This window comes from Dendrobates tinctorius, unplaced genomic scaffold, assembly GCF_039654945.1.
Source record: "Dendrobates tinctorius isolate UK_male_01 unplaced genomic scaffold, ASM3965494v1 ptg000046l, whole genome shotgun sequence".
Taxonomy (NCBI): domain Eukaryota; kingdom Metazoa; phylum Chordata; class Amphibia; order Anura; family Dendrobatidae; genus Dendrobates; species Dendrobates tinctorius.
In genome coordinates, this window is record NW_027361714.1 from 42,794,996 (window position 1) to 43,083,353 (window position 288,358).

Here is a 288,358-nt window from a genome sequence, read left to right on the forward strand (position 1 = left end):
TCGTACTACAAAGAGTACTGTCCCCGCGGCTACTACGCGGTAGCTGTGATTGGTGAGCCAGAAGAACACAAGCCTCCATAAAGAGGACTGTTGAGGACACTTCCTACATCTCGGGAGCTCCACGGCTGTGGGGCCCCTTGCTGCCAGCCACTAGGAAGTGGTTTGAACTTTCGAAACTTCGTTGCACTGTTGTGCAAATCATAAGGACAGTTTGCGTCCGAGTTAAAAAAAAAAAAAAAGAGTTTAATATAGACGTTTGGGTTTTTCTTTTTGGTATTAAGCCTGGCAAAGCAGGGATGTCAGGAAGAGACAGTGTCCATGTCCAAGGAAGGGGGGAGGAGCACATGTGATGTTTTATTGTTGTATGTTGATTTTTGAAGCAATAGAAAAAAAAATATGAAAATGGGGTATTTGTGATATTATAAAGTTGTTTTGTTGTATAATATGCACAAGAAAAAGGCAACAGGTCCAGGTAAGGGAAGGTCTGTGGGACCAAAGGGAAGTGTGAGATCCGACAGGGGTCTATGTGTAGAGAAGGTCTGGGAGACCGAGACGCCGACCATGACATGTAACTGAAAGAAAGGTAAAGGAGATGGAAGACCTGAGAAAGACAGCCATCCTAGGTCAGGCCCCCGACACCACGGACACCCCTGAGGGAGAAAGATGGAAGCCGGCAATGATCTGGTAGGTGTGAGGCCTCGATCATGGCGTACCAGACAGTGGAAGGTGACAGAAGGGGAGAGTAGGGGAAGGTACATGCCATAGAGAGAATATGGTTGTACCTAGCCCAATTTGAAAGACGTTGTCATGTGGCGTGCGCGCTGGTGAGTAGCAGTAGGCTGCTAAGAGCATGGTGCTCCCAGTATGGTTCGGCCCCCGCGGGTAGTGGGTTTGGCCCAACAACTGGTCCGACAACAGAGTGTAGGTGAAGCTTCAGAACGACGAAGGCAGGGATTACGATTGTCAAGGATGACAATAGACAAAGGAAGGGGGAGTGTAGGGAAGGTGACCTGACGGACGGACTTGTCAGAATAGAGAAAGGAAGGTTTGCACAGTTTAGACAGGTGTCAGTTACTACAGTGGGGAAACAGCTGAGAAAGTGTAGTGGACGTGCAGTACCTTGGGTTGACCATTAGAGGGCAGGGAGGAGCGTGAGCAAAGGACTTGACATCAGCTTAGGGCTTAGGAAACCGTTGGTCATGGGGGCGGAGTTACAGGGAACCGGGAATGATATAAATTTAACAGGAGGGTTCCAGAAAGTTCCAGTCCCCAGAGGGAGCTCCAATGACAGGAGGACTACGACAGTTTGTGCACTGTGAGGAAAACCGAACAAGGGGGACTGAGGAGAGAGAAAGTCAGGGGGGTGGTCCTGACACCAGAGTACCACAGTATAGACGAGGCACTGTGGTAAAGCATACCGTATTGAGAGAGAGACGACTGTTCAGTAGAAGTGCTGTTGGTTTACGGGCCTAAGGCGGCCACAGTGACGGATCTGACAGAAGCGTCGAAGAGTGAAGAGGGGACGGTGCGTAAATGTACGTCCCCGATGTAAAGTACGGTGTGCCGGAAGCGGCCCTTGAAACGGGGGGCTGATAAGTGAAGTGAAGCAAAGTGAATTGAAGTGCGGTGTACTTCGGAGGCCGTCAGGTGGACAGCAAGAGAATAAATTTTGACCTGTTGTACCCGAAACTTGCCTCATCGTGTGTCTGTACGTCACTGTGCAGTATATCGAGGGACCACCCCCCAGCTCGGCCCACCGACCCTACTCTTGGTGTAGTCGGCAGGATCACCACCGCTAATACGTCATCTTCTGTGGCAGGCCTGTCCTAAAGAATGGAGAAAGACTTGGGCTGCACTTCTTTGATTACAAGCACCTGTGGATTACAAATTGGGAGCGCTGTGGCATATCTGCATTGCCAGCAGAAGATCCGGGGAGGTACCAGGACTGGTGCAAGATGGCGGTGCTGCTTCAGCGCAGAGGAGAGTTCCAGGTGTTTGCTGTTGTTCCCAATAGACTGTGGTCCCCTCCTACGCATCTCTGGGGACAGCAATATGTACCAGGAGGCCGACGCTCCCACATACTGGACCCTGACAAGTGGGTGGAAAGGTCTGCCATCGGCCCACCCAGCAGAGGGAGTGGCACAGAGGAAAAGTTTGACTGCGGCTGTCTGGCGCCATTTGAGTGCTGCTCATCAGACGAGATCCGACGCTGTGGATGTCGGGGCATCGGGCGCCTGGAGTGGCAGTGGTGCCGGGAGGTCGAGTCACGCCAGGAAACGTTCCCCTCAGGGCCACGGACAGTCAGCTGGATGGTGAGTGAAGGAGCGGAGCCTGTGTGGAACCACCTGAAGCGGCAACCTAAGTTACCAGTGTAGAGCCTCCCTGCGGAGTCCCTGCACCTGGACGCTAGCCCCGCCGGAAGGCGGGATGAAGAGCGGAGACTGCAGGAGGAGCCGCGTGATGAGGAGACGGAGGCCATGGCGCCGGGGAAGGTGAGCGTTCCCCTGGCCCCGATAGTGGCTCCCCAAGCGGCCTCTATCATTCAGCTGCAGTGCGCAGCATCCTGTGTCCCCAAGAGCCCGGCCAAGGAGGGCCCAACTATATACGCAGAACCGAGCAGGGCCTCCGCTCCTGGACCCGAACCATTCCAACCGGTGGCGCCACGCCCGGTGGCGTCGGTGCGGAGCCTGACCGAAGAAGACACTGTTGCATCCCCTCTGCCGCTAGCGACCGCATCTTCAAAGGCGTCCGCTGCCCCAGCTCCGGATGAAATGGCAGGGGCGGCCTACCCTGCTGCCGCGGCTGCTATCCCGGCACTGGAATTGACTGCGGCCTGTGTGACAGGCCCTGTGGCCCAATCTCTTAAGAACATGGCCGCTCCCATCCGCCACCCGGCCCCTGTGGCTGCTGGGCCACTGACATCATCGACCGCCTCTGCCCTGCTCTCTTCGTCGGCGAAGCCTCTCCCACCGGACTCCAGAGCCTGCGCTGTACCCTCCATCTGGGTCGCAGAGGCTATCACGAAAAAGGGGTATTTGTGATATTATAAAGTTGTTTTGTTGTATAATATGCACAAGAAAAAGGCAACAGGTCCAGGTAAGGGAAGGTCTGTGGGACCAAAGGGAAGTGTGAGATCCGACAGGGGTCTATGTGTAGAGAAGGTCTGGGAGACCGAGACGCCGACCATGACATGTAACTGAAAGAAAGGTAAAAGAGATGGAAGACCTGAGAAAGACAGCCATCCTAGATCAGGCCCCCGACACCACGGACACCCCTGAGGGAGAAAGATGGAAGCCGGCAATGATCTGGTAGGTGTGAGGCCTCGATCATGGCGTACCAGACAGTGGAAGGTGACAGAAGGGGAGAGTAGGGGAAGGTACATGCCATAGAGAGAATATGGTTGTACCTAGCCCAATTTGAAAGACGTTGTCATGTGGCGTGCGTGCTGGTGAGTAGCAGTAGGCTGCTCAGAGTATGGTGCTTCCAGTATGGTTCGGCCCCCGCGGGTAGTGGGTTTGGCCCAACAACTGGTCCGACAACAGAGTGTAGGTGAAGCTTCAGAATGACGAAAGCAGGGATTACGATTGTCAAGGATGACAATAGACAAAGGAAGGGGGAGTGTAGGGAAGGTGACCTGACGGACGGACTTGTCAGAATAGAGAAAGGAAGGTTTGCACAGTTTAGACAGGTGTCAGTTACTACAGTGGGGAAACAGCTGAGAAAGTGTAGTGGACGTGCAGTACCTTGGGTTGACCATTAGAGGGCAGGGAGGAGCGTGAGCAAAGGACTTGACATCAGCTTAGGGCTTAGGAAACCGTTGGTCATGGGGTCGGAGTTACAGGGAACCGGGAATGATATAAATTTAACAGGAGGGTTCCAGAAAGTTCCAGTCCCCAGAGGGAGCTCCAGTGACAGGAGGACTACGACAGTTTGTGCACTGTGAGGAAAACCGAACAAGGGGGACTGAGGAGAGAGAAAGTCAGGGGGGTGGTCCTGACACCAGAGTACCACAGTATAGACGAAGCACTGAGGTAAAGCATACCGTATTGAGAGAGAGACGACTGTTCAGTAGAAGTGCTGTTGGTTTACGGGCCTAAGGCGGCGACAGTGACGGATCTGACAGAAGCGTCGAAGAGTGAAGAGGGGACGGTGCGTAAATGTACGTCCCCGGTGTAAAGTACGGTGTGCGGGAAGCAGCCCTTGAAACGGGGGGCTGATAAGTGAAGTGAAGCAAAGTGAATTGAAGTGCGGTGTACTTCGGAGGCCGTCAGTACCCGAAACTTGCCTCATCGTGTGTCTGTACGCCACTGCGCAGTATATCGAGGGACCATCCCCCAGCTCGGCCCACCGACCCTACACTGACACTACATTTTATGGGCACTACAATAGCAGATTTGCAATTTTCACACAGCAACATGGACTGCTGCTTTTTTTCTGGAAAGAACCCATGGAAACACTGTGGTTTCCATGTAAATCTCCAAGAAATATTATTCAGATGGATTCCCCATTGAAGATTCCCTATAATGAGGTAGATGGAGACAGTGTGGACAATGTCTGGCTGCCTACGATCCGGCGGTGTCTGTCTTTTTAGGCCTGCATAAAACGCAGTTGACAATAGTTTTTTGCACCTCTGAAAAGAAGGACATTGCTGAACAGGGGCCAGACGGAGTCCAGAGTAACTGCTGCCGCATTATAGTGAATGGATCCCTTTCAGGATCACTCGGAGATTGAGATGTAAGTGCTCAGCGTAAAGCATACATGTGATCCCAAATGTTATGTAAAATGTTCCCTGCAAAAGGTTCAAATCAATCCACAGAAAAAGCAAGTCTCTACTCTGGTCCGTCATCTGTTAACGGAAATGAAGGGGGCTTCCACGTTACTGACAGCACAAAGGCTTTGGAAAAGCACTATGGCTCATCGCCCCCAAAATAAATTCAGCAAATTTGTCACACCTAAATCCAAATGCCCCCTCACTCCTGAGCCCCACAGTGAGCTTAAACCACATGTAAGTCCACATTTGGCATTTCTGTAGTGGTAACAACCCGCCTAATTTACGGATGCATGTCTTCCGAAGCATGAGCTGGTCCCCACAACGCTTAGGGGCTCTGTATATGCTATTCTAGCAAAATCACACCAAATGGCCAAGCAATACTGTACAGCCACATATGAGGTATTGTGTACTCAGGAGAAATTGCACAACAAATTTTGGGTCCACTTTTCCCTGTTAACCTTGTGAAAAGAAAAAAATGGGGGCTAAAAGAACATTTTTGTGGGAAAAAATGCGATTTTTTTTTATTTTTATGGCTCAGCATTATTAACTTCTGTGAAGCACCTGGGGGTTCAAGTTGCTCACCACACATCTAGATAAATTCCTTGAGCGGTCTAGTTTCCACAATGGGGTCACTTGTGGGGGGTTTCCACTGTTTAGGTACATCATGGGCTCTCCAAACATAACATGACACCTGCAGAACATTCCATCAAAGTCTGTATTCCAAAACGTCACTCCTTCCTTTCTGAGCCCTGCCATGTGCCCAAACACTAGATTTCTCCAATATATGGATTATCTTTGCAGTCTGGAGAATTTGCACAAAAAATTTTGATGTCCAGTTTCTTCTGTTACCCTTGTGAAAATAAAAAAAATTGTGGCTAAAATAACATTTTTGTGGAAAAAAGTGTGATTTTTTATTTTCACAACTCAACGTTATAAAGTTCTGTGAAGCACCTTGGTGTTCAAGGTGCTCACCACACATATAGATGCATTCCTTGAGGGGTCTAGTTTCCAAAATGGTGTCTCTTTTGGGTGTTTCACAAAATGGCATCTGCCAATGATTTCAGCCAATTTTGCTCTTCAAAAGTCAAATGGCTCTCCTTCCCTTCCATGCCCTGCCGTGAACCTAAACGGCATTTTCCCCCCATAAGGGGTATAAGCTTATTCAGGAGAAATTGCACAGCAAATTTCATGGTGCAATTTATCTTGTTACCCTTTAAAAATTAAAAATTCTGGGCTAAAAGAACATTTTTGTGGGAAAAAATTATTTTTTTTATTTTCACAGCTCAATGTTATAAACCTCTGTAGATCACATGGGGGTTCAATGTGCTTACTACACATCTAGATAAGTTCATTGAGGAGTCTAGCTTCCAAAATGTGGTCACTTGTGGGGAATTTCCACTGTTTAGGCACATCAGGGGCTCGCCAAATGCGACATGGGGTCCACTAATATTCAAGCAAATTATGCATTCAAAAAAGTCAAATGGGGCTCCTTCCCTTCTTAGCCCTGCCATGCACCCAAAAAGTATTTTTCCGATACATATGGGGTATCGACATCCATCCTTTTTCTCCTGCTACCCTTGTGTAAATAAAGAAACTGGATGTAAAATAATTTTTTTTGTGAAAAAAAGGTAAATATTAATTTTTTTCCTTCCTCATTGCTTCAGTTCCTGTGAAGCACATGAAGGTTTAATAAATATTGGAATGTGGTTTTGAGCACCTTGAGGGATGTAATCTTTATAATAGTGTCACTTTGGGGTATTTTCTGTCATATAGACTCCTCAAAGTCACTTGAAATGTGACGTGGTCCTTACAAAAAAATGATTTTGTAAATTTTGTTGTAAAAATGAGAAATTGCTGGTCAACTTTTAACCCTTCTAACTTCCTAACAAAAAAAATTATGTTTCAAAAATTGTGCTCATGTAAAGTAGTCATTTGGGAAATGTTATTTATTAACTTTTTTTCTGTGACATAGTTCTCTGAATGAGGGGCATAAAAATTAAAAGTTTGAAAATTACTAAATTTTCTAAATTTTCGCCAAATTTCTAATTTTTTCACAAATAAACGCAACAAATTTTACCATTGTCAAGAAGTACGATATGTCACAAAAAACAGTCTCAGAATCAGCGGGATCCGTTGTAGTTTTCCAGAGTTATTACCAGATAAAGTGACACGGGTCAGCATTGAAAAATTTGGCCTGGTCATGAAGATGAAAATAGGCTCGGGGTGAAGGGGTTAAGAGTCCATTTACATTGCGCGATAGGCAGCATTAAGCGACCACTGAATGGCATCATGTTTGCTGGTCATTGGACACATTATAGCCTGTTTTCATAGTTAACCTAATTCCAAATGACTACTGAACAATTAGTTATAGATAGTTCAAGGTGCATAGAGATTCATAATTATCAGCAACGCATGTTCTGGGGCTGAAAAATGGCAAATGAGGTTTAACACAGATAAGTGTAAGGTTATGTGTTATGATGAGTCACCGAAGGAGGAAAAAACAAAATACCAGCTAAGTCCAGAAAAACCAGAGAGGTTGGCAGCTATCGGATTGCAGACCCCTGAACCTATCCACAACAACTAGCAGTAGACGTGGGGGGTTCCTACGGTGCCCTAGACCCCTCGATCACAGCCGGAGAACTATATAGCCTAAAGACAGAAAGGGGAAAAACTAAACTGCCCCAGAGCAGACCCCAAAGCAATAGGCAGCCCCCAACATATAATGACGGTGAAGCAAGATGAAAACACTAACACAGATAGAAAGATAGGTTGAGCAAATGATGGAGCCCAAGCTAACTACATAGAACAGGATAGGAAAGCTGCTGTCTGCCATCCGCAAAACCCCTAACAAAATGAGCCAACCGACTAATAGGAAAAACAGGCCCTGAAGTCGCTAGGCTTCAAAAGACTATATCAGCACTCAATACAAAAAGGGTGGGGGAACAAGAGGCGCAATAGTGCCCTATCACTAGTGACACTACGATGTGAGTGGTGTAATGCAGTTCCACTCACCTATTCCAGTTGTGTGACCCACAACTGGCTTGAAGACATAACACAGTATTAGCTGCTACAGCACCTCCACCGACCACTCCAAAGTGGAAAAACTGCCAGAGAATATGGGAAGCAAGATGTGCCACAGTCCACGCTGCTGAATCCACAAAATCACCTGGGATGCAAGATATCCCTGAGGAAGGTACCAGGAAGGGCGCCGAAACGCGTAGGAAGGAATAAAGAAGTACTTTGTTACTACATCTTGCATCCCAGGTGATTTTGTGGATTCAGCAGCGCGGACAGGTGAGCCCGATGAAAGGCACGCACCAATCTTTCGGCATGAATATCAGAAGCAGAGACCCAGGAATTATCCTCCTGACCATAACCCTTCCACTTAACCAAATACTGGAGTCTCCGTCTAGCCAGACGGGAATCCAGTATCTTCTCTACCTCATATTCCATGTTACCTTCAACCAATATAGGGTCAGGAGGTGCCACCACAGGAACTACTGGTTCAACAAACCTCTTCAACAAGGACTTATGAAACACATTATGAATTTTAAATGTGACAGGAAGAGCCAACCGAAAAGAGACCGGATTAATAATCTCCAAAATCTTGTAAGGTCCAATAAATCTAGGCTGAAACTTAGGAGAAGCCACCTTCATAGCGATATATTTTGATGACAACCAAACCATATCACCCACCTTAAACTGAGGACCAACGGTCCTACGCCGGTTGGAAAACCGCTGGGCCTTTTCCTGGAAGAGAGACAACTTATCCACTACTTGGTCCCAGATCTGGTGCATTCTCTCCACCACAGTGTCAACACCTGGGCAGGCAGAAGGCTCCACCTGCCCTGAAGAAAATCGAGGGTGAAAACCAAAGTTACAAAAAAAAGGTGACATCAAAGTGGAAGAACTAGCTCTATTATTTAAAGCGAATTCGGCCAAGGGCAAAAATGAAACCCAATCATCCTGATCGGCAGAAATAAAACATCTCAAATACGACTCCAAAGTCTGGTTTGTTCTCTCCGTCTTCCCATTGGTCTGAGGGTGAAACGCAGAGGAGAAGGACAACTGAATTCCCAGCTTGGAACAGAAAGTCCTCCAAAATCTAGACACAAACTGAACTCCTCTGTCAGATACAATGTTCTCAGGAATCCCGTGCAAGCGAACCACCTGTTGCAAAAACAAGGGCACCAACTCAGAGGAAGATGGCAACTTAGGGAGTGGTACAAGATGGACCATCTTAGAGAATCTATCACAAATCACCCAAATAACAGTCTTTCTCTGAGACAGGCATATCAGAGATAAAATCCATTGAAATATGGGTCCATGGCCTCCTGGGCACCGGCAAAGGCATCAACAAGCCACTAGGGCGAGAACAAGGTTTAGACCGGGAGCAAGTCCCACAGGACTGCACAAAATTCCTGACATCATGAGACAAGGCGGGCCACCAAAAAGACCGACTCACCAGATCTCTAGTACCAAAAATACCTGGATGACCAGCCAATGCAGAGCAATGAACTTCAGACATCACTCTCTTCCTCCACTGGTCAGGAACATACAACTTTCCACTGGGACAACGCTCAGGTTTGTCCTCCTGAAACTCTTCCAGAGCACGTCTCAAATCGGGCGAGATGGCAGAAAGAACTACCCCCTCGCCTAAGATGGTAGCAGGCTTAGTCACAACAGGAGAATCAGCAAGGAAACTCCTAGAGAGGGCGTCAGCCTTGACATTCTTAGTGCCCGGAAGAAAAGAGACCACAAAATCAAAACGTGTGAAAAACAAGGCCCGCCTAGCCTGTCTAGGATCCAAGTGCTTGGCCGACTCCAGGTAAATCAAATTCTTGTGGTCAGTAAGGACCACGACTTGGTGTTTGGCTCCCTCCAACCAATGTCTCCACTCCTCAAATGCCCATTTCATGGCCAACAGTTCCCGATTCCCCACATCATAGTTACGTTCGGATGGGGAGAACTTTCGGAAAAGAAAGCACAAGGAATCATTTTAGATTTCACAGGATCTTTTTGGGACAACACCGCTCCTGCACCAATCTCTGAAGCGTCCACCTCCACCTGAAACGGGAGTGAGACATGAGGTTGCCGCAAAACCAGAGCAGAAGTGAATCTTCGCTTCAGCTCCTGAAAGAAAGAAACAGCCTCCGGAGACCAATTCAGCACATCAGCACCCTTCCTAGTCAAGTCCGTCAATGGCTTGGCAATACCAGAAAAATTAGCTATAAATTTCCGATAAAAATTAGCAAAACCCAAAAACTTCTGGAGGGCCTTCAAAGAAGTGGGCTGCACCCAATCATAAATGGCCTGTACCTTGGCCGGGTTCATTTCAATAGTTGATGGAGACAAAATAAATCCCAAAAATGAAATCCTCTGTACCCCAAAAAGGCATTTCGATCCCTTGACATACAGGGAATTCTCCCTCAAAATCCGGAACACAGTCCAAACATGTTCCACATGAGAGTCCCAATTCCTGGAGAAGATCAAAATATCATCCAGATAGATAATCAAAAATTTATCCACAAAGTCTCGGAATATATCGTTCATGAAGCACTGAAAGACAGAAGGGGCATTAGTGAGCCCAAAAGGCATCACCAGGTACTCAAAATGTCCCTCCGGAGTATTAAACGCCATCTTCCATTCATCCCCATGCTTAATGCGAATAAGATTATACGCCCCCCTGAGGTCAAGCTTGGTAAACCAGCAAGCACCTTTAACTCTGGAGAATAGATCAGAAATCAGGGGTAACGGATACTGATATTTAACAGTAATTTTGTTGAGGGCACGATAGTCAATACAAGGCCTTAATGAACCATCCTTTTTAGCCACGAAAAAGAAAACAGCACCTAAGGGTGAAGAGGATGGTCTAATATGACCCTTCTCCAATGCCTCCTTAATATAGGATCGCATAGCCTCGTGCTCGGGTACAGATAAATTGAAAATCCGACCCTTGGGGAATTTATACCCCGGGTTCAGCTCAATTGCACAGTCATAACTCCTATGAGGAGGCAAAGACACAGACTCATTCTCACTAAATACATCATAAAAGTCAGCCAAATAGTCAGGAACATCATGCGACTGGGGAGAGGTGGAGAAAACAGGAGCATCCCTACGGGCACACCGACAACCCTAACTCACCACAGACAAAGATTTCCAATACAGAACTGGATTATGGATTTGCAACCAGGGAAACCCCAGAACAATGGTATCATGCAAATTATGCAACACCAAAAATCTGCAATTTTCTTGATGGTCTGGGGCGACCCGCATTACCACCTGGGTCCAAAACTGAGGTTTATTCTTCGCCAAAGGAGTAGCATCAATACCCCTCAAAGGGATAGGCGTCCGCAGAGGTGTCATAGGAAATCCACAACGTTTAGCAAAATCCAAGTCCATCAGGTTCAGAGCTGCTCCCGAATCCACAAAAGCCTTGGCGGAAAATGTGGACAGGGTGCAGATCAGAGTAATTGCCAGAAGAAACTTAAGCTGAACACCACCCACAGAAAACGTGTGTGCACAACGTTTCTCTCGTTTAGGGCAGACAGAAACAACATGCGAGGCATCTCCACAAAAAAAACACAGCTCATTACGCCTTCTGAACTCCTGACGTTGCGCCCTAGACAAAACTCTATCACATTGCATAGGTTCAGACATTTGTTCAACAGGTGGTAACATCTCTCGTGTAGTTTTGCGTTCACGTAAACGCCGATCCACCTGAATGGCTAATGACATAGAATCGTCAAGACCAGAGGGAACAGGAAATCCCACCATAGTATCTTTTACAGTTTCTGACAAACCCTTTCGAAAGAGGGCTGCCAAGGCACCATCATTCCAGGTAGTAAGGACCGCCCACTTTCGGAATTTTTGACAGTACAACTCTGCCGAATCCCGACCCTGGCTTAATGCCAACAGGGTCTTTTCAGCCTGATCAATAGCATTAGGTTCATCATACAACAACCCCAAGGCTTGAAAAAATGCATTCACATTATTCAGAATAGGATCATCAGGTTTCAAAGAAAACGCCCAATCCTGGGGATCGCCGCGCAGCAAAGAGATGACAATTTTAACCTGCTGCGCGGAGTTCCCCGACGAGTTAGGCTTCAAGGCAAAAAATAACTTACAATTATTCTTGAAATTCAAGAATTTAGGCCGATCCCCCAAAAATACATCAGGAGTAGGAATCTTTGGTTCAGCAGCATGTGAATGAGCAAGATAAGCGGAAATTCCCCGCACTTCAGCAACGAGCTGCTCCACACGGTCAGACAATTGCTTCATCTCCATTGAGAGAAAAATTCCCCCTACGGCCTCAGAGATATAGAGGAAAAAATATGCACAAAAAAAAAAAATTCTGACACTTTTTTATTCTTTTTTTTTTTTCTTTTACAATTCTCTCCTGCTATTGAGTACCCTAGGATCTGCAGTATGGCTGGTGATTCTGTTATGATGAGTCACCGAAGGAGGAAAAAACAAAATACCAGCTAAGTCCAGAAAAACCAGAGAGGTTGGCAGCTATCGGATTGCAGACCCCTGAACCTATCCACAACAACTAGCAGTAGACGTGGGGGGTTCCTACGGTGCCCTAGACCCCTCGATCACAGCCGGAGAACTATATAGCCTAAAGACAGAAAGGGGAAAAACTAAACTGCCCCAGAGCAGACCCCAAAGCAATAGGCAGCCCCCAACATATAATGACGGTGAAGCAAGATGAAAACACTAACAAAGATAGAAAGATAGGTTGAGCAAATGATGGGGCCCAAGCTAACTACATAGAACAGGATAGGAAAGCTGCTGTCTGCCATCCGCAAAACCCTTAACAAAATGAGCCAACCGACTGATAAGAAAAACAGGCCCTGAAGTCGCTAGGCTTCAAAAGACTATATCAGCACTCAGGTATATTCTGAAGACAGAGCAAAATATCAACAGATTAGAGCCAAAAATGGAGTTCAGCTCACCCCCGGCCAGGGATGGCAGAACTCCCCCAAAAAAACAAGGCAAAACAAAAACAAAACTGAAGAGTACAAAGAAGAGCAGAAAACTTAGCTTTGAGATGCAGGAATCAGACTGGTCTCCAAGAATCCAGCAGGAAAATCACCAGCCAGGAAGAAGGGCGTCGGCAGCCTTATATCCAGTCCTCAATTCCAGCCACCCAGTCATCATCTAGCTGCCCATGTGTTTGGTAATCAGCCTCACTACCTTCCTTCACAAGAGGAGAAAGTTCATCAGACCTCAATGGTGAAGGGAAAAATAAACTCACAACAGTTATGCACATGGGAAGGAGAAACAGATGCTATAATTACTTACTAAATGGGAAACTGCTGGGGAAATCAGACATGGAAAAAGACTTAGGCATCTTAGTCAATAAGAAGCTAAATTGGAGTGCCCAGTGTCAGGCAGCTGCCACCAAAGCAAATAGGGTCATGGGATGCATTAGAAGAGGTCTGGGGACACGAGATGAAAACATAATTCTCCCTCTGTACAAATCACTCGTCTGACCACACTTGGAGTATTGTGTGCAATTTTGGACGCCGGTGCTCAAGAAAGACATTACTGAACTTGAAAGAGTTCAAAGGCGGGCTACTAAAATGATAAATGGAGTTGGTTCACTACAATACCCAGAAAGGTTATCAAAATTAGGTCTAGTTACTCTACAAAAGAGAAGACTTAGGGGAGACCTAATATACACTCACTGGCCACTTTATTAGGTACACCTGTCCAACTGTGTGTTAAGACTTAATTTCTAATCAGCCAATCACATGGCGGCAACTCAGTGCATTTAGGCATGTAGACATGGTCAAGACAATCTCCTGCAGTTCAAACCGAGCATCAGTATGGGGAAGAAAGGTGATTTGAGTGCCTTTGAACGTGGCATGATTGTTGGTGCCAGAAGGGCTGGTCTGAGAATTTCAGAAACTGCTGATCTACTGGGATTTTCATGCACAACCATCTCTAGGGTTTACAGAGAATGGTCCGAAAAAGAAAAAAAATCCAGTGAGCGGCAGTTCTGTGGCCGGAAATGCCATGTTGATGCCAGAGGTCAGAGGAGAATGGGCAGACTGGTTCGAGCTGATAGAAAGGCAACAGTGACTCAAATTGCCACCCGTTACAACCAAGGTAGGCAGAAGAGCATCTCTGAACGCACAGTGCGTCGAACTTTGAGGCAGATGGGCTACAGCAGCAGAAGACCACACTGGGTACCACTCCTCTTAGCTAAGAACAGGAAACTGAGGCTACAATTTGCACAAGCTCATCGAAATTGGACAGTAGAAGATTGGAAAAACGTTGCCTGGTCTGATGAGTCTCGATTTCTGCTGTGACATTCGGATGGTAGGGTCAGAATTTGGCGTAAACAACATGAAAGCATGGATCCATCCTGCCTTGTATCAACGGTTCAGGCTGGTGGTGGTGGTGTCATGGTGTGGGGAATTTTTTCTGGGCACTCTTTGGGCCCCTTGGTACCAATTGAGCATCGTTGCAACGCCACAGCCTACCTGAGTATTGTTGCTGACCATGTCCATCCCTTTATGACCACAATGTACCCAACATCTGATGGCTACTTTCAGCAGGATAATGCGCCATGTCATAAAGCTCGAATCATCTCAGATTGGTTTCTTGAACATGACAATGAGTTTACTGTACTCAAATGGCCTCCTCAGTCACCAGATCTCAATCCAATAGAGCATCTTTGGGATGTGGTGGAACGGGAGATTCGCATCAGGGATGTGCAGCCGACAAATCTGCGCCAACTGTGTGATGCCATCATGTCAATATGGTCCAAAATCTCTGAGGAATGCTTCCAGCACCTTGTTGAATCTCTGCCACGAAGAATTGAGGCAGTTCTGAAGGCAAAAGGGGGTCCAACCCCTTACTAGCATGGTGTACCTAATAAAGTGGCCAGTGAGTGTATATGTACAAGTATATCAGAGGGCAATACAGAGACCTCTCCAATGAACTGTTTGTACCAAGGAATGTGACAAGAACAAGGGGGCATTCTCTTCGTTTGGAGGAAAGACAATTTCTGCACCAGTATAGAAGAGGGTTCTTCACGGTAAGAGCAGTGAGGCTCTGGAATTCTCTTCCTGAGGAAGTGGTGATGGCCAACTCACTGAATGAATTTAAGAAAGGAATGGATGCTTTTCTTGTGAGTAACAGTATAGAAGGTTACGAATAACAGAATATTATAGGTAGATGGTTGACCCAGCTTAGGGGAAGGAATTTTTTTCCCTATGGAGAAAATTGGCTTCTACTCTGTGGGTTTTTTGCCTTCCCCAGGATCAACAATGCAGAACAGCTGCACTAAAAATAGGTTGAACTAGATGGACATAAGGTCTTCCTTTAGCCTTCAAAACTATGTTACTATGTATGTTACTATGTTACTATGTAACATAGGATGATGTGCTGTCGAGAATGAAGATTTTTTTTAGGGGGTGAACCAAAAGATAATTTCTCTAGATGGTAGATGAAAAATCACCAGCTTATTTAGACTTAACGATTATTGTGAAAGTAGGAGCGCTTGTTCATGATAATCAAGCAGTGTAAATGGACCTTAAAGGGAATCTTTGAGTAGGTTTTTGCTATGGAATCTGAGAGCAGCAAAATATAAGGGCAGAGACTTACTGGTCTGCTTCTTGCAGTTTTGATACAATCTCTGATTTCTCTGCTGTAGATGTACCTGTACTATAAATACTGAGCTGTGTTTAACCCACATCACTAACTGGCAGATTTTTGTGTATACTGCATATTGTCAGTAAGCTGCCTATCAGTGGTAGGGCGGGGTTATACAGATTAGCAGGACTGCCTGGCACAGGAAACCTACTCCTGCAGTGATTATCTTCTTATAAACCACTGATTGTTGCTGCTGTGCAAGTGACACATCCCTAGAATCAGGGTCTCTATACCCTATTCTAGCCCTGTTACCAAATGAGACCCTATTGCGCTTTTGACACTGTCCCACATAAAAGATTGGTAAGTAAGATGAGAAAGCTTGGGCTAGGGGAAAATGTGTGTAGATGGGTAGGTAGCTGGCTTAGTGATAGAAAACAAAGAGTGGTTATTAATGGTGCATACTCAGACTGGGCCAGGGTTACTAGTGGGGTACCACAGGGTTCTATATTGGGCCCCCTACTATTTATTTATTAATGATCTAGTGGATGGCTTACACAGTAAAATATCAGTATTTGCAGATGATACAAAACTATGTAAGGTAGTTAACACAAAGGAGGACAGATTGCAACTACAGACAGATTTGAGTAAATTGGAGAATTGGGCTGAAAAATGGCAAATGAGGTTTAACACAGATAAGTGTAAGGTTATGCACATGGGAAGGAGAAACAGATGCTATAATTACTTACTAAATGGGAAACTGCTGGGGAAATCAGACAAGGAAAAAGACTTAGGCATCTTAGTCAATAAGAAGCTAAATTGGAGTGCCCAGTGTCAGGCAGCTGCCACCAAAGCAAATAGGGTCATGGCATGCATTAGAAGAGGTCTGGGGACACGAGATGAAAACATAATTCTCCCTCTGTACAAATCACTCGTCAGACCAAACTTGGAGTATTGTGTGCAATTTTGGACGCCGGTGCTAAAGAAAGACATTACTGAACTTGAAAGGGTTCAAAGGCGGGCTACTAAAATGATAAATGGAGTTGGTTCACTACAATATCCAGAAAGGTTATCAAAATTAGGTCTAGTTACTCTACAAAAGAGAAGACTTAGGGGAGACCTAATATATATGTACAAGTATATCAGAGGGCAATACAGAGACCTCTCCAATGAACTGTTTGTACCATGGACTGTGACAAGAACAAGGGGGCATTCTCTTCGTTTGGAGGAAAGACAATTTTTGCACCAGCATAGAAGATGGTTCTTCACGGTAAGAGCAGTGAGGCTCTGGAATTCTCTTCCTGAGGAAGTGGTGATGGCCAACTCACTGAATGAATTTAAGAAAGGAATGGATGCTTTTCTTGTGAGTAACAGTATAGAAGGTTACGAATAACAGAATATTATAGGTAGATGGTTGACCCAGCTTAGGGGAAGGAATTTTTTTCCCTATGGAGAAAATTGGCTTCTACTCTGTGGGTTTTTTGCCTTCCCCAGGATCAACAATGCAGAACAGCTGCACTAAAAATAGGCTGAACTAGATGGACATAAGGTCTTCCTTTAGCCCTCAAAACTATGTTACTATGTTACTATGCTATGTTGTATCTTCATAAAAGATGACAGATAAAGAATCTATACAAAAAACATTGTATACAGTACACAGTAAAGTCTTGTCAAATAGGTCATCATCTCTGAGTGTAATTCTGTACCACAAATGCTATCAGGCTATTGGCATTCTCATTCTTGTGGCTACACAAGTGATGGAAAAGTTTGAGAGCAGAAATACATTATTCTGTCTTTTGGCATCACTTGCCAATTGCATAAATGAGTCAGCGAGAATAAGTACATTGCGATCCCAAAGAAAATGTTTGCTTACTAAATAAGATTCCCATTCACATTCTTGTTTAGAAAACTTTTGCTATGTCACAATTCAGTAATTATTAATTTTAAATAGGCCAGGCATGCACAATGGATTGTAGGTGACTGTGCCACTGTTTCATTTCCTTTGATCAAGTGAAGGCACTGAATATTTTCACCTTGATTATACTGTACATTCATTCTTTACATCAGAGCGATGGCTACTTCTGCCAAAATCATAAAAAAAAATGTTGTTCTTCATATAAAATTGTGGAGAACTTTCCATAGAAATATATTACTTATAAAATCAGAAGTGTGAATTAATAATTGGCTTGGCTATTTACTTGTGGGCCATGTTATCTTTTTTGGCCCATGTGTGAATGCAGAGCTTGCACTAATGCCCTCCATTTTGTGCAACACTATAATTAATTTTTTTACAATTTTTTTCAATAACAATTTATTTATCTTTTGCCAAAAAGGATGTAGAAAACTAGGCTAAGTAGGTATGTACAAATACAGAAAGCAAAATGTGGCAGCAGGACGAAATATAGGTTTGGTGTGTATGGTTGTCATATTGGCTTGGTCACCCGACAGCTGAGTCGTGACAATAGCTCTGACCGTAACCATTTTTTGATCCATTATGGACGCTATTACTGCTTTGACAAGGCAACAGCAGCTCAGTCTGGAGGTGGCAGATCTATGCACTGATATTTTGCAGCACCCTAATACATCTGGTGTAGGAATCATGTCTCCCAGGCAAACCGTAGTGGAGCCCAAGCTCCCTTTGCCTGACAGGTTCTCTGGGGGGCATGACAAGTTTGAGGTTTTCAGAGAGGCCTGTAAACTGTACTTTAGGTTACATCCTATTTCCTTACGTACAGAGGAGCAACATGTGGGGATAATAATATCGCTCCTTCAGGAGGACCTCCAAGCATGGGGATTTTCTCTCCCATCTGACTCCTAGTCACTTCAGATGGTGGAGAAATGTTTTCTGGCGCTGGGCCTTATATACAACGACCCCGACCACGTCTCCTTGGCTGAGTCCATAATGCGCCAACTTCGGCAAGTAGACCAGCCGGCGGAAGAGTATTGCTCTGAGTTTCAGAGGTGGGTCACGGGCACTAAGTGCAATGATGCCACACTCCGTAGCCAATTCTGTGAGGGGCTTACAGTAAGGGTGAAGAATAGAGTTGAGCGATACCAGCCGATACTTGAAAATATCGGATCGGAATGGATCGGCCGATCTTAAAAAAAAGTATCGGTATCGCCGATTCCGATACCGGGAACCAATGCAAGTCAATGGGGCCAAAATATCGGAATTAAAAAAAACCCTTTCTTTCCTTGTAGGTTAATTCTACATGAAGAAAAACAACTAAGAATAATGTAGAATGTATTGTGGGAGGTGGAGGAGACATTAAAGCCATAGAGGTTTAGCCCAATCAAATGGAATAGCAGGAATTAAACTTTTTTTTTTAAAGATGTTAGGAGTTACAAAGATATTGACTATGTTAGCCTCATTTATATTTTGCCAGACATGTATGTCTTCTTCTTCTACTTCCTTTTTTTACATTCTTCTTCTTCTTCTTCTACTTCCTTTTTTTACATTCTTCTTCTTCTTCTTCTACTTCCTTTTTTTACATTCTTCTTCTTATTCCTTTTTTTACATTCTTCTTCTTCTTCTTCTACTTCCTTTTTTTACATTCTTCTTCTTCTTCTTCTTCTTCTTCCTTTTCTTACATTCTTCATATTCTTCTTATTCAACAATTATTATTCTACATATTCAGCTTCTTCATCTTCTCCCTATTCTTCTTCATCATATTCTTGTTTGTGTCAGGCATTCCTGTAGTTGTTATCTAGAAAAGTTAGAAGTTTACACCTTCCGTTCTGCCTGTCACAAAAGATTTACAACAGGATTTGTCCGCGTTCAGTTTGGCCTGCAGAAGCAGGCCTTTTCCAGGGGCACCACGAGGAGGAACGGACTCACCCCCATACACTGCTTAGTCTTCTTCTGCTTATAAATAAGATAATATCATTTGCTCAGAGTATTAGTCTTATGCTTAATGTTCTTCTGCTTTGTTTTTTTTATGCTTCTTTGTCTTCTCTCTCTTGTTGTTCTGCATCTTGGTGGTTGTCTTCCTGTTCTTTGTCCTCTTGAACCAGCTGACGGTACTGGCACCCGGAGGGGCAGCAGAAGGAACAAGAGCCAATGGCACTACCGAGGACCAGCTGACGGTGCTGGAACCCGGTTACTAAGCAGGAGGTACCTGTGCTACAAAGCACTACCAAGGACCAGCAGACGTTGCCGGAACTCGGATACCGAGATGGAGGCACCTAGGCCAAACGCTCTGACGAGAACCAGCTGACGGTGCTGGAACCCGGAGGGGTAGCATAAGCTGCAAGAGCAAATGGAAATAGCGAGGACCAGCTGACAGTGCTGGCACCCGGAGGGGCAGCAGAAGGAATAAGAGCCAATGGCACAACCGAGGACCAGCTGACGGTGCTGGAACCCGGTTACTAAGCAGGAGGTACCTGTGCTACAAAGCACTACCAAGGACCAGCAGACGTTGCCGGAACTCGGATACCGAGATGGAGGCACCTAGGCCAAAGGCTCTGACGAGAACCAGCTGACGGTGCTGGAACCCGGAGGGGTAGCATAAGCTGCAAGAGCAAATGGAAATAGCGAGGACCAGCTGACAGTGCTGGCACCCGGAGGGGCAGCAGAAGGAATAAGAGCCAATGGCACAACCGAGGACCAGCTGACGGTGCTGGAACCCGGTTACTAAGCAGGAGGTACCTGTGCTACAAAGCACTACCAAGGACCAGCAGACGTTGCTGGAACTCGGATACCGAGATGGAGGCACCTAGGCCAAAGGCTCTGATGAGAACCAGCTGACGGTGCTGGAACCCGGAGGGGTATCAGAAGTTACCCCTGAAAAGCAAAGTTGGCATGCCGCAAGCTGGCCGCAGTTACCGAATCACACAGTCCTACAGGGGGTGCTTGTCCTACTGGCACTATGGAACAAACCTTTCTTACCAGAACCCGCAGTCCACATAGGAAGCACCTAAACTGCTGGCACCCTAGCCTCGGCTAACCCAACCGCAACACGACATGGCAACTTGGGGTGGCAAACTGACATTGACACTTCCCGGAAACAGCAGGCAGGGCTGGAACCAAGCTGGGCAGGAGGGAGTACCCGTGCCAAAGTCAGTTATGAGCAGCAACTGGCGATGTTGGAGCCCAGGACAAGCACTTAGCAGGCTGAGGCCTGATGTGCTGTCAATTGGGAGGCAGCAGGACAGATTGCCATCAAAACAGCAGGGGAACAGCTGACGTTACTGAACCCCACAAACACAGGAGCTAGTGTTTTACTCTGTGAAGACGGCACTTCCGAGCAACAACTGGCTGTGTTGAAGCCCAGGGACAAGCACGGAGCAGGCTTAGGCTGCATTGAAGAAATTTTAAGATCGGTTGTAGACTACTAATTTGAACCAAGCTCCACTTAGGCCTGTGGATTCACTGATTTTCGTATTTCCCCTGTCCTCCAACCCCGCCAGTTACAGCTCCGAAGTGGCGTCTGCACAATCCACACTTGTTCCTGTGTTACAGGTGTTCAGTCCGGTCAGTTAATCCCCTGATGTGTGTCCGGCAATGTCGCCTGCTCTGTCCACATTCCGATAATGGGAATGTGGACAGAGCAGGCGACATTGCCGGACACACATCAGGGGATTAACTGATCGGACTGAACACCTGTAACACAGGAACAAGTGTGGATTGTGCAGACGCCACTTCGGAGCTGTAACTGGCAGGGTTGGAGGACAGGGGAAATACGAGAGACAGTGGAGCCACAGGCCTAATTGGAGCACGGTTAAAAATCAGTAGTGGTACGACTGTGTAGGCAGCAGGAGACTTTGCCATCCACACAGCAGGGGATCAGCTGACATTACTGAACCCCACTGAGACACGGGAGCAAGTATCTCTTTCCGTGTGGACGGCACTTCCGAACTACAACTGGCTGTGTTGAAGCCCAGGAAATAGGAGGGTGTAGGCAGAGGCCTACTGTATTTTGAATGAGTTTACAGCAGGAGAGACTGCCATCCACACAGCAGGGGATCAGCTGACGTTACTGAACCCCACTGAGACACGGGAGCAAGTATCTCTTTCCGTGTGGACGGCACTTCCGAACTACAACTGGCTGTGTTGAAGCCCAGGAAATAGGAGGGTGTAGGCAGAGGCCTACTGAATTTTGAATGAGGTGACAGCAGGAGAGACTGCCATCCACACAGCAGGGGATCAGCTGACGTTACTGAACCCCACTGAGACACGGGAGCAAGTATCTCTTTCCGTGTGGACGGCACTTCCGAACTACAACTGGCTGTGTTGAAGCCCAGGAAATAGGAGGGTGTAGGCAGAGGCCTACTGAATTTTGAATGAGGTGACAGCAGGAGAGACTGCCATCCACACAGCAGGGGATCAGCTGACGTTACTGAACCCCACTGAGACACGGGAGCAAGTGTCTCTTTCCGTGTGGACGGCACTTCCGAACTACAACTGGCTGTGTTGAAGCCCAGGAAATAGGAGGGTGTAGGCAGAGGCCTACTGTATTTTGAATGAGTTTACAGCAGGAGAGACTGCCATCCACACAGCAGGGGATCAGCTGACGTTACTGAACCCCACTGAGACACGGGAGCAAGTATCTCTTTCCGTGTGGACGGCACTTCCGAACTACAACTGGCTGTGTTGAAGCCCAGGAAATAGGAGGGTGTAGGCAGAGGCCTACTGAATTTTGAATGAGGTGACAGCAGGAGAGACTGCCATCCACACAGCAGGGGATCAGCTGACGTTACTGAACCCCACTGAGACACGGGAGCAAGTGTCTCTTTCCGTGTGGACGGCACTTCCGAACTACAACTGGCTGTGTTGAAGCCCAGGAAATAGGAGGGTGTAGGCAGAGGCCTACTGAATTTTGAATGAGGTGACAGCAGGAGAGACTGCCATCCACACAGCAGGGGATCAGCTGAAGTTACTGAACCCCACTGAGACACGGGAGCAAGTGTCTCTTTCCGTGTGGACGGCACTTCCGAACTACAACTGGCTGTGTTGAAGCCCAGGAAATAGGAGGGTGTAGGCAGAGGCCTACTGTATTTTGAATGAGTTTACAGCAGGAGAGACTGCCATCCACACAGCAGGGGATCAGCTGACGTTACTGAACCCCACTGAGACACGGGAGCAAGTATCTCTTTCCGTGTGGACGGCACTTCCGAACTACAACTGGCTGTGTTGAAGCCCAGGAAATAGGAGGGTGTAGGCAGAGGCCTACTGAATTTTGAATGAGGTGACAGCAGGAGAGACTGCCATCCACACAGCAGGGGATCAGCTGACGTTACTGAACCCCACTGAGACACGGGAGCAAGTATCTCTTTCCGTGTGGACGGCACTTCCGAACTACAACTGGCTGTGTTGAAGCCCAGGAAATAGGAGGGTGTAGGCAGAGGCCTACTGAATTTTGAATGAGGTGACAGCAGGAGAGACTGCCATCCACACAGCAGGGGATCAGCTGACGTTACTGAACCCCACTGAGACACGGGAGCAAGTATCTCTTTCCGTGTGGACGGCACTTCCGAACTACAACTGGCTGTGTTGAAGCCCAGGAAATAGGAGGGTGTAGGCAGAGGCCTACTGTATTTTGAATGAGTTTACAGCAGGAGAGACTGCCATCCACACAGCAGGGGATCAGCTGACGTTACTGAACCCCACTGAGACACGGGAGCAAGTATCTCTTTCCGTGTGGACGGCACTTCCGAACTACAACTGGCTGTGTTGAAGCCCAGGAAATAGGAGGGTGTAGGCAGAGGCCTACTGAATTTTGAATGAGGTGACAGCAGGAGAGACTGCCATCCACACAGCAGGGGATCAGCTGACGTTACTGAACCCCACTGAGACACGGGAGCAAGTGTCTCTTTCCGTGTGGACGGCACTTCCGAACTACAACTGGCTGTGTTGAAGCCCAGGAAATAGGAGGGTGTAGGCAGAGGCCTACTGAATTTTGAATGAGGTGACAGCAGGAGAGACTGCCATCCACACAGCAGGGGATCAGCTGACGTTACTGAACCCCACTGAGACACGGGAGCAAGTGTCTCTTTCCGTGTGGACGGCACTTCCGAACTACAACTGGCTGTGTTGAAGCCCAGGAAATAGGAGGGTGTAGGCAGAGGCCTACTGTATTTTGAATGAGTTTACAGCAGGAGAGACTGCCATCCACACAGCAGGGGATCAGCTGACGTTACTGAACCCCACTGAGACACGGGAGCAAGTATCTCTTTCCGTGTGGACGGCACTTCCGAACTACAACTGGCTGTGTTGAAGCCCAGGAAATAGGAGGGTGTAGGCAGAGGCCTACTGAATTTTGAATGAGGTGACAGCAGGAGAGACTGCCATCCACACAGCAGGGGATCAGCTGACGTTACTGAACCCCACTGAGACACGGGAGCAAGTATCTCTTTCCGTGTGGACGGCACTTCCGAACTACAACTGGCTGTGTTGAAGCCCAGGAAATAGGAGGGTGTAGGCAGAGGCCTACTGAATTTTGAATGAGGTGACAGCAGGAGAGACTGCCATCCACACAGCAGGGGATCAGCTGACGTTACTGAACCCCACTGAGACACGGGAGCAAGTATCTCTTTCCGTGTGGACGGCACTTCCGAACTACAACTGGCTGTGTTGAAGCCCAGGAAATAGGAGGGTGTAGGCAGAGGCCTACTGTATTTTGAATGAGTTTACAGCAGGAGAGACTGCCATCCACACAGCAGGGGATCAGCTGACGTTACTGAACCCCACTGAGACACGGGAGCAAGTATCTCTTTCCGTGTGGACGGCACTTCCGAACTACAACTGGCTGTGTTGAAGCCCAGGAAATAGGAGGGTGTAGGCAGAGGCCTACTGAATTTTGAATGAGGTGACAGCAGGAGAGACTGCCATCCACACAGCAGGGGATCAGCTGACGTTACTGAACCCCACTGAGACACGGGAGCAAGTATCTCTTTCCGTGTGGACGGCACTTCCGAACTACAACTGGCTGTGTTGAAGCCCAGGAAATAGGAGGGTGTAGGCAGAGGCCTACTGAATTTTGAATGAGGTGACAGCAGGAGAGACTGCCATCCACACAGCAGGGGATCAGCTGACGTTACTGAACCCCACTGAGACACGGGAGCAAGTGTCTCTTTCCGTGTGGACGGCACTTCCGAACTACAACTGGCTGTGTTGAAGCCCAGGAAATAGGAGGGTGTAGGCAGAGGCCTACTGTCTTTGTAATGCGGAGACAGCAGGAGAGACTGCCATCTCCACAGCAGGGGAACAGCTGGCAGTGCTGAACCCCACTAACACTTGAACGAACGTGTTTGGTTCTGTGGAGACGACACTTCTGAACACCAACTGACGCTGTTGGAGCCCAGGATTAGGCGAGGAGCAGGCTGGGGCCTACTGGATTTTGGCAGGTGAAGGCAGCAGGAGACTTGCCATCTCCACAGCAGGGGAACAGCTGGCAGTGCTGAACCCCACTAACACTTGAACGAATGTGTTTGGTTCTGTGGAGACGACACTTCTGAACACCAACTGACGCTGTTGGAGCCCAGGATTAGGCGAGGAGCAGGCTGGGGCCTACTGGATTTTGGCAGGTGAATGCAGCAGGAGACTTGCCATCTCCACAGCAGGGGAACAGCTGGCAGTGCTGAACCCCACTAACACTTGAACGAACGTGTTTGGCTCTGTGGAGACGACACTTCTGAACACCAACTGACGCTGTTGGAGCCCAGGATTAGGCGAGGAGCAGGCTGGGGCCTACTGGATTTTGGCAGGTGAAGGCAGCAGGAGACTTGCCATCTCCACAGCAGGGGAACAGCTGGCAGTGCTGAACCCCACTAACACTTGAACGAACGTGTTTGGTTCTGTGGAGACGACACTTCTGAACACCAACTGACGCTGTTGGAGCCCAGGATTAGGCGAGGAGCAGGCTGGGGCCTACTGGATTTTGGCAGGTGAAGGCAGCAGGAGACTTGCCATCTCCACAGCAGGGGAACAGCTGGCAGTGCTGAACCCCACTAACACTTGAACGAATGTGTTTGGTTCTGTGGAGACGACACTTCTGAACACCAACTGACGCTGTTGGAGCCCAGGATTAGGCGAGGAGCAGGCTGGGGCCTACTGGATTTTGGCAGGTGAATGCAGCAGGAGACTTGCCATCTCCACAGCAGGGGAACAGCTGGCAGTGCTGAACCCCACTAACACTTGAACGAACGTGTTTGGCTCTGTGGAGACGACACTTCTGAACACCAACTGACGCTGTTGGAGCCCAGGATTAGGCGAGGAGCAGGCTGGGGCCTACTGGATTTTGGCAGGTGAAGGCAGCAGGAGACTTGCCATCTCCACAGCAGGGGAACAGCTGGCAGTGCTGAACCCCACTAACACTTGAACGAACGTGTTTGGTTCTGTGGAGACGACACTTCTGAACACCAACTGACGCTGTTGGAGCCCAGGATTAGGCGAGGAGCAGGCTGGGGCCTACTGGATTTTGGCAGGTGAAGGCAGCAGGAGACTTGCCATCTCCACAGCAGGGGAACAGCTGGCAGTGCTGAACCCCACTAACACTTGAACGAATGTGTTTGGTTCTGTGGAGACGACACTTCTGAACACCAACTGACGCTGTTGGAGCCCAGGATTAGGCGAGGAGCAGGCTGGGGCCTACTGGATTTTGGCAGGTGAAGGCAGCAGGAGACTTGCCATCTCCACAGCAGGGGAACAGCTGGCAGTGCTGAACCCCACTAACACTTGAACGAATGTGTTTGGTTCTGTGGAGACGACACTTCTGAACACCAACTGACGCTGTTGGAGCCCAGGATTAGGCGAGGAGCAGGCTGGGGCCTACTGGATTTTGGCAGGTGAATGCAGCAGGAGACTTGCCATCTCCACAGCAGGGGAACAGCTGGCAGTGCTGAACCCCACTAACACTTGAACGAACGTGTTTGGCTCTGTGGAGACGACACTTCTGAACACCAACTGACGCTGTTGGAGCCCAGGATTAGGCGAGGAGCAGGCTGGGGCCTACTGGATTTTGGCAGGTGAAGGCAGCAGGAGACTTGCCATCTCCACAGCAGGGGAACAGCTGGCAGTGCTGAACCCCACTAACACTTGAACGAATGTGTTTGGTTCTGTGGAGACGACACTTCTGAACACCAACTGACGCTGTTGGAGCCCAGGATTAGGCGAGGAGCAGGCTGGGGCCTACTGGATTTTGGCAGGTGAATGCAGCAGGAGACTTGCCATCTCCACAGCAGGGGAACAGCTGGCAGTGCTGAACCCCACTAACACTTGAACGAATGTGTTTGGCTCTGTGGAGACGACACTTCTGAACACCAACTGACGCTGTTGGTGCCCAGGATTACGCATGCCGCATGCAGAGGCCAATGGGCAGCGGTTTTTATGGAGGTTGTGGACTACTACTGATTCTAACCATGCTCCACTTAGGCCTCTGGCTCCACTGTCTCTACTATTTACCCTGGCCTCCAACCCCGCCAGCTACATCTCTGAAGTGGCGTCAGCACAATCTACACTTGTTCCTGTGTTACTGGTGCTCAGTCCCATCAGTTGATCCCCTGATGTTTGTCCGGCAAGTTCGCCAGCTCTGTCCTCATTCCCACTACTGGTTATGGGAATGTGGACAGAGCAGGAGACCTTGCCGGACACACATCAGGGGATAAACTGATGGGACTGAGCCACAGGAACACAGGAACAAGTGTAGATTGTGCTGACGCCACTTCAGAGATGTAGATGGCGGGGTTGGAGGTCAGGGGAAATAGTAGAGACAGTGGAGCCAGAGACCTAAGTTGGGCACGGTTAAAAATCAGTAGTGGTTTGAATGTTGATGGAGCTGGTGACTCTGCCGTCCACACAGCAGGGGATCAGCTGGCATTACTGAACCCCAGTAACACAGGAGCTAGTGTGTTTCTCTGTGCAGACGACACATCTGAGCGACAACTGGCTGTGTTGAAGCACAGGGATTATAGTTCAGGTGGTAGAAAAATGAACACACCAGCAGACCTGGATACAGTTGCCAACCACTAATTTAGTCTGTAAGAGGAATGGCAAAGTCTTTGGAGATCCAGGCCTTGTTCATTTTCAGAAAAGTCAGCCGGTCAACATTATCGGAAGATAGTCGCGTGCGACGGTCTGTTAGTACACCACCTGCGGCACTAAAGACACGTTCCGATAATACACTGGCAGCAGGGCAAGCCAGCACCTCCAATGCATACTGGCTAAGCTCTGGCCATGTATCCAGCTTAGAGACCCAAAACTTGAAGGGGGAAGAGCCATCTGGGAGTACAGCGACAGGGCAAGACATGTAGTCTGACACCATCTGACGGAAGCGTTGCCTCCTGCTGACTCGAGGCGTCGCTGATGGTGTAGACAATTGTGGTGGACACACAAAACTTTGCCACATTTGGGCCATAGTGGTCTTGCCTTGTGCTGCGGCACTGCCTCTGCTCCCTCTTTGTGCAGAGTTTCCTCCACTGCCTCGACGCACAGAGCTGCTTTGTAAAGCACTTGCAACAATGCTGTCGGGTGGAATGGAAAACATTATGGACTGCACCAGTGACTCTTCGTACTCCCGCATTTTACGCTCCCGGTTCAACGTTGGTATGAGCCTTTGTACGCTGTCCCGGTAGCGAGGATCTAGGAGGGTGTACACCCAATAATCAGCCGAGACGAGAATGTGGGCGATGCGGCGGTCGTTTCTCAGGCACTGCAGCATGAAATCAACCATGTGCTGCAGACTCCCAACTGCCAAAGAACCGCTGTCCCCTGTTTGAGGCGTGACCTCGACCTGCTCTGCATCACCCCACCCTCGCTGTACATACTGAGTAGAGGTTTGTGTACCTCCCTCCTCTGGAGAGATGTCTTCCTCCTCCATCGACTCCTCCTCATCCTCCTCACAAAGTGTCCCCTGCCTAGGCCTTTGTGAGGAAACACGTAGCGCAGACTGTCCAGAAGCAGATGGCATTTGGGACTCCTCATCCTCCACCTCTTCTGAAACCTCATCCCTTAGTGCTTGCAGTGTTTGTTGAAGCAGGCAGATAAGGGGGACAGTCATGCTGACTAGTGCATCATCTGCACTCGCCATCCGCGTGGATTCATCGAAGGCACGCAAAACGAGGCAGATGTCCTTCATAGAGGCCCACTCAATGGTGCTGAAGTGTGAACGGCGCACAGTGCGACTTGTTTGCGCCTGATGCAGCTGGTACTCCATGACTGCTGCCTGCTGCTCACACAACCGCTCCAACATATGTAACGTTGAATTCCACCGGGTGGGTAGGTCACATATGATGCGATGTTCTGGAAGGCCAAATCGTCGCTGCAGAGCAGCGAGGCGCGATCTTGCCGTGCTGGAACGTCGCAAGTGAGCGCACTCTATGCGGACCTTGTGCAACAGTGCATCAAGATCCGGATAGTCCCTCAGAAAGCTCTGCACGACCAAGTTAAGAACATGTGCCAGACATGGGATGTGTGTGAGGTTGCCTAGGCCAAGAGCTGCCACCAGATTTCGGCCATTGTCACACACTACCAAGCCCGGCTGGAGATTCGCTGGCCCAAACCACACATCGCTCTCCAGCTTGATAGCATTCCAGAGCTCCTGCGCTGTGTGGCTTCGATTCCCCAAAGAAATTAATTTGAGTACAGCCTGTTGACGTTTGGCCACGGCTGTGCTCATATCGGTCGTAACAGGCTCCTGCTCTGCTGTTTCTGAGGAACTTGAGTAGGAGGAGGAGTCTATGTGTACAGACTGGAGTCCTGCAATCCGTGGCGTTGGAAGAACACGTACAGCGCCACTCTCCAGATCCGTACCCGGCTCCACAACATTGACCCAGTGGGCAGTGAGGGAAAGGTATCGTCCCTGTCCATGGTTACTGGTCCACGCATCGGTGGTCAGGTGGACCTTGCTACTAACGGCGTTTAGTAGCGCATGTTTTATTTTGCCCTCAACATGTTTCTGCAGGGCAGGGACGGCTCGCCTGCTGAAATAAAAGCGGCTGGGCACGTTGTATTGGGGGACTGCCAATGCCATTAAGTCCCGGAAGGTGTCAGTGTCCACCAGCCTGAATGACAGCATTTCAACTGCCAGAAGTTTGGCAATGCCAGCATTCAGAGACTGTGCTCTGGGATGGTTTGCCGAGTAAGGGCGCCTTTTATCCCATGCCTGTGCTACCGATGGCTGTGATGGATGGGAACGTGCTGTTATGGGTGGAATCTGACAGGGTCTCCGGACAACAGTGGCAGAGGTTCTTCCTTGGCGATCCTGTGAGGAAGCCGAACCAGCAGTGTGTGAGCTGGAGGAAGAGGGCCCAACACGAACTGAAGAGGTGGTAGGTGGTGCTGTACGTTGGCCTACGTCTTGAGGGTGTCTCTGCAACTCCAACTCGTGCTTGGTGCGCACATGTTTCCACATATTAGTGGTATTGAGGTTGCTGACATTTCTCCCTCTTTTGACTCTCTGATGACACAGCTTGCATTTGACAAAGCAAATGTCATCTGCAACTGTGTCAAAAAAGGACCACGCACTGCAACTCTTGTGAGCGCCCGGTTTGCCTTTGGAAGGAGGAATGCTCCTAACGGGTGCCGAAGTGGAGGGTACAGGCAACCAAGTCTTCCCCCTCCCTCTGCCTCCTGTTTTGGCCGGTAGGGGAATCTCTTCCTCCGAGCTGCTCCCACCACCTTCCTGTTGCTCACGCCATGATGGGTCAAGGACCTCATCATCTTCCCTCCCCTCTTCAAACAGCTGCTTCTCCGGGGTTGTCTCGCCAGCACCGTACGCACCAGAAAGTGGCAACTGAGTCTCGTCATCATCTGATGCGTACTGAGGTGTGCTGACCATAGGCACTGGCCCACTCGCCTCTTCAGATTCAGAGGGACAAAGAAGTTGCGCATCACTGCATACTCCCTCTTCTTCACATTCAGGAATGCTGCTTGGCTGGCCCCCTCTTTCCAAGCCAACAGATTCCGAGAACAGAAGTAGAGATTGTGATGGCTCCTGTCCATGTCTCTCTGACTGCCTGGGCACTTTGGCAGGTGGTGAAGAGACAGATGGTTGCTCTTCGGTGCTCTGACCCTGAGAGGATGTGGAAGTAATTGAAGTCGATGCGTTAGCTGCCATCCATCCGACAACGGCTTCAATTTGTTCCTCCCGCAGCAGTGGGGTACGTTGAGGTCCTACAAAGCTGCGCATAAAGGACTGTTGCCTGCTAAAACTGGGGGATGCTGATCCACTGGTGCCCGCAGCAGGCCCAGAATCCCCACGTCCTCTACCTGTAGAATCCCCACGTCCTCTCCCTGCAGAATCCCCACGTCCTCTCCCTGCTGAAACTCCACGCCCACGCCCACGCCCCCGCGCCTTACTCCCTGCCTTCTTCATCTTGCAAGACTGCTTAAGATAGGCAAAAAAGGACAAAGGGGGGCCTTAGTGTGCTTATTCCTGAACAGCTGGTTACAGGTACAAGAAACACTAATTTTATGAAGTGTGTGTGTGTGGACTAGACTTTAATAGGAGCTGATGTGGCCTACACAAGTTCAAAATGTAGTGTTTGGTGAACTTTTTATGTGGTTTCTTTGTTTGAAACAAACTCAAAGTATGAGAACAAAGAATTGAAACTGATAGTATCACCAACTTTTTGGAGCTATTACAATGCAGGCAGGTAACCTACAATGCAAAAGATGAGGCTCCAAAAAAATTGGGTAATACTAATCTGGCTGCGCCGGCAGGGCACAAGCCAGAAAAAAAGGCTCCTCTATCTACTCCTATATAGTGTTTGCAACCAACCAATGTTGATGGATACGGATGGATGCACACTAATAGGAGAAGAAAAAATGAGCTGCACTCAGAGACAAATATGTGTGAGGCAGTGACGCACGTTGAGCGTCCTACAACCAGACGTAGCTGCAGGACACTCTACTCAGCGTGAGCTGCACTCACACACAGTCAGAGACCTCTCAGACAGCCGTCAACAGTGCAGCTAAGTGGGCACTGGCACTGACAGGCTGCAGAAAGGCTCCGCTGTGTACTCCTATATAGTGTTTGCAACCACCGTAGATGGAGACGGATGGATGCACACTAATAGAAGAAAAAATGAGCTGCACTCAAATAAAAATATGTGTGAGGCAGTGACGCACGCTGAGCGTCCTACAGCCAGACGTAGCTGCAGGACACACTACTCAGCGTGAGCTGCACTCACACACAGTCAGAGACCTCTCAGACAGCCGTGAACAGTGCAGCAAAGTGGACACTAGCACTGAAAGGCTGCAGAAAGGCTCCGCTGTCTACTACTAGTGTTTGCAACCAACGTATATGGATACGGATGGAAGCACACTAGATTGAAATTATTTAAAAAATGCAGCTCAAAAAATAAAAGATGTATGAGGCAGCAGTGATCACACTGGGTGGCCTACAGCCTGACGTGGCTGCAGGACCCACTCCACAGCGTGAGCTGCACTCACACAGCCCTTGCAGACAGCTGTGAAAACAGCGCTGCTAGGGAAAAGCAAGCTACAGTGGTGGTTTATGTAGCCTGGATAAAGCACAATATTGTTTTTAGAATCGCTATTTCTAACTGTCCCTCACAGTCTTCTACAGCAGCCTGTCCCTAACTGAATTCACAGCAGAGTGACCAGAAATGGCGGCTGCGGTGGCTTTTATAGTGCATCATGACATCATTTCGGCAGCCAATCACAGCCATGCCAATAGTTAACATGCCTACATGCCTAACAGGATGTGCCCACACTTCGGAGGATTCCCATTGGCTTAATCAAAGCAAGCAGGCTCATAGCATGATGGGAACTTCCTATTCCGATTCCGATCCCGGAATCCGATATGAAAAAAGTATCGGAATTAAGTATCGGAATTCCGATACCGCTGATATCGGCCGATACCCGATACTTGCGGTATCGGAATGCTCAACACTAGTGAAGAATGCTTTAGCCTTGTATGAGACTCCAGTCTCCCTTGAGGTGGCCATGTCTCTGGTGATCCAGGTTGATCACCGTTTTTGACAGAGACATAGAGAGACAGCCCTGTATGTGGAAGATCCAGGACCAGGAGAGATCGGGACTGAGTCATCTGAGGAACCCATGCAGGTGGGTGCAGCAACTCACTCTGGAAAACTGTCTGTTGCTCGGTGCAAAGGGGAGTGTGTTTTTACTGTGGTAAAAAGGGCCATTTCCTAGGCATGTGTCCTTCCCTAGTACACAGTAAGCAGCCACCGGAAAACAAAGATGCCCGGTTTGCGGGGAACCTGTGAGTACTCATCACCTCCGTGGAAAGGCCACAATTTTTTTTCTGCCAGCTGAAATTCACCTGGGTGAAATTGAGGTAGATGTGTCTGCATTTCTGGACAGAGGGGAAGGGTTTAACTTGATCGACCCTTGGTTTGTCCAGGTCCGAGGCCTCAGTCCACATACCCTGTTGAGACCCATACTCATAATCACCATAGACTCCGCCCCTTTGAGACTGGGGTATTTTACTCAAGTCGTCTGAGGTTTACATCTTCAGATGGGGCTATGCACTCTGAGGTAATAGACTATTATTTGTTAGAGGGTCTGCCTTTACCTGTGGTCCTTGGACTTCCTTGGCTCACTCTGCACAATCCTGTTGTAGATTGGCAGACTCAGGAAGTGGTAAATGTGCTGTCACCCACCGGTTTTTGCATGGATGTGGTGAAAGTTGGGGCGATATTGGATTGGGAATGTTCTGAGGATTTGAATATATTACAAAGGTTTTCAGGTTTCACCAACTACTACCATAAGTTCTTCAAAAACTTCGGTAGTAGCCAAACCTCTGATGGATATGAAGGGGAAGGACTTTTCCAAGTGGTTCAGTCCAGCCAGGAAGGCTCTCGATACTTTGAAGAGATGTCTTTCATCTGCGCCAATCCTCATACAGTTGTGCTCAAAAGTTTACATACCCATTCAGAATTTTTACTTTCTTGGCCTTTTTTCAGAGAATATCAATGATAACACAAAAACTTTTTCTCCACTCATGGTTAGTGTTTGGGTGAAAGCTAAATGCTGGGTGATAATGGGTACTGATTAATGACTAAATACAAGACACACAAAAAATTAGTAAATAATTATTATCAAAGGAAGGGGGGAACCTCTCCTTAGTGAACCCTAATGTGTCCCTTCCTGACCGCGGAGGTTGGCACCCTAGTTGTTGACGATGTGGCGCCCCCGCTCAACGTCGGTAGCCCTAAAAAACCCTATATCACTCTAGCAAAACAAAAAAGGGGATACACAGAAAAACACACTCAAACAGATAAACCCGAAAAAACCTTAATGGGTAGACATGAATATGTCTTTATACAAGGAAAGTGCTGTAGACTTATCTCGTAAACAAAAAAGGCTCAGAAAAATGGAAAAATGCAGCTATAGATAGCTTATCTCGTAATTAAAAATACATATGCTGCAAAAAAGAACCACAGTCCATGCAGTACATAAATCTTATCTCGTAGCAAAAAATACATCTACTGCAGAGGGACATATACCAGTAACATTGCCTAAAAAAAGTCTACAATAACAGGTTAAATAACCACCAGCATTAGCAGCAACACTTCCACCGTATAGTTGCAGACCAACAAATGCAGAAAAAACACTTCATAAATAAAGGACCTATTAGTCCATCAAAAAGCACATTTCAGTCAGAATTAAATGATCTTCATGGCAAATCATGGCACTATAGATATACCATCGAGCACAATGGCCATCAATAGCCATAAAAAAACACAATGTAAATTGCAAAGTTGGTCTGACAATCAAATAACAAAATACTTATCAGCCATTGATGTGCCGAGAACGCACTCTGCATTTTGTTCAGCCGGTGGGGGGATGGGACCCCTATGTCTTTGCCCCTGATGAACCCTCAATGACTAGGAGGGGGAAACACGTTGGGCGAGTGCAGATGATGCACTAGTCAGCATGACTGTCCCCCTTATCTGCTTGCTTCAAAAAACACTGCTGTCAGGAACACCGCACTGCACTTGCTCACTGTGCCAGTGCGGGTGTCCTGAGTACAGAGACAGTACTCACAGATACCTGTGGAGCAGGGCAGCAGCAGTGACGTTGCGTGCTTCAGAGTATCAGGACCTGAAGCACATGACTGCTGGGGGCGTGGCCTAAGCTCCACAGATCTAGGAGCTGCAGGGAAACTCCTAGAATGGTAACTACGGGGCAATGTTACCAAGGGGCATAGACAGAGACAGAAACCAGACGAAGCCAGGGTCAAAGCACCAGATAGCAATACAGTACCATGGGGTTTAGACAGAAAGGATAGTCAGGACGTAGCAATAGGTCAGAAAACCAGAACGGGCAATAGACGGTACAATAGGGACAAACTGTAACGGAGTAACGATAGCCAAGCCAGGAGGTCAGAACCGGAGAAGACAGTAGTACCAAAGCGAGAGATGGAGTACAGAGTGAGGGAACAGGCCGGGTGATACACGGGAATCAAACAAGCAACGCAGAATACACGCACACCAGGGGTCAGACACACCAGAACAACAGTATAGCTGACAGAGAACCCTGGTAAAGAGTGAGTATAAATACCCCTCCCAGATCCAGAAAGAGGCCACGAACACTTAACCCTGTGAGTGCAGGGCAAGAACCCTGTTCAAACCATGACAGTACCCCCCTCTTAATGGGGGGCCACTGGACCCCCAGGCTTGTCTGGGTATCTGGCGTGGAAAGCCCGCACCAGACGATCGGCATGCACCGAACTGGCCGGAACCCATGACCGATCCTCCAGAGAGTACCCCTTCCAGTGTATCAGATACTGGAGTCTCCGGCGCACCCACCGGGAGTCAACAATGCGCCCTACTTCATACTCCAGCTGCCCCTCTACCAGCACTGGAGGAGCATTTGATGAGGGATCCTCTCTCACCGTCCCCACAGGCTTTAACAGGGACCTGTGGAAGACATTAGAAATTTTAAAGGAGGTGGGCAGCTGCAGTCGGTAGGCTACTGGGTTAACAACCTCCACAACTTTGTATGGGCCAATAAACTTGGGGCCCAGCTTTATAGAAGGTATCTTAAGCTTGATATTGCGGGTGGATAGCCACACCTTCTCCCCTACTGCAAATGCTGGACCTGGCCCCCTCCTCCTGTCAGCAAACCGCTTATAGTTTTCCTGGGCCTTGGAAATATTCCTCTGAACCTCCCTCCAAAGAATTCTAAGACGTTGTGTCACATCCTCAGCACCAGGACAACCTGAATCCATACGGGAAAACTCTCCAAAATGTGGGTTAAAGCCATAGTTGACCTGAAAAGGAGACTTCCCAGTAGACTGACTCACACGACCGTTGAATGCAAACTCTGCCATGGGCAATACCTCACACCAGTCCTCCTGCCTGGAAGAGGCCAAGCATCTCAGAATCTGCTCCAACGATTGGTTCGTGCGCTCCGTCTGTCCATTAGACTCTGGGTGGTAGGCAGAGGAGAAGGACAACGAAATCCCCAGCTTTTTGCAAAAAGCCCTCCAGAACCTGGCTACAAACTGTACCCCTCTGTCTGACACCACATTCATAGGCACTCCATGTAACCTAATTATATGCTGCATAAATAAGCGGGCCAGGGTTTCAGCAGATGGTAACGCGGGGAGAGGTACAAAGTGAGCTTGTTTTGAAAACCTATCCACCACCACCCATATCACCGAGTTGCCCCTGGAAGGAGGAAGATTTGTGATAAAATCCATGGACAAATGTGTCCATGGTCTATCCGGAATTGGCAAAGGCACCAATTCCCCGGCCGGCCGGACCTGAGAACTTTTAGAACGAGCGCACACCCCACATGCAGTCACAAACTTTTTAATATCTGTTACCATAGAGGGCCACCAGAAATCCCTCGCAATTGCCCCCCGGGTAGCTGCAATCCCAGGATGAGCACTCAACACAGAATCATGAAATTCCTGCATAAGTCCGAGACGGAAACGTTCCGGTACAAACAATTTACCCGGGGGTTTACCACCAGGAGCCCGAGCCTGGGCCTCCAAAATCCCTCTCTGTAACTCAGATGAGATTTCGGCCACCACTACTCCTGGCTGAAGAATGGAGGAGGGAGGTTCTGGAGGGGACACCGAATGAAAGCTTCGGGATAAGGCATCAGCCTTGATGTTTTTAGATCCCGGGCGGAATGTGATGGTAAACTGAAAACGAGAAAAAAAAAGTGCCCACCGAGCCTGTCTGGGGGTCAATCTCTTGGCAGACTCGATATAGGCCAAATTTTTGTGATCAGTGATGACTGTAATGGGATGAACAGACCCCTCCAGGAAATGCCTCCATTCTTCAAAAGCCAACTTTACCGCCAACAACTCTCTATTGCCGACATCGTAATTTCTCTCAGCAGAGGAAAATATTTTAGAGAAGAAGGCGCAAGGCCTCAGGTTAGTAAGGGTAGGAGGGCCCTGAGACAAAACTGCCCCCACCCCCACTTCCGAGGCGTCAACCTCCACGACAAAAGGTCTTGACGGGTCGGGTTGTACCAATACAGGGGCTGAAGAAAAGCACTTCTTTAATGTCATGAAAGAGTTTTTTGCAGCTACAGACCAATTTTTTACATCAGCTCCCTTGAGAGTGAGGTCCGTTAGAGGCTTTACCACCTGCGAAAAGCCCTTAATAGATTTCCTATAAAAGTTGGCAAAGCCCAAAAATCGTTGCAACCCTTTCAAGTCATGAGGTTGCACCCACTCCGTAACAGCCTGGACTTTCTTAGGATCCATGCGGAACCCCTCTCCTGACACAATCAACCCCAGAAAGGATACTTCTTGCATGAAAAATGAGCATTTTTCCAGCTTGGCATACAAATGATGCTCCCTCAGTCTCATGAGAACCATCCGCAAATGGTGCAAGTGAGATTGACTGTCCACCGAGTACACCAGAATGTCATCCAAATAGATAACCACAAAACGACCGATTAAATCAGAGAAAATTACATTAATAAAATTCTGAAAAACAGCAGGAGCGTTGGTGAGACCAAAGGGCATAACCAAGTTTTCGAACAGCCCTTCAGTCGTCAGGAATGCTGTTTTCCATTCGTCCCCTTCACGGACTCTTATAAGGTTATATGCCCCACGTGAATCCAGTTTAGAGAACCACTTGGCCCCGGTGAGTTGGTTACATAGATCAGGAATTAGGGGGAGAGGGTATGTATTTTTCACAGTAATTTTGTTTAATTCCCGAAAGTCGAGGCACGGCCGCAAACCACCATCTTTTTTCTTAACAAAAAAGAAGCCCGCTGCCACAGGTGAAACAGAAGGCCTAATATGCCCTTTGCGGAGACTCTCAGTAATGTACTCCTTCATGGCTAGACGTTCGGGCCCGGACAAATTGAACAGGCGAGCCTTGGGTAACTTGGCTCCAGGGACTAGATTAATGGCACAATCAAAGGGTCTATGTGGTGGTAGCGCCTCAGCCTCACTTTCAGAAAATACATCTTGAAAATCTTTCAGGCACTCCGGAATACCTTCCAGATCGACAGACGACACTGACACAGATTTTACTGGGGTGACAAGGGTTGTCAAGTTACAACATAGACCATTAGCCATACAACCCCACTGAATGATCTCCCCTGTGACCCAGTCAATAGTAGGATTGTGACGTTGAAGCCAAGGCATACCCAGTATCAGTCCAGCCGGCAGATTATTTATGACAAAACATCTTAATTTTTCCACATGAGTGGAACCCACTTTCAGAGAAAAGGTATCCATCATGAAACAAATTCCCTCCTGGGTGATAGAAGAATCAATTGCCACGATTTTAACAGGATCTTTTAACCTGACTGTCCCTATCTTATGAAAAGTCACAACTTTGGCATCGATCAGATTAATAGAAGAACCACAGTCAACAAAGGCGGTAGTCCCAACCGGACCGCCTGTAAGTTCCAGTTCCACCGGAAGCAGAATTTTAGTAAGCGAGTAAAAGGGTACCTGGGAGTCTGGGCAACCTCCTCGATTGTTACCCAGATTCTGTCGTTTTCCTGACGGCTTCACTGAAGAAGGGCAAGAAGGACAGTTCCTTCTCCAATGTCCAGCGGATCCACAGTAAAAGCACAATTGGTTGTTTCTTCGGTGTCTCCACTCTTTTTCCTCCAATGACGTGGCACCAACCTCCATGGGCTCAGGACTAGATGCAGAGTCTCTCAGATTGGAGAATAAAGGGGTCTCCTGCAGCATGACCCTTCTTGCCCGCAGCCTACGGTCCATGCGGACAGCCTGGATCATAGCGTCCTCCAAAGAATCCGGTGGAGGATGAAGGGCTAGGGCATCTTTCAAACGTTCGGACAGGCCTCTACAGAACAAACCCCGGAGGGCAGCGTCATCCTAGGAGACCTCCGCTGCCCAGCGTCTGAACTCAGAGCAGAACCATTCAGCAGAGTTCCTTCCCTGTGTCACACTCATCACCATATCCTCTGCCAGACGCACTCTATCAGGCTCATCATAAATGTGCCCCAGAGCCTCAAAGAACAAATTCACAGACATGCGTTCAGGAGCAGAGGAAGAGAGAGAGAAAGCCCATGCCTGTGGAGCCCCCCGAAGTAGGGAAATGACGACCCCCACCCTCTGGAACTCATCCCCGGAAGAGCGGGGCCTCAGAGAAAAAAACAGCTTGCATCCTTCTCTGAAAGACCTGAACTCCTTTTTATCCCCTGAGAAAAGGTCTGGCAATTTGACCGGAGATTCTGGGAATGCCAATGACACATCTCTATCCCCAGCACAAGAATCCTCTGTAGAGGCAGCCCCCTGTACCGTATCCACCAACTGTTGCTGGGTCTGGGCCATCATGCGCTGTTCCACATTAAGTTTGTGGAACATTTGGGTCAGGTGCTTGACCTGATCAGCCAAGGCTTGTATGGGATCCATGAGGATAACACACTTTTTTTTTTTTTCTCAGAGGGGGAAAAAAAAAAAACTGAAATGGTCAGCTATAATGTCAGGAACACCGCACTGCACTTGCTCACTGTGCCAGTGCGGGTGTCCTGAGTACAGAGACAGTACTCACAGATACCTGTGGAGCAGGGCAGCAGCGGTGACGATGCGTGCTTCAGAGTATCAGGACCTGAAGCACATGACTGCTGGGGGCGTGGCCTAAGCTCCACAGATCTAGGAGCTGCAGGGAAACTCCTAGAATGGTAACTACGGGGCAATCTTACCAAGGGGCATAGACAGAGACAGAAACCAGACGAAGCCAGGGTCAAAGCACCAGATAGCAATACAGTACCATGGGGTTTAGACAGAAAGGATAGTCAGGACGTAGCAATAGGTCAGAAAACCAGAACGGGCAATAGACAGTACAATAGGGACAAACTGTAACGGAGTAACGATAGCCAAGCCAGGAGGTCAGAACCGGAGAAGACAGTAGTACCAAAGCGAGAGACGGAGTACAGAGTGAGGGAACAGGCCGGGTGATACACGGGAATCAAACAAGCAACGCAGAATACACGCACACCAGGGGTCAGACACACCAGAACAACAGTATAGCTGACAGAGAACCCTGGTAAAGAGTGAGTATAAATACCCCTCCCAGATCCAGAAAGAGGCCACGAACACTTAACCCTGTGAGTGCAGGGAAAGAACCCTGTTCAAACCATGACAACTGCAAGCACTAAGGGATGAGGTTTTGGAAGAGGTGGAGGATGAGGAGTCCCAAATGCCATCTGCTTCTGGACAGTCTGCGCTGCGTGCTTCCTCACAAACGCCTAGGCAGGGGACACTTTGTGAGGAGGATGAGGAGGAGTCGATGGAGGAGGAAGACATCTCTCCACAGGAGGGAGGTACACAAAGCTCTAGTCAGTATGTACAGCGAGGGTGGGGTGATGCAGAGCAGGCAGAGATCACGCCTCAAGCAGGGGACAGCGGTTCTTTGGCAGTTGGGAGTCAGCAGCACATGGTTGACTTCATGCTGCAGTGCCTGAGAAACGACCGCCGCATCGCCCACATTCTCTACATGGCTGATTATTGGGTGTACACCCTCCTAGATCCTCGCTACCGTGACAACTTGCAAACCCTCATACCAACGTTGAACCGGGAGCGTAAACTGCGGGAGTACCAAGACACACTGGTGCAGTCCATCATGTTTTCCATTCCACCCGACAGCAGTGGTGCTAGTGCTTTACAAAGCACCTCTGTGTGTCGAGCCAGTGGAGGAAACTTGGCACAAAGAGGGAGCAGAGGCAGCGCCTCAGCACAAGGCAAGACCACTATGGCCCAAATGTGGCAAAGTTTTGTGTGTTTCCGCCACAATTGTCTACATCATCACTGACGGCTCCCGTCAGCAGGAGGCAACGTTTCCGTCAGATGGTGACAGACTACATGTCTTGCCCTGTGAGTGTACTCCCAGATGGCTCTTCCACCTTCAAGTTTTGGAGCTCTAAGCTGGATACATGGCCAGAGCTTAGCCAGTATGCATTGGAGGTGCTGGCTTGCCCTGCTGCCAGTGTATTATCGGAACGCGTCTTTAGTGCCACAGATGATGTACTAACCGACCGTCGCACGCGACTTTCTTCCGATAACGTCGACCGGCTTACTTTTATGAAAATGAACAAGGCCTGGATCTCCCCAGAATTTGCCAGTCCTCTTCCCGAATAAATAATTGGTTGGCAACTGTATCCAGGTCTCCTGTTGTGTTCATGTTTTTACCACCTGAACTATAATCCCTGGGCTTCAACACAGCCAGTTGTTGCTCAGATGTGTCGTCTGCACAGAGAAACACACTAGCTCCTGTGTTACTGGGGTTCAGTAATGCCAGCTGATCCCCTGCTGTGTGGACGGCAGAGTCACCAGCTCCATCAACATTCAAACTACTACTGATTTTTAACCCTGCTCCACTTAAGTCTCTGGCTCCACTGTCTCTAGCATTTCCCCTGGCCTCCAACCCCGCCAGTTACAGCTCTTAAGTGGCGTCTGCATAATCTACACTACTAGTAATGGGAATGTGGACAGAGCAGGAGACCTTGCCGGACACACATCAGGGAATCAACTGACGTGACTGAGGCCAAGTAACACTGGAACAAGTGTTCCAGTGTTACTTGGCCTCAGTCACGTCAGTTGATTCCCTGATGTGTGTCCGGCAAGGTCTCCTGCTCTGTCCACATTCCCATTACTAGTAGTGTGAATGAGGACAGAGCAGGAGACCTTGCCGGACACACATCGGGGGATCAACTGATGGGACTGAGCACCAGTAACACAGGAACAAGTGTAGATTGTGCTGACGCCACTTCAGAGATGTAGCTGGCGGGGTTGGAGGCCAGGGTAAATAGTAGAGACAGTGGAGCCAGAGGCCTAAGTGGAGCATGGTTAGAATCAGTAGTAGTCCACAACCTCCATAAAAACCGATGCCCATTGGCCTCTGCATGCGGCATGCGTAATCCTGGGCTCCAACAGCGTCAGTTGGTGTTCAGAAGTGTCGTCTCCACAGAGCCAAACACATTCGTTCAAGTGTTAGTGGGGTTCAGCACTGCCAGCTGTTCCCCTGCTGTGGAGATGGCAAGTCTCCTGCTGCATTCACCTGCCAAAATCCAGTAGGCCCCAGCCTGCTCCTCGCCTAATCCTGGGCTCCAACAACGTCAGTTGGTGTTCAGAAGTGTCGTCTCCACAGAGCCAAACACATTCGTTCAAGTGTTAGTGGGGTTCAGCACTGCCAGCTGTTCCCCTGCTGTGGAGATGGCAAGTCTCCTGCTGCATTCACCTGCCAAAATCCAGTAGGCCCCAGCCTGCTCCTCGCCTAATCCTGAGCTCCAACAACGTCAGTTGGTGTTCAGAAGTGTCGTCTCCACAGAGCCAAACACATTCGTTCAAGTGTTAGTGGGGTTCAGCACTGCCAGCTGTTCCCCTGCTGTGGAGATGGCAAGTCTCCTGCTGCATTCACCTGCCAAAATCAAGTAGGCCCCAGCCTGCTCCTCGCCTAATCCTGAGCTCCAACAACGTCAGTTGGTGTTCAGAAGTGTCGTCTCCACAGAGCCAAACACATTCGTTCAAGTGTTAGTGGGGTTCAGCACTGCCAGCTGTTCCCCTGCTGTGGAGATGGCAAGTCTCCTGCTGCATTCACCTGCCAAAATCCAGTAGGCCCCAGCCTGCTCCTCGCCTAATCCTGAGCTCCAACAACGTCAGTTGGTGTTCAGAAGTGTCATCTCCACAGAGCCAAACACATTCGTTCAAGTGTTAGTGGGGTTCAGCACTGCCAGCTGTTCCCCTGCTGTGGAGATGGCAAGTCTCCTGCTGCATTCACCTGCCAAAATCAAGTAGGCCCCAGCCTGCTCCTCGCCTAATCCTGAGCTCCAACAACGTCAGTTGGTGTTCAGAAGTGTCGTCTCCACAGAGCCAAACACATTCGTTCAAGTGTTAGTGGGGTTCAGTACTGCCAGCTGTTCCCCTGCTGTGGAGATGGCAAGTCTCCTGCTGCATTCACCTGCCAAAATCCAGTAGGCCCCAGCCTGCTCCTCGCCTAATCCTGGGCTCCAACAACGTCAGTTGGTGTTCAGAAGTGTCGTCTCCACAGAGCCAAACACATTCGTTCAAGTGTTAGTGGGGTTCAGCACTGCCAGCTGTTCCCCTGCTGTGGAGATGGCAGTCTCTCCTGCTGTCTCCGCATTACAAAGACAGTAGGCCTCTGCCTACACCCTCCTATTTCCTGGGCTTCAACACAGCCAGTTGTAGTTCGGAAGTGCCGTCCACACGGAAAGAGATACTTGCTCCCGTGTCTCAGTGGGGTTCAGTAACGTCAGCTGATCCCCTGCTGTGTGGATGGCAGTCTCTCCTGCTGTCACCTCATTCAAAATACAGTAGGCCTCTGCCTACACCCTCCTATTTCCTGGGCTTCAACACAGCCAGTTGTAGTTCGGAAGTGCCGTCCACACGGAAAGAGATACTTGCTCCCGTGTCTCAGTGGGGTTCAGTAATGTCAGCTGATCCCCTGCTGTATGGATGGCAGTCTCTTCTGCTGTCACCTCATTCAAAATACAGTAGGCCTCTGCCTACACCCTCCTATTTCCTGGGCTTCAACACAGCCAGTTGTAGTTCGGAAGTGCCGTCCACACGGAAAGAGATACTTGCTCCCGTGTCTCAGTGGGGTTCAGTAATGTCAGCTGATCCCCTGCTGTGTGGATGGCAGTCTCTCCTGCTGTCACCTCATTCAAAATACAGTAGGCCTCTGCCTACACCCTCCTATTTCCTGGGCTTCAACACAGCCAGTTGTAGTTCGGAAGTGCCGTCCACACGGAAAGAGATACTTGCTCCCGTGTCTCAGTGGGGTTCAGTAACGTCAGCTGATCCCCTGCTGTGTGGATGGCAGTCTCTCCTGCTGTCACCTCATTCAAAATACAGTAGGCCTCTGCCTACACCCTCCTATTTCCTGGGCTTCAACACAGCCAGTTGTAGTTCGGAAGTGCCGTCCACACGGAAAGAGACACTTGCTCCCGTGTCTCAGTGGGGTTCAGTAACGTCAGCTGATCCCCTGCTGTGTGGATGGCAGTCTCTCCTGCTGTAAACTCATTCAAAATACAGTAGGCCTCTGCCTACACCCTCCTATTTCCTGGGCTTCAACACAGCCAGTTGTAGTTCGGAAGTGCCGTCCACACGGAAAGAGATACTTGCTCCCGTGTCTCAGTGGGGTTCAGTAATGTCAGCTGATCCCCTGCTGTGTGGATGGCAGTCTCTCCTGCTGTCACCTCATTCAAAATACAGTAGGCCTCTGCCTACACCCTCCTATTTCCTGGGCTTCAACACAGCCAGTTGTAGTTCGGAAGTGCCGTCCACACGGAAAGAGATACTTGCTCCCGTGTCTCAGTGGGGTTCAGTAACGTCAGCTGATCCCCTGCTGTGTGGATGGCAGTCTCTCCTGCTGTCACCTCATTCAAAATACAGTAGGCCTCTGCCTACACCCTCCTATTTCCTGGGCTTCAACACAGCCAGTTGTAGTTCGGAAGTGCCATCCACACGGAAAGAGACACTTGCTCCCGTGTCTCAGTGGGGTTCAGTAACGTCAGCTGATCCCCTGCTTTGTGGATGGCAGTCTCTCCTGCTGTCACCTCTTTCAAAATACAGTAGGCCTCTGCCTACACCCTCCTATTTCCTGGGCTTCAACACAGCCAGTTGTAGTTCGGAAGTGCCGTCCACACGGAAAGAGACACTTGCTCCCGTGTCTCAGTGGGGTTCAGTAACGTCAGCTGATCCCCTGCTGTGTGGATGGCAGTCTCTCCTGCTGTAAACTCATTCAAAATACAGTAGGCCTCTGCCTACACCCTCCTATTTCCTGGGCTTCAACACAGCCAGTTGTAGTTCGGAAGTGCCGTCCACACGGAAAGAGATACTTGCTCCCGTGTCTCAGTGGGGTTCAGTAATGTCAGCTGATCCCCTGCTGTTTGGATGGCAAAGTCTCCTGCTGCCTACACAGTCGTACCACTACTGATTTTTAACCGTGCTCCAATTAGGCCTGTGGCTCCACTGTCTCTCGTATTTCCCCTGTCCTCCAACCCTGCCAGTTACAGCTCCGAAGTGGCGTCTGCACAATCCACACTTGTTCCTGTGTTACAGGTGTTCAGTCCGGTCAGTTAATCCCCTGATGTGTGTCCGGCAATGTCGCCTGCTCTGTCCACATTCCCATTATCGGAATGTGGACAGAGCAGGCGACATTGCCGGACACACATCAGGGGATTAACTGACCGGACTGAACACCTGTAACACAGGAACAAGTGTGGATTGTGCAGACGCCACTTCGGAGCTGTAACTGGCGGGGTTGGAGGACAGGGGAAATACGAAAATCAGTGAAGCCACAGGCCTAAGTGGAGCTTGGTTCAAATTAGTAGTCTACAACCGATCTTAAAATTTCTTCAATGCAGCCTAAGCCTGCTCCGTGCTTGTCCCTGGGCTTCAACACAGCCAGTTGTTGCTCGGAAGTGCCGTCTTCACAGAGTAAAACACTAGCTCCTGTGTTTGTGGGGTTCAGTAACGTCAGCTGTTCCCCTGCTGTTTTGATGGCAATCTGTCCTGCTGCCTCCCAATTGACAGCACATCAGGCCTCAGCCTGCTAAGTGCTTGTCCTGGGCTCCAACATCGCCAGTTGCTGCTCATAACTGACTTTGGCACGGGTACTCCCTCCTGCCCAGCTTGGTTCCAGCCCTGCCTGCTGTTTCCGGGAAGTGTCAATGTCAGTTTGCCACCCCAAGTTGCCATGTCGTGTTGCGGTTGGGTTAGCCGAGGCTAGGGTGCCAGCAGTTTAGGTGCTTCCTATGTGGACTGCGGGTTCTGGTAAGAAAGGTTTGTTCCATAGTGCCAGTAGGACAAGCACCCCCTGTAGGACTGTGTGATTCGGTAACTGCGGCCAGCTTGCGGCATGCCAACTTTGCTTTTCAGGGGTAACTTCTGATACCCCTCCGGGTTCCAGCACCGTCAGCTGGTTCTCATCAGAGCCTTTGGCCTAGGTGCCTCCATCTCGGTATCCGAGTTCCGGCAACGTCTGCTGGTCCTTGGTAGTGCTTTGTAGCACAGGTACCTCCTGCTTAGTAACCGGGTTCCAGCACCGTCAGCTGGTCCTCGGTTGTGCCATTGGCTCTTATTCCTTCTGCTGCCCCTCCGGGTGCCAGCACTGTCAGCTGGTCCTCGCTATTTCCATTTGCTCTTGCAGCTTATGCTACCCCTCCGGGTTCCAGCACCGTCAGCTGGTTCTCGTCAGAGCCTTTGGCCTAGGTGCCTCCATCTCGGTATCCGAGTTCCGGCAACGTCTGCTGGTCCTTGGTAGTGCTTTGTAGCACAGGTACCTCCTGCTTAGTAACCGGGTTCCAGCACCGTCAGCTGGTCCTCGGTTGTGCCATTGGCTCTTATTCCTTCTGCTGCCCCTCCGGGTGCCAGCACTGTCAGCTGGTCCTCGCTATTTCCATTTGCTCTTGCAGCTTATGCTACCCCTCCGGGTTCCAGCACTGTCAGCTGGTTCTCGTCAGAGCCTTTGGCCTAGGTGCCTCCATCTCGGTATCCGAGTTCCGGCAACGTCTGCTGGTCCTTGGTAGTGCTTTGTAGCACAGGTACCTCCTGCTTAGTAACCGGGTTCCAGCACCGTCAGCTGGTCCTCGGTTGTGCCATTGGCTCTTATTCCTTCTGCTGCCCCTCCGGGTGCCAGCACTGTCAGCTGGTCCTCGCTATTTCCATTTGCTCTTGCAGCTTATGCTACCCCTCCGGGTTCCAGCACCGTCAGCTGGTTCTCGTCAGAGCCTTTGGCCTAGGTGCCTCCATCTCGGTATCCGAGTTCCGGCAACGTCTGCTGGTCCTTGGTAGTGCTTTGTAGCACAGGTACCTCCTGCTTAGTAACCGGGTTCCAGCACCGTCAGCTGGTCCTCGGTAGTGCCATTGGCTCTTGTTCCTTCTGCTGCCCCTCCGGGTGCCAGTACCGTCAGCTGGTTCAAGAGGACAAAGAACAGGAAGACAACCACCAAGATGCAGAACAACAAGAGAGAGAAGACAAAGAAGCATAAAAAAAACAAAGCAGAAGAACATTAAGCATAAGACTAATACTCTGAGCAAATGATATTATCTTATTTATAAGCAGAAGAAGACTAAGCAGTGTATGGGGGTGAGTCCGTTCCTCCTCGTGGTGCCCCTGGAAAAGGCCTGCTTCTGCAGGCCAAACTGAACACGGACAAATCCTGTTGTAAATCTTTTGTGACAGGCAGAACGGAAGGTGTAAACTTCTAACTTTTCTAGATAACAACTACAGGAATGCCTGACACAAACAAGAATATGATGAAGAAGAATAGGAAGAAGATGAAGAAGCTGAATATGTAGAATAATAATTGTTGAATAAGAAGAATATGAAGAATGTAAGAAAAGGAAGAAGAAGAAGAAGAAGAAGAAGAAGAAGAAGAAGAAGAAGAATGTAAAAAAAGAAAGTAGAAGAAGAAGAAGAAGAATGTAAAAAAAGGAATAAGAAGAAGAATGTAAAAAAAGGAAGTAGAAGAAGAAGAAGAATGTAAAAAAAGGAAGTAGAAGAAGAAGAAGAAGAATGTAAAAAAAGGAAGTAGAAGAAGAAGAAGAAGAATGTAAAAAAAGGAAGTAGAAGAAGACATACATGTCTGGCAAAATATAAATGAGGCTAACATAGTCAATATCTTTGTAACTCCTAACATCTTTAAAAAAAAAAGTTTAATTCCTGCTATTCCATTTGATTGGGCTAAACCTCTATGGCTTTAATGTCTCCTCCACCTCCCACAATACATTCTACATTATTCTTAGTTGTTTTTCTTCATGTAGAATTAACCTACAAGGAAAGAAAGGGTTTTTTTTAATTCCGATATTTTGGCCCCATTGACTTGCATTGGTTCCCGGTATCGGAATCGGCGATACCGATACTTTTTTTAAAGATCGGCCGATCCATTCCGATCCGATATTTTCAAGTATCGGCTGGTATCGCTCAACTCTAATGGCAGCTAACGCATCCACTTCAATGACTTCCGCATCCTCCCAAGGCCAGAGCACTGAAGAGCAACCATCTGTCTCTTCACCACCTGCCAAATTGCCCAGGCAGTCTGAGAGCCCTGGACAGCAGCCATCTCAATCTTTACTTCTGTTCTCAGAATCTGTTGGCTTGGAAAGAGGTGGCCAGCCAAGCAGCATTCTAGAGCGTGAAGAAGAGGGAGTATGCAGTGATGCGCAACTGCTTTGTCCCTCTGAATCTGAAGAGGCGGGTGGGCCAGTGCCTATGGTCAGCACACCTCAGTATGCATCAGATGATGATGAGACTCAATGGCCAATTTCTGGTGCGTACGGTGCTGGCGAGACAACCCAGGACCAGCCGGTGCTTGAAGAGGGGAGTGGAGATGATGAGGTCCTTGACCCATCATGGCGTCAGCCACAGGAAGGTGGTGGGAGCAGCTCTGAGGAAGAGATTCCCTGAACGGCCAAAAGAGGAGGGAGAGGGCAGGGGCAGACTTGGTTGCCTGTAGCCTCCACTTTGGCACCCGTGAGGAGCAATCCTCTTCCAAAACACAAAACGGGCGCTCCCAGGACTTGCAGTGCGTGGTCTTTTTTTGACACAGTTGCAGATGACATTTGCTTTGTCAAATGCAAGCTGTGTCATCAGAAAGTGAAACGAGGCAAAAATGTGACCAGCCTCAATACCACAAATATGTGGAAACATGTGCGTACCAAGCACGAGGTGGAGTTACACAGACACACTGAAGATGTAGGCCAACCTTCAGCAGCACCTACCACCTCTTCAGCTCGTGTTGGGGCCTCTTCCTCCAGCTCACACACAGCTGGTTCGGCTTCCTCACTGGAACGCCATGGAAGAACCACTGCCACTGTTGTCCAGAGACCCAGTGAAATTCCACCCACTGAACCACGTTCGCAGTCATCAGCACCCTCCCAGGCCACTCACCAGCAATCGGTAGCACAGGCATGGGAGAAAAAGCGGCCATACTCGGCAATCAATCCCCGAGCACTGGCTCTGAATGCCGGCATTGCCAAACTACTGGCCCTTGAGATGCTGTCATTCAGGCTAGTGGAGACTGACACATTCCGGAACTTTATGTCATTGGCAGTTCCACAATACAATGTGCCCAGCCGCTTTTATTTCAGCAGGCAAGCTGTCCCTGCCCTGCAAAAGCATGTGGAGGGAAAAATTAAAAATGCGCTACTAAATACCGTCAGTAGCAAGGTCCACCTGACCACCGATGCGTGGACAAGTAGCCATGGACAGGGACGATACCTTTCCCTCACTGCCCATTGGGTCAATGTTGTGGAGCCGGGTACAGATCTGGAGAGTGGCTCTGTACGTATTCTGCCAACTCCAAGGATTGCAGGAATGCAGTCTGTACATATTGAGTCCTCCTCCTACTCTAGTTCCTCGGAATCAGCACTGCGTGTGCCTGTTAGGCCAGATATGAGCACAGGTGTGGCCAAACGTCAACAGGCCGTCCTTAAATTAATTTCTTTGGGGAATCGGAGCCACACAGCACAGGAGCTCTGGAATGCCATCAAGCAGGAGAGCGATGTGTGGTTTGTGCCAGCGAATCTCCAGCCAGGTTTGGTAGTGAGTGACAATGGCCGAAATCTAGTGGCAGCTCTGGGCCTAGGCAACCTCACTCACATACCATGCCTGGCACACGTGCTCAATTTGGTCGTGCAGAGCTTTCTGAGGGACTATCCGGATCTTGATGCACTGCTGCACAAGGTTCGCCTAGAGTGTGCTCACTTGCGGCGTTCCAGCATGGCAAGATCGCGCATTGCATCTCTGCAACGCCGATTCCGCCTGCCAGAACATCGCATCATATGTGACCTCCCCACCAGGTGGAATTCAACGTTACATATGTTGGAGCGGTTGTGTGAGCAGCAGGCAGCAGTAATGGAGTAGCAGCTGCATCAGGCGCAAACAAGTCGCACTGTGCGCCGGACACACTTCACCACCACTGAGTGGGCCACTATGAGGGACATCTGCCAAGTTTTGCGTGCCTTCGATGACTCCACGCGGATGGCCAGTGCAGATGATACACTAATCAGCATGACTGTCCCCCTCATCTGTCTGCTTCAAAAAACCTTACAAGCACTAAGTGAGGAGGTTTTTGAAGAGGTCGAGGATGAGCAGTCAGAAATGCCATCTGCTTCTGGCAAGTCTGCGCAATGTTCTTCCACACAAAGGCCCAGGCAGGGGACACTTAGCGAGGAGGATGACGAGGAGTCAATGGAGGAGGAGGAACACATCTCTCCAGAGGAGGGAGGTACACAATGCTCTAGTAGTCAGTGTGTACAGCGAGGGTGGGGTGATGCTGAGCAGGCAGAGATGCTGCCTCAAGCTGGGGACAGCGTTTCCGGTCCAGTTGGCAGTCTGCAGCACATGGTTGATTTCATGCTGCAGTGCTTGTTAAATGACCGCCGCATTGCCAACATTCTCCACACTTCTGATTATTGGGTGTAAACCCTCCTAGATCCTCGCTACCTGGACAACTTACAAAGCCTCATACCACAGTTGAACCGGGAGCGAAAAATGCGGGAGTACCAAGAAACACTTGTGCAGGCCATCATGTTCTCCATTCCCCCACAAGTGTTGCTGGTAGTGCTTTTCAAAGCAGCCATGTGGGTAGAGGCAGTGGAGGAAGCTCTGCACAAAGAGGTAGCAGAGGCAGTGCCGCAGGACAAGGCAAGGCCAGTATGGCCCAAATGTGGAAAAGTTTTGTGGGACCGCCACAAACGGCTACACCATCACAGATGGCTCCAGTCAGCAGGAGGCAACGTTTCCGTCAGATGGTGACAGACTACTTGTCGTGCCCTGTTAGTGTTCTCCCAGACGGCTCTTCCCCGTTCAAGTATTGGGTCTCTAAGCTGGATACATGGCCAGAGCTTAGCCAGTATGCATTGGAGGTGCTGGCTTGCCCTGCTGCCAGTGTATTATCGGAACGTGTCTTTAGTGCTGCAGGTGGTGTGGTAACAGACCGTCGCACGCGACTATCCGCCGATAATGTTGACAGGCTTACTTTTGTGAAAATGAACAAGGCCTGGATCTCACCTGAATTTGCCAGTCCTCTTCCAGAATAAATAATTGGCTGGCAACAGGAGCCAGGTCTCCTGTTGTGTTCATGTTTCTATGACCTGAACTTTATTTCCTGGGCTACAGCAACGCCCGTTGTTGCTCAGAAGTGCTGTCCGCACAGACAAAACACTCTCTCATGTGTAAGTGGGGTTCGGTAACGTCAGCTGATCCCCTGCTGTGTGTACGGCAAACTCTCCTGCTGCCTACAACTTCTGACTACCTCTGATTTAATATGTTCTCTGATTTGCCCTCTGTCTCCACTCTGTTTTGAGTATTTCCTCCGGCCTACAACACCGCCTGTTTCTGCTCTCAAGTGCCGTCTGCACAATCCACACTTGTTCCTGTGGTACCTGGGTCCTGTAACATCTGCTCATCTCCAGAGTTGAGCACGGCAATGTCTCCTGCTTTGTCTACATTCCCACTACTTGTAGTGGAAATGTGGACAGAGCAGGAGACATTGCCTGACTCACCTCTAGGGAGAAGCTGCTGTTACAGAACCCCAGTAACACAGTAACAAGTGTGGGTTGTGCAGACGGCATTTCAGAGCAGCAACTGGCGTGGTTGGAAGCCAGCGGAAATACTCGAAACAGAGTGAAGACAGAGGCCTAATTGGAGTACGTTGACAGTTAGTAGTAGTCTAGAAACAAACGCAAACTGCCACCAAGTAGGCCTCGGCCTACTACCTGATTTTCCCTGGGCTCCGACACCGCCAGTTGGTGCTCAGAAGTGCTGTCCGCACAGACAAAACACTCGCTCATGTGTAAGTGGGGTTCGGTAACGTCAGCTGATCCCCTGCTGTGTGTATGGCAAAGTGTCCTGCTCCCTCCACAGTCAAACAACCTCAGATTTACACCTGGCTCCAAGTAGGCCTCGGCCTACTACCTCATTTTCCCTGGGCTCCGACAACGCCAGTTGGTGCTCGGAAGTGCTGTCCGCACAGACAAAACACTCGCTCATGTGTAAGTGGGGTTCGGTAACGTCAGCTGATCCCCTGCTGTGTGTACGGCAAACTCTCCTGCTGCTTACAACTTCTGACTACCTCTGATTTAATATGTTCTCTGATTTGCCCTCTGTCTCCACTCTGTTTTGAGTATTTCCTCCGGCCTACAACACCGCCTGTTTCTGCTCTCAAGTGCCGTCTGCACAATCCACACTTGATCCTGTGGTACCTGGGTCCTGTAACATCTGCTCATCTCCAGAGTTGAGCACGGCAATGTCTCCTGCTTTGTCTACATTCCCACTACTTGTAGTGGAAATGTGCACAGAGCAGGAGACATTGCCTGACTCACCTCTAGGGAGAAGCTGCTGTTACAGAACCCCAGTAACACAGGAACAAGTGTGGGTTGTGCAGACGGCATTTCAGAGCAGCAACTGGCGTGGTTGGAAGCCAGCGGAAATACTCGAAACAGAGTGAAGACAGAGGCCTAATTGGAGTACGTTGACAGTTAGTAGTAGTCTAGAAACAATCGCAAACTGCCACCAAGTAGGCCTCGGCCTACTACCTGATTTTCCCTGGTCTCCGACACCGCCAGTTGGTGCTCAGAAGTGCTGTCCGCACAGACAGAACACTCGCTCATGTGTAAGTGGGGTTCGGTAACGTCAGCTGATCCCCTGCTGTGTGTATGGCAAAGTGTCCTGCTCCCTCCACAGTCAAACAACCTCAGATTTACACCTGGCTCCAAGTAGGCCTCGGCCTACTACCTCATTTTCCCTGGGCTCCGACAACGCCAGTTGGTGCTCGGAAGTGCTGTCCGCACAGACAAAACACTCGCTCATGTGTAAGTGGGGTTCGGTAACGTCAGCTGATCCCCTGCTGTGTGGAGGGCAAACTGCAGCTGCCTCCAAATTGTAACTACTTCAGATTTAAACATTCTCTGATTTGGCCTCTGTCTCCACTCTGTCTCTAGTATTTCCCCTGACCTCCAACACCGCCAGTTCCTGCTCACAGTTGCCGTCCACGCATTCCACACGTGTACCTGTGTTACTGGGGTTCTGTAACGTCAGCAGATCCCCCAATATGTGTCTGCCACTGTCTCCTGCGCTGTCCACCTTCCCACTGCAAGCGGTGGGAATGTGGACAGAGCAGGAGACAGTGGCAGACACACATCAGGGGATCTGCTGACATTACAGAATCCCAGTAACACAGCAACACGTGTGGATTGGGCAGACGGCTACTGTACGCATAAACTGGCGGTGTTGGTAGTCACATGAAATCCTGGAAACAGAGTGGAGACAGATGCCTAATTGGAGCACGTTGACAGTCTGTTGTAGCCTACAAACACTGTAAAACTGCCACCAAGTAGGCCTCAGCCTGCACCCTGGTTCTCCCTGGGCTCCAACAACGCTAGTTGGTGCTCAGAAGTGCTGTCCACACAGAAAAACACACTCGTTCATGTGAAAGTGGGGGTCAGTAACGTCAGCTGATCCCCTGCTGTGTGGAGGGCAAAGTATCCTGCTCCCTCCAAAGTCAAAATACCTCAGCTTTACACCTGGCTCCTAGTAGGCCTCGGCCTGCACCATGATTGTCCCTGGGTTCCAACAACGCTAGTTGGTGCTCGGAAATGCTGTCCACACAGAAAAACACACTCGTTCATGTGAAAGTGGGGTTCAGTAACGTCAGCTGATCCCCTGCTGTGTGGAGGGCAAACTGCTGCTGCCTCCAAATTGTAGCTACTTCAGATTTAAACATTCTCTGATTTGGCCTCTGTCTCCACTCTGTCTCTAGTATTTCCCTTGACCTCCAACACCGCCAGTTCCTGCTCACAGTTGCCGCCCACGCATTCCACACATGTTCCTGTGTTACTGGGGTTCTGTAACGTCAGCAGATCCCCCAATATGTGTCCGCCACTGTCTCCTGCGCTGTCCACCTTCCCACTGCAAGCGGTGGGAATGTGGACAGAGCAGGAGACAGTGGCAAACACACATCAGGGTATCTGCTGACATTACAGAATCCCAGTAACACAGCAACACGTGTGGATTGGGCAGACGGCTACTGTACGCATAAACTGGCGGTGTTGGAAGTCACGTGAAATCCTGGAAACAGAGTGGAGACAGATGCCTAATTGGAGCACGTTGACAGTCTGTTGTAGCCTACAAACACTGTAAAACTGCCACCAAGTAGGCCTCGGCCTGCACCCTGGTTCTCCCTGGGCTCCAACAACGCTAGTTGGTGCTCAGAAGTGCTGTCCACACAGAAAAACACACTCGTTCATGTGAAAGTGGGGGTCAGTAACGTCAGCTGATCCCCTGCTGTGTGGAGGGCAAAGTGTCCTGCTCCCTCCAAAGTCAAAATACCTCAGCTTTACACCTGGCTCCTAGTAGGCCTCGGCCTGCACCATGATTGTCCCTGGGTTCCAACAACGCTAGTTGGTGCTCGGAAGTGCTGTGCACACAGAAAAACACACTCGTTCATGTGAAAGTGGGGTTCGGTAACGTCAGCTGATCCCCTGCTGTGTGGCGGGCAAACTGCTGCTGCCTCCAAATTTTAGCTACTTCAGATTTAAACATTCTCTGATTTGGCCTCTGTCTCCACTCTGTCTCTAGTATTTCCCCTGACCTCCAACACCGCCAGTTCCTGCTCACAGTTGCCGTCCACGCATTCCACACGTGTTCCTGTGTTACTGGGGTTCTGTAACGTCAGCAGATCCCCCAATATGTGTCCGCCACTGTCTCCTGCGCTGTCCACCTTCCCACTGCAAGCGGTGGGAATGTGGACAGAGCAGGAGACAGTGGCAGACACACATCAGGGGATCTGCTGACATTACAGAATCCCAGTAACACAGCAACACGTGTGGATTGGGCAGACGGCTGCTGTACGCATAAACTGGCGGTGTTGTTGGTCACGTGAAATCCTGGAAACAGAGTGGAGACAGATGCCTACTTGGAGCACGTTGACAGTCTGTTGTAGCCTACAAACAATCTAAAACTACCACCAAGTAGGCCTCGGCCTACACCATGATTGTCCCTGGGCTCCAACAACGCCAGTTGGTGCTCGGCAGTGTCTTTGGCACGGGGACTCCCTGTTGCCCAGCCTGGTTCCAGCACGCCTGCTGTTTCCGGGTAGTGTCAAGGTCACTATGCCACCAATCCGTTGTCCTGTCGTCTTGCGGCCGGGTTAGCCGACTCTATGGTGCCTGCAGTTTAGGTGACTCCTATGTGGGCTGCGGGAACTGGCACTGAAGGCTGGATCCGTAGTGCCAATGGGACATGGACCCCCTGTAGGACTGTGGGTTTCGGTAACTTCGGCCGGCTTGCGGCCTGGCTACTTTGCTTTCAATGGGTACCTTCTGCTACCCACCCGGGTTCCAGCACTGTCTGCTGGTTCTCGCCAGAGCCTTTGGCCTAGGTGCCTCCATCTCGGTATCCGAGGTCCAGCACCGTCAGCTGGTCCTTGGTAGTGCTTTTCAGCACAGGTACCTTCTGCTTAGTAACCGTGGTCCAGCACCGTCAGTTGGTCCTTGGTAGTGCTTTCTAGCACAGGTACCTCCTGCCTAGTAACCGTGGTCCAGCACCGTCAGCTGTTCCTCGGTAGTGCCATTGGCTCTTGTAGCTTTTGCTACCCATCTGGGTTCCAGCACCGTCAGCTGGTTCTCGGCAGTGTCTTTGGCACGGGGACTCCCTGTTGCCCAGCCTGGTTCCAGCACGCCTGCTGTTTCCGGGTAGTGTCAAGGTCACTATGCCACCAATCCGTTGTCCTGTCGTCTTGCGGCCAGGTTAGCCAACTCTATGGTGCCTGCAGTTTAGGTGACTCCTATGTGGGCTGCGGGAACTGGCACTGAAGGCTGGATCCGTAGTGCCAATGGGACATGGACCCCCTGTAGGACTGTGGGTTTCGGTAACTGCGGCCGGCTTGCAGCCTGGCTACTTTGCTTTCAATGGGTACCTTCTGCTACGCACCCGGGTTCCAGCACTGTCTGCTGGTTCTCGCCAGAGCCTTTGGCCTAGATGCCTCCATCTCGGTATCCGAGGTCCAGCACCATCAGCTGGTCCTTAGTAGTGCTTATTAGCACAGGTACCTCCTGCCGAGTAGCCGTGGTCCAGCACCGTCAGCTGTTCCTCGGTAGTGCCATTGGCTCTTGTAGCTTTTGCTACCCATCTGGGTTCCAGCACCATCAGCTGGTTCTCGGCAGTGTCTTTGGCACGGGGACTCCCTGTTGCCCAGCCTGGTTCCAGCACGCCTGCTGTTTCCGGGTAGTGTCAAGGTCACTATGCCACCAATCCGTTGTCCTGTCGTCTTGCGGCCAGGTTAGCCAACTCTATGGTGCCTGCAGTTTAGGTGACTCCTATGTGGGCTGCGGGAACTGGCACTGAAGGCTGGATCCGTAGTGCCAATGGGACATGGACCCCCTGTAGGACTGTGGGTTTCGGTAACTGCGGCCGGCTTGCAGCCTGGCTACTTTGCTTTCAATGGGTACCTTCTGCTACGCACCCGGGTTCCAGCACTGTCTGCTGGTTCTCGCCAGAGCCTTTGGCCTAGATGCCTCCATCTCGGTATCCGAGGTCCAGCACCATCAGCTGGTCCTTAGTAGTGCTTATTAGCACAGGTACCTCCTGCCGAGTAGCCGTGGTCCAGCACCGTCAGCTGTTCCTCGGTAGTGCCATTGGCTCTTGTAGCTTTTGCTACCCATCTGGGTTCCAGCACCGTCAGCTGGTTCTCAGCAGTGTCTTTGGCACGGGGACTCCCTGTTGCCCAGCCTGGTTCCAGCACGCCTGCTGTTTCTGGGTAGTGTCAAGGTCACTATGCCACCAATCCGTTGTCCTGTCGTTTTGCGGCCGGGTTAGCCGACTCTACGGTGCCTGCAGTTTAGGTGACTCCAATGTGGGCTGCGGGAACTGGCACTGAAGGCTGGATCCGTAGTGCCAATGGGACATGGACCCCCTGTAGGACTGTGGGTTTCGGTAACTGCGGCCGGCTTGCAGCCTGGCTACTTTGCTTTCAATGGGTACCTTCTGCTACCCACCCGGGTTCCAGCACTGTCTGCTGGTTCTCGCCAGAGCCTTTGGCCTAGGTGACTCCATCTCGGTATCCAAGGTCCAGCACCGTCAGCTGGTCCTTGGTGGTGCTTTTTAGCACAGGTACCTTCTGCTTAGTAACCGTGGTCCAGCACCGTCAGTTGTTCCTTGGTAGTGCTTTCTAGCACAGGTACCTCCTGCCTAGTAACCGTGGTCCAGCACCGTCAGCTGTCCCTCGGTAGTGCCATTGGCTCTTGTAGCTTTTGCTACCCATCTGGGTTCCAGCACCGTCAGCTGGTTCTCGGCAGTGTCTTTGGCACGGGGACTCCCTGTTGCCCAGCCTGGTTCCAGCACGCCTGCTGTTTCCGGGTAGTGTCAAGGTCACTATGCCACCAATCCGTTGTCCTGTCGTTTTGCGGCCGGGTTAGCCGACTCTACGGTGCCTGCAGTTTAGGTGACTCCTATGTGGGCTGCGGGAACTGGCACTGAAGGCTGGATCCGTAGTGCCAATGGGACATGGACCCCCTGTAGGACTGTGGGTTTCGGTAACTGCGGCCGGCTTGCGGCCTGGCTACTTTGCTTTCAATGGGTACCTTCTGCTACCCACCCGGGTTCCAGCACTGTCTGCTGGTTCTCGCCAGAGCCTTTGGCCTAGGTGCCTCCATCTCGGTATCCGAGGTCCAGCACCGTCAGCTGGTCCTTGGTAGTGCTTTCTAGCACAGGTACCTCCTGCCTAGTAACCGTGGTCCAGCACCGTCAGCTGTTCCTCGGTAGTGCCATTGGCTCTTGTAGCTTTTGCTACCCATCTGGGTTCCAGCACCGTCAGCTGGTTCTCGGCAGTGTCTTTGGCACGGGGACTCCCTGTTGCCCAGCCTGGTTCCAGCACGCCTGCTGTTTCCGGGTAGTGTCAAGGTCACTATGCCACCAATCCATTGTCCTGTCGTCTTGCGGCCGGGTTAGCCGACTCTACGGTGCCTGCAGTTTAGGTGACTCCTATGTGGGCTGCGGGAACTGGCACTGAAGGCTGGATCCGTAGTGCCAATGGGACATGGACCCCCTGTAGGACTGTGGGTTTCGGTAACTTCGGCCGGCTTGCGGCCTGGCTACTTTGCTTTCAATGGGTACCTTCTGCTACCCACCCGGGTTCCAGCACTGTCTGCTGGTTCTCGCCAGAGCCTTTGGCCTAGGTGCCCCCATCTCGGTATCCGAGGTCCAGCACCGTCAGCTGGTCCTTGGTAGTGCTTTCTAGCACAGGTACCTCCTGCCTAGTAACCGTGGTCCAGCACCGTCAGCTGTTCCTCGGTAGTGCTATTGGCTCTTGTAGCTTTTGCTACCCATCTGGGTTCCAGCACCGTCAGCTGGTTCTCGGCAGTGTCTTTGGCACGGGGACTCCCTGTTGCCCAGCCTGGTTCCAGCATGCCTGCTGTTTCCGGGTAGTGTCAAGGTCACTATGCCACCAATCCGTTGTCCTGTCGTCTTGCGGCCGGGTTAGTCGACTCTATGGTGCCTGCAGTTTAGGTGACTCCTATGTGGGCTGCGGGAACTGGCACTGAAGGCTGGATCCGTAATGCCAATGGGACATGGACCCCCTGTAGGACTGTGGGTTTCGGTAACTGCGGCCGGCTTGCGGCCTGGCTACTTTGCTTTCAATGGGTACCTTCTGCTACCCACCCGGGTTCCAGCACTGTCTGCTGGTTCTCGCCAGAGCCTTTGGCCTAGGTGCCTCCATCTCGGTATCCGAGGTCCAGCACCGTCAGCTGGTCCTTGGTAGTGCTTTTTAGCACAGGTACCTTCTGCTTAGTAACCGTGGTCCAGCACCGTCAGTTGGTCCTCGGTAGTGCCATTGGATCTTGTTCCTTCTGCTACCCATCCGGGTGCCAGCACTGTCTGCTGGTTCTCGCCACAGCCTTTGGCCTAGGTGCCTCCATCTCGGTATCCGAGGTCCAGCACCGTCAGCTGGTCCTTGTTAGTGCTTTTTAGCACAGGTACCTTCTGCTTAGTAACCGTGGTCCAGCACCATCAGTTGGTCCTCAGTAGTGCCATTGGCTCTTGTTCCTTCTGCTACCCATCCGGGTGCCAGCACTGTCTGCTGCTTCTCGCCAGTTTCTCAGCCTTCTTGTACCTTCTGCTACATTTCCAAGATCAAGCTTTTTGAAATTGTCTTTGGTAATCCTTATTGATCTCCATGACGATGACCCTGATGATGACGACCCTGAAGACCACACCAAAGAAGACCAGAAATATGACCCTAAATAATAAGACCAAGAGGACAAAGAACTTGAAGACAACCACCAAGATACAGAACAAAAGACAGAAGAACAAGAAGCAGAAGAAGCAAAAGCAGAAGAACAGAAAGCAGAAGAACATTAAGCATAAGACAAAAAATCAGCATAGAAGAAATCAAAATTATAAGCAGAAGAAGACTAAGCAGTAAATGGGGGTGAGTCCGTTCCTCCTCGTGGTGCCCCTGGAAAATGCCTGCTGCTGCAGGCCAAACTGAACGCGGACAAATCCTGTTGTAAATCTTTTGTGACAGGCAGAACGTAAGGTGTAATCTTATAACTTTTATAGATAAGTACTACAGGAATGCCTGTCACCATAAGAAAATGAAGAAAAAGAAGAATTGGAAGAAGATGAAGAAATAGCATATGAAAATTAATAATAGCTGAATAAGAAGAATATGAAGAATGGAAAAAAAAAATTAATGGGAAGAAGGTGAAGAAGAAGAAGATGAATAAGGTGAAGAAAAAGTTGATGAAAAAAATGCTACTGCTGCGGATCATGAAGGAGAAAGTGTGGGAGAAGTACAAAAGAAGGTGAAGAGCATGGAAGTTGCGAAACATACATATCTGACTAAATATAAAAAAGTTAGCATAGTCAATATCTTTTTAACTCCGAACGTCTTGAAAAAAAAAATTGGAATTAATGCTATGCCATGTGATTTGAATAAACCACTATGCTTTTAATGTCTCCTCCACCTCCCACAATACATTCTACATGATTCTTATTTGTTTTCAATTATGTAGAATTAGCCAACAAGGAAATAAAGGCCTTTTTTTAATTCCGATACCGGAAGTCCCATTGACTTGAATGGGACTTCCGGTATCGGAATCGGCGATACCCGATATTTTTTTCGTATCGGGCGATACCATCCGATACGATATTTTTGGGTATCGAACGGTATCGCTCAACACTAGTAGTAGTCTACAACCTCTATAAAACCAGCTGCAAGTTGTCCTCCGCCTGCTGCATGCTTCATCCTGGGCTACAACACAGCCAGTTGTAGCCTGGAAGTGCCGTCCGCACAGATATAAACACTCGCGCCTGTGTCTGTGGGGTTCAGTAACGCCAGCTGGTCCCCTGCTGTGTGGATGGCAAAATCTCCTGCTGCCTCCAAACTCACACTATAATGCTTTTTCTCCTCGCTCCAAGTAGGCCTCAGCCTGCTCTGAGCATTGATCCTGGGCTACAACACAGCCAGTTGTAGCTTGGAAGTGCCGTCCGCACAGATATAAACACTCGCTCCTGTGTCTGTGGGGATCAGTAACGCCAGCTGTTCCCCTGCTGTGTGGATGGCAAAGTCTCCTGCTCCCTCCAAACTCACACTGCAACGCTTTTTCTCCTCGCTCCAAGTAGGCCTCAGCCTGCTCGGAGCATTGATCCTGGGCTACAACACAGCCAGTTGTAGCTTGGAAGTGCCGTCCGCCCAGATTGAAACACTCGCTCCTGTGTTAGTGGGGTTCAGTATTGCCAGCTGCTCCCCTGCTGTGTGGAAGGCAAAGTCTCCTGCTCCATCCACATTCAAACTACTACTGATTTTTAACCCTGCTCCACTTAGGCCCCTGGCTTCACTGTCTCTAGTATTTCCCCTGGCCTCCAACCCCGCCAGTGACAGCTCTGAAGTGGCGTCTGCACAATCCACACTTGTTCCTGTGTTACTTGGCCTCAGTCACGTCAGTTGATCCCCTGATGTGTGTCCGTCAAGGTCTCCTGCTCTGTCCACATTCCCATTACTAGTAGTGTGAATGAGGACAGAGCAGGAGACCTTGCCGGACACACATCAGGGGATCAACTGACGGGACTGAGGCCAAGTAACACAGGAACAAGTGTGGATTGTGCTGACGCCACTTCAGAGCTGTCACTGGCGGGGTTGGAGACCAGGGGAAATACTAGGGACAGTGGAGCCAGAGGCCTAAGTGGAGCACAGTTACAATCAGTAGTAGTCTACAACCTCTATAAAACGTGCTGCAAGTTTGCCTCAGCCAACTCCATGCCTCATCCTGGGCTCCAACAGTGATAGTTGGTGTTCAGAAGTGCAGTCTTCACAGAGAAACACACACTAGCTCCTGTGTTAGTGGGGTTCAGTAATGCCAGCTGTTCCCCTGCTGTGCAGGCAAAGTCTCCTGCTGCCTCCAACATCACACTACATGTTATTTTCCACTTGCTCCAAGTAGGCCTCAGCCTGCTCGGAGCATTGATCCTGGGCTTCAACACACCCCAGTTGTAGCTTGGAAGTGCCGTCCGCACAGATAGAAACACTCGCTCCTGTGTCTGTGGGGTTCAGTAACGCCAGCTGTTCCCCTGCTGTGCGGATGGCAAAGTCTAGTGCTGCCTCCAACATCACACTACTACTGACTTTTAACCGTGGTCCACTTAGGCCTCTGGATGTACTGTCTCTAATATTTCCCGTGGCCTCCAACCCCGCCAGTCGCTGCTCTGATGTGCCGTCTGCACAATCCACACTTGTTCCTGTGTTACTGGGGCTCAGTCACGTCAGTTGATCCCCTGATGTCTGTCCGGCAATGTCTTCTGCTCTGTCCCCATTCCCATTAATAGTCTGGAGTTTTTTTTGGAGATTCAGAAGCAACAAGAACATCGGGATGGACGGAACATTTTTGGTTGGCTTACCTTGATACACGGTAAGTGTAAAATTCTCCTCATTTTTATAGACTTTAGTGCTGTACAACTTTTCTTTCATTGTTTTATTTCTTTAGGCACTTCTCGTCTTATCTTATTTAGCGTTCCCATGATAGTCGTTCCCTGGCTTTTTAGCTGTTTGGCAAGTTTTACTGATGTAAAATAATTATCAGTGGTTACTAGAGTTGAGCAAAACGGGTAGAAAAAATTCAAAAGTCGCCGACTTTTGGCAAAGTCGGGTTTCATGAAACGAAACCCGACCCTAGGATGAGGTCGGCCACGAGGTCGGCGACTTACGCGCCAAAGTCGCGTTTCAAAAGTTTGTTTTGCGCTCTTTTTCAGCCAATCAGGATCCACGGACACTGTGGGCAACGTGATGACATAGGCACGGGTCACCACCATCTTTCAGAAGGGCATGCAAGTGATTGGCTTGCTTTGGTGGGCGTCACAGGGGGTATAAAAGGGCGTGCACGCCGACCGCCATCTTACTTCTGCCGATCTTAGTATAGGGAGAGGTTGCTGCTGATTCTGTAGGGAGAGCGTTAGGCAGGGAAGAAGACAAAAAAACTGCTTCTGCTGCTAGCGATTTGGCATGCACAACACACCAGTCACTGTGTGTGCAGTGCAAGGGGAGGCTATATAGTGGTGTATCAGTGGTGTTGGTTGTTGGGCTGCCTTTTAAGGCTTCCTGACAGGCTGGCATTGCTGTTTACCCACTGCTCCGCAAACTGCTTTTTTAAAAGCAATCCCAATTTTTTTTTTTGTCCTGCTGAGAAGAAAAAAAAACTGCTTCTGCTGCTAGCAATTTGGCCTGCACAACACACCAGTCACTGTGTGTGCAGTGCAAGGGGAGGCTATATAGTGGTGTATCAGTGGTGTTGGTTGTTGGGCTGCCTTCTAAGGCTTCCTGACAGGCTGGCATTGCTGTTTACCCACTGCTCCGCAAACTGCTTTTTTAAAAGCAATCCAATCTCCCTTATCCTCTAGTCACTTTTGTCACAGCAGTGCCATCGAGCCTGTCACATAGCGCTCAGATATCAGTGGGCCTCACACAATCCAAAAGTGTCCAGTGTCCAAAAGTGTGTGCAGATATTCAAAATCTCCCTTATCCTCTAGTCACTTTTGTCACAGCAGTGCCATCGAGCCTGTCACATAGCGCTCAGATATCAGTGGGCCTCACACAATCCAAAAGTGTCCACTGTCCACAAGTGTGTGCAGAAATTCAAAATCTCCCTTATTCTCTAGTCACTTTTGTCACAGCTGTGCCATCGAGCCTGTCACATAGCGCTCAGATATCAGTGGGCCTCACACAATCCAAAAGTGTCCACTGTCCAAAAGTGTGTGCAGATATTCAAAATCTCCCTTATCCTCTAGTCACTTTTGTCACAGCAGTGCCATCGAGCATGTCACATAGCGCTCAGATATCAGTGGGCCTCACACAATCCAAAAGTGTCCAGTGTCCAAAAGTGTGTGCAGATATTCAAAATCTCCCTTATCCTCTAGTCACTTTTGTCACAGCAGTGCCATCGAGCCTGTCACATAGCGCTCAGATATCAGTGGGCCTCACACAATCCAAAAGTGTCCAGTGTCCAAAAGTGTGTGCAGATATTCAAAATCTCCCTTATCCTCTAGTCACTTTTGTCACAGCAGTGCCATCGAGCCTGTCACATAGCGCTCAGATATCAGTGGGCCTCACACAATCCAAAAGTGTCCAGTGTCCAAAAGTGTGTGCAGATATTCAAAATCTCCCTTATCCTCTAGTCACTTTTGTCACAGCAGTGCCATCGAGCCTGTCACATAGCGCTCAGATATCAGTGGGCCTCACACAATCCAAAAGTGTCCAGTGTCCAAAAGTGTGTGCAGATATTCAAAATCTCCCTTATCCTCTAGTCACTTTTGTCACAGCAGTGCCATCGAGCCTGTCACATAGCGCTCAGATATCAGTGGGCCTCACACAATCCAAAAGTGTCCAGTGTCCAAAAGTGTGTGCAGATATTCAAAATCTCCCTTATCCTCTAGTCACTTTTGTCACAGCAGTGCCATCGAGCCTGTCACATAGCGCTCAGATATCAGTGGGCCTCACACAATCCAAAAGTGTCCACTGTCCACAAGTGTGTGCAGAAATTCAAAATCTCCCCTGCCCTATAGACACCTTGTACCTTGTTTTACATTACTATATAGTTTGTTGGATTTTGTCTACATTTCTACCAAAAATGAGGAAGGCTGGTGGAAGAGGCCGTGGAATTGGGCGGGGGTTGGCAGCTGGTAATGATGGTGTTGGTGGTGGATCTGATGGTAGTGGCAAGAGCAAAATAGGACCGAATGCAGGAGGTGCTGACCCTGCGTCATCGTCTGGCTACATAAGGCCTCGAACGCTTAGTTTTCTAGGAGTTGGCAAACCGCTTTTCAAGCCAGAGCATCAGGAAAAAGTTTTGTCTTACATTGCTGACTCAGCCTCCAGCTCTATCGCCTCCTCTTCTTCAGTTGTAAAAAGTAAAAGCACTGAGTCGTCATTGGAGGCTCATGTTCATGAACCACACCTTTCCTTGTGTCCTTCACCCCAACCAAGATTGAAGGATGACGCAGGCCATACTACTGATTACTCCATGGAGCTGTTTTCACATACCATGCCTGGATTATCAAGTGAAATGGTGAATTACCCAGGCCAAGATGAATCTGACATGGAGTGCACTGATGCACAGCCACTGATGGATGATTCTGCTGGTACATTCACTCAGAGCACTACATTGTCCTCGCAGTGTACAGAGCCAGATTCTGACCCTGAAGAGACTCAGGTGCCCCTTCCCGCACACTATACCACCATACACGGTGACACAGAGGAAGGTGCACATGACATAGAAGAGGAGGTGATGGATGACCCAGTTGTTGACCCAGATTGGCATCCATTGGGGGAAGAGGGTGCTGCTTCCAATAGCTCAGATGAGGAGCATCCACAGCAGACAACGACATCGCAACAGCTGTTATCTGGCCGGCCCGGAGCACTCCAAAGACAGGTTCCAAACATCAAAAGAGTTGCTGGACAGCTTGTCCAGAGGGTCAAAAGATCACAGCGTGCTAGGCCGCAAAATGTCTGCCAAAGTAGGAAGAGTGCAGTGTGGCACTTTTTTGAACAAAATCCTCATGATCAGGCCAAGGTTATCTGTAAGAAGTGCGCAAAGACCTTTAGCCGAGGGAAAAATCTGAAAAATTTGAATACCAGTTGCATGCTTAGACATTTAACCAGCATGCACTTGCAAGCGTGGACACAACACCAAACCTCAAGTGCCACATGTGCAACTGATCACAACGAAGGTAGTCAGCAACGCTACATTGTTTCCCCCACTGTAAGTCCACCGGTTAGCACAGCAGCAAATGTTGAGGTGTCGTTGCAAGACCACAGCAGTCAGGGAATCCCACTGTTATATCAACGAAATACTGATTCTAGGCCATCAGAAAGAACACCAACTCCATCACCATCATCAACCCTCTCTCAGTCCGCCCTGTCCACCGCTACTTCCACCATATGCAGCTCTCAAGTCCAGCTCACCCTCCCAGACACTATGAGTAGGTCAAGAAAGTACTCAGTCTCTCATCCGCGTACACTGGGTTTGAACGCCCACATTGCCAAACTAATCTCGTTTGAGATGATGCCCTTTCGGTTGGTGGAAAGCACAGCTTTCCGCGAACTCATGGCCTATGCAGTACCACGCTATGACCTACCCAGTCGCCACTTCTTCTCTCGCAAAGCCATCCCAGCCCTCCACCATCATGTGAAAGACCGCATTGTCCATGCACTCAAGCAGTCAGTGAGCGGAAAGGTGCACCTCACAACTGATGCATGGTCCAGTCGGCATGGCCAGGGCCGTTACGTGTCCATCACTGCGCACTGGGTTAATGTGGTGGATGCAGGGTCCACAGGGGACAGCGGTGGTGGGACAGTGCTGCCTAGCCCACGGTATAGGAAACAGTTGGCTGTAGGCGTTCGACCCTCCTCCTCCTCCACCTCCTCCAGAAGCGAAAGCTCGTCCACAGAGCGCAGTCGTACGAGCACTCCATCTGCAGCTGCCACTGTTGCACACGATGTGTCCCCCTATCGAGCAGCTAGTGGAAAGCGTCAGCAGGCTGTGTTGCAGATGATGTGTTTGGGCGACAGACACACCGCCGAGGTGCTGGCCGAGTACTTGAAGCGACAAACTGAGTCATGGCTGGGCAGTGTACATCTTGAGGCAGGCAAGGTAGTTAGTGATAACGGCCGTAATTTTGTGGCAGCCATAGCCCTTTCAAAACTCAGCCACATACCTTGCTTGGCTCACACCTTGAACCTGGTGGTGCAGTGCTTCCTCAAAAACTATCCGGAGTTAACAGCCCTGCTCCAGAAGGTGCGAAGACTGTGCGCGCACATCCGCCGGTCGCCTGTACACTCCGTTCGTATGCAGAAGCTGCAGCGATTGCTCCACCTTCCCAACCACCGCCTCATTATCGACATTGCAACAAGGTGGAACTCCACCCTGCACATGGTGGAGCGGCTGTGCGAGCAGAGGCAGGCCATAATGCATTTGTGGGAGGATACACGGCCAGGCACTTTGAGAGCAGACATGGAGTTGACAGGTGTGCAGTGGTCGAAGCTGAAAGACCTTTGTAAAGTCCTTCAGTGTTTTGAGGAATGCACACGGCTGGTAAGCGCAGACGACGCCATCCTAAGCATGAGCATCCCACTTATGCGTCTGCTCATGCAAACTTTGACGCACCTTAAGGAGCAGGCGTCTGCAGCCAATGTTGATGAGGAGGAAGAGGAGGAGGGAATCCTTGATGACATTCAGCAATTGTCTGCTCAGGGACCTCTCCTGGATGAGGTGGAGGAAGAAGAGGAGGAGGAGGAGGATGATGGGGATGATTACTTAGGGGAGGAGGATGCATCTCGTGGGGCAAGTGAAAATGTTGGCGTGGCAAGGTCTGGTACAGGGTTTGTGCGTGACTGGAGGGATGTGGATTTGCCAGAAAGTGCTCCTCCAACCAGCACTCGCAGTGCATCATTGACACCGGGAACATTGGCCCACATGTCAGATTATGCCTTGCGGATCCTAAAAAGGGACCCCCGCATTGCCAAAATGATGAACGATGACGACTACTGGTTGGCCAGCATCCTGGATCCACGCTATAAAGGCAAATTACAAAACATCATGCCACAGGAGAACCTTGACCTAATATTGGCTAATAAACAAGCAACTCTGGTAAATCGGTTGCTTGAGGCATTCCCAGCACACAGCAGCAGTGATGGTTCTCACACGAGCCGTACGGGCCGGGGGCAGCTTGGCAGAGGTGTTCGTGGTGCACACAGCAGAAGTGGCATTGGAGACAGGGGTTTCATGACAATGTTGTGGACTGATTTTTCAAATACCGCTCACACAACTGGTAATACTGCATCGATGGAAAGTGACAGGAGACAGCAGTTGTCAACTATGGTAACAAACTACTTTTCCTCCCATATCGATGTTCTCCCACACAGGTCATTCCCCTTTGACTATTGGGCCGCTAAACTGGACACCTGGCCTGAATTGGCCCAATATGCCTTACAGGAGCTCGCTTGCCCAGCTGCAAGTGTGCTATCGGAAAGAGTCTTCAGTGCAGCTGGATCAATCCTGACAGAAAAAAGGACCCATCTGTCAACCCAAAATGTGGATGATCTAACCTTCATTAAAATGAACCACGCATGGGTTTCCAAGGATTTTGTCCCACCTTTCCCTGATGACACATAGGGTGACAGAAAAATGGCTTGCTTTGGTCCACCTCTTCCTGGTACTTCACCTATTTCGCCTTTTGCATCAGCTGAATGTCCAACATCGACATATGCCACTTTCTAAAACTCCCTAACTGTGCTGCCTCCCCCCCCCATGGCCGGGGTCACCACCTACCGCACGACACCATGCGAGTGCCGTTGCCCTGGACAGGTGGGTAGGCCGACTCTTGGGCGCGGGCACTGGCACAGGGTCCCTCATAGTGCAATCAAGTGTCTCTGACGGTGGTGGTGCACACCCGCCGTCAGACACACCGCTGTACTATGAGGGGCCCAGTGCCAGTACCGACGCCCACGAGTGGGCCCCCCTTGCTTGGGCAGGGCCCCAGCATTTGCAATCTTTACCTCTCCCTGCTCCTCCGCTGTGTAATCTGGGCCGTCAAATCCATACTGTGCCTGACACCGTCTGAGCCTGCCTCCTGAGACATATATTTTGAATGTGTACGCTATCCATACATGTTATCCAGGGATACGGTACCCTTTCTAACCTTTGTGCAATCACGTGCAATCCATACTGGGCCTAACACCGTCTGAGCCTGCCTCATGCTGTATAGACATATATTTTGAATGTGTACGCTATCCATACATGTTATCCGGGGATACGGTACCCTTTCTAACCTTTGTGCAATCACGTGCAATCCATACTGGGCCTAACACCATCTGAGCCTGCCTCCTGAGACATATATTTTGAATGTGTACGCTATCCATACATGTTATCCAGGGATACGGTACCCTTTCTAACCTTTGTGCAATCACGTGCAATCCATACTGGGCCTAACACCGTCTGAGCCTGCCTCCTGAGACATATATTTTGAATGTGTACGCTATCCATACATGTTATCCAGGGATACGGTACCCTTTCTAACCTTTGTGCAATCACGTGCAATCCATACTGGGCCTAACACCGTCTGAGCCTGCCTCATGCTGTATAGACATATATTTTGAATGTGTACGCTATCCATACATGTTATCCAGGGATACGGTACCCTTTCTAACCTTTGTGCAATCACGTGCAATCCATACTGGGCCTAACACCGTCTGAGCCTGCCTCATGCTGTATAGACATATATTTTGAATGTGTACGCTATCCATACATGTTATCCAGGGATACGGTACCCTTTCTAACCTTTGTGCAATCACGTGCAATCCATACTGGGCCTAACACCGTCTGAGCCTGCCTCATGCTGTATAGACATATATTTTGAATGTGTACGCTATCCATACATGTTATCCGGGGATACGGTACCCTTTCTAACCTTTGTGCAATCACGTGCAATCCATACTGGGCCTAACACCGTCTGAGCCTGCCTCCTGAGACATATATTTTGAATGTGTACGCTATCCATACATGTTATCTGGGGATACGGTACCCTTTCTCACCTTTGTGCAATCACGTGTAATCCATACTGGGCGTGAGAACGGCTGGCGAGCTGTTAAGCAAGCTACAGCACCTGTCCAGACAAGTACAGGGATTCCCTAGGGAGGAGACTTATTTGATTGTTTTCAATGTTGGGACAGCAATTTTTGGGGAGCACTATACTCTGGAGAATGATAGATGGGGCCCACCATACACTGGAACATTCCAAAGGTGGACATCAGACACTGGAGCAGCATTTACAGGGCCCATTATACACTAGAGCATTAGAAATGGGGCCCATTATGTTTGGAGCATTATTTGGGCCCATAAGACAGTGGAGCTTCATCCATGGGGACCAACATATACTGTAGCATTATGTGGAGCTCATCATATACTGTTTCAAACATTATATGGGACCAATGATTCTGTATGGAGAAATAGATGGGCCTCGTCATGAGATGTAAAAAGTGAGGTATTTTTCATTGTACTATACCGCTATTTCTCTGCCTTATCGGAGCATGATGAGTTGTGGTATGTGTTAAAGGGGCGCTCTTTCGCCCAGGGCACATGAAAACCTGGAGCCAGCCCTCCCCCCCACAGTTTGTAGCCAAATAACCCCCATTTTTCAGTGCGTAACTTGTATTATGAAGTTAATTAAGGTTGACAAGCTTAAGAAAGAAGAATTGATGCTTTTGGCATTCAAATGGGCACTGTAGGTGTGTTTCCTGTCCTCCTCTCACTGCCAACTTTTATTCCCCATTGACTTACATTGGGTTTCGTGTTTCGGGACGACCCCGACTTTTCCCTATAATCGGACGATCTTGCTCGACCCGACTTTTGGAAAAGTCGGATTTCACGAAACGAAATGCGACCCTAAAAAACCAAAAGTCGCTCAACTCTAGTGGTTACATTTCGACCTTTTTTCAAAAACGGCTGCAATAGTTTCATGACTACGTGGTCAGCTAAATGGTCATCAGCACGGCGTGAATCATCTTTACCTAGATAAGGGAAGCCATTTACAACATATTTACTATCCTTATCTACAGCTAGCCAAAATTTATGGCCATATTTATCTGGCTTGGAAGGTATATACTGTGTGAAAGGACACCTGGTTTTGCTTGGGAAAAGTTGTTCATCAACCATAATGTATGGGCCAGGTTTGTAACAAGCAATGCAATTGGCAATAAACCTGCAGATAAAAAAATATTCTTTCTAGCTGTAAACTATAACTAATAACATCAAGCTGTATGCAAATATAGTTTTTACCCAAAAAAATTGCTGCTTCACACTATACAGTACAAAATAATCGAATAATATGACAATAAAATGTTGTATATACCTGTAGGAGTTTTCAGAGCTCTTATGTCTGCATCTGTTGTCTTTGTCTCTCCAAGTAAAATGAAAGTAATTTACTATCCAGACTTACTGTCTACTGCTAGGACCAGAGAAAAACACCTCCCTTCGTTAGCATAAGATAAGAGCCTACAGTTTTACAAAAAAGCTCTATTCAGATCAGCATTACACAGTAATACAACCAGGTAACACAATGAAAATGTGAAAAGTTGACATCTGAATTGAACTACATCTATATGAACATCAGGGTAAATAAGATACAGTGAAAAAATTATGCACAAATCTTTACAGCAACTTTTAGTGTCAAAAGGACAGCAAAATATAGCAGGTAGTCAAAATGACTACCTTTAGTAGTTATAGGTGAATGTTGAAATAAATGCGCAATTTTTGCACCTAAATTATTTATTGCCACAAAATCTTTTTTAACATCCTATTTGAGGAAAAGTCACTGAGTCTCAAGCCGGAATTCCAAAAAATGTAGTCACAGAGGAGAAATACATAGTGCGAAGTTGTCAAAATGACTACCTCAGTAGTTCTAGTGTTAATCATGGGTACCTTCTGCTACCCATCCGGGTTCCAGCAACGTCAGCTAGTTCCCGGCAGAGCCTTTGGCCTAGGTGCCTCCTTGTCGGTATCCGAGTTCCACCAACGTCTGCTGGTCCTTGGTAGTGCTTTGGAGCACAGGTACCTCCTGCTTAGTAACCGTGTTCCAGCACCGTCAGCTGGTCCACGGTTGTGCCATTGGCTCTTGTTCCTTCTGCTGCCCTTCCTGGTTCCAGCACCTTCAGCTGGTTCTCGGTAGTACCATTTGCTCTTGCAGCTTCTGCTGCCCTTTCGGGTTCCAGCACCGTCAGCTGGTTCCAGGCAGAGCCTTTGGCCTAGGTGCCTTCTTGTTGGTATCCGAGTTCCACCAACGTCTGCTGGTCCTTGATAGTGCTTTGGAGCACAGGTACCTCCTGCTTAGTAACCGTGTTCCAGCACCGTCAGCTGGTCCACGGTTGTGCCATTGGCTCTTGTTCATTCTGCTGCCACTCCGGGTTCCAGTACCATCAGCTGGTTCTCGCCAGTTCCTCAGCCTTCTTGTAACTTCTGCTACTTTTCAAAGTTCAAGCTTGTGGAAATGGTTTTTGATTCTCACTCTGGATCTCCCTGACAATGACCCTGAAGACGACGACCCTGAAGACCACACAGAAGAATACCTAAAAGATGACCCTGGAGAAGATGACCAAGAGGACAAAGCACAGGAAGACAACCACCAAGATGCAGAACAACAAGAGACAGAAGACCAAGAAGCATAAAAACCAAAAGCAGAAGAACATTAAGCATAAGACTAAAAATCTGAGCAAATGAGATTATCAAATTTATAAGCAGAAGAAGACTAAGCAGTGTATGGGGGTGAGTCCGTTCCTCCTCGTGGTGCCCCTGGAAAAGGCCTGCTGCTGCAGGCCAAACTGAAAGCGGACAAATCCTGTTGTAAGTCTTTTGTGAAAGGCTGAACGGAAGGTGTAATCTTCAAACTTTTATAGATAGCAACTACAGGAATGCCTGACAGAAATAAGAATATGATGAAGAAGAATAGTAAGAAGATGAAGAAGTAGAATATGAAGAAGAATAAAAGAAGAAGAAGAAGTAGTAGAATATGAAGAATAGAAGAAGAAGAAGAAGAAGAAGAAGATACTGTTGCTGCTAAAGATGATGAAGGAGAAAGTGTGGGAGAAGTAAAAAAGAAGGTGAAGAGCATGGAAGTAGTGAAACATACATATCTGACAAAAAATTAAAGACTTTAACATAGTCAATATCTTTGTAACTACGAACGTCTTTAAAAAAAAAAAAAATTCCTGCTATTCCTTTTGATTGGGCTAAACCTCTATGGCTTTAATGTCTCCTACACTTCCCACAATACATTCTACATTATTATTAGTTGTTTTTCTTCATGTAGAATTAACCGACAGGGAAAGAAAGGGTTTTTTTTAATTCCGATATTTCTGTTCCATTGACTTGAATGGGACTTCTGAGATCGGAATCGGCGATACCCGATACTTTTTTTAGATCGGCCGATCCATTCCGATACGATATTTTTCAGTATCGGGTGGTATCGCTCAACACTACTTCTAACACTTGTTAATTTTTATTAGAATATCATTGTAAAAGGCTGTGATGGCTTTTAATCATTTCATGACAGCAGACCAAATGACTGATGGAACATGAAATTTGACATACTTTTTCAATCAACTTTCAACAATTGACCAGCAAAAATACACAAAAGGGAGAGCCCTGCTTTGACACGATAATTAATGTTGTGGATAATATAAAGTAAGTTACGTAAAAGTTATGATTGTCTTGTGTGAGCAATGATGATGTAGTCTATATGTTCTACATGTTGCTCATGTCACGAGTTCAGATCCGCTTGCTCTAGCATTTATTCCTAAGACCCATCTCAGTTGCAGTCAATAACAAGCAATGTTCCATTTGCCTTAGCGGACTTTTTGTAACACGCACTCATGCCAAATGAAGCTTTACAGTTCCTGTTTTTTACAGTAGGAACTTCCAAGCCTATAATCTTCAGTTTATGAATATGTGGTTTAGATTTCAACACCTGGTGGTAAATCTTATTTTGGAAGATACAAAAAGAAATTTGATAACCACAAATGCTGCTTCACTGTCTGTGCCTGGGCTCCTGTGAGCCTGTCCTTTATAACACAATTAATGCAGGGGCAAAACTAGGAGTGGGTGAAGGTGGGACATGTACCCAGGTGCAAGGTGTTTCCCAGGCAGTGGCATTTTGTCACCCTCCAGAAATGGGTTTATACCATTCTCCGAGCCAGTTGATAAACTGTCAGCCAGCTCAAAGAACATGTAAAAGACGACTCCTGGCATCCAATTGTACTCGTGTCTTTCAGGCGTGATTACAACTAAAGGTCTTCTCACTGGCACTTCGGGGGTCAATAAGACGTACAGCAACGTAATGAGGTCACAATATCACGTTGCTGACATCACTCGTGTGCCACAAAGGTTGAGGACAAAACGGCATTAAAGTAAGCAGCACTCCAATAGAACATAAATTAGAGTTTTATGAGGGTGGCATAGTATAAGTGTGTAGGGGAGGACTGTGCATTTTGTAGAAAAAAATTTTTTTTTGCACCCTTCCTTGTTGTAACAGTCCATTATTAGACCTGTATGTGCTACCTAATTACACCTGATTGTTGCAGGTGCTCACTTTCGTGACGTGAAAATACCTAGCTTTTTTTTGTCCTGTCATTTTTTTGTAAAAGGGTGTTCTTTTTTTTAACCTTTTAAAAAAGGGCACATTTGAATTGTTGAACACTAACTGTAACTTTTGCAATCATACTCTCCCTTCGTTAACCTTTTAGAGTTACATTGCATTTTTGTTCATGGAGAAGACAAATAATAAATAATAAATTTAAAATATGAATATAAAATACAAAAAATGTTAAGGTTTTAATAAATCAAATACCCCACAACTACATTATGTGTTATTGCAGAACTTTAAGGCCATGTTCCTACTTCATGGAAATTGTTGCTAATTGGTTCTTTTTTGGGCAAGGGGAATTAATTTGTTTTAACCAAAAATCTGCAAAAATCATTATTGCAGTAAGTTGTGTTATTTAACTGTGGCGATCTGTTTTGACACAAATGTTTAAATTGTCAAATTGAAAACACCCATAGAGTCAAAATCGTCACTATACCTGTAAGCAAATTCCCAAAGGGGTGTAAATTCCAAAATGTGGTCACTTGAGGGGAATACTGCTTTTCTAGCACTTAGAGCTTTATATATGGAGTCCGAATACTATTCTAGAAAAATATGCGCTCAAGAGGATAAATAGCACTCAGTCCCTCCCGAGTCTTACCGTGTGGCTAAGCCGCACTGTACAGCCACATATGGCTACATTCTACATTCAGCAGACATTGTGGGACACATTTTTTTGCTATTTTTACTCATTTCTCAGTGTGAAAATGTAAAATCTGAAGCTAATACAAAATATTGGTGGTAAGAATTTAATTATTTTTTTTCCTCACTGCCCAAAAGTGTACAATTCTGTGACCGACCCATTATGTCAATTTGATCACTGCACCCCTAGATGAATTTATTTAGAGCTGTAATTTGCAAAATGGCATCTCTTTTCGGGGTTCAGCTGAAAATATATTTTTTTCATTTTCACAGATCAACACTGAAAAATTCTGTGAAGCACCTGTGGGTTCAAGGTACTCACCACACATTTACATAAATTCCTTGAGTGGTCTAGTTTTGAAAATGGGGTCACTTGTTGGTGTTTACCTCTGTTTATGCACATCAGGGACTCACCAAACTTGCTAAGACAGCCACAGACCATTCCATCAAAGTGTGCGTTCCAAAACGTCACTCCTTGTTAGCACCACGCCGGGTCCCTACTCTGACAGGCAGTGTCTCCAGTGTGTCAGTTCACTCACCTGCACCGTAGTTGATTCCTCTCTTCCTCATGCTCCGCATGCTTCCAGCAGCACTTCCAGCCAGGTCTCTAGCTATGTCCAAAGGGCACGCACTCCCATCCTCTTAAAGGGCCAGCGCATGCACTTGCTATTTCCTTCCCAGTCAATGGTTATGAGGCATTATGCATATATGTCGCTTCCACTGAAGAGGTGACTAAGGAACCTTCCTGTTTACAGTCTATGTTGTGAAAGGTTGCATACCAGTGCAACTTCTGTTTGCTGTGCTCTAAGTACAAATCCTGCTTGCTGCACTCAGATGCAAATCCTGCTTGCTGCACTCGGATGCTAGTCCTGCTTGCTGCACTCTAGTGTAATTCCTGCCTGCTGCACGAACTTGGCCACCTGCACTCTGATACAAGCTCTACCTACTGCTCTGTCCAGTTCGTCCTTCTGGGTCCAGCTGCTGCATGATCGTTGGTCTGTCCTGGAGTGGCACCTGGCGTGCATTGGGAGCCAAGTCTAACCTCACCATCAGAGGCTCTAGTGAACATTCTGGTGCTCGCCTAGTCACGCCCCTCCAAGCTCTTCGCGGTCCGTGGCACAGTGGTTCCACAAACCACGTCTGTGACACTCCTTCCTTTCTGAGCTCTGCCATGAGTCAAAATGGTAATTTCCACCAGATATGGGGTATCTGCTTATTCAGGAGAAATTGAACAACACATTTTTGGGTCAATTTTCTTCTGTTGCCCTTGTGAAAATAAAAAATTTGGGGCTCAAAAAATATTTTTGTGGGAAAAATGTGAATTTTTAATTTTCATGGCTCTATGTTATAACCTTCTCTGAAGCACTTGGGGGTTCAAGGTGTTCACCACACATCTAGATAAGTTCCCTAAGGGGTCTAGTTTCAATAATGGTTTCACTTGTGTGGGTTTTTCACCAATTAGGCACATCAAGGGCTCTCCAAACGTGACATAGTGTCCGCTTTAGAGCAAATTTTGTATTCAAAAAGTCAAATGGTGCTACTTCTCTTCCAAGCCCTTCTGTGTGACCAAACAGTAGCTTTTGTCCACGTTTTGGGTGTTCGCGTACTCAGGAGGAATTGCACAACAAACTTTATAGTGCTATTTGTTCTGTTACTCTTGTGAAAATGCAAAATTTGGGGTTGAAAAACTATTTTTTTTAAAAATCAGGGACTCTACAAATGTGACATGGCATCCACTAATTATTCCAGAAAATTTTACCTTCAAAAAATGAAATGGCACTCCTTCCCTTCCAAGTCATGCCATGCACAAAAACAGTAGTTTTTGTACACATATTAATGTAGTCCCTAAAAAAAATTGTTTTGTAAATTTTGTTGGAAAATTGAAATTGCTGGTTAACTTTTAACCTTTATAACTTCTTAACAAAAAAATATGTTTCAAAAACTGTGCTGATGTAAAGTAGACATGGGAAATGTTATTTATTAACTATGGTGTGTGACATAACTTTCTTACTTAAGGGCATAGCAATGAAAAGTTTTAAATTTTCATCAAATTTCTGATTGTTTCACAAATAAATGTAAGTAATATGAAAGAAATGTTACCACTATCATGAAGTACAATAAGTCATGAAAAAATAATCTCAGAATCAGTAATATTCATTGTAGTCTTCCAGAGTTATGACCTCATAAAGTGACAGTGATCAGAATTGAAAAAATAAACATTTAGCTTTCTTTCACAAAAGTTTTCCTTTAGACCTATTTTTTTTTTACTTTTGCAAAGGGTAACAGGAGAAAATGGACCAATTTGTTGTGCAATTTCTCTTGAGCATGCTGATACCCCATATGTGGAGGAAAACCACTGTTTGGGCACACGGAAGAGATCGGAAGGGAAGGAGCGCCATTTCACTTTTTGAATTTAATATTTGCTTGCATAATTAGCGGATGCCATGTCGCGTTTGGAGATCCCCTGATGTGCCTAAACAGTGGAAACCCCCCACAAGTAACATCATTTTGGAAACTACATTCCTCAGGGAACTTAACTAGATGTGTATTGAGCACCTTGAACCCCCAGGTGCTTCAAAGAAGTTTATAACGTTGAGCTGTGAAAATAAAAAAAATCAAATTTTTCCCACAAAAATCTTTTTTAGCTCCAAATTTTGTATTTTCACAAGGGTAGGAGGAGAAAATTGACCCCCAACATATGTTGTGCATTTTCTCCTAAATTCACTGATACCCCATATATGGTCGAAAACTACTTTGGAGGCACTGTGCAAAGCTCAGAAGGGAAGTAGCGCTATATTACAGGGCAGATTTTGCTGCACTGGTTTGAGGGTGCCATTTTACATTGGCAGATGCCCTGAGGTGCCAGAAAAGCAGACCCCCCCCATAAGTGACCCCATTTTACAAGTTAAACTTCTCAATAAATTGACCAGGGGGTGCAGTGATTATATTGACACCACCAAGATTGTGTGTTATCCCTGAGTTTCACATTTTCACACTGGGAAATGGGTAAACATGGCACCAAAATGTGTCCTACAATTTATTCCAAATGTAGAACTACCTCATATGTGGATGTACAGTACTACTTAGCAACACGGCAAGACTCGGGAGGGATGGAGCGCTGTTTGCCCCCTGAAGCATAGATTTTCCTAAAATAGTTTACAGACTCTATATAAAGAGCCCCTAAGTGCTAGAAAAGAAGTATCCCCGTCAAGTGACCCCATATTGGAAATTACACCTCTCTGGGAATTTAGCTACATGTGTAGTGATGATTTTGACTCCATTGGTGTTTTCCAGAAACAAGCAGTAGTGGAGGCTACTGAGTGAAAATTGCAAACTGTTGTTGTAGTGACCAGTACATTAAAGTAACCAGTATGTTGTTGTGACCAGTATATTATGCCCAGATCATGCTTCTGGAGACCCACACTTTTACATTGTGTGGGCTCTCATTACTACATAAATGCCAAACATGTGGGTTCTAAATGTGGGTTAGACACACTGGGGCTCAGAAGGGAAGGGGTATTTGGATTTGGGAGTGTGGAATTTCCTGAATTTCTTTTGGGGGGGGCAAGGAGCCATTTTGCTTTTTCAAAACCTTTGTGCTACCAATAACGTGATGCACTGCAGAGCATCATAGCAGCGTATGACAGGCAGGGAAGGAGGCATGTAAATTCTTGCTTTTAGCAGGCGCTCATAGGCTACCTTCCCTGAACGACACCATGGCCATATTGCGGCCAGGGGTCTCCATGCAGACCATCCAGATGACACAATCACATTGTCCTAATGGAAGCACGCAGGGAGCCCCCTCCCTGAGCGATCTCCTCAATGTCACTGTCACTATTGACTGCGGCATCAGAGGGAATAAACTTCATTGATCAGAGCTAGCACCAATCATGGGCATTTCTGCAGGGTTTCAGCTCTCACACAGAGCTGACACACGTACCCGATCATGGCGGCATTCAGCGTGAGCCTCCGCGATCGCGTCACCGTACATGTACTGCACTTTGAGGGAATGCAGCTCCCACAATGCTGTACATGTACGGCACATGTTGGGTAGGGGTTAAAAAAATTACTTGTCCTATTAAGGCAGTAAGAAGTGTCTTTATGGATATTTTAAAAGTGCAGAACATTGTGCAAAAAAATGTAAAACTGCACTTTGAATGTATCTCATGGTTTAGATCAATGTTTCCCAAACCCTGTCCTCATTCCCCCCAACAAGTCATGTGTTCAGGATTTCCTCAGTATTGCCTAGGTGAGAGAACATGTGGCAATTACTGCTGCCTTGATAATAACTTGATCTGTAGGGGGCCACGAGTGCTGGAGTTTGGGAAATACTGGTTTAGATGTTGAAATTACATAGTATGTAAAACATAGACAAGTATTCTGTTGAATTGATTTTACATGGTGCGCATACTTTATATCTGCAAAACAACCTCCCTTCCTTTAGCCGAATGACTTGCAGAAGCCTGTGAAGGGTATCACATTTCCATATTGAGTTTGGAGAAGTAATGAGACAGGAAAGGAGGCTTTGAATAGAACACCAGGATCACATCGAGAGGGTAGACACATGCAAGAAAATGTGTCAGACACAAAACTACATTAGTTCACAGTTGAACCTGGGCAACTTGCCATGACTGCACAGCAGGTGGAAAGATATGGATCCATTCCTAACTTATATAACCAGAATAAACCGTGAACTCAGTAATAACAACATAATAAGGGAGAAAAAAGGCACAAGGGTAAAGCAACTACAATTGATTTACATGTATAAAATATTTTTTTCTCCATTGATCCATTTGAAATTATTATTAGTCTTATATGTTTTACTAACTGGAGATCCCCATTCATGTGACTAGTAAAAGGATATGCTGGCCAAGTCTGTTCATTGCAAAGAGAGCTGCACATTTTTTGGGTGAAATCGACTGTCCATAGATAGATAAAGAAAAATCTCTCTCTCCAACATAAGGAGATAACTTTCACTATAACTGAGGCCACCAGCCACTAAACTGTAGGAGACAATAGGATCAGTTTTGTCAGTAGTTTACTTCTAATGTTTTTGGAATATGTAGGAAATGATAAAGAAAAGAGAGGAACTAATCATTAATTGATCATATTGCTTTGTTGCATTAATCGATTGTTATATTGTATTTATATTATCATATACAGTTTATATACTGAAGTGTATTATATTCTTTGTTTTAGGGCTCACTCACATGAGCATATAAATCTGACTAGTACAATGCAAGAAAACATTGCCTTGCTCTATGACCAATGTTAGTAAATGAGTCAGTGCTCATCAGCTTTAATCAGCTGAGGAACATAAATTGCAGCATGCTGCGTGTGGATACTAAAATCGAATTGCACCCTCCAATGCAAGTATTATATGTGCGAGAAAAAAATCACACGACACACGAACTATGCGTTTGTCGCATCTCAAAGGAAACCAGACATTTCGGCAGCCAAGTCCAGTATATTCACATCCCGAACCATTAGAATAGATAGATAGATAGACTAGAGATATAAATTAGATAGATAGAATAAATATACAGACTAGATACAGTGACAAATACGACAAATATTACATGTTAGCAAAAAATATAATTCAATTATAGAAATAATACAGAGATCGGCATGTACAACCATAGTGCATCAAATAGGCATTTTTGCTTAATAGTAAAGTGCAGAATGCTTACCTAGACCTAAGAGACACTGAGAGATCGTGGGGGAGGTATGAATGCTTCATAGTGAGCCTGTGCCTGAAATCAAATCAAACCTAATGTACTCAAGCCCCACCATGTCCCCGCAGGTTCTTACCCATAATGTAAGTGTGTTTCACGTCGGCTTCCTCAGGGGGCCATGCTACTTCGTGTGTCTAGACCAAGCATTAAATATACCTCTCCCATGTGACCGATACAATGATAGATACAGTGACAAGCAAAAGAGTAACAATGTTTTGAACTTTTGATATTCACGGTCCATACCTCACCATCCACTACTATTTTGATCATGAGACAAGCATCATTTTATAGACAATCATCTTGCCTATCTGATACATAAATTTGACTTGCAACTATTTAGTATGTGATTAGTTATGCAGATTGTTGTCATGTCACTGCATTTTTACTGTTTTGCTCCTGGTGGAGGAAAAATCTTTTTTTTTCCTGTATACTGCAAAATACAACCTGTTCTTACATTCCCTAATAGCTCAGGGTATTATTAGATTGATTCCCAAGTAAAAGATCACTAGTTAGAATAGAAGAGCAGCCATGAAGAAGATTTCCCAAGAAAAGAGAAGAGCATCATCCATCTCAGCGATCTCTTGGCAAAGAAAATTTCCAAACTGCATCATGTGAGTGCCTTGACAGTTGGAAGAATATGAAATGAAGTCTTAACATCCATTCAAAAGCCAAGAGGTGTACATCCAGGCAAAATATCGGAGTCACCAAGTCAGCTTATCACAAGGTCTATCATTTCTGGTGATACAAACATGAAAGTGGGGTGGCATGTACGCTTCGTAATAGTGAGATCACAGATGTCGATGCAAGCACTGTGCGAGATACGTTACACAAGTCTGGAATGGTGGCTCGAAAAAAGGAGAAGAAACCTTGACATCAATATCAACATAAGAAGAGTCCATTTGAATTTGCAGAAAAGTGGACAGTGAAAGATTGGAAACAGATGATTTGGAACAAAGAGACGAAAGTCAATAGATTAGGCTCTGATGGGTGCAAATAGGTCTGGAAGAAACAATTGAAAAAGGGGCTAACGGATCGAGAATAGAAGGAATTGTTAAGTTCGGTGGAGGAAGCCTGATGATATGGGGTTGTTTCACAGCCAAAGGAGATGGATATTTGACCAGGATCAATGGTGGACTCAATGCTGAGCTATATGTGTGTATCCCACAGGATTAATAACTTCTTACACTTGAGTACTATGGGTATGAAACGGATGACATAATGTTCCAGCAGGACAAAGACCCGAAACAAACATTGAGATTGGCGAATAAAAGGTTCAATGACAATGAAGTAGAGGTGCTGGATTGGCCTCCAAAGTCCTATGATCTCAACCCAATCAAACACTTGTGGTTAAAGTAGAAAAAAACTGTATACATACTCAAGTGAGTGGACCAGTATGCACCAACTTTGGGAACATGTAGAAGAGACCTGGAATCAGATTTCGATAGAGAAATGTTTGAACCTGATTGAGAGTGTGCCCAGAAAAATTCAGGCAGCGTTGAAAGCCAAAGGTGGGTTTACAAAATACTAACAAAATAAAGAAAATTAAAATTTTGAATTTTATGAGCATTCCTTTTGGAAGTGCATTGAGCCGCAGGGTGGATTGCTGCTGAAGGGAAAAAAATTAAAAAAAATCTCTTTAAATCTTCTTCCATAGCGAGTGTAAGCGAGCTGAGTGTGAACGGAGCGTAAGTGCGAACGGTGGTAAGTGTGTGACTTGTAATTCAGTGACTTTGGATTGGATATTGGATGTCCATAGACAATATGGAAAGGAGTCTGCTGCTCACTGAGCAGATGCTCAGTGGGATAGATGTGGGGGAGAATGTTAGTATGGCAGTTAGCAGCTAGCTGGGTGACAGTTAGAAAGCGGGATAGAGGGAAGAGCGCCAGGGAGGCTAGTCCTGATCTGGCACACCCCAATAAGTTTGCTAAGTTGGTGGATGAGGAGAGTGTTAGTGCAGGGGTAGTACTGCTGCAGCAAGGCATGTCCTCTGAAAGCCAAAGGAGTGTCTGCTCCAGTAAGAGGGGAAATAGGAGAGCAGGGCAGGTCAGACAGGTGCTGGTAGTGGGGGACTCAATTATTAGGGGAACAAATAGAGCTATCTATCACAAAGACAGGAATTGTCAAACAGTGTGCTGTCTACCTGGCGCTTGAGTCCGACACATCGCTGATCGGGTTGACAGATTATTGGGAGGGGCTGGTGAGAATCCAGTGGCCATGGTGCACATTGGCACAAATGACAAAGTTAGAGGTAGGTGAAAGGTCCTTAAAGATGATTTTAGGGAAGTAGGCCACAAGCTTAACCCCTTTCTGACTCTCGCCGTCTTAGTACTGCTCTGCAGGAACTGCATTTCTGCCCGCAGCAATACTAGTATGGCAGCACGATCACTGCGACCTCACGCTGAGTGCAGCGGTGATCGGGTGCGGGTGTCAGCTGTCGGTGACAACTGACAACCAGCAGCAACCCCCACGATCAGTGCTAACACCAATCGTGGGCATTTAACCCCTCTGATAACACTGTCAGTACTGATAGCGGCATAGAGAAGCATCACGCAGGGAGGGGGCTCCCTGCGCGCTTCCATCAGAATAACGTGATGCGATTGTGTTATTCTGATGGTCTTCATGGAGACCCCCCGGCATCAAGATGGCCGCGGGGTCCTTTTGGGTCCTGTAGGAAGGTGGCTTCTCAGCGCCTGCTGAGAGCAGGACCTGAGAAGCCTCCTTCCCTGCCTGTCAGAACACTGATCAGCGATCTGACGTTATATAGTAATGTCCAATACTAGGAAAATGTAATAAAGTAAAAAAATATTATAATGTGTAAAAATAATTTTTTTAAAATCCCCAAATGAAAAAAAATAAAAATAAATATTATACCAATAAATACATTTATTTATGTAAATAAAAACAAACAATAAAAGTATGCATATTTCGTATCACCACGTCTGCAACGACCCCCTCTATAAGGCTGTGTGCACACGCTGCGGATTTTGCTGCGGTTCCGCAGCGGTTTTGGCCGCTGCGGACCCGCAGCAGTTTCTGCTGCGGTGTACAGTACAATGATTCCCTATGGGAATCAAAAACCGCAGTGCAGACGGTGCTGAATTTTCCGCGCGGATTATCTGCGGTTTTCAATCCGCAGAAAGAATTGACATGTCAATTCTTTCTGCGGATTCCCCTGCGGTTTGCCATCTCCTCCATTGAGGAGATGAAAAACCGCAGGGCAAAACCGCAGAGCAATCCGCAGGTAAAACCGCAGGTCTTTTGACCTGCAGTTTCACCTGCGGATTGTACAAAATCTGCGCGGATGAATCCGCACCTTTTCCGCAGCGTGTGCACACAGCCTTAAACTGTTCCACTAGTTAACCCCTTCAATGAACAATGTGGTAAAAATAAATAAAAAACGAGGCCAAAAATAATGTTTTAACATCGTACCACTGAACAAAAAGTGCAATAACACACGATCAAAATGACGGATATAAATAAAAATGGTACTGAAAACGGCATCTTGTCCCGCAATAAACAAGCTGCTATATAGCTCCATTAGCAGAAAAATAAAAAAATTTTAGCTCTCAGAATAAAGCAATAATAATTTTGTCTATAAAATAGTTTTGTGCAAAAGTGTCAAAACATAAAAAAATATAGATGAGGTAATGCTGTAATTATACTGACCCGAAGAATAAAGCTGCCTTATCAATTTTACCACATGCGAAATGGTATAAAAAAAAGAAAAAAATCCTGAATTGCTGGTTTTTGTCAATTCTGTCTCCCAAAAATCAGAATAGAAAGCGATCAAAAAATGTCATGTGCCCGAAAATGGTACTAGTAAAGATGTCAGCTTGTCCCGCAAGAAACAAGCCCTCTTATGACTCTAAGTCGAAATATGAAAAAATGATAGCTCTCAAAATATGGTGATGCAAAAACTAGTTTTTGCAATAAAAAGCCCTGCCGTGCGCCAAAACAGTGGTTTTCCCCCACATATGGGGTATCGGCGTACTCAAGAGAAGTCAAATGTATGAAGCAATTTCTCCTGTTACCCTTATGAAAGCACAAAATATGGCGCTAAAAATAGATTTATTTGGGAAAAATGTGATTTTTTTATTTCCACGGCTCGGCGTTATAAACTTTTGTGAAGCACCTGTGGGTACAAGGTGCTCAATACAAATCTAGATAAGTTCCATAAGGGGTCTACTTTCCAAAATAATGTCATTTGAGGTGGGTTTTTTCACTGTTTAAGTACATCAGGAGCTCTCAAAATGCGACATGGCATCTGCTCTCGATTCCATCCAATTTTATGTTCAAAACCTCCTTCCCTTCCAAGCCCTGCTGTGCACCCAAGCAGTAGATTTCCCCCACATATGGGGTAACGGCATGCTCAGGACAAAATTGCACAACAAATATATGGTCCATTTTCTCCTGTTACCCTTGAAAAAGTAAAGAAAAATTAGGTCTAAATGAAAATTTTTGTGAAAGAAAAGTAAATGTTTATTTTTTCCTTCCACATTCCAAAAATTCCTGTGAAGCACCTGAAGGGTTAATAAGCTTCTTAAAAGTGGTTTCGAGCACCATGAGGGGTGCAGTTTTTAGAATAGTGTCACTTTTGGGTATTTTCTGTCAAGAACACCCCTCAAGGTCACTTCAAATGTGATATGGTCTCTAAAAAAAATGTTTTTGTAAAATTTGTTGAAAAAATGAGAAATTGCTGGTCAACTTTTAACCCTTATAACTTCCTAACAAAAAAAATTGGCTCCAAAATTGTGTTGATGTAAAGTAGACATGTGGGAAATGTTATTTATTAAATCAAAAACAAACTTAGAACGTGTGTAATGTACACCGTATTTTTCCCGCCTACATGCTGCATAAAATGCACTGTGTGGACATAACCTAGATGAGAAAATAGATACAGTACGTGATTCTGAGTGTATTTAAAAAAATATTTTTACCAATTTCTGGATATGAGAAGGCAATGCATTTCACATGTTACCTTAGTTAATAGTCTGCCATTTTTTAGTTTTTAGAGTTTTTATCTACTTCCTTTGCTCTATCCAGTATAGAGGTGGTCAGCGTATACCTTCACAGGGCTTCACTAAACCCATTTGTCCAGTATCCAGATAACTTTCTAAGGCCGGGATCAAAAATCAGGTTCCCCTTAGCTGGTTATTAAAAATAGAGGGGACCCCAAGTCATTTATTTAAAATTATTTATTTATTTAATAGGTTTAACTCCTTCGCGACCCAGCTTATTTTCACCTTTCTGACCCGGCCAATTTTTACAATTCTGACCACTGTCCCTTTATGAGGTAATAACTCTGGAACTCTTCAATGGATCCCACTGATTCTGAGATTGTTTTGTCGTGACAGATTGTACTTTATGATAGCAGTAAAATTTATTCGATATGACTTGTGTTTATTTATGAAAAAACGGAAATTTGGCAAAATTTTGAAAATTTCGCAATTTTCCAACTTTTAAAGGGAATCTGTCACCCTATTTTTCGTCTATCAGGTGCCGGCACCGACATCAGGATCTTATCTACAGCATTCTGTAATGCTGTAGATAAGCCCCCAATGTAACCTGAAAGATAAGAAAAATGAGTTATACTCACCCTGGAGTTCGGTCCGGTCCGATGGGTATCGCCATCCCGTCCTGCGCCTCCCATCTTCTAATGGTGACGTCCTCTTCTTTGCTGCCTGTAGTGGCTCCTGTGCAGGCGCACTTCTCTGCTCTGTTGAGGACAGAGCAGAGTCCTGCAGTGCAGAGCAGTGCGCCTGCGCAGGAGCCACGACAGGCAGCAAAGAAGAAGACGTCACTGTTAGAGATGAGCGACTTTGCCTTTTTTAGGGTCGAGTCGGGTTTCATGAAACCCGACTTTCTCAAAAGTCGGGTTGAACGAAATCGGCCGACTATAGGGAAAAGTCGGAGGCCGACTGAAGCACGAAACCCAATGCAAGTCAATGGGGAAGCAAAGTCAGCAGGGAGTGGAGGACAGTAAACACACCTACAGTGCCCATTTCAATGCCAAAAACATCAATTCTTATTACTGAAGCTTGTCAACCTTAATTTACTTCATAATAATAGTTACGCATTGAAAACAGGGGGTTATTTGGCTAAAGTTGTGGGGGGGTAGGGCTGGCTCCAGGTATTCGTGTGTCCTGGGCCAAAGAGTGTCAGTGCGCCCCTTTAACACATACCACAACTCATGATGCTCCGATACGGCACAGAAATATAGGTATAGCACATTGACAAATACTTCACTGCTTACATGAGATGACTAATCTATTTCAAATTGTATAATAGCTCAAAAAAATGACAGCATATTACTCCATACAGTATTATGGCCACCACATTGTGCGCCATACAGAATAATGAGCCCCATATATTTCTCCATACAGAATAATTGGCCACATATAATGTTCCATACAGTATTTGATGAGCTCCACATAATGCTACAGTATATGATAGTCCCCATGGACGATGCTCCAGTGTGTTATGGGCCCAAATAATACTCCACATATAATGGGCTCCATTTCTAATGCTCCAGTGTATAATGGGCCCCGTAAATGCTGCTCCAGTGTCTGATGTCCCCAATCTGGAATGCTCCAGTATATGATGGACCTCATGGATGATGCTCCAGTGTATGATGGGCCCTAATAATGCTCCATATACAATGGGCTCCATTTGTAATGCTCCAGTGTATAAAGGGCCCCGTAAATGCTGATCCAGTGTCTGATGTCCCCCATTTGGAATGCTCCAGTTTATGATGGGCCTCATGGATGATGCTCCAGTGTCTTATGGGCCCTAATAATGCTCCATATATAATGGGCTCCATTTCTAATGCTCCTGCATCTAATGGGCCCCGTAAATGCTGCTCCAGTGTCTGATGTCACCCATTTGGAATGCTTCAGTATATGATGGGCCTCAAGGATGATGCTCCAGTGTATGATGGGCCCTAATAATGCTCCATATATAATGGGCCCCATTTCTAATGCTCCAGTGTATCATGTGCACCATAGATGCTGCTCCAGTGTCTGATCTGCCCCATTTGGAATGCTCCAGTATATGATGGGCCTCATGGATGATGCTCCAGTATTTGATGGGCCCTAATAATGCTCTATATATAATGGGCCCCATTTCTAATGCTCCAGTGTATCATGTGCCCCATAGATGCTGCTCCAGTGTCTGATGTCCCCCATTTGGAATGCTCCAGTATATGATGGGCCCCATAGATGCTGCTCCAGTGTCTGATCTGCCCCATTTAGAATGCTCCATTATATGATGGGCCTCATGGATGATGCTCCAGTGTCAGATGTCCCCCATTTTGAATGCTCCAGTATATGATGGGCCCCATTTTTAATTAATCCAGGCATGGTATGTGAAAAGAGCTCCATGGAGTAATCTGAAGTATGTGCTGCCGCATCCTTCATTTTTGGTGTGGGTGAAGGACACAAGAAAGTGGTTGCTCCTGACCAGAAGCCTGCACTTGCGACTCAGTGCTTGCATTTTTTTAAACTTCAGAAGAGGAGGTGATAGAGCTGGAGGCTGTTTCAGCTATGTAAGCCAAAATCAGTTCCTGATGCTATGGCTTTAAAAGCAGTCTATCTACTCCCAGAAAGCGGAGCCTTACAGGCCTTCCAGAGCTACACCATGACGCAGGCTCAACACCTCCTGCCTTAGCTGCTATTATGTTTTTGGCACTACCAGCAGATGCACCACCATCACCATCAGTACCAGGTGGTCCCCCACATCCACGTCCTCTTCCACCATACTTCCTCATGTTTTAGAAAATTGACCCAAAATACCAGCAGATATATGTTACTGTATCAGATGCGTACAGCTCTATACAGTCTAGGGATAACAGTAAATCTCCGTATAAATTTCATGAGTCATACACAGACGCTCACAGGCTCAGTATGGATTACCCAATAAAATGAAAAGGTGAAAAAGGATACAGTATCACCAGATACAAGGTATATATAGTATAGTGTAAACATTCTGAATCTCTGTATACATTTCAGGAGGCAGACACAAACGCTCTCAGGCCCAGTATGGATTACGCAAGAATATGAAAAGCTGTAAATGGGTAATGTAACACAAGCATACAGCTGTATACAGTGTTGGCCAAATTTGAAATCTCAGTATATATTTCCGGAGTCACTCTCAGACGCTCACTCAGTCTGGGTTTGACCATAATAAAAAATGTTGCAAAAAAGGTACTTCATAACAAGATAGCAAGTATACATATTATAGGGAATAATTGAAATCTCCCTACACATAGTCCCATAGTCAGTCTCAGACGCTTACTAAGTATGGATTTGACCGTAATACTAAAGGTCGAACAAAGGTACTGTATAACAAGATACCAGCTGTATCAAGTATAGGGTAAAAATTGGTATCTCCGATTCACCATATATATAGAAGGCGTAAACCACACACGCTCACTCCCTATGGATGATACCATAATAAATAATTTGGAACAAAGGTACTGTATCAGCACATACCAGGTGTATCCAGTCTAGGGGTAATTGTAAATTTCCGTCTATACTTCCGGAGTCAGACACAGACACTCACAGTCTCACTATGTATTACACCAGAATTTAACAAGTAGAACAAGGGAAAGGTAGTCGAAGCGTACAACAGTATACAGTGTTGTGGTACTTTTAAATCTTCGCACATATTTCAATCTCAGTAAGCCAGTCCAGACTCTCCACTACTGGAAACTACATGGATACAAGTACAGACGGAAAGTTGAGTGTTATCAGAAATTTGGGAATTACTCATCATGGGAAAACCTCCCGGTAGATGTTGCAGAGGCGATGCAGACCCTCAATTACTGTGTCTGTGGAGACAGTGAAAATGGTTCTTTGTGAAGAAAGGATTGCTTTATCGCAGTAGCGTGGATCACATCACCATTTCTCGTCTCCATCAAACTGTGATCACAGGGAGAGATGTAAACATGGTCCTCATTGCCTATCATGATGTGCCTGGTCATTTTGGAGTGCAAAAGACAGAAGCCACAGACCGTAGGTGATTCTATTGGATTAGCATGAGAGGAGACATTGAAAAATGGTGGCAGAAATGTCACACGTCTGTGACTATCACAACTGTGAAAGGTGATCATAAAGCACCACTGCATCCGCTTGTAAGTAGACATCCATTACAAATGGTAGCCATTGATCATCTGAAGGTAGAGGCCAGCAGGACAGAGCATAGCTACATCTTAACCATCATCGATCAATACACCAAATTTCTAGTGGCCATCCCTGTGAAGGATTTAACTGCCCAGACTACACAGCAGTGGAGCAGGGAGAGGTAAGTATTGCAACTTGCAAGTGCTGTTGCCATGACCAAGCAGGGGGGGCACACTCATAGTCGATGGTACTGGCACAGGGCTCCTCATAGTACGCTGATGTGTCTGACGGTGAGTGGGCCTCCCCACCGTCAGAGACACCGTATTGTACTATGAGGGGCCTTGTGCCAATGCTATCGGCCATCTGTGGGCCCATCAACCTGTTCAGAGCAATGGCACTTGCCCGGGTGCGCCAGGTGTTGACCCCAGCCATTGGGGGGGCAGCCCACTTAGGGAGGTTTAAAAAATGGCTTTTGTTGATGTGTGATGTATTAGCTGGACACACAGCTGCTGCAAAGGGCGGAATTGGGCAAGTCCGAGGAAGAGGAGGACAAAAGCGAGGCAGTTTTCTGGCAACCTATGTGTCATCAGGGGAAGGTGGGCCAAAATCCTTTGAAACCCCTGCATGGTTCATTTTAATGAAGGTTAGATCATCAACATTTTGGGTAGAAAGACGGGTCCTTTTTTCTGTCAGGGTTGATCCAGCAGCACTGAAGACTCTTTCAGATAACACACTAGCAGCAGGGCAAGCGAGGTCCTGTAAGGCATATTGTGCCAATTCAGGCCAGGCATCCAGTTTAGAGGCCCAATAGTCAAAGGGGAATGACCTGTAAGGGAGAACATCGATATGGGAGAAGTAGTATGTAACCATAGTTGACAACTGCTGTCTCCTGTCACTTTTAATCGATGCAGTATTAGCAGTCGTGTGAGCGGTATTTGAGAAATCATTCCACAACATGGTCATTAAACCCCTGCCTCCAATGCCACTTCGGCTGTGTGCACCACGAACACCTCTTCCATTGTGCCCAATACGGCTCGTGGGAGAACCAGCACCACTGCTGTGTGCTGGGAAAGCCTCAAAAAACCTGTTTACCAGAGTTGCTTGTTTGTTAGCCAATATTATCCCTAGGTTCTCCTGTGGCATGATGTTGTGTAATTTGCCTTTGTAGCGTGGATCGAGGATGCTGGCCAGCCAGTAGTCATCATCCCTCATTATTTTGGCAATGCGGGGGTCCCTTTTTAGGATCCGCAAGGCATAATCGCACATGTGGGCCAATGTTCCAGGTGTCAATGATGCACTGCCAGTGGTGGGTGGAGCACTTTCTGCCAAATCCACATTCCTACAGTCACGCACAAACACAGTACCTGACCTTGGAACACCAACATTTTCTCTTGCCCCCTGAGAAGCATCCTCCTGCCCAAAATAATCACCCCCCCTCATCCTCCTCTTCCTCCTCTTCCTCTTCTTACTCCACCTCGTCCAGGACAGTTCCCTGACTAGACAATGGCTGACTGTCATCAAGGCTTCCCTCCTCCTCCTCTGCTGCAAACGCCTGATCCTTAATGTGCGTCAAAATTTGCACAAACAGACGCATAAGTGGGGTGCTCATGCTTATGATGGCGTCGTCTGCGCTTACCAGCTGTGTGCATTCCTCAAAACACTGAAGGACTTTACAGAGGTCTTTCAGCTTTGACCACTACACACCCGACAATTCCATGTCTTTCCTCAAACTGCCTGCCCGTGTATCCTCCCACAAATGCATTTGTCTTCCACAGTCTTCGCACCTTATGGAGCAGGGATGTTAACTCCGGAAAATTTTTAAGGAAGCACTGCACCACCAGGTTCAAAGTGTGAGCCAGGAAAGGTATGTGTGTGAGTTTTGCACGGGCTATGGTTGCCACAAAATTATGGCCATTGTCACTGACTACCTTGCCTGCCTCAAGATGTAGACTGCCCAGCCATGACTCAGTTTGTCTCTGCAAGTAGTCGGCCAGTACCTCCGCGGTGTGTCTGTTGTCGCCCAAAGACATCTTTAACACAGCCTGCTGACGCTTACCACTAGCTGTTCGATAGTGGGACACCTCGTGTGCAACACTGCCAGCTGCGGATGGAGTGCTCGTGTGACTGCGCTCTGTAGACGAGCTTTTGCTGATAGAGGAGGAGCGAAAGCCTACAGCCAACTGTTTCCTATACCGTGGGCTAGGCAGCACTGTTCCACCGCCGCTGTCCCCAGTGGAGCCTGCATCCACCACATTAACCCAGTGTGCAGTGATGGACACATAACGGCCCTGGCCATGCCTACTGGTCCATGCATCTGTTGTGAGGTGCACCTTTTCTCTCACTGACTGTTTAAGTGCATGGACAATGCAGTCTTTCACATGCCAGTGGAGGGCAGGGATGGCTTTTCGAGAAAAGAAGTGCCGACTGGGTAGTTCATAGCGTGGGACAGCATAGGCCATGAGGTCGTGGAAAGCTTCACTTTCAACCAAATGGTAGGGCATCATCTCTAATGAGATTAGTTTGGCAATGTAGGCGTTCAAACAAAGTGTACATGGATGAGAGGATGAGTACTTTCTTGTCCTACTCAGATTGTCTGGTAGGGTGAGCTGGACTGAAGAGCTGCATATGGAGGAATTAGCGGTGGACCGGACGGAGTGAGAGGGGGTTGGTGATGGTATTGGTGGTGATGGCTTAGATTCAGTGTTGTGTTGTAAAACCATTGTGATTCCCTGAGTGCTTTGGCCTTGCGACGACACCTCCACATTTAGTGCTGGTGGTGTGCTTAACAGTGGCGGTGGTCTTACAGTGGGGGAAGCGATGGAGCGTTGCTGGCTACCTTCAGTCAGAGCAGGTGCACACGTGCTACCTGAGGTTTTGTAGTCCGTCCACGCTTGCAAGTGCATGTTGATTAAATGTCTAAGCATGCAATTGGTATTCAAATTTCTTAGTTGTTTACCTCGGCTAAAGGTCTTTCTGCACTTCTTACAGGTAACCTTTGCCTCATCAGTAGGATTTTGGACAAAGAAGTGCCACACTGTATTCTTCCTACTATGGTATACATTTTCTGGCCTTGCATGCTGTGCTAAGCTGACCATCTGGCCAAGCTGTCCTGTAACTCTTTTAGTTTTTGTTCCACGTTTTTGGACAGCTACGGGCCTGGCAGATAACTGCTGCTTCGATGTCAATACCTGCTGCCGATCCTTCTCCTTATCTGAACTATTGCCAGTGCCACCCTCCTCCCCTAATGGATGCCATTCCGGGTCCAGAACTGGGTCATCCATCACCTCCTCTTCAAAGTCATCTGCACCTTCCTCTTTACCTTCCTCTGTGTCACCGTGTAAGGTGGTATAGTATGCGGGAAGGGGCACCTGAGTTTCATCAGGGTCAGATTCTGGCTCAATAGACAGTGAGGGCAATATAGTGCTGTGGGTCGATGTACCAGCAGAATCATCTAGCGGTGGCTGTGCATCAGTGCACTCCATGTCAGATTCATCTTGGACTGGGGAATTCTGGATTTGACTGGATAACCCAGGCATGGTATGTGAAAAGATCTCCATAGAGTAATCTGAAGTGTGGGCTGCCGCATCCTTAACTTTTGGTGGGGGTGAAGGACACAAGGAAAGGTGTTTTTCCTGACCAGAACCCTGCACTGACGACTCCGTGCTTGCAGGTTTCGAACGTTCAGAAGAGGAGGCAATAGAGCTGGTGGCTGTTTCGGCAATGTACGCCAAAACCTGTTCCTGATGCTCCGTCTTTAAAAGCGGTTTTCCTACTCCAAAAAAAGGCAACCTTACAGGCCTTCTTGGGCCCAACGATGAGGCAGGCTCAACATCTCCTGCCTTAGCTGCTATTGTGCTTTTGCCAGAACCAGCCCATGCACCACCACCATCAGTACAAGCTGCGCCCACCAGCCCACGTCCGCGGACTCTTCCACCATACTTCCTCATGTTTGGGAAAATGTACCAAAAATATCAGCAGGGAGATGGTACTGTATGAGGATCGTCCAGCTGTGTTACGTGTATTAAAAAAATTCAATCTACGTATATATTTTGTCAGTCACAGACTCTCTAACAGTATGTATTGGACCGTAATCCAACAAGCAGATATACGGAACTGTATCTGAAGTGTACAGCTGTATACGTTTTTTGTGTAGCTAACAATCACCGTATATGTATTTATGGAGTGTCACACACACGCTGACTCTGTATAGATGTGACTGTAATGTGAACAACAGATATACAATACTGTTTGAGAATCGAACAGCTCTATACGGTGTGTGTGTATGGAAAATTGTCAATCTCCGTCTATTTGAATAGGGACTGACACACGCTGTCTCTGTCTAGTTTTGACCGTCATCAAACAGCAGATATACAAAACTGTTTGAAAAGTGGACAGCACTCTAAGGTGTAGGTCTGGAAGAATGGAAAAACTCCACGGCTTTTTTTTCCAGAGTCACACACACAAAGCTTCTATTTGTCCGTGATACAAGGCGGTACACGGTAGTGTGTGAGGAGCGTACACCGCTATATGGTGTCTGTATGGAAAATTGTCAATCTCTGTCTTTTTGTATAGGGACTGACACATGCTGTCTCTGTCTAGTTTTGACCATCATCAAACAGCAGATATACAAAACTGTTTGAAAAGCTGACAGCACTCTAAGGTGTAGGTCTGGAAAAATGGAAAAACTCCTCGGCTTTTTTTTCCAGAGTCACACACACAAAGCTTCTATTTGTCCGTGTTACAAGGCAGTACACGGTAGTGTGTGAGGAGCGTACACCGCTATACGGTGTCTGTATGGAAAATTGTCAATCTTTGTCTATTTGTAAAGGGACTAACACACACTTTCTCTGTCTAGTTTTGACTGTCATCAAACAGCAGATATACAAAACTGTTTGAAAAGCAGACAGCACTCTAAGGTGTAGGTCTGGAAAAACGGAAAAGCTCCTCGGCTTGTTCTTCCAGAGTCACACCCAGATAGCTTCTATTTGTCCGTGAGACCAGCTGGTACACAGTAGTGTGTGAGGAGAGTACATCGCTATACGGTGTCTGTATGGAAAATTGTCAATCTCCGTCTATTTGTATAGGGATTGACACACGCTGTCTCTGTCTAGTTTTGACCGTCATCAAACAGTAGATATACAAAGCTGTTTGAAAAGCGGACAGCACTCTAACGTGTAGATCTGGAAAAATGGAAAAACTCCTCGGCTTGTTCTTCCAGAGTCACACCCAGATAGCTTCTATTTGTCCGTGATACCAGCCAGGACACGGTAGTGTGTGAGGAGCGTACACTGCTATACTGTGTCTGTATGGAAAATTGTCAATCTCCATCTATTTGCATAGGGACTGACACACGCTGTCTCTGTCTAGTTTTGACCGTTATCAAACAGCAGATGTATGAAACTGTTTGAAAAGCGGACAGCACTCTAAGGTGTAGGTCTGGAAAAATGGAAAAACTCCTTGGCTTGTTCTTCCAGAGTCACACCCAGATAGCTTCTATTTGTCCGTGATGCCAGCCGGTACACGGTAGTGTGTGAGGAGCGAACACCGCTATACAGGGTGTGAAAAAATGAACGCTCAGTAACTCACCAGGACAAAATAATAAAAGTTGGAGTGCTTTGAAAAAAGCAGTTTCAACAGCAGTGTGCACACAGCAATGCAGCTAGCAGGTAGCCTTAAAAGGCAGCCTAATCACCACCAGCGCTGCTGCACAAAAGCAAAAATCCTCCCCTTTCACTGCACACTAACTGTACAGTGAAAAGCGCTATCAGCAGAAGCAGTTTTTTTTTCTTCTTCCATGCCTAATGCTCTCCCTGTCAGAATCAGCAGCAGCACCTCTCCCTATTCTAAGATCGGCAGAAGAAGATGGCGGTCAGCGGTCACAGCCTTTTATACCCACTGTGACGCCACACAAAGCCAGCTAATCACTTCAATGCCCTTCTCTAAGATGGTGGTGGCCGCTGCCCATGTCATCGTGTTGCCCACAGTGTGCGTCCTCCATCATTGGCTGAGAAAAGATGCTGGAAGCATTATTTGAAATGTGACTTTGGCGCTCTGATCGGCGACCTCATGGCCGACCTCACGCTATGGTCGGGTTTCGATCGGCGAAACCCGACTTTAGCTAAAGTCGACTATTTTTGAATTTGACCGACCCATTTCGCTCAACTATAGTCACTGTTAGAAGGGAAGCGCCGGACCGCAACACCACCAAGACCGCCCACCCCGGTGAGTATAATCTAACTCCTTTTTCTTATCTTTCAGGTTACATCGGGGGCTTATCTACAGCATTACAGAATGCTGTAGATAAGCCCCTGATGTCAGTGCCGGCAGCTGATAGGCAAAAAAAAGGGTGACAGATTGCCTTTAATTTTTATGCCCTAAAATCAGAGAGTCATAGGTTTTATACTTTTTTATGCATTCAAGCTATTGGTAAAAAGATTCAGAAGAAACGTTGAAGGAATTGACATGCTGCAATTTTTTAAAAAAAGCACCGCAGCACAAAAAATGCAATGAAAAAATACCCACAATTGAGACTTTAGAAATCTTATTTATTTTCCTGATACTGGAAAACGCTGCTGTTTACTGCATGAAAAAATGCATGGAAAAAGGCACCAAAAATGGTACGTGAGAACTATCTCTTCCACTGATTTATAAGATACATTTATGGTAATGTTCATATAGACCATTATGTTTTCCTTTCCTAAATCACCAGCAAAGAAAAATGTACTACATACTATTATTGCAGTCATAAACTAAAATAAGGACAATTAAAAAAGTGAATTAAGTGAAAAAGAAAGAATTTGTAAATATTACACCTCCTTATAGCGTCAGAAGGAACGCACAATGAAGGCCTTATTGTTTGCTAGATGCTCTTTTACCTTTCTTGGAAAAGCAGATTTAGAAAAGCGGTTTAAATTAATCTGGAGGCATAAAACAGTGCAATTTCCCTAATCTGTCTGGGAAACCTCTGACATCTTATATGATGCATCATGCTTTCTCAAGGCTAAAACATATACAATCCAGGGTCACATCTAGCATTGTGATGGACATCAACAGATCATAGGAAAAATAGCACATGTAGTTTTTGTGTTTTTGGTGGAACAGTCACCACACCTAGGCAAGCCACATGGGTGAGGAAAAACGTCAGATTAATTAAAGTCTTTTCATTAGTAATGCTCTACCCAGTGACAATTACTATCATTGTGGCTATTTATATTCATGAAGATGTACACAACTAATTATGACCAGACTTCACGTGCTGTTAAAAGGGTGTGAAAGTGATGATGATATCCTATAACTTCATTGTGTTGTTGTTTAGAGTCTTCATGATTATGACTTTAGCTTTTGGAAGTTCAGCACTTTGACAAAATATATGGACCTTAACAATCCATGAATAAAAATGTTCGACTACTATACATATATATTCAATACGCAGAAGTGAAAGCTTTATTTTATTGTTCACAAATTATAGTGATATGCTGCCTGTATTTCTGAGCATTGAAGACACCACCAATCTTGATCAAATCTCCAACTTCATTAATGGAAATTCAGCCTCAAATTGAAAGGGGCCTCCACCATGCTTACTGGTGCCTCCAGATGCTCATTGTGCTGTCAGTTCTAGAAAACTGAATTGGACATGGTCTTGTGGAGCATTCTCATTTTCACAGCAGAATATGGCATCAGATAGATGTATTCTGCATGCGTTTATTTTCTGATACTGATACTGCAGTGCTATATACTGTATACAGTCCTGTGCAAAAGTTCTAGGCAGTTGATGAAAAAATCCTGCAAAGTAAGCATACTTTCAAAAACAAAAATGTTAATGTTTTATTTTTTTCAGTTAGTAAAATAAAAAGTGAATGAACAAAAGAAAAATCTAAATCAAATCAATATTTGATGTTACCACCCTTTGTCCTCAAAAAAGCATTACCGTATTTTTCGCTTTGTAAGACGCACTTTTTTCCCCCCAAATTTGGGGGGAAAATAGGGGTGCGTCTTACAATGCAAACATACCTTTTATTGTGCTGCCGCTGCGGGTGTCCGTTACTTGCCGCCGCCGCGCTGGGTCCCTTGGGTGCTGCCGCCGTGCTGGGTCCCCTGGTGCCTGCTGCCGCCGGGAACTGTCCCTTGCTGCGTGGGGGGCTCTGCCGTTCCATCAATGCCTGTGCGGTGGCTTGCTTCCTGGAAAATGGCCGCCACGCAAGCGCAGATGGAGTTCTCGGAACTGAAATCTCGGGAGATGAGATTTCTGCGCTTGCGCTGCGGCCATTTTCCAGGAAGCAAGCTACCGCACAGGCATGGATGGAACGGCAGAGCCCCCCACGCAGGACAGGACAGAGCCCAGCGGCGGCAGGCACCGGGGGACCCAGAGCGGCGGCGGCGGCACTCGAGGGACCCAGCGCGGCGGCAGCACCCGGAGGACCCAGCGCGGTGGCGGCAGCACCAGGTACAGAGTGGGCGGCAGCAACCCGGGGACAGAGTGGGCGGCAGCAACCCGGGGACAGAGTGCGCGACAGCAACCCGGGAACAGAGTGGATGACAGCACCCCGGGGACAGAGCGGTAAGCAATAATACACCTGGATTATAAGAAGCACCACCATATTATTAAAAAAAAGTTTTTTCCTATTTTTCTCCTCAAAATTTGGGGTGCGTCTTATAATCCAGAGTGTCTTATAAAGCGAAAAATACAGTAATTCTTCTAGATATACTTGCACACAGTTTTTGAAGGACCTGAGCAGGGAGAGTTCCAAACATCTTATCAAACTAACTACAGATCTTCTGTGGATGTAAGTTTGGGCATATCCTTCTGTCTCTTCTTGTAATCCCAGACAGACTTGATGATGTTGAGACTAAGGTTCTCTAAAAGCCATATTATCATTTTTAGGACACCTAGTTTTTTATTATGCTGATGACAGTTCTTCATGATATTGGATGCATGTTTGAGGTCTTTGTCTTGCTACAGAGAAAATTTAGAACCAATCAGACCCTCCCTGATAGTTTTGTAAGAAAGATAAGTCGCTGCCTGTATTTCTCAGCATTGAGGACACTACTAATCCTGATCAAATCCCAACTTCGTTAGCGGAAATTCAGCCTCAAAATTGCAAGGGACCTCCACCATACTTCAATATTGCCTCAAGATAGATACTCATTATTTCAGCAAACAAGCTGATTTCTGTTACAGTCAGCTATTTGACATTTTGACTCATCAGTAGAGTTGAGCGATACCGTCCGATACTTCAAAGTATCGTATCGGATGGTATCGGCCGATCTTTAAAAAAAGTATCGGTATCGCCGATTCCGATACCGGAAGTCCCATTCAAGTCTATGGGACTTCCGGTATCGGAATAAGAAAAACCCTTTCCTGCCCTTGTACAGCCTCTCTGGGGTCTGTACGGGCCTTTCGGGGGGCTGTGCCGGCCTGCCAGGGGGTCTGTGCAGGCTCCGGTGGTCTGTGCCGGCCTGCCGGTGGTCTGTGCAGGCTCCGGGGGGCTGTGCCGGCCTGCCGGGGGGCTGTGCAGGCTCCGGGGGGCTGTGCCGGCCTGCCGGGGGGCTGTGCCGGCCTGCCGGTGGTCTGTGCAGGCTCCGGGGGTCTGTGCAGGCGTCGTCCGATGGGACTACAAGTCCCATCGGGCGATGCCTGCTACCATGACAGTGATTGACACATTAGCCAATGATGGGACAGTAGTAGTCCCATCATCCGGCTAATGTGTTAAATGTAAAAAAAAAAAAAAAAATTACATGCTACATACATACAACATGCATACTACATACATGCTACATTCATACTACATACTACATACATGCTACATTCATACTACATAAATACTACATGCACCATACATACTACATATATACTACATGCATGCTACATACATACTGCATGCTACATACATACCACATATATACTACATACATACTACATGCATGCTACATGCATGCTACATGCTACATACATAACACATATATACTACATGCATGCTACATACATACTACATGCTACATACTACATATATACTACATGCATGCTACATACTACATGCTACATACATACTACATATATACTACATGCATGCTACATATATACTGCATGCTACATGCATGCTACATACATACTACATACATGCTACATACATACTACATATATACTACATACATACTACATACATACTACATACATGCTACATACATACTACATATATGCTACATACATACTACATATATACTACATACATACTACATACTACATACATACTACATGCATGCTACATGCATGCTACATACATACCACATATATACTACATGCATGCTACATACATACTACATGCTACATACATACTACATGCTACATACATACTACATATATACTACATGCATGCTACATACATACTACATGCTACATACATACTACATATATACTACATGCATGCTACATACATACTACATGCTACATACATACTACATATATACTACATGCATGCTACATACTACATGCTACATACATACTACATATATACTACATGCATGCTACATACATACTACATGCATGCTACATACATACTACATGCTACATACATACCACATATATACTACATACATACAATACATTCATACAATACATACATAGACATACAGTACATATAACATAGAGTAACATACTTACCAATACTTGTCACATTGTTCCCCGAAGCCATTGTCTTTTCCGGGATAAATATTAACATAACAAACCACAAAAATACTCACCCACGATCCGAAGCAGTCCACGAGTGTGTCCCACGACGATCTTGGGTAGAGAACTGCAGCATCAGATGATGCTGCCGTTCTCTACGGGCTGCAGGAATCCAATGACGGAAGGTAGGTATCCTTCCGCACTGTATTCCTCCGCCACTTAAAAAAAAAAAAGTCCCTAGTCTCACTTTATGCCATTGCTGTGTGGGAAATTCCCACACAGCAATGGCATAAAGTGAGACTAGGGACTTTTTTTTTTTTAAGTGGCGGAGGAATACAGTGCGGAAGGATACCTACCTTCCGTCATTGGATTCCTGCAGCCCGTAGAGAACGGCAGCATCATCTGATGCTGCAGTTCTCTACCCAAGATCGTCGTGGGACACACTCGTGGACTGCTTCGGATCGTGGGTGAGTATTTTTGTGGTTTGTTATGTTAATATTTATCCCGGAAAAGACAATGGCTTCGGGGAACAATGTGACAAGTATTGGTAAGTATGTTACTCTATGTTATATGTACTGTATGTCTATGTATGTATTGTATGAATGTATTGTATGTATGTAGTATATATGTGGTATGTATGTAGCATGTAGTATGTATGTAGCATGCATGTAGCATGCATGTAGTATGTATGTAGCATGCATGTAGTATGTATGTAGCATGCATGTAGTATGTATGTAGTATGTATGTAGCATGCAGCATGTATGTAGTATATATGTAGTATGTATGTAGCATGTAGTATGTATGTAGCATGCATGTAGTATATATGTAGTATGTATGTAGCATGCATGTAGTATGTATGTAGTATGTATGTAGTATGTATGTAGCATGCAGTATGTATGTAGCATGTATGTAGTATGTATGTAGTATGTATGTAGTATGTATGTAGCATGCATGTAGTATGTATGTAGTATGTATGTAGCATGCAGTATGTATGTAGCATGTATGTAGTATGTATGTAGTATATATGTAGTATGTATGTAGCATGCATGTAGTATGTATGTAGTATGTATGTAGCATGCAGTATGTAGCATGTATGTAGTATGTATGTAGTATATATGTAGTATGTATGTAGCATGCATGTAGTATGTATGTAGCATGCATGTAGTATGTATGTAGTATTTTTTTTTTTTTTTTTTTTTTTTTTAACATTTAACACATTAGCCGGATGATGGGACTACTACTGTCCCATCATTGGCTAATGTGTCAATCACTGTCATGGTAGCAGGCATCGCCCGATGGGACTTGTAGTCCCATCGGACGATGCTTGCACAGACCCCCGGACATCAGCACAGCCCCCCGGCAGGCCGGCACAGCCCCCCGGCAGGCCGGTACAGACCCCCACAGGGTGCACAGACCACCGGCAGGCCGGCACAGCCCCCCGGCAGGCCGGTACAGACCCCGGGCAGTCCACACAGCCCCCCGGCAGGCCGGCACAGCCCCCCGGCAGGCCGGTACAGACCCCCACAGGGTGCACAGACCACCGGCAGGCCGGCACAGCCCCCCGGCAGGCCGGTACAGACCCCGGGCAGTCCACACAGCCCCCCGGCAGGCCGGCACAGCCCCCCGGCAGGCCGGCAGAGACCCCCGGAATGCCCGAAATGACGGCGCATCATGATGCGCACACACCGCGCATCATGATGACGTCAGGCCGTCAATCAACTGAACTTCCGATTCCGATGCCGAATTCCGATATTGAAAAAATATCGGAAGTCGGTATCGGAATTCCGATACAGCAAGTATCGGCCGATACCCGATACTTGCGGTATCGGAATGCTCAACACTACTCATCAGTACATCGCTCCTGCTGCTATTTTTCTGTAGCACAGTTCTTTTATTTTCATGTATAACCGAATTGCTTGGCCTTGTTTTCATGTCAAAGGTATAGTTTTTCACAATTATTCAATGACGACCTCTGGCCAGACTCCAATGGGTGTAGCTTAGCTACCAGTTCTTAGCTGATAGCACTGCATATTCCAAAGGAAGTAAGCATGATGTGTTTTCTGGGTCAACAAAGGAAGTTTCTCATTTAGCTATTATAGATAAATACCACAGTTGAATTTATATTGTGTTTATATGTAGGAGGTATCATTATATCAAATAGAGACAGAAATATTCAAGCTTATTGATTTAGTATTTGTTGTTTCGGCTGTTTCTTTGCTTCATTTATCACACAGCCAAGCAGTGCCGTCGGAAAAGAAAGAGAGCTGTTCTTCCTTTTGTATGAGAGGACACAAAGTGCCAATTTCCATCCTTTTTAGTGAGGATGGTGCAATCAAAAATGTGTCATCTTACTGCAAATTAAGAAGAAGATACCCTTTGTACAAGAATGCATGTATCTACTGAGCATGTGTGACAGGAGGCCGTAGAAGTCCTGTTTGCAGTTTAAAAAAAGCCATGTAGGGGACACAGCTAACTTGTTTAAGAAGATACTTTTGTCAGATGAGATCAAAGTAGAACTTTTTGAGCTAAATGTAAAACGCTATGTGTGGCTTGAAAATAACACTGCACATCACACTGAAAACACCATCCCCACTGTCATGTTGGTGGTAGCATCATGCTAGGGAAGGATCAGGTCGAGCCGGAGAAGTCACTTGGGCCTGGCTCCTTGGAAGGTCACAAGATGGGACGGACACCTCAACCCCTCCACCTATAGGATCGATGGCCTCTGATTCAGACCCTGTCTCCCTTTCAGTGATGTTAGAGTGAGTTCTGTGATTAAATATAAAATGTAGAAAAAGGAAATTTTTGATCAGGCCCTATAATGCATTTGTGTCATGTGGTGTTTTTGTTATACTTACTGTCTGAGATCCATAATTGGAGCGAGGAACGAGAGGCGGTCGAAATAAACATATTTGAACCACTTCTTGCCCGCTGCTGGCGCTCACGGCGATACTGGTCACAGATGCTGCACCAGCGTCTCATCACATCTTCGACTGCAATGTGACATAAAAAGAATGAAAACTTACAATTTGCCTAAAACAAGTTTTTGAACTAGTATCAAAGTCATGTGGCCTACTAGGGTGTGAGTTCTACCTAGGGTGGCAATGGTGCAACCAGGCCAGATGCACAGGGTCACAGTAGCTTATGTGGCAATTAGCAACTCTTTAAACTGTTTTTGCTAGGCATTATGAGGAGCTTGGGGACAGGGTAGCATTCTCTCAGGGTCAAACAGTGGGTCCAAAAATAATTTACAAGCCACAAGAGCCCAATATCAGAAGCACAGGATGTGGGGGGGCCTACTTATAACTTTTTTTGGGGATTGCAGGTAATTTGACATACATTATGTGCACGTACTTATGTGCTGCTGCTCCTCACTTGGCAGATCACCGAAATCAGGGAACATTTTGCGACATATGCACCTCCATGCAGCCTCCTTTCTTGCCCGGTCGGCATAATGTGCATCCCGTTGGTCCAATAATTCCGGGCGATCATGCACAAGAGCAATTAGCAGCTCCACATTGAGATTCTGGAAGGGTGTCATGATGCTGTACTCCATGGAGGCCTACTTCCTGTATGTCTGGAGCACTTTTTGAGATAATTTGCAAGTCTAAGCTTCCTGATGATGGATTGGCCCATTTCCTGTCACCAGGAAAAGTCTTGCACATTTCTCGCAAGTTACACGGGTGGTCCGTGTGTAATGCGATGTTTTTGAGCACCGATAGACTTGCATTGGCGTACTATGGTCGTAATATGCTGACAATCGCAGCATGCTGCGATTGGCACGGACCGTAGAAAATGTCAGAGAAAAATACGGCTGATGGGAGCTACCCCATAGAGAATCATTGGTCCGTGTGCAATGCGTTGTTTTATCGCCTCTCACTTGTCCGTATTCCTCTCTAGTGTGAGGCCGGCCAAACATATAATTACCATATTTTTTGGACTATAAGAAGCACTGGACAATGGATGCATCTAGGTTTTAGAGGAGGGAAAATAATAAAATTAATGCAAAAATGTGGTTATGATGCACTGTTATGGGGGGATCTGCAGCTGACACTGTTATAAGGGTAATGTCCCCCAATTCTGTACTAATATCCCCGATCCTGCTACAGTGTATATATGATCTCCATCGTGGTATATATGGCCCCCTCATTCCCATCCTGGTGTCCATGACCCTTCATCCCCTTCCTGGTATCCATGGCCCTCATATCCACATTGGAATATCCATGGCCTCCATTTCTACATCCTGGTACCCATGGCCCCCCATATCCCCATCCTGTTATCCACAGTCCCCATATCCCCATCTTGGTATCCATGACCCCCATATCCCCATCCTTGTATACATGGCCAATATATCCCCACCCTGGTATCCATGGCCCCCATCTTGGTGCAGACATACAAAAAAAATGATTATACTCACCTTTCTTCCTCTGGCTTGCAGTCCTGCATCCTGTGCCAATGCCAGCAGCTGATTTCAGCATGTAACTGCGCGTGACATCACCGCCATGCGCCCTAACTTTCCGAGATCAGCTGCCAGAATACTCACTGCTCCCCACACCCAGGACTATGGGGCAGAATGGAGACACAGGGGGCAGGATGGAGACACAAGGGGCAGGATGGATACACAGGGGGCAGGATGGAGACAGATGAGTCAAGATCATGGGGCAGGATGGAGACAGATGGGGAAGGACTATGGAGCAGGATGGAGACAGATGGGGCAGGATCATGGGGCAGGATAGAGACAGATGGGGCAAGATCATGGGGCAGGATGGAGACAGATGGGGCAGGATGGAGACACATGGTGCTGGATCATGGGGCAGGATGGAGATGTAGTGGCCCAGTCCAGAGTGTGTCCGTTCCTTTAAGTAATACTGAATTGTGAGTAGATTCTGTACACTACTGCTCACTCTCTAACTGGCCCTCTACATTATTTGTGAGATGTAATTCTCCATTTCTAGTCACCTCCATTTTAGATGCAATGCATTTCTCATTTGCTGTGTTCTGTCACCATCTAATGGTGAAAGTGTACAATGACTCAATTATTCTTTGGAAGGATCTGAGATGTGAATTCGGTCTCCTATTAGCTAGCTCCTAGTCACATGGTCAATAGGAGGAGCTGTTTTCCAGGCAAGTCTAGAATGTTCTTTAGTCTGAGAGATGCTTTCAGGGAGAGCAGAACACACGTGGAGGATGTTTTTACCTCAAGACCTCTTGCAGGCCTAAAAGCCTGAGTTCCCTCTAACCTGTACAGAAATCATTCTAAAGTATTTCTGACAGGATTTACCACATCTAAAGTATTTCTGACTGGATTCACCACAGTTTCTACATTCACCTATAAGTAATTGTGCACATGCTGTGACACACTGTGGAGCTAACTCCGAATACAGGTCTGTAACCTCTAATTGCTGTGTCTACCTCTTTCTGTAAAATACCCAAAGTCTTTGTCCAGTGCTCTTAAAGCTCCAGACCCCAATCACATATCAGCATCTAAATGTGAACTGTTATTGCCGTGGACTACCCATGAGAGACTGTTCCTTGTTTGTTCCAAGTTATAATTCCCGTTCTTGCTGAAGTAAAAGCAACTGTTATCCCTGAGACCGGTGTGTGTCATAATTCCTTCGGCTGCGGACACCATGTGGGGGTGGATAACAGGGAACATTCGGCCTGGTCATTACAGAGGCATTGGGCAGGATAGAGGCACATGGTGCAGGATTATGGGGCAGGATCACAGGACAGATGGGCCAGGATGGGACATCACATGGGGCAGAATGGATACTCATGACGGCAGGATGGGAGAACATATGGGACCAGGATGGGAGAACATATAGTATGGCTGGAGCCAGGAATGAGACACATGGGGGGCCAGGATGGGGGATATTATTACCATAAGGGCTAATTAAGGGATATTATTACTGTAGTGCTGTATTTATTTTATTTTTTGAGGACACTCTTTTAAATGGGGGAGGCGGTCCTGTTACTGTGCAGAGCGACAGACACTATGTCGCCTTTTTTCTTCATCTGGTGTAGTTTAGAAGTTGGGAAAAAATTAATTAATGTGTTCTGCAAGCGGTGTGCTAGATAACTGTGTTATTTCCTGCAGAGACAAGCTCTGGCTGGATAAAGATGAAAAAGCAAAGATGAAGGAATCCACCTAGAGATGTCACTTGTGAGTCAGTGTGCTACCTGTACACTGACACTATACACTGTATACTCTATACAGCGGTCCTGTGTACAATGTCATTGATCACAGTATAACCTGTACAATACATACAGTGCTCATGTGTATAATGTCACTGTTGATCACTGTATTACCTGCACTTTGACACTCTATACAGAGCTCCTGTGTATAATGTCTCTGATCACTGTATTACCTGCACACGGACACTGCATAATAAGTACAGATCTCCTGTGTGTAATGGCATTTATGGTGATATTAGTATTGTGTTTTTTTTATTAATGATCAGTATTGTAGTATTCAGTCACTATGTGGTGGTAATATGTTGTCCGGCCATGGTGTGGCTGTATTTGTTTCTTGCATGTGCTATTATTTGGTCACTATTTTTCATGGTAATATGTAGTATAGTCATGGTGTGGTAGTATTTGTTCCTTGTATGTGGTATTATTGGTACCATGTGGTGGTAATATATGATCTGGACTTGGTGCTGTGTTATTTGTCCTTTATATGTGATATTATTCGGTCACTGTGGTGGTAATATGTGGTCTGGACATTGTGTGGCAGTATTTGTTCCTTGTATGTGGTATTATAGATCTCTATGTGGTGGTAATATGGCGTCTGGTGATGGTGCCGTGGTATTTGTCCCTTGTATGTGATATTGTTGTTCATTTTAAAAATTGAAAAATAAAAATATACCTAAATTGTATTGGATATTTTAACAAATGATTAATAGAATAGAGTTGAGTAGGGCCCGGCCTGAAGAATGTACCTTGTTGTGGTGGCATCTTAAAAAATCTTTTGGCCAGAACAAAAGCTGCTGGCTATATGTGTGATCTGGTAATGGGAACTGCTAATGTGCTAATGTGTGATTGGTGAGAAGTGGAGTTTTTCCAAGTGTGAGCGGTGGGGCTGTGGACAGTTCGAGGGGTGGAGCCTGGGCGGAGTCTCAAGGGGGCCCCGAAAATTTTGCCAGTATGGGGACCCGAAATTCCTAGTGGCAGCCCTGGGCACAGGTGATAGCTGTAGCAACCGCAACTGCCTCCTGTGACCTGCTGCTCAGCTTCTGCCAGCCCCCCATCCACAGCCAGGCTATAAGATAAAGTACATCTGGACTATAAAATGCACCCCCCACTTTCCTCCCAAATTTTGGAGGAAAAAAGTGCGTCTTACAGTATGAAAAATATGGTAACTATAGAGACTTTTTAGGAGAATTTTTAGGAGAGGGTCATTTATTCCTCCATATTCTAACAGATGCCCCACCAGAGACAATTTGTCTACCACTTCCATCAAGCAAATACAGTAATCCAGACCAACATTCCAGGTCATGTTACATGCGACAGGGCAGCCAACTTCTTGTTATACTCTATTAGGCTGTCTTCACATTTGCGTCTGTGCATGCAGTGTTTGATCCGCATAGATCCGCATGATTCATGCATACATATATTTAACATGGTATACGGAGGGACAGGCGTTCGCATGCTTTTGCGTATGCATGCGTCGTTTTGTGGTCTGCGGCGGGGTCCAGCAAACGCAACATGTTGCATTTTTGAGGCGTCAAAAATCTGTCAAATATGCGCAAACATGCCGATGAGTGCGTAAAAAATGCATTACTGTCTATGGGAACGCATTGGTACGCAAGGACATGCGTACGCATGTGTTCGATACGAATGCGTTATTCAAAATACATATAGAAATCCCTTGAGACACACCCACTTTTGCTTGATGTCATATCGAACGCATACCCATATAGAACACAAACGCATGCAAAAACGCATACAAACGCATGCAACGCAGCGTTTCCCCCGCCATGCGTAAGATAATTTGCATAAAAACGCTGCATAAACATGCATTTTGCATGCATTTTTACATGCGTTTGTGTATGAGGATGATACGCTGCGGACTCAAGCGCTAATGTGAACCTAGTCTTAATAGTTACTCTCAAGCTGAAGCTCAGCTCAGTCCCCACTTGACACAGCTATATTAGGACCAACCAATATTCCTATAACCAAAACTATCTGGATGAATAAGTGAAATACCACAAGATAAGCAAAAAAAACCCAGAAAAATGGTGCTACAAAATTTCTTACAAATATATCAACTTCATTAAATATGAAATAAATGTTTTTAAATAAAACAGAGTACCTCAATAGAGGGCTAACAGCAAACCTCCCATGGCTAAACAATATATAGTTAGCATGCCGCCCATATATCTATTGCTGCAGTGGTTAATATATACATCAAATAGAGTATAGGATGCCAACATACATTTGTAAGGGGGTGAAGAGGAAGAAGAGCCCAAAGGAGGTTTACTTCCCTGCTCCTTATCCGGAACCACTTAGCTAGACAGCAGGGTTGCCGAGGGGAAGACTTTCTGCCCTGGACCGACTGGACCATGTGACTCCAAGGGGCAGGGAGGAAAAGGAATGGGCGGTTGACCGGAAGGTGTGCAGACAGAGGGCGCGAAAGCAGGGAGCGCCAGGCACAGAGGAGAGCACAGCAGTGACAGGGGGAGCACGCCAGAGAGAAAGCAGGCTGTAGCACAGTGCTCCCAGAGAGAGAGGACTCCCCATCAGAGCACTGATACTGAAATACGAGACATAGTGAAAGCTGTATGTGAGTATGTGGACTCGGTAGCCTCCGTGACCAGAGGAGACTTCCCCCCCTGACAGTGCAGAGATAGTGACCCGTGAGCGCAGTCCCGGTGACCGCAGTGGCAAGCCGAGACCCCTGAGTGTGTCAAAGAGACTTCCCTGTGTGCACAGCATCGTTCCTGTGGAGAGACTGTCAGTGTATCATGCAGAGACTTAAAGTAGGGTAGACTCAGGTTCGCAGTGTCTCCTTGCTTCCTGCTTTAACCCTTGAGATCCCAGCTTCATCCAGAGGAGAGACTACAGAGACTGCAAGCGCCACTGTTGATGGTGCCAATGTGGGAGAAAGAGACCCTGCAATCAAGCTTTCCCTGGACTGATAAGTTACAAGAATTCCACTTTAACGGTTTCAACTCTCCATAACTGTTTAATACCTTTCCCTAACCTTTTTACTGTTTACTCTTTTACTTTTAACCCCCACTGCTTCTCCCTGCATGGAAAGTCTATTTCCTGTAAATAAACCCTTTAACTCGTGGTCTGTCTCTGATCTGTGGTGACTAGAGTTGAGCGATACCGTCCGATACTTCAAAGTATCGTATCGGATGGTATCGGCCGATCTTTAAAAAAAGTATCGGTATCGCCGATTCCGATACCGGAAGTCCCATTCAAGTCTATGGGACTTCCGGTATCGGAATAAGAAAAACCCTTTCCTGCCCTTGTACAGCCTCTCTGGGGTCTGTACGGGCCTTTCGGGGGGCTGTGCCGGCCTGCCAGGGGGTCTGTGCAGGCTCCGGTGGTCTGTGCCGGCCTGCCGGGGGGCTGTGCCGTCCTGCCGGGGGGCTGTGCAGGCTCCGGGGGGCTGTGCCGGCCTGCCGGGGGGCTGTGCCGGCCTGCCGGGGGGCTGTGCAGGCTCCGGGGGGCTGTGCCGGCCTGCCGGGGGGCTGTGCCGGCCTGCCGGGGGGCTGTGCAGGCTCCGGGGGGCTGTGCCGGCCTGCCGGGGGGCTGTGCCGGCCTGCCGGTGGTCTGTGCAGGCTTCGGGGGTCTGTGCAGGCATCGTCCGATGGGACTACAAGTCCCATCGGGCGATGCCTGCTACCATGACAGTGATTGACACATTAGCCAATGATGGGACAGTAGTAGTCCCATCATCCGGCTAATGTGTTAAATGTAAAAAAAAAAAAAAAAAAAAATTACATGCTACATACATACAACGCAACGCAACGAATTTCCCACACAGCAATGGCATAAAGTGAGACTAGGGACTTTTTTTTTTTTAAGTGGCGGAGGAATACAGTGCGGAAGGATACCTACCTTCCGTCATTGGATTCCTGCAGCCCGTAGAGAACGGCAGCATCATCTGATGCTGCAGTTCTCTACCCAAGATCGTCGTGGGACACACTCGTGGACTGCTTCGGATCGTGGGTGAGTATTTTTGTGGTTTGTTATGTTAATATTTATTCCGTAGACGACAATGGCTTCGGGGAACAATGTGACAAGTATTGGTAAGTATGTTACTCTATGTTATATGTACTGTATGTCTATGTATGTATTGTATGAATGTATTGTATGTATGTAGTATATATGTGGTATGTATGTAGTATGTATGTAGTATGTATGTAGCATGCAGTATGTATGTAGCATGCATGTAGTATATATGTAGTATGTATGTAGCATGCATGTAGTATATATGTAGTATGTATGTAGCATGTATGTATGTGGTATGTATGTAGCATGTAGTATGTATGTGGTATGTATGTAGCATGTAGTATGTATGTAGCATGCATGTAGTATATATGTAGTATGTATGTATGTATGTAGCATGTAGTATGTATGTAGCATGCATGTAGTATGTAGCATGCATGTAGTATATATGTAGTATGTATGTAGCATGCATGTAGTATATATGTAGTATGTATGTAGCATGTATGTATGTGGTATGTATGTAGCATGTAGTATGTATGTAGCATGCATGTAGTATATATGTAGTATGTATGTATGTATGTAGCATGTAGTATGTATGTAGCATGCATGTAGTATGTATGTAGCATGCATGTAGTATGTATGTAGCATGCATGTAGTATATATGTAGTATGTATGTAGTATGTATGTGGTATGTATGTAGCATGTAGTATGTATGTAGCATGCATGTAGTATGTATGTAGCATGCATGTAGTATGTATGTAGTATGCATGTAGCATGCATGTAGCATGTATGTAGTATGTATGTAGTATGTATGTAGTATGTAGTATGTATGTGGTATGTATGTAGCATGTAGTATGTATGTAGCATGCATGTAGTATATATGTAGTATGTATGTGGTATGTATGTAGCATGCAGTATGTATGTAGCATGTATGTAGTATGTATGTAGTATATATGTAGTATGTATGTAGCATGTAGTATGTATGTAGCATGCATGTAGTATGTATGTAGTATGTATGTAGCATGCAGTATGTATGTAGCATGTAGTATGTATGTAGCATGCATGTAGTATGTATGTAGTATTTTTTTTTTTTTTTTAACATTTAACACATTAGCCGGATGATGGGACTACTACTGTCCCATCATTGGCTAATGTGTCAATCACTGTCATGGTAGCAGGCATCGCCCGATGGGACTTGTAGTCCCATCGGACGATGCCTGCACAGACCCCCGAAGCCTGCACAGACCACCGGCAGGCCGGCACAGCCCCCCGGCAGGCCGGCACAGCCCCCCGGAGCCTGCACAGACCACCGGCAGGCCGGCACAGCCCCCCGGCAGGCCGGCACAGCCCCCCGGCAGGCCGGCACAGCCCCCCGGCAGGCCGGCACAGACCCCCACAGGGTGCACAGACCACCGGCAGGCCGGCACAGCCCCCCGGCAGGCCGGTACAGACCCCGGGCAGTCCACACAGCCCCCCCGGCAGGCCGGCACAGGCCCCCGGCAGGCCGGCAGAGACCCCCGGAAGGCCCGAAATGACGGCGCATCATGATGCGCACACACCACGCATCATGATGACGTCAGTCTGTCAATCAACTTTGAACTTCCGATTCCGATGCCGAATTCCGATATTGAAAAAATATCGGAAGTCGGTATCGGAATTCCGATACAGCAAGTATCGGCCGATACCCGATACTTGCGGTATCGGAATGCTCAACACTAGTGGTGACATCATCAGTACCTGCAGCATTATTACACAGTAATGATGTGGAGCCCTGCTAAGAGAAGTGGCATATGGTATGTATATATATATATATATATAGATAGATAGATAGATAGATAGATAGATAGATAGATAGATAGATAGATAGATAGATACTGAGAATTACAGCCAGCATACAGGACAGGGGAAGTGGCTATGAAGAAAAATTAAAGAGCTGGCGACAGTAGATCAGGGCTGGCAGCCCACTATGTTTGTGAGTGCTGCAGTCCACCAATAATCTGCCCGCTGGAACAGATGGCCAATCTAGGCCTGGTTGTAAGACCTGTCACTAACAGTAGAGATTGCAAACTGACATCAGCCTGTTTAGCAATGTTTATCACAACAATCTAGGACAAAATGACACCTCTAACACAAAATATAGTGCTTGGGAACCAAGTGTCTTAGATGTAGAAAAGAACATGAGTGCTCCCATAGAATTGATTATGATAGAGGGGTAGACTTTGAATTATTATTCACTACAACTTTATGAAATTAAAATACTTCTTAATGAATAGTATACAGGATAAACAAGTTAATATCTGTTGTTTTTGGTAACATGAACCCATATTGGTGGATTTCGTGAACTATTTTAGATTTGATGAAGCTTTGGAGAATACCCTTTATTGAACCCCTCATCGAGAATGTATTCCTAAATAAGAGAGCAATCAAAAAACTATTTCACAGAACAGTGCCCAAACATTAAACTAAGCAACGCTCTTTCTATCAATGCTGGTGCCTTTGCATACATTCACATGTATAATTTGAAGTGTTATAAAGGCCAGTCATGTCCCTAAGCATTTTGGAGAAAAACACGCCAGGCTCTGATTCGTGCTGCCAGTGGTTAAAGGAATAACTTTAGTTTAAATTTTTATTTAATTTCAATAGCACATGTAAACAAGAAGCAACTTTGTGACGTATCTTATCAGAGAAATCTGCTTCTTTCTCTCCCAGAATTGATCCATCATTATCAAAATTCTCAATTCTGAGATACAAATCTGTATTCAGTGAAGACAGACTTTCCTATTACTGAGAATCTTATGACCTACATGCCCATATAGATGACTAAGGAGGGTTGATCCTACTGACAGATTCCCTTTAAGTCATTAGATCAATGTTCTTTAGGATCAGAACTTATCTTCATTAACCATTTTCCCTATAAATATTTGTCTATATTCTATTTATCAGATTATATAATAATTTAAGTTACAAGTAGCAAAGATTCTTCTGTAAAATAAAGATGGTGATTGATGACCATCAGCATCATCTTTGTTCTGACAATGATGATGATTGATTGTGTTTGCCGTTCATTGCCAGGATGGAAATTCTAAATATAAAAGCTCAGTTGAACTTCACACACAGAAAAAAAAATAGCTACAGACTGTGTCCTGAAATAATATTATCCTATCAAACCATTCTTCAGTTGCAAATTTGAGATTCGTCAATTTTAATAAAAAGAAAACAAAATACTAACTAACTTAAGATGTTGATTTTATTTAATATTTTTTTAGTCTGCAGGCCAAGGATAAATGAGTAGAAAAAATAAATATAAATCTAAAATAAAATGTGACTGTTTATTCTACTTCTATTTTTGAACTTTTGTCAACTTGTCAATGTGTTTGTGCTCTTCTGCTTCAAGGTGACTGCCAAGAGATAGTTTTGCTGGCGGTGAGAATGAAGGAGTCTTCATGCTCTTCAAAATGACTTTAGCTATCAGAATCTATACATTGCATTTGGAAGAGACTCTTGCATTGTTGACCTTCATGCAGATATGAAGTGGCCACGCATCGTACCTCAAATGGTACAGTATGTCCTGTGTATCTATTAAAGAGCTTCACCAATGCTCACCCAGACTTATGGATAATACCCCATTCCCCCATACGCTCCTCTTCAGTCACTTCAATGCTATTAATGCCTCCCTTAGACTTCATTCATATCTACATATTATGGCTCAAGGCATGAGTTTTATTCTTTGTGTTAAAGGAAATCTGTCACCTATTTTTTTGCATATAACACACAGCCACCGCCATCAGGGGGGTACTCACCCAGGGGCAGTTCGGGTCCGGTTCGGGTCCGATGGGTGTTGCGGTCCGGTCTGGCGACTCCCATCTTCTAGCGATGATGTCCTCTTCTTTGCTTCCCGTCATGGCTCCGGCACAGATGTACTGCTCTGCCCTGTTGAGGGCAGAGCAGAGTACTACAGTGTGCAGGCGCCGGACCAGGTCAGAGAGGTCCGGCGCCTGCGCTCTGCAGTACTCTGCTCTGCCCTCAACAGGGCAGAGCAGTACACCTGTGCCGGAGCTGCGATGGGAAGCAAAGAAGAGGACATCATTGCTAGAAGATGGGAGTCGCCAGACCGGACTGTGACACCCATCGGACGCAGACCGGACCCGAACCGCCCCTGGGTGAGTATAATATAACTCGTTTTTCTTCTCTTTCAGGTTACATCAGGGGCTTATCTACAGCATTACAGAATGCTGTAGATAAGCCCCTGATGGAGGTGGCTGTGTCTTATATGCAAAAAAATAGGTGGCAGATTCCCTTTAAGAATGGGACCAGATCCAATGAAAGAGAAGCATGGAGAACTTTGCAAAGCCAAATATTTGGAAAAAATTTCCTTGCTTTATACTTTTATGACCACATCAATATTTGGCACAAAATATACAGATTTAATGCAGAGCCATATTACTGGAATTTAAAAAAGTGGCCTAGCAAGTGCTTTATGTTACCAGACTTCACAATGCAAATTACAAGTATATGAATTAAAAAAATAAATCTCTTAGATCTGCTTAGGCTGATGTACTCGCCTCATATGTGACGTACCCACACAACGTGCTAGTGCGACTGTGCAAGCAGCAGCACACAATAGTGGAGTTTCATCTGCAGCACGCATGGGTGAGTAGCTTTGCAGAACAACGCCACTTCAAGACCAACTAGTGGGCCTCCATGTGTGACTTGTATGCCATGTTGCGCTGCTTCGAGAACTCCATGCACATGGCCACTTCTATGCTTCCTTGAAAAAACGCTTCAAGCAATAATGGATGAGGTGGTGACATAGGCTGAAGATGAGAAGGAAGATTAGTTCATAGATATATAAGGAGAAAGATTATGGACAGCTTTGTAGGTCAGTGTTAGAAGCTTGAAGTGGATACACTGTGGAATTGGGAGACAATGTCAGCAGTCCAGTGTGTACGGTAGCCTAGAGTAATTATTTTGATTTTATTTACAATAGGTAAGAGTTAAACTTTGGCAAAAATGAGTTGACTTAGTTGCTACCATTAAATTTGCTGAATATGGAAGAGATGATTTGTACTGGTATCTATGTGATAATTCCTTCCTCAAGAGGAACAGTTGATCCCAAAGTGTGTTAGATTTCCACTACTGGCAATGAAAGGTCAAACACTTTTTGAGATCTCAGTTTCAGTCTGTCAAAAGGATATATTCGTTTTTGGCATAAGCAGTGAAATAAAACCGGCAAAAAAAAAAAAGAAACAGAAATAATTCTATCTTCCTAATCAGATAAATCTTTTCAGCTATTTTTTGTATTGCACAATATAATTTTACAACAGCCTACCAAATTTTACACTTTTAAATTGATTTCACTCTCAAACCCATTTATGGCTTAGGCCTCTTTCACACATCAGGTTTTCTGCTTCAGGCGCGATCCGGCGCTTTTGACTAAAACCGGATCCGTCGAAATGCAATGCCGGATCCGGTTTTCCCCCCATTGACTTGCATTAGAGCCGGATCGAGCCGGATGGCCATGCGTTTCATCCGATTTTCGCCGGATCCGGCAATGTGACGCGATCCGGCGTCTGGAAAAAACGGTGACTGTAACGTTTTTTGTATCCGTCGAAAAAGCCGGACACGCCGGATCCGGCGTGTCCGGCTTTTTCATACAATGAAAGCCTATGAGCGCCGCAATGCGCCGGATCCGGTTTTTTTGGTCTGAGCATGCTCAGTAGCTCTGCCCACAGGACATATATAAAAGCAAGACAATGGGACCCTCAGCCACACCCAACATGCCACCCAAGCCAAGAACCAGGAGCAGGAGAAGGCAGCAGACATCTGCAGCAGCAGCACCATCAGCACCACCCCAAATGGAGCAGCATGCTGAACAACGGGAGGGGAGTCCAGCAGCAGATGAGAGATGGTAATTATCAAATCCCCCATTCCTCCAAACTAGGGCTATGGAATATCAAGATATTCATTGGCCCTTTGTTTCTCTTTATTCAACAGCCGCCCAATAGATGCAGCAGCAGCAGCAGCAATGGCAGCAGCAGAAACACCACCCACAGCCATGGAGTCTGGCCATGAGGAAGACAGCACATCTTCTGGGAGCCCTCCCTCGCATCGTCAGCGTTTGACGGTAAGTTTTTATTTCCAAAATCCATCATCTCTGTAATATATGTGTATTCATTGCCTTTTATTTCAAAACAGGAATCACAAGATGAAGAGGAGCTCCCAGAAGAAGAAGGAAGGGGTGGACAGACACTTGGAGTGGGCTCACAATTGGTAAGTTTTTTGCATCAAACACAGAAACACAACATCACACTACACACAACACATAGAAAACAATGTTCTACAGACCACACACAGCAAACAAATGCCTACATCCAAAGACATAACATTTTTTGTTTTCTTCTCTAGTCTTCCCAATCTGGTGCTCGGCCAAGAGGTCCTCGCAGTGCCTCCCAGGGTCGTCGGCGACAGCAACGCGGCGGTCACCAGCGTGTAAGTATAAATATTTTTGCTTTGTTTTTTTTGCACTTTTTATTTCATTTCTTTTGTGGAGGCTAATTATGTTATTTTTGTCTTTTTCTTTAACAGCCTTCACAGCGTGCTCCCGACTCTGACGGTGAGGATGGAGGGATTGATGTCGACCGCCTCATCGATCTCGTCAGAGAAAGGGAGCCGCTCTGGAATATGGCTGACCGACGCCACGCTGACCTGATCGTTACCCGACGACTCTGGGAGGAAATCTGTTCGCTCCTTGTGGACCGCTGGGAGGACCTCAAAGCTCGGGCCCAGATTAAAGAGCGTAAGTATATACAGTACCGGTTGCTTGATTTAAACCTGTGTTTCCCGAACTCCAGTCCTCGTGGTCCCCACGGATCATGTGTTCAGGATTTCTATTTACTTTGGAAATCCTGAAAACATGACCCCTGGGGACCATGAGGACTGGAGTTTGGGAAACACTGATGTTGTATACTAACCACTTTGTCCTTTCTCGTTTCAGGGGAGAGAATTGTGAAGCGGTGGCGGTCTGTGAGGGATCGTTTCAAGAAGGAGTTCAATAAAGAGATGCGGGCCCCGAGTGGATCTGGAGGACGCAGGAGCAAGTACAAGTACGCACGAGCCCTGTCGTTCCTCCGGGAGACAATGCTCACCAGAAGGTAAATATTACACACCACATGTGACAAAAAAATGTTTAGATGTAACTTTTTTTTTTCAGCCAGGGCCATACCATGTCACTATTTTAATTGTTTTTTTTTTCTCTTTATTCCACAGCACGGTGAGCAGCACTCGGGAGCCTGCACGATTGGACCCTTCTGAGGCGATCCCTGAGGAGACCGGCACCGAGGGAGACTTCGACCGCCCCGGTACATCTGCACCTTCCCAGCCTTCCCACACATTCGACCCATCAGTCCCATCCACCAGCACAGGAGCATCGTGGCCGCCTACATTACATGAAGCTGCTGGTGAGGAGATCGCTTTCCCTTTACCCCACCCTTCTGCCCCTGCCACCTCTAGTACACCTGCGGGTACTGGGCGGCAGCGGCAGAGGGGTCAGGAAAAGACTTATGCGCCAGAGTTCTTGCATCTGAATGCATCTTTCCAGAACTGTCTAAAAGTCTTGTCAGAGCAAATCTCCGCAGGCTATCAGCAGATCAACTCCAGCATTCTGGAGGTGAAGACACTTCTGCAAACCATGCATTCAGAAGCAAGATCTTCGCCAAACCACACCTTTTTCAGGTCTGTTGTGGAGCGCATGGAAACGCTCTCTCCTGCCCAGCAGATGCATGTAATGCATTCATGCCATGCTGCTCTCCAGCAAGATACCTCCCAACCTCCTCCTCCCACCACAGTAGTTCCTCCACCTGCACCCCCTCCAGCCACTTTCCATCCTCCCCCTCCTATTACATCTACACCCCCTCCAGCCACTTTCCATCCTCCCCCTCCTATTACATCTACACCCCCTCCAGCCACTTTCCATCCTCCCCCTCCTATTACATACCATCCACCTCCCCAGCACCATCCACCTCCCCAGCACCATCCACCTCCCCAGCACCATCAACCTCCACAGCACCAGCAACCTCCCCAGTACCAGCAACCTCCCCAGTACCAGCAACCTCCCCAGTACCAGCAACCTCCCCAGTACCTGCAAACTCCCCAGTACCAGCAACCTCCCCAGTACCAGACATCTCCCCACTTCCAGCAACCTGCCCCGTACCAGACATCTCCCCACTTCCAGCAACCTGCCCCGTACCAGACATCTCCCCACTTCCAGCAACCTGCCCCGTACCAGACATCTCCCCACTTCCAGCAACCTGCCCCGTACCAAACTCCTTCCCCATACAACTTGCCATCAACATCATCTGCTCCTACAGTCCCTGCCCAACCCTCCACTCCACCACCCACCACCTCTTCTGCTTCCCACATGTCCACCCATTCTGTAGTTTTTTCCACACCTTCACCTCTAACTGTTCCTTCCCCACCACGATCCCAGTCCTCTCTCCACACTCCCAGTGTCGAAGTGTCCCGCAGCCCCTACAGCAATATTTCCACCACACACTACACAGATTTATAATGTGTGTATTTAAATAAAAATGACCAGTTTTATGGTTTCAGTTTTATAGTTTCAAAGCTTTATTAAACAAGTTTATTACAATTTTAAAAAAGTTTACTAAAAAAAACATTTTTCAATAAAAGTTAAATTATTTTACACTGGTTGTCTGTCATTTCTTTCTGCGGCGAAAAAGGTTAAATACAGGGTATTTAAAAGGTGAAATGGTATTCAAAACTAGGTATATAACTGTGGGTAAATTTTAGCTTTTTGCCACAGTTGTGTTCCTGGTTGTGTTTGAAGCAAAGTATTTCACCTAAAAAGTTGTGTTTATTGTTGGTGATTTCCTAACAATGTACACAACTTTTGTTAAAAGGTGAAATACTTTGCATAAAACACAACCAGGTACACACCTGTGGCCTAAAGCTAAAAATAGAGACCATGACAAGATAGCCAACTTTGGTTGGCAAAGGTATATACTGTTGGTACAGAAGGTACACAAGTTTGGTTGGGCACAAATCTTTCACACTCTGTCATCCTGCCAGTGTACTCTGCCTTGAGGTGACATAAAGTATAGTGCAAAATTGTCCCTCATTACTGAAACCGTCACAGAACTTCTAGTGGTAATGTCATGGTAATCTTGCAAAGTGGTTTCTTCAGAGGTGTCCTCAATGGAAATGGGTTCCTTGCAGATAACAAAATTGTGGAGTACCACGCACGCTTTGATCACCTCGTCCACAGTTTCTGTCTTGAGGTTGATCGCAGTCAATAGGACCCGCCATTTGGCTGTCAGAATACCAAAGGTACATTCAACCATTCTTCTTGCTCTTGTGAGGCGGTAATTAAAAATGCGTTTTGGTCTTGTCAATCCTCTGCTAGAGTACGGTTTCAAAAGGTGTTCTGACAGCTGGAAGGCTTCATCCCCTACACAGACAAATGGCATAGGTGGACCAGATGTTTGCGGCAGCGGTCTAGGTGGTGGGAACTGGAAGGTGTTTCCATACAGTTTACGCCCCATGGCAGACAGTTTGAAAACTTGAGAGTCATTGGAGCGGCCATAGGCCCCAATATCAACCGCAATAAATTTGTATTCCGCGTCAGCGATGGCCATGAGGACAATTGAAAAATATTTCTTGTAATTGAAATATTCCGATCCCGATCCAGCTGGCTTTACAATGCGGATATGTTTCCCGTCCACAGCTCCCAAGCAGTTGGGAAACTGACATATCTGTTGAAACTTGTCAGCAATTTCAATCCACCTCTCTGTTGTGGGCTCTGGTAAAAACTCTTCAGCTAAGGAGTCCCACAGTGCACGGCATGTGTACTTCACTATTCCAGATATGGTGGAAATCCCGAGTCTGTACTGGAAATGCAGTGACGAAAGGGATTCTCCAGTTGCAAGAAATCTGTGGGGAATTAAAAAACAATAAATTAGTTTTAAATCACAGCATTACATACCAAAACTGAGCTATAACACTTGGAGATACAAACTACCACCAACAAGATTGCAGTGAAAGTGTGCTCTGATGCGATCACATCCAATAAATGTGGCTTACCTTAAAGTCACCATCAGACGCTCTGTGGGTGAAACAGAGAAGCGGCAATAGGTGTCCGCTTTTCTTATGAGGTGTGCAATGCGCTCCACCAAGTAATCAAAATTCTCCATTTTCATCCTAACATATCCAAAAAATTTATCCGGGTTTCGTCGAAGGTCCATGCAGAGTGTAGAATAGACCCCACGCGTCATTCTCTTGGCTGTGATGGGGTGGATCCACAAACGTCGTCTACGATGCCTGATGCGCTGCTGTCTCGCTCTCTCCTTCTCCAGAACAATCACCCTCAAACGATTCGCCTCCGCTATAAAATCCGCCAAATTCTTCAAAATATTTCCAATGACAACATCCATCTTCGCCAATAACTTGCTCCTCTCTCCAACCTGCACTTTCTCCTCTACAACCTGTCAAAGAAGGGCTGTAGGAACATGCTATATATAGTTTTCCAGTAGCCAATCCCGTTCGGAAGGCCACAAGGGTCAATTTTAAAAACCGGATCCGGCGTAATCCGTCGAAAAACGGATAGAAAAACGGATGAACCGGATGAGACGGATCCGGTTTTGTCTGTCAAGAAAAAAACGGATCCGGCAGAAAAACGGATCCGTCACATCCGGTTTTACTAAACATTTGCCGGATCCGGCGTTCCGGCACGACGCCGGATCGCGCCTGACGCCGAAAACCTGAAGTGTGAAAGTAGCCTTACAATATGGAACTTATATTCATATGAAGAACATGATAATTATAGTTTAGGTATAGGCAAATGCATGGTAGACAGACGTAACCTACTTGGGGCAATTAAGATTTAAGATATTCTACTGCTTTCAACTTGGATGTAGAGTATAACTAAACTACCGTAATCCTTTTATTTCATACCTCTATAAAACTATATACAGAGAGGGTGACATTATGGCAAACAAATGGCCTTTTCTGTTAGGCGTCAGGTTTCTGCGTCTGCTCTGCAGGAATCCAGAGTCTCACATTCTGCGGTCTTCTGCTGCCCATCTACTGCAGAGAAGATTACTTTGCAGCAGACCGCTCCAGTGAATAAGTTCCTCTGTGCTCCTTCTGGGCATGCTCACGAGATGATCTCCCATTGGAGATCGGGAGTCATGTGCCCTGGTCCTGTGCCAGATCTCATTGGTCCATCTCGGAGATCTGGAAGGTCCCGCTCGGCTATAAAAAGCACGCATGGCCGTTCGGCCATGCGCTAGTATAGACTATACTTGCTTTTTTTACGTGAATGGTGACGGGTGCATGATTCTGGTGACTGACTCGAAACCCCTTCCCTCTGATAATATGCATGTGGATAGGGATTTAGTTTAGCAGTCAGCGCCAGTCAGTGGCAAGCCTTAAGCCACTGTGCACACCACACCGCTACGCTAGCGTCCGACATCGCGCTTGCTATCTAGCTTTAGTTGTTGAGCGGCAGTGTCCTACGCAGTGCTGCAGTTGCAGCCCTTCTTTGCTCTCGCAGCAGTGACGCCGCGCACACGGTAGGTCTAGAGGGACGCAGCTCCTCTGTCTTGGGTCCTGCTCCTGTGACCAGATACCGTGTGTGCATTTACCTGAAGCCTGTGTCACTAACAGGTTCAGCGTTTTGTATGCTATCTGAAGCCTGTGTCACTAACAGGTTCAGCGTTTTGTATGCTATCTGAAGCCTGTGACACTAACAGGCTCATCGTTTTTGTATGTTTTTGTTGCGGCACCTCTGTGTGTGAACAGGGCCCGCTCTGCGCACTCCGGGTGAAGGTGAACCCGTGTGCATCATACCGCCATATTGCTCCTCTATCATCACTCAGCAGCGGTTGTTACACCTACTGCAAGGTGGACCCTGAGCGGCGAACGCACTTTATTATTCATTTTTATTTAGTGCGTTCCGCCGTTCCTAACATTTTCAAGCCGTTATAAATACCGCTATGGCCACATAGACGCTAATATTTCACATTAATCCCTCATTGGAGCTCAAACACATCCCCAATTGACACAGAGATATATATAAATATAATGATAAAAAAAAACTTATTTATGTAATACATTAAAATATTTGTTCACAAAACAACACCTCTGAATCCCAAAGTGTAATGAGAACAGTTTCTCCATAACACTATACTGGGACAATTATTAGAAGAGGTTGGTAATTTAAGGATGGAAATCATAGGAAAATTTTAAATGGACTTCTACATAAATGCAAAAATAAGTTTTGTCTAGGCAATGATTTTCTTTTATGGCTATACAACATGGACAATAAAGTCTTAAAATCTGATAATTGATCACAATTATTTGTTACAGATCTTTAACCTGATTTTGCTTTTGTTTGTGGTTTACTGGCCTTCCAGGTGCTATACCAGTTAAAGGTAATCTGTCAGCATGTTTTTTCTATTTTATCTAAGAGCAGCATGACTTAGGAGTAGAGACCCTGATGTTAGTGATGTATCACTTGTTAGGCAGTGTGTTGTGGCTTCAATAAAATTAGTGTTTTATCAGCAGGAGATTATCACAAGAGAACTAGTTGTCTTGTGCCAGGTAGTTCACCTGCTCTATGTAAACCTGTCACCACAGGGAAAGATTTTCCAGCTCACCGCTTCTGCATCTTGTTAGTTAAAAGCTCCCCAGAATTAGTGGACAATAATATACATATGTGTATATAATGAAAAATAATTCTGCGCATCTGAAGCAGAGAAAAAGAAATAATATCCCATTTTTGCTTTTTGTGTAACACAAAATGTAGCGATCCTAACGTGCCAAAAAAATATATTTTTTTTAACTAATTCCTGAATCTGAATTAATAAAACAGTATGGTATCCTTTCTTTTATTAAGACCCAGTGGTAATCTTGTGTTTAATTTAAATATCCACCAGGCTTCCCTGTTCCTTAGGGTCGCTTCAGTGTCACCTCCTCTCATGGGTTTATGAATTTTTTCTATAGCGTAAATTTTAAGCGACTTCAAATTACTCTGGTGGCGATCTATAAAATGTTTTGAAACTTGGGACGTACTGTATTCCTATTTATATTTATATTTACATCATAGATGTGTTTTCTGATTCTCATCTTTAATTGATGCTTTGTGCTCCCAACATATTTCAAGCCACATGAAGTACACTCCATAACGTAGATTACATTGCTTGTGTTACAATTCAGAAAAGTTTTTATGGGGAACTTGTTACACCCACTAGAATCAGAAAACTCAACACATTTTCTAGAGAATTTGCAGATTTTACAAACTGTGGCCCCACATGTATGATACCCTTTGATATTTAACCAACTAGTTGTCTGGGTATTTCCAGATCTAAAGCAGCTTGGAGAGAGAGTCTGTTTCAATGATGGCGCTCTTCTAGATACTACCCTACACACATTTTTTATAATTGCTGCTATTTCAGGATCTTCTTTTAAAATCGACAAATTATGAAGAATCATATTTCTAATAATGGAAAACTGGTTGTGGAGCGCCCAGCCAGGGCTATCGGGGTACTCGGCACCGGGACCCGTTGATCTCAATGGGAGTTGTCACGGGAGCTGTGACCCGATCCGTGACCCTGGCGCTCCATGGCAAAAGGTGGTGAAAGAACAATGAAATAGAATTGATGAATAGTTTGTGACGCCACCTGTGGTGTTCGGCAAGTGAGATGTTAGGCCGACACTGCATGCTGATCCTCTGGGGCTGATGGTGTGTTGCAGCCAAGATGGTGAAGCTCCCCACAGGTGGAGCTGTAGCCACAGGGCAGTGTAGATGTAGTGGGAGAGGAGAGGCGTAGGCAGTGTAGGAGCTAGTACCCAGATGTAGCAGTGCTGGATGCGCTGGCGCAAGAATGAATGGAGGACACCAGGGCTTGTAGTTCCAAAGCTTTACTCACAGTCTGTAGTACACACAGGTGCCTGCCTCCGTGCCGTGTCCTCCGGGTCAGGGGCTCAGCCAACCTCCAGGCCAGATGGAATGCTCCCTTCCAACACTCCGCCAACATGTGCCTTTCTGAACGTCTCCTCTTATAGCGCCTTTAAGTTTGATGTACTCCTTGTACTGAGTTACACTGGAGTGCCTCCTGACAGATGTTCCCAAGAACTCTACTTGTACGGCAGACAGCTGTAGCCTGCTTCGGGGACTCTTTGCTCCTGAGTCCCGGCTCACTATCAATGTTGCTGTTGTGCCCCCAAGTCTTAGATGGGAGTAGTGCATTTACAGCCCACTACTCCACCGGTGTCTGCTGTAGAACCATTAGTGTCCATACAACCTCGGTGACCAGGCCTCGGCCTTGTGCTTTGGACTCCTAGGCAGGGTTCTTCCTCTAACCCACGTCCTCTGTTCCCTTTTACTCCTACGTTCCGTACTAGTCTTTCCTTCTTATGGAAGATCAGGTTTCGGTTCAATGTCTTTCTCCTTCTTTCCTTTCCTGTGCCAGCAGACATAGGTCACTGAGATCTACTGCAGCACCTCCTTCCTCCATCCCTCTCTCAGGGATCTTCTTTCCTCACTCCTCTCTGAGTGACTCCCTCTGACTGACTGACCTGTAATCCTAAACCTTCCCACTCTTTTATGTATTCTAAACTCCACCCGCCTCCCAGCATGTTTCGTGTTCCAAGCAGGGAGCCACCAGAGGTGCTCTGCTACACTCCAAGCAGGGAGCCGCAATGTGACTTTGCTGAACTACCGTGTTGTATGGGATGCGAGTGTTGGAGCGTGGTTAGGAGCCTCCAACTCACCTGGATGGTGGGGCACCACACCTCAGGAGGAGGTGCAGTATCTCTGTGGAAACTGAACCCTCAGGGGCACCACATTTCCCCCATTAAACACAGCACGTCCGCGGGCTGCAAGTTAAACAGAGTTAACAATACAGGAACATACAAAATTTTGTAATGCTGGATAAACATGTCTTATACTAAACTTCCTAATATAGGAGGCACGGTTTCTTGAATGTTACAAACAAATTAACTGTCTACATTTCAAATTATGCTACCTAATGTAAAGTGCTATATAAGCAAACTCAATATCAATTCACATTTGCTAGCAACACATCTCCATTCTACTATCTTTCACATTTTCCTCTTTCTACTGTCTCTTCTCAACCGTGGATAACTGGTTCGTCACCTGTACTTTCGATTCTATATTCACATCCTCAATGTCTTTATTCAAAGTTCTGTAAAGATTCACTATGTCTTTTTCTCAAGATACTTCCATAAAATCTGTCATCAGGATTTTCATCATATACTAATACTTTCTAGTTTCTATTCAGGAAATAACATTAAGCATCATCATTAAGTGCAAAAGTAGACACTGGTCCGGCCATCGCATCTGGAAATGTCCCTATAACGAGGTAGGTCTTCTTTTACAAAGAGAGTCCTATGTAAAACCAAGAGAGAGTACCTGAAGAGGTGCAAACTATATACAATAACAGTTCTGGACCTTTCAGCGTTCATGATCTCCACAATTCAAATGTGAAGGCTGCCAATACAACTGGGCAACAATGGAAAACAGAACTAAAGCATGATATTTAAAAAATAGAAAACTGGTACAAAAATAGGAAACAAAGCACAACTGTGCAAATACCCTCCTGGGTAACGAGAGTTAAAGTGAAGAGCGTTGTAACTAGTGATTGTCCCCTCCTGGGGTTTCTGGACTGGAACTGCTACCAGATGTGAAGCTTTGGGGGTCTTCATCTTGTTGCTGGTTGCTTGCCAAATGCATGTACTCTGCCTCCCAAAGGGAGAGATAAGGACTGGTCGGGGTAATTGAAATAGCCAAAGAAATGTCAACTGCTTGCGGGGACGGCATATCCGCTACCACCGATGGCACTGCGGCTGCGGTTGGTGACTCAGCTGGTGTTGACGCTGCTACCTCAGAGTCCGATTCTTCTGTGTCCATCGGGACCTCAGCTAGCGGCACTGCAGTCGGGGGGTCGCCGGCGGAGGTCAATTGGGCCATTCCTATTCGTAGGTTCCGCTCCTAAAACCAGGGTCAGACCTGGAGCGGTAATCATATCTAGCGCTCCCAGCTGCGGTTCCGGTACCTGGTAGTGGACGGCGGCAGCCGCAACTCCCGGAGTTGCCGATGGGGTCGATCGCAGCTGGATTCGGGCAGGGGCAAGGCCGGTTTCTGCTGGGGCCGTCGGTGGAGGGCTGTGCAACCGCACCCGGTCCAGACGAAGACACGGTCCCGGCCCCCCATTCTGCTCCGGAACCCTCATATACCTCCTCCGGACAGGGCTCATCCAATGGCAATATCTGCTGTGAGGTGGTGGCGGGCACTGCAGGGGATGTATCAGCGACCGTAGCCTCCGCAGAGGCGGACTGGGGGCGAGTGACTTCTCCCCCCATTCTTCTGACTTCTTTTCTCTTTCCATCATGGCGTTCTGGCGTTCTTCCTGTCTTGGCTCTTTTCCCACCACTGGCTTCCGTTCCTCCTTCTTTGGGCGGCGTCTTCTTCCAGCTCCTCCATACCAAGCCAGTATACGAACCCCTCGGGGGGTGGGCCATGTTGCTGCCGCATAGAAGTTTAGACAGGGGAGGCCCAGGACAGTTTGAGCTCTTTTCTTAGGACCACCCATATGATTACGCCCTTCTTCTCTAGGCTGTCGGCCATTTTTAATATTCATTTCACCGTCTATCAAATTGGGTCTTCTGCACATTCTCCAATGTTTTAAGTCCAACAAATCTTAGGCACACAGAACCCGATGGCATCGGGTCTCGTCATCCTGTTTGTGACGCCAGAATGGAGCGCCCAGCCAGGGCTATCGTGGTACTCGGCACCGGGCTCGTTGATCTCAATGGGAGTTGTGACCCGGTCTGTGGCCCTGGCACTCCATGGCAAAAGGGGGGTGAAAGAACAATGAAATAGAATTGATGAATAGTTTGTGACGCCACCTGTGGTGTTCGGCAAGTGAGATGTTAGGCCGACGCTGCATGCAGATCCTCTGGGGCTGATGGTGTGTTGCAGCCAAGATGGAGAAGCTCCCCACAGGTGGAGGTGTAGCCCAAGGGCAGTGTAGATGTAGCGGGAGAGGAGAGGCGTAGGCAGTGTAGGAGCTAGTACCCAGATGTAGCGGTGCTGGGTGCGCTGGCACAAGAAAGAATGGAGGACACCAGGGCTTGTAGTTCCAAAGCTTTACTCACAGTCTGTAGTACATACAGGTGCCTGCCTCCGTGTCGTGTCCTCCGGGTCAGGGGCTCAGCCAACCTCCAGGCCAGATGGAATGCTCCCTTCCAACACCGCCAACATGTGCCTTTCTGAACGTCTCCTCTTATAGCACCTTTAAGTGTGATGTACTCCTAGTTCTGAGTTACACTGGAGTGCCTGCTGACAGATGTTCCCAAGAACTCTACTTGTACAGCAGACAGCTGCAGCCTGCTTCGGGGACTCCTTGCTCCTGAGTCCTGACTCACTATCAATGTTGCTGTTGTGCCCCGAAATCTTAGATGGGAGTAGTGCATTTAAAGCCCACTACTCCACCGGTGTCTGCTGTAGAACCATTAGTGTCCATATAACCTTGGGGACCGGGCCCCGGCCTTGCGCTTAGAACTCCTAGGCAGGGTTCTTCCTCTAACCCATGTCCTCTGTTCCCTTTTTCTCCTATGTTCCGTACTAGTCTTTCCTTCTTATGGAAGATCAGGTTTTGGTTCAATGTCTTTCTCCTTCTTTCCTTTCCCGTGCCAGCAGACCCAGGTCACTGAGATCTACTGCAGCACCTCCTTCCTCCATCCCTCTCTCAGGGATCTTCTTTCCTCATTCCTCTCTGAGTGACTCCCTCTGACTGACTGACCTGTAATCGTAAACCTTCCCACTCTTTTTTGTATTCTAAACTCCACCAGCCTCCCAGCATGTTTCGTGTTCCAAGCAGGGAGCCACCAAAGGTGCTCTGCTACACTCCAAGCAGGGAGCCGCAATGTGGCTTTGCTGAACTACCGTGTTGTGTGGGATGCGAGTTTTGGAGCGTGGTTAGGAGCCTCCAACTCACCTGGATGGTGGGGCACCACACCTCAGGAGGAGGTGCAGTACCTCTGTGGCAACTGAACCCTCAGGGGCGTCACAGTTGCTGTATTGTAAAACTAAAGTTGCGGAATTTGTGTTATTATTCCCAGTTTCAAATTCCGTTTTAAACCGTGTTTTTTATCCACTATTTTTTCAACTCTATTCAGACTCCACTTTTTGTACCCTCTATCACCCAACCGCTTTTTAATTTCATCAACTTCCCTTTTGTAGTCGCTTTGAATGCTACAGTTACGTTTGACTCTAGTCATTTCTCCCACCAGAATGCTCCTTATTGTGTGTTTGGGGTGGCTATCACCACCCAGCATCTTTATGTCAAAGTACAGTGTACACAGAAAGCTGCCAATCAGTGACGTGGATGTGGCTATAAAGGGCTCAGCATTTCTAGAATTATTAGCAGAGAAAAAAGTGATTTAATAAAAACTGCAGAAACCAGTAGAGTAAGTGATATCTTGCAAGAATCAGGGTATCTGGTCCTATATCATGTTGCTATCAGATAACATAGAAAAACCTGGTGACAGACACCCATTAAAAGGATCGTCTGACCAATGTATAAAACTAGGTGACAGGGGAGTCTAATAGGCAAAAACTTTACAGAGTGTAATATACTGTACTTACTGGGGATATTCATACAGTTGTTTTAAAAAGTGTTTGCCCTCTTCCTGATTCCTTTTGCATGTTTGTCACACTTACCTGTTTCAGATCACCAAACAAGTTTAAATATTAGACACAAATAAAACAAGTAAGCACAAAATGCAGTTTTTAAATGAAAGTCTTTATTATTAATGGAAAAAGAAATCCAAACCTACAGGGCTCTGTGTGGAAAAGTGATTGACCCCCCCCCTCCTTAAAGCATAAATTAACTGTAGTTTATCACATCTTTAGTAGGCTGAGTTTAAATTCCCTAGCCACACCCAGGCCTGATTACAGCCACAACTGTTCTCCATCAAGAAGTCACTTAAATAAGACCTTCCTGACAAAGTGAAGTAGACCAAAAGATCCTTAAAAGCTAGACATCATGCCACGATCCAAAGGAATTGTGGAACAAATGAGAAACAAAGTAATTGAGATCTATCAGTCTGGAAAATGTTATAAAGCCATTTCTAAAGCTTTGGGACTCCAGCAAACCACAGCCATTATCAACAAATGGACAAATAAAAAAACATGGAACAGTGGTGAACGTTCCCAGGAGTGGCTGGCAGACCTAAATTACCCCAAGAGCACAGCGACAACTCATCCAAAAGGTCATAAAACACCACACAACAACATCCAAAGAACATCAGACCTCACTTGCCTCAGTTAAGGTCAGTGTTCATGTGTAACGAATGGAAGCGGAGTCAGAGATGGTGAAGTTCACATTCATTTTTATTTTTTAAGTGGAACCTCGGGACCATGGTCCGGGGGGCTCCGAAGGGGGCGTGACTAGTGAGCCCCGGGCACCCATAGTAAAGCCCCTCAGGCAGGGCAAGAATGGAATACCCGGAGGACACAGGTGCTACCTCCAGTTAGACCCCGAACACGTGGCAGCTGTCCCAAAAGGGATAACAAAAGTTACAGCAGAGTCCGTAATGCGCTGGGTCCTGGATCCAGTTAGTTGGTAAGGAGTTGGTTCCAGTGACCTTCACACAGTCCTTGGACTCAGATGGTTGTAGGCGGAACGGGATGGCTTAGGCCCAGATGGTTGCTGATATAACCAGGTAACACAGGATACTGATATGCTGTGGAAACAGAGAGCATTAGACAATGCACAGAGACTGCAGATGCAGTGCAGACAGGTTAGCATGAGAACCGGATGTAGCAATGATAGATACTCGTTGCTCCGGCGCTCTCCCTATGGAGGAGAGGCCAGAAAAAGCAGCCACGGCACTGCCATTGGTTGATTGCATTTTTTGAATAATACACACCACCCCTTTAAGAAGGCTAGAGAGCGGGCGGGCGTGCCCTAATAGCCTTAGTTACAGATCTCCTCACAGGGCGCCAGGAGGAGGAGGCAGGAGGGAAGACAGAATGCTGAGCAGCAGCTTGAGAGGCTCGAGGTGAGTACCCAGAACGGAGAGCAGCGGCAGGCCTGGACTCAGCGCCAGGACAGGGGCCAGGTGTAACAGCCGCAGACCTGGGAGCAGCTCCAAGGCGGGGATCGGGTGTAACATCATGACTAGTGTTGAGCGATACCGTTCGATACCCAAAAATATTGTATCGGATGGTATCGCCCGATACAAAAAAAATATCGGGTATCGCCGATTCCGATACCGGAAGTCCCATTCAAGTCAATGGGACTTCCGGTATCGGAATTAAAAAAAGCCCTTTATTTCCTTGTTGGCTAATTCTACATAATTGAAAACAAATAAGAATCATGTAGAATGTATTGTGGGAGGTGGAGGAGACATTAAAAGCATAGTGGTTTATTCAAATCACATGGCATAGCATTAATTCCAATTTTTTTTTCAGTACGTTCGGCGTTAAAAAGATATTGACTATGTTAACCTTTTTTATATTTTGTCAGATATGTATGTTTCACAACTTCCATGCTCTTCACGTTCTTTTGTACTTCTCCCATACTTTCTCCTTCATGATCCGCAGCAGTAGCATTTTTTTCATCAACTTTTTCTTCACCTTATTCATCTTCTTCTTCTTCATCTTCTTCCCATTAATTTTTTTTTCCATTCTTCATATTCTTCTTATTCAGCTATTATCAATTTTAATATGCTATTTCTTCATCTTCTTCCTATTCTTCTTTGTCTTCATTTTCTTATGGTGACAGGCATTCCTGTACTACTTATCTATAAAAGTTATAAGATTACACCTTACGTTCTGCCTGTCTCTAAAGATTTACAACAGGATTTGTCCGCGTTCAGTTTGGCCTGCAGCAGCAGGCATTTTCCAGGGGCACCACGAGGAGGAACGGACTCACCCCCATTTACTGCTTAGTCTTCTTCTGCTTATAATTTTGATTTCTTCTATGCTGATTTTTAGTCTTATGCTTAATGTTCTTCTGCTTTCTGTTCTTCTGCTTTTGCTTCTTCTGCTTCTTGTTCTTCTGTCTTTTGTTCTGTATCTTGGTGGTTGTCTTCATGTTCTTTGTCCTCTTGGTCTTATTATTTAGGGTCATATTTCTGGTCTTCTTTGGTGTGGTCTTCAGGGTCGTCGTCATCAGGGTCGTCGTCATGGAGATCAATAAGGATTACCAAAGACAATTTCAAAAAGCTTGATCTTGGAAATGTAGCAGAAGGTACAAGAAGGCTGAGAAACTGGCGAGAACCAGCAGACAGTGCTGGCACCCGGATGGGTAGCAGAAGGAACAAGAGCCAATGGCACTACCGAGGACCAACTGACGGTGCTGGACCACGGTTACTAAGCAGAAGGTACCTGTGCTAAAAAGCACTACCAAGGACCAGCTGACGGTGCTGGACCTCGGATACCGAGATGGAGGCACCTAGGCCAAAGGCTGTGGCGAGAACCAGCAGACAGTGCTGGCACCCGGATGGGTAGCAGAAGGAACAAGAGCCAATGGCACTTCTGAGGACCAACTGACGGTGCTGGACCACGGTTACTAAGCAGAAGGTACCTGTGCTAAAAAGCACTACCAAGGACCAGCTGACGGTGCTGGACCTCGGATACCGAGATGGAGGCACCTAGGCCAAAGGCTCTGGCGAGAACCAGCAGACAGTGCTGGAACCCAGGTGGGTAGCAGAAGGTACCCATTCAAAGCAAAGTAGCCAGGCCGCAAGCCGGCCGCAGTTACCGAAACCCACAGTCCTACAGGGGGTCCATGTCCCATTGGCACTACGGATCCAGCCTTCAGTGCCAGTTCCCGCAGCCCACATAGGAGTCACCTAAACTGCAGGCACCGTAGAGTTGGCTAACCTGGCCGCAAGACGACAGGACAACGGATTGGTGGCATAGTGACCTTGACACTACCCGGAAACAGCAGGCGTGCTGAAAACAGGCTGGGCAACAGGGAGTACCCGTGCCAAAGACACTGCCGAGAACCAGCTGACGGTGCTGGAACCCAGATGGGTAGCAAAAGCTACAAGAGCCAATGGCACTACCGAGGAACAGCTGACGGTGCTGGACCACGGTTACTAGGCAGGAGGTACCTGTGCTAGAAAGCACTACCAAGGACCAGCTGACGGTGCTGGACCTCGGATACCGAGATGGAGGCATCTAGGCCAAAGGCTCTGGCGAGAACCAGCAGACAGTGCTGGAACCCGGGTGGGTAGCAGAAGGTACCCATTCAAAGCAAAGTAGCCAGGCCGCAAGCCGGCCGCAGTTACCGAAACCCACAGTCCTACAGGGGGTCCATGTCCCATTGGCACTACGGATCCAGCCTTCAGTGCCAGTTCACGCAGCCCACATAGGAATCACCTAAACTGCAGGCACCGTAGAGTCAGCTAACCCGGCCGCAAGACGACAGGACAACGGATTGGTGGCATAGTGACCTTGACACTACCCGGAAACAGCAGGCGTGCTGGAACCAGGCTGGGCAACAGGGAGTACCCGTGCCAAAGACACTGCCGAGAACCAGCTGACGGTGCTGGAACCCAGATGGGTAGCAAAAGCTACAAGAGCCAATGGCACTACCGAGGAACAGCTGACGGTGCTGGACCACGGTTACTAGGCAGGAGTTACCTGTGCTAGAAAGCACTACCAAGGACCAGCTGACGGTGCTGGACCTCGGATACCGAGATGGAGGCACCTAGGCCAAAGGCTCTGGCGAGAACCAGCAGACAGTGCTGGAACCCGGGTGGGTAGCAGAAGGTACCCATTCAAAGCAAAGTAGCCAGGCCGCAAGTCGGCCGCAGTTACCGAAACCCACAGTCCTACAGGGGGTCCATGTCCCATTGGCACTACGGATCCAGCCTTCAGTGCCAGTTCCCGCAGCCCACATAGGAGTCACCTAAACTGCAGGCACCGTAGAGTCGGCTAACCTGGCCGCAAGACGACAGGACAACGGATTGGTGGCATAGTGACCTTGACACTACCCGGAAACAGCAGGCGTGCAGAAAACAGGCTGGGCAACAGGGAGTACCCGTGCCAAAGACACTGCCGAGAACCAGCTGACGGTGCTGGAACCCAGATGGGTAGCAAAAGCTACAAGAGCCAATGGCACTACCGAGGAACAGCTGACGGTGCTGGACCACGGTTACTAGGCAGGAGGTACCTGTGCTAGAAAGCACTACCAAGGACCAGCTGACGGTGCTGGACCTCGGATACCGAGATGGAGGCATCTAGGCCAAAGGCTCTGGCGAGAACCAGCAGACAGTGCTGGAACCCGGGTGGGTAGCAGAAGGTACCCATTCAAAGCAAAGTAGCCAGGCCGCAAGCCGGCCGCAGTTACCGAAACCCACAGTCCTACAGGGGGTCCATGTCCCATTGGCACTACGGATCCAGCCTTCAGTGCCAGTTCACGCAGCCCACATAGGAATCACCTAAACTGCAGGCAACGTAGAGTCAGCTAACCCGGCCGCAAGACGACAGGACAACGGATTGGTGGCATAGTGACCTTGACACTACCCGGAAACAGCAGGCGTGCTGGAACCAGGCTGGGCAACAGGGAGTACCCGTGCCAAAGACACTGCCGAGAACCAGCTGACGGTGCTGGAACCCAGATGGGTAGCAAAAGCTACAAGAGCCAATGGCACTACCGAGGAACAGCTGACGGTGCTGGACCACGGTTACTAGGCAGGAGTTACCTGTGCTAGAAAGCACTACCAAGGACCAGCTGACGGTGCTGGACCTCGGATACCGAGATGGAGGCACCTAGGCCAAAGGCTCTGGCGAGAACCAGCAGACAGTGCTGGAACCCGGGTGGGTAGCAGAAGGTACCCATTCAAAGCAAAGTAGCCAGGCCGCAAGCCGGCCGCAGTTACCGAAACCCACAGTCCTACAGGGGGTCCATGTCCCATTGGCACTACGGATCCAGCCTTCAGTGCCAGTTCCCGCAGCCCACATAGGAGTCACCTAAACTGCAGGCACCGTAGAGTCGGCTAACCTGGCCGCAAGACGACAGGACAACGGATTGGTGGCATAGTGACCTTGACACTACCCGGAAACAGCAGGCGTGCAGAAAACAGGCTGGGCAACAGGGAGTACCCGTGCCAAAGACACTGCCGAGAACCAGCTGACGGTGCTGGAACCCAGATGGGTAGCAAAAGCTACAAGAGCCAATGGCACTACCGAGGAACAGCTGACGGTGCTGGACCACGGTTACTAGGCAGGAGGTACCTGTGCTAGAAAGCACTACCAAGGACCAGCTGACGGTGCTGGACCTCGGATACCGAGATGGAGGCACCTAGGCCAAACTCTCTGGCGAGAACCAGCAGACAGTGCTGGAACCCGGGTGGGTAGCAGAAGGTACCCATTCAAAGCAAAGTAGCCAGGCCGCAAGCCGGCCGCAGTTACCGAAACCCACAGTCCTACAGGGGGTCCATGTCCCATTGGCACTACGGATCCAGCCTTCAGTGCCAGTTCCCGCAGCCCACATAGGAGTCACCTAAACTGCAGGCACCGTAGAGTTGGCTAACCCGGCCGCAAGACAACAGGACAACGGATTGATGGCATAGTGACCTTGACACTACCCGGAAACAGCAGGCGTGCTGGAACCAGGCTGGGCAACAGGGAGTCCCCGTGCCAAAGACACTGCCGAGCACCAACTGGCGTTGTTGGAGCCCAGGGAGAACCAGGGTGCAGGCCGAGGCCTACTTGGTGGCAGTTTTAGATTGTTTGTAGGCTACAACAGACTGTCAACGTGCTCCAATTAGGCATCTGTCTCCACTCTGTTTCCAGGATTTCATGTGACCACCAACACCGCCAGTTTATGCGTACAGTAGCCGTCTGCCCAATCCACACGTGTTCCTGTGTTACTGGTGTTCTGTAATGTCAGCAGATCCCCTGATGTTTGTCTGCCAATGTCTCCTGCTCTGTCCACATTCCCACCACTTGCAGTGGGAAGGTGGACAGCGCAGGAGACAGTGCCGGACACACATTGGGGGATCAGCTCACGTTACAGAACACCAGGAACACAGGAACAAGTGTGGAACGCGTGGACGGCAACTGTGAGCAGGAACTGGCGGTGTTGGAGGTCAGGGGAAATACTAGAGACAGAGTGGAGACAGAGGCCAAATCAGAGAATGTTTAAATCTGAAGTAGTTACAATTTGGAGGCAGCAGCAGTTTGCCCTCCACACAGCAGGGGATCAGCTGACGTTACCGAACCCCACTTTCACATGAACGAGTGTGTTTTTCTGTGTGGACAGCACTTCCGAGCAACAACTGACGATGTTGGAGCCCAGGGATAGTCATTTTGTAGGCTGAGGCCTACTTGGAGGCAGTTTAAGATAAGACGTTTGAATTTGGAGGCAGCAGCAGCAGTTTGCCCTCCACACAGCAGGGGATCAGCTGACATTACTGACCCCCACTTTCACATGAACGAGTGTGTTTTTCTGTGTGGACAGCACTTACGAGCACCAACTAGCGTTGTTGGAGCCCAGGGAGAACCAGGGTCCAGGCCGAGGCCTACTTGGTGGCAGTTTTAGATTGTTTGTAGGCTACAACAGACTGTCAATGTGCTCCAATTAGGCATCTGTCTCCACTCTGTTTCCAGGATTTCACGTGACCACCAACACCGCCAGTTTATGCGTACAGCAGCCGTCTGCCCAATCCACACGTGTTCCTGTGTTACTGGGATTCTGTAATGTCAGCAGATCCCCTGATGTGTGTCTGCCACTGTCTCCTGCTCTGTCCACATTCCCACCGCTTGCAGTGGGAAGGTGGACAGCGCAGGAGACAGTGGCGGACACATATTGGGGGATCTGCTGACGTTACAGAACCCCAGTAACACAGGAACACGTGTGGAATGCGTGGACGGCAACTGTGAGCAGGAACTGGCGGTGTTGGAGGTCAGGGGAAATACTAGAGACAGAGTGGAGACAGAGGCCAAATCAGAGAATGTTTAAATCTGAAGTAGTTACAATTTGGAGGGAGCAGGACACTTTGCCCTCCGCACAGCAGGGGATCAGCTGACATTACTGACCCTCACTTTCACATGAACAAGTGTGTTTTTCTGTGTGGACAGCACTTCCGAGCACCAACTAGCGTTGTTGGAACCCAGGGACAATCATGGTGCAGGCCGAGGCCTACTTGGAGCCAGGTGTAAATCTGAGGTTGTTTGACTGTGGAGGGAGCAGGACACTTTGCCCTCCACACAGCAGGGGATCAGCTGACGTTACCGAACCCCACTTACACATGAACAAGTGTGTTTTTCTGTGTGGACAGCACTTCCGAGCACACAGGAGACCTGGATCCTGTTGCCAGCCAATTATTTATTCTGGAAGAGGACTGGCAAATTCAGGTGAGATCCAGGCCTTGTTCATTTTCACAAAAGTAAGCCGGTCAACATTATCGGCGGATAGTCGCGTGCGACGGTCTGTTACCACACCACCTGCAGCACTAAACACATGTTCCGATAATACACTGGCAGCAGGGCAAGCCAGCACCTCCAATGCATACTGGCTAAGCTCTGGCCATGTATCCAGCTTAGAGACCCAATACTTGAATGGGGAAGAGCCGTCTGGGAGAACACTAACAGGGCACGACAAGTAGTCTGTCACCATCTGTCGGAAACGTTGCCTCCTGCTGACTGGAGCCATCTGTGATGGTGTAGCCGTTTGTGGCGGTCCCACAAAACTTTTCCACATTTGGGCCATACTGGCCTTGCCTTGTCCTGCGGCACTGCCTCTGCTACCTCTTTGTGCAGAGCTTCCTCCACTGCCTCTACCCACATGGCTGCTTTGAAAAGCACTACCAGCAACACTTGTGGGGGGAATGGAGAACATGATGGCCTGCACAAGTGTTTCTTGGTACTCCCGCATTTTTCGCTCCCGGTTCAACTGTGGTATGAGGCTTTGTAAGTTGTCCCGGTAGCGAGGATCTAGGAGGGTGTACACCCAATAATCATCTGTGTGGAGAATGTTGGCGATGCGGCGGTCATTTAACAAGCACTGCAGCATGAAATCAACCATGTGCTGCAGACTGCCAACTGGACCGGAAACGCTGTCCCCAGCTTGAGGCAGCATCTCTGCCTGCTCAGCATCACCCCACCCTCGCTGTACACACTGACTACTAGAGCCTTGTGTACCTCCATCCTCTGGTGAGATGTGTTCCTCCTCCTCCATTGACTCCTCGTCATCCTCCTCACTAAGTGTCCCCTGCCTGGGCCTTTGTGTGGAAGCACGTTGCGCAGACTTGCCAGAAGCAGATGGCATTTCTGACTGCTCATCCTCGACCTCTTCAAAAACCTCCTCACTTAGTGCTTGTAAGGTTTTTTGAAGCAGACAGATGAGGGGGACAGTCATGCTGATTAGTGCATCATCTGCACTGGCCATCCACGTGGAATCATCGAAGGCACGCAAAACTTGGCAGATGTCCCTCATAGTGGCCCACTCAGTGGTGGTGAAGTGTGTCCGGCGCACAGTGCGACTTGTTTGCGCCTGATGCAGCTGCTACTCCATTACTGCTGCCTGCTGCTCACACAACCGCTCCAACATATGTAACGTTGAATTCCACCTGGTGGGGAGGTCACATATGATGCGATGTTCTGGCAGGCGGAATCGGCGTTGCAGAGATGCAATGCGCGATCTTGCCATGCTGGAACGCCGCAAGTGAGCACACTCTAGGCGAACCTTGTGCAGCAGTGTGTCAAGATCCGGATAGTCCCTCAGAAAGCTCTGCACGACCAAATTGAGCACGTGTGCCAGGCATGGTATGTGAGTGAGGTTGCCTAGGCCCAGAGCTGCCACTAGATTTCGGCCATTGTCACTCACTACCAAACCTGGCTGGAGATTCGCTGGCACAAACCACACATCGCTCTCCTGCTTGATGGCATTCCAGAGCTCCTGTGCTGTGTGGCTCCGATTCCCCAAAGAAATTAATTTAAGGATGGCCTGTTGACGTTTGGCCACACCTGTGCTCATATCTGGCCTAACAGGCTCACGCAGTGCTGATTCCGAGGAACTAGAGTAGGAGGAGGACTCAATATGTACAGACTGCATTCCTGCAATCCTTGGAGTTGGCAGAATACGTACAGAGCCACTTTCCATATCTGTACCCGGCTCCACAACATTGACCCAATGGGCAGTGAGGGAAAGGTATCGTCCCTGTCCATGGCTACTGGTCCACGCATCGGTGGTCAGGTGGACCTTGCTACTGATGGCATTTAGTAGCGCATTTTTAATTTTTCCCTCCACATGCTTTTGCAGGGCAGGGACAGCTTGCCTGCTGAAATAAAAGCGGCTGGGCACATTGTATTGTGGAACTGCCAATGACATAAAGTTCCGGAAGGTGTCAGTCTCCACCAGCCTGAATGACAGCATCTCAAGGGCCAGTAGTTTGGCAATGCCGGCATTCAGAGCCAGTGCTCAGGGATGGTTTGCCGAGTATGGCCGCTTTTTCTCCCATGCCTGTGCTACCGATTGCTGGTGAGTGGCCTGGGAGTGTGCTGATGACTGTGAACGTGGTTCAGTGGGTGGAATTTCACTGGGTCTCTGGACAACAGTGGCAGTGGTTCTTCCATGGCGTTCCAGTGAGGAAGCCGAACCAGCTGTGTGTGAGCTGGAGGAAGAGGCCCCAACATGAGCTGAAGAGGTGGTAGGTGCTGCTGAAGGTTGGCCTACATCTTCAGTGTGTCTGTGTAACTCCACCTCGTGCTTGGTACGCACATGTTTCCACATATTTGTGGTATTGAGGTTGGTCACATTTTTCCCTCGTTTCACTTTCTGATGACACAGCTTGCATTTGACAAAGCAAATGTCATCTGCAACTGTGTCAAAAAAAGACCACGCACTGCAAGTCCTGGGAGCGCCCGTTTTGTGTTTTGGAAGAGGATTGCTCCTCACGGGTGCCAAAGTGGAGGCTACAGGCAACCAAGTCTGCCCCTGCCCTCTCCCTCCTCTTTTGGCCGTTCGGGGAATCTCTTCCTCAGAGCTGCTCCCACCACCTTCCTGTGGCTGACGCCATGATGGGTCAAGGACCTCATCATCTCCACTCCCCTCTTCAAGCACCGGCTGGTCCTGGGTTGTCTCGCCAGCACCGTACGCACCAGAAATTGGCAACTGAGTCTCATCATCATCAGATGAGCACTGAGGTGTGATGACAATAGGCACTGGCCCACCCGCCTCTTCAGATTCAGAGGGACAAAGCAGTTGCGCATCACTGCATACTCCCTTCTTCTTCACGCTCTAGAATGCTGCTTGGCTGGCCACCTCTTTCCAAGCCAACAGATTCTGAGAACAGAAGTAAAGATTGAGATGGCTCCTGTCCAGGACTCTCAGACTGGCTGGGCAATTTGGCAGGTGGTGAAGAGACAGATGGTTGCTCTTCAGTGCTCTGGCCTTGGGAGGATGCGGAAGTCATTGAAGTGGATGCGTTAGCTGCCATCCATCCGACAACGGCTTCAATTTGTTCGTCACGCAGCAGTGGGGTACGGCGAGGTCCTACAAAGCTGCGCATGAAGGACTGTTGCCTGGTAAAAGTGGGGGATGCCGGGTCACTGGTGGCCGCAGCAAACACCGAATCCCCACGTCCTCTCCCTGCTGAATCCCCCCGTCCTCTCCCTGCTGAAACTCCACAGCCACCACCACGTGCCTTACTCCCTGCCTTCTTCATCTTGGTAGACTGATAAAGATAGGCAGAAAAGTAAAAAAGGGGTGGCTTAGTGTTCTTATTCCTGAACACCTGCTAACCAGTATAAGAAACACTAATTTGGCTAAGAGTGTGTGTACTACACTTTAATATGATCTAATGTGGCCTAGACAACTGTAAAGTGGAGTGTTTGGTGAACTTTATTTCCATTTTTTTTGGGGTGGGGAAAGGAAAGGATGTGACCAAAGTTTGAAAGCTATAGTATCACAAACTTTTTGGAGCGATTACAATGCAGGAAGCTAACCTACAATGCAATTGATGAGGCTCCAAAAAATAGGGTGATACTAGCCTGGCTGGCCCTGAAGGGCACAAGCCAGCAAAAAGGCTCCTCTATCTAATCCTATATAGTGTTTGCAACCAACCAATGACAATGGATGCGGTTGGAAGCACACTAATATAGGAGCAAAAATCTGGCTAAATTAGCTGCAAAAAAAGGACTATGTATGAGGCAGTGACGCACGCTGAGCGGACTACAGCTAGCGGTGGCTGTAGAACACACTGCAATGTGAGCTGCACTGACACACAGAGAGACCTATCAGACAGCCAAAAACAGTGCAGAGAAATGGGCTATAGCACTGAAAGGCTGCTGAAAGGCTCCGCTGTCCACTCCTTTAGTGTTTGCAACCAACGTATATGGATACGTATGGAAGCACACTATACAGGAGAAAAAAAAAGCAGCAATAAAAGAAAAATGTGTATGAGGCAGAGACACACGCTGGGCGGCCTACAAGCAGACGTGCCTGCAGGACACACTACACAGCGTGGGTCTGCACTCACACAGCCCTTGCAGACAGCTGTGAAAACAGCGCTGCTAGGGAAAAGCAAGCTACAGTGGTGGTTTATGTAGCCTGGGATAAGCACTATATGTTTTGTGGAATCGCTATTTCTAACTGTCCCTCACAGTCTTCAACAGCAGCCTGTCCCTAACTGAATTCACAGCAGAGTGACCAGAAATGGCGGCTGCAGCGCTTTTTATAGTGCATCATGACATCATTTCAGCAGCCAATCACAGCCATGCCAGTAGTTAACATGCCTACATGCCTAACAGGATGTGCCCACACTTCTGAGGATCCCCATTGGCTGAATCAAATCGAGCGGGCTCCTAGCATTATGGGAACTTCCGATTCCGGTATTCGATATGAAAAAAGTATCGGAATGCTCAACACTAATCATGACTCCACCATAAGAAAGAAACTGGGCAAAAATGGCGTGCATAGCAGAGTTCCAAGACTAAAACCACTGCTGAGCAATAAGAGCATAAAGTCTCATCTTAGTTTTGCTAGAAAACATCTTGTTGATTCCCAAGACTTTTGGGAGAATTCTGTGGACTGACAATACAAAAGTTGAAAAATTTTGGAAGGTGTTTGTCCCATTACATCTGGTATAGAAGTAACACAGCATTTCAGAAAAGGAACATGATACCAACAGGGGCTGTTTTGCTGCTTCAGGACCTTGAAGACTTGCTGTGGTGAATGGGACCATGAATTCAGCTTGATCTCCAGATGGCCATAGGACTATTACTCATTTATTTTTTGATACTTACAATTATATGTATACGTTCACCCTGGCTATGCATATCTTCAATTTACCTTACATCCTTGGTTTTGTTTATTACTATTATTATTTACATATCTCTTTGGTATATATATACAGTATATATATATATATATATATATATATATATCTGTATGTATATTTCCTTTTCTTTTTGATGCTCACCATTCTGCAAATCCAACTATGTGTGTTGTTTACTTGCATTATGGTGCGCCGGTACACATGTGTATTGTGGTTCTCTTTGTGGAGGGTTTTACTGTGCCTGTCCACACCTTTCCTTATTATAGACAGCTTATTCTGCCCACACTTCAATCCAGCGCTTAACTGCGCTATCATGGACCCTGTGTGAGGCATATGATTGTAAAGCATGGTCATCAGCAATGCACTGTGCTTCTACAGCCTGGTCATATGCACTCAGCTTTGTGTTTGCGGATGCGCACCTAACTCACTCTGTGTCCTGGCTGAAGCCAGCTGATCCTCTGGCTCTCCTACAGACGCTTATCTTGTGTCTCACTCCATCTTACTTCCTGTATACAGGAATGCTGTCGGAAACACCAGTAACCAATTATGATATCAGATTATACGTATTTATACACGTATTCTCGACGTCAGTAAACATATTTCCCCTGACGAAGCTGCGCTTGCAATGATACACATGGGGCTCGTCCTCACACCTCTGTTACCCTGAGGAACCATCGACTATGGTATTCTTCAGTCTTGCTCACTGGAGCATTAGATCCTCTCTATATAGTAGATAGTGACCCTACATTTATCTCTATATAGCCCCTTTGCTTTATAGGTGAGCCAGTTATACTTAGCTTTCATGCATATACCATGTGCCTTCTTTTTTCTCTTGGATGTATATTCATAAAATTTGGAATCCAGTTCCCTACCCTTGTTCATGTGCCTTTATCTAGGTGACATGATAGCAATAGTGTATGCATATCACATTGGGTATAATATTTATCACCAAGTTACCTTTAGGAAATATATTATATTACAGGCATTCATGTATGTTTGAGACTGGTGATTTGATTATTTGGTTGTATATACTCTTTGTTGTAATTTTGCTTATTATTTTGCTTATGCCATTTGAATAAAATACTCAATGTATATACACGCCGTCATTTCCTAAAGTGCTCTTGTGGTTTATGTTTACCTTCCCTATTATGGATTCAGGGGTGATGTCATTTTGCCCTTTACTATGTGGTTTTAAATGGCTTTTTTTATTACGGTTGTATGTTCTGTTGGTGTTAAATAAAATTGTGGGTTTTTTTATCATATATTAGGCGTGTGTATTCCATATGCATTGTCCGTTTTCTCCCCATTGCAACAGTTAACATATTGAACCGGTTAGAATTCAGCAAGGTTACACATACCTATTCCTAGTTTTATACATGCTCATTCTAAAACCACCTATATGGGTCGCCCTCCCAGGGCTGTGGGGTACTCGGTACCGGGCCGGTGTCAGGGGAATGTGTCACAGCAGCAGTGACCCGGACCGTGGCCCTGGGTGCCCGTCAATGGCGGAAAGTATATGTAGTTAATAGTTCATGACGTCATCTGTGGTGCTCGACAAGGGAGGTGTTAAGCTGACGCTGCAGACAGATCCTCTGGGACAGATGGTGTGGTGCAGCAGTGATGGTATAGCACTCCACAGGCAGGGCTGATGTCCCAGGGCCGTGTAGTTGTAAGGGTTGAGGAAAGGCGCAGGCAGTGTAAAGAATGGTACCCAGATGTAGCGGTGCTGAGTGGGTTGGCGCAAGAATGAATGGAGGACACCGAGGCTTGCAGTTCCAAAGCTTTACTCACAGTCTGCGGTACACAAGGGTGCCTGCCTCTGGGCTGTGTCCTACGGGTCAGAGACTCAGACAACCTCCAGGCCAGATGGAAAGCTCCTCTCCAACACTCCACCAACATGTACCTTTCCTGAACGACTCCTCTATTGCGCCTTAAGGTGTGAAGATCTCCAGTACAGTGGTACTCTGGAGTTCCTCCTGTCAGATGTTCCTAACAATTCTACTTGTATGGCAGACAGCTGTAGCCTCTCTCGGGGCTCCCTTCTCCGGAGTCCTGACTCTCTAATCAGTTGCTGTTGTGCCCCGAGTCTTAGTTGGGAGTAGTGCATTTACAGCCAACTACTCCACCGGTGTCTGCTGCAGAACCATAAGTGTCCATACAACCTCGGGGACCGAGCCCTGGCCTTGCGCTGAGAACCTATAGGCAGGGTTCCTCTTCCAACCCACGTCTCCACTCTGTTCTCCTACTCCTTTGTTCCGTACTGATCCTTCTCTCTCTTATGGAAGCTTAGGTTGCGGTTCTACGTCTTTCTCCTTCTGTTCCTTTCCTGTGCCAGCTGGCTGAGATCACTGAGGCAGCTGCAGCACTCCTTCCTCCATCCCTTCTTCCAGGGATCTCCACTCCTCCTGAGTGGCTTCCTTCCTCACTGACCTTCAGTCAGACTGAACCTCGACTCCTCTGAAATCCTACACTTTCCCACTCTTTTATATATCTAAACTCCACCCACCTCCCAGCACATCCAGTGTTCCATGCAGGGAACCACCAGAGGTGCTCTGCTACTCTTTAAGCACTGAGCCGCAATGTGGTTGTGCAGAACTACCCTGTTGTGTGGGGTGCGAGTGTTGGAGCGTGGAAAGGAGTTCCCACCTTACCTGGATGGTGGGGCATTACACCTTACGAGAAGGTGCAGTACCTCTGTGGCGACTGAGCCTCAGGGGCGCCATATACATTTAGTAAGGCCTGTTTCACATTTCAGTTTTCTGGTGTCAGTCAAAATCCATCATTAGCAGAAAAAAACGGATCCAGCGGATTTACCTGGTGGATCCGTTTTTTTCCCCATAGACTTGTATTAGTGATGGATTGTGATGGATGGCCTTCCGTTTCGTCCGTCGTGCAACGGATCCATCGAAAAATAGGTGTCCGTCAGACAAAAAAAACGTTCCTAGGAACGTTTTTTGTCTCAGTCGAAAAGACGGACAGGGTCGGATCCATTGCCGTCCATCGTCAGCTAGAATGGACGCCTATGGGCGGCGGATCCATTGCTGTCCGTCAAAAAACGGATCCATCATCGTATTCAGTTTTTTCAACTCTGTTCCTTTAATTTAACCCCAAAAGCCTTTCTGACACCAAAAAAAATCTTTCTCTCTTTCTCTCTCTCTCTCGAATCGTGCTCCTTTAAATTCCAAAATCTGCAGTTTCGACTGATCCATCAAAGAAACGGATGAAAAAAACGGATGCGACTGATTAAACAGATCTGTTTTTTCGGAGGATCCACTAGTCGGATCCATTGAAAAAACTGATCCGTTGCATCCATTTTTCACTATTTGTGACGGATTTGTCGTTCCGCCAAGACGATGGATTTTGACTGACGCCAGAAAAGTGAAGTGTGAAACAGGCCTAAGTTAGCTAGAATAATGGGGCAGATAAAAGTGGGCATGGTCAGACTGTCAGAATGTGTTTGTTGTCTGTTAGTAGCTTTTGATATGTTATCTAAAGACCTTTCTCACTGGAGAAGAAAATAATAATTGGAAGAGTTGAGGAGGAAGTGTAGATGTGATTCAGCATCACCAACAGAAAGCAGGAAAGTTCGGAGACATGCTATCTATATAGACTAAGCTGTGTCCCTTGCTAGTAATAAAAGATAAGTAACAGCATGAAAAATAATACTGGTTGATTAACTATAGTAGCTAATTGTTGTGGAATCAAATTTCAATGAATGACGCAGAAACATTCTTTAGATTAAAAATGGGTCCTCTGAAATTTCCCTTTTGTAGCTCATTTCCTTTATTTGGCCATATTCTTCTTCTTGTGGTAGGATCACTCTGACTCGATGACTGCTGAATTCCCTCCTACCTATTCTGGACTGGATTGTAGGAATTCCACCCAAAGGAGCCAGTCAGTCCTTGGAACAATAACTCATTCTTATAAGACACAACTGGAATACTGTTTCTGATGCAAGGGAAGGGCTGATAACATCTAACATGCCGAGCCATTCTTTTGTGTCAGAGACCCAAGTGGGATGTTCCTTCCTTAGCATCAAAGACCACAAGGGAAGTGGGCCTTGGAACACAATGTACTATAAAATGGTTTTCTTCTGCTTAGATGCAACGTGAGGCTGTTCCTATTTAGTGATGTATTTTATGTACGTAGCTGCATGTGTTCTATACATTAGGTTTCCTTCATTTGTTTGACTAGGAAGACAAGACAGCAGACTAGACATGAGGACTACTGTCATTAAGTGGCAAGCGAGACATCAGATACTAAGCTCTCGAACCAATTATCCTTTCAATAACCCAAATCCTGGAAAGGCTAAGGAAACATCAGACAGTAGTAAAATTAACAAACTACTTTGAGAGTTAACGTTCTGGAAGGAAAGGTCAAAAACAGCAGTTTTACCATTGTTTTTTGCATTATAAATTTTGCACTGGTCACCATACAGCAAATATAACTTAGCTCTAGTTTGCTGTTGACTACAATTACCATGATGCCTAACTTAGTAAAGATTTGGATGTTTTTCCAATTTAGCACAAGAAAAAAAAAGTTGTCATTATATTCTGAGACAACATTTTTTTATTTTTTGTCAAAGAAGTGTGAACATTTTCTTGCCGCAATTTTGTGCCATAAATGACTTTTTGATAGCTCTTTATTCCACTTTATAATAGTACTGGCATTGTTCATTATTTTTTTCTTTCACTTTTCCCAGTATGATTTAAATGACAAGTCAAATTAATGTTGCAAGTCAGTATTAATAAGGTGATAGCAAGTTTGTCAATTTTTATGTTTATTTTACTTTTGCACTAAAAAAGAACCCCACACTTTTCTACTTTTCTACAAACAAAAGTACAATACTCATATAATACTCCTATGGTCCCAAAGCATTTACACCAGAATGGACAAATCACAGCATTTTTTGAACAACGTGGAGTTGAGAAAAACTTTTGCAACTTTTGGCGTTTTCATGCCCGTTTCGCATAGCTCCACAAAAATGGACTGAGCTGGGACAAGACAGTGGGTTTGACGCCACAGTTCATCTAATTCATTACTGCTTCCAGAGTTTCTTACTCCTTAAATCTTACTACAGTCCTTGACAGGAGTAAGCTTTGAAGCGAAGCACACCGAAGCATATGACACTCTGCAGACGCTCCTGATTCATTAAGAGGAATGTGGTGCTTAATGAATCAGGAGTGTCTGATTCCCAAACGCCCCCTTATGAAGACCGGCATTGTTCACAACGATCTTTATGAATAGGGGCCATTGTATTTTTATTTTTCTGTTAAGATGTTAGAGTTTGTATTTTTGTCTTTGCTCCATTTTTAGGTGGTTGGATATACAAAAATAGCAATTCAGCTTCTTCTTTCTCTCTTACAGTGTTCACTGTGTTCATTGTTACAAATGCAGTCGTGTTGATGATTTACCTTTTTATAAAATAATGGCAACATTTTTATTTTATTTTTTAAGACATTTTATTGTTTCTTTTTAGTCCAAATGGGAAATTGGAACTAGTTTGAGCTTGATTCCTCTTACACAGCAATACTTTTTTATATTATGCTTGGCAGCATGATACTGAAAGGCATCAAATTAACAGCCAAGCAGTGCTAGTAAAAAGATAACAAAACAGGGCATTTGGTTGATACGTTTTTTGCAAAATACATCAGTTAGGGACTGCTCTGATGGGGTTACCTTGTGTCACGATCCAATTCTTGGAGCCGTGTCAGCTTCTGGATTAACGCATGTAAACATTTTATTTTTCCTTCAAGCCTTTGGCTTAAGGTTAGTTTTGCCCCCGGCCGGCCACGGGTGTCATTGCATCCTAATAGTTGCTTTGGTTACCTTTTGCCCCTGTGGCCACAAGTGTCATTGCACTTGATGTTTTCTTTGCTTTGCCTTTTGCCCCCGGTGGTCACTGGGGTTACAGCAGCTTTTTGGCCCCTGATCATTTGACCATTCCCTTTTCCTATATAGGGTGACATGGTCTACGTGCAGGTGGTGGTGATAGCGTCCTTTTGGGATTCCTACCAGAGTGAAGGGAGCAGCTGGCTGAGGTGTGAAGCCACAGCAGAAGCCTGGTGAAGTTAGCAGCTGGCTTGAAGGTTGGAGACACTGCTGAAACTGGTGTTGAACTCTGTCTGCCCGGTGTCCGCAGCAGAGTGAGATGGTGAAGGTGGCAGCTGGCTCTGAGGTGTCGAGCCACTGCGAAAAGTTAATCCGGTGATGCACTCTGCTGCCTGGTGCTGCAGCAGAGCAAGATAAGTGTTTTTGGTGTTTCCCCTGTTTGTATTTTTCCCTGGTGTGTATTAGTACAGCGGTGGGGCCAGTGCCTGCACCACCCAGCTCTCTAGCAAGGGATAGGTGTATGGTGTGCTAGGATGACAGGTATCTGGCTCGGCGACAGGTGAGGAGCCTGTATAGGGAACGTTAGGAGTGTGAGGGACACTGACTCAGGGGAGTGCAGGAGGTCTCCACGTCCCCGTTCCCTATCACAGGGCCCACCGTTGTAACTGTTTCCCCTTTCCCCGTGTCTTGTTGTTTCAGTTACCAGCCTGTGGGTCGTGTCACACAGAACAGTTACACATGCCAGTTTTGTTGCTTTAGTTACCAACCTGTGGGTTGTGTCACACAGGACGGGTCCACGTGTCACCTTGATGTTTGTTAGAGCTGCTTAGTATACATTTTTTCAAAAACATATCAACCAAATACACTGTTTTGTTATCTTTTTACTAGCACTTGCTGTTTACTGTTGCTTTTTTACAGCAGAGTATTTTTATACATTTGTTTTACTGTGTTTTTCTGTGTTTCGGTCTTCTGGTGGTATGAACACTGTCCTACAGACTTGTTCACTGTGTGCATGGCCCATGTGTTTGCATTCAATTGGTTTCTTGTTTTTGCAAGATTAGGGAGGTTTCCACCCCTCCCTTGTAGGCCATGCACAAAAAAGCCATCTTCTAGCGTGTCCACATCGGACATTACCTGTCTGAATCCTGCTCATATAGGTACTATACACATGTTCAGGTTTTTAAATACATCAGTTAGGGACTGCTCTGATGGGGTTACCTTGACATTTGGTAGAGCGGCTTAGTATACATTTTTTGCAAAAAACGTATCAACCAAATACCCTGTTTTGTTATCTTTCTACTAGCACTTGCTATTTACTGTTACTTTTTACAGCAGAGTATTTTTATACAATTGTTTTACTGTGTTTTTCTGTGTTTTGGTCTTTTGGTGGTGTGAACACTGTCCTACAGACTTGTTCACTGTGTGCATGGCCCATGTGTTTATATACTCAAGCTAGCATTAATTAGGCAGAGTGAAGTGTTATGAATGAGTCACAGAGGAGGAAAAAACAAAAAGCAAGCTAAGCCCAGAAAGCTAAGCCCAGAAAACCGGAGAGGTTGGTATCTAGCGGATTGCTGACCCCTGATCCTATCAACAACAACTAGCAGTAGCCGTGGAGCGTGCCTACGTTGGTCCTAGACGCCTCGTCACAGCCAGAGAACTAAGTAAGCCTAAAGAAAGAAAGGGAAAATCTAAACTGCCCCAGAGCAGACCCCAAAGCAATAGACAGCCCCCAACATGTATTGTCGGTGAAACAAGATGAAAACACAGACACAGGTAGACAGATAGACTGAGCAAACAATGGGGCTCTCGCTAACTAGAAAGGACAGGAAAGAAAAGCTGCTGTCTGCAATCACGCAAAAAACCCTGCCAAAAAGAATGTCCAACACGTCTGATAGAAAAAGTCCCTGAAGTCGCTAGACTTCAAATCACTATATCAGCACTCAGGTATATTCTGAAGACAGAGCAAAAGAGATCAACTGATCAGAGACAAAATGGGGATTCAGCCCAGACCCAGCCAGGGCTGGCTGAACACAAAAACTAAGTAAACCAGACAAAAACTCATATGAACAGTAGCAGAGAAAACTTAGCATTAGGAAGGCAGGAACCAAACTGGAAACCAGGAGCCACAGTCAGGAAAAATCGCCAGCAAGAAACTAGGGAGTCGGCTGCCTTAAATCCAATCAGAAACTCCTGATGTCCAATCGCAGTCCTCTTCCTCAGGTGGCCGGTCTCTGCCATTTAGATCAGCTTCATTACCTCCCTTCACCAACAGAGGGAGTCCAGATAGAGAACTCACTACTCCTCTGTCAGCACAGCCAGCTCCATAACCCTCACCAGAAGCCAGAGGCAAACCCGAAAATGAGCTCACAACAGTGAAGAGAACCCTAGAGTAAAAATAATCAATCATTATAATAAACAACATTAAAATACTTTATGATAACAGATTGCCCCCTGGAAGAAGCTAGAGGCGAAATACGTGACAAGGTGACCTGTCTGATTCTATTTACAATGTGTGCTTATTTCACTGTTGGGCTTTGAATGTTAGTATATGCTGCTTGATTTTGCATTCTACTCATCTCTTAAGATCATGTCTTTTCATTTGGAATAGTTTTAATAGTTATATAGATACCTATAATGGTCATATATTTGAGACATTATCTATTTGATATATATTGATTGATCATTGGGTATATATTAAAAAGTATTCTTTTTTTCTCCTTTTTTCATATAATGGCAATTTTATATTATGGATAAAGAGGTGTCTCCCCTACCGGGCACACTATTTGATAATTATTGTCTCAATTTCTCATCTACCCGCCAGGACATGTGATTCCCGTAGACACCGGCTAAGTTGGGTCACTGCTCCAATCACTAATTGACGAAGCAAGAATTTCCGGCATGTCCGACAAAACCATGTAATATAGATCAGTGTTGTGTGAAGCGTTGTAACAGTGCAACACAAGTTTGGGAGGTATCTATTTTTTTACTACCCTGAGGCCGTTCAAAGGGGTTTTTAAATAGTGGATAATTAATTTTATATAAGGAACCTTCACTGCGCTCCACTTATCCTACTATCTGAAAATATCCTAAGGGCCCCCATAAACATTACACTGACATTGTCTGACCCCATCGATATTGGCCAAAAGTTTAGAGTGCATGCGGACCACCGTCAAATGACTTTCAGGGGATTTAAGAATCCGACTTGTCTGATTTCTGACCGCTGATCCTTTCGCTAGTTGTCTGGAAAGGGCTATCTCAAAGAAATCAGAAGAGCTCAGCCAAGGGAACTCTCCTGTCTATGAGACAGTTGGGTAAGATACCTGCAGGCCAAATGATCAGGGCAACCATACTTCTGCCAACAGCCATCTAAATTGTAAGGGGGTTTAAGAGTTTGTAAAAATCTAAACCAGAAGACCTCTTTACTAATCGTGGGCCAGTTATAAGCTATGATTTGGACTTGCCATGTTTATATACAAGTCTCCTTGACTAATCAGCATAATATTCACAGACCTCCCAATACAGGAATAGTCCCTATCTAACCAACAGCAGAATGTAAGCACTTTATACATTGGTTGTCAGAGGAGCATGTGGACAGCTCAGTGGAAATTTGCCTATATTGACCTAGTAATAGCCAATGTTGATTGCTACTGTGGCGCCCCTGAGGCTTAGTCGCCACAGAGGTACTGCACCTCCTCCTGAGGTGTGGTATCCCACCATCCAGGTAAGGTGGAGACCCCTGACCACGCTCCAACACCTGCACCCCACACCACAAAGTAGTGTAGCAAAGCACCTTCGGCGGTTCCATGCTTGGAGTATAGCAAAGCACCCATTCGTGGCTCCCTGCTTGGAACACGAATTGTGCTGGGAGGTGGGTGGAGTTCGATTACATTACAAAGAGCGGGAAGAGTTTAGGACAACAGTCAGTTAGTTGGTAGCTGGTTGGAGAGTTGGAGAGAAGATCATCCCTGGAGAGAGGGATAGATGGATGAAAGTGCTGCAGCAGATCCCAGTGACCTGGGTCTGCTGGCACGGGAAAGGAAGAGAGAGCAACATAGACTGAAAGCCTTATTCTCCATAGAAAGAAAGATCAGTACGGAACGTGAGGAGTAAAAGGGAACAGAGGACGTGGGTTAGAAGAGAACCCTTCCTAGAAGTTCCAAGCGCAAGGCCGGGGCCCGGTCACCGAGGTTGTATGGATACTAATAGTCCTGCAGCAGACACCGGAGGAATAGAAGTAGTGACCACTTTATTCCCAACACAAGACTTGGGGGCACAACAGCAACTGGATAGTGAGCCGGGACTTAGTAGCAAGGAGTCCCCGAAGCAGGCTACAGCTGTCGGCCGTACAAGCAGAGTTCATAAGAACATCGGACAGGAGGAACTCCAGTGTAACTCAGTACTAGGAGTACTTCATTTAAAGGAGCTATAAGAGGAGGCGTTCACAAAGGCACATGTTGAAGGAGTGTTGGAAAGGAGTATTCCATCTGGCCTGGAGGTTGACTGAGTCCCTGACCCGGAGGACACGGCACGGAGGCAGGCACCTGTTTGCACAACAGACTGTGAGTAAAGCTTTGGGAACTACATGCCCTGGTGTCCTCCACTTATTCCAGCGCCAACCTGCCCAGCACTGCTACATCCCTTGCGCCTGACACTACACCATCTACGTGTCACTTCACCTACTCTGCCCTGGGACTACAGCCCTGCCTGTGGATGGCTATAACATCACTGCTGCACCACACCATCTGTCCCAGAGGATCTGTCTGCAGCGTCGGCTTACATCTTCATTGCCGAACACCACAGGTGGCGTCACGACTTACACATTGACACTGAACATTTACAATGGACGCCCAGGGTCACGGGCCGGGTTCCAGCTACCATGACATCGCCCATTGAGGACCATCAGGCCCGGTACCGAGTACCCCACTGCCCTGGGTGTGAGGGCGACCCACTACAATAAATGATCACTTCAGAAAATGCTGATACGGTGTGTTATACCTAGTGCAGAGCCTGAGATGGGACATGCTTCAGCACTTACAAGGCATAACATTGGGAATACTTTTTTTTATGAACGGTTTCTTTACGACTGCAATTCTCACTTCTAATATTATACCAGTACATTTTTTTTTATAATTGTACATTATGGGACACTAATGGTGTACTGACTGTTATTATTAGTCTCTACAAACAAGTTATAATTAGCAGGCATGACATTACTCAGCGACATTAAAAGCTGGTATCATTGCTGACTAACTACGAGGATATAAGTTACAGGGCACTGCCATCTGTAGAGAATATGCCAATAATCCAGAAATGTTATACTCCTATTTACTTGGATTTGAATTTGGAAATGGTTAATTTATTAACCCGGCCTTATTGATTGCGGGAATTACAGGGCTCGATATGTACAGTAGGTGAAATATTTAATCCCTATTGTTCATAAAATACGAGAACACGGTAAGAGATGAAAACATTCTGTACTGTAGACATTTCAACTCATTTATTAATGTTATGTAACTTGTTTGCCCTAAAGGCTTCACTGTGTGCACAGACATAAGGTGGCTTTGTTACAGAACAGTATTAATACCTGGCGAATAAAAGAAATGCCTCCACTGACAGATGACTGTTTGATTGTGAAATGCCATGTGTTAACCCTTACAATTGCAGTATGATATGACCTACATTTATAACGCTGCTATTATGACAAATGTCGTTAAAGGGGTTTTCCAGATTTGGCGACTGCAGACATATGAATCCTCACACGTAACACACACACTGTCAGGATTCTCTGGAGTGGGCACTGAGACCACAATATTGCAGTGTGCATACTTCCGGCCACATTATGACTAGACCTGTACAGCCTCTCTTAATACAGGTGAATTGAGCAAAGTTGTGCATATCTATTCAAAATATGGCTGGAACTATGTAAAACACAAACTTATTGTCACATGGCTACCCGCTCTTGCCGGCGGCACTGTAGAATCCAGACAGTGTGCGCTATGCGATGGGAGGATTCACATGTCTGCAATCATACAGGCTCACTGCAAACTTTCATGGAAATCTGGAAAACCACTTTACAGAGGTTGTCTCAACTTTGTAAACAGGCAAAATTGGAAATTGTTTGTAAAAAGCAAATAATTTTTAAATTTAGTACTTAATAAAAAATTCTCTCTGCTTTCAAGAACAGAGTGATTATTATTTTTGTAGCTTACCGCTCGCTGCCTAAATTACTTGCAAACTCTGTAGCCTATCCAAGGTGGTCTGCTTCCTAGGAAATTTGGGCACATTGCCAAACTGTTTGTTATACAGCATACAAGCACAGCCCGGAAGCAGGCCTCATCACGGTAACAAGCCAACTTCAGTGCTGGACACAGGGATGAGAAACATACAGTATGTCATGAAAATGAACGAGGTCTATTGTGCACCAAAAAAATACACTAAAATTATGGCACAAGCTTCTGACACAAATTAAGCCACCTAATAGGTGGGGTAAACTTAGACTAGATAGTTTCAAATTCTTTACGACACATGGATCACCTTTTTTTATTACGGTATTTATTTTTGAAAGCACCATTAATCCCAGGGTGCTGTGCATGTAAAAAGGGTTACCTACTTATTATAAACTTGTAAAATATCTAATACATTTATAAAATATACTAAACTAATCAACAGACTGGTACAGTCGGAGAGGACACTGACTTCACAGACTTGAAATCATCATGTTAATGGGGAAGGAGACAGTAGGTCGAGGGGTTGGAGCAGCTCCAGTAGTGGTGAGGTGGAAGGGGGGTTATTGCAGGCTGTAGGCTTTCCTGAAGAGATGAGTTTACAGGTTGCATCTAAAGGTTGCAAATGTGGGAGACAATCAGATGTGCAGATGCACTAAATTCTATAGGAGGGGGAAGATTTGGGGAAAAAAAGATGAATCTGATGAAATTTAAGAATATTTATTCTAAGTTTAATCTAAGAGTAAGACAGTAATGTTAAATATTCCCCATCGGAGTAGTATGTTTACTCCTTAGGAGGTTAGATCAATTTTCTAGGTCAGTCAGATGAACACAATTTTCATATCCATTTATAAATATGAATATTAACCAAAGAATCAATTGATATTCTCATTTTTTCATTAGATGTCAAATACATTTAAAAAAATAGTTTTAAATCCATTGATTGTGTAAAGACAGGACTTTTTCCTTAGAAGATTTTACTTTAACATCTCTAATATTTACAGCCAAAATTTTCCCTGCAGAACATAACCTTTTTTAGTAATGTCGAAAGTATTCACGCCGGAAAATATATTAGCATACACTGGAGCCAGAGCCGTCCTAGCTAGGTGGATGATGAGGTCTGTCTAGGACTGACTACCATTTACTATCAACAATGATTGCTTCCTGTGCAGAAGTCAGCTGTTTCCCCACAATGGCCACTATTTCTAGAATCCTGGCGCCAAACCAAGGTCAAAACCCTTCTATTGTGCTCCCTGTCTTATGGAAATTTTTAAAGAACTTCTCAAAATTTTCTCCAAAACAGATATTTACCACTTTCGAGCTCCCTCCTATGGTTTATCGGAGGAACTGAATAGCTCAGTAAGACTATTCCTGTTTGTAAAAGTGAAGATCTAGTAATAAACTGCAAACAAATGGTGTACAGAAGAATCATCCTGTAATACATCCTCTGTGGTCACCAGGAAAGCTGCATTTATATGTTAAAATTCATGAAACCACTTACAAAAAAACCCTGTGGTGTGAAAAATTAATAGTTGAACATTTCCATTATCATAACTATTTCTCAAATTTCACAATTTTCAATGCTAATTTTTAATGCACTTTATCCCCTTTCCGACATCGGCGTAAATTTACACTCATGTCGGACCCCCTCCCTTTGATGTGGGCTCCGGCGGTGAGCCCACATCTTTCTCAGCACATGTCAGCTGTTTTGAACAGCTGACATGTGCCAGGAATAGCCGCAGGTGAAATCGCGATCCACCCGCGGCTTTTAACCTGTTAAATGCCGCTGTCAAACTCTGACAGCAGCATATCACATGCGCTTCCGGCAATCGTGCCAGAAATCTGCCCATTGGTGATTGTGGGTCACCGATGGGTTGGCATGACAACCAGAGGTCTCCTGGAGACCTCTATGGCTGTCACTGCCGGATTGCTATAAGCGTCGCCTGGTGGTTGGCGCTCATAACAAGTGAGTAATTCTGCTAGATACAGGTGATTTGATCATCGCCTGTATGTAGCTGAGCCGACTGGGTTATGGCATGGAGACTATTGTAGCATAAAAAAGTGAAAAAAAATCTTTTTAAAAATATTAAAAAAATAAAAAATAAGCCCTCACCCAACTCGAGATCAGTGGAGGCGCTACAGGTATTAGAAAATGGTGCAATGCTTTTTTTTTTTTAACAAAGTTTGAATTTTTTTCCACCACTTAGATAAATAAGTATCTAGACATGTTTGGTATCTATGAACTCGTAATGACCTGGAGAATCATAATGGCAGGTCAGTTTTTGCATTTAATGAACATAGTAAAAAAACAAAACAAAAACCAAGTGTGGGATTTTTTTCCCGTATTGTAGTACATGACATGGTAAAACCAATGGAGTTGTTCAAAAGTACAACTTGTCCTGCAAAAAATCAAGCTCTCACATGGCCATTTTGACCAAAAAATAAAAAAGATATGGGTCTATGATGAAGGGGAGCAAAAAATGAAAACGCAAAACCAAAAATACCTCCAGTCATTAAATAATTTTGTTTGGGGAATTTTTTACCGGATTTGCCTGCTGCTGGAATTCCACTTATCTACTAATCCCTGATGCACCCAGTGTCCGTGCAGTGGACTCTCAAGAGGTGAGCTGACAGTTGGGTGGTGCTTGATACCATTTCAGTCACAGTCCTCCAGATACTATTCACGCCCTACTCATTCTGTTTGATAAGCTGCACAAACCCGATGTCACGCTTATGTTTGTGGTAGTTCAGTGCCTGCGCACTCACAACCAGCTACCCAGGCCTATACATTGAAGCTGGGTGTACATCCCCATATTTATCTGCACATGCTCTTGAAGCTCCAGATTTTCGCAAGCTTTGTGCATGCTGTTAGTGAGCGTCGTTCACACTGTGCTGCTCATGATGCTGCCATTTATATTTACAGGTATATCAGCTTGATCTTGGCACTGTTCAGCCCATCAATCAAAATGAGGAGGGCATGGACAGTGTCTGAAGAACGGTGACTGAAGAGGTATCTAGAAACACCCATATGACTGGTAGACGAGAAGTTAAGTAAGCAGTAATAGCATTTTTTGCATTACTTTCTGGAATAAATAGCATATTCTATGTCTAGGGAAATACATTGCATGGTTTGTTTAAGAAGATCAGGGTACATGCAATAATGTTTGTACAGATGAAGTTAACATTTAAGGCTCATCAAAGACTACTTTTTTCATAATCTATACCACATAAAAATGGTAGTGGCCCAAGGGAAAAAAGACTTAAGAAATGAACCAAGTTCAGCAAAGTAATAGCAAACATATAGGCCCGTGAATTATCAAGACTAGCATTTTCCATACTAGTCTTGATGAATGTTACACTGTAATAAGATCCGACAAATGCATTAAGAGAAGTGCGCCTCTTTAATGGATTTGGGTGAATATTTCAGTTGCTATATGCCCCTGATAGGAATGCACTCCAGTTAGGGACAGGCCTATGGATTGATCAAGCAGTACAAGCATTTTTTACCTTTTCTATCAACCTTATTGCCTCATTGATCAAAATCTTGTGAGGGCTCTCACTCCTTTTTTTTTAATTATTCAATGGTGTATTTCTCTGTAACACCTTTTATGTTCATCTGCTGAACTAAATATATATGATTATTACTATTGCTATTGATGCCATTCGTGGCTTAAATTATAATGAATTTGCCAACATTAACATTCGGCTATTTGCACTTGTAATTCACTGGGTGGCATTTCACTTGCTGGCTAAGGGACCATTTGCACTGTAAGATTATCATGAATGAGCGACCCTATGAATGCTTATTTCACAATTACAGTATCTTCCCACCTAAACAATCTGCCTAACACCCAATGAACGAGAAGAATGCTCTTTAGTTGAGTGCAGGACAAGTTTTACACAAAGTAACGCCCTGGGCAAAAGTTTAAAGTGGGGCCCCAAATGCTCACACATTGCACCATCACACAGAAACATTTCGGTTGTATTTACTTGCACTGAGTCCAGGCCATTAGATGAGTGCAATCAACAATATTGAAGTCGTTCAACACTTATTTCCCGGCTTCTTTACACCGGCTGAGGAAAAATGACGGGGACAGAGTGATCATTAGTAGATCAGTCTGTACCCATACAGTATCATGTTATCAGCAATATATCTGCAGTTTTCACAGGGCAATGTGCTTCTGAGAACAATGATTTCTGTTGCAGAACAAACAATCCAATCACTTGATAAATAGGCAGCATTTTGCTTGTTTAGTATAATGCACCCCATGGTCCTCCACATAGTATAATGCACTCATTACTCCTCCACATAGTATAATGCACCCCTTTAGTCTTCCACATAGTATAATGTGCCCCATTGTCCTTCACATAGTATAATACACTGCCCATAGTCCTCAATATAATATAATGCATACCCCATAGTCCTCCATATGGTATAATGCACACTCCCTATAGTCCTCCATATAGTATAATACACTCCCCATAGTTCTCAATATAGTACAGTTCATCCCATAGTCCTCCATATTGTATAATGCACTCCCCATATAGAACATAGAGTATAATTCAGCCCCCATATAGTACATAGAGCATAATGCATTCCCCATGGTCCTCAATAGAGTATAATGCAGCCCCTATAGAGAATAACGTAGCCCCTATAGAGTATAATGCAGCCTCAATAGAGAATAATGCAGCCCCATAGAGTATAATGCAGACTTCATAAAGTATAATACAGCCTCTATAGAGTATAATGCAGCCCCCATATATTATAATGCAGCCTTTTAGAGTATAATGCAGTCCTATAGAGTTTAATGCAGTCCCACAGAGTACAATGCAACCCCCATAAAGTATAATACAGCCTCCATAGAATATAATGCAGTCCACATATAGTATAATGCAGCCTCATAGAGCATAACGCAGCCCTATAGAGTATAATGCAGTCCCACAGAGTATAATGCAGCCCCCATAAAGTATAATACAGCCTCCATAGAGTATAATGCAGCAAGTGGAGATCGATGAAGTGACGTCATCGTGCCCGCTGCGTCAGACATCAGATGCAGAGGGGAAATTATGGCACTCTCTCATACATCATTGCTTTCAACTGTATCAGGATCTGCTGAGAATAATGGCAGCCTATGCACACTTAACGATCTGTTACCCATTGGTCAATGAACATCTGAAGGGCGTTCTGCCTGTATTAACAGGTTATTAAAACAAGTTGTTGATCTTCTATCCTTTTGTGTTTTTGGTTGTTTACCTTACATTCTAACTTTCCATATGCCACTATATTGTTGTGGTCAAGATATTTAAACCAGAAATGCTTTTTGATGCTTGTCAATTAATAAATTGATTATATTTATCAATGGAGAGATTATGATTATGACTACTACAGAGGAACAACAATAACTTATTATTTTACTGTATTTAAAAAAAATCATAATGTTACACTGTAACTTGAAATATAGTTATACAAAAAGTAGGAAAAATAAGAAACATACCATCATTGCTCTACGATTAAACCTAAAATCATTCTGAAGAAGAAAATGAAAAAAATTAAGCTTTTCATTTCATAATTGTCATGATTGTGGATAATTATACCTTTTCAATGGGCAAGGATTACATGAAATTGCTGGATCTGTTTATAATCCAGGCCCTTCCTGCAACATCAAACCATAATAGATAATGTTTTGTGTCTTTCTGTGCTCATATAATGAAATACTCAACAGTTACAGGTCACTCATGCACAGAAGTCGTTTGGTCGAGATTGATAAATAAACATGCAGTGATATGCTATAAATGTTAAGATATCTGCAAGCAAATTTAAATTAATTTTTTCACTTTAACCCATTCACACCAAAGCCTGTTTTCACCTTCCTGACTAGGCCAAAATTTTCAATTCTGACCAGTGTCACTTTATGTGGTAATAACTCTGGAATACTTTAACCCCTTTCTGACATCAGGCATACATTTACGCTGATGTTGGACTCCCGCCCTTTGATGTGGGCTCCGGTGGTGAGCCCACACTTTCCCGGCATATGTCAGCTGTTTTGAACAGCTGACATGTGCCAGGAGCAGCCGTGGGTGGAATCGCGATCCACCCATGGCTATTAACCCATTAGATACTGCTGTCAAAGGCTGACAGCGGCATTTAACATGTGCTTCTGGCAATCGCGCCGTAAATCTGCCCACTGGTGACCTCCATCACGTGATCGCAGGTCACGAGTGGGTTGGCATGACAACTGGAGGTTTCCTGGAAATCTCTATGGTTGTCAGTGCCGGCTTGCTGTGAGCGCTCATAGCAAGTGAGCAAATCAGCTACATATAGGCGATGTGATCGCCTATATGTAACTGAGCCGATAGGGCTATGGCAGCTTCTAATCTCCCTTGAAGACTATTGAAACATACCAAAAGTTAAAAAAAAGTTTTTAAAAATATTAAAAAAATAAAAAAACATTAAAGTTAAAATCACCCCCGTTTCATCCCACTCAAAATAAAACAATAAAAAAATCAAACCTACACATTTTTGGTATTGCTGCATTCAGCATGCCCGATCTATCAATAAAAGAAGGATTAACCTGATCGCTAAATGGCGTAGTGAGAAAAAAAGTGAAAACGCCGGAATTATGATTTTTTGGTCAACGCACCATTGCATTAAAATGCAATAACGGGCAATCGTATCTGCACCAAAATGGTGACATTAAAAACGACAGCTCGGCACGCAAAAAATAAGCCCTCACCCATCCCGAGATCACAAAAAATAGAGACGCTACGGGTATCGGAAAATGGCACAAATTTTTTTGTACAAAGTTTGGAATTTTTTTCACCACTTAGATAAAAGAGAATCTAGACATGTTTGCTGTCTATGAACTCATAATGTTTCTCAACACAAGCAAGGACTAGCCAGGTCTTTCCCCGGGAAGGAACAACCACGGGAAGGGCAGTCTTCAATGAAGGAAACCACCTATGCCAAAACATGGTATTCATCCACAGACAGCTGTTTCGGGGTATTGCCCCTCATCAGTGTGAAGTAGGAAACTGGCCAGTAGGAGCAATGCCTAGTAGAAGACTGAAAAATGAGGATCAATGAACTCATGGAGATCAACATCCAACACTGCGGAGACACCATCACATGTTTCTCAACGCAGTGATTCTAGAGCAATGCCCCCATCCCTTATGCGAAATATGTAAAAACATGCAAAGCACAAGCCGCAGAGATACCATCACATGTTTCTCAACGCAAGCAATGACCAGCCAGGTCTTTCCCCAGGAAGGAACAACGACGGGAAGGGCAGTTTCTAATGAAGGAAACCACCTATGCCAAAACATGGTATCCATCCACAGACAGCTGTTTCGGGGTATTGCCCCTCATCAGTGTGGAGTAGGAAACTGGCCAGTAGGAGCAATGCCTAGTAGAAGACTCCACGGCTTGTGTTTTGCATGTTTTTACATATTTCCCATAAGGGATGGGGGCATTGCTCTAGAATCACTGCATTGAGAAACGTGATAGTGTCTCCGCAGTGTTGGATGTTGATCTCCATGAGTTCATTCATCCTCATTTTTCACAGTCTTCTATTAGGCATTGCTCAAACTGGCCAGTTTCCTACTCCACACTGATGAGGGGCAATACCCCGAAACAGCTGTCTGTGGATGGATACCATATTTTGGCATAGGTGGTTTCCTTCACTGGAGACTGCCCTTCCCGTGGTTGTTCCTTCCCGGGGAAAGACCTGGCTAGTCATTGCTTGCGTTGAGAAACATGTGATGGTGTCTCCACGGCTTGTGTTTTGCATGTTTTTACATATTTTCCATAAGGGATGGGGGCATTGCTCTAGAATCACTGCATTGAGAAACATGTGATGGTGTCTCCGCAGTGTTGGATGTTGATCTCCATAAGTTCATTCATCCTCATTTTTCACAAATGAACTCATAATGACCTGGAGAATCATAATGGCAGGTCAGTTTTAGCATTTAGTGAACCTAGTAAAAAAGCAAAAATTTTTTTGCAATTTCACCACACTTGGAATTTTTTTTCCCGATTTCTAGTACACTACATGGACTTTCAAAAGTACAACTCGTCCCACAAAAAACAAGCCTTCACATGATCATATTGATGGAAAAATAAATAAGTTATGGCTCTGGGAAAAAGGGGAGTGAAAAACAAAAACGCAAAAACTAAAATACCTCCGGGGTTAAGAGGTTAACTTATCCAGGCGATTCTGAAATTGTTTTTTGTGACAGATCAAACTTCATGAAAGTGGTAAATTTCGTTCGATATGATTTTTTTTTTAATGAAAATATTGAAAATTTGACAAAAAAATGAAAATTTCATAATTTCAAACTTTGAATTCTCATGCCCGTAAACCAGATAGTTATACGACACAAAATAACGTAGCTAATATTAGTTGCTTTGCCAGGAGTTTTTAATGTCCATGTTGAAAACTTAAGAAGGGATTTGTCAACCAAAAACATCTAAATATACAGTAGCATCAAAGAACAAATCTGAGTCAAGGTTAGTGAGCCACTTCCCAGCAACAGAGCCACAAAAAATGTGGCTACTTTAAAGGGGATTTTAAAAACATATATTTGGGCTCAGTTTAAGAAAAAAAAAAACTATATCGTACTGTATGTTTCACCACTGTTTCCCATTTCTTGTCTTTTTCTCCTTTTTAAGATAGGTGTGTTATGAAGTTTTGAAGCTACCCTGTGTACCGCTACACGTCATCATTTTTGGGGAAAACTTTTTCTCTATAAGGAGACCTTCATCTGGCATAGAGAGTCTAACATGCCAAGCAATGCTCTCCGGAAAAAATGTGTACTTTAGCTATCCTCTAAAAAGAAAAATACTGACTGTTGAACGCTACTTGAGTGTACGAGTCCAATAATGACAATATCCATCTAGCTTAGGAGCCTTGAATTAGATATTACAACTTTGAAACTCCAAGGGACCTGGAAGGTGAACCTCCCTGGGCAATTGTGCGTTTTGCTTTTTCTTATGATCCTGTCATATTCAAAGGAGTTTCCACTACTTGGAGAACCTCTTATCAATTACTATGTTCCACTGTGAAAAATAAAAAAAAGTCTGTACTCATCACTGGTACCGACGTCATTCAAGAAACATCAGCATCAGGTCTCCCGCCACTTATTTTATGCCGCGTGAGCCCTACAGGCAATCAGCAGCCGATAATGGGTCACTTCATTCTCCCTTCTTTGGATAAAATGGACACCTGAAAGAAGTGAGTCCTGCTGCTTCTTTCTCACTGCCTCTAGTTGTCAATTACATCTAAAGCAAAGGAGAGTGAAGTGTTGGCTGTAGTTACTGGAAGGGCACCAGCACCGGAGGGGAGTACAGAATGTTTTTAATATACATGGAGGGAATATAGTAATTGAGAAGGGGTTGTCTCAGTAGTTGACAACTCCTTTAATAAGGAATAAAAGAAGTTATTAATATGGAGTTGTCAGACTTGGCTTTGATCATATAATTACACATTCATTAATTATAATTCTATAATGGTATATATACTGCTCAAAAAAATAAAGGGAACACTTAAACAACAAAATGTTACTCCAAGTCAGTCACACTTTTGTGAAATCAACACTGATTGTGATTCAATTTCTCCTGCTGTTGTGCCAATGGAATAAACAACAGGTAGAAATGATGATAGTCAGTAACATCCATGTGTCTGCTCAGTAAGAGTGTCTAGTGTTCCCTTTATTTTTTCAGCAGTATATTAATCAGTGACAGAAAGGACAATAGATTATATGCTTGCAAACATTCCCCTCTCGCATTATTATTTTGGAGCCTTGAATTTTATTGTAATTGATAGTCACCATACCCCATAAATTATTGTGCTTGGAAAAGTGTAAAATAAAAAAGTGGGGAAGCCAGCGCTGCCTATGGTCAGAACACAATACATAAAGTGCATATGCACATATTGATTTCTAACTCTACTTTAAAATGAGACATTTAGCAAACAATTGATCAATTCTTTGAGCCACCCAGCCACGTCACGGCATTCTCATATGGGGCAGTCCTACTCTACGCTTTATATATTCGCTGTGCCTTTACGGCCTCCTAAATGTATTAAAAGCATTATGTTAAGTGCCAAATGTACCTGTAGCATTTCCGAATCACTCCCATGGTGCCAGAAAGGCGAGCGCAGATAAAGGCGGACCACTTTTTGCCGTGCTCGCTTTTTTATGCATGCCATTCTATCTGTCTTTACTGTGATTGATCTAGGCTGCTGTACACACATACAGCAGCGCTCCCCTCCCCCAGGCTCTATTTGATTATGCACCTGTGTCTGGGCCTGTTTCACCCTTCATCTATAGTTGCTAACTTGGCAGTGTGGTGGCCAGATCTGAAATGTCCATGTCCAGACCTGATCGGCCTTTATCTGCGCTTGCCCTTCTGGTGCCATGGGAGTGTTTCAGAAATGATTCAGGTATGGTTTCATTTAATATAGTCTTGCTTTAAATACATTTAGGAGGCCCTAATGGCACAGCGTATATAAAAAGCGTAGATTAGGACTGCCCCATATGAGAATGCCTTGGCATGGCGGGGTGACTCAAAGAGTTAATCAATTGTTTGCTAAATGTCTCATTTTAAAGTAGAGTTAGAAATCAATATGTGCACATGCACTTTATGTATTGCTTTCTGACCATAGGCAGTGCTGGCTTCCCCCGTCTTTAGCTGGGAAAAGTGGACTTTGAATTAAAATTATTGTTATAAAACTCTAGGTTTTTACTTTAGACAGCAATGTGATAGATCTTCAGATAGTAAGTTACTATAACTTCAACTGCTCAGTTGTACGTCTGTGGCACAACTGGAGCTTATATTGCCTCTGGGCATGTGAATGTTTCCTGCATGCCTACAATTTATAGACCAGATGGATGACAGCCAAGATTCGTTACATAATTCAATTCTGTGTGTCAGCAGAAGTCTGAGAGAGTATTTCCATAAGGATATAGAATTTGTATCTCAAACACTGTTGATGAGAAAGCAAGAAGGAATGTATCTGATAAGATTTCCAAAATGTTCCCAGCAGACCTCTGTGACTCCCTTCTAAATGTAAACAACCTGTGTAACAAAAAAAGCCAGAACAATTCCCCAGGCACTTCAAATGCTGCATATTTTCTTTTTTCATTACTTTTTTTGTACATATTTCCAAAATGGGTAAAATCCTTGATGCAAGCATAGGATTACAATAAAATGAATTGCAATTATTGTCATGATCCCCTCAAACTGATAGTACTAATAGAATGTAAAAAAAATGAATCCTCTAACAGTTGCAACTGTTTTAGGATTTAAATAGTAGTTTTAAGGCCGGAGTCTCACTAGTGTATGCTAATGACCCTCGTCTCCAGCTCTGCTGTGAGGTTGAGTCAAGTGTGATGCTACTATCCTGCGATTTGCATAGGTGGGGAGACGGAGAAAGTAATTCTCCATCTCCTCTTTGGCCTGACTTAGTGTAAATGGGACAACACTGGGATGATATCCGAATAGAGTCCGATATTTAACACACACCCATAGAGTTGTATGGGTGCGAGCGAGCCGAGTCTCGCTGCCAGTTACAACATTCTGCTGTTATTCTCTCTTGTCAAACGGGCATAAAAAAATAACTGCAGATGTGAGCTGTCCCATAGAATAACACAGGGCAGAGTCAGTGTGAATCGGTACACCATACAGTTGTGGCCAAAAGTATTGACACCCCTGCAATTCTGTCAGACAATACTCAGTTTCTTCCTGAAAATGATTGCAAACACAAATTCTTTATTATTATCTTCATTTAATTTGTCTTAAATGAAAAAACACAAAAAGAATTGTCCTAAAGCCAAATTGGATATAATTCCACACCAAACATAAAAAAGAGGGTGGACAAAAGTATTGGCACGGTTCGAAAAATCATGTGATGCTTCTCTAATTTGTGTAATTAACAGCACCTGTAACTTACCTGTGGCACCATAGAATCACAGAATCATAGAATCGTAGAGTTGGAAGGGACCTCCTGGGCCATCTGGTCCAACCCCCTGCTCAAAGCAAGATTCGCTAAATCATCCCAGTCAGATGTCTGTCCAGCCTCTGTTTGAAGACTTCCATTGAAGGAGAACTCACCACTTCTCGTGGCAGCCTGTTCCACTCATTGATCACTCTAACTGTCAAAAGGTTTTTTCTAATATCTAATCTGTGTCTCCTCCCATTCAGTTTCATCCCATTGCTTCTAGTCTTTCCTTGTGCAAATGAGAATAAAGCTGATCCTTCTACAATGTGACAGCCCTTTAGGTATTTGTAGACAGCTATTAAGTCTCCTCTTAGTCTTCTCTTTTGCAAACTAAGCAATCCCAAATCCTGCAACCTTTCCTCATAAGACAGGGTTTGCAGACTGGACACCTAACAGGTGTTGGCAATAACTAAATCACACTTGCAGCCAGTTGACATGGATTAAAGTTGACTCAACCTCTGTCCTGTGTCCTTGTGTGTACCACATTGAGCATGGAGAAAAGAAAGAAGACCAAAGAACTGTGTGAGGACTTGAGAAACCAAATTGTGAGGAAGCTTGAGCAATCTCAAGGGTACAAGTCCACCTCCAAAGACCTGAATGTTCCTGTGTCTACCGTGCGCAGTGCAAGTTCAAGCTGCCCTGCAGTCTGAGGGTACAACAGTGTCAACCCGAACTATCCGTCGGTGTCTGAATGAAAAGGGACTGTATGGTAGGAGACCCAGGAAGACCCCACTTCTTACCCCGAGACATAAAAAAGCCAGGCTGGAGTTTGCCAAAACTTACCTGAAAAAGCCTAAAACGTTATGGAAGAATGTTCTCTGGTCAGATGAGACAAAAGTAGAGCTTTTTGGGCCAAGGCATCAACCGTGTTCTTTTCTTTGAATGCCTCTTTTTTTCTCCTGTAAAGGAGAAAAAAAGAGGCATTCAAAGAAAAGAACACGGTTCCTACAGTCAAACATGGCGGAGGTTCCCTGATGTTTTGGGGTTGCTTTGCTGCCTCTGGCACTGGACTGCTTGACCGTGTGCATGGCATTATGAAGTCTGAAGACTACCAACAAATTTTGCAGCATAATGTAGGGCCCAGTGTGAGAAAGCTGGGTCTCCCTCAGAGGTCATGGGTCTTCCAGCAGGTCAATGACCCAAAACACACTTCAAAAAGCACTAGAAAATGGTTTGAGAGAAAGCACTGGAGACTTCTAAGATGGCCAGCAATGAGTCCAGACCTGAATCCCATAGAACACCTGTGGAGAGATCTAAAAATGGCAGTTTGGAGAAGGCACCCTTCAAATATCAGGGACCTGGAGCAGTTTGCCAAAGAAGAATGGTCTAAAATTCCAGCAGAGCATTGTAAGAAACTCATTAATGGTTACCGGAAGCGGTTGGTCACAGTTATTTTGGCTAAAGGTTGTGCAACCAAGTATTAGGCTGAGGGTGCCAATACTTTTGTCTGGCCCTTTTTTGTGTGAAATTATCAATGTTTTGCTTTTTGCTTCATTCTCTTTTGTATTTTTTCATGTAAGACAAATTAAATGAAGATAATAATACCAAAGAATTTGTGTTTGCAATCATTTTCAGGAAGAAACTGAGTATTATCTGACAGAATTGCAGGGGTGTCAATACTTTTGGCCACAACTGTAGGTGAGTATCCCAGTTCCAGGAACGTGCCCCCACAGGACCTGAATCCCATAGAACACCTGTGAAAAGAAAAGGGGGAGACAGGGCGCTTCCAATGCGTAGGTCTGTATGGAAAGTAGATGAGTGCACGGCAAGTGTTAGGCTCACCTGATAGGGTTGTGAGAGTCACAACACCTATAATCGCACAAAACAGCTGCAGCAGTCTGCACGAGGTCCAAGGACTTGGTACAAAGAGAAGGCTGGTAGTGCAATAAGAGACTGCGCTGCTGTGGTAGAATTCAAGGTATCTTTATTGCCAACGCGTTTCCTGAGCCAGTCCCAGCTCACTTCATCAGGGCATGTTACAGAAGTTCATTGCAGGGGTATATATACACATAAAAAAAAAAAAAAAATGGGGGAGGCACCAAGAATAGTGAGGTGACACGTCAGCATGGATACATATACATGAATCATACAAAACAATAAAACTTTATTACAACCATATTAAAAACGATGTTTAAAATGCCATAAAAAGAGTGTTGGTATAAAAAACGTGATTAAAAAATAAAAAGACACGGGGGAGGATCACGAGGTAAAAGATTAAAAAATGGCTCTCAAGTCCTGGGGTGGATTAGAACTTGCCTCAGAGGATATAACTCATGGTATTAGTCCACTATGCTACATGTGAAACTGGAATGTAAGGAGAAAATGGTTAAAATCATGTGTAAATAGCTAAAACTAGTCTCAAATCTCTTTTTTCTAGGTGGAGAAAAGAGAAGAACAAGAAGAAGAAACTCTCTGGAATAGGTGATATAAAAATGGTTAAAAATTGAGTGTTAAGACATAATAAAAATTAAAAAAAAAATTCATCAGTGAAAAAAAAAAAAAAAATTGCATAAAAATTTTTTTCTTTAAAAAACGAAGATGATATAAAGGAATTGAAAGGATAAGATATTAAAACACAGGGTCAAAATAAAATCAATAAAAAACATCATTGATGATATTAAGACCATTGGACTCAATAGATTTGAGTTTGTAGATCCAAAAAACTTCCTTTCTGCATAGTGATTGAAACCTATTGGGGATGTGTCTGGTATGTGATCAATGGGATAAATGGTGGCTTTACTGAAATCTCTGGAATGTGTGGTGTCAAAGTGTCATGAAAGTCCATGTTTTTGGAAGCCTATTTTGATATTATGATGGTGTGAATTCATGCGACAATGTAGTGCTTGTGTAGTGCGACCTACATACAATCTGGGACAAAGGGTAAAAGGTGGATTTGCCTTTCACTTCCAAGTGGAAGGAGGAATCAGTAGAATTAACCCCATTAGTGGGAGGAAGAGTTTTTTTTATCTCAAAGTGTCTGAGGAGTGTGATTTTCCTGATAAATCTTTGGGTGTCCAAAAACAAATCAAATCCATCACTTCTGGACGTGGGGCAGAAAGACAAACCTTTATTCAGTAGACTGATTTCTTCAGAGGAATTTTATCACCAGACACGTGGGACCGCTATGGGATCACGAGTAGCACCTACGTATGCAAATCTTTCTATGGGGGTCTTTGAACAAAATTTTATCACCAATGAGACTTTTAATAAAGGCATCATTTTATACAGAAGATACATTGATGACCTGTTCTTAATCTGGGACAATGACGTTTTAGATGTGGGTGCACTTATTTGTTCCATCCAGAATAATCCATGGGGCTTGACTTTTACCCCACATGTTAATAATCAGTCCATGGATTTTTTAGACATCACATTTTTCATCAGGGATTCGAAAATTTGCAGTAAAACGTTTTTTAAAGAGGTGGATTCTAAGGCTGAGTTCACACGTGGCGTTTTTTTCGCGTTTCTGCGGCGGTTTTAACCTCGCGATTTTGCCGCGAAAACGCGAAAAATAAGCATCCATGCATTCCTATGGGATTCCGCAATGCTGTGCTAATGCTGCGGTTTTTGCCGCAGCGGAATCGCTTTGCGGTAAAAACCGCAGCATGCTCATTAATTTGCAGAATCGCGGCGATCCCGCACCCATAGGAATGCATTGTTCCGCTTACTTCCCGCATGTGGCTGTGCACACCATGCGGAAAGTAAGCAGAACAATTGCGGATGGTACCCACGGTCCGGAGGAGAGGAGACTGTCCTCCGGGCTTTGGGTACCATATCCCTGTAAAAAATAGAATTTAAAAATAAAAAATATTGTTATTCTCACCCTCCGACGTCCCGCGCAGCCTTCCCGCTTCTCTTCACGCTCCCGTTCCCAGTAGTCCTTTGCGAAAATGCCCGCGATGGTGTCCCTTCTCGCGGGATCGTGATGTCTCGTGGTCATTCACGCGACGTCATCGTCTATGACCGCGAGACATCGCGATCCTACGAGAACGGACGTCATCGTGGGCATTTTCGCAAAGGATTACTGGGAACGGCTGCGCGGGACGTCGGAAGGTAAGAATAACACCATTTTTTTTTTTTTTTTACATTCTATCTTTTACTACTGAGGCTGCATAGGCGGCCTCAATAGTAAAAAGTTGGTCACACTTGTCGAACACTATGTTTGACGAGTGTGACCAACCTGTCAATCAGTTCTCCAAGCGATGCTACAGATCGCTTGGAAAACGCTAGCATTCTGCAAGCTAAATACGCTTGCAAAATGCTAGTTTTTCCGTGGGAAAATCATGGGAATTTAAAATGCGATTTTCCCGCGGACTGGAATTCCGGAATTCTCGCGGTAATTTCCGCGAGAGTTCCGGTACGTGTGCACTTAGCCTAATAGTTATGTACATTTTAAGAGTGGACACTACAAAAAATGGCTTTTTAATATTCCTCATAATCAGTTCCAAAGGATAAGAAAGAACTGCACTAATGATGAGGATTTTAACACACAATCTGAGGTCCTGAGGGAAAGGTTCCTTGCTCAGAGGTATCCCAAAAAACTCATTAGTTCTACATGTGATAATGTTTTTAAAAATTGTAACCAGAATATTCTCCTCAGCAAATCTCTGGCTAAACAAAAGAAAGATGATGCTGAACTCTTTAGAACAAATTTTATTACAACATTCAGTTCACAACAGAACAGGATAAGAGATGTTCTAAATAATTTATGGCCCATCATTAAGAAGGACCCCATACTTAATGGGGTCCTTCCAGACAAACCTGCTATCACCTTCCGAAAGGCCAGGTCATTAAAGAATATTCTGGCTCCAAGTAGACTTCTACCCCAGAAGCCTACTACCCATACCATTTCATCACCAGGGATTTATAAGTGTCACCGTCCTAATTGTGCTTGCTGTCATACCATTTCACACTGCACGTCTGTGTTTGTCCACCCCATTACACTTGAAAAATTTCCCCTCAAATTCCACCTCACTTGTCATTCCTCTTATGTTATATATGTCATTTCCTGTACTTGTCCCAGATTGTATGTAGGTCGCACTACACAAGCACTACATTGTTGCATGAATTCACACCGTCACAATATCAAAATAGGCTTCCAAAAACATGGACTTTCACGACACTTTGACACCACACATTCCAGAGATTTCAGTAAAGCCACCATTTATCCCATTGATCACATAGCAGACCACATCCCCAATAGGTTTCAATCACTATGCAGAAAGGAAGTTTTTTGGATCTACAAACTCAAATCTATTGAGCCCAATGGTCTTAATATCATCAATAGAGTTGAGCGAAACGGGTCGAAAAAATTCAAAAGTCGCCGACTTTTGGCAAAGTCGGGTTTCATGAAACGAAACCCGACCCTAGGATGAGGTCGGCCACGAGGTCGGCGACTTACGCGCCAAAGTCGCGTTTCAAAAGTTTGTTTTGTGCTCTTTTTCAGCCAATCAGGATCCACGGACACTGTGGGCAACGTGATGACATAGGCACGGGTCACCACCATCTTTCAGAAGGGCATGCAAGTGATTGGCTTGCTTTGGTGGGCGTCACAGGGGGTATAAAAGGGCGTGCACGCCGACCGCCATCTTACTTCTGCCGATCTTAGTATCGGGAGAGGTTGCTGCTGATTCTGTAGGGAGAGCGTTAGGCAGGGAAGAAGACAAAAAAACTGCTTCTGCTGCTAGCGATTTGGCCTGCACAACACACCAGTCACTGTGTGTGCAGTGCAAGGGGAGGCTATATAGTGGTGTATCAGTGGTGTTGGTTGTTGGGCTGCCTTTTAAGGCTTCCTGACAGGCTGGCATTGCTGTTTACCCACTGCTCCGCAAACTGCTTTTTTAAAAGCAATCCCAATTTTTTTTTTTTGTCCTGCTGAGAAGAAAAAAAAACTGCTTCTGCTGCTAGCAATTTGGCCTGCACAACACACCAGTCACTGTGTGTGCAGTGCAAGGGGAGGCTATATAGTGGTGTATCAGTGGTGTTGGTTGTTGGGCTGCCTTCTAAGGCTTCCTGACAGGCTGGCATTGCTGTTTACCCACTGCTCCGCAAACTGCTTTTTTAAAAGCAATCCAATCTCCCTTATCCTCTAGTCACTTTTGTCACAGCTGTGCCATCGAGCCTGTCACATAGCGCTCAGATATTCATTGGGCCTCACACAATCCAAAAGTGTCCAGTGTCCAAAAGTGTGTGCAGAGATTCAAAATCTCCCTTATCCTCTAGTCACTTTTGTCACAGCTGTGCCATCGAGCCTGTCACATAGCGCTCAGATATTCATTGGGCCTCACACAATCCAAAAGTGTCCAGTGTCCAAAAGTGTGTGCAGAGATTCAAAATCTCCCTTATCCTCTAGTCACTTTTGTCACAGCTGTGCCATCGAGCCTGTCACATAGCGCTCAGATATCAGTGGGCCTGACACAATCCAAAAGTGTCCACTGTCCACAAGTGTGTGCAGAAATTCAAAATCTCCCTTATCCTCTAGTCACTTTTGTCACAGCAGTGCCATCGAGCCTGTCACATAGCGCTCAGATATCAGTGGGCCTCACACAATCCAAAAGTGTCCAGTGTCCAAAAGTGTGTGCAGATATTCAAAATCTCCCTTATCCTCTAGTCACTTTTGTCACAGCAGTGCCATCGAGCCTGTCACATAGCGCTCAGATATCAGTGGGCCTCACACAATCCAAAAGTGTCCAGTGTCCAAAAGTGTGTGCAGATATTCAAAATCTCCCTTATCCTCTAGTCACTTTTGTCACAGCAGTGCCATCGAGCCTGTCACATAGCGCTCAGATATCAGTGGGCCTCACACAATCCAAAAGTGTCCAGTGTCCAAAAGTGTGTGCAGATATTCAAAATCTCCCTTATCCTCTAGTCACTTTTGTCACAGCAGTGCCATCGAGCCTGTCACATAGCGCTCAGATATCAGTGGGCCTCACACAATCCAAAAGTGTCCACTGTCCACAAGTGTGTGCAGAAATTCAAAAACTCCCTTATCCTCTAGTCACTTTTGTCACAGCAGTGCCATCGAGCCTGTCACATAGCGCTCAGATATCAGTGGGTCTCACACAATCCAAAAGTGTCCAGTGTCCAAAAGTGTGTGCAGATATTCAAAATCTCCCCTATCCTCTAGTCACTTTTGTCACAGCAGTGCCATCGAGCCTGTCACATAGCGCTCAGATATCAGTGGGCCTCACACAATCCAAAAGTGTCCAGTGTCCAAAAGTGTGTGCAGATATTCAAAATCTCCCTTATCCTCTAGTCACTTTTGTCACAGCAGTGCCATCGAGCCTGTCACATAGCGCTCAGATATCAGTGGGCCTCACACAATCCAAAAGTGTCCACTGTCCACAAGTGTGTGCAGAAATTCAAAATCTCCCTTATCCTCTAGTCACTTTTGTCACAGCAGTGCCATCGAGCCTGTCACATAGCGCTCAGATATCAGTGGGCCTCACACAATCCAAAAGTGTCCAGTGTCCAAAAGTGTGTGCAGATATTCAAAATCTCCCTTATCCTCTAGTCACTTTTGTCACAGCAGTGCCATCGAGCCTGTCACATAGCGCTCAGATATCAGTGGGCCTCACACAATCCAAAAGTGTCCAGTGTCCAAAAGTGTGTGCAGATATTCAAAATCTCCCTTATCCTCTAGTCACTTTTGTCACATCAGTGCCATCGAGCCTGTCACATAGCGCTCAGATATCAGTGGGCCTCACACAATCCAAAAGTGTCCAGTGTCCAAAAGTGTGTGCAGATATTCAAAATCTCCCTTATCCTCTAGTCACTTTTGTCACAGCAGTGCCATCGAGCCTGTCACATAGCGCTCAGATATCAGTGGGCCTCACACAATCCAAAAGTGTCCAGTGTCCAAAAGTGTGTGCAGATATTCAAAATCTCCCTTATCCTCTAGTCACTTTTGTCACAGCAGTGCCATCGAGCCTGTCACATAGCGCTCAGATATCAGTGGGCCTCACACAATCCAAAAGTGTCCACTGTCCACAAGTGTGTGCAGAAATTCAAAATCTCCCTTATCCTCTAGTCACTTTTGTCACAGCAGTGCCATCGAGCCTGTCACATAGCGCTCAGATATCAGTGGGCCTCACACAATCAAAAAGTGTCCACTGTCCACAAGTGTGTGCAGATATTCAAAACCTCCCTTATACTCTAGTCACTTTTGTCACAGCAGTGCCATCGAGCCTGTCAAATAGCGCTCAGATATCAGTGGGCCTCACACAATCCAAAAGTGTCCAGTGTCCAAAAGTGTGTGCAGATATTCAAAATCTCCCTTATCCTCTAGTCACTTTTGTCACAGCAGTGCCATCGAGCCTGTCACATAGCGCTCAGATATCAGTGGGCCTCACACAATCCAAAAGTGTCCAGTGTCCAAAAGTGTGTGCAGATATTCAAAATCTCCCTTATCCTCTAGTCACTTTTGTCACAGCAGTGCCATCGAGCCTGTCACATAGCGCTCAGATATCAGTGGGCCTCACACAATCCAAAAGTGTCCAGTGTCCAAAAGTGTGTGCAGATATTCAAAATCTCCCTTATCCTCTAGTCACTTTTGTCACAGCAGTGCCATCGAGCCTGTCACATAGCGCTCAGATATCAGTGGGCCTCACACAATCCAAAAGTGTCCACTGTCCACAAGTGTGTGCAGAAATTCAAAATCTCCCTTATCCTCTAGTCACTTTTGTCACAGCAGTGCCATCGAGCCTGTCACATAGCGCTCAGATATCAGTGGGCCTCACACAATCCAAAAGTGTCCACTGTCCACAAGTGTGTGCAGAAATTCAAAATCTCCCTTATCCTCTAGTCACTTTTGTCACAGCAGTGCCATCGAGCCTGTCACATAGCGCTCAGATATCAGTGGGCCTCACACAATCAAAAAGTGTCCAGTGTCCAAAAGTGTGTGCAGATATTCAAAACCTCCCTTATACTCTAGTCACTTTTGTCACAGCAGTGCCATCGAGCCTGTCAAATAGCGCTCAGATATCAGTGGGCCTCACACAATCCAAAAGTGTCCAGTGTCCAAAAGTGTGTGCAGATATTCAAAATCTCCCTTATCCTCTAGTCACTTTTGTCACAGCAGTGCCATCGAGCCTGTCACATAGCGCTCAGATATCAGTGGGCCTCACACAATCCAAAAGTGTCCAGTGTCCAAAAGTGTGTGCAGATATTCAAAATCTCCCTCATCCTCTAGTCACTTTTGTCACAGCAGTGCCATCGAGCCTGTCACATAGCGCTCAGATATCAGTGGGCCTCACACAATCCAAAAGTGTCCAGTGTCCAAAAGTGTGTGCAGATATTCAAAATCTCCCTTATCCTCTAGTCACTTTTGTCACAGCAGTGCCATCGAGCCTGTCACATAGCGCTCAGATATCAGTGGGCCTCACACAATCCAAAAGTGTCCACTGTCCACAAGTGTGTGCAGAAATTCAAAATCTCCCTTATCCTCTAGTCACTTTTGTCACAGCAGTGCCATCGAGCCTGTCACATAGCGCTCAGATATCAGTGGGCCTCACACAATCCAAAAGTGTCCAGTGTCCAAAAGTGTGTGCAGATATTCAAAATCTCCCTTATCCTCTAGTCACTTTTGTCACAGCAGTGCCATCGAGCCTGTCAAATAGCGCTCAGATATCAGTGGGCCTCACACAATCCAAAAGTGTCCAGTGTCCAAAAGTGTGTGCAGATATTCAAAATCTCCCTTATCCTCTAGTCACTTTTGTCACAGCAGTGCCATCGAGCCTGTCACATAGCGCTCAGATATCAGTGGGCCTCACACAATCCAAAAGTGTCCAGTGTCCAAAAGTGTGTGCAGATATTCAAAATCTCCCTTATCCTCTAGTCACTTTTGTCACAGCAGTGCCATCGAGCCTGTCACATAGCGCTCAGATATCAGTGGGCCTCACACAATCCAAAAGTGTCCACTGTCCACAAGTGTGTGCAGAAATTCAAAATCTCCCTTATCCTCTAGTCACTTTTGTCACAGCAGTGCCATCGAGCCTGTCACATAGCGCTCAGATATCAGTGGGCCTCACACAATCCAAAAGTGTCCAGTGTCCAAAAGTGTGTGCAGATATTCAAAATCTCCCTTATCCTCTAGTCACTTTTGTCACAGCAGTGCCATCGAGCCTGTCAAATAGCGCTCAGATATCAGTGGGCCTCACACAATCCAAAAGTGTCCAGTGTCCAAAAGTGTGTGCAGATATTCAAAATCTCCCTTATCCTCTAGTCAATTTTGTCACAGCAGTGCCATCGAGCCTGTCACATAGCGCTCAGATATCAGTGGGCCTCACACAATCCAAAAGTGTCCAGTGTCCAAAAGTGTGTGCAGATATTCAAAATCTCCCTATTCCTCAAGTCACTTTTGTCACAGCAGTGCCATCGAGCCTGTCACATAGCGCTCAGATATCAGTGGGCCTCACACAATCCAAAAGTGTCCAGTGTCCAAAAGTGTGTGCAGATATTCAAAATCTCCCTTATCCTCTAGTCACTTTTGTCACAGCAGTGCCATCGAGCCTGTCACATAGCGCTCAGATATCAGTGGGCCTCACACAATCCAAAAGTGTCCAGTGTCCAAAAGTGTGTGCAGATATTCAAAATCTCCCTTATCCTCTAGTCACTTTTGTCACAGCAGTGCCATCGAGCCTGTCACATAGCGCTCAGATATCAGTGGGCCTCACACAATCCAAAAGTGTCCACTGTCCACAAGTGTGTGCAGAAATTCAAAATCTCCCTTATCCTCTAGTCACTTTTGTCACAGCAGTGCCATCGAGCCTGTCACATAGCGCTCAGATATCAGTGGGCCTCACACAATCCAAAAGTGTCCAGTGTCCAAAAGTGTGTGCAGATATTCAAAATCTCCCTTATCCTCTAGTCACTTTTGTCACAGCAGTGCCATCGAGCCTGTCACATAGCGCTCAGATATCAGTGGGCCTCACACAATCCAAAAGTGTCCAGTATCCAAAAGTGTGTGCAGATATTCAAAATCTCCCTTATCCTCTAGTCACTTTTGTCACAGCAGTGCCATCGAGCCTGTCACATAGCGCTCAGATATCAGTGGGCCTCACACAATCCAAAAGTGTCCACTGTCCACAAGTGTGTGCAGAAATTCAAAATCTCCCTTATCCTCTAGTCACTTTTGTCACAGCAGTGCCATCGAGCCTGTCACATAGCGCTCAGATATCAGTGGGCCTCACACAATCCAAAAGTGTCCAGTGTCCAAAAGTGTGTGCAGATATTCAAAATCTCCCTTATCCTCTAGTCACTTTTGTCACAGCAGTGCCATCGAGCCTGTCACATAGCGCTCAGATATCAGTGGGCCTCACACAATCCAAAAGTGTCCAGTGTCCAAAAGTGTGTGCAGAAATTCAAAATCTCCCTTATCCTCTAGTCACTTTTGTCACAGCAGTGCCATCGAGCCTGTCACATAGCGCTCAGATATCAGTGGGCCTCACACAATCCAAAAGTGTCCACTGTCCACAAGTGTGTGCAGAAATTCAAAATCTCCCTTATCCTCTAGTCACTTTTGTCACAGCAGTGCCATCGAGCCTGTCACATAGCGCTCAGATATCAGTGGGCCTCACACAATCCAAAAGTGTCCAGTGTCCAAAAGTGTGTGCAGATATTCAAAATCTCCCTTATCCTCTAGTCACTTTTGTCACAGCAGTGCCATCGAGCCTGTCACATAGCGCTCAGATATCAGTGGGCCTCACACAATCCAAAAGTGTCCAGTGTCCAAAAGTGTGTGCAGATATTCAAAATCTCCCTTATCCTCTAGTCACTTTTGTCACAGCAGTGCCATTGAGCCTGTCACATAGCGCTCAGATATCAGTGGGCCTCACACAATCCAAAAGTGTCCAGTGTCCAAAAGTGTGTGCAGATATTCAAAATCTCCCTTATCCTCTAGTCACTTTTGTCACAGCAGTGCCATCGAGCCTGTCACATAGCGCTCAGATATCAGTGGGCCTCACACAATCCAAAAGTGTCCACTGTCCACAAGTGTGTGCAGAAATTCAAAATCTCCCTTATCCTCTAGTCACTTTTGTCACAGCAGTGCCATCGAGCCTGTCACATAGCGCTCAGATATCAGTGGGCCTCACACAATCCAAAAGTGTCCAGTGTCCAAAAGTGTGTGCAGATATTCAAAACCTCCCTTATCCTCTAGTCACTTTTGTCACAGCAGTGCCATCGAGCCTGTCAAATAGCGCTCAGATATCAGTGGGCCTCACACAATCCAAAAGTGTCCAGTGTCCAAAAGTGTGTGCAGATATTCAAAATCTCCCTTATTCTCTAGTCACTTTTGTCACAGCAGTGCCATCGAGCCTGTCACATAGCGCTCAGATATCAGTGGGCCTCACACAATCCAAAAGTGTCCAGTGTCCAAAAGTGTGTGCAGATATTCAAAATCTCCCTTATCCTCTAGTCACTTTTGTCACAGCAGTGCCATCGAGCCTGTCACATAGCGCTCAGATATCAGTGGGCCTCACACAATCCAAAAGTGTCCAGTGTCCAAAAGTGTGTGCAGATATTCAAAATCTCCCTTATCCTCTAGTCACTTTTGTCACAGCAGTGCCATCGAGCCTGTCACATAGCGCTCAGATATCAGTGGGCCTCACACAATCCAAAAGTGTCCAGTGTCCAAAAGTGTGTGCATATATTCAAAATCTCCCTTATCCTCTAGTCACTTTTGTCACAGCAGTGCCATCGAGCCTGTCACATAGCGCTCAGATATCGGTGGGCCTCACACAATCCAAAAGTGTCCACTGTCCACAAGTGTGTGCAGAAATTCAAAATCTCCCTTATCCTCTAGTCACTTTTGTCACAGCAGTGCCATCGAGCCTGTCACATAGCGCTCAGATATCAGTGGGCCTCACACAATCCAAAAGTGTCCAGTGTCCAAAAGTGTGTGCAGATATTCAAAATCTCCCTTATCCTCTAGTCACTTTTGTCACAGCAGTGCCATTGAGCCTGTCAAATAGCGCTCAGATATCAGTGGGCCTCACACAATCCAAAAGTGTCCAGTGTCCAAAAGTGTGTGCAGATATTCAAAATCTCCCTTATCCTCTAGTCACTTTTGTCACAGCAGTGCCATCGAGCCTGTCACATAGCGCTCAGATATCAGTGGGCCTCACACAATCCAAAAGTGTCCAGTGTCCAAAAGTGTGTGCAGATATTCAAAATCTCACTTATCCTCTAGTCACTTTTGTCACAGCAGTGCCATCGAGCCTGTCACATAGCGTTCAGATATCAGTGGGCCTCACACAATCCAAAAGTGTCCACTGTCCACAAGTGTGTGCAGAAATTCAAAATCTCCCTTATCCTCTAGTCACTTTTGTCACAGCAGTGCCATCGAGCCTGTCACATAGCGCTCAGATATCAGTGGGCCTCACACAATCCAAAAGTGTCCAGTGTCCAAAAGTGTGTGCAGATATTCAAAATCTCCCTTATCCTCTAGTCACTTTTGTCACAGCAGTGCCATCGAGCCTGTCACATAGCGCTCAGATATCAGTGGGCCTCACACAATCCAAAAGTGTCCAGTGTCCAAAAGTGTGTGCAGATATTCAAAATCTCCCTTATCCTCTAGTCACTTTTGTCACAGCAGTCCCATCGAGCCTGTCACATAGCGCTCAGATATCAGTGGGCCTCACACAATCCAAAAGTGTCCACTGTCCACAAGTGTGTGCAGAAATTCAAAATCTCCCTTATCCTCTAGTCACTTTTGTCACAGCAGTGCCATCGAGCCTGTCACATAGCGCTCAGATATCAGTGGGCCTCACACAATCCAAAAGTGTCCAGTGTCCAAAAGTGTGTGCAGATATTCAAAATCTCCCTTATCCTCTAGTCACTTTAGTCACAGCAGTGCCATCGAGCCTGTCACATAGCGCTCAGATATCAGTGGGCCTCACACAATTCAAAAGTGTCCACTGTCCACAAGTGTGTACAGAAATTCAAAATCTCCCCTGTCCTATAGACACCTTGTACCTTGTTTTACATTACTATATAGTTTGTTGGATTTTGTCTACATTTCTACCAAAAATGAGGAAAGCTGGTGGAAGAGGCCGTGGAATTGGGCGGGGGTTGGCAGCTGGTAATGATGGTGTTGGTGGTGGATCTGATGGTAGTGGCAAGAGCAAAATAGGACCGAATGCAGGAGGTGCTGACCCTGCATCATCGTCTGGCTACATAAGGCCTCGAACGCTTAGTTTTCTAGGAGTTGGCAAACCGCTTTTCAAGCCAGAGCATTAGGAAAAAGTTTTGTCTTACATTGCTGACTCAGCCTCCAGCTCTATCGCCTCCTCTTCTTCAGTTGTAAAAAGTAAAAGCACTGAGTCGTCATTGGAGGCTCATGTTCATGAACCACACCTTTCCTTGTGTCCTTCACCCCAACCAAGATTGAAGGATGACGCAGGCCATACTACTGATTACTCCATGGAGCTGTTTTCACATACCATGCCTGGATTATCAAGTCAAATGGTGAATTACCCAGGCCAAGATGAATCTGACATGGAGTGCACTGATGCACAGCCGCTGATGGATGATTCTGCTGGTACATTCACTCAGAGCACTACATTGTCCTCGCAGTTTACAGAGCCAGATTCTGACCCTGATGAGACTCAGGTGCCCCTTCCCGCACACTATACCACCATACACGGTGACACAGAGGAAGGTGCACATGACATAGAAGAGGAGGTGATGGATGACCCAGTTGTTGACCCAGATTGGCATCAATTGGGGGAAGAGGGTGCTGCTTCCAATAGCTCAGATGAGGAGCATCCACAGCAGACATCGACATCGCAACAGCTGTTATCTGGCAGGCCCGGAGCACTCCAAAGACAGGTTCCAAACATCAAAAGAGTTGCTGGACAGCTTGTCCAGAGGGTCAAAAGATCACAGCGTGCTAGGGCGCAAAATGTCTGCCAAAGTAGGAAGAGTGCAGTGTGGCACTTTTTTGAACAAAATCCTCATGATCAGGCCAAGGTTATCTGTAAGAAGTGCGCAAAGACCTTTAGCCGAGGGAAAAATCTGAAAAATTTGAATACCAGTTGCATGCTTAGACATTTAACCAGCATGCACTTGCAAGCATGGACACAACACCAAACCTCAAGTGCCACATGTGCAACTGATCACAACGAAGGTAGTCAGCAACGCTACATTGTTTCCCCCACTGTAAGCCCACCGGTTAGCACAGCAGCAAATGTTGAGGTGTCGTTGCAAGACCACAGCAGTCAGGGAATCCCACTGTTATATCAACGAAAGACTGATTCTAGGCCATCAGAAAGAACACCAACTCCATCACCATCATCAACCCTCTCTCAGTCCGCCCTGTCCACCGCTACTTCCACCATATGCAGCTCTCAAGTCCAGCTCACCCTCCCAGACACTATGAGTAGGTCAAGAAAGTACTCAGTCTCTCATCCGCGTACACTGGGTTTGAACGCCCACATTGCCAAACTAATCTCGTTTGAGATGATGCCCTTTCGGTTGGTGGAAAGCACAGCTTTCCGCGAACTCATGGCCTATGCAGTACCACGCTATGACCTACCCAGTCGCCACTTCTTCTCTCGCAAAGCCATCCCAGCCCTCCACCATCATGTGAAAGACCGCATTGTCCATGCACTCAAGCAGTCAGTGAGCGGAAAGGTGCACCTCACAACTGATGCATGGTCCAGTCGGCATGGCCAGGGCCGTTACGTGTCCATCACTGCGCACTGGGTTAATGTGGTGGATACAGGGTCCACAGGGGACAGCGGTGGTGGGACAGTGCTGCCTAGCCCACGGTATAGGAAACAGTTGGCTGTAGGCGTTCGACCCTCCTCCTCCTCCACCTCCTCCAGAAGCGAAAGCTCGTCCACAGAGCGCAGTCGTACGAGCACTCCATCTGCAGCTGCCACTGTTGCACACGATGTGTCCCCCTATCGAGCAGCTAGTGGAAAGCGTCAGCAGGCTGTGTTGCAAATGATGTGTTTGGGCGACAGACACACCGCCGAGGTGCTGGCCGAGTACTTGAAGCGACAAACTGAGTCATGGCTGGGCAGTGTACATCTTGAGGCAGGCAAGGTAGTTAGTGATAACGGCCGTAATTTTGTGGCAGCCATAGCCCTTTCAAAACTCAGCCACATACCTTGCTTGGCTCACACCTTGAACCTGGTGGTGCAGTGCTTCCTCAAAAATTATCCGGAGTTAACAGCCCTGCTCCAGAAGGTGCGAAGACTGTGCGCACACATCCGCCGGTCGCCTGTACACTCCGTTCGTATGCAGAAGCTGCAGCGATTGCTCCACCTTCCCAAACACCGCCTCATTATCGACATTGCAACAAGGTGGAACTCCACCCTGCACATGGTGGAGCGGCTGTGCGAGCAGAGGCAGGCCATAATGCATTTGTGGGAGGATACACGGCCAGGCACTTTGAGAGCAGACATGGAGTTGACAGGTGTGCAGTGGTCGAAGCTGAAAGACCTTTGTAAAGTCCTTCAGTGTTTTGAGGAATGCACACGGCTGGTAAGCGCAGACGACGCCATCCTAAGCATGAGCATCCCACTTATGCGTCTGCTCATGCAAACTTTGACGCACCTTAAGGAGCAGGCGTCTGCAGCCAATGTTGATGAGGAGGAAGAGGAGGAGGGAATCCTTGATGACATTCAGCCATTGTCTGCTCAGGGACCTCTCCTGGACGAGGTGGAGGAAGAAGAGGAGGAGGAGGAGGATGATGGGGATGATTACTTAGGGGAGGAGGATGCATCTCGTGGGGCAAGTGAAAATGTTGGCGTGGCAAGGTCTGGTACAGGGTTTGTGCGTGACTGGAGGGATGTGGATTTGCCAGAAAGTGCTCCTCCACCCAGCACTCGCAGTGCATCATTGACACCGGGAACATTGGCCCACATGTCAGATTATGCCTTGCGGATCCTAAAAAGGGACCCCCGCATTGCCAAAATGATGAACGATGACGACTACTGGTTGGCCAGCATCCTGGATCCACGCTATAAAGGCAAATTACAAAACATCATGCCACAGGAGAACCTTGACCTAATATTGGCTAATAAACAAGCAACTCTGGTAAATCGGTTGCTTGAGGCATTCCCAGCACACAGCAGCGGTGATGGTTCTCACACGAGCCGTACGGGCCGGGGGCAGCTTGGCAGAGGTGTTCGTGGTGCACACAGCAGAAGTGGCGTTGGAGACAGGGGTTTCATGACAATGTTGTGGACTGATTTTTCAAATACCGCTCACACAACTGGTAATACTGCATCGATGGAAAGTGACAGGAGACAGAAGTTGTCAACTATGGTAACAAACTACTTTTCCTCCCATATCGATGTTCTCCCACACAGGTCATTCCCCTTTGACTATTGGGCCACTAAACTGGACACCTGGCCTGAATTGGCCCAATATGCCTTACAGGAGCTCGCTTGCCCAGCTGCAAGTGTGCTATCGGAAAGAGTCTTCAGTGCAGCTGGATCAATCCTGACAGAAAAAAGGACCCGTCTGTCAACCCAAAATGTGGATGATCTAACCTTCATTAAAATGAACCACGCATGGGTTTCCAAGGATTTTGTCCCACCTTCCCCTGATGACACATAGGGTGACAGAAAAATGGCTTGCTTTGGTCCACCTCTTCCTGGTACTTCACCTATTTTGCCTTTTGCATCAGCTGAATGTCCAACATCAACATATGCCACTTTCTAAAACTCCCTAACTGTGCTGCCTCCCCCCCCATGGCCGGGGTCACCACCTACCGCACGACACCGTGCGAGTGCCGTTGCCCTGGACAGGTGGGTAGGCCGACTCTTGGGCGCGGGCACTGGCACAGGGTCCCTCATAGTGCAATCAAGTGTCTCTGACGGTGGTGGTGCACACCCGCCGTCAGACACACCGCTGTACTATGAGGGGCCCAGTGCCAGTACCGACGCCCACGAGTGGGCCCCACTTGCTTGGGCAGGGCCCCAGCATTTGCAATCTTTACCTCTCCCTGCTCCTCCGCTGTGTAATCTGGGCCGTCAAATCCATACTGTGCCTGACACCGTCTGAGCCTGCCTCCTGCTGTATAGACATATATTTTGAATGTGTACACTATCCATACATGTTATCCAGGGATACGGTACCCTTTCTAACCTTTGTGCAATCACGTGCAATCCATATTGGGCCTAACACCGTCTGAGCCTGCCTCATGCTGTATAGACATATATTTTGAATGTGTACGCTATCCATACATGTTATCCAGGGATACGGTACCCTTTCTAACCTTTGTGCAATCACGTGCAATCGATACTGGGCCTAACACCGTCTGAGCCTGCCTCCTGAGACATATATTTTGAATGTGTACGCTATCCATACTTGTTATCCAGGGATACGGTACCCTTTCTAACCTTTGTGCAATCACGTGCAATCCATACTGGGCCTACCACCGTCTGAGCCTGCCTCATGCTGTATAGACATATATTTTGAATGTGTACGCTATCCATACATGTTATCCAGGGATACGGTACCCTTTCTAACCTTTGTGCAATCACGTGCAATCCATACTGGGCCTAACACCGTCTGAGCCTGCCTCATGCTGTATAGACATACACTCACTGGCCACTTTATTAGGTACACCTGTCCAACTGTGTGTTAAGACTTAATTTCTAATCAGCCAATCACATGGCGGCAACTCAGTGCATTTAGGCATGTAGACATGGTCAAGACAATCTCCTGCAGTTCAAACCGAGCATCAGTATGGGGAAGAAAGGTGATTTGAGTGCCTTTGAACGTGGCATGATTGTTGGTGCCAGAAGGGCTGGTCTGAGTATTTCAGAAACTGCTGATCTACTGGGATTTTCACGCACAACCATCTCTAGGGTTTACAGAGAATGGTCCGAAAAAGAAAAAAAATCCAGTGAGCGGCAGTTCTGTGGCCGGAAATGCCTTGTTGATGCCAGAGGTCAGAGGAGAATGGGCATACTGGTTCGAGCTGATAGAAAGGCAACAGTGACTCAAATTGCCACCCGTTACAACCAAGGTAGGCAGAAGAGCATCTCTGAACGCACAGTGCGTCGAACTTTGAGGCAGATGGGCTACAGCAGCAGAAGACCACACTGGGTACCACTCCTCTCAGCTAAGAACAGGCATCTGATGGCTACTTTCAGCAGGATAATGCGCCATGTCATAAAGCTCGATTCATCTCAGATTGGTTTCTTGAACATGACAATGAGTTCACTGTACTCAAATGGCCTCCTCAGTCACCAGATCTCAATCCAATAGAGCATCTTTGGGATGTGGTGGAACGGGAGATTCGCATCAGGGATGTGCAGCCGACAAATCTGCGCCAACTGTGTGATGCCATCATGTCAATATGGTCCAAAATCTCTGAGGAATGCTTCCAGCACCTTGTTGAATCTCTGCCACGAAGAATTGAGGCAGTTCTGAAGGCAAAAGGGGGTCCAACCCGTTACTAGCATGGTGTACCTAATAAAGTGGCCAGTGAGTGTATATTTTGAATGTGTACGCTATCCATACATGTTATCCGGGGATACGGTACCCTGTCTAACCTTTGTGCAATCACGTGCAATCCATACTGGGCCTAACACCGTCTGAGCCTGCCTCATGCTGTATAGACATATATTTTGAATGTGTACGCTATCCATACATGTTATCCGGGGATACGGTACCCTTTCTAAACTTTGTGCAATCACGTGCAATCCATACTGGGCCTAACACCGTCTGAGCCTGCCTCCTGAGACATATATTTTGAATGTGTATGCTATCCATACATGTTATCCAGGGATACGGTACCCTTTCTAACCTTTGTGCAATCACGTGCAATCCATACTGGGCCTAACACCGTCTGAGCCTGCCTCATGCTGTATAGACATATATTTTGAATGTGTACGCTATCCATACATGTTATCCAGGGATACGGTACCCTTTCTAACCTTTGTGCAATCACGTGCAATCCATACTGGGCCTAACACCGTCTGAGCCTGCCTCATGCTGTATAGACATATATTTTGAATGTGTACGCTATCCATACATGTTATCCAGGGATACGGTACCCTTTCTAACCTTTGTGCAATCACGTGCAATCCATACTGGGCCTAACACCGTCTGAGCCTGCCTCCTGAGACATATATTTTGAATGTGTACGCTATCCATACATGTTATCCAGGGATACGGTACCCTTTCTAACCTTTGTGCAATCACGTGCAATCCATACTGGGCCTAACACCGTCTGAGCCTGCCTCATGCTGTATAGACATATATTTTGAATGTGTACGCTATCCATACATGTTATCCAGGGATACGGTACCCTTTCTAACCTTTGTGCAATCACGTGCAATCCATACTGGGCCTAACACCGTCTGAGCCTGCCTCATGCTGTATAGACATATATTTTGAATGTGTACGCTATCCATACATGTTATCTGGGGATACGGTACCCTTTCTCACCTTTGTGCAATCACGTGTAATCCATACTGGGTGTGAGAACGGCTGGCGAGCTGTTAAGCAAGCTACAGCACCTGTCCAGACAAGTACAGGGATTCCCTAGCGAGGAGACTTATTTGATTGTTTTCAATGTTGGGACAGCAATTTTTGGGGAGCACTATACTCTGGAGAATGATAGATGGGGCCCACCATACACTGGAACATTCCAAAGGTGGACATCAGACACTGGAGCAGCATTTACAGGGCCCATTATACACTAGAGCATTAGAAATGGGGCCCATTATGTTTGGAGCATTATTTGGGCCCATAAGACAGTGGAGCTTCATCCATGGGGACCAACATATACTGTAGCATTATGTGGAGCTCATCATATACTGTTTCAAACATTATATGGGACCAATGATTCTGTATGGAGAAATAGATGGGCCTCGTCATGAGATGTAAAAAGTGAGGTATTTTTCATTGTACTATACCGCTATTTCTCTGCCGTATCGGAGCATGATGAGTTGTGGTATGTTTTAAAGGGGCGCTCTTTCGCCCAGGGCACATGAAAACCTGGAGCCAGCCCTCCCCCCCCACAGTTTGTAGCCAAATAACCCCCATTTTTCAGTGCGTAACTTATATTATGAAGTTAATTAAGGTTGACAAGCTTAAGAAAGAAGAATTGATGCTTTTGGCATTCAAATGGGCACTGTAGGTGTGTTTCCTGTCCTCCTCTCACTGCCGACTTTTATTCCCCATTGACTTACATTGGGTTTCGTGTTTCGGGACGACCCCGACTTTTCCCTATAATCGGACGATCTTGCTCGACCCGACTTTTGGAAAAGTCGGGTTTCACGAAACGAAACGCGACCCTAAAAAACCAAAAGTCGCTCAACTCTAATCATCAATGATGTTTTTATTGATTTTATTTTGACCCTGTGTTTTAATATCTTATCCTTTCAATTCCTTTATATCATCATCTTCGTTTTTTAAAGAAAAAAAATTTTTATGCAATTTTTTTTTTCTTTTTTCACTGATGAATTTTTTTTATTTTTATTATGTCTTAACACTCAATTTTTAACCATATTTATATCACCTATTCCAGAGAGTTTCTTCTTGTTGTTCTTCTCTTTTCTCCACCTAGAAAAAAGATATTTGAGACTAGTTTTAGCTATTTACACATGATTTTAACCATTGTCTCCTTATGTTCCAGTTTCACATGTAGCATAGTGGACTAATACCATGAGTTATATCCTCTGAGGCAAGTTCTAATCCACCCCAGGACTCAAGAGCCATTTTTTAATCTTTTACCTCGTGATCCCCCCCGTGTCTTTTTATTTTTTAATCACGTTTTTTATACCAACACTCTTTTTATGGAATTTTAAACATCGTTTTTAATATGGTTGTAATAAAGTTTTATTGTTTTGTATGATTCATGTATATGTATCCATGCTGACGTGTCACCTCACTATTCTTGGCGCCTCCCCCTTTTTTTTTTTTTTTTTTATGTGTATATATACCCCTGCAATGAACTTCTGTAACATGCCCTGATGAAGTGAGCTGGGACTGGCTGAGGAAACGCGTTGGCAATAAAGATACCTTGAATTCTACCACAGCAGCACAGTCTCTTATTGCACTACCCGCCTTCTCTTTATAGAACACCTGTGGAGAGATCTAAAAATGGCAGTTTGGAGAAGGCACACTTCAAATATCAGGGACCTGGAGCAGTTTGCCAAAGAAGAATGGTCTAAAATTTCAGCAGAGCATTGTAAGAAACTCATTGATGGTTACCAGAAGCGGTTGGTCACAGTTATTTTGGCTAAAGGTTGTGCAACCAAGTATTAGGTTGAGGGTGCCAATATTTTTGTCTGGCCCATTTTTGGAGTTTTGTGTGAAATGATCAATGTTTTGCTTTTTGCTTCATTCTCTTTTGTGTTTTTTCATTGAAGACAAATTAAATGAAGATAATAATATCAAAGAATTTGTGTTTGCAATCATTTTCAGGAAGAAACTGAGTATTAACTGACAGAATTGCAGGGGTGTCAATACTTTGGCCACAACTGTAACTCATTCAATTTATGCATATGAGCAGTGCAATAAAACAGCACTAGATTAAAGAGGTCCTTTCACTGGATTTTGTCATTTAAATTCCTGCAAATGGTGCTGCTCAATTGTTTCTGTAGCCATTATTCTTTTTCTTCTGTGCCCCTTCATTCCAAAGTTATGCTCCCTGGTAATAATGATGCAAAATTTCCCTTCAACAAAATGGTTATATACCACAGAACTTCTCTGCAAGCGTTTACCATATTTTTTACATTATAATACTTTTTTCCCCAAACTTTGGGAGGAAAATGGGGTGGTGCGTCTTATAGCGCGAATGTACTGGAGGGGTCAGCGGCTGTGGAGTGGGTTCACATGAGGCAGGAGAAGGGTTGCCACTGTGGGAGGCAAGCGGTGGTAGGAGTTGGGCAATGCTTCAGGTCCTGGGATAGGAGAAGAGGGTGTCCTGGAGATATGAGACAGGAGCAAATTTACCACTGCAGACATTGAACTCATGGTGGGTTTCAGGAAAATGGTGCCTGTTGTCGGCACATGCGCAAATTTAGATATCGGCTCAATGATGAACCGAAATCTGAATCTACTCATGTGTCGCCTCCAAAGCAAAGAAATGGGTGAGAGATTAAGGTATCAGGACCGATAACGCACCTCCCCTCTCCCCCAATGATGAGTTAGGTAACTGCAGTATTATAGAGGCTTCCCATCTGACTGTCCCCTTACTATCACCCAACCAATTACACCACCACCCTACTTCCACGGACCATAACCCAATAAACACTCGAACCACCTTTCTTTGGATTAATCAGCCAAAATTGGACTTTTATTATACAAACAATACAACATTAAGTAACTTGTCAGTAGAGAGTTTCTTGGAGCTCCAAAACCTGGTGGAAACCAATAAAATAATGATTATCCAGCATTATCCCCAGCTGCAACCACAGGCTCAGGGGCACCTTTGTTGCTGGAACATCTTTTTCAAATTTCCCAGGGAGGCCAGCCTGAAGAGTACCAAAATCTGCCAGACAATTACCAATATTTGAAGATAAAGCTGAGGGTGTCATCCACCCAATGTACAACCACCCACTACAAATTTGTCACCAACTCTAAGAACCCCCTCACCACCGCCAAAGCCAGCAATACCCGACTCCTCATAATGTGAGTCACCCCATCAAAACAAATGATGACTCCACTCCTTTAATACTCAAGGTCCATAAATTAATTCCAACTGCATTCAGGTGCATCCCATCTTGTCACTAAATATGTCCTTGTTTGGGTTCCATGCCATAACAGTAAGTGTTCGGTACAAATGCCGAACTGTTTGGATTCACCCATCACTAATCAGCAAATAAAATTGTCCCCAGAACCACCATCAGTACATAAATACATCAACAGACCCACCATCAGTGCATGATTATGTCACCAGAACCAATATCAGTAAATTATTAAGACATCACCAGAATCACGATCAGCATATGAATACATCAGCAGAAACACAAGTTCATGAATACATCCCCAGAACCACAAGAACTTGAATACAAGAACCAAACTTAACCCCTTACTGCCATCGGACGGAATAGTACGTCCGATGGCAGCATCCCCTGCTTTGATGTGTCAACAGCATTTAAATGGTGCTTCCGGCCATCGGGCCGGAAATGCACGCACTGCTGACCTCCATCACTTGATCGGAGGGTCATCGGTTCATTGGCTTAACAACCAGAGGTCTCCTTGAGACCTCTATGGTTGTTGATGCCGGATGGCTATGAGCGCCACTCTGTGGTTGGCGCTCATAGCAATGCAATAATTCTGCTACATAGAGGTGATCTGAGCATCGCCTCTATGTAACAGAGCCAATAAAGCTATGGCAGCTTCTAGCCTCCCATGGAGGCTATTGAAGCATGCCAAAATTTTTATAAAAATATTAAAAAATTAAGAAAACATAAATGTTCAAATCACCCTCATTTCGCCCCATTCAAAATAAAACAGTAAAAAAAATCAAACATAGACATATTTGGTATTGTCGCATTCAGATTCACCCAATCAATAAAAAAAAGAATTAACCTGATCGCAAAACAGCACAGCGAGAAAAAAAAGTCGAAACGCCAGAATTAGGTTTTTTTGGTTGCCACGACATTGGATTAAAATACAATAACGGGCAATCAAAATAACGTATATGCACAAAAGTCTTATCATTAAAAATGTCAGCTCAGCGCGCAAAAAATAAGCCCTCACCCAACCCCAAATCACGAAAAATAGAGACACAACGAGTCTCAGAAAATGGCACAATTTTTTTTTGCATAGTTTGAAATTTTTTTCACCACTTAGATAAAAAAGAACCTAGACATGTTTGATTTCTATGAACTCGTAATGACCTGGAGAATCATAATGGCAGGTCAGTTTTAGCATTTAGTGAACCTAGCAAAAAAGCCAAATTAAAAAAAAGTGTGGGATTGCACTTTTTTTTGCAATTTCACCACCGCACTTGGAATTTTTTTCCCGTTTTCTAGTACACGACATGGTAAAACCAATCATGTTGTTCAAAAGTGCAGGGGAGTGAAAAACAAAAAACGCAAAACTGAAAAAAGCTCCGGTCATGAAGGGGTTAAGTTACAGCATATTTCTACTAAATACTGTATATACATTGTGCAACATCTGCTTTTTTAAAGGGAAATTAACAATTCTTTAAAAGGGGTTGTCCGTCCCTAGGCTACAGGTCTGCAGTCACTCTATATCAGGGTTCCCCAACTCCAGTCCTCAAGGCCCACCAACAGGTCATGTTTTCAGGATTTCCTTAGTACTGCCCAGGTGATAATTCCATCACCTGTGCAATACAAAGGAAATCCTGAAAACATGACCTGTTGGTGGGCCTTGAGGACTGGAGTTGGGGAACCCTGCTCTATGTGACTGCAGATTTGTGAAGTGCACATCGCACACACTGCTCGCTGTGAGGATTCTCTGGTGCTGGTGGCAGCCTCATGATTGTAATTATGCGAATTGCATACATGCAGTTACCTGTCGACTACATGGACGTGTGCTCCCTCAATGTAAGTGTAACACCCCCTTATGCTGTCTCTGTGGGCAGGGTGTTTGATAGTTCTCACCTCAATATAGAGCAGTGCCTCCACCCGAATCTTGCTGGGAGTTATGTGGGATGCAGGAGGGTCTTCCTCTTCTGCCAGGGGGTGACTCGGGAAACCTCTCTACACACTCTGTATATATGCATAAGGAGATGAGGTCCGAAAGCTAAAACAGGATAATTGTGGTTGAAGGTAAATTGTGGTAAGTATGGTACAGGGGATGGCAAGTAATAATAAGACAAGCAGTATTTACAATTCACACATATAGAGAATCAGTTAGGGATTTGCAGTCAACTTGAAAGTTAGGATGACGCTTTCCCTTTAAATAGGATCAAACACTCCTAGCTAAAACTACTTATGAATGGCTGCAGCCTAAGAAATCAACACAGTACACTATTGGGGCCCGGTTGCCACTGCTGATGGAGCTCTTGAAGACTTTGTTGGTGCATATAACAAAAAGAGCTAAAAACCTCCTTCACAGATAGTCCTTTTACAGCTTAAAGTGTGTGGAACCACCAGTCTCACCAAGGCTCCCTTGTAGAAAGATTTTTATATATATATCTGTCCACAGTGGAACTACAATCAACAGCAAGCTACTCACTCTTAGAAGTAGCTGTTCTGCAGTCACATCGTTTTCCACCCTTGGGCTTCATGATCCACTCCCTTAGGAAGGGAGGCAGAATTCTCCTTCTTTCTGTGAAGCCAGGGGGAGGAGAGTATTAGTGTGGGGTTCTGGTCCAATGTCACTGCTCACAGTCCTTCCCTCTTCTCCTGTATTTGTGGCGCCCCTGAGGGTTCAGTTGCCACTGAGGTACTGCACCTCCTCCTGATGGGGACACCTGACCAGCACCTGCACCCAGCATGGAAACCTTAGAACAGCAGGGCACCCTCTATGACCCCTGCTTGTTTCATGAAGGGTGCTGGGAGGTGGGTGGAGTTTAGCTTAGTTTGCACTAGAGAGCAGGAGAACAGATAGGAAGTCAGAATCAGTTCCCCAGATGGGGAAGCAGAGAGAGGACGTTTATGTAGCAGCCTCCTGTGAGCTGGAGCTGCTCAGAAAGAGAGAGGAATGTATGCCAGAAATGTGAGTAAAGCTTTGGAACTACATTCAGCTGTGTCTCTGCCTTCTTCCTGCGTCACCTACTCAGCACCGCTATATCTCTGTGCCTAACACTATACCATCTACCTCAGCATCTACTACCGCTGCCCTGGGACTACAGCTCTGCCTGTAGAGAGCTATTACACTTGTGCTGCATCACACCATCTGTCCCAGAGGATCTACACTGTAGCACTGGTCCCTTCTGACCAGATACCACAGGTGGCATCATGAACTTATCTATACATATACTTTATTCCACCTATTTTACATGGACACCCAGGGCCACAGACCGGGTCACTGCCACCGTGACACATCCCTTTAAGACACTGGCCTGGTACCGAGTAAGAACCCCACTTGCCCTTGGGGTGCTCCATTTTGGCGCAACAAACAGGATTACGAAGCCTGGTGCCACCGGGTCCTGTGTGCCGAAGATTTGATTGATTTGAGAGATGATAAACCCAAAATGTGCAAAGGAACAAGTTTATTGAATTGTGAATTGGACTGTGATTTTGACTGTAAAAATGGCCACCATGGCGGTGCAGTGAGGTGTGCCATTGTGGGCGGCACCCAAGAAAGAGCGTGAAACAACATGAACCACCCCTGCCTGTACTTCTATGCAACTGCGTCATGGCCGACTCAAAGAGGGGTCCAGATCCTAGCCTGATATGGCGGCAAAGGAAAAAGACACCACCCCCAGGGGGTGGAGAGAATCTCCATGGCAGGAAAAGGAGCAAAGAAGAAGACACAGTACCAGGAGGCCATGATGGAGAGCAGCAGGAGGCCTGTGGAGCACGATGGAGAGATGTCAGCTTCTCCCAGCTCCATGTAATCAGGCTCCAGCTCCTCAGCAGACCTCGACCTGGCACAGCAGTAGAGAGAAGTGGAATAGCTGCACAGGAGGTTACAGCAGAAACAGGCTCTGCTTGACCGGAAAAGACAGGCTGCCCAGGAGGAGTCCGCCATCTTGGTACCCTCGCCACTGGTATCTATAGTCAGTCCCCTGGTTCCCTCACCGCCGGTACCCACCTGCCTATCCCGGTACCATCATCACCGGTACCCGCAGCTCCACCAGTCTCCCTGTCACCAAAGGCTGAGAATGAGCATCATTGTGGCCCTGGAGGAGCAGGTATGTCCACCGCCCCTGGGACATGGGAAGCTCTGCTAGGCCCCAGTGGGTTGCCACCAACCCCAAAATCTAGGCAGGTCGTCATGGACGTCACCAGGGACCGAGAAGTCGCACCCAGGGGGGATATCCTGGAACCTCCTCCAATACCACCGCCACTTTCCACTGCGTGCAGCAGGCCGGCGTTCCTCATGGAAGAAGTGCAGGAAGCTGAAGTTAGAGGGTTCCCTCTGTCCACAGAGGAGATCTGTCGCAGGCAGGTACTCCAGTTTGAGCAAGAGGAGGGAGGGAGCGTCAAAGGCAGAAGTGGGCCTGGCAGAATGGGACCTTGTACATAAGAGGCAGGTCCAAAGGGAACAGATGGAATGCTGCGACCCTATGGGATTGGGCCAAGTCCTCCGTTTCGACACCGACCGGGGGTTTGGCTTCATTCAGGACTCCAGGAGGGCTCCTGATCTCTTTGTTAACTGGCGTGATGTCGAATCCCACTTAATCCACAGGCACCCAGAGCGTGACCTGTTTGAGGGGGAATACATCTCCTTCACCCACCATCTTGGAGACAGGGGCTGGTACGCCCTTCATGTCCGTCGGATTCCCGCCAAATGGACAACCCTGCAGGAACACCAGAGGGGCACAAAAAACAAAAATCTCATCTCCCCACCAGGGGGTACTAAAACCAAAAAATGTGTCTGAACACCAGGGGGCATACGCAAGTACCACAGCCCCAATGGTAGCAGCAGTTGTTTCCATTGCTAATCCAGTGGTGGGTAAGTCACCTGAGCCACCAACAGCAGCAGTGTCACTAGCTGCTATCCAACCACAGGCTGCTACTGCAACACCAAGATCAGCAGCTCTTACTGCAGCCCAATTGAGTGAGGCATTACAACAGACACTCATGGAGAATGCAAGTCTCCTGTACCCCAGTAAGAAAACCACCTAAGTTTTACCCTGGAGGTGACCAAAGCCAGATGCTTCCATTCCTTACGAAGTGTCTTCAATCAGAAAAAATTTAACAGAACTTGCAGTAAGAATGTACATAGTTTACCCAGGAGGGTATTTGATAAAGAGTTTTTCCAGTTTCCCTTTTCAAATAATTAGGCACAGACTCAGAGATCATGAACAGTGAGTGATACGGACACTCTCATTGTAAATACTGTAGCTCAGCGCCTGTTTACGTGCTTTCTCTTGGTTTTACTTGTGCCTTTAGGACAGTAAGCAATCATCATTTCACCACAACAGTAGACCTGAAGCAAAACCTGTTGGGTGTGGCCGAAGACAAGGTCTAGGGAGACCAGGGATGTCCTTCAGCCCACCCAGGACCACCGTTGGAGGTTTTGAGCAGGTCCTCCACACATCTAGGACATTTGAAGATACCGACTGGAACACTATCTGCCGCACACTTCACTTAACAAATAAGCCTAATGGCTGTATTAATAAAAATGATAATATAACTGTAATATTATGCTAAATAGAGGAATGTTGCTAAATATTGGTAGCAGGTACCATTTGATGTGTAATATGATCTGACAGTGAAAATCTGAAAGCGCTTTTTGTAGGAAGAATGTTATCGCAGGTGGCTAACCTTAGACTGACGGTTGTCACCGAAGGGGTTTTTGATACTGTGAAAGGCAATGAAAATGTGAGCTAATAGCACTTTGATATGATAGCGAACGGTTGCTATCAGTAGCACTTGGGAAAAAAAAATATATATAGAATAATATTAGTCACATTTAGGTAATGTGTTAAATAATGTCAAGCAACATTCAAGTAATAAGTGCCTCCCATAAAGGGACGATGTGTTTGATATTGCTAATAAGTTGACAGATCTGTCTAAAATAATTTTGTATGTTCCATTAACATTTGGCTTTCTTACCTGTTACAGCCCGCGGACGTGCTGTGGTTAACGGGCACCCCTGAGGGTTCAGTCGACACAGAGGTACTGCACCTCTTCCTGAGGTGTAGAATCCCACTCCTCAGGTAAGATGGGGACACCTGACCAGACTCCAGCACCTGCATCCAGCACGGAAAGCTTAGAACAGCAGGGCACCCTCTATTACCCCTGCTTGGTTCATGAAGGGTGCTGGGAGGTGGATGGAGTTTAGCTTAGTCTGCACTAGAGAGCGGGAGAACAGATAGGAAGTCAGAATCAGTTCCCCAGATGGGGAAGCAGAGAGAGGATGTTTATGTAGCAGCCTCCTGTGAGCTGGAGCTACTCTGAAAGAGAGAGGAACAGAAGGATCAGTTCTTCAGAAGGATAGAAAGGAAAGGACGGAACGTGAGGAGGAGAGCTGGGGACTAGGGCTAGAGCAGAGCCCTTCCCTAAGACATGATTGTAAGGAGTCACTGAAATAGGCTACAGCTACCTGTCTTGTGAGTGGAGTTCTAAGTAACAGCAAGAAAGAGGAACTTGAGTGTAATTCATAACTGCAAGTACTTCAGATTAGCGCTAGTAAGTAGACGTTCATTAAAGGCACATTTGGAAGGGAGTGCTGGAAGGGTTTGCTCCATCTGCCTGGGAGTTGGCTGTGCCCCTCACCTGGAGGACATGGCACTGAAGCGGGCACCAGTGTATGCCAGAAATGTGAGTAAAGCTTTGGAACTACATTCAGCTGTGTCTCTGCCTTCTTTCTGCGTCACCTACTCAGCACTGCTACATCTCTGTGCCTAACACTACACCATCTACCTCACCTACTACCACTGCCCTGGGACTTCAGCTCTTCCTGTGGAGAGCTATTACACCTCTGCTGCATCCCACCATCTGTCCCAGAGGATCTGTACTGCAGCGCTGGTCCCCTTCTGACCAGATACCACAGGTGGCGTCACGAACTTATCTATACATAAACTTTATTCAATCTACCTATTTTACATGGACACCCAGGGCCACAGACCAGTAACTGCCACCGCGACACATCCCTTTAAGACACTGACCCGGTACCGAGTAAGAACCCCACTTGCCCTGCGGGAGATCTATATTGGTCTTGTCTCTCCTCAGAAGGGTTCTCTGTCCTCATGTCCACTGTTCTCCACCCCTCCTCCCTTCTTCCCCAGCTTGCTCCCCCAATCATTCTCTTCCTCTGAGAGGAGCAATGTCTACTGGGAGTTGTAGTCCAGGATAATGGAGTCAGGGATTCATTGAGGTCTGCCGTTGTGAATGCCTGTACAGAGACAGGAACTGCTGGAATTACACTCATGGGTCTCACTGCAGGTGTTACATAAGTATATTGAGTGAGGCCAGACAAGTCTAGTTAGAATGTGGCTGGAAGTATGCAAATTGCATATTTGCAGTCATATGACAACCCAATCCTGGCACCAAAGCATCCTCACAGTGCACAAAGTTAGTGTCACGGGGCAGTAGGGAAAAACAGGAGACATGGAACCTGGGCCCCTGAACTGCCCTTCAGGCTGAGGAGTGCCCTGACTTTCCTTAACTTGGGGGTACACTTGATGGTAGTGAGGCCCAAGTCCCCAACCTGTCCCTATCTCCTGTTTAGACCTGAGCTAACACCCAACCCCCTCCTCAGGAGGTGAGACAGGGAATAAAGTGAACTGCACCAATAACACAAAAGGAAATATAAAACAGACACCATGGGGTTAAAGTAACTAAAAAACAAAACTTAGCTTTCAGCAGTAACACCACTGCTCCCGATAGCTCCTCTCTTCAGCAGCAACACCACTGCTCCAGATAAACTGAACCCCCTCTGCACCAGGTAGGTCCAGTCTTCACTAAGGTTGGTTAGCAAATGACCAGTATTACCAACAGGGAGCAGCAGCTGATGACCTTTTATAGGAAGGAGGGGGGAGGTCAACACCTGCTGACTAATTAAACATGTAGTAACACCAGCGGCCACTCGGGGCAAAAACCCAGCAGCCGACCAACTACAGTTGCAGTAACACCAGCGGCCAACCGGGGGCAAAAACCCACAAACAGACCAACTACAGTTGTAGTAACACCAGAGGCCACCAGGGGAAAGAAGTTTATATCAGAGAATCCAGAATCTGACAGATCCAAAAATGGATTGTGACAGTAAGGATTCACAAGTCCGCAGTCACATAGAGTGACGTCAGACTTGTAGCCTAAGGCCGGACAAACCCTTTAATATATTCTTAGCGACTATGGTAAAACTATTGTTTAGGGTAGGTTATACATCATACAATTGGCTATATCTAAAGATGAACGTTGTTCACTAAATTGTTTTACATTGTTCATCAAAACCTGAGCGTCAACTGCAGCATGTCATTGTTCAAAGCTAAATCAAGTTTCTAATAAATTGTCCTTTATCGAGGCCACATTAATAATTCAGTTGTGTATGTGTTCAGATGTTTCATGCTGTTTGAATAGCAATGAAGTATTGACACTGATGTGATAAAGGAAGTTTGAGTTTTACAGACAAAAAAAGTAAAAAAAAAAGTTAGCTTAATTTACCTGCATCTATAAATGAGAGAAATCTGAAGTAAACAAGTGTGTTCAATGCTGGGACGAAAATGTGACCTGCAATGCAGTTGTTCAGCATAGGGCCCTTTCTTAAACACATTTTTTATGATTAGAACAAACGATGCTTTCTCTCGCAGGAACTGAGCTGCAAAGTCATATACGGTATAACCCTTGGACAGGTATGGCACTGTTTGTGGTCGAACACAACTTTTACTATCCCTTTAAATTAGCTTCACATGAGATGGTCATGTTAAAGGTGTGTTCCATTTTCCTAATTCTCCTATTACTCGATCTGTAGGCAATTAACAAGACAAGCTTTACCTCCTGCAGCTCCATCGTTGCCTCTTGGCATCATTGTATTATCAGTATATGAAATATATATAGAAGAATCTGGCTCTTCAAAATCAAATAAAATCTTTACATTATATAGACAATCCAGTGCTGTGCATATAAATGTGTTGTTTCGGTCAATCAGACCGTTCTCAAAGATGCACAAGGTGGCTGGAATAAAAAGTGGTAATGCCGATGAATCGAGCGTCAGAAATGTGACCATATCGCTGCAGGTAAGGCGCCATACCAATGACACAATAAGGTGTGTTGATCTTTTTTAATCTAGTGGTGGTCGCACACTACCACTACGTTTAATGTCTATGGGACTGACAGACAACAGTGATCAACCATCTACATCATTGTCAATTTTTTCTCTTGCTATTTTTTTACAATAAAACATTTTTTTCAATAAAGTATTTTTTTGTGTCGCCATATTTTGAGATTTATATAATAATTTTAGAATGGAACTGTGTGAAGGCTCTTTGGATTGAGACAGATGAGTTGTCATATTTGTTGGTACCCTTTTAGAGGACATACAAGAATATCATTGGCGATGCCGATTATATCTGTACTTATTTATGTTTTACTTTATTTTATATGTAGGAATTTGTTTGGTGTTCTTGTATGTATATATATATATATATATATATATATATATGTGTGTATATATATATATATACACACACTGCTCAAAAAAGTTAAGGGAGCACTTAAACAACAGAATATAATTCCAAGTAAATCAAACTTCTGTGAAATCAAACTGTCCACTTAGGAAGCAACACTGATTGACAATCAATTTCACATGCTGTTGTGCAAATGGAATAGACAACATATGGAAATTATTGGCAATTATCAAGACACCCTCAGTAAAGGAGTGGTTCTGCAGTTGGGGACCACAGACCACCACAGACCACATCTCAGTACCAATGCTTTCTGGGTGATGTTTTGCTCCCTTTTGAATGTTGGTTGTGCTTTCACACTCGTGGTAGCATGAGATGAGGGATGTTATACTCTATGGGGGCTGAGGGAACATCATGCTATACATGGGCTGTGGGGAGCTATCAAACTAAATTGAGGCGGGCTGGTGGGACCATCAAACTGTGAGAGGGCAATGTAACTGTATGGGATTTCTGTGGGGGACCATCATAGCAGTGTATTGGGGCTGTTGGGGATCATTATATTGTGTGACAGACCATCATACAGTGGGTATGGAAAGTATTCAGACCTCTTTAAATTTTTCACTCTTTGTTTCATTGCAGCCATTTGGTAAATTCAAAAAGTTCATTTGTTTTTCATTAATGTACATTCTGCACCCCATCTTCACTGAAAAAAAAAACAGAAATCTAGAAATTTTTGCAAATTTATTAAAAAAGAAAAACTGAAATATCACATGGTCATAAGCATGCAGACCCTGTGCTCAGTATTGAGTAGAAGCATCCTTTTGAGCTAGTACAGCCATGAGTCTTCTTGGGAATGATGAAAGAAGTTTTTCACACCTAGATTTGGGGATCCTCTGCCATTCTTCCTTTCAGATCCTCCACAGTTCTGTCAGGTTGGATGGTGAACGTTGGTGGACAGCCATTTTCAGGTCTCTCCAGAGATGCTCAATTGGGTTTAGGTCAAGGCTGTGGATGGGCTAGTTAAGAATGGTCACAGAGTTGTTCTGAAGCCACTCCTTTGTTATTTCAGCTGTGTGCTTAGGGTCATTGTCTTGTTGGAAGGTGAACCTTCGGCCAAGTCTGAGGTCCAGAGCACTCTGGAAGAGGTTTTCATCCAGGAGATCTCTGTGCTTTGCCGCATTCATGTTTCCTTCAATTGCAACCGGTCGTCCTGTCCCTGCAGCTGAAAAACATCCCCATAGCATGATGCTGCCACCACCAATTTTCACTGTTGGGATTGTATTGGGCAGGTGATGAATTGTGCCTGGTTTTCTCCACACATACCACTTAGAATTATCACCAAAAAGTTCTATCCTTGTCTCAACAGACCAGAGAATCTTATTTCTCATAGTCTGGGAGTCCTTCATGTGTTTTTTAGCAAATTCTATTATTATTATTATTATTATTATTATGCATTTATATAGCACCATTTATTCCATGGCGCTTTACATGTGAAAAGGGGAAATATAGACAAGTATAATAAACATGTGTAAGACAAGGGACACACAAGTACATAAGGAGAGGGGACCCTGCCCGCGAGGGCTCACAGTCTACAAGGATGGGTGAGGATACAGTAGGAGAGGGTAGAGCAGGTCGTGCGGTGGTTCAGTAGACCGAGGATCATTGCAGGCTGTAGGCTTGTCGGAACAGGTGGGTCTTCAGGCTCTTCTTGAAGGTTTCTGTTGATGGCTTTCATATGTCTGGCACTGAGGAGAGGCTTCCGTTGGGCCACTCTGCCATAAAGACCCAACTGGTGGAGGGATGCAGTTGCAGTGATACTTGACTTTGTGGAACTTTCTCCCATCTCACCACTGCATCTGTGGAGCTCAGCCACAGTGATCTTGGGGTTCTTCCTTTCCTCTATCACTAAAGGCCCCATTACATATAGCGAGATCATTAGCGAGTTCACTGAAACGTCACAGATTTTGTTACGCAACAGCGACCTCGCCAGCGATATCGCTGATCATGCTCGAATGTCCTGGGCCATTTTTTGATCATTGGTGTCCCGCTGGCCAGCATGCAACACTTGTTTGACACCATAACAACAACGAGCGACCTCGTTGGCGACTCAGAACTCACGCTATCAAGATCTGAGTCGTCAGAATAGCTGCTGTGTGACAAGGTCCCAACGACCGCGTCGTTGAGTAGATCTGCCTGTTTGACAGCTTACTAGCAACCATGTAGCGACGTACCAGTGATCCCTACCAGGTCGTATCGTTGTCGGGATCGCTGGAGCGTCGCTATGTGTAACGGAACCCTAAGGCACTTCTCCCACAATTGCTCAGTTTGGCTGGACTGCCAGGTCTAGGAATACTTCTGGTGGTCCCAAACGTCTTCCATTTAAGGATTATGGAGGCCACTGCGCTCTTAGGAACCAGGGGCCTGAATACTTTCCGTACCCACTGTATATATGGAGGGCTTTGGTGGGACAATCATACGTTGTGGGGGACCATCTTACTATATGGAGAGCTGTGGTGGGACAATTATACTGTGTGGATAGAGTATTATTCTGTATTGGATTGTGGGGATTCATCATAATATAGGGAGGAAGGCTGTGGAGGAACCATCCTACTGCATAGGGGGTTATAATACTATATGGGGATCTTTGGAGAGACAATCATATTGTTTTGGTTCTATGGGGAACAATCTTAGGCTGTGTGCACACGCTGCGGATCCGCAGCTGATATGGCCCTACGGATCCGCAGGAGTTTCTGCTGTGATGAACAGTACCATTATTCCTTATGGGAATTAAAAACCGCTGTGCAGATGCTGCGGAATTTCCACACGGTTTTTGCTGCGGTTTCAAATCCGCAGAAAGAATTGCATGTCAATTCTTTCTGCGGATTCTGCAGCGGTTTACCATCTCCTCCATTGTGGAGATGATAAACCGCAGGGCAAAACCGCAGGCCAATTCGCAGATAAACCGCAGGTCTTTTGACCTGCGGATTTATCTGCGGATTTTGCAAAATCCGCGCGGATGAATCCGCAGAAGAATCCGCAGCGTGTGCACACAACCTTACTGTGTGGGGGCAGTCATATTGTGGGGAGACCATCATACAGTGTGGGAGACTGTGATGGAACCATTATACTGTGTAGGGGCTATGGAGACCTTTAAACTGTGTGGATTGCAGTGGTGACCATCTTACTGTATAGGTTAGAGGACTAGGTAACAATAATTCTGTATGACAGCAATTTTTTGGCATGATACTCTATGGGGGCCGTGGAAAGGATAGCATGGTGGGTGAGAACACTTAGGGGCTTCAGAAAGGGTAAACAACTTTAAGTCTGGCAATACATATAATATACTTCTCTCTTTCTTAAAAAGTTGGGAAGTATGCCCTTCTGTGATTGTGCCTATGTGCCCTGAAAAGATTTTTGCTATGAGGCCCTGTAATTTCTATATATGCACCGGCATTATTGCATTAAAGAGGCAATGGGGGTCATTATTATAAGAAGAGGCAATAATTATCATTATAAGAAAGCACAGGGGTTCTTGCATTATTATAAGGTGGTACAGGGTCATTCTTATTATAAAGAGTCAAGGGGAATTATTATTATAAATAGTCACAAGGGAACATTATTTCAATAGGCTGCTGTATAAATGTAAAGAGGTGCAGGAGAGGATTATTACTTAGAGGAATATTATTATTGATACAAATGGAGATTCAGTGGCGCTTGTGTATGAGTGTAATTCCAGCAGCAAACACTAAGGCACCTGTCACAAGGGTGTCAAAGAAATAAGGTAAAATAACTAATAATATTAGTGTGCGCTTGGAACACTCAAAGAAGAGGGAAATCTAAATTGGGTGGTTACAGAGAAAAAAAAAATAAATAAATAAAAACCTCTTATAAGTGCTCTTTATGTAGCTGGATAATAGCGAGAAAATAGCAATTAGTAATAGTCAATTGTAAGACCTCAGAAGAAGTGCTTAAGAGAAAAAGAATATATATAGATGCTGGTGGCAATCTTAGTTCCAACCCGAACAATCACAAACTAAAAAGGCATGAGTGAGGGTAAAAACCTGAAATCACTGAACAGGTTATATACTGCAGGGTAATTCTCCCTGATAGTAGCTTAAAAAAAAAAAAAAAAAAGTCAAAGTCAAATTGCAGCCTGTGAACGGCTGTGCAGAGTAGCCGCAATAGTAAATGCACAAGTCAGAGAGCGGTACCTGTAAAGATAATGCGATGCGAAGTCCTCACTCCAGTAAGCGGTGCAAGTTAAAATAGCGCTTTTTGCTCCAGCGCTTGGAAAAGGAGGGGGGGTTTGTACACTGGGGTATAGACAAGTTACAGGGCCTGCCCCGGCCGGTGGCAGGATCCTGTCAGTGTACCTCCAGCTGTGGAGCAGACGTGAGCGGCCTCTCGTGCTCCCGGCGTCTGTGAGCTGCTCCAGGTATACAGGACCTTCGTGATGTGAGTCAACACATGACCACGTCAGTTTCACTTGCTGGTGGTTGCGGTGGGGACCAATGGACTTTCCAACATGTTTCAAAGTCTTCCTGATCCCTGAGGAAGAAGACAGTTAGTCTTTGAAACATGTTGGAAAGTCCATTGGTCCCGGTCGCAACCACCAGCAATGGAAACTGACGTGGTCATGTGTTGACTCACATCACGAAGGTCCTGTATACCTGGAGCAGCTCACAGACGCCGGGAGCATGAGAGGCCGCTCACGTCTGCTCCACAGCAGGAGGTACACTGACAGGAGGCTGCCACTGGCCGGGGCAGGCCCTGTAACTCGTCTATACCCCAGTGTACAAACCCCCCCTCCTTTTCCAAGCGCTGGAGCAAAAAGCGCTATTTTAACCTGCACCGTTTACTGGAGTGAGGACTTCGCATCGCATTATCTTTACAGGTACCGCTCTCTGACTTGTGCATTTACTATTGCGGCTACTCTGCACAGCCGTTCACAGGCTGCAATTTGACTTTTTTAAGCTACTATCAGGGAGAATTACCCTGCAGTATATAACCTGTTCAGTGATTTCAGGCTTTTACCCTCACTCATGCCTTTTTAGTTTGTGATTGTTCAGGTTGGAACTAAGATTGCCACCAGCATCTATATATATTCTTTTTCCCTTAAGCACTTCTTCTGAGGTCTTATAATTGACTATTACTAATTGCTATTTTCTCGCTATTATCCAGCTACATAAAGAGCACTTATAAGAGGTTTTTATTTTTTTTATTATTTTTTTTTTCTATAACCACCCAATTTAGATTTCCCTCTTCTTTGAGTGTTCCAAGCGCACACTAATATTATTAGTTGAATATTATTATTGTGTAGTGGCCCAAAGGTGGAACTGCTATTATGTGGGACATACAGTTGTGGCCAAAAGTATTGACACCCCTGCAATTCTGTCAGATAATACTCAGTTTCTTCCTGAAAATGATTGCAAACACAAATTCTTTGGTATTATTATCTTCATTTAATTTGTCTTAAATGAAAAAACACAAAAAGAATTGTCCTAAAGCCAAATTGGATATAATTCTACACCAAACATAAAAAAGAGGGTGGACAAAAGTATTGGCACCGTTCGAAAAATCATGTGATGCTTCTCTAATTTGTGTAATTAACAGCACCTGTAACGTACCTGTGGCACCTAACAGGTGTTGGCAATAACTAAATCACACTTGCAGCCAGTTGGCATGGATTAAAGTTGACTCAACCTCTGTCCTGTGTCCTTGTGTGTACCACATTGAGCATGGAGAAAAGAAAGAAGACCAAAGAACTGTCTGAGGACTTGAGAAACCAAATTGTGAGGAAGCATGAGCAATCTCAAGGCTACAAGTCCATCTCCAAAGACCAGAATGTTCCTGTGTCTACCGTGCGCAGTGTCATCGAGAAGTTTAAAGCCCATGACACTGTGGCTAACCTCCCTAGATGTGGACAGAAAAGAAAAATTGACAAGAGATTTCAACGCAAGATTGTGCGGATGTTGGATAAAGAACCTCGACTAACATCCAAATAAGTTCAAGCTGCCCTGCAGTCTGAGGGTACAACAGTGTCAACCCGTACTATCTGTCGGCGTCTGAATGAAAAGGGACTGTATGGTAGGAGACCCAGGAAGACCCCACTTCTTACCCCGTGACATAAAAAAGCCAGGCTGGAGTTTGCCAAAACTTACATGAAAAAGCCTAAAACGTTTTGGAAGAATGTTCTCAAGTCAGATGAGACAAAAGTAGAGCTTTTTGGGCAAAGGCATCAACATAGAGTTTACAGGAGAAAAAAAGAGGCATTCAAAGAAAAGAACATGGTCCCTACAGTCAAACATGGCAGAGGTTCCCTGATGTTTTGGGGTTACTTTGCTGCCTCTGGCACTGGACTGCTTGACCGTGTGCATAGCACTATGAAGTCTGAAGACTACCAACAAATTTTGCAGCATAATGTAGGGCCCAGTGTGAGAAAGCTGGGTCTCCCTCAGAGGTCATGGATCTTCCAGCAGGACAATGACCCAAAACACACTTCAAAAAGCACTAGAAAATGGTTTGAGAGAAAGCACTGGAGACTTCTAAGGTGGCCAGCAATGAGTCCAGACCTGAATCCCATAGAACACCTGTGGAGAGATCTAAAAATGGCAGCTTGGAGAAGGCACCCTTCAAATATCAGGGACCTGGAGCAGTTTGCCAAAGAAGAATGGTCTAAAATTCCAGCAGAGCATTGTAAGAAACTCATTGATGGTTACCAGAAGCGGTAGGTCGCAGTTATTTTGGCTAAAGGTTGTGCAACCAAGTATTAGGCTGAGGGTGCCAATACTTTTGTCTGGCCCATTTTTGGAGTTTTGTGTGAAATGATCAATGTTTTGCTTTTTGCTTCATTCTCTTTTGTGTTTTTTCATTTAAGACAAATTAAATGAAGATAATAATACCAAAGAATTTGTGTTTGCAATCATTTTCAGGAAGAAACGGAATGTTATCTGACAGAATTGCAGGGGAGTCAATACTTTTGGCCACAACTGTAATAGAAGGGCACTAATACTAGTCTATAAGGCATAGAAGGGGCACTAGTTATAGCACTTTATAGTTTCTGTTGAGTTGGGGATATGTGTGGAATGTCCGGGAAAGAAGTATGACAAAGTGGTTTCTGTGTTACATTTTGCAGGGACAAGTTTTAGATGGAAAACGTGGTCATAGCGGTCTGGGCCGAATGTAAAAAAAAATTAGAAAATGAATGACTACAATCAGCATGTATGTACATACTGTATATTGTCTGCAGAGCACTGATGTACAACCAATATTACCTTTCTATGGTCACTGTATGGTGGAAATATCAGTTCCAGTTGTTTTGATAAATGATCTGTTTGGTATTATCACTACTGTATATACTGCTGATATTTGGTTATTGTCTGGTGTCATTTGTTATCTTACAATATTATTATATCAGTATTATTATTAAATCTTATATAGTGTTTGTATTGGAAATCTAAGTTAAATAGTAAATATTGATATCCTGCAGGCAGGGTAATATTAGCAATAGAGACCCCAATCTGGAGAAGGGATGGAGTCGGCATGGGCCTGTGTGCTTTGAAATGCTGGTGGTCAGATAGAGGGAGAGGGGAGGCTGTAAAGTTAGGTAGGGAGCAGAGACGGGTGAAGACTAGGTCTAATATATGTCCATCTGTGTGGTTGGCTGAGGAGGACAATTGAGTAAGTCCAAAAGATCAAGTGAGCAAAAGGAGTTTCGAGGCTCCCGACTGGTGAGTGTCAATGGGGATGTTGAAGTCACCCATGATGATGATGGGAATGTCAGCAGAGAGAAAGTGAAGAAGCCACGTGGAGAACTGGTCAATAAAGGCAGTGGTCGGGCCTGGAGGTCAGTATATGACAGCTACTTGGAGGTTGCAAGGAGAGTAGATGCGGACAGAGTGGACTTTAAAAGAGGGGAGGATAAGGGAGGGAAGAGGTGGTATTGGGTTAAAGGTACAGTTGGAAAAAAGTAGAAGGCCCACTCCTCCACCATGTCTGTTGCCAGGGTGAGGAGTGTGGGTGAAGTGGAGGCCGCCGTAACATAGCGCAGCAGAGGAGGCTGTGTCGTAGGGTGTCAGCCATGTTTCGGTGAGGCCCAGGAAGGAAAGATTACGAGAGGTAAAGAGGTCCTGAATCACATGTAGTTTATTGCAGATGGAGCAGGCATTCCAGAGTGATCCAGAGAGCGGGAGCAGGGTAGTGGGTGTCAAAGGCATGGACTTGAAGTGGGCAAGATTTTGGATGTTTATATTGGGTTAGGAGTGATAGGAGGGGGTAGTAATGGGAGGTATGAGCTGTGGGGGTCCAGGATTGGGAGATATGTTGCCAGCAATGAGGAGAAGCAGAGAGAGAAACAGCAGGTAGGTGAAGGAGAGTGGGCGGTTTGTTTTATGTTTTAGCAGGAGAGATGTGATGTTGAGGAGGAGGTCTACAGAGGAGGTCAGGTGGAGGGGCAAGAGGGAAGGATAGATTATTACTTGGTTTGATGGTGCTGGGGTATGGGTATAGCAAAGGAGAGTGAGGAGTAATGGAGCCAAAACTGTTTGCGCGTATGTCAGCATGATGAGAATAAGTGTGTTGGAAAGCAAAAGAAATGTAGTACATTTAATAACAGTGGATAGTCATACCTTCTGTTCCTTTCTGGTTCATTTCTGCTGCATACTTAACGATCCATACTTATGAAGACAGACCACAGTCAGACACACCTGGGACTCAGAATTTACAACAAGCTAAGTTCACAAGAAACAGGCCAGGTGAGATCAGGAGAGAGGGGCAGCAGGAAGACTGATCTGTTGTGAATTCTCTTACTTCTGCATCAGGGCTCCCTCTGGTGGTTACTGGAGGTAGTGGAGCTGGCCAGATTGACAGAGGTCTGCCACCTGATGATGATGAGATGAATGGAGATCTGGGGTTACTGATTGGAGTATTTAAGTCAGCAGGCTTCCTTCAATCCCTGCTGGTGATTGCTTTCCTTTGCATTCTGAGGTCTGATGTCTCCTGCCCTGATCCTGCATTGTTCAGCTAAGTTTTTCATTTGCTAATCCTTTGCATCTGATTTGGTTTTGTCTCTTTCTGCTTGTTGTGAGGGTTCAGCTTGCTCCCTGCTGGGGGCTGTGCTGGACCCCGCTCCATATGTTACAGCTTGTGTCAGTTTGTTCAGTCCCCTGTTATATTAGCCTCTTTTGCTTTGCTGCCAGTTCATACCAGAATGCTGATATAGTGGGGGCGAGTTCGTGTGACCTCAGTGTTCTTTTGTACATCAGATGTGTTGGATTTTTCAGGGTTTTTGCATGATTGCAGACAGTGTCTTTCCTTTCCTATCCTATCTAGTCAGTTTGGGCCCCATCATTTACTCAGTCTATTTTCTGCCTGCGTTGGTGTTTCATCTTGTCTCACCGACAATATATGTTTGGGAGCTATCTATTCCTTTGGGGTCTACTCCGGGGCAGTTTAGATTTCACCTTTCTTGCTTCAGGCTTAGTTAGCTCTCCAGCTGTGCCGAGGCATCTAGGGCATCGTAGGTACGCTCCATGGCTACTGTTAGTTGTGTTGTTAGGACTAGGGGTCTGCAATCCGCTAAGTGACAAACATTTCTGGTGGCCTAGCCTATTCCTGCCATCCTCCTCGGTGGCCTGTTCATAACGCTGATCACAGACACAGGAGGGGATTAATTAAAAGCCAGAAGGGTAAATGCAAAAGGAAATAGATCCAAATGGACAGATAAAGCCAAATGTGTGTTAGCATCAAGTAATTAAGGTGAGAAGTGTGCAGGAAAAAAAAAACAAAACAAAAAAAAACAGTAATAGCAGACAAATACAGGGTGTGAGGGGTCAGGAAATTTCATATATTGCAGCTAGTGAACATACCTGAGGATGAAGCAGATTGATTATCAGATTGATAGTAATAATGAAGCATAGTACTAGTGATAGTAGTAATGAAGCATCTATAGCAGGGGGTTATTTTTCTGGCATATTTCTGCTGCATACTTAATGAGCCATACTTATGGAGACAGACTACTAAGGGTCCCGTTACACATAGCGACGCTCCAGCGATCCCGACAACGATACGACCTGGTAAGAATCGCTGGTACGTCGCTACATGGTCGCTAGTAAGCTGTCAAACCGGCAGATCTACTCCACGATGCAGCAACGATACGGTGATCTGTATAACGACCTCGGCAGTCGTTGGGACCTTGTCACACAGCAGCTATTCTGACAACTCACGCCTGCGGCCCTGAGTTCTGAGTCACCACCGAGGTCGCTCGTCATTGCTATGGTGTCAAACACAGCGATGCAGAAGGGAAAAACACTGTGAGCACAACTTAAGTAATGGTGCTAAAGGTTAGGTTCCCAAACCAAGTAGTTATAAGTTATAAACCTAGCACTCAGCTTTAGGATATTCAGAAGAATATTTATTGTAGTACGCAAAAAAACGTTTCGGTCAAATTTTGACCTTCTTCAGTTATGGGGTGATCCGTCCCACTGCCTGTTGTAGTATGCTTATAGAGGCCAGTAGATGAGGCAACATATGCACGTATGCTGTTTACTGGGGAGATCCGTCTCACAGCCTTGTGTCAGCCAGTAGAAGGGGCAGGATGTGCCTCCAGACACAGTATCCACTGCGTGTCACATCTGATGCCTCATCTACTGGCCTCTATAAGCATACTACAACAGGCAGTGGGACGGATTACCCCATAACTGAAGAAGGTCAAAATTTGGCCGAAACTTTTTTTTACGTACTACAATAAATATTCTTCTGGAACACAGCGATGCATGCTGGCCAACGGGACACCAATGATCAAAAAATGGCCTAGGACATTCGAGCACGATCAGCGACATCGCAGCGGGGGGCGTCGCCGCTGCGTGTCACACGTAACGAGATCGCTGGCGAGGTCGCTGTTGCGTCACAAAACCTGTGATGTTTCAGCGATCTCGCTAACGATCTCGCTATGTGTGAAGTACCCTTTACACTATAATGCCTACCTCAATAAATATGAAAGTCAGGCTGACTTGGATGTCGCCTGGATTAACCAGGTCCGCGCCAGCAGTCCAAATGAGAGAGTAGATATATATTTTATATACTTTTGTGCACTTACTTTGCTTGGTAGCAATCCAATGAGTGTGCCCCTAACCAGACACAGCTTATTTTTGCATTTATTATAATAGAAGTTAAGTTTTATATCTTTATTACATACAACTCTCCTTACTGCTTACTGGTTGTTTTAACAGTCTGAATACAATAATCACTATGGTAGAGCCATTATGCAAGCAGCAACCATGCCCAGAGAGGTTTGATTAGAAAATCCAAGAAAGAAATACCGCATCAAACTAGTACTGCCTCATTAGCATATACGATGCTGCAGGATAAAAGTACAAAGTTTAAAGATTGCAGCATTAGCATTCATATTAAAATGCATTATCAGATTAAAGAAATCAACATCTATGCCCCTATAGCTGCAGCTGGAAGCAGTGAAGGGCTCTAATGGGTTCCCCAAAAACTTGGTATTAATGATTAATGAGGACTAAGGGATTTTTAGAGAGAAATGTAATTTGGTTGAGTTTCTTTTAAGGCCAAATGCTTAACGTGAACCTGTGCAATCTTGTTCTCCACTTCACATGTTGTCAAACAAGAAAGATAGAACCATCTCCTCACGAAGCCTTGCTTTTCAAGGAATAGAAGGGTGGATAAAACATTTCTCATCCATCATGTTCCAAATTCTAACAAGTGCTTTGTTTAATATTTGTTCAGGTATTTTACACTCCAACACATTAATGTTGCAACACCAAACACCAAAATGAAAAGTCATAAATTTATGGAAATCACAGGATCGCTAGACATGTTAATGATATGCAAGCGATAAAAACTGGAAGCAAATTTTCAATACATCTCGATTTATTCAGTATTGAGTATGAACACAGAAATATATGCACTTACACACATACGCAGGCTATCAATGAGGTTATTAATGGTTGCCCTAGGAATGTTCGGCCATGCTCAATGCACTTGAGCACACAAGTCATCAAGATCAGCTGTTGGCAGATCCCTTTGCAGATTCCAACTAATTACATCTTAAATGTGCTAGATGGGGTGCAAATATGCAGGCCATGGTAGCAAAATTAAGCCATGTTGGCTGCTTTCAGTTGCACAAGCAATATGTGGCCTGGAGTTGTTAGGTGGCAAAGCGGTTCCTTGGACACTTTGGAGAAATGGCTGCACCACTGTTTCCAAGATCAACGTTGAGCTGTTAGTGTACCTGGGAAGAAGGGGTCTGGCTACAATACATGATGCCACCACACACCAGAATTATACCTTTAATTGCATTCTATATGAAGGAAAAAAGATTAGTTTCGGGCAAAGTTCAAAAAAGTTTTAAGGAAAGTATAGAAAATCAGTAAGCCACTGAGTTAAAGCTTTCAAAAATAGGCCAGATTTAGGCTGCGTGCCCACAGTAGCATTTTTTAAGCATTTTTGTAGCGTTTTTAGAGGTCAAACCGCTTCAAAAACGCTTAAAAGAAGCTTCCCAATCATTTTAATGCTTTTTGGCCTTTTTGTGCCAATGGATGCGTTTTTTACCGATAAGGAAACGCTTAGCGGCTAAAAACGCAGCATGTTCATTAATTTTCCAGCTTAGTCCACGTTTTTGGCTATTTCCTATGGTCCAGAAGACGCGCAGAAAAAAAGGCATCAAAAATGCACGTTTTTTAAGCAAAAAACGCGCAGTAAAAAACGCGTGTTTTCTGGGAAGAAGTCCGGTTTTGTGTCAGGTTTAAAACACTACTGTGGGCACATAGCCTAAAGGTTCTACCTTTCTACAAATATGAAGATTTGTGTTTATGCTTTTTTTCCTGTGACAGAGGAGAAGACATAACCTTATGTCACCTGCTTTTCTACCAAAAACATGCAAGAATGTGGAAAAATAGTACAATGTACTAAAGTAGATAATTTCCATAAAATATTTTTATAAAAAGCATTAAAATGTTCCTTGATAGCCAGGAAGAACAAAGTTCGCCTCTGGCTAGGCTGTAATAGGGTAAATGATTGATAAAGACCTGGCCCTTTACACAATATTCCTAACAGTCTCCAATTAGATAAGAAAATACCAGTTATTTGAGAAGCAAAATAATTTTACAGCACAAGTTGGAATTGATGTAAACGGGGAAATTTCTGCTGTTCAAGGAAACCAATTAGATTCTAAAATGTTGGTAAAATGGCAGCAAGAATTTGAAGGGTGCTCAATTATACACAGTCACATAGCATAAAATAACAATACAATAGTAATTATCATATGTAGGTTAATATGCAGGAAAAGTATACTTTTCCTTTATACAGTATAATAAAAATAAAAAGAAATTAGTTTTTTTTCCAATTGTCATGTCCTGGTAGTGTATGTTGAACTATAATTGCTTAACTATATGCTTAACCTCTTTATGACTCTTTCAGAGTCTTGTATTATGAGTCTAGTGGTTGGTGTTGTATGTTGATCTAAGGCTTTCAATATAGCTAAGGATGTGATCACATCGCACCTTTTTCTGCAGTTTTTTGCAAGGAAAATGTAATGACCAGGCCGAATGTTCCCTGCTATCCACCCCCACATGGTGTCCGCAGCCGAAGGAATTATGACACACACCGGTCTCGGGGATAACAGTTGCTTTTACTTCAGCAGGAACGGGAATTATAACTTGGAACAAATAAGGAACAGTCTCTCATGGGTAGTCCATGGCAATTACAGTTTATACTTAGATTCTGAGATGTGATTGGGGTCCGGAGCTTAAAGAGCACTGGACAATGTCTTTTGGTATTTTTACAGAGGGAGGTAGATGCAGCAATTAGAGGTTACAGACCTTTACTTGGGGTTAGCTCCAAAGTGTGTCACGGCATGTGCACAAGTACTTATAGGTGAACGTAGAAACTGTGGTGAATCCAGTCAGAAATACTTTACATGTGGTGAATCCTGTCAGCAATACTTTAGATGTGGTGAATCCTGTCAGCAATACTTTAGATGTGGTGAATCCTGTCAGAAATAGAATGATTTCTGTACAGGTTAGAGGGAACTCAGGCTTTTACGCCTGCAGGAGATCTTGAGGTAAAAACATTCTCCACGTGTGTTCTGCTTTCCCTGAAGGCATCCCTCAGACAAAAGAACATTCTAGACTTGCCTAGAAAACAGCTCCTCCTATTGACCATGTGACTAGGAGCTGGCCAATAGGAGACCAAATTCACATTTCAAATCCTTTCAAAACAATAATTGAGTCATTGTACACTTTCACCAGTAGATGGCGACAGAACACAGCAAACGAGAAATGCATTGCATCTAAAATGATTGTGACTAGAAATGGAGAATTACAGCTCACAAATAATGTAGAGAGCCAGTTAGAGAGTGAGCAGTAGTGTACAGAAGCTGCTCACAATTCAGTATTACTTGAAGGAATAGACACACTCTGGACTGGGTCACTACAAAAACACCACAAAAAGCACAACTAAAGGGCTCAAAATAATGACTAGAGTTGAACAAATTTTTAAAAATTCAGTTCCGATTATGATCAAAGTCGAATATTGTATTTGCAATATTCACTAAACACAGCTGAACGTCATTGGAGTTAATGGGAGTATCAATGAACGAATATGTTCAAAATCGATCGCCAAACTTAAATTCGGCACGAATAGGGTAGCAATATGGCAAGTTCAGACCATTTTCATTTCTATTCTAAAACAACTTCCTATTTCTATGTACGGGTCTTTGATTTTCTAATCATCGCTCAGGCTTGCCAAGAGTTTAAAAGATGTGACATGTACATGCTTCTAGCGTCACTTGTAAGACGCTCAATACTTATGATGCAAATCAATGGCAAGGCTAAAAACATGCTCGAAAGACTCCCTGTTGATTTTTTGTACAAGTTTTTAGCATTTGATGCTCTTTAAAATCCTAGCGTTTTCTTCAGTGCTTAATTTAGTTAAAAAAAAAAACCAAAAAACACTTTCAAAACCTGATGAAAATATGTGCAGAAAGCAACCAGAAGCAATAAAAGCCTGTTCTTTTTTTACAAAACCCCAGAAAAAAAAAAAGAAAAATTTTCTCAAGCATCTTCTGTTTGAAAAAGAGACTATTCTAAATGGCAGAAAACGAAACGGACTAGAGTATTGTTGCTGAGTTACGGAAAGGAAAAAGCCTCCTCGAGAACTCAAAACTCACAAACTCTTGGAGTTTCCACTCGGTGACTATGGGCCTAAGGAGAGGAAACAGCAAAACTGCCAAGTTTTTGAGAAGTTTCACATTCTTGATGGGGATTTTAAGAGTTTCCTTTGAGTTAACTCTAATTTTCTGGTCCAAAAATTTCTGAAAATAGTCCATGTGCACATTGCAACGTTTCTCTCCAATAATTCATCAAAACTTTTATTCCAGTGTAAAAAGATTTGAAAAGTTGAACAATTCTGGAGCAACTGGTGGCTGCGCTAAAATTTTGAGACTTTTGGCGTTCTCACACAGTTTTCTCCCAGCTCCGAAAAAGTGGGCAGACCTGCGGTGGGATGGAGGAGTGATAACCCCCCTATGTCAAATTCCAGCAGAGACTGGATGTGTATGCTATTTGTCCAAGTTAAAACAATGTTAGTTGAGGAGATGTAGACCCCTTTTGTCATCTGCCACTTTTTACAATATTTATGTCCAACATGGGAAATATTCAAGCAAAAAAGGAAGCACACTGTAGCGCAAAACCATGCAAACATGAAAAATGAATAATGAATTGCATTACTGCATTAGAAGTATAAAAAAATAAGAGAGTTTAGCGCATAAAATGGCCAAGTTATGTGTACCTGGAAGCCACGTTTAGGCACTTCTCGTTTTCCAGGTCCCTATTCTATGCCAATCCTCACTAAGACTGTAGTCTCCATCGGAATGGGAACCTATGAAAAATCCTCTGTTAGGACTGAAGTCTATATCTCTGTGGAGGAGACATGGGAAATATGGCATTATAACAATAGAGGATACATAGTACTAACTATGATTAATAGCAGATTTAGGCAGATTGTTATTGTTTATAAAACTGGTGATTTATTGTAAAATTGGGTGACACTTAAATTTTTTATTAACTGTATAATTAAGTTCATGAACCATTTAAATCTGACATAAGTAGAGGAAAAATCCGGCACTGAAGACTTAATAAAATCCACGAAAAAACTTTATTCACATATTCTCATATATGTGAATAAAGTTTTTTCGTGGATTTTATTAAGTTTTCAGTGCCGGATTTTTCCTCTTCTCATGTTTGCTACACATGGTGGTCAGCCATTCGATCCATAGGCACGACCGGCTTGCAGGACTATTTTTGGTGAGTACAAATTCCCTTTCCCTTTTCCCATTTCTATAAATCTGACATAGTCAATAGTTATTACTGAATGACATAATAACCAAGCTATGAACAGAACAGGACAGGTGTTCCCTGTGAAAAGTGATGAAAGCTGTTAATAAAGTGCTGATGACCGAATATTACCCTATGTACACTCTGCAGGCCAACATAAAGCCAAGGGCCACAACTAGATTTTTTTTTTTTTTCACTCACTGGAATAATCACTATGAAATCGTTGCCCTTGTGAATGCTTGAAGTTGCCTTTAAGTCACTAAAACATTGCTTCAGTCAAATAATTGATTTTTTTAAAATTGTTTTTATTTACTACATGTTGGTATTTTTGAGATTTTTGTTTAAATTGAGTGACTTTCATTTTTCATAGCATTATATATGTTGAGAATCTGTGGAAAATCTCTTTCAAATCTCCTGCAAAAAAAACCAAAGATAAAACACTCCTAAGTACAATTTTCTACAAATAATAATAGTATACTACTTTTATTTTAGAGAATTTGTGAGTAGGATCAAACCTCCAAAGCCGACTATACAGGCATGTACAGTAGGTCATCGGAATCTGGATAAAATGATACCTTGATATCTGTGATCTCATGTCTTGTTCCAGAGATATTCACATTTTTTATATGTAAATGAGCTGTTCAGGACTCAGACAGGCACAGATCTGCATAAAAATCTGCTTCCAGAGCTTATTTTACATGTAGGAGGCATTACCAGTGTGGTGTGCAATGGTTACTACCAGTGTTAAGTGTCTTGTGTAATGGGCGCTCTCTGCCTGCCTGATATCACTGCAGAGCCGTGTGTGATTATAACTGACACATCTGCAGGTTCCTCTCAGTTTCCATCTCTCAGGTAGACAGGGTTGTAATATTGCTGCAAAACAGCAGAGCTCAGAGAGCTGCAAAAAATGTATTCATAAGAAGACAAGGTTCAGTTGTAATGTTTTGTGTTACTTACATGACTAGCACTGATAACTCCCCCCTTTACTAAAAGAGGGGGACTGGTGTACTGAGACTGAGTCTGATATGAGCAGGCAATGTCTCTCAGTGAGATACATTAGCTCTTCCTTAGTTGCATTGCCTTGGCAAACTGGAAGAGGAGAAGCAGCAGCAGCAGCAAAGGATGGGACTGATTGGCTGAGAAAGCTGGAGAAAAAGGTAGGAGGGGTCAGTACCAGGGAACTTGAGTTCTGTCAGCTGTTATTGGGAGGAGAGAGCAGTGGTCTAGAAGGAGAACACAGTGTGCGGACTAATAGTTCTGCAGCTCAGTGTAAAAGGACAGTGAGCAATGGAGCTGCACCACAACTACAGACAAGCCAGGTTATCCCACCTCCCCCTGGCTTTGCAGAAAGGAGAACTCTGCCTTGAATACCTAAGAAATTTAATTCTGAAGCCCCAGGCTGGAACCATTTGTGACAGACTACTGCCACATGAAAGACTGAGTAGCTTGCTGGGACTTAGGATTCCATTGGGGACAAGTTTATAAGAACTATCTACAAGGGAGCTTTGCTAGGACTTGTGGTTCAACACACCTGAATTTATAATAGGACCAGCTGTGAAGGAGATCTTGATGGCATTATGTACACCAACAAAGCTCTTCAAACACGCCATCACCTGCGGAAACCTGGCCCCAATATTGAACTTTGTTGTTTCCCATTGCTGCAGCCATTTATAGTTTAAACAGCATTAGTTAGGAGTGTTCTTGGTGTGATTTAAAGGGGACATATCATCCCTAATGTTCAGGGTAACTGCAAAGCTTTCTATTGTTTGCGTACTTGTAAATTGTGAAATAATATTTGTTTTACTTGCTATTTCCCTTACCATAGTCACCATTTACCACTTCATAAATAAACCTGTTATTTGTTCCAACCTTATCTCTTGTAAGTGTGTAAGGAGCATGGTCAGGGTTTCCCGAGTCAACCCATGGCAGAAGAGGAAGAGTCTTCTGTATCCCACTACAGCTGCCAGCAAGATTCGGGTGGAACTGAAAGCAGGTTGGGGATGCAGTGACAGACAGAAGGCAGAGCAAGGGTTAACAAGTTTGACTGATTTAATATAACGGGATTAATTCCTCTTAGGGAGAAAAAGGCTTAACTGGGGGAATAACAGTCCAATTATAAAGGATATGAAGAGTTAATAAAAAACTGGACAGCAGTTTTTTGGTGCAGTTTTCATGTCAGGAATCCTTCAAATCACAGGTACTACTTGGGGGTTGATGGCTCCGGCAATGGCTGGTCCGGTGTTGGTCCTAGGAGATTCTGTGGGCAATGACAATCCATCTTCTGGTGGCAGCGGTTGGTCTCCGGCACCTTCTGCTGAGCCCCTCGTCCATGAGCAGACACAAACAAGGCCGCAGCACTATCAGAGTTCATCTGGGCAAGGATATGCCGGTAAGGTGGGCCGTAGGCGTCTATTCAGCACCCGGTTCTCTCTCTCTGACACATGCACTGTACTCACGGTTGCGACACGCATGGTACCTCGCTTTCTGCCAGTTACCAGGCACATTGCGCTGCTTCCCAGTGCAAAGGTTTGTCCCATCTCTTACTCCTTCACCCAGACAACAGGGGTGACAGCCCCAACAGTTCCGGACCCGGCACAGGACAGGTACCCACAACCCGGTTCTCCTCCTTACACTCTCCCTCTCATTTAGCTTGCCATTCCATGGGTGAGAGTTCATGCAGCAAACGTTGACACTCCATCTCTCGGATGATTCGTTGCCAAATAAATTGGTCCTGTTCGGAATGATTGGGTAGTACTCCAGCTGTGGTTCACTGTGTGCGGTGTAAATCAGGTTGAGTAGCCGAATCAGGTTGGGTAGTGGCGTCAGGTAGAGGGGGCAAGGGTGGGGAAGCGCCAGGTCATTGGAGCAGCCATCTTTGGGCTCTTGTTACTCTTCTGGGTCGATAAGTGGTGGGCCAGAAAATTCTTCTTCTTCACAATCGAATATTGCAGAAGGAAGTGCTTTGGGGACATTTCGCTCCCTCTCTAAGTGATCTGGGTCTCGTGACAAACAAGGGCGTAGCATATATCGATGGACCACTCAAGTGGGGGCATCTTCCTCCCCTTCAGGCTGAATCTCATAAACAGGACCCACGGATCCAATCCGGCATTTCACCCGGTACGGGATTTTCTCCCACGAATACTCCAACTTGCCCCGATATCGCTTGTCTCGAACCAGCACTCGGTCTCCAGTCTTGAGAGCTGTCCCTCAGAGGGACATTGTATCATGACGTTCAAGCTCCCAAAACTTGATCTGTACCAATGAATGAAAAGTCTGTAGACGGTCTCGATGTTCATGGACCCAGGTGGACACCCCCGTCTGCAGGTAGTCCTCCTCAGGGTCCAATTCCTGCTCAGTGATCTCTCGCACTTTGGCCTAATAGCAGGGTGTATGGCATGTATCCAGTTGTGCTGTGTACCCAGTTATTTTACACCCAAACTAATCTGGCCAAATACTCAGGCCAACGGACTTTCCGATCCATCTCTAGGGTCCTCAGCATCTGAATCAGCATCCAATTGAAATGCTCACAGGCTCCATTTCTTTGTGGATGGTAGGGTGTCATTCTGGATTTCTCAGTCTGGTACAGGCGATGTAGTTCTTCCATTACTTTTCCTTGGAAACAGGCACCTTGGTCATAGTGGATCCTCTTTGGGCATCCGTATACTCGGTTGAAGTCTCTGCAAATCAGCAGTCTGATCCCGGGTCGGAGTTACCACCGCAAATTTAGTAAAGTGATGATCAGTTATCATCAGACAGTGTTCATATCCTAGGTCAGCTGGGCCCACCGTCAAGTAGTCGATCATCAATACTTTGAGGGAAGCAGAAGACACAATGGTCTGCATAGGTTTGGCCAGTTCACTGTTCCTGCACCTGTGAAAAGCTTCATCCACTGCAGACTTTAACCGAGGATGGAAGAGCAATTTTTGCAGCCACTGGAATGTCTTCTCTGGACCAAAGTGGGCTCCTAGCTCATGGGCTTCGGTGTCCACCTCACTAATCAGTTTTTCAGGAAGCACCACTTGCCAGGTGACCCCAGCTCTCTTGCTGGCTGCACTTTCCAGTGCAACAAACCATCTTCCAACTGGAGCCTCTCCCATTACCAGAGGATCTGCAAAGTTCCTTGAGACAGGCCTCCCTCTCTTCTTGGCTGGAAAATTGTTTCAAAGCCACCCATTTCCTCAATTGAGCAAGTTCCCCATCCTCTTGTAGCCGAACCCAATCATCGCGGGGCCATCCCAGGGTGTGTTCTCTGGACACCTCCCCGATTTGTCCCTGCATTGCTGCCAACGTCCTGGCAGAGTTCCGAAACCAAGGGATCTCTTCAGCCTCCAGCTCTTCATCCCAATTACGCCCAGGTCGCTCGTGAGTTACTCTGGATAGAGCATCAGCATGTGCATTCTCAGCTCCTCTATGATATGCGATCTTGTATCGCTACATTGCCTTATGGGCCACCCATCTCTGCTCCAGAGCCCCCAGTTTTGCATTTTCCAGGTGGGCCAGAGGATTGTTATCAGTGTGTACCAAGACTTCTGACCCGGACAGGTACTTGGCAAACTTCTCGGTGATTGACCACACTAAGACCAGCAGTTCTAGCTTGAACGAGCTGTAGTTATCTAGATTTCGTTCAGAGTCATGAAGAGACTGGCTCGTATAAGCAATCACTCGCTCTTTCTCATCCTGCATCTGCGACAGTACACCTCCTAACCCATGTAAATTCCCATCGGTGTGGAGAATGAAAGGTTGAGAGAAGGCTTCATAGGCCAGTATGGGTGCTTCAGTCAGGGCCATTTTTAGGGCTTGGAAAGCTTCCTTTTGGCTTTCTCCCCACTGGATGGTCCGATTCTTTGCACTGGACGGTATTCCCTTCAACAACTCCAGAAGCGGATTAACAATACGAGTAAAGTTTTTCACGAACTGTCAATAATATCCAGTGTCCCAGAAAGGCACCGACATCCTTCACGGTCTTTGGAGTGGGCTAGCCCTGCACTGCTGCTATCTTCTCACTGGCCTTTCTCACCCCTTCGGTGGATACGACATGTCCCATGTAATAAATCTGCTTGCGAAAAAGGTGACACTTCCGAGGTTGCACTTTCAGGCCGTGCTTCTGTAGCCGACTCAACACCTGTTCCAGCTGTTGCAGGTGCTCCTCAAAGGTTGCAGCATCGATGATGATGTAATCTAAGTAGATGAGGGTAGCTTCAAAATTAGCATTTCTCCATCAATCGTTGGAAGGTCTCGGGTGCATTAGTAAGGCTGAAAGGCATTTGATTGAACTCGAACAACCTCATAGGAAGTATGAATGCGGTCCTCGCCCGGTTCTGCTCGGATATGGGCACTTGCCAATAGTCACTGGCCAGATCCAGCAATGAGAAGTTGTTCACTTTTCCCAGAGCAGACAAGGATTCCTCAATTCTTGGTAGCGGGTACGAATCTCGCACAGTGCTGGCATTTAGCTTCCAGTAATCCACACAGAAACGCAGGGTCTCATCCGTCTTTCACACGAGAACAATGGGGGTGGCCCACGGGCTTTGGCTCTCTCGGATGACCCCACTCTGTAACATATGTGCCAGCATCTCTTTCACCTCCTGGTACATATGTGGTTGAATTTGTCAGTAACGTTCCCAAATGGGTGCAGTGTTCCCCATTGGGATCTCATGGGTGATGGCTGTAGTGCAGCCGAAATCATCGTCATGATGGGCAAAAATGTCCTGGTAATGATCTAGCACAGCTTTCACTTGTTGTACCTGTTGTAGTGAGAATTCCGTTATTTTGGCCTGCATCTGCTATAGGATTCAGGGTCCTTCCTTAAGGTGATTAGAGGGTGGTTCAGAGGACACAACTACAGCCACTGTCCTGGGATCTCCTTGTTTCACCATCAATTGAATGGCCTCTGGTGGTATCAACTCTTCCGGGATACCCATCATTATCTGTGCTGCTTCACTTTTGGGCGGGAGCGTAAGACTGTCCTCTCCTAAGTTGACACAGCACACCGGCACATTACCGTCTTGAACGATGGCTAATGTCCATGCCACGAGGAGCCCCAGAGGTAGTTGTTCCATTAAAGAGGGCTCTATCTGAACTTCTAATCCCTCTAGAGGGGTACAGGCTCACATGGGTGAAGTGAGCACAGTCTGATCTGTTGGAAGAATGAGATTGGCAACGGCTGGAACGACCATCTTTCCCAATGTCCTTCACTCGACGCCTCTTGGGCCTGGGCCACCCGTATCAGCTGTTGAAACACTTTTCTCTGGGGGGTGTGAGGGCTTCATCGATTCAGGAACACTTCTGCCGACCCATTGACTCCTGAGTTCTTTCAGCACATTTATTCCTAAAGTCACAGTGGGACCATTGCCACGACTCCCTTCCGGCCCACATCCTAGCCGCATGCGTTGATTTGCATCCAGACCACCCCTGTGACTGGGATGGGTAACTGATTAGCTGCCGTCAATTTAATTACTGGGCCCCAGTCAGGATGCATTGCCTCAGGAAAATGACGTCTGAAATAAGTCTCGGGCATAGTAGTTACTTGAGAGCCGGTATCAACTAAACAGCGGACGGCGCAACCATCAATTTTGACCGAAACAAGAGGACTCATAGACACTAAACTTGTGGGACTTCCTTTTCTCCTTGGCTGCTCAGGCTCCGGGAGGTGTCCCCCAGCCACAGAGCCCGCTACATTTCCCCCCGGCGTGCACATCCATGGGCATAATGTCCAATGTCTCCACATGCAAAGCAGATGGGCCATCCTTCTGTGCGAGGTTGTCTGCTTTCCTGGCGAGGTGTGGGATTATTTTGAGTCCTGGAGGGATCCGGGGCTAGGGAGATTTGTTCCTTAAGTCGAACCATTCTTCTCGTATGTCCTGGATTTCCTTCCAAATTTCGCTCACCCAACTTGGTTCAGTCGCCAGCAGAGCAGATACCTCCCCACTCTAGACCTTTCCTGCCGGGTCTGTCACTCCCTGCTCTTGCTCGCGTGCATGCGCCTCTGCCCCAACCTCCAGAAAGGACATACGTGGATTAACCCGCAAGTGCTCCCACAGAGCCTGTTTAAGCAGCACATATCTAAAGCCTGCCACAAACTGGTCTCTTAAAACTGTGTCAGGAGGCCCTACGCCTACGTCATCCCGCTTGGCAATCACAGTGTGGATCTCCTGCAGCACATTCATGTAACGGGTCACTGACTCCCCCTCCCTTTGGACGTGGCTAAACAAGCGCATGCGCAATTTTCCAACATCCGTGGGGTCACCTGCATCTCCTCTAGGATTTGTAACACCTTGGTAAATGTGTCTCGCTCATGCGGGAGCCAGAACATGACAGAGTACATCGCCTCTCCATCTAGGGCCATCATGGCAATTTCTGCCTGCATAGCAGGGGTCATGGGGTGCATTCTCAACATATCTCAACATATCCTTGACCTGCAGTAAGGTGTTGCTCCCTGTGAACTTTGGTAGGTTGCTCAATATTGCCCCGAGCGGTATACTGGCCCATGGGGCACCCAAAGTCGCTTGGTATGTCACTTCCATGCCTTTGGACTGCATCCTGCCGACTACGCCAAGTGAAAGCATGTTGCAGGATGCAGTTACAGACTGAAGGCAGAGCAAGGGTTAACAAGTTTGACAGATTTAATGTAACAGGGGATTAACTCCTAGCAGAGAGATAAAGGGTTAACTGGGGGAATAACAGTCCAGTTATAAAGGATATGAAGAGTTAATAAACAAAGGGACATCAGTTTTTGGTGCACTTTTCATGTCAGGAATCCTTCAAATCGCAGGTACTACTTGGGGGTTGATGGCTCTGGCAATGGCTGGCCCGGTGTTGGTCCTAGGAGATTCTGTGGGCAATGACAATCCGCCTTCTTGTGGAAGCGGATGGTCTCCGGCACCTTCTGCTGAGCCTCTCATCCATGAGCAGACACAAACAAGGCCGCAGCACTATCAGAGTCCACTCTGGGCAAGGATATGCCGGTAAGGTGGGCCACAGACGTCTATTCAGCACCCAGTTCTCTCTCTCTGACACATGCGCTGTACTCACGGTTGCGACACGTACGGCACCTCGCTTTCTGCCAGTTACCAGGCACATTGCGCTTCTTCCTCTGTGGTTCCCGCTGGTGATGGTAGGAGTTTCAAGATGCAGGCTGGCGCAGTCCGGTTGCTCTCTCTGCTGTGCGTTGCCTGCTCCTGCCATGACTGTTTCCATGCGAGCTCTCCCTGTACTATCTCAGCCACACCCCCTGCTTCCCAGTGCAAAGGTCCATCCGGTCTCTTACTCCTTCCCCCAGACAACAGGGGAGACAGCTTCGACAGTTCCCAACCCAGCACAGGACAGGTACCCACGACCCGGTTCTCCTCCTTACAGAAGCACTGCGCTATATTTAGTTGAGAACTACCGAACACTCTGCCCATGGAGGCAGCTTAAAGGGGTGTTGCATAAGCTCTGGATTGAGATTCTCATGCAGATCAGTGGCTGGTCGATAGTCCTAAACATGCTCATTTCAAACTCTGATGAGAGTGTCAGCATAATGTGAACAAATTATCTCAATACCTAAAGAGAAAAGATGAGTGAACCCGACCTGTAAAGTTTGGGGTTTGTACCAACACCAAGTGCAGAACTTCGAACACAGACTTCGCCAGGTTTGGATGCCAAATAAAGTTTGCTGAAAGGCTGCAGCACAGCCAATCAACAAGCTTTTAGGCTGTGAGCACTTTTGGAGTCATCACAGCCATGCCAATTATAAGGCTGCCATGTTTCATGTTGTATGCTTGAAAAAGACCTTAATGGTCGAAACGTTGCAATATGGCAAAATATAGATCGACTTTTATTTTTTCACCTGGACTGAATGCTGTTCCCTTTTATTTTTACAATTTATGAATCAGTCTAAAACATCTGGAATTGCTAGACTCCACCCACAAAGTAGCAAAAAAAACAAACAGACGAGCACTTACGGTAACCTGTGAAAATATCCTCCAGTAAATAAAATCCCTAAACTACCAATATAGGAATCCAAAAATAATTTTCCAGTTGTGAAAATAACACAGATCTGAGTATTACACCCAAATGAAAAAAGAAAAAATGGGGCAATCAATTACTATTACATGTTGTTTATTTTTTCTGTGCTCACAATGTCTCAAGGTATGTGCATTGTTAAGCGTTAGTACTGTTCTATAATAGTATTGTTATGTATTGTTATGAAAATTGCACATCTATTCAGCATATTATTAGCTATCTAGCCTTATATCCATTGTTTGCCAATGGTTTGGTATTATATTTTTTTATTTGATTTGTACATGATTTACATGCATGTGATTATCATTAAGGAAAATCTAAATCTAACTGAGTACAGCAGATATTCTTTTATAACCTTGGCCAGATCTGTACCTTGCCACAATTCTGTCTCTGAGCTGAAAACGGCCGTTGTCAGCTTTCTGCTCACTCCTGCTATCACTCCCCCGGCCAATATGTACTGTATATGCCAATAAAATAGCAGCGTTTCCTCACCAGCCTGAAGAGTGCGGTCCAATTTTCTCCACATGGATTTGGATATATATAAATATATATATATATATTTATAGTCGCCAGCTATATATGTATGCAATAGAATGTAGACCTGTGTGTAATAAATATCCTTTATTGAAACACTGTTTTATCTCAGCTAGTATATAATATAAGGAAAATATAACGTTAAGGCATTACTAAGTGGTTATTAATTATTAATAGTCGAGTTTGGCGTTAATAGTTATAATTGGACCTCAATAGAGGTGCAGGGAGAGTTCCCCTTTAATAACCATAATTTTTGTATTTTTAGGAGGGAAACCCTTGCCCTTCATCAGGCACCACATAGTCCTCCACATAGTGTTATGGGCCCCAAATAGTCCTCCATATAGTGTTATGAGCCCAATATATAATTTTCCATATAGTGTTATCAGCCCAACATAGTACTCCATATAGTTTCTTAGCACTGCAGCCTTACAACGCTGAAATCCTGGGTTCAAATCCCACCAAGGACAACATCTGCAAGGAGTTTGTATGTTCTCCCTGTGTTTGTGTGGGTTTACTCTGGTTACCCTGGTTTTCTACCACATTCCAAAGACATACTGATAGGGAATTGTGAGCCCCATAGGGGACAGCAATGATAATGTCTGTAAAGCGCTGCAGAATAAGATAGCTGCACATAGTCCTCCATATAGTGTTATGAGCTCCACATAGTCCTCCATACAGTATGATTGGCCCCACAATAGTCCTCCATATAGTGTTATGGGCCACACTTTAAAAATAAAATATATACTTGCCTTTCCTCGTTCCCTGCTGTTCTGGTCTCCTCAGCGTATCTTCTAATCCTCTTAACCGCTCGGCACAATGGTGCGCTGTAGTGATGTCATTGTGCTGTGACTTCACAGCTTAGATGCAGAAGGGAATGATGAGAGCTGACACAATTCAAAATGCGATGCTGGGGTGAATGGCACGGTGGTGAAACCAGGCCCCATAGCAGCCACGTATTCTGCTGCCAGCGGCGGTTCCTTTTAGATTAAATGGATTTTCTACATTTCTAATCGGGATCTAAGGGGTATGGATATGGAGGCTCCCCTGAATCACTGGTCCTATAGCGTGCCAGTGTCCATGATAATGAATGGGCCCCGCACGTTTGTCCAGGGTCTTGGCACTAGCCTGGGTGCACCGGATGGTGACGCCAGACCAAGCTACACTCCATCTGTGAGAGACAGAAACTTAAAAAAATCCAGAAAATTATATTGTATGGTTTTTACTCATTTAATTTGCATTTTTTTTGCCTAAAATAGGTATTTGATACAATAGAAAAACAGAACTTAATATTTTGTATAGAAACTTTTGTTTGCAGATGTTTCCTGTAGCTCTTTACCAAGTTTGCACACACTGTAGCAGGGATTTTGGCCCACTCCTTCATACAGATCTTCTCCAGATCTTTCAGGTTTCGTGGCTGTCCCTGGGCAACATTGAGTTTCAGGTCCCTACAAAGATTTTTTATGTAATTCAAGTCTGGAGACTGGCTAGGCCACTCCAGATTCTTGAATTGCTTCTTACAGAGCTACTCCTTAGTTGCCCTGGCTGTGTGTTGGAAGACCCAGCCACCACCCATTTTCAATGCTCTTACTGAGAAAAGTTGGTTGTTGGCCAAAATGTTGCGATATATGACCCCAACCATCTTTACTTCAATATATGGTGCAGTATTGCTGTCCTCTTTTCAGAAAAGCATGCTCAAAGTATGATGTTTCCCCCACCATGCTTTACAGTTGGAACAGTGTTCTTCAGGTTGTACTCATCCTTTTTCTTCCTCCAAAAATGGCAAGTGGAGTTGATGCCAAAAAATTCTATTTTGGTCTCATCTGACCACATGACCTTCTCCCATGCCTCCTCTGGATCATCCAGATGTTTATTGGTGAACTTCAAATAGGCCTGGACATGTGCTGGTGTGAGCAGGGGACCTTGCGTTCCCTGCAGGATTTTTATCCATGAAGGCGTAGTGTGTTACTAACAGTAATGTTTGAGACCATGGTCCCAGCTCTCTGGTCATTGACCAAGTCCTCCCATGTAGTTCTGGGCTGATTCCTGACCTTTCAAAGAATAATCCTTACCCCATGAGGCGAGAACTTGCATGGAGCCACAGACCGAGGAAGATTGACAGTCATCTTCTGCTTCTTCCATTTTCTAATAATTGTGCCCACCGTTGTTGCCTTCTCACCAAGCTGTTTGCCTATTGTCCTGCAGCCCATGCCAGCCTTTTGTTGGTGTACAATTTTGTCCCTGGTGTCGTTAGACAGTCTTTTGGTCTTGGCCATGGAGAAGAGGTTGGAGTGTGATTGATTGAGTGTTTGGACAAGTGTCTTTTATACAGATAACGAGTTCAGACATGTGCAATTAATACAGGTAATGATTATGAGTGCAGAGTAGGAGGGCTTCTTAAATAAAAACTAATAAGTCTGTGAAAGCCAAAATTCTTGCTGATTGGTAGGTGATCAAATACTTATTTCATGCAATAAAATACAACTTAAATATTTAAAAATCATATAATGTGATTTTCTGGTTTTTATTTTTAGATTCTGTCTCTCACAGTTGAAGTGTACCTACAATAAAAATTACAGACCTCTCCATTCTTTGCAGGTGGGGAAACTTGCAAAATCGGCAATGTATCAAATACTTATTTTCCCCACTGTAGCTTAGAATTATGGGACTAAATAGATAGGTAGTTAGGACAAAAGTGCTTTTCTTCAGACCCCCCTTTAACAGTATATACATTTTAGGTGAATCAAACAAAAATCATCATAGGGTACTATGTGCAATGCTCATTTTCCAAGAACCTCATGGGGAGAATGAAGATAAAAAATGGCCGCTAGGAAGGGTAGGAATTGTGCTTTAATGCACTGTTTTCTCTCATACACAGTTGTGCCTTGTGGAAGCAGAGAACATATTTTATGCTGTACTAATTTGTAGAACTGTCATGAATTAGTGATCATGGTTGATGTATTGTACTTTTTATCTAGCTCACTGTTCCCAACAAATGAAAACCCAGTCCAGATAACACCAGATTTTTGACGCTACAGTTACGCCCTTGAGTGATAGATTTAGTCATCTGTTAAGATGCCAAGAACATGTAGTTCTTTCTACTAGTAAGTGGTAAAGCCTTTTAGTCATGGGTAGGAGGTTAACCACAGGTAAAGGCGTGGATGTTTAGACTTGATGCCAACATTCTACTTTTCTTATTATGCTATTTTATGGGTCGCTTCCGATTACATAATCAAACAAGTTGCTTACGTCTGTTTATATCTGATTAATCCTTTTGTTACTTTGTGAACCTGAAGATCTCATTGCAATGATACCGTTTACAATAATGAACAATACAAAGATTCACTAGATTTTTTAAACTGTTTCTTCCAGAAACAGGAGCTTCATACACCCATAGTGATTGTCACTTCATTTTCCCTGCACATTATTAAAAGAGGGAGATTTGTGATATTAGAATTTAATGCCATGCTGATCTACAAGCTTAAGGTAAACTAATGATGGAGAACTGTGATTTTTTTTGGACTTTTCTTTAAGTTCAAGAATGCAAATTTTCCCTTTTCAAAAACAACTTTGTAATTACCCTGCACTATTTTGTTACTGATTAACAAATAGAATGGGCCCATTTAATCATATTAGAAGATCATAGGGGTCTTTAGGAATCTTTGCATATCTATACCCACCCAAAGCATTTTGGTTAGCATCAATTTTGCAGTTGGTATCTTTTTGTTGCACATAATAGAATATGCACATGCTTTTCATTTTTCCATGGTATTTCTCTCCATAGATTTTATCAAACTTTTTAATTATTGGATTCTGGTAATGATATGTAAGAGTATAATCTGGTTTCTTTCTTAACTTAGCATTGCACTTCCCTAATGGGTCCGAAATCAGAACCATTTTGGAAGAATGAGGAGGACCTACGCAATTTTAGTTAGCTTCTTTTACTGTTATGGCTATTTAGTATATAAAGTTTGTTGTTACTTTACTGGTTAATCCATTAATTAATTCTAAATGCTTTACAGTATTTATCTATTTGATAATTTATATAGATTGCTTGCTTCATATTTTTTTCCCTAGTCAAACCACTATTATATAACAGTGGTTAACTTGAGTTGCATACAAGGAACCCATATGACCTCTATGCTGGGAGAACTCAATGAAAACACATGCAGCCTTGTATACAGCCTGCGGACTTATCAGGGACAATTAAATTGTACGTGCGCAACTGAATTCATCTGTCAATATTTCTGATCATTACTACGACAGGCTGCTATATACATATCTAGTTAAATTATGTTTCCATAGCTTGGGTCCAAATGTATAATGAGACAGTGAAGGAGAGATGGCGTCACCAATGTACTAGCTGGAACAGCTGGAGGCATAATAATAGGGCATACTTGTTAAAGCAGCTTCTCATTGTGGTCATAGGGTGGAAAATTACGAACACATGTCTTCTGATGGTGGACCTCTTAAATGATAAATAATTCAACAACAAAGTATAGTACTTACAGGGGATGTCCAAGGCTAAGACATTGATGACCTGTCCTAAGGATAGAACATTATATAAGGTCAATGTGGGCCTGACATCAGTAATACATCAATCAGCTGTTTGCAGCTCACATGGTGGCTGAATGAGCACATTATACAGAACCAGAACAGAAGAGCTCTGCTTACTCTGTAGTGGAGACTTTGTGTACTTTATTGAAATGAATGGAAGCTGATCTTCAGTATAGCTACTATTCAGTACATGGAGCTGTGCTGTTCCAGCTCTGCACACTGTGTTCATTCAGCCATCATGGGAACTGCAAACAGCTGAATGGTGAGAATGCTGTGTATCAGACCCTCATTCATTTCATATTTATGATCTATCATAAGGATATCTTAGCCCAAGAAAACCCCTGAAATGTCATTAAATCAGTTGACAACATAATGAGTAGTTTCAAACACCATTTGTTTGGCAAAAAAACTTTGAGCTATAGACTGGACCTTAAGATGAGCATATACTGGAATGAACTCCATTAAATATTGATACTAAGGGCTAAGAAACATTAGATCAGGACTGCACTGCAGCCTGTGGCTATGCAGAATTAAAGGATTTATTAGCATCTTTATTGATCACTATTTACTCCCATCACTATGGATGAGTATTTTTTTGTAGAACTTGTAAAAATTTCAGCCATTCTTGAGATAATAACACTTTTCATTGCCTAGTAGATCCAAAACTAATGCTATCTAGCAGTGGTGGCCAAACATGCGCAGTGCCCACAGGGTATTTCTATTGATCTTGAAAGCACTGCTTTGAAGCTGGCAAGGATCTCTGGAATACACTGTTAGCTCCAAACCCCCAACCAGAAGAAAAGCGATGAGGCCTCTTGGCACGACAGATTCACTTTAACAATACAATAAATATCACAGCTCAGTCTTTCAGATGTATATACTGTAGCTTTAATTTTATTAGTGAGAACAACTGGTCTTGAAGGGAAAGTCGTGTCTCACTGCACCTGGTCTCGTAACTCTGAGGAAACTCATGACCATACTTACTTTATTCTGGACCTAACACCAAGGTTGAAGTATAGGGCAATTAAAAATAGCCACAGTATGAGAAGGGATCTCAATGTTACCAGCAGGCAAAACAAAGCATGGCTGTATAAGATCATGTAATGATCATGACAATCCATAAGGGATGGGGGCAGTGCTCTAGAATCACTGTGTTGAGAAACACGTGATGGTGTCTCCGCAGTGTTGGATGTTGATCTCCATGAGTTCATTCATCCTCATTTTCATAGTCTTTTACTAGGCATTGCTCCTACCAGCCAGTTTCCTACTCCACACTGATGAGGGGCAATACCCCGATACAGCTGTCTGTGGATGGATACCATGTTTTGGCATAGGTGGTTTCCTTCATTGGAGACTGCCCTTCCCGTGGTTGTTCCTTCCCGGGGAAAGACCTGGCTGGTCATTGCTTGCGTTGAGAAACATGTGATGGTGTCTCCGCGGCTTCTGTTTTGCATGTTTTGCATATTTCCCATAAGGGATGGGGCAGTGCTCTAGAATCACTGCGTTGAGAAACACTTGATGGTGTCTCCGCAGTGTTGGATGTTGATCTCCATGAGTTCATTCATCCTCATTTTCATAGTCTTTTACTAGGCATTGCTCCTGTAGGGTTGGTGGGGCGAGCTGGGGGGTGGTCCCTCTTCTTACCGCGCAGAGACGAAACAGAGACAAGATGGAGGCAGGTACTGGGTACAACAGGTCCAAGTTTATTGTTCACCGTCCAACTGACGGCCCTCGCAGCACACCGCAATATCTCTCTCTCTCACAGCCCTCCGTGTCCAGGGCCGCTTCCAACACCGTACGTTACACTAGGGACGTATTTATACGTACCGTCCCTTCTCACACTGTGACAATCCTGACAGCTCAGTCACTGTGGCCGCCTTAGGCCCGTACACCATCAGCACTTTACTGGCCAGTTTCGTCATTACACATACGGTGTCCTTCACCCAGAGCCTCGTCTCTGCTGCGGTCCTTTCCTGTCAGGACCACCCCCCTGTCGTTCTCTCTCCTCAGTCCCCCTGGTCTGGATTCACCTCACAGCGCACAGACCGTCGCAGTCCTCCTGTCACTGCGGCTCCCCCTGGGGACTGGAATCTTCTGGAACCCTCCCTCAGAATTTATAGCTCACCCGGTTCCTTGAAACTGTCACTCCAACCACGCCCCCCATGACCAACGGTTTCTAAAGCCCTAAGCTGCTGTCAAGTCCTTTGCTCACACTCCTCCCTGCCATCTAATGTCCACCCAAGGTACTGCACGTCCACTACACTTTCCTAGCTGTTTCCCCACTGTACACCTACCTACACTGTGCATCCCTTTCCTTCTTCACTCAGACTAGTCCGTCCGTCCGTCAGGTCACCTTCCCCACACTCCTACCAGCCAGTTTCCTACTCCACACTGATGAGGGGCAATACCCCGAAACAGCTGTCTGTGGATGGATACCATGTTTTGGCATAGGTGGTTTCCTTCATTGGAGACTGCCCTTCCCGTGGTTGTTCCTTCCCGGGGAAAGACCTGGCTGGTCATTGCTTGCGTTGAGAAACATGTGATGGTGTCTCCGCAGCTTCTGTTTTGCATGTTTTGCATATTTCCCATAAGGGATGGGGGCAGTGCTCTAGAATCACTGCGTTGAGAAACACGTGATGGTGTCTCCGCAGTGTTGGATGTTGATCTCCATGAGTTCATTCATCCTCATTTTCACAGGTAAAAAGTATTGAACACAGGAAAAAAGAGAAGTGTAAAAAGTAATGGAAAGTCTTGACATCTGCCAATTAGTGAAAAATAATATCAGCTGGTTCATGATGGGGAAAACGAATGAGATATACACTTCTGGATTATGGCCCCAACAGGGCTCACAGGAACATTGAGTAATTTAGAAATTCTTCTGTAACCAATGCCATCAGTATGTTTTACAACAATAAGGCTGTGAAGGTCTTGAGACAGCTCACTGGTTTTACCCATCATGAGATGTTTCTTGGGTGGCACCTTGGTAATGAGAAACCTTTTTATAGGCCATCAGTTGAACTTGCTGATGCTTTTTTTCACTAAGTGGCAGGATTTCTTTTTAATTACTGATAGATTCAGCTGGGGTTATGACTTGCCATGTCTTTTTGTATCTCTCTTTCTTCATGTGTTCAATACTTTTTCCCTCTGTGTTTTCTCATATTTGCACATACAGTAACTTAATTTATTGACTTCTATGGTTAGATTGGTGGGTTGTCACTAACTTCTGGTGAGAATTTCATGTCAATAGCACCTTTAAAAATATATTTACTTTGAAAATTGGTGACTCGTTCAATACCTATTTTACCCACTGTATATATTTACCCAGCTCCCCTGATCTATAACAGGTTTCCTTTAAAATTGCTTTTGATGAATATATCAGTCTACTTTATCAACAAACTGTCTGGGTTCTCATGCTATGGGACTTACCAACCAGTTTTTAAGTGGGCAATTGCTCTGTTCCCACTTTAACAGCAATCTATTAAAATCTCCATGCTTTCCCTTCAATTCTTGGTGAGAAGTTGAGAACCACACTGCAAAATCACATGGGGGCCGATTCATAACGACTGGCGTAGCACAAGCTTGTGTTACGCCAGTATTGACAGAGTAGACAGCAGAAAATTCATTAAGAGGACTGGAGTAGCATTTATCAATGAAAACAGTGGCTGATTTGATGAACCTAACAAAACGCATAACTCTCCACTCTGGCTCCTCCCTAGCTCCGCTTATTTCAGCGGAGCTGATCCAAAGTGGCATGAAAACGCCAAAAGTCGCACATTTCTTGCTCAACTCCATGCTGCTCAAAAAATGTTGCAAGTTTTCAAAGCTTTTACGAGTAAAAGTTTAGATGAATTATCCCCATACAGTTTTACCACATACTTCAGCAGTTGTGAAGGCAGCACAAGTGAAACAAACCACATGCTATTTTTCCCATGCATATGTCAGAAGCCCCACCACTCCATCTTAGTTTTGTCCATAACTTTTATCCATGGACAATCTTTTTGCTGTAAATTAACTCCTTAATTTATGGGTAAAGGTGATGAAATAGAAAAATATATACTTTTTTATCTTTGAGCTAAACTTATTTGTGATGAAAGGAACCCGTTGGGATTTCTCGTAAGCTTCTCTTTACAGCCTTTACAGCCCTTATGAAGGTTATTTTTTTCAAAGGTGCTGGACTCTACCACTCACATGAATGTGATAATCTCCTGTGATTTGCTGCTCACACCGGGATATTCCTTTCATTTTGAGGATTTCCAGATTAGCCCCATTTTTTAATTAGTCTGAAATGTCAAGAACAATTTTATTCACTAATTCTATTGCCGTAAAAAGTACACTAGCTGAAACTCTAAGGCACAACATGTTGAGGGAACGGTAGTATTCTACAGTGTATCATTGAATTCTAGCTTTATAAATGTTCTTCACGTTCAATCCAAATTTTTTTTACATCGTCTTAACTGTGGATTTTACAAACTAAAAAAAAACCTAGAACAGTACATCGGCAGCACCACATAAGTTAATTGTGGTTCTGATTACATTGTAAGGCTATGTGCACACGCTGCGGATTTGCATCTGCGGAACCGCAGGTAAAATGACCTGCGGTTTTACCTGCGGATTGGCCAGCAGTTTTCCCCTGCGGTTTATCACCTCTACAATGGAGGAGATGGTAAACCGCAGCAGAATCCGCAGCAAAAACTGCAACGTGTGCACATAGCCTAAGGATTAGGGATACAATGAAGCTCATTATGCCAGATTAATTCAGTATGTTTTTAAAATCGGCAAGAAAGAGCAGCGTTAAAGGGCATTGCAGAAGTTGAGCCCCAGTAGATACACATGATACACACTCAGGCCCGGATTGGCAATATAACCAACCGGGCATTTTCCCGCTGGGCCGCTGTCATGTGGGCCGCGGGCGGCTGCTCCCGAACTTCCGTCCGCTTGCCAGCTGCTGCGGCCACTGTGGCTCCTGCCGCCGGCCCTCTGCGGGCATGGCGGTGATAGATTCAAGTTCCTCCCGCACTGCAAGGAGATAAGCCGCCACGCCCCCCCACACACCCCATCCTCGCCGTAGCATGAGACCCCCTCCCCCCCGCAGCCACTCACAGCGTCGCACTCGCTTGCCTGCTCACTCTGTTCGCAGGACCTGTGATGAGATCACAGGAGGGGAGGAGTCAGGGGGTCACATGATCAGGAGCCTTTGTCCAGACCCCCGATCGTATCACCCCTGACTCTGCCCCTCCTGTGACCTCATCACAGGTCCTGTGCGCTCAGCCTTGCCTCTACCGTCTGCAAGACTCTGCTTTGCTGTTGTCATGGTGCTGGTTGAGGTAAGTATGTGTGGGGTCAGGATTTACAGTGTGGATGTAGCAGAGCTGTGTGTGTATGAGATGTACGGAGCAGAGCCGTGTGTACGAGGTGTACGGAGAGGAGCCGTGTGTATGAGGTGTACGGAGCGGAGCCGCGCGTGTACGATGTGTACGGAGCGGAGCCGCGTGTGTGCGAGGTGTACGGAGAGGAGCCGCGTGTGTATGAGGTGTACGGAGAGGAGCCGTGTGTATGAGGTGTACGGAGCGGAGCCGTGTGTATGAGGTGTACGGAGCGGAGCCGTGTGTGTGTATGAGGTGGAGCCGCGCGTGTATGAGGTGTACGGAGAGGAGCCGTGTGTGTATGAGGTGTACGGAGAGGAGCCACGCGTGTACGAGGTGTACGGAGCGGAGCCGTGTGTGTACGAGGTGTACGGAGCAGAGCCGCGCGTGTACGAGGTGTACGGAGCGGAGCCGCGCGTGTACGAGGTGTACGGAGCGGAGCCGCGCGTGTACGAGGTGTACGGAGCGGAGCCGCGCGTGTACGAGGTGTACGGAGCGGAGCCGCGCGTGTACGAGGTGTACGGAGCGGAGCCGCGCGTGTACGAGGTGTACAGAGCGGAGCCGCGCGTGTACGAGGTGTACAGAGCGGAGCCGCGCGTGTACGAGGTGTACGGAGAGGAGCCACACGTGTACAAGGTGGACGGAGTGGAACCGTGTGTGTATGGAGTGGAGCCATATGTGTACGGGATGTACGTAGCGAAGCCAAGTGTGTACAAAGCATACGAAGCGTGCTTTTCCCACGGACACAGCAGTACACGGCGGAGCCCCGAGGAGCATTTTAAAACACACACATGACGTTCCACCTGAAGAGATGTGCTGGAAGCTGACCGGAAATGAGATAATTTCTTGAGGAGATTGTGACGGAACCAGGAATGCTTCAGATCCATCACCGTGTCCTCCTCCGACAGCGCAGACAGCAGGATCGCCTTGGAATCGGGGATGCCGGCCATGTGAGCGGATCATGATATGTCCTGCACCGGGAGGCTCAGGTGGGCATTACAATGGGAGCCGGGCTGCTATAGTATCTTTGTAGAATCTTTCTTTCTTTCTTTTTCTTTCTTTCTCTGTTCTTTCATTCTCTCTCTGTTCTTTCTTTCTCTCTCTAATCTTTCTTTTTTCTCTCTGTTCTTTCTTCCCCTCTTTCTTTCTTTTTCTTTCCTCTCTTTCTCTCTGTTCTTTCTTTCTTTTCTTTACTTCTTTCTTTTTCTCTCTGTTCTCTCTGTCTCTCTCTGTTCTTTCTTTCCCCTCTTTCTTTCTCTCTCTGTTCTTTCTCTGTCTCTCACTGTTCTTTCTTTGTCTCTCACTGTTCTTTCTTTCTTTCCCCTTTCTTTCTCGCTCTCTCTGTTTTCTTTTTTCTCTCTCTCTCTCTCTGTTTTCTCTCTTCCTTAGTGCCAGTCAGTGTGCCCATAATGCCAGCCACTGTGCCCTCAGTACCAGTCAGTGTGATCAGCAGTGCTAAATGGGTGCGATTAGGTGTGGACATGGGTGTGACTAGTTGTGAAATGGGTGTGGTTGGGCGTGGCCAAAATTTACAGCGGCGCGCTGCAGTCTTTATCCGTCTTTCCCTTCTTTGAAAGTTGGGAGGTATGATAGGGGCGGCTATGACCAGGGGGTCTGGTTGCCCAATAGAGAGCAGTTCTGCCAGGAATTCTGTAATCATGCATACAAAAGGGGACAGAGATTTGGGAGGAGTACTGTACCTAAAAGCAATAAATAGGACTGAGCTGAAATACTGGGCACAGCTCTGACTACATGTTATATAGTCGTGTTAATCTCCTCTCACTTCTTGTAAACTACAACTGTACAAAGATATTATATATTCACCATGTGACTAGTGGGCCTGTGTAACTTCAAATGCCAGGGCTGAATTTTAGTCCCAGTCCGGCCCTGTGCACACTCCACGCTAGGGTTAGCAGACCTAATAGGGTGGCCACTGAGTATAGATACAGTATGTACATTTGTGAAAAATGCATGGCCAGGAACCGCAGCGCGAAGCTGTGACAATACATAGAAAAAAATGTGGCGTTTTGTCATGTGGCATATTACCGATACATGTGACTGAGTCTTATAATACTGCAACGTGCTATAACTCTGTTATTCATCCTGTAAATACATTCCTCAAATTGTAAATTGTATAATAAAGAAGGAAAAGTCGTGGATATATGGAAATAACAGGATGGATAGATATGTTAATATTATGCAAATGATGAAAAATAGTATGCAAAATGTTCTAAACATCTTGATTTATTCAGTATTAAAGGGAACCTGTCAGCAGGATTGTGCACAGTAACCTACAGACAGTGTCAGGTCGGCGCCATTACGCTGATTAAAATGATACTTTGGTTGATGAAACAAGTCTTCTGGTTGTTTAATCTTTATTTTTAGTTTTGAGTTAATGATATGATCGTGCTCCAGGGCGGCCTGTGGGGGTCTTCATGTGATTCTCTGATTAGATACAGGTCACAGATCCCTTAGTGACCTGTCGCCTATTTTACATACTCAATATAACATGTTTTGAAGAAAAAAAAAGTCACATTCAGCAGGCAGGCACCAACGCCTACGCCGTAGCATGATCGCATGTATAATATTCATGTAATTATTTTATTTGGTGATATACATGCATTCAGGAAAAAAAAATTCTCTCTCAAAATGGTGCCAGCCATTTTTGTTTTCCGAATACATGTACATCACCAAATAAAATAATTACATGGACATTATACATGCAATCATGCTACAGTTCAGGCGTCGCCACCAGCGCCTGCCTGCTAAATGTGAATTTTTTGTTTTAAAAACATATTATATTCAGTATGTAAAATAGGGGGCAGTTCTCTGAGGAATCAGTGACCTGTCATAAGTCATACAGATGAATATGTAAGCAGAGAACCACATAAAGACCCATCCATAGTCTGACCCGAAGCACAAGAATCTCATTAACTGAAAACTGCAAAGATGGATTTCATCAACCAAGGTATAATTTTAATCAGTATAACGGCACCCTTTAAGTATGAGTGTCACACACAGAAATACACGCACATACATATCTTGGCTGTTATCAGTGAGGTTTTTAATGTTGTCTGCGAAAAGTTCTGCCATGCTTAAAGCATTTTGGTGTCTAATTTATCAAGATCCACTGCTGGCAGCTACTTTTGGAATTGTGAACCAATGATGTCGGAGAGGTGCTCTATTAGCGAAAAGTTTGGAGATGCTGCAGACCATGATAGCATGTTTAGGTCATTTAGATTTTCACAGTAGCATGAAAAACTTATGAATAGCGATAAGCGAGCATGCTCGCCACGTCTCGGTACTCGCCTGAGCATCTCACTGTTCGAGATGCTCGTAGCTCACCGGGATTGCTCGGCAGGAGCTCTGGTCTCCCCCCTGCATGTTTGGCGATCTTTAGGGAGCCAACAAACATGCAGGGACTGTCTGCCACACACTGTAATGCCGTAGCTATTTTAATTGTGGCACTAAAGTGATTGGCTGGCTGCACAGCATCATCAGGTCTATATGTGACCTGGCACCGCCATGCTCGTCACAGTCTACTCCTGAATCAGGCAGTGTAGGGAAAGGTGATGCTGAGCTAGGGAGAGATTTGCTTGTTTCTTAGTGAGGGTATACCACAATATATTATACACATATCCATCTCAGCTAACAGTCCTTCTGTCATGCTCACCTCTTGTTCCACGGCTCCCGCTCGCCCTGCGGCTTCTGCGGCCGCTGCTCTGACCGCCGCTGCCGCAGCTTCCCCTGGTCTTGCTCCTGCCACCGCTGCTCTGGCCTCCTCTCCCATGGCTCCCCCTGTCACAGCACCAAACGGTCCCGGCCGCCTCCCGTGTCTCCACGCCGCCCAGGGTTCCCTGGCGCTCCCGGTCCTCTCGGCCCGCCCCCACTGCAGGCGCCTGTCAATCAACTGCCTCTCTTCCTGTCCTGCGGTCGTCCGCTGTTCCCTCTCAGGTATGCAGGCGCACATCTAGGCACGCCCCCCCTAGACTAAGGCACCCTATCCCTTGGCCCCCATGATACTGCTGCACCCTTACCCGGAAGTCCTGCAGCGTGCCCTATATCAGGCAGCCTCACACTATGCTCTCTGCCTGACTATCAATTGTGGTTCACGTTTGATATCGGGTCCACGCTCTCCTGCGTTCCTCCTGTCTCTGCGCTTTGTACCTTTTCTGGTCCTCCGCTAGTTCCCTACTTGTGACCTCCCTGTGTTCCCTTCCAGGTCCAGTCCGTTCCTGCTTTCGTCTGCCTGTTCCAGTGTCTCTCCCAGAACCCGTTCCTGCCTCCTCCACCTCCGTCCCCGCGGCTACAGCAGTCTCTCCTGTGGTCGTCGCCATCTCCTATCTGCTCGCCTGTACGTTCCCTGCCTGTGTCTCCTTCCGGCTGTTCCCATGTATCAGCTTTCACGGCGATAGTCTCCCCTGGGTCTGCCCCTAACGCTCCCTGTATAGGGGGTGGTACAGCTGGCCAGCTCGCCCGAGGGAGGTTCGTCGTCGCGGTCCTGAGGGTTCAACTCCCAGAACTCTCCAGTCTCACACCTTCTGAGGACTATTCCAGCTGCATACATATCAGTGCTAGGCAAGCATGCATGTGGCAGAGTGCAGTGCAGAGAGCAAGAGGGTCCTTTCCAGTTCTCTCTGTTTTACAGATATTTCTAATTATAGCCCCTGGTATCAGGGGTCAGGAATAATTTTTTTGGATCTTAATCTTGATTATTTGGTTAAAAATCAATCCAGAGAACACCGTTTTTCTGCTTCATTTACTTGTTGGCACTGAAGAATAGAGCCAGATCCTTTCCATATTGCAGTGCTAAAAATCCATCTATTTAAAATTGTGGTTTATCCGTCACACGGCTCACATATAAGTACGCTCAAAATTCGGCATTTTTTGGCCTCCATTTAAATTTTATTGCAGTGTGTTAGCAAGGTTATTCACACCAGTTTGCTGTCAAAAATAGCTACCTACAGGCCAGCAATTTAAAACTGTGGTTTGTCGGTCACATGGATCACATACAAGTGTGCTCAAAATTTGGCCATTTCTGGCCTCCATTTAAAATTTGTTGCAGTGTTAGCGAAGTTATTGACACCAGTTTGTTGTTTAAAATAGTTACCGACAGGCCAGCTATTTAAAACTATGGGTTTTTTGTCACATGGATCACATATAAGTTTGCTCCAAATTCAGCCATTTGTAGAGAACGTGGAAAATATTGTCCTCCATTTAAAATGGGCAATGTGCGTGGCAAGGGACGGGGAACTGGACATGATGGTGATGGTGTATGCAGAGGTCGAGGCCGTGGGCAAGCTGATATTGTGCCACAGCAAACACCCACATCTTCTCGCCCGATCTTCCCGTTCCCAATGATTAGGGGACCGCAGCACACCACTATTGAACCCAGAGCAGTGTCAAATGGTTGTTGGTTGAAAAGCGGATAATGCTTCCTGTCACTTTGCCACCACCACCACCCTGTCTTCCACACAGTCAAGTCTCAGTAGCTGTGAGTCTGGATCGCATATTCCTCACCCTGATCCTCTTTGCTCCCACATGCCGAGTGCCTGTAGGCAACTGATCCCACAATTGGACACTTCAAAGAGCTGTTCACTTTTCCATTCATAGATTCGGGCCTCTTGCCCAGTCCACTTGAAGCGAGGCAAGAGGAGATCGCATGTAGCGATGCCCAAATATTTGAACAGCCCACGGTCACACGAAGGCGACGGTGGGAAAGTGTCATAAGAGGTGGACAATGATGAGACACAATTGCCAGAAAGTCAGGAGGAGGACCAGGGTGCGGAAGTGGAAGACAAGGTGGTGGATGATATAGTAACTGCCCAACCTGGCACGAGGACATGCAGAGCGAGGACAGCAGCACACAGGGGGAGGGAGGTGTAGCACCCCAACAGGCAGGAAGAAGCAGTGTGCTGGCCACAGACAGAAGGCTGGCAACCATTCCCTGTAACACAAACAGGACGGAAGTTGCCAGTCTAACTGTTAGGTCTTCCTGAGTCTGGTTGTTTTTTAAAGACTCTTCCAATAACCCCAAAAAAGGCCATTTGCACCACCTGCCAGGCCAGCATAAGCAGAGTTAGCAAAACTACCAGCCTGACCACCACCGGCATGATCAGGCACAAGGTAGCAAAGCACCCGACTTTGTGGGTCGAACCCTAGGGTCCAGGAACAGTGTCTGCGGGTGACACCACTGCTCCTTCTGCTGTTGTGCATGCAAGCCAATCCCCTCTCCATGATCCATGCAAAGATGCTTCCTGCCCTGCAGCTGTCGTTGTACACACTCAACTACCACCGTCAGCAAGCATGTCCACCTTCTTGTCCCAGCGCAGTGTTCAGTTGTCCATACCCCAGTCCTTGGAGCGAAAGTCCAAAAACACAGCCAACGCCCCACAGGTCACACTACTAAATTCACACATTTTGCGACTGTTTGCGCTCGAAATTTTGCCTTTTCGGCTGGTGGAGACGGAAGGTTTCCGCAACCTGATGGCGGCGGCCATTCCTTGGTACTCGGTCCCCAGCCACCTCTATTTCTCCCAGTGTGCCTTCCCCATATAACACAAGCACGTGTCCCACAAAATTAACCGTGCCCTTAACAATGCAGTTACTGGGAAAGTCCAGCTAACTGCGAACACGTGGACAAGTGCTTATGGGCAGGGACGGTACATCTTGCTGACGGCACATTGGGTTAACATAGTGGAAGCCGGGACCCAATCGGACCTTGGGATGGAACACATCCTCCCAACGCCGAAGATTGCGGGCCCTAGGTCAATCAGGGTTGCCCCCACAGTCTACAGCACCTGCACCTCATCCTCATCCTCCTCCTCCTCTTCAGCTTCCATCTCCGAAATGACCAGATCAGTCGCAAGCTGGAAGCACTGCAGCACTGCCTCAGCCAAGCGGCAACAGGCTGTGCTGAAGCTAATATGCTTATGTGACAAACCACACAATGCTGAAGAGTTGTGGACAATACATCTCTGAAAGAGCAAGCAGATCTGTGGCTGACACCGCTGAACCTACAGCCAGGCTTGGTTGTGTGTGACAATGGCCAAAACCTGGTGGCAGCTCTGAGGTGAGGCGAGCTCACATATGTACCATGCCTGGCCAATGTGCTTAACCTCATGGTTAAGCGGTTTCTCAAAACCTACCCGGAGCTGCCAGATCTGCTTGTGAAAGTATGCTGAATGTGTACCCATTGTATAAAGTCAGCTACAGCTTCCACCACCCTTGCCATGCTTCAGCAGCATTTGCAGCTTCCGACTCACCGACTGGTCTATGATGTCCTCACGCATTGGAACTCTACACTTCAGATGTTGGAAAGGATTTGTGAGCAGATGTTGACTACCAGCATCAACAAGGCCATCGGTGTTCAGTTCAGATTCCACACATAAGACCTCAGGAGTGGACATGGATGTCAGACATATGTACCATCCTCCAAAACTTTGAGGACTCCACCAAGATGTTGAGCGGTGATGACGCCTTAATTAGCAAAACCATCCCGCTTCTCTGTGTACTGAAACGCTCTCTGCTCATAATCAAAGAGGATGTATTGCATTAACGTGTTCCTGCATATGCTGCGGGAGCTGCATTCCCACAAACCGCTATATATATATATATATATATATATATATATATATGTATATATATATATATATATATGTGTGTGTGTATATATACAGGTGCTTGTCACAAAATTAGAATATCATCAAAAGTTAATTTATTTCAGTTATTCAATGCAAAAACTGTATACTATATGCATATACACTCACTGGCCACTTTATTAGGTACACCATGCTAGTAAGGGGTTGGACCCCCTTTTGCCTTCAGAACTGCCTCAATTCTTCGTGGCAGAGATTCAACAAGGTGCTGGAAGCATTCCTCAGAGATTTTGGACCATATTGACATGATGGCATCACACAGTTGGCGCAGATTTGTCGGCTGCACATCCCTGATGCGAATCTCCCGTTCCACCACATCCCAAAGATGCTCTATTGGATTGAGATCTGGTGACTGAGGAGGCCATTTGAGTACAGTGAACTCATTGTCATGTTCAAGAAACCAATCTGAGATGATTCGAGCTTTATGACATGGCGCATTATCCTGCTGAAAGTAGCCATCAGATGTTGGGTACATTGTGGTCATAAAGGGATGGACATGGTCAGCAACAATACTCAGGTAGGCTGTGGCGTTGCAACAATGCTCAATTGGTACCAAGGGGCCCAAAGAGTGCCCAGAAAAAATTCCCCACACCATGACACCACCACCACCAGCCTGAACCGTTGATACAAGGCAGGATGGATCCATGCTTTCATGTTGTTTACGCCAAATTCTGACCCTACCATCCGAATGTCGCAGCAGAAATCGAGACTCATCAGACCAGGCAACGTTTTTCCAATCTTCTACTGTCCAATTTCGATGAGCTTGTGCAAATTGTAGCCTCAGTTTCCTGTTCTTAGCTGAGAGGAGTGGTACCCAGTGTGGTCTTCTGCTGCTGTAGCCCATCTGCCTCAAAGTTCGACGCACTGTGCGTTCAGAGATGCTCTTATGGCCTACCTTGGTTGTAACGGGTGGCAATTTGAGTCACTGTTGCCTTTCTATCAGCTCGAACCAGTCTGCCCATTCTCCTCTGACCTCTGGCATCAACATGGCATTTCCGGCCACAGAACTGCCGCTCACTGGATTTTTTTTCTTTTTCGGACCATTCTCTGTAAACCCTAGAGATGGTTGTGCGTGAAAATCCCAGTAGATCAGCAGTTTCTGAAATTCTCAGACCAGCCCTTCTGGCACCAACAATCATGCCACGTTCAAAGGCACTCAAATCACCTTTCTTCCCCATACTGATGCTCGGTTTGAACTGCAGGAGATTGTCTTGACCATGTCTACATGCCTAAATGCACTGAGTTGCCGCCATGTGATTGGCTGATTAGAAATTAAGTCTTAACACACAGTTGGACAGGTGTACCTAATAAAGTGGCCAGTGAGTGTATACTTATAATGATAATGTCTTGCAGCCAATGAAAACCCTAAAGTCATTATTTCATTAAATTAGAATAATAAAAAATGCCTGCAAAGGCTTCCTAAGTGTTTTAAAAGGTCCCTTAAGCTGGAGTCACACATAGCGACTCACCAGCGATCCCGACAACGATATCAACGTGTCAGGATCGCTGGTGAGTCGCTACATGATCGATGGTGAGCTGTCAAACAGACAGCTTCACCAGCGATCAGCACAGCGACGCCGAACGCTAGCAAGATCGCTATGTGTGACGGGGCCTTTAGTCTGTTTCAGTAGGCTCCACAACCATATGGAAGACTGCTGACATGACAAATGTCCAGAAGGCAGTCATTGACACACTCCACAAGGTTGGTAACCCACAAAAGGTCATTGATAAAGAAGCTGGTTGTTCACAGAGTGCTGTATCCAAGCATATTAATGGAAAGTTGAGTGGAAGGACAAAGTGTGGTAGAAAAAGGTGCACAAGCAATCGGGATGACTACAACATTGAAAGGATTGTTAAGAAAAGGCCATTCAAAGATTTTGGGGAGATTCACAAGGAGTGGACTGGTGCTGAAGCCATTGATTCAAGAGCCACCACACACAAATGTATCCAGGACATGGGCTGCAAGTGCTGAATTCCTTGGGTCAAGCCACTCATGACCAAACTATTAGCAAAGCTACAAAGGAAGCCTAAAATCCTCCAAAAATTCAAATTAAGCAGAAACAAAGGCAGCACCGTTTACCTATCCACAACTTTGAAAAAATGCACTACATGGTGCAGCCAGCCCATATAACAAGATGTTAGCAACACAGGTGCAAAATACTAGATCAACAGCCACTCTCCACCCACCCATTCCTGGAGGAGGTAACTGCCCAGTATATACTTGCACAATAAAGTTCGCATAGGGCGCTGTTCACATAAGGGTACTGCATAGTATCTGGTTCACAGCCTATTAGTCACACTCCTACTTTTCGATTAGCAAACAAGGGAAAAAGGCAGCACTGCTTACCTGCAGTGCATTAGTTCCAAAATCTGGGCAGTTAAGCGTTGCTGCCTTTTTTTCTGCTGTTTAACCACTCATGACAAATAGACAATGCCAGAAGCGTCTTACCTGGGCAAAGGAGAAAAAGAACTGGACTGTTGCTCAGTGTTCCAAGGTGTTGTTTTCAGATGAAAATAAATTTTGCATTTCATTTGGAAATCAAGGTCCCAGAGTCTGAAAGAGTGGAGAGGCACACCATCCAAGCTGCTTGAGGTCTAGTGTGAAGTTTCCACAATCTGTGATGTCAACTGCTGGTGTAGGTCTACTTTGTTTTATCAAGACCACATTCACCCAGGGACAATGGCCTGACAGCTCATGTGGACAGCATGAGCTGACACGCTTCTTTCCTGCACGTCAGATGCTGCTCTAATGATCTGCAGTGCAGAAGCATTGCAGAGTATTAAATAAGCGATCTGTCATTATACAGTTGATGTCCCATTTTACAAAAAATCACAAAATAAAGAACAAGCAAAAGAAATATAATCCAATAAATATGTTTACTTATGTAAAAAAAAAAAAAAAAAGTACACATATTTGGTATAGTCACGTACGGGATGACCCGACCTATAAAACTAGTTAACATCTTCAATGAACACCGTAAAAAAAAACAAGTAAAAAAACAATGCTTTATCATCATACTGCCAAACAAAAAGTGGAATAAAACATAAGCAAGAAGACCCATCTACATAAAAATGATACAGCTGAAAATGTCATCTTGTCTTGCAAAAAACAAGCTGCCATACAGCTCCATTGGTGGAAAAATAGAAAAGTTATAGCCTCAGAATAAAGAAATGCAAAAATATTTCTTTCACAGTTTTTATTTATTGTGTAAAAGCGGCAAAACATAAAAAAACAAATGTGGTATTGCTGTAATCGTACCGTTTACCCTCAATTCCATCATCTAAATCACTTAAAAATATGTTGACAATGCAAGGCCCAGGACAGAGCCCTGTGGTACCCCACTTGAGACATTCTTCCAACTAGATGTGCAGCCATTTACGACCATCCTTTGGGTCCGATCACTAAGCCAGTTATGAATCCACCTAACAGTTGCCTTGTCCATTCCATACTTTGTCAAATGCTTTGCTGAAGTCAAGATATACTGTACTATATCTACAGCATTTCCCTGATCCACCCAGTCAGTGATTCTGTCATGGAAGGAAATTAAGTTAGTCTGATATGACTTATTAGTTACAAACACATGCTGACTCTGTTTTATCACTTCATTCTTATCCAGGTACTTACATACATGTTGTTTAATAATTTGTTGAAAGATCTTTCCTGGTATTGATGTCAGACTCATCGGCCTATAGTTCCCTGGGTCCACCTTCCGTTTTTTGAACATAGGAACAACATTTGCTCTTCTCTAGTCTTCTGGGACTTCTCCTGTTCTCCAAGAATTTTCAAAGATAGAGAGTGGTTCAAAACTTTTTTCTGCTATCTCCTTCAATACTCTGGGGTGTAATTCATTGGACTTGGAGACTTGAATTCATTTAGGTTAGCTAAGTGTTTCCTCACTATCTTTCTGTTTATAGATATCCTGAATTCTTCTATTCCCTTAATAGGATACTGAAAATCAGTTGATGTTACATATTCTTTATGAGAGAAAACAGATGTAAAATAGGAAATTAAAAATTCAGCCTTCTCAAAATCCTGTCTTACCATTTCATAATTTTCGTCCTGTAAAAATCATATAGCATTTATGACTTTTCTTTCACTTTTGACATATCCCCAAAATCCTTTTTTATTGCTTTTGACATCTCTTGCAATCCTTAATTCATTGTCAGCTTTAGTAATCTGATTTGTGCTCTGCTGGTCCTGCAGACAACATTATTTTCTTCTTAGATATGCCTCCCTCTTTCCATTTGATAAACACATGCTAAAAAGGAAGAAAGAAATGTTTAAGTTCTGTGTTCATCCATCCTGGTTTCCTTAAATGCTTCCTATTCTTCCCTCTTTTCAGAATTGTTAACGATTGTGCTTTGAGAATCTAATTTTTCAAGATTTCCCTTCCTTCCTGGACATTTTTCTCCTTAAGGATATCCAGCCATTTCATCCCTCTTTCTGAGTCCTTTAAAATCTGCCTTTCTGAAATCAAACCTTGGCATCTTTATAGGTCTTCCTCCTCTAATTATCCAAAATTTGAAAATAGCATGGTCGCTACCTCCTAGGGTCCCAGCCACTCTTACTTCCTCAACCATTTCCTCCCTGTTTATAAGGATTAGATCCAAGGTAGCAGATCCCCTTGCTTTCTCCCCTACCTTTTGGAAGATAAAGTTGTCAGCAAGAGAGGATAAGAATTTCTTTGACCTTTTAGTTTTGCCTGAGAGAGATTTCTAACAAATGTCTGGATAATTGAAATCTCCCATGACAGCTGTGTCATAATTTTTGGATAACTTAGCCATTTGATGCATAAAGAGTTCATCCATATCATCAGCTTGCATAGGCGGCCTGTAGTAAATGCCTACAATGGTATTCTTTCCATTGTTCTGACCTTGCATTCTTACCCAAACAGTTTCCACAGAAATCCCGGTCTCTGAAGCTTCAATCTCTGTGCAGATATACGCGTTTCTAACATGCAATGTGACACCTCCTCCTTGTTTCTCAAGTCTGTCTCTTGCAAATAAGTTGTATCCTTCTAACTTTATATTCCATTCATATGTATCGTCCAACCAAGTTTCACTGATTCCAATGACATCATATTTCTTTTTCTGCGTTAGTAGTGTTAGGGTCGGCGGAACGCACCAGATATAAACAATAGGAGGTGCGTTCGCCACCCAGGGTCCACCGTGCGGTAGATGGTAAGACCGCTGCTGGACAATGGCAGATGCACCGAAAGGTAAAGTACTGCGCTCGGGTTAACGTCACCCGAATGCTAAGAGCGGCTCTGTTAAGACACAGAGTCGCCTGACAATAAAGAATATAAGGACGCTGGCCCTGTTAGCCTCACAGGATGACCAGCGAGTGGCGTTGCAGCCACAATCGCCAATGGACGCTGCTACCGCAGCGCGGCAGTAACTATAGCGGCTGCACGACGGCGCCAGAAAGCCGGACACCGTCGGACGCTAGTGTGCAGTGCAGGAGGCACAGTGGCATGTAGCTTGCCACAATCTGGCGCTGACTAACCAACACTCTGTCACCATTTGTATTATCATAGGGAAGGGGTTTCTTAATAAGTCAGTCAGTCACCAGTCCATGCATCCATCACCATACACACACAGCATAATATGCTACACTAGCGCATGGCAGAGCCGCCATGCGGGCTTTTATAGCCATGCGCTTCCGAGACCTTCCAGTACCCTGGAAGGACCAATCAGATCCGATGCAGGACCTGAGCATGTGACCCCTGCTCTCCAATGAGAGGTCACCTTGCGGGCATGCCCAGTAGCACGGCACGAGGACTTAGCCTCTGGAGCGGTTCCCTGCAGAGCAGGTTGCGCTACCATTGCTGCACCAGAGGTGGCAGCAACATCCAGGCTGTCAGAGCAAGTCTGAGCAGCACACCTGGCTCACCGTGATTGCTGAGCAGCGGTCGGAGGAGAATGGGCGACCGCTGAATGTCTGGCTCTGGATTCCTGCTGTGCAGTGTCAGGAATCCGACGCCTAACAAGTAGTTCTAGTTCTCCTTGTTTGTTGCCCATGCTTTGTGCATTTGTAAAGTAACATTTTAGTTTGTGATTTGTTTCTCTTTCTTCAATATTTTTATTATTTAGATTTTTTTTGTCTTTGTTCTTCCCTTCCACTTCTAATAGCAGAATTCTCAATAGTATTTGTCAGGTGTATGGCTTTTTCTGTCCTTTTGGTTCCCTTCCCACATTGTTCTAGTTTAAAGCTCTTCTTATAAGTGTAGCAAGGCAACTTGCAAATACAAGTTTTCCAGTCTTCGTAAGGTTCACCCCATCTCTACCAAGTACTCCATCGTATAGGTAATTCACTCCGTGATCCAGATATCCAAATCCTTGCTGACGGCACCATCGACATTGCCAGTTGTTCACCTGCAGAATCTTTTTCAACCGCCTTGTTTCATGGCCATCCAATGGGAGGATGGAAGAGAAGACCACCTGCGCTCCCAGTTCTTTCACTTTCTTACCAAGTTTTCAGTCACTTCAGATAGTTTCCAGGTCGTTTCTCATGGTGTCATTTGTTCCCACATGTATTAGCAGGAACAGGTAGTCATCTGTAGGTCTGAAGAATCTTTATATCTGTCTAAGAACTCTTTACCTTCCTTAATTATTTTCAATGTAGCTAACCTCCCTTCTGGATTTTGCAACTTTTCCTCCAATAGAGACACAAGCTTGCATTTCTGGCATGTGAAATTTGGCTTTTCCATTTGTGAGTCTGTAAACATGTAGCAAGAAATGCAGCTCATCAAAGGCTCCTGGCCTCTTCCATGTTCTTATTGTTAAAGAGATATCAAAGTTGTGAAAAATGTGCCAAAATTTGCGCGCAGTTTACCGATGTCCTCCTTTCAGCTGCAACAGTCAAAATCCAGTGTTCTTTGGGCTCGTGGAGACTCTTCACTTATCCCAGAAGGCACTGTAAATATGCAAATTCTCTCCTCAGGACTCTTCCCCTGGTTTACCGATGTCCTCCTTTCAGCTGCAATGGCTAAAATCCAGTGTTCTTTGAGCTCACGTAGACTCTTCACTTATCTCAGAGCTCACTGGAAATATGCAGTAAGGCTCAGCACACATTTACACATTTATCCTGCGCTCCACACTGAACGCTTACACTGTGGTTTACTTATTAATCTCTAAGAAATGTTATTCAGATGGAATCCCCATGGAAGATTCCCTATAATAAGGAAGATGGAGACAGTGTGGACAATGTCTGGCTGCCTACCATCCGGCAGTGTCCATCTTTTTAGGCGTGAATAAAATGCAGTTGACAATAGCTTTGTGCACCTCTGAAAAGTATTTGTCAGGTGTATGGCTTTTTCTTACCTTTTGCTTCCCTTCCCACATCGTTCTAATTTAAAGCACTCCTTATAAGTGTAGCAAGATGACTTCCAAATACATGTTTCCAGTCTTCGTAAGGTGCACCCCATCTCTAGCAAGTAGTCCATTGTATAGGTAATTCCCTCCATGATCCAGAAATCCAAATCCTTGCTGATGGCACCATCGACTTAGCCAGGTCTTCACCTGCAGAATCTTATTCCACCTCCTTGTTTCATGGCCATCCAATGGGAGGATGGAAGAAAAGACCACCTGCACTTCCAGTTCTTTCACTTTCTTACCTAAGTTTTCAAAGTCAGTGTAGATGGTTTCCAGGTTGTTTTTCGCAATGTCATTTGTCCCCACATGTATTAGCAGGACTCTTCCCCTGGGTTACCGATGTCCTCCTTTCAGCTGCAATGCAGCTGCAATGGCCAAAATCCAGAGTTCTTTGATCTCATGGAGACTCTTCACTTATGCCAGAAGGAACTGGGAATATGAAGTAATGTTCAGCACTAGGCATGAGCAAGTAGTGAAATACTCGGACTCGCTGTACTCGTTACGAGTAGCTCCTAATACTCGGGTATTCGTAACGAGTAGCGAGTCCAATATAAGACTATGGGAAATGTGAGTAATGGGCTGAGAATGTGTGTGAGTGGAGAATGTGTGCGAAGAAAGTGTGCTGGCGCCTGTGCGGGGCTGTACCACGATCTACCGATGCTGTGCGGGGCTGTGCCGGCCTCTGCTGAGGCTATGCGGGGTTGGCAGAGCCCGGTACAGCCTCGGCATTGGCCGGCACATCCCGCAGAGCTCACAGAACCGCACAGATCCTGGCACAGCCTCGCACAGACACGGCACACACACAGCCCCACACACACACACAGCCCTGCAGACAGAAATGCACACATTCTCCACACACACACAGCCTCACAGACAGCCGTACACATTCTCCGCACACACATAGTCATAGCCTAATAGCCTATGACTCATAGGCTATGACTATGATGCTGCATGGCCAGCCAATCACAGTAATGCTGGAACAAAGATGGTGGTGGCTTTACAGTTATTGGCCAACACATGCCGGGCGGGAGATCCGAATATTGCGAGGCGACTAGTGAAATTTAGTCGCTAGGATTCGAGTACCACAAGTACCGAATTACTCGCCGAGTTCCGAATCCTAACGAGTATGCTCGCTCATCCCTACTCAGCACACATTTATCCTGCGCTCCACGCTGAGCGCTTACACTGTGGTTTCCATGTAAATCTCTAAGAAATATTATTCAGATGGAATCCCCATGGAAGATTCCCTATAATGAGGTAAATGGAGACAGTGTGGACAATGTCTGGCCACCTACGATCCGGCGGTGTCCGTCTTTTTAGGCGTGCATAATACGCAGTTGACAATAGTTTTGTGCACTTCTGAAAAGAAGAACATTGCTGAACAGAGGCCAGACGGAGTCCAGAGTAACTCTGCTGCCGCATTATAGTGAATGGATCACTTTCGGGATTACTCGGAGATTGAGATGTAAGCGCTCAGCGTAAAGCACCGGATACATGTGATCACAATTGTTATGTAAAATATTCCCTGCAAAAGCTTCAAATCAATCCACAGAAAAAGCAAGTCCCTACTCTGGTCCGTCATCTGTTAACGGAAATAAAGGGGGGCTTCCACGTTACTGACAGCACAAAGGCTCTGGAAAAGCACTATGGCTCGTCGCCCCGCCAAAACAAATTCAGCAAATTTGTCACACCTAAATACAAATGCCCCCTCACTCCTGAGCCCCACAGTGTGCCTAAACCACATGTAAGTCCACATTTGGCATTTCTGTAGTGGTAGCAACCCACCTAGTTTACGGATGCATGTCTTCCGAAGCATGAGCTGGTCCCCACAACGCTTAGGGGCTCTGTATATGCAATTCTAGCAAAATCTGCGCACCAAGAGGAAAATAGCACTCCGTTCTTCCTGAGTCATGCCAAATGGCCAAGCAATACTGTACAGCCACATATGAGGTATTGTGTATTCAGGAGAAATTGAACAACAAATTTTGGGTCCTCTTTTCCCTGTTAACCCTGTGAAAGGAAAAAAATTGGGGGCTAAAAGAACATTTTTGTGGGAAAAAAAATGTGATTTTTTAAATTTTGATGGCTCAGCGTTATTCTGTGAAGCACCTGGGGGTTCACGGTGCTCACCACACACCTAGATAAATTCCTTGAGGGGGTCTAGTTTTGAAAATGGTGTCAATTGTGGATGGTTTCCACTATTTAGGCACATCTGGGGCTGTCCAAATACATCTGCTACTGATTCTAGCAAGTTTTACTTTCAAATAGTCAAATAGCGCTCTTTCACTTCTGAGCCCTGTCGTGCTCCAAAATAGTAGATTTCCCCCACATAATGGGGGAACATACAAATTGTATGGTGCAATTTCTCCTGTTACGCTTGTGAAAATGCAAAATTTTGGGCTAAAAACATTTTTGAGTGAAAAAATTGATATTTTTTTATTTTAATGACGTTATAATCTTCGGTGAAGCACCTGGGGGTTTATGGTGCTCAGCACACATCTAGAAAAGTTCCCTGAGGGGTCTAGTTACCAAATTGGTGCCATTTGAAAGCAGTTTCCACTGTTTAGAGCTGCCGTATGCCCAAACAGTTATTTTCTCCCACTTATGGGGTATCAGCAAATTCAGAAGAAATTGCACTTCAAATTTTGGGTCATTTTTCTCTTTTACCCTTGCAAAAATAATAAAATTGGGATCTAAAGAAAAATTTTTGTGAAAAAAGTTAAAGCGAACCTGTCAGCAGGATTTTGCCAAGTAGACTACAGGCTTTGTCATGTTACTACTGTTACACTGATTAAAATGATACCTGCTATGAAGAAATCTGTCTTGTGGTGCTTGTGTAATCGGTGTTAGACGTTTTCAGTTAATGAGATGCTCGTGCTCTGGGGCAGGACAGTAGGCAGAGTCTTATCTTGGTACTCTAAGCCAGAGACACCAAAAAACATGTTCCTCATCATTGGGACAGAGAAAAAAACCGACTGTTTGTGCTTTGGGGTGTGGCACATATTTACTGCCGACTAAGATGTTTCTCCCACTGAGCTAAACCACCATCTATGCCTCTGCTTAGTCCCAGCTGCATGTAGAAAGTGAGGGTTTGGAGGGTGTTGTGTGAAAAATCATGAAAGTCCTGCTGCATTTGCCCTTTTTTGGCATTCCTATAATCTGACATTTGATATAGATTCTTAACATGTATATTTGCAAAATACTCTGCAACTTTTTCCTACTTTACACCGCTTGCGTCAACTTTTTGAAAAGCCTTACACATTTACTAAAATCGATGTAAAAAAATTCCCACAGCTTATATTGAGCAAAACTATGCCAGTCTGCTAGGCGTCGGGTTCCTGTCACTGTACAGCAGGAATCCAGGGCCTTGCATTCAGCAGTCTCCCATTCCTCTCCAGCCACAGAGGAGGCTGCTCAGCAGACTCGTCGATCCTGGCACTCTGCTCAGTCCAGCTCTGTGGGTTTGGTTGCTGCTGCCACCTCTGGTCCAGCTATAGCAACGCATGCTGGTCAGCAGCGAGCTACTCCAGCGACTAAGTCCTCCTTTCGGTCCACTGAGCATGCCCGTGGGATGATCTCTCATTGGAGATCAGAGGTCACATGCTCAGGTCCTTCTCCAGCTCGGATTGGACCATTAGAAAGGTCAGGAATGTCCCGGAAGGAAGCTGCTATAAAAAGTTTGCATGGCCGCTCGGCCATGCGCTAGTATAGACTGCATTACCAGACTATGTGGAGTGAGTGTTGTATGCATGTATGAATGTCTCTGGTGAATGACTCATTAAGAAACCCCTACTAGTGATGGGCGAGTCCTAAATTACTCGGAATCGCTTGACTGTAGCGAGTCCGAGCCCGGGACTCGCTACTCGTTGCGAGTCTAGCGAGTCCAATGTTAATGAATGGGGAAGCGAGTCTTAGCGAGTAATGTGCGATTTACAAATCGCAGATGTGTCTCGGAAAGCGCTTGCATTGGCGATTTGTAAACCCCACTCGCAACAGTTTGTTGCTGCTGTGTCCGAGTCCAAACTCGCATTTGTTTGTCTTATTTAGCGCCGATGAGGCGAGGGAAGCGATTTTCTCTAGCACACACCATGCTGACCCTGCCTATGGGCATAACATCCAGCGGACTACAGCCTGGAGGGAGATCGCTCAAGTGATGTTCCCTGCACTGCTACGGCCACGACCTCATCCCTTTGCAACCTCTTTTTTGGGAAATTGTGGTTTTTGTGACATTGTTGACAAATGCAGTCACCGAGATGGAGTTAGGTGGTGCTGTAGGTGTCACTTGCTGGCGGGGTAAGTGTGTGTGCTGACACCTAGCAGTGAAGCTGCACACTAGTCCCTGCACTGTGCACTGCACTGTAAGGCTTGATCCTCCCTGCCTGCCTGCCTACAGTCTACACAGTACTCCTCTGTCCTCCTGGTAGCTCTCAGAAGAGCTGTTTGGGTTTAATATAAGGAATCTTGAAGTTTCCCTACACTAACTGACAATCCCTATGATCTGCTCAAGCATCTACCTCACCCTGCTCTATCTCAGATCTCTCAGGAATGTAGAGGAAATGGCGGTGGAAAAGGCTTATATACAGCCTCGCCTCTCATACATGACATAGGCATCACGATGGACAGAAGCCAATCATAGTCCTGCCACAACCAACATTACTGAATATGATTGGCTAACATGCTTGTCCATCTAAAAAATCTTTCTGACCTAACACGCTAGGCTGTCTCGGAAGCTTTGTAGGAACATAACAGATTCTATATTTGCGAGTCCCGAATCCAGTATACAGGACTCGGGATTCGTAGACTCGCTCAGACTCGCTCACAATCGCTGTGTGTTGACATAGGCTGTCTTGGAAACTTGTAGGAACATAACAGATTCTGTATAAGCGAGTCCCGAATCCAGTATACAGGACTCGGAATCGTAGACTCGCTCAGACTCGCTGTTGACAGCGATGTGATATAGCGAGTCTAGCGAGTGAGAAAAAAAAACTCTGACAAAACTAGGATTGCCATTGACTTGCATTGGACTCGTTACTGTGCGAGTAATGACTGGGAGACTCGCCGAGTAACGAGTCCAGCGAGTCCCTTACTATTCGCCGAGTAACGAGTCCTAGCGAGTAGACTCGCCCATCCCTAACCCCTACCCTTGGTGTGCATGTGTTGTGCAGCCTAGCCTGTTAAGTGCCCAGGCTTAGGTGTAGGTAGAGGCAGAGTCTGAGACTGGCATCAGTGTTCACCGCTGGCTCTGTACGCCACGGTGCACGTGCTCGACACTCCACCATAGTCAGCGTCTATAGTGGCGTCCGCAGGTGCGACGCCACGTGCCCAGAAGGTCTAGGGGGACTCTGACCCTGTGTCCTTGGGGCAGAGTTCTGTGACCGCATTCTGTGCGCTCCCTTGCCGAGCTTTGTGAGCTTTAAACAGGCTCTGGCATTTATATTCTGCGGTAGTGCGGCTCTGTGAAGCAACAAAGTCCACCCCTGTACACACCGGGTGACGCTAACCCGCGTGTGTTTTTCTATCATACCACCATATGGCGTCCGCCATTACTGAGCAGCAGTTTACCACCCCTGCACGGTGGACCCCGGGCTGCGAACGCACCTTATTACCATCTTTTAATATTTGGTGCGTTCTGCTAGACCTAACAACGTCAATGTAATGTAGATTTGACTTTCTGGCTCACAGTCAGCAAGAAATGCTCCAATGGAACTGGCCAATGTAACTTTCTTACTTCTTGTCCTTTCAGAAAGAATTTTCATCAGGTTTATTATCATCAGAGGAAGGATTGCAATGACATCTATGCACAGCTGATAGCACAGGATCCACCATTCATAACAAGTAATGTCACAGCCCCTCCTACTCCCTCTCTCTTCACAGTGACTTTTGCACATGCTCATTAGATGTTTCGATGAAAAAATAGGGTCTGAGTTAGTTAATTGCTACAGATCCACATGTGGTTTTCCTGAAACAACAGGAGGTGTGAGTCTAGAATAGCTCCAGGGGCCAATGTTCAAAAGACAAGATTTTTAATTTTTATTTTTGCAGCTTGTGATATGCAAAAATAAAATAAATAATAAAAAATTACATCAAACACAAAAGCCTAATTTAACCCCTTCCTGACATCCGACGTACTATCCCGTCCACGGTACCCGGGCCCGTATGACCGTGGACGGGATAGTACGTCTACCGCGATCAGCGGCGCCCACGTGGTGAGCGCCGCTGATCGCGGCCGGGTGTCAGCTGATTATCACAGCTGACACCCGGCACTATGTGTCAGGGGCGGTCACGGACCGCCCCCGACACGTTAACCCCTTGCACACCGTGATCAAACATGATCGCGGTGTACCGGGAGTTAAAGGGAAGCATCGGCAGGGAGGGGGCTCCCTCCGTGCTTCCCTGAGCCCCCCACTGCAGCGCAATGTGCAGCGCTGCTGCGGAGGGCTCCTATCCTCCAGGCCCCCGAATCCAAGATGGCGACGGGGGCCTTCGGGGACCTGAGGAAGCTGGCTTCCTCAGTGCCTGCAAAGCGCAGGCAAGAGGAAGTCTGCTTCAATGCCTGTGACAGATTGCTGATCTGTCACAGTGATCTGTGATGTGACAGATCAGCGATCTGTCACAGGACAGTGATGTCCCACCTGGGACTATGTAATAAAGTAAAAAAAAAATTAAAAAAAAATGTAAAAATAAATTAAAAAAAATCGCCAAATAAATTAGTAAAAAAAAAAAAAAATATTCCCCAATAAATTCATTTTTTGAAAATAATAAAAAAAAAAACAATAAAAGTACACATATTAGGTATCGCCGCGTCCGTAATGACCCGCCCTATAAAACTGTCCCATTAGTTAACCCTTTTAGCGAACCCCTTAAAAAATAAAAATAAAAAACGAAGCAAAAAATAATGATTTATTATCATACCGCCAAACAAAAAGTGTAATATCGCGCGATCAAAAAGACGCATATAAATATCCATGGTACCGCTGAAAACGTCATCTTGTCCCGCAAAAAACGAGCTGCCACACAGCATCATCAGCGAAAAAATAAAAAAGTTATAGCTCACAGAATAAAGCGATGCAAAAATAATTATTTTTTATATAAAATAGTTTTCATTGCATAAAACCGACAAAAACATAAAAAAACGACCTAAATGAGGTATCGCTGTAACCATACTGACCCGAAGAATAAAACCGCTTTATCAATTTTACCGCACGCGGAACGGTGTAAACGCACCCCCCCAAAAGAAATTCATGAAACGCTGGTTTTTGTTCATTCTGCGTCCCAAAAATAGGAATAAAAAGCGATCAAAAAATGTCACGTGCCCGAAAATGGTACCAATAAAAACGTCAACTCGTCCCGCAAAAAATAAGATCTCACATGACTCAGTGGGTCAAAATACGGAAAAATTATAGCTCTCAAAATGTGGTGATGCAAAAACTATTTTACAATAAAAAGCGTCTTTTAGCGTGTGACAGCCGCCAAACATAAAAACCGCCATAAATAGTAAATCAAACCCCCCGTTATCACCTCCTTAGTTAGGGAAAAATAATAAAACTAAAAAAAAAAGTATCTATCTCCATTTTCCCGTTAGGGTAAGGCTGTGTGCACACGCTGCGGTTTAGGTGCGGATTCATCCGCGCGGATTTTGTAAAATCCGCAGGTGAAACCGCAGGTCAAAAGACCTGCGGTTTTACCTGCAGATTGCTCTGCGGTTTTGTCCTGCGGTTTTTCATCTCCTCATTAGAGGAGATGGCAAACCGCAGGAGAATCCGCAGAAAGAATTGACATGTCAATTCTTTCTGCGGATTGAAAACCGCAGATAATCCGCGTGGAAAATTCCACACCGTCTGCACTGCGGTTTTTGATTCCCATAGGGAATCATGGTACTGGGGTCCGCAGCAGACAAAACCGCTGCGGAACTGCAGCAAAATCCGCAGCGTGTGCACACAGCCTTAGGGTTAGGGCTAGGGTTAGGGCTAGGGTTAGGGTTAGGGCTAGGGTTAGAGCTAGGGTTAGGGTTAGGGTTAGGGTTAGGGCTAGGGTTAGGGCTAGGGTTAGGGCTAGGGCTAGGGTTAGGGCTAGGGTTAGGGCTCAGATTAGGGTTAGGGGTGTGTTGGGGTTAGGGTTGGAGTTATAATTGGGGGTTTCCACTGTTTGGGCACATCAGGGGCTCTCCAAATGCAACATGGCGTCTGATCTCAATTCCTGCCAATTCTGAGTTGAAAAAGTCAAATGGTGCTCCTTCCCTTCCAAGCTCTGCCATGCGCCCAAACAGTGTTTTACCCCCACATGTAGGGTATCAGCCTACTCAGGACAAATTGCAAAACAATTTTTGGGGTCCAATTTCTCCTGTTACCCTTAGGAAAATAAAAAATTGGGGGCAAAAATATCATTTTTGTGGAAAAAAATGATTTTTTTATTTTCACGTCCGAGTGTTATAAACTTCTGTGAAGCACTTGGGGGTTCAAAGTGCTCACCACACATCTAGATAAGTTCCGTGGGGGGTCTAGTGTCCAAAATGGGGTCACTTGTGGGGAGTTTCAATAGTTTAGGTACATTAGGGGCTCTCCAAACGCACATGACACCCGCAGACCATTCCATCAAAGTCTGCATTCCAAAACGTCACTGCTTCCCTTACGAGCCCCGACGTGTGTCCATACAGTAGTTTTCTCCCACATATGGGGTGTCAGCGTACTCAGGCCAAATTGGACAACAACTTTTGGGGTCCAATTTCTCCTGTTACCCTTGGGAAAATGAAAAAATTGGGGACTAATTGATCATGTTTCTGGAAAAAATACCATTTTTTTATTTTCATGCCCTGGCATTATAAACTTCTGTGAAGCCCTTGGGGGTTCAAAGTGCTCACCTCACATTTGGTAAGTTCCTTAGTGGGTCTAGTTTTCAAAATGGGGTCATTTGTGGGGGGTTTCCACTGTTTAGGTACATTAGGGGCTCTCCAAAGGCAAATGACACTCGCAGACCATTCCATCAAAGTCTGCATACCAAAACGTCACTACTTCCCTTCCGAACCCCGACGTGTGCCCATACAGTAGTTTTCACCCACATATGGGGAATCAGCATACTCAGGACAAATTGGACAACAACTTTTGGGGTCCAATTTCTCCTGGTACCCTTGGGAAAATAAAAAAATGGTGACTAAAAGATCATGTTTGTGGAAAAAATACGAATTTTTTATTTTCACGCCCGGGCGTTATAAACTTCTGTGAAGCACTGGGGGGTTCAAAGTGCTCACCACACATCTAGATAAGTTCCTTGGGGGGTCTAGTTTACAAAATGGTGTCATTTGTGGGGGGTTTCCACTGTTTAGGTACATTAGGGGCTCTCCAAAGGCAACATGACACCCGCAGACCATTCCATCAAAGTCTGCATTCCAAAACGTCATTACTTCCCTTCCGAGCTCCGACGTGTGCCCATACAGTAGTTTTCTCCCACATATGGGGTATCAGCATACTCAGGACAAATTGGACAACAACTTTTGGGGTCCAATTTCTCCTGGTACCCTTTGGAAAATAAAAAAATGGTGACTAAAAGATCATGTTTGTGGAAAAAATACGAATTATTTATTTTCACGCCCGGGCATTATAAACTTCTGTGAAGCACTGGGGGGGTCAAAGTGCTCACCACACATCTAGATAAGTTCCTTAGGGGGTCTAGTTTCCAAAATGGTGTCATTTGTGGGGGGGTTTCCACTGTTTTGGTACATCAGGAGTTTTCCAAACGCGACATGGTGTCCGATCTCAATTCCAGCCAAAAACGTCAAATGGCGCTGCTTCCCTTCCGAGCTCTGCCATGCGCCCAAATAGTGGTTTACCCCCACATGTTGGGTATCAGCGTACTCAGAACAAATTGCACAATAACTTTTACGGTCCTGTTACCCTTGGAAAAATAAGAATTGAGGGTGAAAAGATCATTTTTGTGGAAAAAATATGATTTTTTAATTGTATGGCTTTATGTTATAAACTTCTGTGAAGCCCATGGGGGTTCAAAGTTCTCACCACACATCTAGATAAGTTCCTTAGGGGGTCTAGTTTCCAAAATGGTGTCATTTGTGGGGGATTTCCACTGTTTTGGTACATCAGGGGTTTTCCAAACGCGACATGGTGTCCGATCTCAATTCCAGCCAAAAACGTCAAATGGCGCTGCTTCCCTTAAGAGCTCTGCCATGCACCCAAATAGTGGTTTACCCCCACATGTGGGGTATCAGCGTACTCAGGACAAATTGCACAATAACTTTTAGGGTCCTGTTACCCTTGGAAAAATAAGAATTGAGGGTGAAAAGATCATTTTTGTGGAAAATATATGATTTTTTAATTGTATGGCTGTATGTTATAAACTTCTGTGAAGCCCATGGGGGTTCAAAGTTCTCACCACACATCTAGATAAGTTCCTTAGGGGGTCTAGTTTCCAAAATGGTGTCATTTGTGGGGGGTTTCCACTGTTTTGGTACATCAGGAGTTTTCCAAACGCGACATGGTGTCCGATCTCAATTCCAGCCAAAAACGTCAAATGGCATTGCTTCCCTTCCGAGCTCTGCCATGCGCCCAAATAGTGGTTTACCCCCACATGTGGGGTATCAGCGTACTCAGGACAAATTGCACAATAACTTTTAGGGTCCTGTTACCCTTGGGAAAATAAAAATTGGGGTGAAAAGATCATTTTTGTGGAAAAAATATGATTTTTTAATTGTACCGCTGTACGTTATAAACTTCTGTAAAGCCCTTGTGGGTTCAAAGTTCTCACCACATATCTAGATAAGTTCCTTGGGGGGTCTAGTTTCCAAAATGGGGTCACTTGTAGGGGGTTTCCACTGTTTAGGTACATCAGGGACTCTCCAAACGTGACATGGCGTCCGATCTGAATTCCAGCCAATTTTGCATTGAAAAGTCAAACGGCGCTCCTTCCATTCTGAGCTCTGCCATGCGCCGAAACAGTCGTTCCCCCCCACAAATCAGGTATCAGCGTACTCAGGACAAATTGCACAATAACTTTTGCAGTCCAATTTCTCCTGTTACCCTTGGTAAAATAAAAAAATTGAACCTGAAGTATTTTTTTTGTGAAAAAAAGTTAGATGTTCATTTCTTTTTAAATATTCAAAAAAATTCCTGTGACGCACCTAATGGGTTAATAAACTTCTTGAATGTGGTTTTGAGCACCTTAAGGGGTTCAGTTTTTAGAATGGTGTCACTTTTGGGTATTTTCTATCATATAGACCCCTCAAAGTGGCTTCAAATGTGATGTGGTCCTAAAAATAAAATGGTGTTGTAAAAATGAGAAATCGCTGGTCAACTTTTAACCCTTATAACTTCCTAACAAAAAAAAATTTTGGCTGCAAAATTGTGCTGATGTAAAGTAAACATGTGGGAAATGTTACTTATCAAGTTTTTTGTGTGCCGTATCTCTGTGATTTAAGGGCATAAAAATTCAAAGTTGGAAAATTGCGAAATTTTCACAATTTTTGCCAAATTTCCAATTTTTTCACAAATAAACGCAAGTTATTTGAATGAAATTTTACCACTAACATGAAGTACAATATGTCACGAGAAAACAATGTCAGAATCACCGGGATCAATGGAAGCGTTCCAGAGTTATGACCTCATAAAGGTACAGTGGTCAGAATTGTAAAAATTGGCCCGGTCATGAACGTGCAAACCACCCTTGGGGGTGAAGGGGTTAATCAACAGACCATTTTTCATTATACGTTCTTTTTAATAAATTAGGCACATTTTCTTATTGCTGGTTGGTATTAAGTGTGGCATATCAAATACCAGTCTTAATTTCCGACAATATTTTTTTAATAATAGAGGAACTATGGGTGTAAAAGCTAAAATATGTTCCTAGATCAAGTGTTTGCTATTCTATCCATTTTGTACCCTTTTAACTCAAGTATAGATTAGTGAAAGAATAGAAATACTTTTTTTAGACAGCTAATGTTAGATACTTGTCAGTTACCCGCTGGCATTACCTTAAGTAGACAATTTATTGTCTGGACAATTATAGCTACATCTTAGCTGTTGCATTTTTGTGGATAAGCAACTAATATAGCCAAAATTATTTATGTTCCCGACAGGCTGCACATTTTTCTTAATCCTCTTTTCTCAGTCAGAACTTTCTAATTTTTGTTCAAAGGAAAGTATATGAGTCATACCGGGTCTGATTTCTACACAGCTTATTATCTGTCAGAGGCGCCTCGTGTCTAGCATACCAATGAGGAGCTCTGATCCATATTAATGTGGAAAACTGTATTCATTTTGGGCAAGACCGACTTAAAGTTCATTCGAACTTAGTGCAAACTACTGTATATGACAAATACCATTGGAGAGACTAAAAAGATGTAGCATTTTGTTTCAACTTACAGTGAATGCATGAAAAGCCTCCAAATCTCCAAACGCCAGGGTATGGCTCCACTCAGTGCACAACGTGTTTAAGGGGTTGTCTGGTTTTTCACTAAAAGTCTGCAGTCATGCTATGTGACTTAAGATTTGGAAATCCTCGCAGTGTGCATACGCACACTTTCACGATTCTCCAGTGTCTGTGGTGACACTTGGCGGTCAAATGACTGCAAGCATGCGATTTGCTTTCTATTGGAAAAATAGTTGCAAGGAATATTTTTGATAGATGCTAAATTTCTACTGACTTTTTGCTTTTACTGTACAGAACAACTAAAATTTCAACACAGCCACTGTTTTACTGCAATAAGGTTGCAACTTCTTGTCATCCTATAGATTTAGACATATACTCTTATAAGGGAAAGGAAGAGCTGAATCACAATAAAAACTAGATTCTAAACTGAGGAGTTTGTTTGAGTTAATCTTGGGGATTCTTCTGTTCAGGTTCATCATCTCAGAGTCAGAGTTCTATGTGCCACAGAACTAAGTTTAGACCTGGATCCATTACTTCTACCAGTCTGTTATATGGATACAATGTCCCCAATGGCATTGCTAAGGTTTAAAAAGATATTTACCCTTCATAAACAATACTTCCGTATTTTGTGGTTCATAAGACGCACCGGATTATAAGACGCATCCCAAATTTTGAGGAGAAAAATAGGAATTTTTTTTTAAATGGTGGTGCTTCTTACAATCCAGGTGTCTTATTGTTTACCTGCAGTGAAGCGGGGTCCCAGGGTCGGTGCTGGCGAAGGCAGAAGTGGGGCGATGCTGCCGACGCCAGACTGGAAGAAAGGAGTGTTAGGATGTGTGACACTGCGGGTGTTCGGTTTTGCGGAGGCTCCGCCGACATTTTGTGAAATCCCAGTGCCCTGTCACTTCCATGGTTTACTATGGAAAATGGGTGCCAGGTGGCAGCACACGCGCAGATGGATATCATGGCACTGAGATCTCAATTCCCGAGACCTTGGTGCCGAGATCTCCATCTGCACATGCGCCACCCCCGGCAGCCATTTTCCTGGAGTCCATAGGAAACCATGGAAGTGCCGAGGCCCTGGGCTTTCACAAAATGTTGGTGGAGCCCCCGCACAACCGAACACCTACAGCGTCGCACATCCGAACACCCCCTCATCCCAGCCTGCAGCAATGCTACACTCTTGCCTCCAGCAGCGACCTCGGGACCCTGCTCCACCGTGGCCGGTAAGGTATATTCGCATTATAAGACGCACCCCCATTTTCCCCCCAAATTTGGGGGGAAAAAGTGCGTCTCTGAAAAATACGATATATAGGTCTGTGTAAACATTTTAGGCAGATGTAGAAAAATACTGCAAAGTAAGACTGCTTTAAAAATTAATAGTTTATTTTTATCAATTAACAAAATGTTAAGTGGATAAACAAAAAAATACATAAATCAAATCAATATTTGGATTGACCACCCTTTGCATTCAAAACAGCACAAAAACATCAATTTTTCTAAGTGCATTTGTAGACAGCTTTAAAAAAAAAAAACTCGCCAGCCACGTTGTTCCAATCTTCTTTGAGAACTAACCACAGACCTCCTGTGGATGTAGGCTTGCATAAACTCTATTAATGCTTCCTGTAATCCCAAACAGACTCGATGATGTTGAAATCAGGGCTCTGTGTGAGTTATAGCATAATTGCAGGACTCCTTGTTTTCCTTTATCCTGAAGGTATTTCTTAGTGACAATGGCTGCATTTCGAGGGTCGCTGTACAACTGCAGAACAAATTTGGAGTTAATCAGATGGTTTTCTGATGTATTGCAAGATGGATAAGCTGTTTCTCGTAAACACAGCCTTAGTAGTGTCCAAGTGATGAGTAAAATTAGATCTAGCTCTAAGCAAAAATGTCCTAAAAATGTAGATCTGGACACATGGGAAGGAACAAGTGCTGGGGGGCATGAGTTCATACTTGTCTAAATACCATATTTGTCAAAGTGCACAGCAATTCAAAATGGCAGTTGCACATGACAATAGATGGATAAGCTGTTCTAGATATTCAAACAAGCTTGTTTCTAGTTCAGTTGTGCTGCATAAAGTATTTTCCATGTCTGCTTGCTTAATCTATGTTCTAAGCTTCGGATTTCTATCATATTCTGTACACTCTTTCCAAATCAGTCCCTCTATTCTCCCATCTTCCATGTGTAGCTCACATGCTCTACTCACATTCTTAATCTCAAATCTCACCGCTTCCAACATACAATGCAAGAAATATTCTTACAAATAACTGGAGTATTTGCTCACACTCTGTATTTCTCATCTGTAAATGTAACTCTTTTTCTTCTGCACACAGAAACTCTAATTTTGTTAGCATTCACTGCGTGCCTTCTCCTGTCTTTTTTAAGTGTGCCCTCTGGAACTCCTGGTCCCTGTTTAACAAGCTCCCCTACATTCATGATATCTTCCTTTCAAACATTAATTCTTCTGGTCTTACTGAAACCTGAATCCATCAGCCAGGCACTACCTCTGCTGCAGCTCTCTCATCTAGTGAGCTGCATTTTTCTCATACCTCTAGACCTGACAACACACACTATAGAGCTGTTGGCCTTCTTCTCTCATCAAAATGTGCTTTTCAGGTTTGATCAATATTTGATCAGAGTGTCATCCAAGGTGGATCAAATTATCGGAGGCAAATCGTGCATGCTGCAACATTTTCCTTTGAACTGTCTGAGGAAAAAAATTGAACATATGCACAGCCCCATAGAATAACATGGGGACGAGTGATATCTGAGCAGTCATCTGAGTTATATGGTCGTGTGCTCGAGTATTTGTCCAAAGTTTCTTGGGTTTTCCTTTCTGCCGTTCTTGCAGAGCTATGATCTCTGACTTCTTTTCACTATCCTGAATCACTCTAAAGAGGCTATTGCATTTTCTGCCTTGGCTTTTATACAGGCTCTGATAGAGGGTCCTTATCATCTGCCATATACAATGTGATGTGATGTGACGTGATAGTTGCAAGACTTTATGAAGAAGCCTGGACCTGAAATTGTGTGAACCTTTTTGACTGATCAAATCTCCAACAATGTGTAAAATAGGGGCGGGCGTTTTATTAACATTTTGCAAAAATCTAATTGCAAATTGTTTAAATTTGCCGATATTAGTGAATTTCCTAAAATTCAACATGAATTTAAAAAGTATCAAATCGATTAATCTCTGGCAGTTACAATATAGCCCTTGATGCTCTAATTAGAATAAGTGTTAATTTGACTTACATGGATCATTGTTTATAGATGTTAAATATGTAATATGGCTTATTTTGTACTTACTGCATGTGTACCAGCAACAAGTGTGTTAGACAACATTATCTGTTTACTAGACAGGTTGCAAGCTTAAGGTGACTAATATCTAACCTTTCAAGGAAGAAGGCAGACAAGGTCAGTCACAACCTCTGCCTGAAATCCCTGAAGCACATTGCTGCATTACAGCTCTATGTGTGAGTGATATATAGAAGCAAGGGTGGGATTGGGTCCAATTAAGTCTATGAGAAAAGCCTTCTCTGTTGTTTGGAAGACATTAAGACTTATGTTGCATAACAAATTACGTTTAACTATTGCAACTATTTAATCGTTTTCTTTTTTTTTTTTACAAGGAATCTTACTCCTGATTCATGCTACTTCAACCGTGAGCAGCATGAATCAGAGCCTTGTTGCATGAATACTCCAGAGTGTTTCAGAGAAAATATACTTTAGAGATCTAGTCCATAACCGGCCACCTTCTCCCAGTGCTGCTATAGATGATTGACAGGTTTCTTGCTATGTGGGAGACCTGTCAATCATCTGCAGAAGTGCTTGGAGAAGTCCGTGCTGGGCAGAGTTGGACAAGTCTGGTCTTCAGGTATGGTCCTCAGCCAGATCTTTAAAGTACATTTCCTCTGAAATAATATACCTGGCTGCCATCATGCAGCCAGACCCTGATTCATTCTACAAGAGATTTGGGCAGCATGAATGAAGTGACAGGTCCCCTTTAATATTTTTTTAGCTGCGGAAATTTTACCTTTGACTATCAGATTACTAGTTTGTTCATAAAATTATTAATTTTATCTCTGCTCCCCATTTAAAAGCAATCTCTGCCATGGTGCACCCAAACTCCACATGACCTCAATCAAAGGTCCGTGTTTCATCCCTCTATGGAGTGATATCATGCCTGGAGGCAGGGGCGGTCCCTATGCCAGGTAACACAGTGTACATGTCAATTCCTGCTCCAGGCCAGAAAGGGGAGCTTCCTTATAAATTCTGGCCAGCAGGTAGGGTTAGTGAGTCAGAAAGAAGTCAGCTGAGAGAGTAAGCAGGAGAGTTGTCATGCAAACAGGAGCAAGCTGGAGTTCCTCACAGGACAGTGTGAGAGGAGAGTTGGCAGTTAGTCTGTGTAGAGGGAAGGGACAGGAGCAGAGACAAGAGCTCAGGGGAATAAAAATTGCATACAGCTGACCCCAGAGCAGAGCGCTGACAAAAAGGGGGCGCCAGAGTCCTTGGCTGGGTGGGTGCTGTACGCCCTGACATCTGAATCTGGAGGGCAGGGGACTGCAAGCTCCTTGGTCACACCAAACACCAGAAGGCATAGCAGCAGACCAAGAGCCTGGGGCTGACAGTGAAGAGGACAGTGCCCATGATATAGGCTCACGCTGTCTGCCATACAGGTTAGAAATCATCTTGCAGGAGAGGGCCGCAGCTTAGCTACAAGCAGCAGGGACCCTAAAAGAGAGTGCAGAAGGAAGGTCCCCAACCCCACCTGGCAGGGTGGATCCCCAGAAAGCCTCTAGGCAAGCCAGACTCAATCTGTCATTTCTAATTGGTACCCCAGATTGCATCTACTTTCAAGTAAAAGGTAAAGAAAACTGCACCCCTCTGTGTTCTTCACTTATTCTCTGCACCCCAATGTTCACCACCATCTGAACAATCAAATATATTTGCCCTGTAGCCCCGCTCTACCTGTGGGGAGCTGAACCATCTCTGCTGCTTCACCATCAGCCCCAGTGGACCTAAACCGCACCGTCGGCCACCCATTGCCGAACACCACAGGTGGCGTCACGACGAAACACCACATAATTATCCTCCATTTTATGACACAGCCAGGACCACGGAAACGGATCACAGCCCCGTGACCTTTCCCATAGAACTGTCCGGTCAGATTCTGGGTACCCCATAGCCCTGGTGGGCACGTCAAATAGGTCTGAAAAAATCATATACAGCACACGGACGGCATTAGTGTACATTGTGTGTGCTGTCCATGATTCTCTTGAATAAGAGAAGCTTTGAAATTCGTTACTTTATTTTCCATGCATAAAAATCACTGCTGAAATATTGGTGGTAAAAACTGACACACTGACCAAACATTGAATGCATTGAATGCAAAACACTGGTGACACAGTAACCAATATTTTTTTCCATAGGGAAAAAAATCACTCATGTCTGAATGAGGCCTAAATCCCTGATTTTAGAGGGAACCTATCATCAGGTTTGTCCAATTTGAGATAAGACCACCAACTTTCTTTCAGCCCTGATATATGGCATTCTAATATGCTACATAGTAACAGTTTTGAAGGCTGAAGGAAGACCTTATGTCCATTTAGTTCAGCCTATTTTTAGTGCAGCTGTTCTGCATTGTTGAACCTGGGGAAGGCAAAAAACCCACAGAGTAGAAGCCAATTTTCTCCATAGGGAAGGACACATGCCTAGGAAATGGCCCCTTTTACCACAGTAAAAACACACTCCCCTTTGCGCCGAACAACAGACAGTTTTCCAGAGTGAGTTGCTGCACCCACCTGCATGGGTTCCTCAGATGACTCAGTCCCGATCTCTCCTGGTCATGGATCCTCCACATACAGGGCTGTCTCCCTATGTCTCTGTCAAAAACGGTGATCAACCTGGATCACCAGAGACATGGCCACCTCAAGGGAGACTGGAGTCTCATACAAGGCTAAAGCATTCTTCACCCTTACTGTAAGCCCCTCACAGAATTGGCTACGGAGTGTGGCATCATTGCACTTAGTGCCCGTGACCCACCTCTGAAACTCAGAGCAATACTCTTCCGCCGGCTGGTCTACTTGCCGAAGTTGGCGCATTGTGGACTCAGCCAAGGAGACGTGGTCGGGGTCATTGTATATAAGGCCCAGTGCCAGAAAACATTTCTCCACCATCTGAAGTGACTGGGAGTCAGATGGGAGAGAAAATCCCCATGCTTGGAGGTCCTCCTGAAGGAGCGATATTATCCCCACACGTTGCTCCTCTGTACGTAAGGAAATAGGACGTAACCTAAAGTACAGTTTACAGGCCTCTCTGAAAACCTCAAACTTGTCATGCCCCCCTGAGAACCTGTCAGGCAAAGGGAGCTTGGGCTCCACTACGGTTTGCCTGGGAGACATGATTCCTACACCAGATGTATTAGGGTGCTGCAAAATAACAGTGCATAGATCTGCCACCTCCAGACTGAGCTGCTGTTGCCCTGTCAAAGCAGTAATAGGATCCATAATGGATCAAAAAATGGTTACGGTCAGAGCTATTGTCACGACTCAGCTGTCGAGTGACCAAGCCAATATGACAACCATACACACCAAACCTATATTTTGTCCTGCTGCCACATTTTGCTTTCTGTACTTGTACATACCTGCTTAGCCTAGTTTTCTACATCCTTTTGGCAAAAGATAAATTGTTATTGAAAAAAATTGTAAAAAATTAATTATAGTGTTGCACAAAATGGAGGGCATTAGTGCAAGCTGTGCATTCACACATGGGCCAAAAAAGATAACGTGGCCCACAAGTAAATAGCCAAGCCAATTATTAATTCACACTTCTGATTTTATAAGTAATATATTTCTATGGAAAGTTCTCCACAATTTTATATGAAGAGCAACATGTTTTTTTATGATTTTGGCAGAAGTAGCCATCGCTCTGATGTAGAGAATGAATGTACAGTATAATCAAGGTGAAAATATCCAGTGCCTTCACTTGATCAAAGGAAATGAAACAGTGGCACAGTCACCTACAATCCATTGTGCATGCCTGGCCTATTTAAAATTAATAATTACTGAATTGTGACATAGCAAAAGTTTTCTAAACAAGAATGTGAATGGGAATCTTATTTAGTAAGCAAACATTTTCTTTGGGATCGCAATGTACTTATTCTCACTGACTCATTTATGCAATTGGCAAGTGATGCCAAAAGACAGAATAATGTATTTCTGCTCTCAAACTTTTCCATTACTTGTGCAGCCACAAGAATGAGAATGCCAATAGCCTGATATCATTTGTGGTACAGAATTACACTCAGAGATGATGACCTATTTGACAAGACTTTACTGTGTACTGTATACAATGTTTTTTGTATAGATTCTTTATCTGTCATCTTTTCTGAAGATACAACATAGCAGAGTAACATAGTAACATAGTTTTGAAGGCTGAAGGAAGACCTTATGCCCATCTAGTTCAGCCTATTTTTAGTGCATCTGTTCTGCATTGTTGATCCTGGGGAAGGCAAAAAACCTACAGAGTAGAAGCCAATTTTCTCCATAGGGAAAAAAATTCCTTCCCCTAAGCTGGGTCAACCATCTACCTATAATATTCTGTTATTCGTAACCTTCTATACTGTTACTCACAAGAAAAGCATCCATTCCTTTCTTAAATTTATTCAGTGAATTGTCCATCACCACTTCCTCAGGAAGAGAATTCCAGAGCCTCACTGCTCTTACCGTGAAGAACCATCTTCTATGCTGGTGCAGAAATTGTCTTTCCTCCAAATGAAGAGAATGCCCCCTTGTTCTTGTCACAGTCCTTGGTACAAACAGTTCATTGGAGAGCTCTCTGTATTGCCCTCTGATATACTTGTACATATATATTAAGTCTCCCCTAAGTCTTCTCTTTTCTAGAGTAAATAGACCTAATTTTGATAACCTTTCTGGGTATTGTAGTGAACCAACTCCATTTATCATTTTAGTAGCCCGCCTTTGAACCCTTTCAAGTTCAGTAATGTCTTTCTTGAGCACCGGCTTCCAAAATTGCACACAATACTCCAAGTGTGGTCTGACGAGTGATTTGTACAGACCTCTTCTAATGCATCCCATGACCCTGGGAAAAACTGTCCTCCTTTGTGTTAACTACCTTACATAGTTTTGTATCATCTGCAAATACTGATATTTTACTGTGTAAGCCATCCACTAGATCATTAATAAATATATTAAATAGTAGGGGGCCCAATACAGAACCCTGTGGTACCCCACTAGTAACCCTGGCCCAATCTGAGTATGCACCATTAATAACCACTCTTTGTTTTCTATCACTAAGCCAGCTACCTACCATCTACACATATTTTCCCCTAGCCCAAGCTTTCTCATCTTACTTACCAATCTTTTATGTGGGACAGTGTCAAATGCTTTAGAGAAGTCGAGATAAATGACATCCAATGATTCTCCTTGGTCCATTTGAGAGCTTACATCCTCATAGAAGCTTATCAGGTTAGTTTAACAGGAGCGATCCTTCATAAATCCATGTTGATATGGAGTTAAACATTTATTAACATTGAGATATTCCATAATGGTATCCCTTAGAAACCCTTCAAAAATTTTACCCACAAAAGATGTTAAGCTTACCGGCCTATAGTTTCCAGGTTCCCTTTTACACCCCTTTTTGAATATTGGTACCACATTTGCTTGCCGCCAATCAAAAGGAACATATGTATATATGCCCCCAATCCGGCCTGCAAGACAAGAAAAAGACTTTTTATTATACTCACCTATGGGGCAGTCGGGTCCGATGGGCGTCCCTGGCTTGGCTCAGTGCCTCCCTTCTTCTTGAGATGTCGTCCTCCTCTCTTCTGCTTTGTATAGATCATCATCCACACAGTGTCCCTGGCATCGCACCCCTGCAAAGGTGTACTTGTCTGCTCTTACCAGGGCAGAGTAAAGCACAGCAGTGTGCATTTGCCAGGTTTCTTTAACCTTTCCGGTGCAGCTCAGAGAAAAGCATGCCTTTGTAGGAGTGCAATACCGGGGACACTCTGTGAATTATATAGACTTGTCATCCACACAAAGCAAGAACGGCATCCCAAGAAGAGAGAAGGTTGGCATCAGAAGAAGAGAGGCACAGTACCCAGACAGCGACGCCCCATAGCTGAGTATTATTAAAGGTGTCTTTATTGTCTAATTGTCTATTGTCCAAGCTGAATTGGGGACATATATACAGCATATTAAAATGCTGTATATGAAGGGTGAAAGTTGATGGCCTTATCTCACATGGGACAAACCTGGTGATAGGTTCCCTTTAAAGGGCGTGAATACTCTCTGCATCACCAAAACCTGTAAGATTATATGTTTGGAAACCTTTGACAAAATGTCATTAATGCATTAATTAGATGTGTACTCAGACAAATGAGTAATGACAGGGTATATATACAGAATATATATTTATATATTATATATATATATATATACACACACACACACACACATACATAGTGAAGTAACTGAATAAATCACTCAAACAGCCTAATGGATATATAACATTACAAAGTATAGTTTAAATGTGGTATACACCTTCCTGTTTATAGATACATGAAAACATCCTGATGATACATGACAAGTTTACAGCACCAGAAATCTTAAGTTGAGGAACAGTCTAGCTGCAGATTGAAAAATACAACAAATTATAACAAATGGTAGCTGCCAAAGAAAAATAATTTTTGCATCCAAATCAGAATGCCCTATTCTTTGATTTAGGATTTACCTCCAGACATCTACACAAAATCCACATATTGAAAATATGCCACATACAGATGAGGATTTTAATACAAATTTTTTGTATAAAATAATCCCATTTAAGAAGCCGAAAGTACCGTTCTAGATGATAGAGTAAATATTCTATTCCCCCCGGACTGAAACTATATAATCTTTGCAAATGAGCACAGAAACAATAGGAACCAGAGTCCAAAATGCCTATTTAACCTCTATATGAACTTGGGTCACCCTCCCAGGGCTGTGGGGTACTCGGTACCGGGCCGGTATCAGTGGGATGTGTCACAGCAGCGGTGACACGGACCGTGGCCCTGGGCGCCCAAGTAGTAGGGGAAGTTGTGAATGGTAGAATGTAGTTAGATGAATAGTTCGTGACGCCACCTGTGGTGTTCGGCAAGGGAGGTGTTAAGCCAAAGCTGCAGACAGATCCTCCGGGACAGATGGTGTGGTGCAGCAATGATGTTATAGCCCTCCACAGGCAGGGCTGTTGTCCCAGGGCAGTGTAGATGTGGAGACACTTAGATGGTGTAGTGTCTGGCGCAGGGGATGTAGCAGTGCCAGGCAGACGGACGCAGGAAGGAATGGAGGACACCAGGGCATGTAGTTCCAAAGCTTTACTCACAGTCTGTAGTGCCCACTTCTGTGCCGTGTCCTCCGGGTCAGGGACTCAGTCAACCCCCAGGCAAGATGGAAGGCTCCCTTCCATGCTCCGCCAACTTATGTGCCTTTTCTGAACTTCTCCTCTATAGCGCCTTTAAGTGTGAAGATCTCCTAGTACTGAGTTACACTGGAGTTCCTCCTGACATATGTTCCCAAGAACTCTACTTGTACGGCAGACAGCTGTAGCCTGCTTCAGGGACTCTCTACTCCTAAGTCCCGGCTCTCTATCCGTGTTGCTGTTGTGCCCTCAAGTCTTAGATGAGAGTAGTGCATTTACAGCCCACTACTCCACCGGTGTCTGCTGCAGAACCATTAGTGTCCATACAACCTCGGGGACCGGGCCCCGGCCTTGCGCTTAGAACTTCTAGGCAGGGTTCTTCCTCTAACCCACGTCCTCTGTGTTCCCTTTTACTCCTACGTTCTGTACTTGTCTTTCTCTCCTATGGAAGCTCAGGCTTCAGTTCAATGTCTTTCTCCTTCTTTCCTTTCCCGTGCCAGCTGGCTCAGATCACTGAGGCAGCTGCAACACTCCTTTCTCCATCCCTCTTCCAGGGATCTCCTTTCCTTACTCCTCTCTGAGTGACTTCCTCCCTCAGACTGACCTCCTGTCAGACTGACCTTCTGAACCTCTAATCCTGGAACTGTCCCGCTCTTATATATATTCTGAACTCCACCACCTCCCAGCATGTCTAGTGTTCCAAGCAGGAAACCACCAAAGGTGCTCTGCCTCTCTCTAAGCAAGGAGCTGCAATGTGGTTTTGCTGAACTATTCTATTGTGTGGGGTGTGAGTGTTGGAGCGTGGTCAGGAGCCTCTAAGTTACCTGGATGGTGGGACACCACACCTTTGGAGAAGGTGCAGTACCTCTGTGGCGACTGAGCCTCAGGGGCGCCATAAACTCAATTCAATATTTAGTGTGTTGTACTCACCTTAACTAATAAACAGTTTCTTTGAGAGGAGGGAAATTGAGTGCAGATGGGTTCAGAATCGGGCATTGAGAATGATCATGTAGCACCCCAGGAATTCGGTTGCCACAATGGCCTTGCCTCCCTCCAGGGGGGAGTGATGTCATGCCTGGAAGCAAAGAAGGAATTTCCTTATCTGGTAGTTCCAGCATACAACACAGTTCCTGCTCCAGGCCAGCAGGGGAAGCTCTAAACCCGACTTCAGGGGAGCTGCTCTCTCTGGCCAGGAGGAGGAAGTTAGTGTGAGTTAGTGCCTGAACAGACAGAGACAGGACATGTGGAAAGGAACTGGGGACAGAAGCTATAGCTGAGCTCACCCCCAGGCTTGAGCGCCAGAGATCAGACCCTAGAGTCCAAGGCTGTGTGGGCACTAAAGCCACAGCAGCAGAATTTGGAGGACAGAAGACCACAGATCCTCTGTCCCAACTGATACTCGATGACACAGCAGAACGTGTGAGCCAGAGACGCCAGACAGGAGCGACCCCTGAAGCAGGCTACAGCTGTCTGTCATGCGAGTGGAGTTCTACCTAAGAATTAGACAAAGAGAGGGAATTGAATAGAGTTCACAGCAGCAAGTACCTCAGAAAATAGCGCTAGAAAGGAGGCCTCACAACCCACCTGACTAAAGAAATTCCCATATTTCCTTCAGGCTGACCGACTCCAGAACCATCTGTAGCCTGATCCCTGGACTGTACCTGCACAGCTCAATAAAAGGTAAAGGAAACTGCACTCTGTTGTGTCTTCTAATTATTCCTGCATCACCTATCCAACTCTGATGCATCTATCATCATCAAACACAACATCTTCCCTATCACAACTGCCCTGGGACAAAGCTCTGCCTGTGGAGAGCTGTACCAACTCTGCTGCATCACCATCAGTTCCAGAGGATCTGCCCTGCAGCGCTGGTCACCTCTGATCAGAAACCACAGGTGACGTCACAAACACTTTATTACAAACACTTTGTTTTTCCCTTTTTCACTATTCTCCATTTATTGGATGCCCAGGGCCACGGACTGGGTCACCGCTGACATGACACTGCCGCTTTAAGAAGCAGCCCGGTACCGAGTATCCCCACTGCCCTGGTGGGTGATTCAATGACTAGTTATAAAGGGGGCTGTTGTGAGTTCATTTTTCCCTTCACCATTGAGGTCTGATGAACTCCCTCCTCTGGTGAAGGAAGGTAGTGAGGCTGATTACCAAACACCTGGGCAGCTAGATGATGACTGGGTGGCTGGAACTGAGGACTGGATATAAGGCTGCTGACGCCCTTCTTCCTGGCTGGTGATTTTCCTGCTGGATTCTTGGAGACCAGTCTGATTCCTGCGTCTCAAAGTTTTTCTGCTCTGCTTTGTAATCTTCAGTTTTGTTTTTGTTTTGCCTTGTTTTTTGGGAGTTCTGCCATCCCCGGCCGGGGGTGAGCTGAACTCCATTTTTGTCTCTGATCTGTTGATCTTTTGCTCTGTCTTCAGAATATATCTGAGTGCTGATATAGTCTTTTTAAGCCTAGCGACTTCAGGGCCTGTTTTTCCTATCAGTCAATGGCTCATTTTGATAGGGTTTTTGCGGATGGCAGACAGCAGCTTTCCTATCCTGTCCTATGTAGTTAGCTTGGGCCCCATCATTTGCTCAACCTATCTTTCTATCTGTGTTAGTGTTTTCATCTTGCTTCACCGTCATTATATGTTGGGGGCTGCCTATTGCTTTGGGGTCTTCTCTGGGGCAGTTTAGTTTTTCCCCTTTCTGTCTTTAGGCTATGTAGTTCTCTGGCTGTGATCGAGGGGTCTAGGGCACCGTAGGAACCCCCCACGGCTACTGCTAGTTGTTGTGGATAGGTTCAGGGGTCTGCAATCCGATAGCTGCCAACCTCTCGGTTTTTTCTGGACTTAGCTAGTATTTTGTTTTTTCCTCCTTCGGTGACTCATCATAACAGAATCACCAGCCAAACCGCAGATCCTAGGGTACTCAATAGCAGGAGAGAATTGTAAAAAAAAAAAAAATAAAAAATAAGGAAAAAAAAAGTGCATATTTTTTCCTATATATCTCTGAGGCCGTAGGGGGAATTTTTCTCTCAATTGAGATGAAGCAATTGTCTGATCGTGTGGAGCAGCTTGCTGCTGAAGTGCGGGGAATTTCCACCTATCTTGCTCATTCACATGCTGCTGAACCAAAGATTCCCACTCCTGATGTGTTTTTTGGGGATCGGTCTAAATTCTTGAATTTCAAGAATAATTGTAAATTATTTTTTGCCTTGAAGCCTAACTCATCGGGGAACTTCACGCAGCAGGTTAAAATTGTCATCTCTTTGCTGCGCGGCGATCCCCAGGATTGGGCGTTTTCTTTGAAACCTGATGATCCTATTCTGAATAATGTGAACGCATTTTTTCAAGCCTTGGGGTTGTTGTATGATGAACCTAATGCTATTGATCAGGCTGAAAAGACCCTGTTAGCATTAAGCCAGGGTCGGGATTCGGCAGAGTTGTACTGTCAAAAATTCTGAAAGTGGGCGGTCCTTACTACCTGGAATGATGGTGCCTTGGCAGCCCTCTTTCGGAAGGGTTTGTCAGAGACTGTAAAAGATACTATGGCGGGATTTCCTGTTCCCTCTGGTCTTGATGATTCTATGTCATTAGCCATTCAGGTGGATTGGCGTTTACGTGAACGCAAAACTACACGAGAGATGTTGCCACCTGTTGAACAAATGTCTGAACCTATGCAATGTGATAGAGTTTTGTCTAGGGCGCAACGTCAGGAGTTCAGAAGGCGTAGTAAGCTGTGTTTTTTTTGTGGAGATGCCTCGCATATTATTTCTGTCTGCCCTAAACGAGAGAAACATTGTGCACACACGTTTTCTGTGGGTGGTGTTCAACCTAAGTTTCTTCTGGCAATTACTCTGATCTGCTCCCTGTCCACATTTTCCGCCAAGGCTTTTGTGGATTCAGGAGCAGCTCTGAACCTGATGGACTTGGATTTTGCTAAACGTTGTGAATTTCCTATGACACCTCTGCGGACGCCTATCCCTTTGAGGGGTATTGATGCTACTCCTTTGGCGAAGAATAAACCTCAGTTTTGGACCCAGGTGGTAATGCGGGTCGCCCCAGACCATCAAGAAAATTGCAGATTTTTGGTGTTGCATAATTTGCATGATACCATTGTTCTTGGGTTTCCCTGGTTGCAAATCCATAATCCAGTTCTGGATTGGAAATCTTTGTCTGTGGTGAGTTGGGGTTGTCGGTGTGCCCTTAGTGATGCTCCTGTTTTCTCCACCTCTCCCCAGTCGCATGATGTTCCTGACTATTTGGCTGTCTTTTATGATGTATTTAGTGAGAATGAGTCTGCGTCTTTGCCTCCTCAGGAGTTATGACTGTGCAATTGAGCTGAACCCGGGGTGTAAATTCCCCAAGGGTCGGCTTTTCAATTTATCTGTACCCGAGCACGAGGCTATGCGATCCTATATTAAGGAGGCATTGGAGAAGGGTCATATTAGACCATCCTCTTTACCCTTAGGTGCTGGTTTTTTTTTCGTGGCTAAAAAGGATGGTTCATTAAGGCCTTGTATTGACTATCGTGCCCTCAACAAAATTACTGTTAAATATCAGTATCCGTTACCCCTGATTTCTGATCTATTCTCCAGAGTTAAAGGTGCTTGCTGGTTTACCAAGCTTGACCTCAGGGGGGCGTATAATCTTATTCGCATTAAGCATGGGGATGAATGGAAGACGGCGTTTAATACTCCAGAGGGACATTTTGAGTACCTGGTGATGCCTTTTGGGCTCACTAATGCCCCTTCTGTCTTCCAGTGCTTCATGAACGATATATTTCGAGACTTTGTGGATAAATTTTTGATTATCTATCTGGATGATATTTTGATCTTCTCCAAGAATTGGGACTCTCATGTGGAACATGTTCGGACTGTGTTCCGGATTTTGAGGGAGAATTCCCTGTATGTCAAGGGATCGAAATGCCTTTTTGGGGTACAGAGGATTTCATTTTTGGGATTTATTTTGTCTCCGTCAACTATTGAAATAGACCCGGCCAAGGTACAGACCATTTATGATTGGGTTCAGCCCACTTCTTTGAAGGCCCTCCAGAAGTTTTTGGGTTTTGCTAATTTTTATCGGAAATTTATAGCTAATTTTTCTGGTATTGCCAAGCAATTGACGGATTTGACTAGGAAGGGTGCTGATGTGCTGAATTGGTCTCCGGAGGCTGTTTCTTCCTTTCAGGAGCTGAAGCAAAGATTCACTTCTGCTCCGGTTTTGCGGCAACCTGATGTCTCACTCCCGTTTCAGGTGGAGGTGGACGCTTCTGAGATTGGTGCAGGAGCGGTGTTGTCCCAAAAAGATCCTGTGACATCTAAAATGAATCCTTGTGCTTTCTTTTCCCGAAAGTTCTCCCCATCCGAACGTAACTATGATGTGGGGAATCGGGAACTGTTGGCCATGAAATGGGCATTTGAGGAGTGGAGACATTGGTTGGAGGGAGCAAAACACCAAGTCGTGGTCCTTACTGACCACAAGAATTTGATTTACCTGGAGTCGGCCAAGCGCTTGAATCCTAGACAGGCTAGGTGGGCCTTGTTTTTCACATGTTTTGATTTTGTGGTCTCTTTTCTTCCGGGCACTAAGAATGTCAAGGCAGACGCCCTCTCTAGGAGTTTCCTTGCTGATTCTCCTGTTGTGACTAAGCCTGCTACCATCTTAGGCGAGGGGGTAGTTCTTTCTGCCATCTCGCCCGATTTGAGACGTGCTCTGGAAGAGTTTCAGGAGGACAAACCTGAGCGTTGTCCCTCAACTGTATGTTCCTGACCAGTGGAGGAAGAGAGTGATGTCTGAAGTTCATTGCTCTGCATTGGCTGGTCATCCAGGTATTTTTGGTACTAGAGATCTGGTGAGTCGGTCTTTTTGGTGGCCCGCCTTGTCTCATGATGTCAGGAATTTTGTGCTGTCCTGTGGGACTTGCTCCCGGTCTAAACCTTGTTCTCGCTCTAGTGGCTTGTTGATGCCTTTGCCGGTGCCCAGGAGGCCATGGACCCATATTTCAATGGATTTTATCTCTGATATGCCTGTCTCTCAGAGAATGACTGTTATTTGGGTGATTTGTGATAGATTCTCTAAGATGGTCCATCTTGTACCACTCCCTAAGTTGCCATCTTCCTCTGAGTTGGTGCCCTTGTTTTTGCAACAGGTGGTTCGCTTGCACGGGATTCCTGAGAGCATCGTATCTGACAGAGGAGTTCAGTTTGTGTCTAGATTTTGGAGGACTTTCTGTTCCAAGCTGGGAATTCAGTTGTCCTTCTCCTCTGCGTTTCACCCTCAGACCAATGGGCAGACGGAGAGAACAAACCAGACTTTGGAGTCGTATTTGAGATGTTTTATTTCTGCCGATCAGGATGATTGGGTTTCATTTTTGCCCTTGGCCGAATTTGCTTTAAATAATAGAGCTAGTTCTGCCACTTTGATGTCACCTTTTTTTGTAACTTTGGTTTTCACCCTCGATTTTCTTCAGGGCAGGTGGAGCCTTCTGCCTGCCAAGGTATTGACACTGTGGTGGAGAGAATGCACCAGATCTGGGACCAAGTAGTGGATAAGTTGTCTCTCTCCCAGGAAAAGGCCCAGCGGTTTTCCTACCGGCGTAGGACCATTGGTCCCCAGTTTAAGGTGGGTGATATGGTTTGGTTGTCATCAAAAAATATCGCTATGAAGGTGGCTTCTCCTAAGTTTAAGCCTAGATTTATTGGACCTTACAAGATTTTGGAGATTATTAATCCGGTCTCTTTTCGGTTGGCTCTTCCTGTCACATTTAAAATTCATAATAAGTCCTTGTTGAAGAGGTTTGTTGAACCAGTAGTTCCTGTGGTGGCACCTCCTGACCCTATAATGGTTGAAGGTAACATGGAATATGAGGTAGAGAAGATACTGGATTCCTGTCTGGCTAGACAGAGACTCCAGTATTTGGTTAAGTGGAAGGGTTATGGTCAGGAGGATAATTCCTGGGTCTCTGCCTCTGATATTCATGCCGAAAGATTGGTGCGTGCCTTTCATCGGGCTCACCCGGATCGCCCTGGTGGCATGGATGAGGGTTCGGTGACCCCTCCTCAAGGGGGAAGTACTGTTGTGAGTTCATTTTTCCCTTCACCATTGAGGTCTGATGAACTCCCTCCTCTGGTGAAGGAAGGTAGTGAGGCTGATTACCAAACACCTGGGCAGCTAGATGATGACTGGGTGGCTGGAATTGAGGACTGGATATAAGGCTGCCAACGCCCTTCTTCCTGGCTGGCGATTTTCCTGCTGGATTCTTGGAGACCAGTCTGATTCCTGCGTCTCAAAGTTTTTCTGCTCTGCTTTGTAATCTTCAGTTTTGTTTTTGTTTTGCCTTGTTTTTTGGGAGTTCTGCCATCCCCGGCCGGGGGTGTGCTGAATTCCATTTTTGTCTCTGATCTGTTGATCTTTTGCTCTGTCTTCAGAATATACCTGAGTGCTGATATAGTCTTTTGAAGGCTAGCGACTTCAGGGCCTGTTTTTCCTATCAGTCGGTTGGCTCATTTTGATAGGGTTTTTGCGGATGGCAGACAGCAGCTTTCCTATCCTGTCCTATGTTGTTAGCCTGGGCCCCATCATTTGCTCAACCTATCTTTCTATCTGTGTTAGTGTTTTCATCTTGCTTCACCGTCATTATATGTTGGGGGCTGCCTATTGCTTTGGGGTCTGCTCTGGGGCAGTTTAGTTTTCCCCTTTCTGTCTTTAGGCTATGTAGTTCTCCGGCTGTGATCGAGGGGTCTAGGGCACCGTAGGAACCCCCCACGGCTACTGCTAGTTGTTGTGGATAGGTTCAGGGGTCTGCAATCCGATAGCTGCCAACCTCTCTGTTTTTTCTGGACTTAGCTGGTATTTTGTTTTTTTCTCCTTCAGTGACTCATCATAACAGGGGGCCTTGTTTTAAAAAGAGACCATAGTTATGCCATAAAGTAATTAGTGGTCCAGAAACCATTCCCCTCCTGGGCAATAGAACTTAGGAAGTTGACAAGTATTCAATAGGAAGAAAAGAGTATTCTTAATTCAGACAACTGTCAAGCCTCACATGATATGGTAAATTAAAATGCTAAAGCTAAGGTGGTGAGTACAACAGCCATGAGGTCCATGAAAAATTGTGCTCGTTATATGAGGTCATTTGACGATACCTCACTTATGAGAAATTTTTGTGTTAATAGGCTATTATTATTGGACCTTTTCAGGTGGAAGATGGGCTCAAAATCAACCACAAAACTTAGGCTAAGCGCACACGTGGCAGAAATGCTGCGGAAACGTTCCCAGCATTTCCGCAACTCTCTGCCGCGGGTAAAGCGCATTCGGAATACGCATGTGTTTTCCTGCAAAACACAAGCGTTTTTAGCTTTAGATTTGAATCATCCCTTGGAAAGTTGATTGACAGGTTGGTCACACTTGTCAAGCATAGTGCTTGACAAGTGTGACCACCTTTTTACTATTGATGCTGCCTATGAGGCATCAATAGTAAAAGAAAGAATGTAAAAAATTAAAAAAAAATATATATATATTGTTATTCTCACCTTTCCGACGGCCCCCGATCTCCTCAGTGGCGCTCCCGGTACGTTCTGTTCCCAGGGATGCTTTGCGCGAAGGACCTTCGTGACGTCACGGTCACGTGACCGCGACGTCATCTCAGGTGATTCGCGCAATGCATCCTTGGGACCGGAAGATGCTGGCAGCGTGGCTGAGAGGTGGGAGGACTCTGGGGGCCATCAGAAGGTGAGTATATCACTATTTTTTATTTTAATTCTATTTTTTACAGGTATATGGTACCCAGGGAATGGAGGAGAGTCTCCTTTCCTGCAGACCCTGGCTGCCATCAGCACATGAAGCGCTCACTTTATGCATGGTGGGCATAGCCACATGCGTAAAGCGAGTGTTTCAATGCAATCCTATGGCGGTGGAATCGCCGTGATTCCGCAGAAATAATGGACATGCTGCGGATTTTACCGCTATGCGATTCCACAGCGGTAAAATCGGCAGCATGGGCACAGCAACTGCGGAATCCCATAGGATTCCATGGGGGTGCGTTTTAATAGCGTTTTTTAAGCGCAACGTGGGCACACAGCCTTACAGTTTTTAGAAGACATTTTCTTTGAGCAGTGGTACAAGAAAAAGTCTGGCTAAACTGGTTGCTGATATTTTTTTCTGGAAATGTCAGAAATGTATTTTTGTACATTTTGAGTTGGCTATTATTCTCAATTTGAAAGATGAAAAGAAACAATTTAGATGGGAATATTAACATTTTTCATTTAGTTGCAAAATAATTCCTCACACTAATAGCTGCCAACAATTATGCTCACATAGATAATCTCCTAAAAAAGACAAAACCTCACTTTCATTCAGGTTTATTAACTTTCTGGATTGACCGACAGTGCTGTAGTCATCAATAATAGATTAATCATCAACAATATGAATTGCCTAATAATTGTACACACAGTGTTTAGCCATATCCATCCGTCACAGTAATAATACAATGAATTTGAAAAAGATTCTTAAAATGAAAGCATTACATCCCATATTCACGCTACAACTTCTTTTTAGGGAAAGTAACACAACTTCCCTTAGGAAATGAAAACCTTAGAACATGCTTGTCTCAGGACTATCTGTCCCGTACAGTGCCACGTGCATTTGCAGGAAGGAAAATCCAAGATGAAGCAATGCCAAGGATGGTTACTAAGTCTAACCCCCCTGAAGTGGGCATGAAGGCTTATTATTGCTTGGCTTTTCTTCTTGATGTGACTGTTGCATTGTATTATCACATGCTGGGAAATTAGTTTGTAAACATTGTCAGTAGGTTTTTCTGACAATTAGTGGTAATGGAGGCTACGCTCTCTATTTTCACAGGGCGACTAGCATTAACCGTCAGCTCTTGTGGATTTGTTGTGTTGCTGATGAGAACAGGGGAGGGAAGTCTGCGAAAAGAATTAGACTGAGCTCCCTGCACGAGGATTCCCAGTCTAGGCTCACATGTGACTGCAAGAACATCCTCACCCAGACACCGCACATGTCTGCACATTACAAGGACAGAGGAGAAAAACAATGGCTGCGGCTCTCCCTAATGCAAACAAATTATGTATTTTATGCATTTCCTATTATTTGTGTTGTTATATATATATATCAAGCTTTATTTATTCAGGGAAGAATCGAAAGGGGAATTTCATAGAGAACTGATCACGTTGACAAACCAGTGCCTCCTATCAAGGTGTACAATCATATCAGTTATTAAAATTACATTGTAATATTCTATGCAACATAACTGACCGCACCCAAACAAGTACCTCGTTCTGCCACCCGTATATGCACATGGTCCAAAGTCAATTCTCCCTGGCAGTTTCTTTCTTAAAATTCCTCGTTATTACATTTTCTTGACTTCATTTTTCTATCAAGTCGGTCCAAATTCTATATAGTTGTTTCTCAGATTGATTTTTGGAGAGCAGGGTGACAACCAATATGGCTGTCGTTAGAGCTGCTACAGGGAGAAGTAACCAAGCTTTCCAAGAGTTCTGAAGGTTACATGCCAGGACCATAGCATTGTATGACTAATCCAGTCTGGATTCACACTAGCAATGTTTCCGTCTAGTGAGATAATCAGCTAGATTATGCTAATGACACTCAGCTCAACCTATGTTAAGGCCCCGTCACACTAAGCAATATTGCTAGTAATATCGCTAAAGCGTCACTGATTTTGTGACACAGCAGCGATATTGCTAGCGATATCGCTATGTCTGATACTTACCTCCAACCGGCTCCCCCGCTAGTCATCGCTGATCATGCGAGAACGTCCTGGGCCGTTTCTCGTCGGCCGCTTCCTGCTGGGCTTCCTGCTGGCGCCAAAGAGCGATGCGTGGAAGCGGGCGAGAGGACGTCATCATTACCGCGTCTGACAGGTAACGACCGCTGCTGCGTTGCTACATCGCTAGTGAGATCTGCCTATTTGGCAGCTCACTAGCGACCACTTAGCGATGCACCAGCAATCCTGACCGGGTCATATCGTTGTCGGGATCGCTGGTTCATCGCTAAGTGTGACGGGGCCTTTAGGGTCTGATCTGTCATCTCAGTGTGATCCAATTCTCTTGCATGAGAGAATTGCAGCACAGGTGTGGAGAAGACCGAGAACTTAATTTCTCCATCTTTCCCATTGTCTGACATCCAAGTGCAGTTTGAAGTTTTGCTTGCACCATAGACAGTCCGATTTGCAGACCCCCTAGCAGCATGCTGCAATTTTTTTTTCATCGCGAATCAGCATGAGAAAAATATAGCAGATTCACACTTCCCCATAGGACAACATGGGGCCTAGTGTTATCCAAGAAAACATCGGAGAGCACTCATCTGGTGAATACACTAGTGTGAGTAAGGCCTTAACAGCATTCTAGAGTATTGGTAAAATAGATAACATGTCTTCTGAGGAAATGATTGGCGTTATCCATCTTTCTTGGAGTCCTTTACAGCAAATCTACCTAGTTTTGTAGCAATTCTGCGTTTCCGTGCGGTCGCAGCACACGTCAAATCGCCGCATGCAGACGCATCCGCATACAACACAATGTCCCTGCATACCTAATGTTAAAGATAGGTACGCAGGGAAACGCTGGATGCATGCGACAGTAGGCGTACCATAGGCGGAGCTTCATGGAGGAAGAAAGGAGGAAGTAGGCAGCGATCCACAGCCCTCCTGAATGTTAATGTGAAACCAGCCTTAGCTCTTGTAAAAATCTGCGTGGATTCTTCCTCTCTTGGCAAAAAACGCAGTTGAAAATCCGTGTGTTTTTGATGAGGATTTGATGTGGATTTTCTTGCAGATTTTTCACTCAGATTTGCAAGCTAAAGAAAGATATATTATTTAACAAAAAACAAAAAAAGTGACGTCATTTACTTGTCCAACCTTTTCTTTTACATTCTCCGTTGAAGACCATAATATCATAACACATAATGTTCAAATATAATGTTTACACACAAAACAAATATAAGTGAATATAATACATATACACTCACTGGCCACTTTATTAGGTACACCTGTCCAACTGTGTGTTAAGACTTAATTTCTAATCAGCCAATCACATGGCGGCAACTCAGTGCATTTAGGCATGTAGACATGGTCAAGACAATCTCCTGCAGTTCAAACCGAGCATCAGTATGGGGAAGAAAGGTGATTTGAGTGCCTTTGAACGTGGCATGATTGTTGGTGCCAGAAGGGCTGGTCTGAGAATTTCAGAAACTGCTGATCTACTGGGATTTTCACGCACAACCATCTCTAGGGTTTACAGAGAATGGTCCGAAAAAGAAAAAAAATCCAGTGAGCGGCAGTTCTGTGGCCGGAAATGCCATGTTGATGCCAGAGGTCAGAGGAGAATGGGCAGACTGGTTCGAGCTGATAGAAAGGCAACAGTGACTCAAATTGCCACCCGTTACAACCAAGGTAGGCAGAAGAGCATCTCTGAACGCACAGTGCGTCGAACTTTGAGGCAGATGGGCTACAGCAGCAGAAGACCACACTGGGTACCACTCCTCTCAGCTAAGAACAGGAAACTGAGGCTACAATTTGCACAAGCTCATCGAAATTGGACAGTAGAAGATTGGAAAAACGTTGCCTGGTCTGATGAGTCTCGATTTCTGCTGCGACATTCGGATGGTAGGGTCAGAATTTGGCGTAAACAACATGAAAGCATGGATCCATCCTGCCTTGTATCAACGGTTCAGGCTGGTGGTGGTGGTGTCATGGTGTGGGGAATTTTTTCTGGGCACTCTTTGGGCCCCTTGGTACCAATTGAGCATCGTTGCAACGCCACAGCCTACCTGAGTATTGTTGCTGACCATGTCCATCCCTTTATGACCACAATGTACCCAACATCTGATGGCTACTTTCAGCAGGATAATGCGCCATGTCATAAAGCTCGAATCATCTCAGATTGGTTTCTTGAACATGACAATGAGTTTACTGTACTCAAATGGCCTCCTCAGTCACCAGATCTCAATCCAATAGAGCATCTTTGGGATGTGGTGGAACGGGAGATTCGCATCAGGGATGTGCAGCCGACAAATCTGCGCCAACTGTGTGATGCCATCATGTCAATATGGTCCAAAATCTCTGAGGAATGCTTCCAGCACCTTGTTGAATCTCTGCCACGAAGAATTGAGGCAGTTCTGAAGGCAAAAGGGGGTCCAACCCCTTACTAGCATGGTGTACCTAATAAAGTGGCCAGTGAGTGTATAGTATATACAGTAAGGTCCATATATATTGGGACAGAGACAACATTTTTCTAATTTTGGTTCTAGACATTACCACAATGAATTTTAAACAAAACAATTCAGATGCAGTTGAAGTTCAGACTTTCAGCATTCATGTCAACCCAATTGAGCATGCATTTCACTTGCTAAGACTAAACTTCAGACAGAAAGGCCCACAAACAAACAGCAATTGAAAACCACCGCAGTGAAGGCCTGGCAGAGCATCAAAAAGGAGGAAACACAGCATCTGGTGATGTCCATGAGTTCAAGACTTCAGGCAGTCATTGCCAACAAAGGGTTTTCAACCAAGTACTAGAAATGAACATTTTATTTACAATTATTTAATCTGTCCAATTACTTTTGGTCCCTTTAAAAACAGGGTGGCACATGTTAAGGAGTTGAAACTCCTAAACCCTTCATCCAATTTTAATGTGGATACCCTCAAATGAAAGCTGAAAGTCTGAACTTCAACTGCATCTGAATTGTTTTGTTTAAAATTCATTGTGGTAATGTCTAGAACCAAAATTAGAAAAATGTTGTCTCTGTCCAAATATATATGGACCTATCTGTATATACATATATATACTGTATATATATATATATATATATATATATATATATATACACACTGATGTTTTGGTCACTTTTGAATGTTGGTTGTGCTTTCACACTCTTTGTAGCATGAGATGTACTCTACAACCCACACAAGTGGCTCAGGTAGTGCAGCTCATCCAGGATGGCACATCAATGTGAGCTGTAGCAAGAATGTTTGCTGTGTCTGTCAGCGTAGTGTCCAGAGGCTGGAGGTACTACCAGGAGACAGGCCAGTACACAAGGAGACGTGAAGTGGGCCATAGAAGGGCAACAACCCAGCAGGATGACCGCTGCCTCCATCTTTGTGCAAGAAGGAACAGGAGGAGCACTGCCAGAGCCCTGCAAAATGACCTCCAGCAGGCCACAAATGTGTATGTGTCTGCTCAAACGGTTAGAAACCAACTCCATGAGGATGGTCTTAGTGCCCGACGTCCACATATGGGGGTTGTGCTCACAGCCCAACACCGTGCAGGATGCTTGGCATTTGCCACAGAACACCAGATTAAAGCAGGTTCACACTGAGCACATGTGACAGACGTAACAGAGTCTGGACATGCTGTAGAGTGATCTGCCTGCAACATCCTTCAGCATGACCAGTTTGGCAGTGGGTCAGTAATGGCGTGGGGTGGCATTTCTTTGGAGGGCAACACAGCCTTCCATATACTGGCCAGAGGTAGCCTGACTGCCATTAGGTACCGAGATGAGATCCTCAGACCCCTTGTGAGACTATATGGTGGTGTGGTTGGCCCTGGGTTCCTCCTAATGCAGGACAATACCAGACCTCATGTAGCTGGAGTGTGTCAGCAGTTCCTGCAACATGAAGGCATTGAAGCTATGGACTGGCCTGCCGATTCTTCAGTCCTGAATCCGAATGAGCACATCTGGGACATCATGTATCGCTCCATCCACCAACGTCACGTTGCACCACAGACTGTCCAGGAGTTGGCAGATGCTTTAGTGCAGGTCTGGGAGGAGATCCCTCAGGAGACCATCTGCCGCCTCATGAGGGGCATGCCCAGGTATTGTAAGGAGTTCATACTTTCAGGCACGTGGAGGCCACACACACTACTGAGCATCTTTTCCTTGTCATGAGGCATTTCCACTGAAGTTGGATCAGCCTGTAATTAGATTTTCCACTTTAATTTTAAGTATCATTCCAAATCCAAACCTCCATGGGATAATCATTTTGATTTACATTAATAATTGTTATGTTTTATTGTTCTGAACACATTTCATTATGCAATGAATAAAAATTTGCAACTGGAATATTTCATTCAGAGATATCTAGGATGTGGTATTTTAGTGTTCCCTTTTTTTTTTGAGCAATGTATATACACATATATATACTGTAATATATATATATATATGTATATATATATATATATATATATACACACACACACACACATATATGTGTCAGCCAGATACCCTCATTAATAAAATGGTGCATAAAGAGTCAAATAAAAAACACACACAAAATCTGAATGAAACTCAATATCTGTTTATTTAAAAAAAATAAATGTAAAAATTGCATGAGCTCTCGCATAATTTTCATAACGAGCAGAGGGAAAGCCGACGGCCGAGGGCTGATGTTAATATTCTGGGTAGGAGCCAATATTCATGACCCCTTCCCAGGCTATTATTGTTAGCTCACAGATGTTTGCTTAGCCTTTACTAGCTAGTTTACAAGGGAACCCCAGAAAAAAATTGACATGGGGTCCCCCTATAAAATCAAACCAGCAAAGGCTAAGCAGACAGCGGTGGGCTGATATTAATAGCCTGGGAAGCTGCCATGGATATTTCCTCCCCAGGCTAAAAATATTAGCTCTTAGACAACCCAGAAATGGTGCATCTTCTCACTGGAGTCATGTAGAGCGGTCACATCTCCCAATGTGACTGTTCTACACGTGAGATCGCCATGGGACACTCATTATTTAGGACTACGGTGGACCAGGAAGTATTTATGGTCGTTTATTATTTTATCTTTGTTACAGGAGATCCAGTGCATCGGGGAATTAGCTGTTTGGTGAGTATGAATGTGTTTTTTTTTACACTTTAACACAGTCACCGGATGATGGGACTACTCTCCCATCATTGGCTCATGCGGTCACTGTTATATGTGACACTAGACTGGAGTAGTAGTCCCATCAGAGGATGCCTGACTACACACAGACACCAGTAGAAAGACACACACACACACAGACACCAGCAGACAGACACACACCCGCAGACAGACACTTGCAGACAGACACAGTCATGCACATATTCTCTGCTCACACATAGCCTCCGCCCACACATACATTCTCCACCCACACACTCTTCCTCTCTGCAGCATTTTTGGCATGCAAATCCGCAGAAAATCTGAACACCTTTTTACACCTGTGGTATAGCTATGGATTTGACTGACTCAATGTAAGTTAATGGGTGCAGAAACGCTGCAGATCCGCAAAAAGAATTGACATGCTGTGGAAAATAAAACGCTGCGAATCCGCATGGAATTTTCCACAGCATGTGTACACCAATTCTGGATTCCCAATGATTTACAATGGTTGTGCAATATATTGCA